Consider the following 288,358-nt stretch of genomic DNA (forward strand, 5'->3'; position numbering starts at 1 on the left):
CAGATTCATCTTTTATTCTAACATTAAGCTCAATATTTTGATCCAACCAACATTTAAATAAATTTAAGTCAGTTTTAGAAGTTATGACTTCATAGGAAGCATTATCTGTTAAACAGTTTGTATTATAGTTAACTATAAGAGGAGAATGATCAGAGCTTAAGTCATCATTCTCTAGAATATCTAAAATATATCTAGGAATGCCTGAACAAACGACGAAATCCAGTAAATCTGGAATTTTATTAGGATCACTGGGCCAGTATGTTGGTCTGCCAGTAGACAGTACAGAATATTTAATGTTTTGAATCGATTTGTAAAGCTATTTGCCTTTTGGATTCTCAATTCTTGAGCCCCACTAAGGATGCTTTGCGTTATAATCTCCGCCTACAATAAATTTAGTTCCAATTTGTGTAAAAAAGTTGTCGTAATCAGTACATTTGATATTATGCCTTGGAGGAAAATATATAGGAAAAATAGGTACGTCGCTATTTTCACATTTAATTTTTATTCCAGCGGCTTGGAGATGCGCAGTTTGATAATTGTCTAGAGCTTCGTATTTTAGCGAAGATTTCAATAAAATTTGCAGATCCACCATGAGCTCTATTGTCTGGATGGTTGCATGAAATGACATCTTATCCGTTAATTTTGAAAAAGGATTTAGCAGTAAAATGGGTATCTGATATTAAAAATATATCTATGTGATTTGATTGCATAAACACTTCGATTTCTCTTATATGATTTGGAAGACCGTTAGGATTCCATATTCCTATACGTAGATTTATTTGCATAGTTTTGAGATAAGCATTGTTATCATATTGAGAAGGTTTGTTAGCATCGATTCAATTCTATCCATGACGTTGTTGATATTATTATTATTGTTGTTATTATTATAATTTGAGTTTCCTAGAGCTTCTGCATAAGTCTGATTGTTTCTGGCTTGGTTGGTTTTAGAAAAAGTGTTATTATTTGCGTTATTTAGCAAAAGAAAGTCATTTGTACTTCCAGAAAACGTATTAACATGACGATTAATATTGAATATTGAATAATGTTTTTGTATATTTGGCATCCTCTGTAGTTGGCAGTATGATTTTTTAAACAATTTACACATCGTGCCGGTAAATCAGCACTTTTACTGCATTCTGTTTTTGGATCGTTTAGACCGCATTTAACACAATTAAATGGCCTCTTACAATATGCCTTAGTGTTACCGTAGAGTTGACATCTATGGCACTGTAACATCTCAACAACCTTTCTGGGAGCTTCAATTGAAACTATAGCACGATTTATATGTTTGACGTTAATTATTTCCTTATTATTTGGACTAGGATCTAAATCAATGTAAAACATTGGTAAAGGTTCTTTGCTAACTCTACTTCGAATGTTAACAACATTTCTTACTTGATGACCTATAAGAATTAGTTCTGCTTTAAAATTCGGTAATCGGAGTAGAACAGTGAAGACCTTTTATGACTACCCTGTAAGATCGATCTTGCTTTAGCTGATAAGTATAGAATCCAATACTACGACCTTCTAAATATTTTATTAATGTCCTGTAAGAATCAACAATCTTAACCATAAGCCTAATCTGATTGTTGTTTAGACACTTATAACTAAATTGATGTTTTATTAGATATTTTATTAATGTCCTGTAAGAATCAACAAATTTGCCGTAAAAGGGCAAATTTGTTGCTAGTACTTGGTACATCATCACTAAGTTGTTTGGTTGCTTTGCGTTTGTTTTTGTCGTTTTCTTGTTGTGGATATTAACTGCCAGTTTAAATCATTACTAGCATCGCCTTTATCAGTATTATCATTCATATTGTTGTTTTAAAAGTAACAACAAATTACTTCACTGTAATTTGTTTGTTTGAAACAAAACAACAATTTGTTTCTGAGGATTTAAATTCTTTCGAATTGTCACTAATCCGTTTGTTTTTACTAAACAATTGTAAAATATTTTGAATATTTTTGTTTTTTTTTTCCGTTTGTTTTACTTAACAATATATTGTAAATATAAAAATTGTAGCAATATTTTTTTAAGTGTACTGATGATAGAAAAATAATGAAAAAAAAATAAATATATTGTTATTTTTTTTTCTTTTATTATTTTAAAATTTACGTATGCGCTAACAATTTATCACGTCTGATCACTATTAAAGTTAATAAAAGTAACAGCGAAATCTAAAGAAAAAAAAAGCCAAATTGTGGTGGAAAAATGGAAAAAAATAAGATTAATATCATAATTAGGATATATTGGTTCTAATTTTATTGATAACTGTTCAATAATTGCAAAATCTCTGTCAATATCTTCCCTGCCAGCAATTGGAAGTTATTTTTTGGATATGTATACTAAAATGTGTCTCTTTTGTGTCGCAAAAAAATTTACTCAGCATATAAAAAACATTTTACAAAAACAAATTACATTAGCTATGTTCAATAACTAAAAGTTGTTACTAGTTAGTAACAATTGTTACTGGAAAAGCGTTCATTAACTCAAAAAACTTGCAAGTAGAGAAAAATTCAAGAGTGTATAAATTGTAGAGAGTGCTCTCTCGTTGCAAACTTTTGCAAGTTCTATTTTGAACTCGTAATAGTTTGCAGCTTATATTTCATATGTTTTGTGTTATTGTTTATTTATTTTCAATTTTATTTTTGTGGTGAAAAAATATAAAAAAAAGAATTTTCAATAAAATTGAAGAAAATGTGAGTATTTATACATTTTAAAAGCAATAAAATATGAAAATTGTGTATATAAAACAATTGTTACTGGAAAAGCGTTCATTTACTTTTTACTATTTTTGAGATTTTAAGAGAGTAATTTTGTAAATTTTGATTTTATTCTCTCGTTGCAAGTACTTATTTACTGGGAAAGTAAATGAACAGACCTATTACTATTGAATTATGCTCATCTTAATGTACATTTTAGTTATAAACAAAGACCCCCAAAAAATTAACTTAATAGACCATATTAAAAAGTACATTATGATACAAAAACGATACATTTTAGTATAGAAAAGAATATCATTTTTGGTTAGCGACAAATTTTACAATAACAAATTACATTACTATCGACTTCTTACTGTTTACATTTTAAAAGAAAGAAGAAGAACATGACAATACTCAGTATATTAATGAATTTTAAAATCATCGGTTGTGTTAAATAAAAAGTGTGTGTTTTTAATTAAATATAATTTATAAAGTTTTATTAATTAATAAGTGTTATATTTAACATCTATTTATAAAAGTGTAAAAGTTTTTAAAAGTATGTCAGTAAATAATGTTTTTAAAAAGGTAAATACCCAGCACAAACTTGATAATGACTTGCAATTACTGAACAGCTTACTTTTCAATGACTACTACATACCACCTGCATTACATATAAGTAGTTTAGTAATGGCTGGAATATAATCTGATACATAAGTACTTGTTTGTGAGCTAAAGTCTAAAAAAAACAAAGTAAACAAACAAACAAAATAAACAAACAAAACAAACACATAATCAGTTACTTTCTCTCAATTTGCCCATTTATTTTATTGCATGTTTATTTTTAGAAAAACAGAAAATAATATAGTACTACTGAGTGAAAACCATTATTTGATGCACAATAAAATAACTAAACAGTGGTAAGTACTTGCCTCCAATGACAGAATGCATTGGTGCGTTTTTGTTCTACAGAAAAATGTGCGTTGAACCACCACAAGGAGTGAAAATTTTCCAAAAAAAAGGACGCCATTATTTTTAATTATTTAATTATATAATAATAATAATACAATAAAATGTACAAACTTGTGTGTATCATATGCGTATGGAACGTTTTTTCCCGCACGGAGACACAATTCGATGAGTTTCAACTTCAAGATGATACGTTTGGGACACTTTTTGGATAGTAATTGTTTGACAGAGGAGTAACTAATTGTGATGCTAAAAATGGATACAATTGGTAGGTATTAGAAAGGTGGAACGTTTTTTCCCGCACTGTGACACTATAACGAAAGCGATATCATATTCGATGAATTTCAACTTCAAGATGATACGTTTGGGACACTTTTTGGATAGTAATTGTTGGCAGGGTTGTAACATAAACATTTTTGACTTTTTGTCGATCTTTTTACTTGGCGAAGAACAGCTGATGCTGTTGTTAAATGAGTTAAAAAAAGCTTCAGCTAGTTTTATATTTACAGTCGACTTTAACGTCAAAAGTATATTTTATCTTGTCTATTATAGACCTACAGTCCACTCTTATGTGCTGTTTTTCGATAGAGAACGAGTGCTTTGAGTGGACGTTTTATATGTATTTTGTTTTTGTTACAACAACAAAACACATGTTAAATTTCCACTCAAAGTACTCGTTCGCTATAGAAAAACAGTTCATTAAGTAAAGACGACTTTATTTCTCTTAAAATGTACTTTATTTCTGACTATGATTATGGGCCATAGTAATTATTTTAAATCCTGTAAAAGTAACAGTTGAAGCCCTCCGTCGCCGTGATATGAATCTTTGCAAAGACATTTCCAAAATTGAATGCAAGTTAAGTGACGAGCTCGTCAAATCTCTACTAAAAAAAAAAAAAACGAGAAAGGAAAAAGGAATTGTTTTAAAAAATCCGAAATTAAAAATTTGATAACAAAATTGAAATGTTTGTTATTAAAAATTAATTAAAAAATTGATAGTACATTTTAAGAAAAAAGAAGGTTCTAGTGGTTCTACTAAAGATGATTCCGATTCTGATCTATCAATTTTTGAGGAGCCAAATGAAGATCCCAATATTTCATATGACATATGCTAAAGCCCAAACAAAAATGTTAATATTGTCACCGATGATATGGAGACTAATATTGAAAAAGAAATAGACTTGTTTATTTCAGGTGGTGACAGAGGCAAGTACTTGCAATCGGTATACAACAACTTATTAACAATTTTGCCTACAAGCGTTGACTGTGAATGCTGTTTTTCGTCAGCTGCATACATTGGTAACACAATACGATCGAGGTTATCTGATGACACTTTAGATGCCTTGATATTTTTTAGAAGTTATTTACGCACCGAATTTTAATGTCTTCAAATTAACGACCAAACTCAATTTATATAAAAATTACATATGTATATTAGACATGAACTTTATTTTTTCTGTTATAAACTTTTATTTTACTACATATTTATATTAAATATGAATTATATTTTGTTTTAAATCAATGAATTAGTTTTTATTATATTATTCAAATAAATTTATGAAATAAATTGTTTTCATTAAAATTTAGTTTTTTTTCTTATGTGAAAAAAATCCCGGGATCCCGGTATTTTCATTTATGAAATCCCGAATCCCGGGATTTGTAAAACCAGTCCTCTTTGGCATCCCTAGTTTTTACACTCAAATAAAAATCAACATAATTTGAATTTTTTAAATTATATTCTAATTTAATTAAAAAATATCGGGGTTGAACTCGCGACCTCACGGTTAAATTTAGATTTGACTTGGCTACAAAATAATGCATTCAGGAGTTAGTTACATTTAAAATTATAAGTGAAGTTTTTGCTAGGTTGTTTTTTTGGTGTCTTATGCAATTCATTATATGCATATATATATATATATATGTTTATTCACATGAAGTATGACTATAACATTTTCTAATTTGTCGTTTTAGTTGGAATTTAATTTACCTTTCCATACCAACCATTTCATCACAAAAACCTGCTTAACGACGTACACATATCGCACGACATATATACACGACGGTCACACAACGGTGGAAAGTCGAGAGAAGGTAATTTCTAATATAGCAACGGAAGAGAGAAATTATCCAAAAATTACTCCAAGTCAAACGATCGGCGTAACCTTAACAAGGGTAAGTTGAAATGCCTACAGTAACTAAAAAATTTGGATACCTTAAAATTTAATATACGGATTAAATATTTTGACCCAATCAGGAACAAGGTCAAGGTGTATGCAAAAACTAAGCTCCCAATTAGTATGTAGTTTGAAATGAATTTGACTCTGTTTGTTGTTATGCTATTATCAAATTGTTTATTGAAACCGAATATATGTATATAGAAGATATATTATTTTAATATAAGAGAAAAATCTGTCACGTAGGGTTTGTCATGTACGGTATGTCACGTACGATATTAGACTTTATTTATTATAAATTCATCCAAATATTGTTTTTATTTAAACATGACGGATTGTAGAGTAAAAATATTTGGTTTAGTGTAAGAAATTAAAAGAAAACATAACGACTCTCACGATTCGCAAATTTTGGCATATTTCTACACGTACCTCAAAATTAGTTCCGTTTTATGTCACGTACGATATACCCTAATTTTCTAGATATTTTAGAAAACAAAGTTTCGAAAGAGCTTATTATTATTTTTTAAAATATCGTACCATCTGAATGGAACATTAAGGCTAAATTATTATTCAGATACAAATGTCAGGCATACAAATGTCACGTTCGATGAAATGGAGTTGTGCTATGCACTATTTTGAATTGTTTCTAAAATCTTAAAAATAAAACTTATACTGAGAAACTAGACAAATTAACATTTCCGTCGGTATGTAACATACCTAACTAAAGTTTAACCTTCGCTTTACCAATACCCACCCGGGTGACCACATCGTTTTTATTGGATTAATATTTTTTTAATTTTGTTTCGATTTTAGAGTTCTATAGAATTTAATAGAAACATTTTAAACTTTTTATCAGGTTTTTTAAATTTTTTAAAATTTCGTTCGTCGCATATATTTATAGAAGTGTAGTGTCACCCGGGTGGGTATTGGTAAACCATGAACATAAAAAACCTTTGGTAAAGCGAAGGTTAATACCATATATACTCTAATACCCACAATATGTTAACCTCAGGAATAAAATCAATTTTTTATAAAGAAATCTTTGAACAATAAAAAGCCCATTTTGCAAAAAAAAAAATTCAAATTTTTATTCGAAAGATTGAAAAAATAGCTATCTAAACTAATTGGGACAAAACGATTTTCTTTATCTTTTTTATTAAAACTCGAACTAATCATCCTATTACAGACTCCAGAATTAGCTGTTGGTATATTTCCAACTACATATTCGTACTTCAACACATTCAAGGACAACAATAATAAATTACAAGTGATGAGCAGCGAACACACGGTGGTTAACACAATTACGGGTCCCAATGATTATGTAGCCTATTTGCAACCAACGGCTAAAGCTACTGCAGATGTGAAAACAAACACCTACTTCAACGAAGCAACGGTTACACTTAGCCCGATTTTAAACTCCAAAATTCAAACATTTAAAAGAAATTTAACTCAGGTGGTCATAACGAAATCATATTTGCCAACACACAGTACTTCAGTGTTGACTTCATACTATGCCTTTGATAATATCAATGATTCTGAGAACATTTTGAAGGCAGATTTTAATTTGCCAAACACTTCTGTAAAGTCAAGTGTAGGGGAAAAAGATGATTATGATACCGATGGAGATCATATAGATAAAACGAATATGTTGCAGAATCTACATATATATGCTACTAAAACATTTTTAACTACATTTACATACTATACCACAACGGTTTTGAATAGCTATGTTAGGGAACCAAGCCAAACGGAACTGAGCGTTAAGCCCATGTCTACAGCATACAATTACTACACTCGTGTTATAGAGAATGTCATAACGGACAGTGTACCGGTTACACTATTGAGCCACGAACTGTTGGCGAACATGAAACTTGAACTAAAAAGGCAAACGCCTAATCAAGGTGATCGTCAGCGCATTATTGTCACTACAGCCACATTGAAAGATGGTCAAACGGTGAAAATTTCCGCTATGGAAATGTATAACAGTAACTTGGCCTCATCTTCACTGCCATTATCTGCAACAGTAGAAGTATTGCATCAGGATTTAGTAATGAATTCTGAGGCAACCGCAGATAATTATCAGATGCCAGGCGAGGCTAATACTACTGATGATTTTCAATTCCAGGAGTCACCATCTTTGGAAAATCTCCCAATTAAGGAACAAGGTAAATACCCAACAAATCAGGAATCTTTTGGCGAAGAAAATAGTGTCATTGCTTCCTCACCATCCGAACAAATCCTGTCGATTGTGGATGCCCAAAACCCCGATATACTACCAACTAATATTAATATATCCTCGGTAAACAGTCAACCAACATCAGCCGCCAATCAATTGATACAACGTTTAACGGCCTTAAAACCCATGCTCAATGCCATGGCCGATTTATTGCAAAACAATTTCGGAGCCAATCGGGACATGGTTAAGCCCATAAAAACTATAGAAAGTAAACAAGCGGCAAACAAAAAAATCAATTCAAACTCAACTATGGATACCATGCATCCTATTTATATACCGGTACAAAAATCACCACTACTCAAAAATAATCTCTATGAAATTTCCAATCACAGCGAGTTTACACCACAAAGTTTGCACATTAAACCGCCCCTAAGGTTAAATGAGGAGGGACAATTTGAAGCGAATAATAGGGAAAAGTCTCCGAATGATAATTATGCAAATCTAATACCATTGGCAACCTTAACAGCCCCTATGCAGGAACAGCCTTTACACAATGGTGGCATTTACATAAGACCTGGCGAAATTATAACCGCCAATTCGGATGTTATTGTGGGCAAGCCAAATGGCATTGAATATGTGCAAATTCCCCATAAATTTACTGTGGATAATACCTCCAAAGCATACACACTTAATAATCGACAATTTCAAGTGACCTATTACCATAATCAAATACAACATCCCTATAAAAAGAAGTCCTCAGCGGCCATAAACTCTCCAATTACCCATAGGCCTCAGCATATACCTATTATTGGGGGATTAACGGGAAATAACTTTAGTCCCCAGCCGACTTTGAGTTTGAGACCACAAAACGATCTACATTTTAATAAAAATATACTAAAGCCACCACCACCTCCAACACTCCATCAATCACACATACCCTTACATACCCAGCCAGGCTTATCGCTTTTGCTAACAGCTCCCGATAAGCCAAAAACCTCAAACAAACCACAAATATATAATTCGCATTTGGCAACTGAATCAGCAACATCGATATTGCAGTCACATTTACTATTGCCCACCTCCAGGCATAAAATAACAGATCATAAACAATATCCTTCTTCAGCACCCACCACTCTTAGAGGAAACCACAATTTTTATAATCTCAACAATGACTTGAAAAACAATGAAATATTGGAAATCCAAAAAATACCTCAAGTATTTAGTGCTGATTTGAAGCCAAATACAATGCATACCACAAATTTACCTAAACTATCAAATATAAATCGAAAAACTCAAAATCAACCACATCATATTAGCTCTACTCATAACAATGTAAATACCGAAATCAACTTAAGTTTTGACAAAAAACCCACTACTTCAGAAAGCCTAAATGAGCGAGAATCACAAACTGCTTCAACATACCTGAGATTTCAACCGGAAAAGGAAGAGATTACTGGCGAATATTTAACAAATTTAGCTGTGAACTCAAACAGGCTAAACGGCCAGGAGACGCAAATAAAACCACTAAATTTTCCATCTCACCGGCAGGTAGATTCAGCAACAAATTTTGCTGTACTGGAGGAGCCAACACAAATGGAAAATGCCAGTCCTTTAAAAAGTTCTATGGAACAGATTTGGAAAAACAATAAGTTTTCGAGTCATTTAATACAGGAAAAGCCCAATACATTGTTAAGCTATGCAAATAAGGCTTTGAGTTCAAACCTGCCAACTGCACCACCCAATTTTCTAACTTCCCCTTCAAAAGGAAATTTACATTATAAACCATCAAGCATAAAAAAGCTAAATAACCCAACTAACTTCCTAATTTCCCCCTCAAATGGAAATTTACCTTACAAACAATCGGGTTTAAACCAGCCAAATATTCCAACCATCTTCATAACTTCCCCCTCAAATGGAAATTTACCGTATAATCCATCTGGTTCAATTATGCCAATTAAATCACCTAACTTCTTAACGTCACCCTCATATGGAAATCTACCTTATAAACCCTCCAGTTCAAACCTGCCAAATACACCATATAAATTCCTAATTTCCCCCCCAAATGAAAATTTTCCATATAAACAACCCTCTTCTAAACCAACTTCACAGCATGATAAACCAAAATCAAAACAAAATATTATCCATTCCAATACCAATGATTCAGCGACAAAAAATCAGCAAAACGTTAGTTTGCATCAACATGTATTCAGTCATACAGTAGATGTAAATGTGCCACCGCTAACATTCAACCGTGAAGATCTCGATTATCCGCAACAGGCGGCCACAGCCGTAAGAGGTCAAATACCATCTGCCACGGTGAACGAGCTGAAGACACCAGCAAAACCTCTATACAAATACATGCCCTTAATCACAATACCAGCACATGAGCAACAAGTACAGGTAAGCTTGACACCTTTAAATATGATGGGTACCTTAACGTCACCGCCTGAGGTAGAAAATGAAACCTATGCTGGAGAGGACAGCAGCAATATTGTAAGGAAAATTTCTTTACCTAATAACAATTTCAAAATATATGAAAATGATCAGAAAACCTTTGCCACAACTAACATTTTAAGTGTTAAACCAAAGCAAGACACAACTTCTAATTCAAAACAAAATAGACGGCAGCATAACACCACCAGTAGACCAGTTGACACAACTCGACGACAAACACCAGAGAAAAAAACAACAGTGAAACCAAATGGAATACACCAACAAACCACCAACAAAACCATACAGCCTTTAGTTCCAGTTCCTTTAGACATGAGGTATCCCTATCTAAGTCTTGGCCCATCGATACCACAAGAATCGATGGTATCAGTTAACTCTCAACTATATTCCACTAAAGCCAATGACATGGACTGGTTAATTTCACAAGATTACAGTGAAAAAGAGCATGAACACAATTTGACAACCAAACCACAACAGGCTGATTTAAACGAAGATACCTTTACTGTAATTAAACCTAACAGAGAGAAGTATCGCGCTACTAGAGTTTCTATACCAAAAACCAATGTATTTGACATCAAGTCCAATAAGTCATCTCCGATAGAATTGAATATACAAAATACTCAAAAACAAGCTACAGACGAACGAACAACAGCAGAAGATATAAATGAGATAATGAATTCATTGAAAACAGAAAACGACGGTCTTAATGCAGTACAATTGGTAACCCAGGGTAAACCTTTTAGAAAATCCATAAATTACTACGGAAAACAAACGGAAAACAGAAATACCGAAAGAAACAACCAAACTAAAATGACGGCTATATTTGTGGCACCTGGTGAAGCCTTCAGAACCAACAAACCCACCAACAGGTATAATACGAATGACATGCCTTCAACTAAGGAAATTTCTGAAATTTTTGTTACACGAGAATCCCAATATCTAGCGCCTCAGCAAACAACTGGTCAGACTAAAAAAATATTTAATAAATCGACAACAGTTAACACTGCAAGGCCAATGGCTGTGGATACAAAACCCTGGACTTCTAAAATAACCAATGCTTCGACAGAAACCGTATTTGATTTCCAACCTCCTCCTCCTCTAACAACATTAACTAATACTAACACTACAACACCCCAAACTAAATTTAATAATTATTCGATGACCAAAATCCAAAATAAAACGCTTGAAATGATAGGAAAGAGACAACCCATTGAAACGAGCGTCAACCTTCAGACAGTAAATAGTTACGATAAGTTAATCCCGGATACTACATCTAGCGAAACAACTGTGAAAGACCGACAAATTTTACTCGTCCCTGATAAATCGTATAAAGGCTATAATATAACAACAACCAAGACCATAAATGATATTATACATATAAATCCAAGAGCTAATGACACACTAAAATATTTCGAAAATGAAGGTCGCAAAAGGAATGACAGTTTCCAGCTGGTATATTTACTGCCATCCGAATCGTATAAAGAAAAGATTTCCAGCACAACTACGACACCATTAGCAACGTCCTTATTTACATTTACAACCACAACCACAACGACCACCACCACAACCATAAAACGTATAATATTGCCCACCAAATATGTAACGAACAAACGAATTTATACGGTAACAACCACAGCATCCAACCAATCACCACCAACACCCCACTCCACCTATATAAAATCAACTACAAGCTTCCTATCTACCACAGAGACGACTACCGAAGTAAGCACTTTGTTTTTGACACACACCCAAATCAATACAATCATAGATACGGTAACCTCAGTAAAAACTCTAGAGCCCATCACAATAACGGCCACCAGCATTACGACCACCACACACAAACCTTCCACTTCAACAAATAGTCGTCTGGCCACATTGTCCTCAGTTGCCTCGTATGCGTACGATTTCAACCCAGACTCAATAACATCCACAGAACTAAACAAGGGTTTAACGTATTTACCGTATCCCTCGGTAGAAGTTGTATCTGCAAATATAAGTCAAGAGTCTGCACTCAATCCGGATGAAAATAGTATATTCATAATCATGACCAACCAAAAGAACAAAAATAACATCGTTGCACAATCACCACCACCACCACAACACGGTACGAAAATTCAACAAAAACTGGCCGAAGATAATGACATCGGTCAAACAGATGAGTCGAACGATTTAATAATCGAATACGATAATGGGATAACGTTCGATGATATACCTACTATAAGAGATGAAGAGCCTGCACAAATTATAAACGGCAAATCCGTATTCTCCTCCGGTACAGACAATCATGTGGCCGTAGCTGTGAAGGAAAACTCTTCGGAGGACCAGTTGATTTTAGGAGGTGTTCTAATTGCCACACCACCCAAATCTCCTACAGAACACATTCAGTTAAATGACAGTATCAGTGATAGTTGCTTGCCCAAGTGCAAAGCTTCACGCAACGAACAATGTGTTTTGGTCGACAATCATTGGAGTTGCTTTTGTAGACCAGGATTTGCACGCATGTTCCCAGATCGGCCCTGTAAACGTAAGTATTTTTTCCTTCACAAACTGATTTCCTAATTCATAAACAATTTTTAAATTTAAACAACGATTTAAAATCAAATTATGTATGTAAATTTAGCTTTAAAACATTATTTAAATTTAATTTTTTTGTGAATATGGAGGTAATTACACAGGCCAACAGCAAAAAAAAAAAGCTTCACTAACCACTATATAGATTTGATGCATCATGGTTAACTAAGTACAAGAATGGTAAAATTTTTGAATTCTATGGATATATTTTTTTAAAATTTTTTTTTTCTAAAATTGTGAATTTTTTTATACGTTTCTCCACATAATTTATGATAACTCAAAAAGGGTTAGTACGATATTATTGTTCGAAACTTAGAAAAGTTCAAATTTACATAACCTTTAATTTGTTTATATATCGGGTTTTAATCGGCTCAGTAGTTTCGGAGTTATAATAACAAATTGAAGCAAAAAATATATTTTTACGTGAAAATAGCAAATTTTTGTGTTTTAAAAAACTCATGAAAAATCGAAAACGGCAGAACTTGTTCTAAAATCTAGCAATTAATTCCATCACTTGTTTTCAAAACACCTGTTTCAAATACATTTGTGGATTATTTTCCAAAAAAGAAAAATAACATAAAATAATGGAATCGAGTATATTAATAATTGTTGATTTTTTATTATTTATGGTACGTAAAATCATTAAAAATAAGTGAATCTGAAAATAATATTGACGAATTTTCTGAATCTGATCATCTTATACAAAGATGATCTTATGAATGTGCAAGAAAACTTCACCAAACTAAATCTGAAAGCTCGAAATGTTGACCGCACTTCCTCCAAAAAACAGCGTCAAAACAATAATATTCCAGAAATTCAAGAACCTACGGATCTTCTTTGCTTTATACCACCAATTTACCATGAATGGTTTAAAGCACATCCTCACGATGGAATGGAATAAATTCCGGAAAGAATAGAAAGTCAAGGTGAGGATGACCCCGATGATGTCATGGAATCTGATTATGACGACTAAAAAATGTAACAAAGAACCATAAAAGCTTTTCTTAATTAAATGTTAATAAAAAAAATTGAGTCTATGTGGTTTTCTTATTAGGTAATTCAGAACTTTTAAAAAATTAAAGCACAAGGGGTATAAGTGCGACTTTCCTCACTTCAAAGGTAATTTTTGGGTATTTGTATATATAAAATATGGTATTTTTTATCATGTTAGATTAAAATATATCTCAGGATCTCTATTAATTAAAAGGCAATATTCCAGATATCATCTAAAATTTTTTATTGTAAATTAACTTTAACCTCATTTTTCTCATTATTAAACATTAGTCACTTGAATCCCTGGTGCTCTAAGCCCTTCATATATAATTAGGTTATAAAATATAACTAACAATAATAATTTTGTCCGTAGTCAACCGATTAATATATATATATAGAGTCCGAATTACCGAATTCGATATCGAGTTTATGGCATTCGATATCGTTAAGATATATAGTAAATTTTATTATAATTTCGATACAATAGCTCATTCGATCACGAATGCCGTAATTCAGCCCCAGTTTTTTTATAAGATTTAGTTGGCTAAATATTCTCTACATAACATTCTCTAGATTGTATACTTAATTCTGGTATTTGTCAGTACTTAAAACAGGGACTTATGGTAGAGGAGGGAACGCTCACGAGATTCTTTATGTAAGCTTGCATAATATTATTTAAGTTAGGAAATTGATTTAATAAATCACTAAATCCTTTTGATTCAGTTTTTTCTAAATTGAGCTAATCTCCTAGATACATTTTTTCAAAAGATAAAAAGTTTGATTTGAAAATTTAATTTAAAAATAAGAGGTTGTTTTTAGATCATTAACTTCTAAATTGTTGCTTGCGATTGTTATTAAAATTTGTTTAACTTTGGTTGCGAAATAAGTTTTTGTTCAAATCGTTTAAAAGTTGTAGAGTGTATGAAAGGAACTCCAAATATGTTTTTGTTATGCCGATGTTTAAACAATGAAAGCTATCTTAAAATTGTATGGTTGTCTAATTAAAAGAAATGTTGGTATTTTGAAATTTATATAACATTTTGGAGTTTCAACAAAAATGTGACGCGATATTTTTCATTATACCTTAATTTAAATTTTCTAACTTCTAGTATGATTTTAAGGCCCCTAGGTGTATGAAATTACAGCTGTATTAATTACGTACGATATTTTCCAGACTTATTTAAGTGTCTAAAAACAGAGTTACAATTTTTGTATCTGGTGAAATCTTCCAAATGCTCAAAAGTGGATATTAGCCATCTCAAGAGTACATCACTATGATCTTTCGAATTTCCAGAGTCTGTTTCAAAATGATATAAATCTAGTTGGTAATAAATAGGGGGCGGATTTTCATGCATTTATTATTGGAAAATACGCGCCTAAAATATGCTTCAAAAAAATCAAAATATGACCTAAAAATTTAAAAAATATGCACTTATATTTTTGTGCAGAAACATAAAATAATTAAGTATGGAATTCGAAATGTCCAAAAAAATACACAACACTGTTGCCAGCAGTTAGAACTCTTTAAATTATACCAGGAATTAAACAATTAAAGTTCTAAAACTATTTTTAAAATAATTTTTCATCTGAAAAAACGATGGACGACATATTAATTGTAATATCTTGGTATGAATACTTGTTTAAAGCCATAATCTTTAGAGCTTCTCTATTTTGATCGTGCTGTAAAGTAGCATCCAACCTTAATTTTTATCTCGTAATAACCAAGCAATTAAGCAATTAGTAAATGTATCCCTTATAGAGGGAAATAATATCTGATCACTTGGCTGACTCCAATTTATATATTTTGGGTCATTTGACGTGCTATTTGTAATGCAGAGAGAAGTCAATTGGTTACTTTATACATCCCATGGAAGCTAGCATAAAGACAATTATCACTTAAGTGTCTCTATGTAATCTATAGTGTCTCTAAATTTTCCAAAATCACTACTTTACGACAGTCTCGTAGAAATGACTGTCAGGAGCGGTAACTGTGTATGTGAATCTTTCGATAACGAAATCTCTTATAAATCGAATTTGCAATTAAAACAAATATGAATGTTTTTCGATACATTTAATGAATTTTTGATACTTAAAAAAACTAAACTTTTTTGAAGAAAAATGTTTTGAAATGATAATTTTCAATTACTGTTAAGCAATGAAGAACTTAATGCCAGTTTCTCGATATCGAAAGAAGTTAGTTAGTAAATGTTATCTACTGCTATTTCTATAATAAATTCGACAAAAAAAATTGTTGTCGAGACAATGTATTGCCCATTAATGACAAAAAATTATATTTTTATTAAAAATTAGCATAATATGCATATAAATATGCATTTTGAAGTAAAATATAACAAAATATGCATTATCAATAAAATATGCAAAAATATGCACTAACAAATCGATGCCATTTTGCAGCAAAATGTGCGATTCGGATAGATAATTGGTCTACATTGTATTTGGACGTTCGAGAAAAAACATGCATTTGCATATAAATCCGCCCCCTAGTAATAAATTACAAATAAATCACACTATTGTTTTAGAAACATCCATGACTTGATATGAATTTTTTTTTCAGTATCTTTTTTCTTTATTGAATCTTTCTTTTTAGAAATTTACAAATAAGTGTTCAAATCTTAACCTAAACTAAAACTAAAGTTGTTATTGCCGCTGCAATGTCCAACATGAGTGCTCGTTAAATGATTATCTGGCCAGATCCAGTGTTTCCAATCGCCTCAGTCGTCTATGACCCTCAAATGACAGCAACTCCGAGGGGGGGTTTTGATGATCCATTAGTTTTGAAATGTATTTTAGACTGGAGAGTTTGATCTCCTCGCGTTTTATGGGGACATTGAGATGCCTATGGATTTTACTATTGCGAATGTACCATGGGGCACCTGTTATTGTCCTTAGCAGTGATGACTGCTTTTTTTTGCAATTTTTCAACGTTAGATGAGGAGGCTGTTCCCCATAGCTGAATGCCGTATAGCCATATCAGTTTTATAATTGTTTTGTACAAAAGCACTTTGTATTCCAAGTCTAGAGCAGACCGTGGGCCAATTAACCAGTATAGTTGGACTGACTTTAATTTTATTTGCGTAACCTTGGCTTCAATATGGTGGGACCATGTTAAACGGCGATCAAAATGGATACCGAGATATCGCACATTGACCATAATTTTCCATTTTTCCAAATCGCCGATGTGAGACTGGAGTTGTTCAGAAGCTATTACGGGGTTTTCATGTGTACTTAAAAAAGCGGTATCATCCGCAAATGTAGATGTGTGAGTCAGTGCGCTCGTAGACATATCTGCAGTATATAAAATATATAGGAACGGCTCTAGAATACTTCCCTGTGGTACACCAGTGGATATTTTTCGACGTGTTGAGATCACATCCTTTGATCTGATTTGGAAAGATCTTTCTTGTAGTAATTTTGTGTATTAGTCCATCGTGCCAGACTTTATCGAAGGCTTGAGATATGTCAATAAATAATGCGGAACAATACTGCTTGCTCTCGAAGGTTTTCCGAATAAGTGTAGTTATCCGATGTACCTGTTCGATAGTACTATGTTTCCTTCTGAAACCAAATTGATGGTCAGGAATAATGCAATTTTCGTCAAGGTGCACTATAAGTCTCTCAAGTAACAACTTTTCAAAAAGTTTTGAGAATATTGACAATAGGCTAATGGGATGGTATGATGTCACTTGAGTGACATCTTTTCCCGGTTTCGGTATCATAACTATATTAGATATTTTCCATGAGGGTGGGAAATATCCAATACGTAGTATTGAGTTAAATATGAACAAAATAATTCTCAGTGCTGAGTTGGGCAGATTACTTATCATCGTGGTAGTAATTTTATCTATACCAGGTGATTTTCCAGCCTTAAGACCTTTGACCGTCGTCCTCACGGTAGAGAACCGGAATTTTAGTGGGGCTGGCACCACATTATTTATGACATTATCTCTAATATATGAATGTGAATCATTTGGGGTAAATACATTCTCCAAGTGATTGGCAAATGCTTCGATTTTTTCTGAAGTATTTTTTGCCCATTCTCCGTTCTGAAGGCGTATGGGCGACTCATATACTATAGGGCATTGCATATTTTTCACAGCTTTCCAGAGACTATGGATGTGTCCGTAAATACAGTAATATTGCATCACTGCAGCATATTAAAAGTTTAGCTTTCGAAAAAGCATATTTGCTATTATTGCTGTACGTCAAACGTCTTTTAATGCAAATTGTTGGCAGTGATGCAGCAAATTTGTGCAACCAACGCATCATTTAGTTGTCTGTTGCAAAAGTTTGCAGGTCGTGGCATCAGTGATGCACAAATTTACTGCATTTACGAACGTACCCTATATTCTGTGTTCTTAGTAGGGTCTAAGTTTCTAAGATAATTTTTCAGGTTAGATTCTTTATTAATCTTTAAGGCGACGTGAAGTGTTCTTTGGCACTGATTAAGTTTAGCCTTTACGTTCGGAGATCGCGATTGTTGCCATTGACGTCTGAGTGTTCTCTTTCCTTTGATAAGAGACTCAATGTTTTAGGACATTTTGAATGTCTGTAATTCCCCAGGGTGACTGGGGGCGTGGACACTTTAACGGCGTTTGTTAAAATGTCTGTAAATATATCGACAGCGGATTGTATCTCATATTCATTTTTCAATGAGATGTTTTGTGGCAAGTGTGAGCTAACATACATTTTATACTTTAACCAGTTCGTTTTTTGCTAATAACGTTAAAACTGTAGGCGAGTGGTCTGACGAGAGGTCCAACGAAGGGATTACTGAAATAAATTCTCGTTTTATATTCTTGATTACAGCGAAGTCAATTAGATCGGGAATCTTATTGAGGTCTGTAGGCCAATAAGTAGGTTGGCCACTATGGCATCTAGTCTTTTAGACGATATTGCTTCTAACAGTTGCCTCCCTCTAGGAGTAATAAGGCGAGAACCCCAATATGTATGTTTTGCATTGTAATCACCAGCTGCTATAAATCTTGGACCTAGAGTCCTAAAATATTCGAGAAGCTGCTCTCGATTAATATTATACCTAGGAGGACAATATATTGAAGATATTGTAACTCTACCAGCAGGTATATTTATAGATATGGCCTGGATGTGATCCGTTTTATTATCTGGCATTGGGAAATGCCTAATATCCTTTCTCACTAATATAGCTGTTCCACCACAAGCTCTACCACTTGGATGTTTTGTATCATAAGTATAGTATCCATTAATTCTGAAACAGTTCTTTATGGTAAAGTGTGTTTCAGAAACGAGTAGTTCATCAATTTCCTGAAGGTGGAGAAATTGTTGTACTTCATTCTTATGTTGGCTAAGGCCGTTAGCATTCCAAAAACAAATTTTTAGAGAATTCATTTTTTATTTAGCAGGATGCATGCTTTGATTCTGTATCAATTGTTGAAACATATTTTGCATGTTCGCCATGAAACTGTTCATGTTTTGAATTAGATTCTCAATAGAGCTTTGAGAGTTAGTGTCGGGTACTGGTACACCCTCTTTTAATGCATGTGCATATGAAAATAATGGGGTATTATTTCCATTGCTTCTTTTCATTTGGGTAACTGAACCCTCATTTGTCGTATTGGCATACGATTTGTTTTGATAAATATCATTTATGATACTTCTATATTGAGCACTAGAAGCATCAGGAAGGCTTGGAAAGTTAGAAGCCGTATATTGAGCATATAAAGGTCTTTGCGCTTAATTGGTTCTTCTACAATTATTGTACGATTAAGAAGATATCTTAAACCGTATATTGGATGAGTGTCACCCTTTTTCATTAATTGAGAAGAGTTGAAAGTGATTTCAACTCTAAAAATTGGTTGAGGAATTTTATTCTTATTTATTATGTTGTGAATAGACTTCACTTCAGTCTGAAGGCTCTAGCGCCTTTTTAATATCATCAGTTGGCTCAGAACTATCTATACCTTTGATGACTACTATCAACCCTTTTGCACTTTTCAGTTGATATGTATAATAGTTTATTTTCTCGGAATCGAAATTATCAACAATCATTCTGAAATTTTTTTCCGAATAAGTTTGTACATTTGTCTCTTGAATATTTCCTTTACGCAGAGAGACCATGGGGAAATTCTCCTTACCTACAAGTTGGGACAATTTGTTCACCAAAACATTTGTAGTAGGTTCGCGCAAATATAGGGGAGATGGCTTATAGTCTTTTACAGGCTTTGCGGGTTTTTCTTTACTTTCTTGATTGTCAAGAATTGCAAAACGATTTTGACTTACCGGATTTTTCTCCGCCTGTTTTGGATTTGGTTCCAATTTTGATGTCCTAGGACTAGACTTGCGTTTAGTTATAGTGATGTAACGGTCCATTCCTGTTAGGATTTTTCCCGTATTTTTCACTATACTTCGAGTATTTTTTGGTATGGCACCAGTATTTTTTAATGTAGAACTCGATTGATTTTGCTTATCATCAAAATTTATTGAACTTTATGGTCATAGGCAATACTTTTTAATTACCTTTTCATAAAAATTGAGAAATTCAAGAATTCCATTTAAAGACATCTGGAATTTAGCTTTTATTTGCAAAACTCTGTGACGAATGATTAATAGAAATTAAAATGTTATTGATCACTTGTGAACCTGTATGCATCAACGAGGTTCAGAAATTTAAATTTTGGATATATGTATATGCCAAGTGTTTTTTTATCTGTTTTTTTCTTTCTTTGTGTAGGCCTTAACGAGTAGATTTCATTTCAAATTGGATCAAATTAAAGAGTTCACGCTTATACTTACAACATATTTGACAGATATTATTATTATTTTATTTATTAATAGCAAATTAAATTTACATATCAATATTAGAAATTAGGAACTGGCTACTGAGGATCTTTGACAGATATATTTATAATATTATTCTAAATCTTAAAATAAAAACTGTTTTTTCAGCTACCTATACTTACGCCCTGCTCATGCATGCCGAACGCGTAGGAAATTATCCATTACAGTATGTTAATGAACTGACAGATAATAAAACCGAACATTATAAACAATTATCTCAATTGATAAATAATGCTCTGGATCGTATGATCATGCAGTCGGATTTCCGCGATTCGTATCATGGAATAGAGGTAACACAATTTGATGACGATCATAAGAGCCACCAGGGGATACTTATCAACATTCTGTTGCAGGTATTTTAACCATCATACATACCACATACACACAATTGGTTTTGATCTTAATGAATTTCAGTTATCCGACAACAGCAATGAAAAACGCTTGGAAGAAGTATTTAAAAAGCATTTGAGATTAAGCAATTATAGTATTGGAGGAACTGATATATACACAAACAAAGCTGGGGTAGACGCCTTGGCTATAAAAGGTACATGCATATTCGTATATTAATTTGCAGTTGAAATTTTACTTTTGTTGTCGAGTTGCTTGGTTTTATTTAACACCAACATGTTTTACAGATTTTAATGAATGCTTAACAAAAAACCTTCATGATTGTTCCGAAAATGCTAATTGTTTCAATTTGCCTGGAACTTACACCTGCAGCTGTGTGGAGGGATTTGCAGATATCTCAGATAATCCCATTTATCCCGGTCGTATTTGTTCCTCTGAACAAATCGGTTGCGAAATGTGTCACTATCATGGTAAATGTTTTTATGCGAGTACAACTCAGGTGGCAAATTCGATTGATCGAAACTATTGCGAGTGCTTTCCCTGGTATGCCGGGTTTAAGTGTCAAGTGAATTTGAAAATACTACTTATTGTTCTATTAGGAATCGGAACATTGTTATTCATATTGCTGTTATTCTGTATTTTAATAACGTGCACAAAACGGCGTAGCCACCTTCAACATACGGCTTTGGCTCCTTCCACTGTGACCTCAAGCAGTGTGGATTTGCAAAAAAATTCTCGAATGGCTGCCAACATGTTAATAACTAGTGTTGGATTGCATAGTTCTTCGCTACATGGAGTCGGCGGTAGTCTGAAGAATAACAAGCGGCAGAAATGTATAAAAATCGACAAACGTTCAATGATTAAGGACTCAAGTAGTGAGACAAGCCAAAACTCTTTGCCATATGCTCTAAAAAATGTAAGTATCTTTAAATATTGTTTAAAAAATGCAACTATTCGAATAATAAAGTAAAATATTGGGGTACCGTGAAATAACTTCCAAATGTAATAACTCCCCACGAAAAAATTAAATAACACATAATAACATAACATAATGCAATAACTCCCAATGAAATTTTTGTTGGGTTTTATTTCATTTAATTTTGATAATTAGGAGTTATTTTACTGTATTGGGAGTTATTTAATTTTTGTGGGGTTCTAATTTGCAAAAGCAATTAGTTTTGCATTGCCGGCCTTTGGCCGCGCGCTAATGTTTTCTCCTCTGGTGTGTTTCAAAAACTGGCTTCGCTCAGAAAAGTTTTTTGCATTGGTAAGTTTCGGAACCGTGAAATAACTCTTAATGAAATAACTCCCATCAAAAATGAACTAATTCCCAAACTTTAAAAATTAAATTACTACCAAAGGGTAAAATTAAATTACTCTCAATTCACCACTTGGGTGTATCAAAAACTGTCTTCGTTCAGAAAAGTTTTGTTGCATTGACGACCTTCGGCCGGGCGCTAAAGTTTTCAGTAAAAATTTTCAAAGTTGATTTTGATTTCGCGATGTCAAAGGCCGACAATGCAAAAATAATCGTGAGCGAAGCCGGTTTATGATACACCCCAGAGGAGAGCCCAGACGAGGGCCGGCAATGCAAAAGGTTTTTAGTATGCGAAGCCGGTTTTTAATACACTTCAAAGGAGAAAACCTTTGCAAACAAATTTTAGTAAGGGAAGAAAGAATCCAAAGTATAACGCAACAAAAATGAAATAACTCCCAATTTGATGAAATAATACAGTGAAATAACTGCTATTCCCAAAATAATATGAAATAAAACCCAACAAAAATTTCATTGGAAGTTATTTCATTATGAAATAAATTTCACCATGCTAGATTCATGAATTTACCGATAACATTTATATTTTATCGGTATCGGTGGTAATTCCAAATATAGTTTTTCTTATACATATGTATATTGATCCAGAAGTTTGTATCAACTCAACCTCTTTTATATGCATACTAGCTGACCCGGTGCGCTTCGCCACCCCAATTAGAAGAAAGAAATAGTACTATCAAGTCTCACTTTGTGAATCTAATTGTAAATGTCTAATTTCATATTTCTGGGTCCATTATTATAGAAAATGCAAAATGTGTTCCTAATTTTAAATTTTTAGGTTTATTATTATAAAATATTCAAAAAGTACCATTGCAATAAGGAAATAGTACCATTGATTATCACTTTTAAATTCGCATTCACTAAACCATAACCCGTCAAGTTTGAATTTTAGATTTGTATATCATTTCCTATATTATCAACTAATTTTGTTTCTATAATACTTAATATTTAATAAATTATCACAAAATCGAAACCGATCGATTTTTAATTTTTTAAAACCGAAATCGCGGTTTTTAAATTCTTCGATTTTTTGGAAACTCTAGGTCCATTATTATAGGAAATTCGAAAAAGTACCATTAGAATATATAAAAAGTACCAAAAATCTCCCACTTGTGGTTTCCCACTCACTCGGGTCCATATAAGCTTAATTTCATGGCTTTAGGTTCATTGGTGAAGAAATTACAAAAAGTACCATTCGAATAAAGAAAAAGTACCAAAAAGTCTCCTCCTAGAATTCTCACTTACTTATGACCATATATGTTTAATTTCGTGTTTCTAAGTCCATTGTTATAGAAAATTCAAAAAAGTACCATTAGAATATAGAAAAAGTACTAAAAAGTACACACTTGTGGTTTTCCAGTCACTCGGGTTCATATAAGCTTTATTTCATGATTCTAGGTTCATTGGTGAAGAAATTACAAAAAGTACCATTCAAATAAAGAAAAAGTACCAAAAAGTCGCCCCCTAGAATTCTAACTCACTTAGGACCATGTATGCTTAATTTCATGTTTTTAAGTCCATTGATTAAAAAAGTACCATTAGAATAAACAAAAAGTACCAAAAAGCAGCCAATTGTGGATTCCCACTCACTCTGGTCCATATAACCTTTATTTCATGTTTCTAGGTTCATTTGTGAAGAAATTACAAAAAGTACCAATCGAATAAAGAAAAAGTACCACAAAGTCTCCCCTTAGAATTCTCACTTACTTAGGACCATATATGCTTAATTTCATGTTTCTAAGTTCATTGTTATAGAAAATTCAAAAAAGTACCATTAGAATAAACAAAAAGTACCAAAAAGTCTCCCCCTAGAATTCTCACTCACTTAGGACCATATATGCTTAACTTCATATTTCTATGTCCATTGTTACAGAAAATTCAAAAAAGTACCATTAGAATATAGAAAAAGTACCAAAAAGCAGCCACTTGTGGATTCCCACTCACTCTGGTCCATATAACCTTTATTGCATGTTTCTAGGTTCATTGGTGAAGAAATTACAAAAAGTACCATTCGAATAAAGAAAAAGTACCAAAAAGTCTCCCCCTAGAATTCTCACTCACTTAGGACCATATATGCTTAATTTCATGTCTCTAAGTCCACTGTTATAGAAAATTCAAAAAAGTACCATTAGAATATAGAAAAAGTACCAAAAAGCCCACACTTGTGGTTTCCCACTCACTCGGTTCCATATAAGCTTTATTTCATGTTTCTAGGTGCATTGGTGAAGAAATTACAAAAAGTACCGTTCCAATAAAGAAAAAGTACCAAAAAGTCTCACCCTAGAATTCTCACTCACTTAGGACCATATATGTTTAATTTCATGTTTCTAAGTCCATTGTTATAGAAATTTCAAAAAAGTACCATTAGAAGAACAAAAAAGTACCTATAGTTCAGTTCACACATTTTGGTACCTAAATATTATCCCCTATTCCTAACACTAACTTCACTCAGCTACATATCACCTAACTTTAATGTCGATAACTGAAATAATTTAAAATGTTAAAAAAGTACCATTAGGAGAAAAGTACCAATTTCCCTTTTCTTCCATTTTGCCATAATTGTTTATGCTACAGGCATGTCTCAAAATATTAAAATCTGTGTTAATGTATCCAAGAATAAATATGGTTTAAAAAAAGTACCAAACTGTTTACCCGGATTTGGCCCAATATACACCTTGGTACTCGAGTTCCAAATAACACCCTGTTAGTTAATTTTTGTATGAATCCAGGAACCAACGTTAAAAAAATTATCAAAATTGGCTTAATAATTTCAAATATAATGTATTTTCCCGATTTTATCCCCTTTTTGGTACATTTTTTATCCCCATTGAGGTGGTACAATTTTATTCAAATAAATTTCTGTAACGTGTTCGGAGCTCATAATAAAATATTCGTATGTCTATGTCAAATCATAGAAAAACATATTTTATGAAAAAGTACCAAAAATAAGCACAATTTTTATCCCTTAAGGTTTCGAATTTCCAAAAAGTACCAAACTTATATTTTTTGATAAGTAAAGAATACGATTTAAAATTTGATTCTATGTTTATTGGTTTAAAAGCTACATAGGGTGCCAAAAAAGTACCAAAATACAGTTTTTACCCGTTTTCTCCCCTAAAAGTTTCGAATTTCGAAAAAGTACGAAACACCTGTCAGCTTATTTTTTGAATAGAGTAACATGAAATTTTAAGTTTTTTTGTATCTTTATTAGTTTTTAAGATATAAGGTTACCGAATTTACCCGTTTTTACCCTTTTTTACCCCCTAAACGTTCGAATTTCCCTTCTTATCGGATCGTTTTGGGGAGGGAGGAACCCATAGTTAAAATTTCATGATTCTAGCTTCAGCCGTTTGGGCTGTGCGATGATGAATCAGTCAGTCAGTCAGTGAGTCAGTAACGTTACTCTTTTATATATATAGATAAGTTAGCTATTAGCAATAACTGTAAACGGAATGACAAAATCGATATTTTTGGTTGACATTAAAGTATTTTCCGGACGTGGGCCTTGTAAAAACGAAAAGGGTTATTTTTCAATATGAAATAAGTTTCACTCCAAAATACTGAAAAACTGTCTTAAAGCTAAAATGAAATATGACTCTAAATTTGAAGTTAATCACAAAGAAATAATCTTCTATATAAATAAAAATCAACTGGAAATTTTTTTTAAATGTTCGTCATAGTCCAACTTAGGTTTTCACGGAAAGAAAAATTGACCACGCCCACTTTTTCGATTTATCTAAAATCGGAAAACGGTTGCACCGATTTGGCAAATTTTGTTTTAAATGTTTATAGTAATAAAATTCAAAATTTTACTAAAAGAAAAATTGAAAACGCCAACTTTTTTCGATATACTATGTATCTAAAATGTTCGCAATAGTCCACAAAAGTTTTTGTCCACGACCACTAATTTGCCCACTTATCAAATACATCTGTAAATATGTAACCAAAGGCAATGACATGGCTGAGTTATTGCGGATAATTCTACGAGGAAGTCAGTCAATTTCCTATAACCGCCCTAGCTTCCTGGTTAGGTATGACATATACCTCTGGCCAATTGTGGAAATAATCCATAACCCCTAGAACTTAACGGTTTCCTGCATCGCTGACAGAAAAAGAATCAGCTACATCCATTGCAATCCGCTCTAATGGGGCGCCCGAGTTGTACTGCTGAAGTAGTCCACGATTCTTACTGGGCTGCTATGCACTGTGGACAAATTGCAAACCAATTGGCTACTGCTAGCTGACAACCCATCCAATAAATACGTTGTTTTATCTTTTATATTTGCTCCAGTATGGGGTCACTTTTCTGCGCTGGACTCTATATGCATTAGTCGAACATCGGTGACACATTCCTTTTCCTCGGCTTTTGTAAAATACTTGTATTTCTGTCTCCTTCACCTCGTTTCGTTTTGCTAGAGGAATACTTCAGGGCGCCAGCTTTATTGGCCTCGCTTCAACAGTATTTATTTGATGGCTTTGCCTCTTCAGATGCTATTTGGCCATATTTTAAGCGGGCCTATTTGCACCATTTCCCGACATATTCCGCTAGTAGCTGGTGTTCTTTGGTGGACTTATTGGCACGTTCCTGATTTTCTTCGCAATTGATTACATCCTCCGCTGAAGCGCATTGACCTATTTCGGTTCATAATTGTAATTGTTCTGTTTCTCATATACAAGTTCAGATGCACTGCTCAATATATCTGGCTACTTTATTCATTTGTGTAATCGTTCTTTGGTAACAGATCGTTTAACAGATACTGAAGATATTGAGGATTTCTCCCATATTTCCATCAATTTTCTAATAGCGATGGCTTCTATTTCTTTAAATGTTTACTAATTTTTAATTTTAAGGTTATGACTGGTCCACTCATAAAATTTCATCAGATCTGCATAGGTTTGCAATATATAATTTTTCAAATCACGCAAAACACCAAATAAGGGACACTTCCAAATATTCGTAATACGCTCCATTTCTCAGATTATGAAAACAAAATAAATAATAGCAATTTTCAACGCAACACGTTCCACATCTAACTTCGTGTTGTAAGAACATTTGCCTTGAATTGTCAGTGCTGTATAATGCTAACTAACTGATTTATCAATCGCTAGATTATTATCCCTAAACTCGATTGAACAATTTTTAGGGCCTTTGTATAAAAATAAAGTAATATGTAAATATGTACGTGTTCTGCTGAAATGTAACAGTAAGAATCCGAATTTGAATGGTAAAATTTTATATTCGTATCAGTGGTTAATATTATTTCGCATAAAAAAATGTGATGTAAAAAATGTATTCTTTCTAAAAATTTAATCGCGATCCGGAGGCAGAAAAACTTAAAACAATGCAATAAAAAAAAAAATGTTACCCACCCTAATCCTCATGTACACTCGCCCTATCTAATTTTATGAAGATCGGCCCATAATTGGTCACAGGTCTTATATAAGAACCACTTCTGAAAAACACATTTACTTAAATAAAAATCTTATAAATATCGTTATCGAACCAGAATTTCACACAGATAATTTGTATTCAAAAATCATACAGTTGTTTCAGTCCATAATTGGCCATAGTTCCCATATAAGATAAAAAGATATCAACGCACAAAATTGTATGACAATAACCCCTTAATAGGTTACAGCTCCCATATAAGGCCAACATCCGAAAAATACATTAACGCACATTAATATAGATATTGATTAAAAATTTACCACAGAATTGTTTCAAGTATGCATATTTATCATATACATAGATCCACATCAGAAAAATACATTATCCTCCACCAAAAATATGGGTGGTATATTTATTTTTACATTCCGTTTCAAACTCATCGAATTATTTTTCAGAGACGCACTAAAGTATGTATATTCTGGGTCCTTATAAAATTATAAGACGAAGGCACGAGGTGGAAATTTTCTCGAAAATATTACTTGTTAATCAGAAATATTAGGTGTTGAAAACTGACAAAATCGTTTAGAAATAATTTAAATAGGAGGAGACCTAAAAAACTTAAATTTGTCACAAAACTTAAATTTGGCTGAATCGGTAAACAATTTTGGATCACAATATATGGAAAACTTAATTTGTACTTACCACTATACATATTTTGATCTAGATATCATTCAAATGCATACATTTTGCAAGGTGAAATTTACCACTGATAATTTCTGAAAATAGAAAATGTAAATCGAACCAAACCGGGTGAACTAGATAAATGTATATAATACTCTAACTTGTTATACTTGTTTTACTTATTTCAGAGAGATTTAATTTCCGAAAGCTGTATCAAGAAAAAAGGATGTCTGAACCATAGTAAAAAGTGTCGTAATGGTAGCTCTCTGACGGTGAACACAATGGAGCAATACTCTGTGTCTGTTCCCTCAAATGTTCAAGCAGAAAATCCAAGTGAATTAAATACGGTTATAACAACGTCTTCGTCGTCATTCAAGGGAAATCAAATCAATCAACAAACAGACAAAAATTTACTAGGAAATGCCACCGAATTCGAGGGCCACTACTGCGAACAATCTGATCGTAGCTTAACTGTAATGATACCGAGAGCTAAATATCATTCATCTGTTCTATCCCAAACCCAACTGATGCATCATCAGTTAACCATGGAGAGAATTTATAAAACAGCAAAGCCTGAAAATAAATTTATGAATGTGGAAAAAGGAGCAGATGTTAAAAGAAACTATGTAAGTATAGAACTTTAAATGTTGTAGAGGAAATTAGTAAAACATAGCGGGAACAAAACAAAAACTTTCGACTATGTGCCGAACCACACCCTTTGCGATTTCGATGAAATTCGGTATGGTTTAGAATTTATCAAGACTCGACGAATTACACTAGTTTACAGGATGTTTTCCATAATGTGAAATATTTGTTATTTAAGGCCCGGGGAAAATATTGAAAAAATCCACTACGCCAAATTTTTTAGATATTTATTTAGACAGAAAACTCTAACAATAACGTTAAAAAAATAAAACTGAACAATAAATATTTTCATTTCTCTCCCTCACGACACTCCAATAAAAGTCTCCTAGCATATGCTGGGGCCCATTGTCGTGGTCGATAAATCTGTATATTCTAATCTACAGCACTGTAGGAAATTTCACTTATTTTTGTGGCCAAAATTAATTGCAGCCAAACGGCTGGAACGATTCAAATACACATACTTACATATACTAACTCTTGAAAATAATAAAATACAGTTTTTTGGTTCAAAACAAATTGCTACCGTCCAGGTTTTAATTTAGTAGAGCCAATGGTTTTTCATGTAACTCTCAACAATAGACATTGTATGACCAAAAATTGGCATAAATTTTGTTTTTTTGTCAGCTTCGCTTTTCTCACACAATATAGTGAAAAATTCTGATGTTTGTACCCTAGAAAAATATATTTTTTTTTAGAAAACTACAAATATATGCAGCTATTTTATGTAATTTTCTATTATTTAATTTTTAAAAACTATCAACTATTACACGGTGCTACGATGGAAAAAACAGGGAAAACGACCCAGCGTGGGTTATAGGTCTTGCTGAGTACAAATTCAGAAGTTATTCTAAACAAAACCATTTTCAGTGATGTTCGTCAACTTATCGACCTGTTACTCAGTCAGATTTTATCCTACTTTAAATTCTTTAACGGTTTTGGAAAGAAAACTAGTTACGCCTTAAAATGACGTGTATACTTTGATACAGTTTTAAGCAATAAGGATTGTTTATGTTAAGAATATCTAAAAGAAAAACTAAATTTCTCAACTTTTTTGAATTTGGTCGCATTTTGTTGCTTATTTTGATATGAAAGCTTATAAAAATTTATAACATCGAATTAAGGAAATTTAGTTCTTAACAAAACATAGTTTTAATTATTCAAATCGGATGAAAATTGTAAAAGTTATTCAACTTTTCATTAGTATTTAGTATTTTCTCCCCCAACGCATATGAATAAAAATAAAAAAAAAAATATTTGTAAAATTTTGAATTTACAATGTAAATTGTTTCGAACTTTTTTCGAAAAAGTTTAATAACTTTTGGAAATATAAGCCGATTTTAACAAGTGATGTCTCATTTTTTTCTATATAAAATTGTCTTTAAAACGTTGTGCAAATAAAAATAAGTTTCCATAGAGAAAAATTAAAATAACTATTGTTGAATTTGAAAAATTACGAAAAAAATTAACAAATAAAGTGAAACTTTTTATCAAAACTTACACAATTTTTTATAATATACATTTTATGCATACATTTTATAAAAACTCAATTCTTTGTCTATCCATAATTGTTTAAGATTTTGAAATCGGTATAAAAATGTGTGAGTTAGAGGTACTAAAGCACAACGACCTTTTCAAAATCTTTGAAAACGGTTTTAGTATGTCCTCACCTAGGTCTACAACCCCCATTAGGTCTCTTTTCAAGTTCTGACAAAAAGTGTCGTTTTGTAGCAGAGTGTTATTAAAAAACCTTTTATCTGAAGTAGGCACATAATTTGCTGCACTAAACCACTTTTTGCTAACTTATTTAGTAACCGATAAAGTAACGGTAAATCAATGTTATAGTTTTTTATATGCCTGCTTAGACCTCTGGTCATGACAAATAATCAAATTCAAAATTTTTACAGAAGTTTTACTTATTTTTTTTAAATTTCTATCAAAATTTTATTATAAAATGTGCTATAAATTTTTAAATCGAAAATAGTTTTTTTAACAAAATTCTAAGTTAATCATTAAATAAGAAAAATTTTGCATTTAGTTTTTCAAACTTCTTTACAAATTTTAATAAACAAAATCCGCTCGAAAACGTGGCCAGTGGAGCAGAATTGCATACAAATTATACTAAAATTAGTTTTTCAAAATTATTTTTTTATTATTCACAGCAAATCTTTTTCAATTTCAAAAGTGATATCTTAAACAGAAATTATTTTATGGGCTTTAAAATCCAAAAAAGAAATACATATGTATGTATTCGACAATGTAGATGAAATATGAAAACCTATTTTTCTTAAAATTGTGAAATATATTTTGGAAACAAAAAATACTTCATAAACTACCGTACCTTGCCTGTCTTAAAAATGTATGCTTCATTATTATACCTTTCACCTTCGTGAGAAGGGTATATATAAGTTTGTCATTCCGTTTGTAATTTCCACAAAATAATTTTCCGACCCTTTAAAGTTATGGGGGATTTCATGTCAAGTGAACCAACTTTTGAAATCGATGTCTTCCGATCGGGATGAAATTTGCACCAAGGTTAGCTCTATTGGATAGTAACTCAGACACAATTTTTCAACAACATCGGTCGAGAACTCTCTGAGTTATAGGGGGTAAAATTTTGACAATTTGGTCAAACAGGGGTTTTTTCTTATCCATGTAACTTATTACCTATTGTTCTTAGCAAAATGTGTTCCAAATAGTATAGATAGCTATTTCTTCGATCTTTCGAAAAAAAATATTTAAAAAAAAAAATAAAAAATTTTTAATATTTTTTTTCCGAAATCAAAAACTTTTTTGACTTTTTTTTAAAATACGCTATTTTTTTTTATTTTTTTTTCTTAAAATAAAGTTTAGATATTTTCCTTGAACACCTACTTGGTCGCTTAGTGGGATATCTATCAAAATAAATATTTTGTAACTCAAAACATAAAATTTTTGACTTTTTTTGCAAAATCAAAAACTTTGTTGACTTTTTTTTTTCAAAATGGACCCTTTTTTAATCTTTTTTTTTAGGTCAAACAAAAGCTTAGATATTATCCTTGAAGACCCTTTTGGTCGCTTAGTGGGATGCGAGTGGGATATCTATCAAAATAAATATTTTTTAACTCAAGACTTACAATTTTTGACTTTTTTTTTTGCAAATACGATTTTTTTTCCAAATGGGCCCTTTTTTTAAAATTTTTTTTGTAGTCAAAAGAAAGCTTAGGTCCATTCCTTTAAGATATTTTTAGTCCCTTAGTGGGATGCGAGTAGGATATCTATCAAAATAAATATTTTGTAACGCAAGACATACAATTTTTTAATTTTTTTTTGCAAAATCAAAATTTTTTTCCAATATGGGCCCTTTTTTAATTTTTTTTTTTTGCTCAAAAGAAAGCCTAGGTCCATTCCTTTAAGATATTTTTAGTCCCTTAGTGGGATGCGAGTGGGATATCTATCAAAATAAATATTTTGTAACGCAAGACATACAATTTTTTAATTTTTTTTTGCAAAATCGAAATTTTTTTCCAATATGGGACTTTTTTTTAAAAATTTTTTTTGCTCAAAAGAAAGCTTAGGTCTTTTCCTTTAAGACCTATTTTGTCACTTAGGAAGATGTGAGTAGGATATCTATTAAAATAAAAATGTTGTAACTCAAGACATTTAATTATTGACTTTTTTTTTGCAAATTCGAATTTTTTTTCAAAATGGGCCCTTTTTTTAAAATTTTTTTTGTAGTCAAAAGAAAGCTTAGGTCCATTCCTTTAAGATATTTTAGGTCCCTTAGTGGGATACGAGTGGGATATCTATCAAAATAAATATTTTGTAACTCAAGATATACAATTTTTGATTTTTTGGCAAAATCAAAAACTTTTTTGACTTTTTTTTAAAATGGGCCCTTTTTGTAATTTTTTTTTTTGCTATAAAGAAAGCTTAGGCCTATTCCTTTAAGATGGTTTTGATCGCTTAGTGGGATGCGAGTGGGATATATATCAAAATAAATGTTTTGTAACTCAAGACATACAATTTTTGTGTTAAAACATTTATTTTGATAGATATCCCACTCGCATCCCACTAAGGGACTAAAAATATCTTAAAGGAATGGACCTAGGCTTTCTTTTGACCCTATAAAGTATATATATTCTGGATCCTTGTAGATAGCGGAGTCGATTAAGCCATGTCCGTCTGTCTGTTGAAATAAATTTTCTGAAAACCATAGATATCTTCAGGATGCAAATCTTCAAAATTTCTCGAGAAGTTTCCTATTTAAAATCAGCAAAATCGGCCCACAAATAGCTGAGATATGAGGAAAAAACCAGGACAACCTCGATTTTTGACCTATTTTTTACCTACACTGAATCAATTAAGTCTCCGTACAGACATACTCATAATATAAACTAGGAATTTATGGTCACCTTTCAATACATATTTAAACCTTTTTTTAATTCATTTTATAAAAAATCTTATAAACTAGAAATCAACATAATAAAATACAAACATTTTCCTTAACCCTCTAACCGGCCAATTTTATTTCGAGGTAAAATAATATATCATGTTATTTACTGAAAAAAAAAAAAAGAAATACGTTGGAATGAAAACAAACAATAGGCAAGTGCACGTTCTTGTTTATCACAATAAGTAAATTGTTTTTCTCTTTACACATATTTAACGTTATAGCGGGAAAAATAACCAAATAAAGCAGCATTACATACATTTAACTTACCCGCCTAAAGACAGCCTTGCTTGTTAGAGGGTTAAAATCATAAAAATTTACATAAATTCAATAATTGTACGAAAAGTATCACCAAAAAAGTCTATGTACAGTTAACCGTTTTAAGACAAGGAATCCCAATATTAAACTTAATTGCATTTAATATGTGGTAGGTCCTCCTTTCTGAGCAATTGCAGCATTTTAATGGCTGTGCATGGAATGGATCAGCTTTGTTGTTATCAGGGAATTTATTTTATACCACTCTTTCATTATAACGGCTTTTAGCTGATCTTTACTCGTACAGTTGTACGGAGACTTTTTTGGTGATACTTTTCGTACAATATATATAAGATTCGGCACAGCCGAATATAGCTCTCTTACTTGTTTTTTTGTAAACATGAGCTATTTGTAAAAAGCATAAAGTTCAATATTTAACAGCTCATCCGATTTGTTTTAAAAAATAATGTTTTCACACTTAAAGTTAAAACCTGGGGTTAAAATTAAAACCTTATTCAGCTGATTTTGCGTTCACACTATAACAGCTGATTTGTTTGAAAGTCTCTTTTTCTTTTGTATTTTTTTATTGTTATTTAATTAATTGTTTAAATTAATATAAAAACGGATTTCTTCGTTTTTATATTTGTTTTGACATTTCAACATTTTCATGTTGGTAACTCTGAATTTAGTACATCGAAAACAAGGTTGTATTTCATAAAACCTACTTAAATCCAATTCAAAAAAGGGTTTAAAATGGCTTTAACATAATAATTTTGTATGGCAAAATCAGGTTTTAATAATGATTTTAAAGTTAAAACCAACTTTTGCATTAAAACCACTCAGTATGAAAACACTATAAAACTCAAATTAACACACGTGCGTGATACCATGATTGATTTTCTAATTAAATTGCTAAATCATCTATAATTTAATTTTCCCTACACAGCATGGAAATTGAAAATATGAATATAAAACCGATTTTAATAAAACTTCTCAGACTGTAAAATGCGAATATCTCGTAAACTATAAGAGATTGTCTATAGGTGTAACTGGATTTTGTGTAGACCTTAACTACATGTTAGATTGCATATATAGCAAAATGTTTCAAATCGAATTAAGAACAGAAAATTGTCATCGTTTTTTCTTCTGTTACATTTAAAATTGCCAATTGTCTAAATTACTTTACAATGGTATTCTTTCCAAATCTATCCGTTTATAAATCACAGATTTATTTCCATATTTTTTCAAATTCCTCCTTCCATACCTCCAAGAATAGTATTATGAAAGTTCAGCATTATTCTTTTAAGGTCTGAACATGATTCAAAAAAATGCAATATATCAAATTGGAAAGAAAGACAAATGGTTCCAACTGTGACGTCAGTGCCATCTATTGATGTTTTTTAAAGCCCCATCCCATATACCAAGTAATACGAGTATCGGCAGCATCATACAAATGTTTCCATGTTTCAAAGACATCGGACCAATAATTTAGAAATAACATACTTATTCACATATAACCGAAAGTATTTTTAATATTATTATTTACAGAAAAAAAACGTATCCACCACTAGAGAAACAGATGAAGAAAAACGTATTGAAATTCCTGCAAATCCTGGCGCTTTAATATCGGCAGGCTTTGAAGTCTCAGCCATAGTAAGAGATAGTAACACAACGGCCGTTAACACAATGGATCAGAAAAACAATGATTTGGTTCGTTTTGATTCAATACCACCAAATTATACTATAATAACTACTTCGGATCCGGCAACATCTATTGATTCAAACTCGGGTCAAAAGCCTATTAACGAAGACAGACAACATTTTACAGCAAATAAGAAATGTTCCACAAATGAATCAGACTACAATGTTTATAAATGTGAAAAAGAGTAAGTATATTCCGATAAACAATAAACATATTCCATGATATGTTCAATAGAAATTCGGACTGACTGTCACACAATGCAAAGTGGCCTTGAATGACCTTGACTGACAAGATATTTTAGGTGTGGTCAAATTACAAGCATGTAAATGTTTTTTATTTACATAAATAATTTAATTCAAAATCTAAATAAAAAAAGTATATTTAGTTTACAAACTTAGCGGCCGTATTCATAAAAATTTTAAACAGCATTTTAAGGCATTTTTAAGCAAAATTCCTTAAAATTGTATTCATAAACGTATTTTAGTTTAAAAGACCTATTTCAAATGTTGTTTTAAATAAACGAATTTTAAAATTGCTTCGACCCTATTTTAAACCTATTTTAAGGTATACTTTTTACATTTTATCTTAAAAAAAAGGAATTTTAAAGATAAATGTTTATAAATTTGCAATAATAGATGATAATATTGCAATTGCTAAACGTATGGTGTTTTCTTTTCTGACACAAAATGTTGCCTATATATTGTGTACTATTTATTAAATGTTACTCATACCCTCATAATGTGTTGCATTTTTAACGATCACAATAGAACAAAATCATTACCATTTAGCAATTTTTTTTATGTAGCTACTAAATATTAAAAAACTATACTTTTTGCTTACAAAAAAATTGCTGCATTTCTAACCCTTTGATAAAATTGAGGGTGAAACATGTAGCATATATTCAGGGTTTTAGGGTAACATTATTAGAAAAGAACACGACCAAACTACATTTTTTTCAGAAAAGAACACAAAGAAGGGTAAAAGGCAGAATAAATGCAGCATTTATACCAGAAAAGAAAACACCGCTGGGGAATAATTACCATTATAATAATATATGATTTTGTTAGATATTCCTCCGGCAGTGAGCTACATGAGGTTCACAAGTTAGTTTTATAGACATTTTTGTAATTTACTATTAACCTGTAATGAAATGTAGTAATTAAATGTGAAAAAATCGTGGAGGAAGGTCCACACAATCTAATATACTCACTCCGGCATTAAATCTAAGAGTTTTCTCATAGAAAATCATTATATTCTGTTACAATTTAACAAAATTACAATAAAAATAAATTAATAAAACAAATCATAAAATAGTGATGTTTATTTAATCACAGAATATTCGTCATTCGAATACTTTTAATAATGATTGAAAAAATATATAAAAATTTTTGTATATTAAGACATTTTGGCATAATATAAATAGGAACGGTTTTTATTCGCTGATTGTGTAAGTTTAACAACAAGTTTAATCTGTAATTTCAGATTTTATTTACTGAAAAATAAAATATTACGAGAACTTTATTATTTAATATTCGTTGTTTTGCTGCACTATGATTGAAGTGGCACATAAAAGTTATAGTGTTACCATCACAGAATTTAAAAAAATATTAAAATACTGTTTACTTAAAACGCTGATTATGAATACGAATTTATAACACAGCTATTTTAGGCCTAAAATGTGTTTTAACTAAACTGTATTTTAAACATTAAAATTGATTTTTTTTATGAATACGGGGGTAATGTATAGTAACTTTTAGTAAAATGTACAAGTAACAGCATTTTTTATTAATCATTATCTGATCGATTGATCCCTAAGATCAATTATTTTTCAGCGATACAAATATCAACAGAAATAATTTTATTTAAAATTTGTCAAGTACACGATGTTACCCAAGAACTAGTTTTTGAAATCAACTGTTCTTTAATAACTAGATGTGAAGTAAAAGGTATTTTGTTAAGCGCTTCCTATCTTCAAATTTAAATAAAACAAATATCATCGAAATGTTGTATTCGTTTGAAAGGCCTAACAGAAAAGTCTCCAAGACCTGTGTTTTGCATTTATTATCATGTATTTGAATATGTTCTACACGGACTTATAGAGGGTCCAGTTTCCCGACCTACGTGCCTCATTGAAACATGTGCGAAACTTTATTCGATTATCCACAATTTCGGCAGTCCTCTATGAGGTTTCATCCAACCTCTACAAGCCGTTATTTTGCAAAACAATAAGTTTACATTGTCAAAAGCGCCAGTTAATGTATTAAAAGATGCCTCAATATCAACCATATATACAATTGTCGGCAGTGGTGGAAGGGTCCTTGAGAGAATCTCATTTGGCATTTCCCAATTTTTCCTCTTCTTATTTCTTATGAGCCTTGGCCCCAAGTACGTGACATCAATACTGCAATTTATATAGTGGTAATCGGAGGAAGTTGGAATACTCTCTCTCTCGTGCTCAATCCGCTGTTAAAGCTCGTACAAATTGGTAGGAGTTAATCGGTATTGTTTCAACCGGCAATTCACGATTCACTAAAAATTCTCAATAGGATTGAACTCAGGACATTGAGCTGATAACTGCACTAATAAAAAATTTTTCTAGGAACTCCATTCTTTACGATTTTTGACGTGTGCATTGGTATATATATTATATACTATATTGTTACATATGTTCTTCAATAGCAAAATATTCCCATTTGATTTTAAAATTAAATTAATAATAAACACGTGATTGTAGAAAAAAATTAATTTTTAACAGATCACAAAAAAGTCTACCATAAGATAATGCTGATTTTTTACAACTGACTATTAACATGACCTGCAAAAATGAAGTACACTCACCCAAAGCTAGGTACCGCTACTCCTATGCTCTTAGTTTTAGAGAAAAGCAGCTATACCACATTACCCGCCTATATCACATTACCCGAACTTTCTCTACTCATTTGAGCTCCCCACTGTATATACTTTATAGGGTCTGAAAATTATATTGTGGAAATTACAAACGGAATGAAAAACTTATATATACCCTTCTAATGAAGGTGAAGGTTATAAAAAGGCTAAATAATCCCTATGCATCTTCTTAAAATTTTTTTTAGATAAATTAAAGAGAAATAAAGTAGGTACTTTTTTCCAAGAAAAAAAAAACGCATATAACTTTGAAGTCAGTCATGATTTTTAAACAGTTCTTTTTCATTTGACATATACATTTGTTGTTAGTCGAATAAAAATCGGGAAATATTTGGACCAGCGTTATACATGAACCTGGAGTAGGGTGGATAAAAGTGTTGAAAATTTAATTTTCTAATGCGAATATCTCCTAAGCTAATGAAATAATTGTTAGATAGGACGAGGTTTTTTTTAAAAAATTAACATACCCTACTTTGGTATCATAAGGTCCAAATTCAAAACTTAAAGTTTGCGTGTGTGAAATTTCATTCAAACCAGACTAACCGTTTTAAAGTTACAGATTTATTGTTCTATTTTTTCTATACCACTGTATGATGGTTTTAGTTTACATTGAATTGTTCATATAAAATATATTTTATTGATAATATAAAAAAATTAACAGATATACAAATTATTTTCTCCTCGCACGCCATATTTACAAAGTTATAAACGTTTTCTTACTGACGTTTTCGTAAATAAGATAAATTTTTTAACAAATACGCAGCATTTACAAAGTTTTAGAATTTTTTAGGCAACAAAGTATTTATTTGTGATTAAAATTTATAAATTACAATGTGTTCATATTGTATGTACTACATATATTTTATTTTTCTTTTCATGAATAACATTTTTAGTCTCATTGAAACTATGGACGAATGGCTGGGAAATATAAAGCTCAACGAATTGTAAGTTATGTCTTCATGAACAATTTAATTTTAAACAGAGCTATTTAAAACTGTTACAAACTCAATGCGATGATTTTTGATTTGCCTTACATTAGTTTTTTTTGTTTTTCAATATTTTCAGATCGGCTGAAGCCCGCTCTTTTGACGAAACCACAATAAGAGCATCTACAAAACCTTTGCGCACATCTGTAGACGGAACTCAAACTCAGCGATTGCATGACGTAAGTTTACAACTTAATAACAATATATGTGTATGCTAGGGTATTCATTCGAGTAATGATTGTTCGATTAATCGGATAATTTCTTACGAATAATTATTCGAACAATTTAAAAATTACAATTTTCGAATAACAAATAATTCGAACAATATAAATATTACTGCAAGAAGTTACAATTCTAAAAACAAGTCTTTCAAAATGTTTAATTTAGGACTTTTACCAATGAAAATAAGAGGTACGGAATAAAATATTTGTTATTTAGTAAAAAAAGGCTGAATGCATTTAGAATTGATTTCGAAACAAACAATTTTGCGTCTAAATATGAATATATGCTGGCGAAATATTAGCAGAATCGAAATTAATAATCAAAATGTTAACTTAGATTAAAGTGGTTTCGAATGTGATATTGAAACGGTCGTCGAAAGTGATATTAAGGATGACATTTATAATGATTACGGCGAAATACTGAATTTCTACCCTGATCAGAGTGCAACTCCAATAGTACAGAAATACCTCTGGCCATTTGCTGAAATAATCACGGTATCACTGACAGGAAAAGTACCTGCTACATTGCAATCCCCTCGAATGGGGCATACGAATTGTAGTGCTAAAGTTGTCCACGACTTCTTCTTACTGGGCCGTTTTACCGTCAGCACTTTCCCATATGCGGTATAAGCAGTCATTTAGCAACATGAGACTATTCCATAGGGCCCGACATGACTTCATCAGTGGACTTTCATCGAATATTTCATTTCAGGTAGGCCTTTTGTCCTCTTCTTTAACCGATATTATTTTCGCCAGTATGGAATCACTTCTTTGCGCTACAGACCAATCTTCACTGGACTCTATATACATTAGTCGAACATCGATGACAAATTCCTTTTCCTCGGATTTTGTACAAGCCGTCTTGAGAGCGCGTCTGCCTTGCCATGTTTCATACCCTTCCGGTGCTCGATGTTAAAGTCATAGCTCTGAAGCCGCTCAATGCAACGAGCCAGTTGTCCTTCAGGTTGTTTAAATTGCAGCAACCATTGACCATACAGATATTTGTGGAAATACTTCACACACTCTAATACTGCGAAAAGTTCTCTTCGCATTTCGCAGTAGTTTCTTTCAGGCTTCGAAAGTATTCGGCTGTAATATCCTATGATTTTTTCCGTCGAACACCTGTGAAAGCACATCGCATATACCGTATCCGCTCGCATGACTATCTATAACAAACTTCGCTCCAGGGATTGGATATGCAAAATTTTATGCTGTACACAACAATTCCTTTAACTTCAGGAATGCCTGTTCTGGCAAAATTCGGTACAAATCGTTGGTAGTGCGTGTAAAGGCTTAGAAAACTGCGCAATTCGTGAAGATTTTTCTGACGAGGCCTCCTTTACAGCTCGTATTTTAGCTTCATCTGTTGATATGCCGGCTGCTGTTACCCAAAGACCTAAATACTTTACTTCATGCTTGAACAATGCACATTTCATTGCAGGTTTTTCAGGTGTTCATCGAAAGACTTCCCCATGACAATTATGTCATCGATTGTCATAGCATATCTTCCAGTTTAGTCCTTTCAAAACTCGTTCTATTAAACGCTGGAATGCGACTGGAGTATTGCATAACACATCACTTGCGCTAAAGACGGTTTTATCCCTGTCATTGTCTGAAATATCTACCTGCTAATAACCACTTTGCAAGTCCAATATGGAGAACGATTTTGTTCCAGCTAATGTGTCCAGGGTGTCGTCAATTCTTGGTAGCGAGTAGCTGTCTTTCTTGGTGCCGTCGTTCAGCTTTCTATAATCGACGCAAAATCCAGTGCTGCCGTGTTTCTTCAACTAAAACAACAGGCGAGATCCAAGGACTTGAAGATGGTTCGATTTGATGCTTTACAATTGCCGTTCTACCTTGACTATGTCTTTTTAATGCAGAAGCTGTTTGGCCTTATTTCTATCGGGCGGCGCTAATCCTTCTGCCCATTTCCCCTTATATTCCGCTAGTAGGTTGTGTTCTTTGATGGACTTATTGGCAAGTTCCGGGTTTTCGTCGCAATTGATTACTGCCTCTGCTGAAGCGCATTGACCAATTTCGGAATTTGGATTAACGACTTATTCATAGCTGGACAGGTTAAGCACTCTTAAAGGAACTATTTTTTGTTGCAGGGTTTTACGAGGGCTTTGGCTGTTATAAGATCACTCTTTATTTTAGCTGGTTCTATCACCCACAAACTGTTGTTCTCACAATCTCCCTCCATATGGGCCCATACTAAAGTTTCTGACTGTAGTGGTAGATTCTGATGCTCAATGGTAACTAGCTTCATTACTTGAGTTATATTTTCATATCCGACGTCAACGGTTATTTCCACATTTCGTCAAATCATAACTTTTTGCCCTGATTAGACTTAATGCCATGACTAGGGTTTTTAATTTCCCGACCTTTTTTGATTCAAGGGAATCGGACATTTTTTTTCTACATTCCAGGGAATTAGGAATATTATAGCAATATTTCATATAAAAACTTAGTGTCATAATCAGTATATATAGAGTTTCGTATTAAATAATTCAATTTGAGCTTAATTCACTTAATCCGTAATTAAAAAATGTCAGCCTTTCATTCTATAAGTCCATTATATATATGTACAGTAGCCCAATAAAGTCTACATACAGGAATTCAAATTAAATTTCTATCGTTGAAAGCTGTATTTGTAAGTTAAAAGTAGTGAAATATATTTGTTAAAAAAATAAATTCACACTAAAAAAAATTAAAACAACATCACTTAAGTCGGGTTTAGCAACATTTCCTATCACTTCCAAAATTTCACCGTCATTAAACTTTTTGATTCTGAGTCAAAAAACGAAATTTTTTTTTGGTTTTTTTGGCTTTAATGTTCAAAATATTATGAAACTTAATAGTCCCGCCCACCCAAAAGTAGGCGTGACCGAGAATAAATTTTTCGTTATTTTACTCAGAATCAATACCTCTAATAACGGTGAACTTTTGGGCGTTATTTGAATTTAGACATTTATTATTATATATCTCATAAAAAAAAACTAAAAAAACTGCATTAAATTAAAGTAACATAATAATTTTTCCAGTATGTAGATTTTCTTGGGCTACTGTATATATTTATGTACCGGTTAACTGGTTCGCAAAAAACTGCGATTTCGAAGAAAAATCGGTTTTTTGGTTAAATTTAAAATGTTAATTTTCGGTTTATCAGGTTTTTAAAATTTAGGTCTAAAACTAAGAAATCTCATGGTTTTGTGCATTTTTTATATTCATTGTACACACATTATTGTTCTGATTTGAAACCTAAACTGCTGATTTACAATACAAATGTGCATACTAGGGTATTCATTCGACTAATGATCGTTCGATTAATCGAATAATTTCTTACGAACAATTTAAAAATGGCCGTTTTCGAATAACGAATAATTCGAACAATTTTATGTAGAATAATCGAATAAAACGAATAAATGTTCATATACTATATTTAAATTTATTAAATTGCTTAAAATGTTTCTTAATTTCAAATTTAAATAAGTAATAATGACTCACAAAAATTTTATTGTTTCTGAAATTCGACAAATAACTAAAGACAAAGGGACTTTTGATCATCGTAGATGAGTGTTCTGATAGCTCCTTCTATAAATATATAAATATTACTGCAAGAAGATACAATTCTAAAAACAAATCATTAAACATTTTTAGCTTAGGACTTTAACCAATGATAATAAAAGGTACGGAATAAAATATTTGTTATTTAGCAGGCGAAATATTAGAAGAATCGCAATTAATAATCAAAATTTTAACTTAGATTGAAGTTGTGTTGAATGTGATTTTAAAACGGTCGTCGAAAGTGATATTGAGGATGACATTTATAATGATTACTATGAAATAGATGATGGCCATGATCTTAAAATATACATATGTATAGACAGTGATGTAAGTGATGATGATGTAAGTGATGTTATTAACCGCGTAAAATATTTAATAAATCGAGTGATAAATACAAATAATGCAACTAACGTTTTTTTTGCAAGAAATGCATGGAGTTCGTCTTATACATGATTTTGACATTGTTGAATATCTTTGTCTAATATTGTAATAAACTGTTTGCGTATTTGTAAATGCGTCAATCACGCACTGCCTGACTTCAAATTAGCCACGTTCACTGACAATGTTATCAAACTTAGGACAGATTCCCTTTATTATTTAATTCCCCAAGACCACTTTATTAACCAAAGATTCGGCAACGTTGATAGAGCTTGCGGTATAACACAATTTGTTATATATAATTTAGAAATAGTGAATAATTAATTTACTAAAGAATTAGTTCCTCAGTTTAAAACCCGAATTAATGAACGACATTAAAAAGTTCTTAATACGTTTATATTGTATTTGAATTCAGGATCATGTCCAACTAGCTCAAATTTTTTAAAGCATAGCTCCAAAACGGAAACTAAAGGAGTTGCTAGTCAATTGTTTTGTAGATTGTTCGGGAGTTAATCTGATCAGAATATTTCTGTTGAAAATTTAATGATGGACTTTGTTTTCGAATGTTTTTTAACATTATCAATACTTGAATTGTTAACTTCAACGTTATTTCTTGTTTTTCTTTAACAATAAAATATTAAAAAACCGACATCAAAACTTCATTCTTTACTTTTTTAAAAAAATTAAATTATTCGAATAATTCGATTAATTTAAACATGTGATCGAATTATTCGAACAAGTTAAAATCTCTTATTCAAATTAATCGTTTTATTCGAACAAGAGAAAAATCGAATAATTCGAATACCCTAGGGCATACCTTCTGTCAATAAATTTGACTTCATTAGTGTGTTTTGTTCTTAATATTTTATGTTATTAATCATTTCGTTAGCTTAGAGTACAAAGTCCTTTTTAGAAGTATTACAGAAGATACAAAAAACGTTCTGAAATCCATAATTTGAAATATTTATGAACTCTGATAATGGAGTTTTATTACTTACATATTTGGTATGATTTATAATGACAAATAAGCATATCTAAGGAGAAGTGCGTTTGTATCTTATAGGTCCTTTTTTGGGAGTTGTAACATTTTCTGTTTCATATCAGAAAGTCGAGGTGATAATAAATTTCAAAATTATCAAATATTTAATTAAAAAATTGATTTACATTTTTTGGATGAAATTTAATGAATAAACCAATTATTAAAACAACTATTATATAGTTAGTAACATATTTATACTCAATTCTATTTGACTGAGATAATCATTTTTACAAAATAAAATGGACTTAGGACTTTGGTATATTCATAGTTATTTAATATTAACCATTCCTAGTTAATATTAAATTGCTTTTGCTATTCTGATTTGTTACCTGCTGTCGCACAGTGGGGGATCTGAAAAAAAGTGGAAATAAATCTGTAACTTCTAAACGAATAGCCCGATTTTAATAAAATTTCCTATGGCTATAGAGGAGGTGTCGATAAGTTTAAGTTTTGAATTTGGGCTTAAACAACCAAGGGGGGCCGAGCCACAATGCCCCAAAGTGATCCACCTCGGGTATATCAAAAATTAAAAATGATGCCAAATTTTTGTTTGCGATCCGATTTGAAAGATTTTTATATATATGGAATGTACTAGACGAGATCTACAAAAAACATTGCCTTAGCCATATATTATCTCTTATATTTACGAGTTATTCGCATTTGAAAAGTAAAATTTTATTTTTTTGCCTACCTTGGTCTGCCATTTTGCTAATAACGGATCCAATTCTTTCCCGATTGATTCTTGAAGTATCTTTTTTTGAATTAACAACAAATTTATTAATAATCTTAAGAAAGAATTGTTAAAAAATTCCATGTATTCGTTACGGGGAGCACCAAAGGCAGACGTGGACACATAAAATTCTATATTTTCATCCAACCAATCACAATATTTGGATTCAAATTTCGTAGCAGAAAATTTTACGGTTTTCCATTTTATGTCAAAGGATTTAACAAACATTTCGATTTTACATAATTCCGTTTTATCCACTTTATTATTATGCGTACTTTCGATAAATTTCAATATGAGGTTGACTTTATCTTGAAATTGATCAGTTTTATGTTTAAGTAAAATGGAGGACAAAGTTTTTTTTAATGTGATCGTCTTCTTTAGCTAATTATAACTAATGTCAATTGTGGATTGAGTATAATTATATATTAATTATTCTTCATGAGTTTCATATAATAGGTTACCTGTAGTCAACGTTTATATAGGTGCAGGTATATTTGGAAATTTACCTGTTCTATTACCAGTAGTAAAAAAATAGTATTATGTATGAAATATGTTTTAGGGATATCCCAGGTATTTCATATTATACCTGGGATTCATTGTTAAAAAAGAGTTGCAATCGCTTAATGTTTGTACTTATGTATTATATAAGTACCTAACATTGAAGTTGTTATGGAAGAAAATAACTTGGTGATGAAATTTCACTAGACATGTTAATCATTCGTTCATTACTGTGACACGTGGACAAAATAAGGTAGACATATTATACATCAATATTTTGGAAATTGCATCTTCTTTTCAAAAATGTTTAAATATATTGAAACTTAAAAACTTAAAAAAGATAATTTTTTTTATTTTTTGTTGAAAATTTAAATTTTTAAACTGCTATAACTTTTTGGTTTATGAATATTTTTTTATTAAATTTTACAATTATATAGACATTTTTTGTCGGAATGCAAAAGTGAAAATTTGGATTTAGATTTGTTATTGAGAATCCCACAATTCTCAAAAAACTTTTCAAAAATCCCAAAATTGGGATTTTTTTGATTTTTGGATCTATTGAAGGTACCAAGCTCGGGGCTATGAAATCCCTTTGCATGATATTGAAGAACAGATTGAGACATACAAAACTGGTCTTAATTTTTGAAAGCAGCTATGCGATTTTAGAATATGTTGTCTAAAGTTGAAATTTACATAAAAAATAGGTCTACTTCGGAAGGCTCTGGACCACGCAATAATACGAATTTTGATATTATTTTGCTTTTATAATATTTCGCGAAATGTTATCTTTCTGAAAAATATAAACACATTATTTATTTTTTTCTCATTTTCTGTATAATTTAAAATTAATGTAGGTACTTTTTTCGAAAAAAATGGCGAAAATTTTTTTAATTTTTTTATTTTTTTAAGTTTGAATGCACATAACTTTTGACTCAGTAGATATTTTTTAACAATACTTTCTTAAGATTATTAATAAATTTGTTGTTAATTCAAAAAAAGATACTTCAAGAAAATCGGGAAAGAATTGGATCCGTTATTAGCAAAATGGCAGACCAAGGTAGGCAAAAAAAAATAAAATTTTACTTTTCAAATGCGAATAACTCGTAAACTATAAGAGATAATCCATAATCCATATATATAAAAATCTTTCAAATTGGATAGCAAACAAAAATTTGGCATCATTTTTAATTTTTGATATACCCGAGGTGCCCCACTTTGGGGCATTGTGGCTCGGCCCCCCTTGGGCCGACACCTCCTCTATAGCCATGGGAAATTTTATTAAAATCGGGCTATTCGTTTAGAAGTTACAGATTTATTTCCACTTTTTTCAGATCCCCCACTGTGTGTCGATAGCTCCAACTTACACAATTCTTCCCTGAGTTGTTCCACTTTTATTTCTTCCAACTTCCAACTTCATGCTTATTATCTTGCAATCCCACTTCTGACACCAATTGTTTAGTTTTTACCTTTTAAAAACGGTGGTTTATTTCCTTTAAATAAACCGGATACTTTTGATTGCAAATAAAAACAGTTTAGTGGTTTAGAATTGTAACAACTCCTTATTTATTCAAATTCACACAACAACAGTATAAATAGTTGCTCAGTGTTATTATTATTAAAAAAGTACCCATAGTTCAGTTCTCAAATTTTGGTACCTACATATTATCCCGTATTCTTAACTCTAACTTCAATCAGATACATATCAGCTAACTTTAATGTCGATAAGTGAAATAATTAAAATGTTAAAAAAGTACCATTAGGAGAAAAGTTCCTCCTTGAACACACCTAAAGTTTGAAATTTAAAAATACTCCATTTTGCCAAAACTTTTTATTCTACAATCCCTTCTTAGTGGATCGTTTTGGGGAGTTAGGAACCCACAGTTTAAATTTCATGATTCTACCTTCAGTCGTTTGGGCTGTGCGATGATGAATCAGTCAATCAGTAACGTTACTCTTTCATATATCATTTTGTATACCATTCGAAAGGTCTTAGTTTCTTCTTTCTAAAACCGCTGAGAAACTTAAAATCGGTTTTTAACCGTCAAAGTGTTTGTAAATTTCAAATGTATTCGCATTTTATAATTTAAATTAACTATTTTTGGCTAATAGCGAAACAAAATCTCAAAATATAAAAATAGATTTTTTTTATTTCCAATAAATTTCTACATTTTTTAAACAAATTAATAGTTTAATAACCATTCAACTTAGATATAAAAAATATGATTTTTGTATGGCTTAATATATTTGTTACTATTTGGCAAATGCAAGTTATAGACCCAAGTCTTAAAATATATAATTTTTATAAATTGTGGGATTTTCAATAAGAAATCCCGAATTAATTTTCCAACTTTTTAATTTAAAAATTCTATATACTTATTTTAATTACAGGAAGTCAATACCATGGCTGAACGAGATCTAGGTTCAACATTTTTGCTACCCCACACACATCTTTATAAGACGGAGAGAGTAAGTGTTTTCAATAAATTTTATGTAATTCGCAACTTTGTTTTAATTTGGTTTCGTTTATTTTACAGCACTGAATTATCTGGATTTGAATCCTTTTAGACAAATTTTAAATAAAATAAGTAATTTATATGTATATATGTATTTGTTATGATAAAAGTAATTAAACGCTTAGAAATTTAAATAAATATAAAAAATGTTTCAGCTTCATAAAAATAGTTTGTTTGTTTGTTTTATTTAATACCAGCTTAACCCGATGCGCTTCGCTTCTCCTACCGTGAAAAAATAAACAAGTTTTTTCCAAATTTTTTTTTTAATTAAAATAATTTATGAAAAAAAAAAATTCGGGTTAAAAAATATTTTTTCTGATTTTGACCCATTGTAGGTCCAACTTACTATAGCTTTATATACATCGTTGCAATGTACTTCAAAATATCTATCATTGGATATCCATATTGTCTATATAATGACTTAGTAATCTAGATATAGATCAAAAATAGACCAAAAATCAAGGTTTTCCTGGTTTTTTCCTTATATCTCAGCCATTTGTGGGCCGATTTTGTCTATTTTAAATGTAAGTTATTTAGGGGCTATGGAAAGTTGATTTCAACATACAGACGGACATGTCTATATCGACTTCGCTATGTATAACGATCCTGAATATATATACTTTGTGGGGTCGCAAATGAAAAATGTAGAAATCACAAACGGAATGACAAACTTATATGTATCCTTGCCACTCATGGCGAAGGATATAAAATGTGAAAGAATTTATGTAAATGTCCATTAATAACAATTAACCGAATATGGGACGGGTTACCCATACTGTTCCGATCACCCACGCTTTAAGACTAACAACGGATACTGGCAACAAAACAATTTAAACAAAGTATAAAAAATCTATAAAAGTTCCCAAAATATTCTATAATAAATATTATTTTTGTATGGGAGGGAACATCCCCATTGTTCCGAAACCATCCACTTTTATCTCGACTACGTAAAATGTCAACAAAATAGCTATACAAAGTCTTGAGAATTTCACTATTATAATGCTCTAGATATTCCATAATAAATATATACTTTGGATGGAAAGGGACACGTCCGTTTCTGCGATCCCTATAATTACAACAGGATACTGGCATCAAAGCAATTTACACAAAGTGTAAACCCTCTCACAGCTACAGTTCACTTGATAATCTAAAATAGCTATAGTTACATATATATACATGTATACTCCCCAATGCTAACAAAATAACTCATGTCATCCTTTAACTATTATAATTCTCCATACATATTGTTACGAAATTGTACTTGAATTCAAATATAACGATTTTAACGGCTGATTTAAAAGTTGCATAATGCTTTCAAATAACAGTGCTGTAATAGTAAACTGTAATATATCTGTGGGCATTATTAATTGAATAAAAAGCTTTCAGTTGACCATTGATCATAAGTATGGCAACGCTGTTTGCTGCGACCGTATATTCGAATTCGAATATTCAGTTAAAGAACATTGTAGAAAGTACACCACAGATGGCGTATGTATTAGAAAGCTCTAGACAATTAAAGAGCAATCTAGAGTGCAGATGGCAGTGTTATAAATAGTGGCAGAGGTTGCAGTCGTTAGTGAGTTTATCAGAGACGGTTTTCGAATAAACATGAACTGAGTGCCTTAAAGTGTGCTGTATTTTCAAGTGAATTCGTGTACATTATAAAGTGTGTCTGTATTTCTGCGAATTTATAAACGTGTATAAAAAACATCTGTTGTTGTACATTTTAAATAAATAGAGAGTAGTTACAATTTTTACACTACTAAACGGCTTTTATTTTCAATCAAAAGTATCCGGTTTATTTAAAGGAAATAAACCACCGTTTTGAAAAGGTTAAAACGTAACAATCATGGCTATTCCTGTTCTCACTTTCAGCATTCCCCGTATTTTTGGAAGCATATTACAACAATATTTATATTAAATAAAGTTTCTAAAATTATATAATTAAGGTTAGAACAATCACGTCTAAACATTTATAATTAGAAATGCTGAAGAAATTACATAATATTGTTGTAATTATGCTTCCAAAAATACGGTGAATGGTGAAAGTGAGAACAGGAATAGCCATGATTATATTCAATTATAACTATATTCTATATATGGGAGGCATAATTCCTCTCATAAGAAAGTGATCCAGACAAAGTTTTAAGACTCTCCAAATTACAATCATTGTAATGGAAGGTTTTTGTTCCCTAAATTTTCCAAAACTACTATATGTCTGTTGCATGGGAGGTGCCACGCCCAGTAATCCAATTTAGCACATTTTTAGCCAAAAACGTACAATGGTATTAAAAGATATCCTTCAAAATATTCTGCCATTCCACAGTGGGGCAGAATCGAAATTTTTTGGAAATAAATCTGGCATTTCTAAACGGCTGATCGGATCGCAATAAAGTTTGTCGTGGGCGTAGCCAAGGAGTATTCGAGTTTAAGTTATCCAGGGGCGGCTCTATAGGGGCTCAAAATAGGGTACCTTCGATATGTACAATTTTGAAACACGTGCCATTTTTGTTGTTTCCCATCCGATTTCAAAGATTTATATATTTTCGGCTAGGTCTTGAAAAAACATGCTTGCCTGTGCTACTTATCTCTTATAATTTCCGAGTTATAGGCATTTCCGCTTTTTTAAAAATATAGGGCGTACTTTTGGACCGAATGGAGTAATTTTTTTTATTAGTTAGACAACTAAATTACCAATAATATACAAAAAATTTCAGGGTTGACGTTTTCAGATTTTAGTAAAACTTTCAGACTATATTTAAAATTACATGGACTATAATATTCTATATAGGTTTTACATAAAGTTCATAACAGTAAGAAAATTCGGCTTATTCGCCAAAATACGCCCAAAAAATTAGTTTTTTTCAGGTACGGAAAAACTATAGAAGGTATTGTCATACTTTTTTCATATTTTTTTATGTCTATGAGGTTCGTTAAAACTGGTGTTATTTTGGAAATTAGCTGCATTATAATGATTATTATTTGGCATGACATTATTGTCAGCGGACGAAATAAAATTCAAGTTTCCCAATAAACGTGATACATTGTCTTCAATAATTCGATTAATTTCTGTATAATCAATAGTACTACTGTTTGTTTGTAGTGGTGTAAATACACAGATTCTGGCTCGTGAGTTTAAAACGTTGTAGTTGGCTATGTTCTAATTTGTTTCAGCGACTGCCAAATTTGCTTCTTGATGATTTGAAATGCCAGTATCACCCTGAGTGTTTACATCAGTAAAGATATGTTTTTGGGAACTACGTGTATTATATTGTTTAGCCATCGCACCTCTGGGTTTAGGCTTAGAAACTCCTCTGACCGATGTAGCCCTTTGCTCTAGCAAAAACAAAACAAAAATCTATAACCCTTTCGATATGGAAAAAAGATTCAAACAGATCACATCAGTAATATTTAGAAAAATTATTACTCCCAGCCTTAAAAGTTTTATCTAAAGAATATAAGACAAAATTTGATTTTGTATTAGAAATTCCAAACTTAACAAAAATATTGACAAAAAGTAATGATTTACAAAAAAAAATATTTTTTTTTGGAAAAACTTTGTAATTTAAACAAGTTTTTATATGAATCTAAATCTTTCTACAAACATTTGTGAGGATCGGTCCATAATTGACCATATTCCCATATAACCCCTATATCAGAAAAATATTTTATTTTTATATATTGATGGTGGGTATATAAGATTCATCACAGCCGAATTTAACACTCTTACTTTTTTACAAATTGGTTTTTTTTTAATATTTGAGTTGAAATCTTCTAGAAAAAATCACTTTTCCAAAATTTTTAAATGAACAAAAAAGTACCTTTTGATCTGCGACTCCTCACTTGTTTTCATTGTAACCGAACGATTTTCAAACTTCACATACACAGTTCCGATCTTAACAGTCATTTATTACGTTATGGAAATTAAGGCTTAATGCTTCTTTGCAACACGATCATTGATGATTTTAAAAGGTAAGTATTAATCCCAAATTATAAGAAATAATATATCAATCGTTTTCTCAGAAGAAAAATTATTAGACTAAAACTTTAATTATTGCATAATTTTTGGGCATTGCACTTACTTATATTTTTTCATATTTTGATTCCTTTGAAGCATATTTTAGGCACCCCCTAATCAAAGAATACAAGATAGTGCATTTAAGTTATGAAAATTTATGCATCTATGTTACAGTAGTTAATGAGCAGAATCACAATCACATAAACGCGTAATATAGGACAATTTATTTTACATTTCTATTTCAATGTAAAAATTATTATTTTTGTTACGACTACAACGAAATTGCTTTTTATTTATTTTTTGAAACAATAATTTTAATTTTGTAGGCAACATGTGAAAATTTGAAAATATTGTTCAGTCATGAAGCACACATTTGGTTAAATTGATATTTCAATAAACAGAACTACAACATTTGGTGCCATGATAAATAATCCTCACCCGAGTGTCGAAACACAAATACACTGCTAATTAAAACGTTACACGATTTTAGTAAAAGTTTCAGACTATATTTAGAATTACCCGGACTATAATATTCTGAACAGATTTTACTTAAAATTAATAACAGTAAGGAAATAGGGCTCATTCGCCAAAATATGGCCAAAAAAATAGTTTTTTTTTCTAAAATCGCAAAATTTATATCGCAGGTACGGAAAAACTATAGGAGGTATTGACATATTTTTTCACATTTTTATGCCCTATTATGTTGGCAATAAATCCCCATGTGATGATAAAAAAATTATAAAATTTGTTTAACAAAATTTTTAAAAATTTTAAAATGGAGTTTTGAAACAGCCGTTAAAAAATTAAATTTTCTTGGTCATACCTGCGAATTGGTTAACGATATTCTACGAAGACAAAAAGTCACATACAAATAAATATGGATATATGTTAAACAAAAATGAGCTTTTATTTTAATATTTCTCAAAATATGTTAATTTTGTTCCTACATTTCTTGTTCTAGTGGCTTGAGACAAATTAATGTCCTGGCGAATTTTTAATAACTTTAACATTTTTTAACCAATTTTTGTCTTTTATATCTCATTAGAACGACAATTACGTACACATTTCGATTCTTTTAAATTAAATTGCAAAAGTCATTTTTGAATGGCAAAATTTTAAAAAATTCCATATTTTCTCCCTGAAAATGAACCTCAAAAATTTGAGCGACGAGCGGCACTGGTAAGAAGCTAAAAAATTTTGGTAGTATTTTAGGTCATTGCGAAAGTATTCAGCGGGTACCGTTTCAACATTTCAAACATTTAATTCTAAGGGACACTCTAATATCCACATTGTCTATATTAATGACTTAGTAATCCAGATACATATAGGTCAAAAATATTTAAAAAATCGAGGTTGTCCTTGTTTTTTCCTTATATCTCAGCCATTTGTGGACCGATTTTCTCGATTTTAAATAACAACCGAGCCGGAAGAATTCCGGAGATATTGATGTATGAATCGTGTATGTAAATTATTTGGTGGCTTCGGAAAGTTGATTTCAACAGACAGACAGACTTATGGACATGGCTTAATCGACTCCGCTATCTATAAGGATCCAGAATATATATACTTTATAGGGTCGGAAAATTGTATTGTGGAAATTACAAACGGAATGACAAATTTATATATACCCTTCTCAAGAAGGTGAAGGGTAAATTAAAGGGACAACAAACTTAATATTAATAATAAACATTTCCACATCACTAAGAAATCTGTTTACTGTATTTTAAATAGTCACTATTTAAATACACACTCTTTATAATGTGCAAGTATACACTGGTAATACAGTTCATGTTACTATTTATAGACAGCGCCATCTTTTGAGCAGCATCATTATTGTTTTATAACGGAAAAAAACTAGAATATTCGAATTCTAGAGCTTTCAATGTTGCCATACTTGCAAACAATGCTAACAACTGCGTACTATCAACATTGTTGATAAACAGCTTCTACTGATGGACATGTTTACAAACATGATGAATGTTACAGGCAGTCGTTACAGACCGTTAAATTCAAATCGCTAACCTTTGAATCGTGAAGGTCAAAGGTCAAATTTTTCAATATTTGGAATTTCTAATGAAAAGATAGCGAAATGTTACATATTTTTGGGCCGATTTTCATAAACTTGAGGAAAATATATATTGGGGTCTAGCATTTACAACAACAGTGCAAAAATGAATTTTAACCTTTAAGAGGACTTGGGGTCAAAATGGTTGTGTTTTTCTTGATTTTAAAAGTTGAGAATAATTTGGACCCCAAGTGCTGCTAAGGGTTAATTTCCATTTTTGTGCTGTTATTTTAAATTCTGGACTTTATGTTATATTTTCCTCAAGTTTCATGAAAATCGGCCCAAAAATATGTAACATTTCGCTATCTTTTCATTAGAAATTCCAAATATTGAAAAATTTGACCTTTCACCTTCACGATTCAAAGGTAATCGTTTTCCGATTTTAGTAAAACTTTCAGAACATATTTAAAATTATAAGGACTATAATATTATGAATAGGTTTTACTTAAAATTTATAACAGTAAGGAAATTGGACTCATTCGCCTAAATATGGACAAAAAATTAGTTTTTCTTGAAAAACGCAAAATTTCAATCGCAGGTACAGAAAAACTGTAAGAGGTATTGACATAATTTTTTCATATTTTTATTCCCTATTTTGATCTCAATAAACCCCAATGTGATGATCGAAAAAATCTGAAATTTGTTTAACAAAATTTTTAAAAATTTGAAAATGGAGTTTTGAAACAGCCGTTAAAAAAAATTATTTTTTTGGCCATACCTGCGAATAGGTTAACGGTATCCTACGAAGACAAAAACTTATATACAAGTAAATATGGACATATTTTAAGTAAAAATGAGCTTTTATTTTAATTTTTCTCGAAATATATTAATTTTTTTTTCTAAATTTTTTGTTCAAGTGGCCTGAAACACGTTAATGGTCTGGCGAATTTGTAATAACTTTAACATTTTTTAACCAAATTTTGTCACTTATATCTCATTACAACGATAATTACGTACACATTTCGATTCTTTTGCATTCAATTGCAAAAGTATTTATTTAGTAGCAAAATTTTTAAAATATCTGAAAAATTTGCATTTTTTCCGAATTTTGGCGATAATACAGTTTTTGGGTCATTTTGACACAAAGGAGATGCAGGGTTAACTTCCAAAAAAATTTTTTTAATGTAATATTCATTAATATAAATAAATCTATACATTTCTAGAAAACAATGCAGAAATTTAACGAGTTTCACCTATTTATCCCATATAAATAGTATAATTTTGCATATATCTGAACTTTGACCTCGATGCGCGTCCAGAAATCGTTGCCCGATTTGGCTCAAATTTTCAGCACTTAACATTTAGGCCTAGTGTCACAATATTCCACCCGGCACTCTTTGAAATCTAAAAAAAAAATCGGCTGTCACTCTAGTATATAGTCATTGGACGGGCTTCGACGGTCTTTTTTTTTTGGCAAGCTATATAACATTCTTAGAAAAAAAATATCAGTATATTAGAGACCCATGTTTAAAGGGCTATAACAGGAAAATGGAGAGGCCCATAAATATAAGATATACACTTAATAAAAGCCTATATCAATGTTTATCAATGTTGTTTTTAAGTATAAATGTCTATATGGTAAAACAATTGAGATATATCTAATTTGGTAAAGCAGTAAAATAAAAAAAAAATTAATGAAAATATGATTAAAAATTTTTAAACTTCTGGCGCTTCTGTCGAGAAAACGAAATGTCCAATTGAAAAACGCATTTGTATTGGAGGAGAGCAGATTGTCAGCTTCCGAAAAAACTTAGTTTTCCAAATTCTGAAGATACCGATTTTCATAATTTTGTCCACCTAGATTTTGATTTGGAACCACAGTGCACAGCTGGTTTTTTGATTTTTGTAATAGTTGAAATTTTTAGGGTAGCCACCATATGAAAAAAATTAAAAAAAACTGAATATCTAGAAAACTAACAGATACATTTTTTCGGCACGATGAAAATACGTAAACTGACTGACTAAGCCATTCAGACAAAATCTTGCTTCAAAAAGACGTTAATTCTTCCGTGAGCCTTGTGCCACCATAACGATCAATTTTTTACAAAAAGTTTGTACCTTTTGTTTTAATGAAACCAAATCTTGTTTTGAAACATTATTTAAATCAGTTTTAGTGATTATAAATTATAAACAGCATCAGTTTTTTTTCTTCTTATTTTTTTCACAAATCCAAATATTAGAAAGTTCGCTAAATATATTTAGAGCTGAGGCTGTCTGAATGAAAATGATATACATAAATCAAAAACCGCAACGAAAAATAACAAAAAATAAATTCAGAATTCTTTTATTAACAATTTTCATCAATGAAAAACACGGCAGTCCACGGCCAACATTATCAAAAGCTTATACAGTGGTTGACAAAGCAATGGAAACTTTTCCAAATATATCATATGTAGCCCAAAACTTTTTTTTTTAATATTTTACTTGTATAGTTTTATTTATATAAATTAACTGAAAAACAAACAACATAATTAATTATATTCTAAAAAAGGGAACACAATTTAAAATATTCACTATTTCGCTACTGACAAAACAATGGAAACTTTTAAACTTCTGCAAGAAAGAAGTGTAAAACGAAAATAATATTTAAAAGAACGATGTAAAAAGCATCTGTTTACAGTTATTTTATTTTTAAATTCTGGTAAATTTTCACAATTTCTTTTTCTAAGTTTTTCGCATAATTTGCTTTTTTCAAAGTTAACGAAAATGGCCAAAGTTAAGATTTGTGAAGACTTAAAAAATAAAATAATTAATGATTTTAAAGCTGGTTTAAAACAAAAAAGTATCTGTGACAAATATTCTTATTGAATATTTATAAATCAGCAGTTTCAAAAATTATAAAGAAATTTCCTGTGAAAAAAACCACTCATTTCTAAAAAGAAACGTTCTGCTCATCTATAATTTGCCAGGGATCATTTAAACTGGTCGATACAGAAATGGAATACTGGCCTCTTTTCCGACGAATCCAAATACAATTTAAGAGGCAGTGATGGGAGAACATTTGTAAGACGTACACAAATAAGACTGTAAAGTTTGGCGGTGGCAATATTATGGTATGGGGAAGTTTTTCAGGGCAAGGTATGGGCCCAATTCATATTATAAAATATACCATGACAGGTATAGGATACAGAACCATATTAAACGATGTTATGTATCCATACGCTCAGGAAAATATGACCCTAGTTTTTTAGATTCCAACACGACAACGACCCGAAACACACCTCTAGGGTTGTAACCGAGTGGTTACAATCCAACGAGGTACGTGTTTTGAAGTGGCCCAAAACGTTTATGAATACAATACTTTTATAAATGGTTTTTGAAGCTAAAGTGTTTGTTTTAAATCTACAATATGTTTTTTATGAATAAGACCGTAAATGTTTTAATTATATGGCCAACCCAATAAAACATATTTTTAATATTTTTTCTTTACAGAATTTTAAATTATCTATTCGACAAGTGTACTGTTTCAGTTTTCGATTTAAGAACTGAAAAATTAATTTTGTTATCTTTTTTAATTTTGAAAATAAAACGAATAATTTACTATCATAACGAATGTTTTAATTATATAGCCACCACTTTATATGGGGATTATTATTTATTTACCTGATAACGATATTTTAAAGAGATTTATGCGTTTTGTAGAGTTTTGGGAATCATTTCAAAATTTCCCAGGATGCAGGGAATTCCCGCCTATAAGGTGGTTTTATTCCAAAAATTTTAGTTTTACTGATTAATATTATTAATTATTTAGGCTCAAGTTCATTAAATTGACTTCCTTAGAAATTTATTTTACTAAATTTTCGTAATTCTAAAGTATACTGAAAAAGTTATATTTAGACACACGGCAGAATGGAATGCATTTTCGAGGTTAATCTTATTTCTGTTTCTAATAAAATAAATTTCTAAGGAAATCAATTTAATGAACTTGAGCCTAAATAATTAATAATATTAATCAAGAACAAACGTTCGACAAAATAACCACTAATAATTTTAGTTTTATTCTTTGTAAAAAAGCAAAATACTAAAATAATTTCACATTCGATCGAAATAGAATTCTGTGACAGCCGTGAACATTTACGAGTTTTTGAAATATTTTGAATAATGAACTTGTTATTGGTCTATTCTGCATTTATTTTGGAGATTTAAGCATATTGTTACGAAATTGTACTTGAATTCAAATATAACGATTTTAACGTCTGATTTAAAGTTGCATAATGCTTTCAAACAGCAGTGCCTCTCAAACTGGAACATATTTGTGGGTATTATTAACATTGAATAAAAACTTTGAGTTGATCATTGATCGTAAGTATGGCAACGCTGAATGTGTGATGCGACGTATATTCGAATTCGAAAGCTCTAGACTTCAAATATACGAGTTTTCGACAGTTAAAGAAAATTGTAGAAAGTTCACCAGAGATGTCGTGTGTATAAATGGTTGCAGTCGTGAGTTCAGTTTATCAGAGACGCTGTTCGAATAAACATCAGCGTGTACATTATAAAGTGTGTCTGTATTTCTGCGAATTAATTTAATTCTGTTGTTGTTGTACATTTGAATAAATAAAGAGTTGTTACAATTTTTAAACTACTAAACTGCTTTTTATTTGCAATCAAAAGTATCCGGTTTATTTAAAGGAAATAAACCAACGTTTTGAAAAGGTTAAAACGTAACAATATTTTAGTCAAGTTCAAAAAACATCACATAAAACTAAGGAAAATAATTCCCGTGAATTCTCGCACAATTTCCCGGGATTTCGGAATGGAAAATTTTGAGGAATTCCCGGGATCTCTCGTCCCGGAAATTCCCGTGAAAAACTCTAGATCATTGGTCAAATATGGAGCGATCGAAAAAAATCCTTTTTTCTCAAAACATATTTTTCGGAATTTGTATGGATAAGTACCATAGAACCATATTCCGGAAACAAATTTTATGGTTGCAAGGGTAAATCGTGAACTGATACTTACCATTTTTAACTCCGCGACAGCTGTATCAAGCGGAAGTTTTTCAACAAGGTACGACGATAGACATGCTGTTACAATAGCAAAAATACCTAGAATGACAGTTTTTATTATTACTGTAAATTTTAATCTCGTTCGAATTTTTTTCATTTTAAATTTTACAACAACGTTTGTACATTAGAGTGTCCTTAAAATTAAATTTTTGGAAATGTTGAGACGGTACCCCCTGACAACTTGTGTAATGACATAAAATACCACCAAACAAATTTTTAGCTTGTTCTAAGAAGGGCAACCCGTGCCGACTTCGCGATTTAGTTTTGAGGTGCATTTACAAGGGGAAAAAATGCATTTTTTTCAGTTTTTGTAAAATTTTGCCATTAAATAATTACTTTTGCAATTTAATTTAAAAGAATCGAAATGTGTACGTAATTGCAGGGTTTCGAAGAACTACTAAAAGCAGTCGCATTTTACTGAATAGTTAACTTTTTACAGTCTCATGCTTAAAAAAAAAGTAACTAGTTTCAGTTTTTGATCACATGGTTACTGAAAACAGTTGACTGTGCACACACATTACAACAGCAAGCAGCAATCGATTTTGTTTTTTTCCAGCAGCCAAACGAATCAGCAGTCGCCATGTTTCAGTTTTCAACTCTACCGAACTGATTAAACGACTTGTGTGTGCTGCTTACGCATTGTCAGTTTCGAGTTTTATTTTTCGTACTACGCAGCGTAACAAAAACTGCTAGCTCGACTGAATAGTACGACTGGCTAGTTTGGCTGGTTGTTTAAAATGTGTGTACAACAACACACACTTTATGAAGTTGAATCGTATGATTTTTTGGTTTTTGTGTTTACATATCACAGAGGAAATTTAAATGGCGCATATTCAGTCGTTACATGAGACTATTTATTTTGGTGCTGAATATTAAACCCTGCGTAAAAATTTGAAAATGGAATTTTGAAACTGCGTTAAAAAAATAATTTTTTTTGGTCATACCTGGGAATAGGTTAGCGGTATCCTACGAAGACAAAAACTCATATACAAGTAAATACGGATATATTCCAAGTAAAAATAAACTTTTATTTTAATATTTCTCAAAATATGTTAATTTTGTTCCTACATTTCATGTTCTAGTGGCCTGAGACACGTTAATGGCCTGGCGATTTTTTAATAACTTTAACATTTTTTAACCAATTTTTGTCTTTTATATCTTATTAGAACGACAATTACGTACACATTTCGATTCTTTTAAATTAAATTGCAAAAGTAATTATTTAATGGGAACATTTTTACAAAAACTGAAAAAATGCATTTTTTCCCTTTGTAAATGCACCTCAAAACTAAATCGCTAAGACGGCAGGGGTTGCCCTTCTAAGAACAAGCTAAAAAAAAATTTGGTGGTATTTTATGTCATTACACAAGTTTTCAGGGGGTACCGTCTCAACATTTCCAAAAATTTAATTCTAAGGGACACTCTAATGTACATATCTCAAATCGAATACTTACATTTCTCAAATGAAAATAAATCATCAGTTCATATAGTTGTAGATTATAATTTTTGTTTTTAATAAAGATTTTGTTTAGCTTTCTTTGGCTTATTACTAATATTTGTTGTTTGTTTGTTAATGTAAATTTTGAAATTTTGCATTAATATATGAAAACAAATCCTTTGCGCTTACCACAAAGTTAAAATTATACTAGTTGTATGTAGTTCATAAGAAATGAATAAATAAATAAATAAAAAAGAAGTAAAATAAATTAATAAAAACAAATTTCAACAAATTTTTACATTACAGTTTAAACAAACATAAATATTAATCAAGGCGCATTGATACAAAAATTCATTTTTTGTTTTTTTATATGGAGTTTTACTTCGCACGACAAAAAAAAAACAGCTGTAAGCCACTTTTAGTTGAGGCCATCGTGTATAAATTCGCCTTGATATTAATCTTTTACATATACAGATTATAAATAGATGTAACACATGGTAACATATGGTTGGTGGCCGCGCAGCATTATATTAAGAAATAGTCTTTGTTATTGTAGCTGCTGTAATTGTATTTTTGTTCGTGTTTTATACGGCGGTCTCGGTATGACTGTGTGAGGATAAACGTTCAACGTCTATTTCTGGTATTGTTAATTCATCAGGTATATTATCAGCATATTCCAATGAGGAAGTCTCCGAAAGGCGCTTACTGAGGGAGGTCTGTTTGCGTAAAACTTCAGCCAATGAAGTGTTGGCATGATCACCGTACCTAGCATCCAATCCCTGGCGGAAGGCGTTAACCACACGTATCTAAACATTTAAATAACGAAAAATTGAAGTTTGAAAAAGAAAAAGTACAGTTTTCAACAGTGAAACAAATATACTGGTTAGGAAACAAACAAAAAATTACAGATAGACAGACAAACAGTTACAAAAATAAATAATGACAGCAGATAGATAGATACAGTTTCAGTTATAGAAATAGACATGTTAAGTATAGATAGATAGATAGATAGATATGTATATTGTGTAGATAGATAGAATTGATTAATAAGGAAAGCCGTTAAAAATAACCAAATCAATAATAAAACAACACAAACGAACATAGAAAGCACACACAAAATAAAAGCTTTTATTTAGGTGTAAACCTAGTAATAATATTTACAATTTTGCTAGCACCGTAAACTTTCATATACGCAGAATGACATATGTATATACAGTTGGGCGATTCAAACGGTCTGCTATTAGTATGTCATAATGTCCTAATTCATTATTATAGTTTAAACAAATTTCTGTTTATTGTTTTGATTGTTTTGTCATAAAATAATACTTTTTATGTTTTAAACACAACAACAATTTGTTTAAGCTATCATAATATATTAGGACATTATAACAATATGAACTAATAGCTGACAGTTAGAATCCCCCAAATATGTCAAAAAAAAAAAACACAAAAAAAAACATTTGGCAATGAAAAATATTTTCTTTTTATGCATGCGTTTTTAGTATTTGAACAGATTATTAATTTCTAAAGCTTAAATAAATAAACATTGCAACAACAAAACAATAAAGCTGCCAAGCAATACAATTTTGCCATAATTCTTACAATACTGTTGTTATAACTTGCTTTATTATATGGCGTTCACAATAATCTAAACTCCATAACGAGTCGTTTTGCACAAATATTTCATGTTTCCCAATATCAACATCTCTAAACTCTTAAAAATGCTGAAAAATTAAAGATTTTATCTACTGATTCCAATCTCGGGTAAATCCAGGATTGCATTTATGTACGTGTTATCTTAATCTGAACTTTATGACAATGATAAAATAATGATAATTAATATCAAATTCCATACAAAAGTTGTTAAATTTTCAGAATATGAATTATTCTTTGTTTCCAATTTACTTTAATTCAATGATTTTTTGGTTTGTTACGTTTTTGTTTAAATATACACATCGAGCCCTTAGAGCCAAATTATCGTAAGCGACAAAACACAAATTTTACAGGAGAAGGTTTTTTCGATTATTTTGAAATTTATACCTAAAATTAAAAATGTTATGATGCGATATAATATAATTTCGCTCAAGCTATTTGTCTATTTTTCAAAAATATTTATAACTTTTGACAATTAAAAATCCATGGAATACTTTATTGAAAAATATGACAAAAAAATGTTTTTTATTGAATTTTTGCATAGATACAAATTTTTCGAATTGAAATAAAATTGTTATTTATGAATAGTTTTTAATGAAATTACCCAGTTATGTAAAATTCTCTATTTAAAATGGAAAAATAAAAACGTATTTTGAAATTTATTATCTGCAATCCCGCAATTCTCCAAAAATTGTTGAAAAATCCCAAAAATGGAAATTTTTAGTTTTTTGCCTATAATATCCATACCAGGGTCCGAGTTATCGGAACTCTTTACAAAATAATTAAAAGCATATTGAGCCATCTAAAATCGGTTACTATATTTTTTTTTGCCTTAAATTTTAATTTTACATAAAAAATAGGTGTTTTTTGAATGGACCTGGTCCGCTCGGTAAGGAAATTTTTTCATGTTTTTTGAATTAAAATATTTTATGAAAACTTAGCTTTCAGAAAGTATAAATTCCTTATACATCATTTTAACTTTTTTTGCGATAACTTTAAAAGAAAAAAAGTTATTTTTTCCAAAAAAAATAAGCGAAAAATAGGCTTTTTAATTTTTTTTAAATTAAATTAAATTAAAATGCATATAACTTTGGACTTAGTCATTATTTTTAAACACAAACAACATACATATGTTGTTAGCCTAATGAAGGAAAACTGTTAAAAATTTAATTTTCAAATGTGAATATCTCCTAAGCTAAAAGAGATAATTGATAGCTACGACTAGGTCTTTTGTAGCGCTCGATGAAAAGATTTTATATGTGTATTTTTTTTTGAAATCGGAACACAAACGAAGAAACAGGATCGTTTTAAAAATGTAACATACCCGAGGTGACCTACATTTAGGACCTTTGGTGGCGCCCCTGGTGGGCCCATGAGGTCAGAACTTAAACTCCACAACACTTCTTCTTTGCGCATGTGAAATTTCATTCAAACCAATCTAACCATTTAGAAGTTACAGATTTATTTCCCTCGTTTACTGTAAGATGTAAACATTGACTTACGATAAAATCTTACCCCCTATAATTTTGATGTTATTAACAATTTTGATATTCTGAGAAAGCTAAAACATCAGTCGGTCCATAAAATTTTAATTTTTGCAATAAAAAAAATTTTTGAAAATGTCGCTTACGATAATTTGGCGCTAAGGGCTCGATATGTATGTTTGTATCTGTGAAATAATTTGTTTTTATTGTTAAATTTTATTTGAAACAAAACTCTACAAAAACCACCAACGGGAAAATTTATTAAAATAATATTGATAAACTAGTTATACAATTTTAAAATGTAAAACAACGTAACATTATATCAACAACTTTTAAAATGATTGACAAAAAACTTGTATAATTTCTTCTATTTTTTTCTCCAAACATAATGCCAAATACATTTTCAAATTATGATTTAGTTTAGTATTATTTAAGTCAGTTACATACGTCCAACTCATATGCACAATATGCGAGCTTTTGTACTTTCACACCGACAAGAGTAGAGTAAGTTCGTGTAATTTGGTATACCTATTTTTTATTTGACTATAATTTTTAAAATCTTAAACAAGCCATTGAAAAAATTGGCGGGTAATGTGGTATACCATGTTCTTTTAATATTGTATACTAAACCACATAACCGATGCATAGTATTTTAATTTGTAATTGAGTTGCGTTTTATTTAAATCATCTTCAATGAATTCGGTTAAAGTTGGCGGCTGACCAAGCTTACCAGAAGCTCCTCAATACATTCTTCGCTTCGTAGGAGACATTGAATGACTGATGAGAAAATGTCCATTTGTTGTTTCTAATAGCTCAGATAGCGTTCTTCAATTCTTCCACTGCCCATTTTCATACTTCACATTTCTTTGGCATATTATTTGCTTGAAATTCTCTAGCTATGTATGTATACCACATTAGCCGACCACGTGGTTTATTGAAATTATTATAAAATTAAACATATACACTAAATATGCTTGCTATATTGTTACATATGTTCTTCAACAGCAAAATATTCCCATTTGACTTTAAAATTAAATTATTGAAGTTTAAAACAGGTGATTTTAGAAAAAAAAAATAATTTTTAACAGATCACAAAAAAAATCTACCACAAGATAATCCTGATTTTTTACAACTGACTATTTCCATGACCTGCAAAAATTTTAATTTTCTGAGATCATAAAACTCTTAAGCTTAGTACCGCTACTCCTATGCTCTTAGTTTTAGAGAAAAGCAGCTATACCACATTATCCGCCTATACCACATTACCCGAACTTACTCTACAACAAGCAATCAGACAACAATGCTTGCTTTTTATTTTGCAAACAAACAACGATCAGTATTAGAGCTTTCCAAGCTGTTTAATACCATGAATGAAATAAACAAGATTGCTCCATCGCTCTCTTAAAAAAATTCTCTTAAGCTCAGTGACATCAACATTGACCTAAACTGATTGTATTATATGAAAATTGTATGTGATTTATAATGGAAAAGTCAATAATTATGTTTAAAAGTTATTTATGTTTAATAAAATAAAATGTATATTAGGTTTTATGTTATTAGACATATTTTACTTTATTAATTTTCAATATTTTTGCTATATTAGTTCACGATTTTGATTTTTTATTAATATCTTAAATATAAATAGGCCACACGATTTTTTTGTGGTACACTTTTATGTATGTTATTGTCCACCAATATTGATGAAACGTATATGGTTTAAAAGGTTATTTTCTCCAGATTTGCAGAACATCATTTTTTTCATTCATTCCATAAATGTGGTAAAAAGCGTTTAAAAGTGGTCGAATTTCGGCCACCGGGCGATCCTAGTTATTATTATTATTGCAATTTTTGACTGCACACCACATTTTAATTTTTAATTAATTTTTTTATTTATTTTCACTATTTGTTTTGAAATTTCATATAAAAAGTAAGTATTTTACATTCAAAACATAAGGAAACAATCATTGCTGACGTCACGAAAAAGAATAAAAGAGTACACTAAAATAACGGAATTGTCGATGGAGCAATCTTGTTTATTTCATTCATGGGTTAATACAAACTCAAAGATCGATGTATGCGTGCTTGGACGTAACTGATTTAAGTAATTCATCATTATCAATCAAATATTAGATTTTGGTAGTTATGTTGTTACGTTGCTTTCAGCTTTATGTAACTGTACTATAGAGCATTTTCTAACGTTTTTTTCGATTTTTATAAGCAAATAAATATATACATTGAGAAATAGCTGTCTCATAAACTTCCCCAAACCCGGCCTTTAAAGTGCTGACTTAAGTAAAATAAAAAGCTTATATATTTTTCAAACTAACAAAAAATTTTCGATCAAAAATGATAGTGATCAAGCAACATTAAAAATTAATTTTTAAAATATTTTAAATATTGCATTTATTTATATACAACAGTTATAAATAAATGCAATAGTTGTATTTGTGTACACTATTTTAAATTTGTTTGATTAAATTTTAAACATATGTATTTATATTTGTAACAATCTAAAGTAAAGTTTAAATAAATTAATTAACAAACAATAAGGGTCCTCATGTAAACGCTTAAAAGCCTAGCAAACTGTGCATTTGTACACTCTCGCAAATGAACTGTCAAAAAATGTATGGAAATTCGTTTGCACAACTCCGATAAGTTTGCGCGACAATTTAGAGACTCTAAATTTTAGACTCGCAAACTTGAATTTATTGTGCATTTGATGAATCAGCTCCTTTTGTTTACTTTTATTTATGGGGGATTTCATGTCAAGTGAACCAATTTTTTAAAATCGATGTCTTCCGATCGGGATGAAATTTGCACCAAAGATATACCTATTGGATTTGGGATTCAAAGACAGAAAGAGGCACGGGCTCGGGAATCTTCTCAGATGAGCTGGACCTTTTGATGTCTATTCGATTACCCGGTACCTGCACGGTTTTCCAGGCAGAGATTTATGCCATCGATACAGCCGCGAGAAGAATCCGGGAACTCAATCTCGAAAATTCGACCATACATATCTACTTGGACAGCCTTGCATCAATCAAGGCTCTTAACTCCAACGTGATCAGGTCGAAATGTCTTCTCAATTGTATCAAATCACTGGCACAACTGACACAACATTACGTCGAGTTGATTTGGGTTCCAGGACACGAGGGCATCCGGGGAAATGAAGTATCTGATGAATGCCCAACCAACGGTTCGTCCCTGGACGTATCTCTAGCGCAAAGGGATATTCACACTCCCCTGGTGACAGTATCGAAATTGATAGATGAATGGGCTTTGAGCGAATCGGTACAGCACCTTCTATGTGAATGCCCAGCCTTACAAGAGCATAGACTACTACATCTTGGTAGAGCTCTTTTCAGACACAAAATCGGTCAAGAACTCTCTGAGTTATATCTTATTATAAATATGACATTTTGGCCAAATATGTGTTTATTCACATCCATGTAACTTATTACCTATTGTAACTTAGCAAAATGTGTTCCAAATAGTTTAGATAGCTATTTCTTCAATCTTTCGACAAAAAATATTTAAAAAAAAAATTAAAAATTTTTAATAATTTTTTTCAGAAATCAAATAGTTTTTTGACTTTTTTTTCAAAATGGGCCCTTTTTTCTTAAAAAAAAGCTTACATATTTTCCTTGAAGACCTATTTGGTCGCTTAGTGGGATGCGAGTTCGACATCTATCAAAATAAATATTTTGCAATTCAAAACAAGCTATTTTTGACTTTTTTTGCAAAATCAAAAATTTTGTTGACTTTTTGTTCTAATATGGGCCCTTTTTTCCAAATTTTTTTTTGCTCAAAAGAAAGTTTAGGTCCATTGCTTTAAGATAATTTTGGTCCCTTAGTGGAATGCGAGTGCGATATCTAAAAAAATAAATATTTTGTAACTCAAGAAATACAATTTTAGAATTTTTTTTTGCAAAACCGAAATTTTTTTGGGCCTTTTTTTAATTTTTTTTTTTTCTCAAAAGAAAGCTTAGATCTTTTCATTTAAGACCTATTTGGTCGCATTGTGGGATGCGAGTGGGATTCTTTATGACCATTTACCACTTCCTGATTCTTTATACAGAAAATATGCATACAGTTTAAACTGTTACAAAAACTAAAACACATTATTCCGTGCCAGATTTGATGGGAAAATTATCGAATTGGTAAAAAGTATTATTACTTATTTAGGTCCTCTATAATAGGGATCTATAAATAGACTTTTTCCTGAAAATACCGAAATCGATTATTTCGTAGATTTTTTTTTAAAATTGAATGAACTCTTGTTTTTTGCAATTGGAAAATCCGATTTTGACAGCGCGTTTAATAGTGAAGTTAGTTGCAAAACACAATAAATGTAAACACATACTTTGTGCTATGATTATGATTGGTGATGGAGCGCATAATATAACTAGGTTGACAGATTAAATTTACATTCGGAAAAACATGCTTGATTTTGAAAAAAAAAAATTGACAAATTAAAGAAATTAGTGAATTGTTTTTAAAAATTCCGAAATTCCCAAAAAAACTTTAAAAAAATCGCAAAATTGGGATTTTTGGATCTATTGAAGGCACCAAGTTCGGAGCTATGAAATCCCTTTGCACAATATTGAAGAACATATTGGGACATACAAAACAGGTCTTAGTTTTTTGAAAGCAGCTATGCCATTAGAGAAAATGTTGTCTAAAGTTAAAATTTACATAAAAAATAGATCTCGAATCGGTGCTCCACATTGGGCCATTATGGCTCGGCCCCCTTGGTGTTATAACTTATAAACTCAAAACTTAAACGTATCAACACCTCCTTTATAGCCATGTGAAATTGCATTAAAATCGAGCTATTCGTTTAGAAGTTACAGATTTAGTTCCATCTCGCAATTTCATTTTTAGCTAAACTCCAAACAGTGATAAGAAACTAATTGATACAGAGTTTAAATATTTTTACAGTTACAATTCTTCAGTTATGATAGGTGCCACGCCCACTAATACAATCCCGCCCATTTTAAGCCAAAATTCATATGGTGATAAGAAATTAATGGCTACAAAGTTTAAATACTTTTGCAATTATGGTTCTTCAGATATTCGAAATAAACAATTTACACTGTATTGGAGGTTCCACGCCCACTAATTCAATACCTCCCATTTTGAACTAAGCTATGTTAAATGATAAGGGTGTTATTCGAACAAAATTTTAAGACTTCCCCAATTAGAGTTTACCAGATGTTCGAAAATAACTATTTACTTTTTATGGGAACTGTCAAACCCCGGAACAAGGGCCCGTCCCCTTTTTGGTTAAACTTCATGCAGTGATATGAAATTGATTGGTATAAAGTTTGAAGAATGTCACAATTACAGATCTGCAGATATTTGAAAACAACTATTTATTTTGTATGGGTGGTGCCACGTGGCAATTTTTTGGTTTTAAAATGTAATTGGATACAAATAAAGTTTTTTAAAACAGCAATGAGTTGTGCTGACTATAAAGTAAACAGAAAATATATACATATATGGGCAATTTCTTTTTTCCAATATGATCTGAATAGGAGATGTACCTTAAAATTACTTCGGTTTTATGTCACGTACGATATACCCTTATTTCGCTGAATATTTTGGACAACAATATTTCGAAAGTACTTATTATTATGATTTTATTGAATGGAACATAAAGACCAAATTACTTTTCAGATCCTCTTATTTTTGCAAAATCTATTCCATTCCACATGCATACAAATGTCACGTACGATGACATGGAAAATAGTATAGTCTGTATAAACTTTTATTTTTCCCCTTAAAATGTTGTAATAATCTCTAATACATAGTAACATTTTTGTGTTTGCTCCTATTAAAATCATATTGAATAAAAGTTTCAAGGGTTTTCGTTTTTTCAGTCGTGGTTATCATTGGTTTCTATTATTAATATAATTTTGATTGAACACTAATTAATTTTATAAAGTTCAACACAAACATTTTATAAATGTCTGGTGTTTAAAATTCGCTGCTAACGTAAGTGAGTTAAACTGAAATTTTATCTGTGCGATTTAGAGACAAAGTGTAACTGAACCATATAAATCTATGCGTGCTTTTTACAACAAATGAAGTAGAAATTATTATTAACTATTGATTTTTTAGAAAAAAAATATGAACTACATATCTACAACTAAGTATGTACTTTTATGAATAATTAATGAATTAATGAATATATAAAAAACACAAAAATGTAACGAAAGATTCACAGTATTCAGATACGCTCTACACAGCTGTTGATAACTAATTAGAAACGCTTTGATGTAATTTATGTATTACACAATACGCTTTAGTTTTAAATTTTTTTTTTTTAATTTGTTTCGTGATATTTCTTTTAAATATATTAAAATGTTGGCTAACACATAAAAATGACGATGCTAACACATAAAAATGACGATTATAAATTAAATTGTATATTATAAATAGTATTATAAATATAGCTCCCCTCATTAGGGGTCAATTTGACCCTTTTTCGATAAAATCAAAAAGTCCTTTCAAAAAGGACTTTTAAGGATTAAAATATTCTACGGAAAATGTTAGTGGGGATCGTCACCTAAGACACCAAAGTTGTAAATAAAGCTCATGACGCTTAATTAGCAAAATTACAAGCCACCATGGGTCTCACATTTTTTTTTTTTAAAAATCGACAAAAAATTGTTTATAATCCGAATGAGCTGAAATTTGAACATTAGTTCAAAAGATATTTAGGTTTATTTTTTTTTTTTATTTTGCTCGATTTTTCTATATTTATGATAAAATTCCGAATTTTAATTCAGACCACCTGGACTATAATTTTATTCTACAAAAATTTATTTAGGTATTCGACATGTCCTTTCAGAATTATAATGTCGTTATTCTGTTTCAAAAATGTGTTATTACTGAATATGCTGGTGAAATGTAGTGCAAATGATAACCATTTAACCAGTTGTACAAGTAGTAATATAGCTAATGTAAGATTTCCAATTGACACTTTTCAAAGTGCACTTTTCAGTTGTCAGTTGTATTTGAATCAAAAGTATTGTTTGTGGTTAGGCCTTTAAGGACCGTGTACCATACCAAACTGTGAATCTGTCGTATTTTTATTTGACATGTGTGTGTGTATGTCTATGTGTAAAATCTATAGATCCCAGCGGTAAAAATCAAAAGAGCTTGCGAAGTGAAGGTCTTCTTCATGTCCTACTTTGACCTCCTTCTGAACCAATTCACGATTACCTTACTTGAAAGACTTTCTAGATGGCCTCATCCGTTTTCTTTATGACAAAAACAATAGTACTCAGAAACTGTATAATAAACAAATTAAAAAATTTAAAGCACACAGAACTCAATCAATTCGTAATTTTTTTTTGTATTTTGGAATTTAGTTAAGATATAAAACACAAAAATGTAATGGGAATTACAAGAATAAAGCTAATTCCACCTGCACTAAGATTCACAAAAGTTATGATAAGTTTTTGATCTAACTAGGATTACTTTTCTCCTTCTCATCTGCCAACAAAAAGGATACAAATTAGAGTGTCCAAAAAACCGACAAATTTAAAAAAACCGGTTTCCGGTTTAACCGAAAAAGTGTGTTTTTGAAAAAACCGGTTTTGACTTTTGTTTAAAAAAAAAACGTTTAACCGGTTTCGGTTTTTGTCTTTAAAAAAACCGGTTTATATTTAAAATGTTTGATTACTAAAGCTCTATCTTTATGCAATAATTTTAAATCTATTACGAAATATTGTCAAATGCTACAATTTTCTATAAAATAAAACAATATTTTTAAAAATGGTATCAAAGTTTTTTCAAAAATATGTTTAAATGTGATTTAGAAAATATTTTTCATTAAAACAGGTTAATTAAAACCGGTTTCTCATAAAACCGAAATGTTAACATTTAATAACAATTAATGACAAAGTGTTTCGGGAAAAACTTTGTCATTAAATGTTATGTGGTTTTGGATAAAACTTCTGAGAAATAATATTGTAATTAAACCTTTTATGTTCTTTAGAGAATTTCTAAATTGGTTCACCCTCAATTTTTACTTAAAAAAATCCATATAAATGTTGTGATGTTCTCCTTTCAAACCGACAGTGTTCTTCAGCGTTTATAAAGACTTGTTATGTTAATATCCATCTACTGCTAAATGAAAAGGGTTAACGCTTCTCGATTTAAAAAAAAATATTATAAATTTCTTTTTATTTGGCAGGTGGTAAAAAAATTTGTAAATTTTGTTTTTTATGTATGGATATGTAGAACAACTTGTACATTTTTAAACGGATTTTTGAGTTTCATAAATTTTTACAATTATAATCCTGTATAGATTACGATACCGTTATGATTAACGTAGAGTTTCCAAAACACAGAAGAATTTCAAAATCGCAGTTTCGGTTTTTGAGTAGCAGAGGTATGGCTGAGTTTAAGTTTTGAATTTAGATTTTAAATACCATGGGGACACAGCCTCAAGGCTCCGAAATGAGGAATCACGGGTATATGAAAAATTAAAAATTATTCCAAATTTTGCTTCTCGATCAGATTTTAAAGAATACATATGTATATACAAAATCTACTAGAAGATTGTAATAAAAATTTAAAATTAAAATTTTAGTATCGATTTTTGCTGATAGCGGATCAATTTATTTGAACAAATTTATAAGTACATATTATACAAAATATTTCAAAATCACTACTTGTTTTTGTAGGTCTCTTCTAGTAGATTCTATATATATAAAAAAAACATTCAAATCGGATAGAAAACAAATTTGACATAATTTTTAATTTTTCATATACCCGAGATACCCCAATATGGGGCTTTTAACGTCCAGTTTTTTTCGGTTGATAATTTATTAATAGAATAAGAAATAGAAACAAAGTCAGTTGATAATATATTATTATTGCTGTCAAATTCTATTCTAGAATAACCAAAAAAATGTATATTTTATATACTATTCATACACTGAAAATAGTTGAAAAAGAAAAAACCGAAACCAAAGAGTAATGTCGGTTTTCGGCCTTGAAAACAGCATTTTCGGGTTCGGTTAAAATTGAACACGAAACTCTAGAGTATTTTTTGTTGCAAAATGTGTAATAGATTTCGGCCAAATAGAGCTGAGATCGAAAATTACTCGTCCATATACCAAAAAACCCAAATTGTGATTTATATTTTTGTGATAAAAATAAATCACCGAAAATAACAGTTATAAAATGATTTCTATTTAAATGGTTTGGTATGACCTTTATACGTTTTTGTTGTTTTTTAATGGTTTGGTGTGAGATAAACAATTCATTTGTTCTTAATAACTGTTACTTTCTCTTTTATTTACATAGAATAACATATTATTAGTAATTTTTAACAAATTATGGAAATAATATGATAAGTATGAAGTAATAAAGTCTGAGTAACACAAATAAGATTATTTTTTTAATTTGTTATAAATCTTTTGATAAGTTTTATATATTTAAGCGTTGATTTGCATCAAATGCATTTTTGCGGTTTATTTTTCATGTTCGCAAATAAAAGTCACAAGCTCACCTTTACGAAAAAAATAAATTATAAATCACTCATCCAGATTATTTGTGTTTGTTTCTTTTCTGTTTGTCTCAACCCCAAACCTAAAATGTTCTCGAATAAATCACTCTCTCAGTGATATATCACAAAAAATTATTTTTAAATGGCTGCTAATATGAATTTACCATTGAAATGAAAGTGAACCCGTTATTTTCGGTCTCTGGTCCGGACATTTGTATGGACGCTAGGTGAAATAATGAACAAATTTTAAAATCTATATAGTTCGTCTTTGTACCAATATTATATTCAAAATGTAGTTTGAGTACCAGTTTTACATGGAAGAATAGACGGAAGGATAACAATAAATCCACACAGTATTGATTCGATGTTCCCACGGCAGAACAAAATTACTTAATTTTAATGACTTTCATTGTCATCTCTAATTTGAATCGGAAGTTTATATAAAACAAATCAAAAATAATAAACTAGACCAAACAAAATGTAAGAAATTATAAAAACAAAATTTTTCAATTTGACGAAGAATAAATAAATTAAATACATATGTATGTATATTAGAGTGGGTCAATTTGTGTGGATCAAAAAAAATGCACCAAGCGGTTATCAAAATCGTAATCTACGATGAATTCTAAGAAGTTTTGCCGAAGAAACCATAGGTCTAAAATCAAAACCGAGCTTCTCATTTTTAACGCGAAAATTTTCCTTTCGTATTTTATATTTTTGTTTCAATATACTAACATTTTATTGAGCCTTTTAAGAAACTTGACTATGTTTGGGCTTTTTCGAAATGAAAGAAAGGCAGAAAAGATAAATCTTTGCAAATGGAGAAGATTAACAATATACTTCACCCGAGGATTTTTAAAAAAATCTCATATCGTGGTTGTGCGAGAACCTAAAACCGAGCTTTTGGGTCACAGTGAGGGAAATGAAAAAAAAAGATGCAAATAAATTTGTAACTTCTAAACCGATAATCCGATTTTAAATTTCCAACGACTATAGAGGAGGTGTTGCTGAGCTCAAATCCCAAAAATGGTATTTTTTAGATTTTTGACCCTGTTGACAGTGCCGAGATCCGGTCAATAAATTCCCTTTGCAAAATTGGTACATATAAAAGTGGTTTTAATTTTTAGAAAACAGCTATGCGATTAGAGAAAATTTGCCATAAATTTGAAATTTACATAAAATATAGGTCTACTTTGGAAGGCTCTTGACCACGCAGTTATACAAATATTGAAATTATTTTCCTTCTATAGTATTTCCCAAAATGGTACCGTTGAGAAAAATATAAATGCATTATTTATTTTGTTTTTATTTTCTGTATAACTAAAGATTGATATAAGTACTTTTTTCGAGAAAAAAAAAATTGCGAAAAAAGGACTTTTTACATTTTTTGATTTGGTAACGATTTTGAAATAATTATTTTCTTATAATACTAATAAATTTGTTGTTAATTAAAAAAATATATATTTGAAAAAAATCGGGAGAGATTTGAATCCGATATTTGCAAAACTACAGACCAAGGTATGTAAAAAACATAAAATTTTAATTTTCAATGGTGAATATCTCGTAAACTATAAAAAATAAATATTAAATTCGGCATCATTTTTAATTTGTAATATATATTTTTTTAACAATCCTCGGGTGAAGTTTATTGTTAATCTTCTCCATTTGCAAAGATTCATCTTTTCTGCCTTTCTTTCATTTCGAAAAAGCCCAAACATAGTCAAGTTTCTTAAAATGCTCAATAAAATGTTAGTATATTTAAACAAAAATATAAAATACGAAAGGAAAATTTTCGCGTTAAAAATGGGAAGCTCGGTTTTGGTTTCTTCTTGATAACCGCTTTGTCGAGAAAAAAATTGACCCACTCTAATGTATATATTTTCTTGGAATAATACTACAATTCATATTTTTATTTTACTTACTTTTGGTATCCATGGTCAAAACAATACAAATAACCGGCAAATAAGAAAACATTAAATAAAAAAGCATGGAAAAGATTTCCCACTGGGTAATTCAGATAAGAAGGGTGCCGTGGGAACATCGTATAAGGTGGATGGTTGACCACTGCTTTGTTCGTTACTAACACATTATACCCTCTCCACTAGTGTGATGAAGGTTATAATAAAATATAATTATTTATGAGTATGCAATGGCATTTGGAGCCCTGTGATCCTGTTTCTTACCGCTGGGATATGATCACATTGCGAAAGTACATACATACAAATTATGTTCTTTGAACACTACAGTTGCAGTAATTTGTTTTCTAACCCCCATTTTTTCAATATTTGGTTATCGTTTTTCGTAACGATAAACCTCCAATTAACATTTTTTTTGTAAGAGAAATGTTAGTTTATCCTCACGATAAAAAATAACCAGAGATTGAGAAAATGGGGGTAAGACTGTTGCATTATAAAACAACTTCAACATGATAAAATAGAGGTGAGTTTTTATCATAATTAGGTTATAAAGTTAAAGTTGTTTTCTCTGGCAAACGTCTTATACACATTATCAAATAAATAGGTATGTAGTCAAATATTTACACAATATGTCAATAGCTTCATAAAGCCCTTATGACACTTATATTTATTGGTATTTTATTCTTATACGTTTAACCCCTATTTTCTCAATATCTGGTTATCATTTTTCGTAACGATAAACCTCCAATTAACATTTTTTTGTATGAGAACTGTCAGTTTATCGTCATGATAAACAAAAAATAACCAGAGATTGAGAAAATGGGGGTAAAAGAATGAAACAGAAAATTCTGGAAAGAAACAAAAATACAAAAGCAAACAAATTATATACAATTTAATAAGGTGTATTATGTACTCACTAAAACAGCTAATTATTTATCAGCTGTGCTGGTGAGTTTACCTTGTTGGAGAATAACTTTAAATATAAACAAACAATCTTGTATAATTGTTTATGGCAAAGAACCAAATCAAAAATAATAAAAGTAAGAGTGCCATATTCGGCTATGCCGAATCTTATATACCCCTCACCAATGTAAATTAAGTATAAGTGTAGGCAACAAGTGCAACATTAACAAAAATCACATGCATTTTGTTTATGCTGGCTGGAGCTGTCAAATCTACCAATTGTTTTTGATGCTTTTCCCAGAATTTGACAGCTTCAACATTCAAACAACCATAATAAACTGATCGGTTGAACACACCGGTTGCCCTTCACCAAGTATAGTTTAATGTAAATATTAATAAAAATTGTTTGGTAAAAAAAATATTTTGGCGATGAAAAAATTGGTTTTTGTAAAAAATTTTACATTAAAAAATGAATTTTGCAATTTAATTTAAAAGGATACGTAATTTTCGTTTTAATGAGACATAAAAAACAGAAATTGGTCAAAAAAATGTTAAAGTTATTAAAAATTCGCCAGGCCATTAACGTGTCTCAGGCAACTAGAACAAGAAATGTAGGAACAAAATTAACATATTTTCATAAATATTAAAATAAAAGCTCATTTTTACTTAAAATATATCTATATTTACTTGTACATGAGTTATGACAAAAAAAAAAAATTCTTTTAAACGGCAGTTTCATTTTTAAAAAATTTGTTAAACAAATTAGTTAAATAAATTTTTTTTAAACGGCAGTTTCATTTTTAAATTTTTAAAAAAATTGTTAAACAAATTTCCGAATTTTTTGATCATCTCATTGGGATTCATAGAGAATATAATAGGGAATAAAAATGTGAAAAAATTATGAAAATATCTTTTATAGTTTTTCCGTACCTGCGATTTAAATTTTGAAATTTTCGAGAAAAACCAATTATTTGGCCATTTTTTTGCGAATGAGCTGTATTTCCTCACTGTTATGAATTATAAGTAAAACCTATTCAGAACATTATAGTCCAGATAATTCTAAATAAACTCTGAATGTTTTACTAAAATTGGAAAACGTTAAACCTTAAAAAAATTAAATTTTCTTGGTCATACCTGCGAATTGGTTAAAGATATTCTACAAAGACAAAAAGTCGCATACAAGTACATAAATATGGATATATGTTAAGCAACAATGGGCTTTTATTTTAATATTTCTTGAAATATGTTAATTTTGTTCCTACATTTCATGTTCTAGTGGCCTGAAACACGTTAATGGCCCGGAGAATTTTTAATAACTTTAACATTTTTTAACCAATTTTAGTTTTTTAAATCTCATTAGAACGACAATTGCGTGTACATGTCTATTCTTTTAAATTAAATTGCAAAAGCAGATCTTTAATGGCAAAATTTTTACAAAAACTGAAAAAATGCATTTTTTTACCCTTTAAATGCACCTCAAAACTTTGAGGGACGAGCTGAACGGGTAAACGTAGTTTAATCGAGTTCTAGAAAGGGTCAAGACGAACAAGATTCCGACATTTTTCCCCCCATATGAGATCTGGTCCCCCTAATGTATAACCTTGCCAATCACGGTGAAGGGTATAAAAACCATAAACTCATATTGTGGGCAACACTGCAAAACATACATACTTAAGCTACGTACACACGGTTGTCAGATTGTCAGGAACGTGCTCAGAAAATGGTTAGCACAACCATGAGAACACTTGAACATTTTCTGACAATATTTTAAGAATATGACAACAGTGTATACGTAGCTTTAGTATACTTAGCATATACATACTTAGATATGTATAATGTCAACATATTTGCACTCATGAATCATGTTGGATCATGATTTGCACTGTTCTCCATAATTGTCAAAATATAAAAACAAAACAAACAAGTGTCATAAGGGCTTAAATAATGTTTACAGTTTACTGTGTTGTTTTTTAGTTCATGGTAAATGAAATTATGTTTTTAATTTATATAACAATTAATAACGATTAGAATAAATAATATATAATTTTGTTAAGACAAACAAAAAATACTTTTGCGTGCTTGCGTGTAATTGATGAATATGTTATGTACTTGCAAAGTATAGAGGAATCGCAGTAGTAGTTATCCAGCATATAGGTATATTTTGAGTTACAATCGCATTTTAAAATGTATGAAAAAAAAAAAACAAACAAAATAAGAAATAATAATAAATAGAAGAAAAATACATGATATATAAAATTGTTACTATTTTTTATATTTAAATTATCTAATTTATTAAATTTAATTATTATTTGTTATTTAATATAAGTAGGTATATAGCTGTCTCAACTTAAGAACAATGTGCTTCAATTATTTTGCGAAAATAATTATAAGTAAATCAAAATTCGTATAAAAAAATTTAAGAAATAATTACATAAATAATTAAATAAGTATGTAAATAAAACAAATGAATAAGAAATACACAAATAAATTAATTAATACTAATATGTATGTATGAATGTACATATGTACATTAGAGTACTCAAAATTATATGGCCGAGAAATATCAAGCCACAGACCGTTATCCATCCGCTAGAATTGTTCTATGGACTATAGAAGCACGTTCTGAAAAACATTAACCCTTTCCCTGTCCTGTGCATTACATATGATGCACATCAAGTTTCTTTCACACGTCCGTGCATCACATATGATTCACAAATTATAATATTTTTTAATTAACAAAAAAAAACTTTGTACGTACGGCAAATTTTTTTTTTTTTTGTATGGGGACATGATATCTGGCACAGAAACGGCTCTGAAGTTTGGAGATGATTTTGAAAAAAAGAACATTTATTTTTTTGTATAAATTTTACCATTAAATAATACCTTTGGCGTTTTCATTAGGATTCCCGCGAATTCCTTCTGAAAGTTACAGTATTATTTCTGGGTTTGTTGTATTTTTCTCCACAACAAAGTGAATTGAAAGTTTAATTATCTAAATAAGTGAAGAACAAAACAAGTAAGAGAGCTACAGTGAGCCCCAAAAGTGAGTATACACCAAAAATTATTGGATATTTTTTAAGATAATGAAAATTCTAAAATTTATCCATCGATTAAAATTTTAAAGTTTCGGTTTGATAGAGATTGGCTTGAATAATATTTTTGGTTGTGAAAAATATAGATTTAAGTCGGACTATAATGATTTTCATGATCTTAAAAAAATCAAAAAATTCGCTGCTGTTTACTCATTTTTGAGGCTCACTGTATATTCGTCTGTGCCGAATCTTATATACTCTTCACCAAATTATACTTTAATATAAAAATTTTAAATATTTTTAGGTAAACGAAATTTTTTTCCAAAGTTGTTTTTTTTTTTAATTTTTTGTGAAAAAAAAATTCGGGTTAAAAAATATTTTTTCCGATTTTGACCTATTTTTGGTCTAACTTACTATGGTCGTGGCGAAGGTCTTTGTAATATCTATCATTAGATATCCATATTGTCTATATTAATGACTTAGTAATCCAGATATAGGTCAAAAATCGAGGTTGTCCAGGTTTTTCCTTATATCTCAGCCATTTGTGGACCGATTTTAAATAGCAACCGAGCCGGAAGAATTTCGGAGATATTGATGTATGAATCGTGTATGTAAATTATTTGGAGGCTTCGGAAAGTTGATTTCAACACACAGACGGACATGGCTATATCGACGCCGCTATCTATAACGATCGAGAATATATATACTTTGTGGGGTCGCAAGTGAAAAATGTAGAAATTACAAACGGAATGACAAACTTATATATACCCTTGCCACTCATGGTGAAGGGTATAAAAATGGGAAAAAGAATCGAGGTAGTCCCGGTTTTTTCGTTATATCTCAGCCATTTCTGGGCCGATGTTGTCGATTTAAAATAGCAAACGTGCCTGGAAATTTTTAATAACTTCAACATTTTTTAAGAAGACTTTATTTCAATTACATACAAATGCAAAAAGCTGAACAAATTAATTTTCACTTGTAAATGCATCACCAAACTTCGGAGCCGTACGGCACCATTTAACGACATCTTATCATTCTAATATTTTTCAGATCGTGTTTCTACGTTGAGATTAAAGGTATCAAAAGTGGCGATTAATTAATTTCAAGCTATTTTTTTATACTTTTTAAACTAAAATTCTCAAACAGGGTCAGACTTGCTGAATTTGAATTCCAATTTTTTTTCGAAAAATATTTTCTAATTTTTAAAAAATTAAAAAAATACCAAATAAGTGTGTTTTTTATAGGTAGTGGAATGCAACTAAAAAAGTTACAAATTGTTTGTTCTAATAATTTCTCTAAATCATAAATTGTGCCCCTTTGCTGCACGATTTTAGAAATTAAAATTTTTGTGAGGTACCCTCTGACCTCTTTATAATTAACATATACTAAAATTACAATATTATACTTAGATATAATTAGGTTTCATGTTTGTTTATTAACTGATGTTTATATATTTTTATTAACTTTTTCGATTTTTTGTGGAATGATTACCAATATAATAACTTACAATTGGGTGCCTTGTTGACAAATCGTTATACATTTTTATGTTGCACCAAACTTAATTGTAATTTGAACATTAAATTATAAAGACTTTTAGGAATAACTCCCGTGGAATTTTTATTCATAATTGGTCTGAAACTGATTCAAATGATACTTGTAAAAATAGCGAAAATGTTTGGATTAATGCATGAAACTTATTTTTAATATATGATTTTGTATGACAGTTAAATTTTTAATAGTTTTATTGAAAACTTTATAAATTAATTATTTACAATGTTATGAGGATTTACTTTAAAGTATTACAACAATTAACAACTAAATAATAAAACAACTAAATAATACCCTAGACCAAGTAAATGAGCAAAAACATTTTTAATTTAAAATATCAATAATTTATATTCGAGAGTGATTTTCGGAAGTGGGCCTTATATGGGAGTTAGGAGCAATTATGGACCGATCACCATGATCGTGTGATTTATGTCTATATGAAAGTTATTTATGGTGAGAGATTTATGCACGTTAAAGTGATTTTTGGAAGCGGGTCTATATGGGAGCTATGACTAATTATGGACTGATCGTAACAAAATTTGGTGACATGAATTTCGTATATATAAAACTTATTTGTAGCGAAATTTGTGGAGAAACATATATAAATTAAACATTTATGACCTATAAAGTCCAATTTCGGGAGGACATTTGTATGGGGGCTAGGTGAAATAATTAACCGATTTCATCCAGTTTCAATAGGCTTGGTTCATCTAGATGAAAATAATGATTTTGTTTAAAATTAAACTTTTCGGATTGATGAATTTGATTTTCCATATTGTACTAAAGTTAATAAAAATTTTATTTTAACTGTTCTAAAATGTTTTTATTGTATTCATATGCTTTTATTCAATTACTTTATGTTAACTTGATCTAGTTAAATATGATCGCTTTAAAATGGAATTTTGCATTGAATAGCTAACGAAATCAAATTAATAATACTCTTAATAATTTCTACATTATTTTGTTTATTTATGAAAATTTTCATTTTAACTGAATTTCACTAAAATTTAATTAAAATGATTTTGGAAATAACTGCAAAAAAATGTGAATTCAAAGAGCCTACAACCTTTTTTAGGTATATTTTGTGACAATCAGTGATTTTTACTGAAAATCTAACATGTCTAAATAAATCTGATACATTTTCCATTTTTCGCCAATTATTCATTTTCTAAAAAAATAATCGAACTTTAGTATGTTTAATGACTCGATTCTAAATAGAAGAAACCACAGTTCTTCTTAAATTCCAGTTTAGTTTTGATGCACGGGCACTAGCAAATTTATCATCAACAATTATTTTGGGAATTCAAAATTTATTTTTATTTTGAATTTTTTTTTTTTGGAATGGTTCAACACCTTTTTCACTTCGCTGGTGACATTCAATTTAAGTTTGAAAAATCTATATCTAACTCTTTCAAGTACTTGGTATATTTTTTAAAGAAAAATGTAAGCTTAAATTTACACATTAAAGTGTAACAGTGAACACAAAATTTCCAACCAATTTGGAAGTTTTATTATGTGTTTTCAAAGAGATAATTGTGTATTGATTACTATTATAGCGTAATATTAATGATATTTAGTAACAAATGCTTGGAAAAAGCTGAAGCTGATTTGAAACAATTTGGACTATTATATCAAGTGTCACAATATTCCCAATTGCACTCCCCGAAAATCTCAAATATAGTTACTATATAAATTAAACTCTAGTTATAGTAATAAAACATAAATTAATATGTAATTTAATTGAAGAATATTCTAAAACTAAAAGCTTATTACAAAAATGAAGCTCTAGCTACCAAAGCATTAGCTTAATAGAGTAACTTCGGGTATTGTGGACTATGCGTCCAATGTGGACCTGTGTATTTTTTCAGAAACTATAAGTTCTCATGGTTGTGTTAACCATTTTCTGAGCATGTTCCTGACAATCTGGCAACCGTGTGTACGTACACTGAATCAATTAAGTCTCCGTACAGAAATATTTGTAATATAAACTAGCAATTTATGGGCACTTTAGCAAATTAAGGTCCTCCTTTCTGAGAATGGACCAGCTTTGTTGTTGTCAGGGAATATATTTTATACCACTATTCCATTATAACGGCTTTTGGCTGATCTTTACTAGATATATTGTGCTGCCGAAACTTTCTTTCCAAGTGATTCCATAGATGCTCAATCGTGTTGAGATCAGGTGACTCAGCTGGGTGATTTAATTGCTTAGGAACATTATAAATAAGACATTCCTTTACTAATCCAGAGGTGTGTTTGGGATCGTTGTCTTATTGGAAGCAATACAAACGTCCCAACCATCACTTTGTTTTAAGTTTTCTTTTAATATATGTATTAAGGTATGCATATTTATCCATCGTCTATTCAATAAAAATAAGATTCCCACCCCAGATGAAGCCATGCAACTCCAACCAATTAGGTTATCCTCCATGCTTTACGGATAGTGTCAAATGCTTCGGATCCATTGCAGTATCTGCCTTTTTCCATACCATTTTTCATCCATTAGAACCAAAAATTTAGATTTACTTTCATCGATAAAAAAAATTCGATTAAAAAAAAAATCTTTATCAATATGCTCAATAGCGTAATCCAATCTCTTTCTCATGTTCACTTTTCGAACAAGCGGCTTCTTACGGCTTACTCGACCATTGTATCCATTTAGTTTAAGGGCGTTTTTGGATTACCTTCTACAAATCGTACAATTCTTCTCCCTAAGTGGTGGTCTAGTTTTCTTGGACGGTGATTTCTTGGTTTATTTGCCATTGTTGAATAACGTACTGAATGGAAGAGCGAGGTCTTTTTACAATATCATTGATTTCAGTTAGACTTTTTCCTTCATTTTGCAGGTAAATAATAATTTTATTTTTATTCATTGAAATTTGCTTATTTTTGCATTCCCTGACAACAACAAAGCTGGTCCATTCCATTTAAATGCTGCAATTGCTCAGAAAGGAGGACCTACCACATATTTAATGCAATTAATTTTAATATTGGGGTTCCTTGCCTTAAAACGGTGAACTGTACGGAGACTTTTTTTGGTGACACTTTTCGTACAATTATTGAATTTATGTAAATTTTTATGTTTTTAATGAAAATGTTTGTATTTTTTTATATTGATTTCTAGTTTATACAATTGTTTATAAAATTAATTAAAAAAATTTTTAAATATGTATTGAAAAGTACCGATAAATTGCTAGTTTATATTACAAGTATTTCTGTACGGAGACTTAATTGATTCAGTGTAGCTTTACACATGTGCAAGGCGAATTCATACAAGGTGGTGGCAGTTCTACAAAAACAACAATTGGTCTTAACAAATGTCAAAAAACCAAAATGAAAAATTGAACAAATATGTTTTAAAACTTAATATAGTGTAGATAATTGTAAAAAATAAATATTTTGTTAATAAGATTAAAATATATAGATATTTATATATAAAAACAAGCTTAGACATTTGTTAGAACCAAAAAATGAAAAAAAAAGTTTGACTGACTCCACCTTTTATAAATTCGCCTTGCACATGTGCTTTCATGAGTAATTTATATGTTGGATTTTTATTCTAGTATTGAAAGTTAATGCTCATCCAAATTTTAAATTATATGAAGACTTTTTTTTAAAAAAAGTAAAATTGTGAATTTCTCCACATAATTAATGATTAATCAGAAACGGTTAGTCCGATAATATTAAAGTAAACTTAAAAAAATTGGAATTTACATAACTTTAATCCGTTATTATATAGCGTTTTAATCGTTATATTATATTATTTTTTGAAAGATTATTTCAGAAGATCTCACTAAAACCCTAAAAAACTCACACATCGCTCATTTGGTGCAACAACGTCATAATTAAAAAAAGTCGTTTCGAGAAAAACGTCTTTGAATATTTTAGGACATTTTACTATATCTTAAATAAATTTTCAACAAATCATGCGATTTCAGAAATATAAACAGTAGATGTTAATATCTTTCTAATCTGTATTTAACCAAATTTTCACTTATTAAATATACTAGAAAACATGAATTTTAATTTTGATGTTTACAACAAAAAAACACTCTCACACACAAAAAATAATTGACTTTTTTGAAAACTGATGAAACTATATGAAAGATTATAGAACAGCGTATATTTTGTATTACTCAGTTCATAAAACACGGATTTTGAGTTATGACGTTGTTGCAGCAAATAGGCGATATGTTTATAAAAATGATCTCAAATACCTTATTTGCTGTTTTTTATGTTTTTGTACACAAAATTCGTTGTTGTATTTTCAATTTAAAATGAAAATATAAATTATTCGGTTAATCGAATAATTTTAAATTAACCGATTATTAACCGAATAAATATAAACCTCTAATAGTTACGTCCGTTTCCATTTAAGGTGACGATATATCGTGGCCAAAATTTAGAAAATACAAAACGGCAGTCCACAAGTTACTCTAATTAAAAATATATGTACATACATATGTATATGTATGTAACTATGCATTATACATGTATAATGTTTTTTGTATAACATAGCCCAACAATTTGAATATCTTTAGGGCACATTTGTCATATAAAGTAAAATATTCATACAAAAGCGAAGTTCAGTATTGTGCTCGTTAAAGTAATTTTCGGTAGTGGGCCTTGTATGGGAGCTGTGACCAATTATGTATTTCTATTAGAGATGCCAAACGGGGAATCCCGTTCCCGAAAATCCCGGGGTTTTCGGGATTTCTTAAATCCCGTTTCTTATAAAGAAATAGGGGAAATTGTAATTTTAGTGTGCCTTTTTCATGTATTTTGACATTCTACATGCCCTAATATCGCAAAGTGATGTTCTCCAAAGTTGTTAATCTCAACGCCTGCGAAAACATAGTTAATGAAGGAAAGCTGTATTTTTGGTTTTCCTTGTGTGGGGCTCTGGAAAATCAATTCTTCACCTTTTTTTGTAAGTTATCTAAAAAAACTCAATTTAAATCATCTTCAAACGAAATTGATTTTATCTCTGATGAAAATATTTCGATTGCACAAAGGCTAAAAGATATTAATAATAAATGTAAGAAACCCAAATAACTATATCGAAACCAAATTATAATGTAGATTTTCAATAGCAAAAGAAATAGATCATTTTATTTCTGAAGGAACAAGTGCGAAATACTTACAGATTTCTTCTTATTTACTCATGCAAGTATTTTATTGCAATCAAATGTAATTTATTTATTTATATATTTTTTATTATTTGCAATAATAAAATATTACAACAATCTACAACTCATAATTTGTTCAAATCTGCCAATTGAATTTTACGTATTTTGGGTAAAACTTAATGTAGGGCAATATTTTGCTCAACATAATATTTTTATACAAATGATCAGTTATAATAGAATAAAATCCAGAATGTTATTACCTTATAAATAGAATAGACACCAACATCAATGCTACAATTTTTAAATACTTTGAATTTTTCAATAATATTCAACAAATTATTATGTATTGTATTTTGAAGAAAACGTAATTGTATTTTTTTAAGTGCTCAAACAACACTATTAACATGTTATGGTTTTTATAAAGGCAAATTTGGAAATTAACAATTGTATGTACTTGGTGTCAGTAATTGTACAAAACTTGTCAGTTCCCAAGAATAGAAAAGGGTTATTTTGTCATTTCTAAATCTAGTTAAATATTTTTAAGTTATATCAGAAATATTTCCCTTGAAAACAAATTTCCAAACTTCAGAGCTTATAAAGTACTGGTTTATCATAATCTGATTTTACTCAGATTATCAATAATGTTGTTTCCTTGAAATTTAAAAAAAAAAAAAACGAAATAAGAAGCAAACGTATGAAGCGGAATAAAGTGCAAATCGACTAAAGAGAACTTAATTACACAATCGAACTTTCCAAATCGAAATGGGATGACACCAAAAGAAAATGAAAGTTGACATTTTCCGTAACAAAACATTGAAGGCTTTTTTTAGTTTAGATGCTAACTAGATTTTGGTGCTAGACACGCATTTCGAAGTTGGTGTTTTTGAAACGCTGTCAAACAAGAAAAAATCATTAAAAATTTCATAAAATAATGCTTATTAATTTTTATTATCCTGGACAGTTGTGGTATCTTACTGTTTTTAGAGTCGAGGATTCCATTTTTGATATTTTGACATTGGTACTGAAAAAAGAGGGAAATAAATCTGTAACTTCTAAACCGTTAGTTCGGTTTGAATGAAATTTCACATGCGCAAAGAGAAGGTATTGTCGAGTTTAAGTTTTGAATTTTGACCTCATTGGCTCACCAGGGGATGGGCCAGGGGTCTCCAAAGTAGGACACCTCGGGTATGTTAAATTTTTAAAATGATAATTTTTCTTCGTTTGTGTTCCGATTTTAAAACAATTACATATATAGAATCTCCTAGTCAAACATAAATTATAAATTATCTCTTATAACTTAGTCTAATAAAGGAAAAATGGAGAAAATCGGGAAATATTTGGATCCTCTGTTATCAAAAAACTGGAGTAAAAATTTTGAAATTTGTATTTCTAAATGCGAATTTCTTCTAATTAGATATAATTGATAGCTACGACAAGGTAGGAACAAAAACGAAAAAATAGGATCGTTTTAAAAATTTAACATACCCGAGGTGTCCTACTTTGGGGACACCTGGCCCCACCCCTGGTGGGCCAATTAGGTCCAAATTCAAAACTTAAACTTGTGAAATTTCATTCTGTACCAATGTGCAGTGCCATCTAGCGTGAGTTTTAGGTAAAAATAAATATCAAAAATGGATTACTCGACCCTAAAACAGGATAGTAAAAATAAATAATCACAATTTTATCAAATTTTTAGTGATTTTTTCTTATTAGACAGCGTTCCAATATCAAATTCAAATGCGTGTATAAAAAATCTAGCACTATACTAAAAAAAGCCTTTTTTGTTTTGGAAAATGTCAACCTACATTTGCTTTTGGTTTTATCTCATTCCGATTTTGGTGGTTGAACTGTGTTATTGTTATTATTTAATATGAATATTGATACATAAAATAAGGCAGCCACCAAGAGCATGACAGTTGCATTCAATTGCTTTAATTTGTATTATATTTTTACAATTCCACAAACAAATGAATGCTAGTACATACATATATGTAACTATATAAAAATAAAAATTGGTTTATTTACGATTAATGTTATAACAATGCTAATACACTTTGAATGAATGTGCCTTTGTACACATGCATCTTTATGTAATAGTTTTTAAAATCTTCAACAAATAATGTTATTTCCAAATATGTAAGACTTGCATTGAGCTAAAAATATTATATAATACAATTAAATATAATAGCACATTCAAACTGTTGCCAAATTTCATAATTTTAGACCGAAATTATAAACGTAATCGAATCGGTTTATACTGGGTTTTTTTCAGGTCACAGCTGATACTCTTCAGGAACATGATTTTTAAATAAATTAAACGCTTTAATTCAAATTCAATGTTTTTATTTTATTTATATTCTATTTGCTATTGTACTGCACATAAAATTGTCTAAAATTATTCACCGTAGTCTAAAAACAAGTAAGATAATTTTTTTTTTAAATATTTTTAGGTAAACAAAATTTGAGTTCTTTTTTTCGAAATATTTTAAATTTTGTTTTCTTTTCGAAGTTGTTTTTTAATTTTTTTTAAAAAAAGTTTTTTTATTTTTTTTTAAATTTTTTTTTTGGAAAAATATTTTATGACAAAAAAATTTTTGATGAAAAAAAAATTATGGTTAAAAAATGTTTCCCGATTTTTTTTATATACATCATTGCAATGGACTTTAAAATATCTATCATTAGATATCCATATTGTCTACATTAATGACTTAGTAATCCAGATATAGATCAAAAATAGGCCATAAATCAAGGTTTTCACGATTATTTCCTTATATCTCAGCCATCTGTGGGCCGATTTTGTCGATTTTAAATAGCAACCGAGCCGGAAGAATTCCCGACATATTGATGTATGAATCATGTATGTAAGTTATTTACATACAGACGGAGTGGCTATATCGACTTCGCTATCTATAATGATCCAGATTATATATGTATGTATACTTTGGGGGTCGCAAATGAAAAATGTAGAAATTACAAACGGAATGACAAACTTATATATACCCTTGCCACCCATGGTGAAGGGTATAATAAAACATTTAGAGGGTGCACATTAGTTTTTGTAACTATTTAATTTATCCATAGATGTTTAAGAATAAAATATTCAAATGTCTGACATCGATAGCCGATTATATCATTATATAATAAACTCTAAATTACAATGGTGGATTTCGAGGAAATTGTGTTTATGGTGACAAATTTGATAAAATTATTTTTTAGACAAATATTCAATTTCAGTTTTCTTGTTTGGATTGCAAATTTACACACTACAGTTTGTGTAGGCAAGAAACCAACCAATTGTAGTAAGGAAATGTAAGAAAAGATAAATCACGGTTTATTGTTGGTGTTTTGTTTAAGCTTTGATATTTTTACAAATAAAGCTTGAGTGTCTGTAATTCTCAAACACTCTATAGTTTTATTTGTATAATATCTTTAGTTTTTCTAAAGCATTTTGGGAAAAGGTTTCCTGATGATCTGGCCTAAGCAACCAGTGAAATGAGCATAGGAACTAGCTTATCCCCCAACAATAAATTTCAGTGAATTTATCAAATTAAAAATTGGGAATTTAGCATAAAACAATTTTACTAAAATACTAATTTCGTATTCCCGAATAACCTTTTTACGATATTGTAATTTAAAGTGTCAAGGAAATTGTTAACCTTATATCTGAGTTCAAAAAAAATGTCCTCGAAATCTGTCTATAATAGGTGCAACCGTCAAAATTTACATTTATATTCTATATTTAGGAAATTTTTGGTATCAAGATGTGTAATGGGTTATCGATGTCAGACATTTTTTGTATTTAAACATGTATGGGTAAATAATATATAAAATTAATTGGTATATTTTTGAAAATATTATTTTAGATTACGGAAAACAATTTTAGACCTTGGAAACATTGAAAATCGCTAAAGTGCACTAGTGCACATAGTTGAAAACAAAAAAAAAAAAATAATTTTTTGCAGCAATACAGACATTTTCATTGTAATTTCCAAGAAATGTTCATTGCAACATATCTGAATTGCCAAAATGTATGGGGGAATAACTTAATTTCGGGAAATTTGGCTCGGTCTGAATGGGTTATTTTGTTATGCAATACAGTTTAAATATCTTTTTAAAAGCTTTAAGCTGCGAAAAAAGTGTTGGCCAATAGAATTGTTTTGAATAAATAATGTTTAACAAAATTAATATGATAATAATTAGTAAAGAGATTGAATTGAACACAAAGCAATCAAACAAGGAATAGACAAATTAATATAATTAATTTAAAAAACGGTAATAAAAAATCTACGAAAGGCTTACAGCTTGATCAGTAGAACTCTTGCTGTAGGGGACCGGTATCAAGCGTTCTTGCAATTCGCCACCTATAACCTTTAAAAGGGGAAAAAAACAGAAAACTAAAATATTCGTTTAACGTAAACATTTGTGGTTTTAATTTGTTTTTATTGTTGTTTTATTGTTTTAGCTTTTATGCATTTGATCATGTTATAGTCAAAGTACTAGTGTTAGTATGAAAAATAAGCACTTATGACAAAAAATAACGTAAACTAATATTATAATTGAAAAAAGCTAAATTAAATGCAGCCATCCATTTCATTAATAGTAATGAAACTCATATGATAAAAATTAATAACAAAAATTGTGTTTCTATACATACATTTATAAATTTTGATTATATTATTTCTGGCATATATAATACATACATACATACGTGTCATTACATACTTAAAGGGTTGAGGGGGTCACACGGAATGTATTCCATATGTATTGGGACATGTATTCGATGCATATGGAATTCCATATGTATGTAAAAATTGGTGTTATACATACGATTCATAATTTCCACGTTCGCACGTACATATCTAATTGCGTGTGATATAACCTCTAATAGTTTATAGAATTTTTATTTTTAACTATATACATATCTATTTAATACATTTTTAAAACACAATAAACAATGTGATAAAACTTATTTTGTTATGATTTTTTTACTCTTGTGTTTTTTATTTGGCACTCACACAGTGCTGTATTTCAAAATACACATGTTAAACACACGAAAATAGAACATGCTCTAATTGTCAAAAATGTCATAAGGCATACACATGTAGTTTACATACACAAAGATTCATATGGATCACACGGTATGTATACGTTTACATGTGGGAATATGTCCCAATACATGTCACAAAACACATGCAATACATGCCGTGTGAAACCGCCCCCCCCCTTGTTAGCAATATACAGTCGCAATGAATTCAAACTGAAAGGCGAAGTTCAGTATTAAGTGCTAATGGTCTAGCAATATTGCGAATGTAATATTTTTTTTGCATTTGCAATGTTGCTAGACCATTCGTATTTAGATACTGCGGAGCTCCGCTATTGTTCTTTACTGATTGAAAGTCATAATGCTATCGATCTGTCCATACAAGATATGCATTTTTATAGCAATTCTAAACGTTTAATAGACAGAGTGGAACCATTAACATATGTTTTTAATTCAGATAAACCATAGGAAATATTAATTTACTGTAAAATGTTATGTATTAGTTAAATTTTTTTTTTTTTATAGAAAGCGCAAAAGCTGATAATTAATAATTTTAAGAGGACCAAAATTATACCAATGTTTGGAAAATGTTTACTCCAGGAATACTATAGACAATAATAAAGTGTTTTTAAGCATTTAAGTGCCTAATCCTTTATAATTTGAAGTAAAATTGCCGGTCTTCGGTTATCCTCAATAAAAGCGGCATTACACGTTCACATTTGGGTCAGTATCTTAATAAAGTATGTTTTTTACAGCTATAAGATAGCAAGAACGCAATGTGTTGAAACCATTCTATAACAATGTGCAACAAGAAAATCTTTCCCGAATGAGACCAACGGGAAATGAAAGTAGATAATTAGTATACCAAAACCCCCAAAGGGTTTTTAAAAGTTAGCTCGTGTTTTAAAGTTATTCACCTTTAAAGTTCAGCTTTTTTGAGTAAAAATTTTTCATATATATTTTATGAATAGTCTATTGAAGTAAGTCAATATTTATATAAAGTAATTTTAGTTGAATGTTCTAGTCCTAATATACTTAAAATTCATTAATTTTAACACTTTTTGCAGATATATTTTTTTATTTTTATAGTTTTTGGTACTTAGATACGCAATTAGCAATTTTTGGAGAATTGCTGAATATTGCTGTAAAAGTATTGAGTAGTGGGTATCGTGTATCGAGTATTTACCATATTGTTTGAATACTCAATACTCAAAAGTAGTAAAAAAACTGGAATAATAGTTAAAAAGTTCAAAATATTTATTGATATAATCTTGTAAACCTAATATGTTTTTTTTGCAAATAACGAGCAAACATCTGCTTACTGCAAGGATGTGGACAAACTAATGAGCCAAATGGACATTTGGTACAATGCAGCTGAGTGGAGACTTTTTATTGATAGCTCCAAAACCAGTTTAAAAGCAGTGTTGCTCCATTAAACAAACTCAAAACCATCGGTACCAATTGACTATAGTGTAGAAACGAAAGAGACGTATGACTCATTAAAAACTATTCTTCAAGAAGTAGACTACAATAAACATCAATGGAAAATATGCTGTGACTTGAAGGTGGTAGCAATTCTTCGGGGATTGCAATCTGGATACATTAAATACATGTGCTTTATATGTGACTGGGACTCCAGATATAAGGGTGATCAATATGCAAATCATGAATGGAAGTGAAGGGAATTAAGCAAACATGCGAATGCCAACGTCATTGAAGATCCCCTGGTACTTCAAGATAAAGTTTTATTACCACCATTACATATAAAACTCGGTATAGTTTTCTGAAAACTGTGGTTAAGAGGGATGAAGTTTACACTACTTTTGCAAAAATTTTCCCCCGACTCACTGAAAGTAAATTAAAAGAAGGTAAAACATTTAAAATAAGTATATTTTTCTTGATTAAAATATATATTTTTTTACAACTTTTCTTCCTTTAGGAGTTGTGAATGGTCCAGACATTCGGAAGCTGGTCAAACATCAGGAATTTGATAATATTTTAAATAAAAACGAATTGATTGCTTGGCAATCAATCAAAGAGGTTATTGGCGGGTTGTTGGGTACAAATAGTTCTGACAGCTATCAGAGATCTGTTAACGCAATGATGAATGCTTTTTCTAAAGTAGGCGTTAATATGTCGCCCAAAATTCATTACCTACATCATCATCTAGACTACTTCGTTCAGCAACTAGCGACCGAATCAGATGAACAAGGTGAACAGTACCACCAAATTGCAATGCCATTTGAAATGAGGTAATTTTTAATATACATATGTAGCAACTACTACTCTACCATAAAACTACTTGTTTTAAAAAATAAAATATAAAAATAGTTTCATTGAATTTATTAATAACTTTTTGTAGAAAAATATGAAAAAATAAAAAAATATTTTTAGTCTTGAAAAATAAAATATTGAAAAAACATTTTTTTTTAAATTGGTGACCCCGAATTCTTCACGCAAGATGCCTAGACATGCTCAAGATTCCGCAGCAGAACCTGTTGTAACTACATCAACGGTAACACTCCGTATTCCACGATTTTGGAAAGAAAATCCAGCAATTTGGTTTGCCCAGTTGGAGGCACAATTTGAGAACCATAACATAGTCAATGAAAACTCGAAATATTTTGCAGTTTTACCGGAACTAGATCCGGAAGTTCTCTCCCAAGTCAGTGACATAATTACTGAACGCCCAAACGATGCCTACACCAAAATAAAACAGCGCCTCATTGACCATTTCTCCATTTCTGAAGAGAAGCGCATAAAAACTCTGCTAAATGAATTACCAATTGGTGACAAGAAACCAAGCATTTTATTACGAGAAATGCGTAGTCTAGCCAACGGTGGCGTCAAAGACGAGTTCCTCCGCACTATGTGGCTTCAGCGTTTACCTCCTCAGACTCAAGCAATTTTAGCCACTTCCTCAGAAACCCTGGACAATTTAGCTACAATGGCTGACAAAATTGGAGATATTTCTTGTTCATCCTCAAACAATATTGCTGCCATTCAAGGTACAAATGAAATTGGTGAGTTACGTGAACAAATTTCAGCTCTAACGAATGCAGTAAAAAATCTCCAAACTTCTCGAAACCGTCGTTCATCACGCTCTAATTCCCGTAACAGATCACGAAGATCTCGTAGTTCATCAGAACAGGTATGCTATTATCATCGTAAGTTTGGAAATAACGCTAGATGTTGTCGTCAACCATGTTCGTACAATGCTACACATTCGGAAAACTCCCAAGGCGGTCACTAAATACAACTAGTGACCGAAGCCAAGCAACAAATCGTTTATTTATTTTCGATTACCAACTTCAAAAACGTTTTTTGATTGACACTGGAGCTGACATATCAGTTTTACCTTTGTCAAAGGAAAATTTAAAGAAACGTCCAGAAAATTATAAATTGTTCGCCGCTAATGGAACACCAATCAATACGTATGGTGATGCTATCCTATCCCCAACACTTGGTTTAAGAAGAAGTTTCTCCTGGAAGTTTATTGTCGCCGACGTTAATCATCCAATAATTGGGGCAGACTTCTTACAGCATTACGGTTTGCTTGTAGATCTTAAAAAGAAGAAATTAATTGATAACTCCACAGGACTTCATACATCTTTTTTCGTTAAAAAGACAGATCATATCGAAATTAAAACCCTTAACAACAAGATTCCATATCATGATTTGATTGCTCGTTTTCCAGATATTACCAATCCTTCAACAACATCTGTCAAACAAAAGCACAATGTACAGCATATTATTGAAACGAAAGGACAACCTGTAACATCAAAAGCACGACGCATATCTCCAGAACAATTAGAAATAGCAAAACGTGAATTTGCGTTTATGATGGAACAAGGTCTGTGTTGTCCATCCAAAAGCAATTGGTCCAGTCCATTACATATGGTTCCGAAAAAGAATGGCCAATGGCGACCATGTGGAGATTATCGAAGACTGAATGCCATAACAGTTCCTGATAAATATCCGCTGCCACATATCCACGATTTCGGATTTGGATTGAATGGTAAGACAATTTTTTCTACAATAGACCTAGTACGTGCCTACAATCAAATTCCTGTGGCTCCAGAAGACATTCCAAAAACTGCCATTATAACACCCTTTGGACTCTTTGAATTTCATTACATGACGTTCGGGTTATGTAATGCTGGCCAAACCTTTCAAAGATTCATGCATGAAGTATTGCGTGGCCTTGACTTTTGCTTTAGCTATTTAGATGATGTTCTTATCGCATCCAAGTCGGAAGAAGAACATTACCATCACCTAGAATTAGTATTTCAACGATTCAACGAATATGGTATAGTGCTTAATCTATCAAAATGTCATTTTGGCCAATAAGAAATTCAGTTCCTTGGTCATATGGTTAACAAGGACGGTATATATCCGCTGCCTGATAAAGTAGCAGCGATTATAAATTACCCAAAACCCACAAATGTAAAAGAAGTTCGTCGTTTTGTTGCTATGATAAACTTTTATCGTAGATTTATTCACCATGCTGCTGAAACTCAAATACCGCTTCTTGAATATCAAAAAGGCAACAAGAAAAATGACAAAACTCCAATAGTTTGGACTCCTGAAGCTGACAACGCTTTTAACAAATGTAAAGCAGAATTAGCCAATGCTACACTCCTTTCACATCCAATGGATAACAAACCAATTTGTGTAATGGTAGACGCTTCCGATCATGCTATTGGTGGAGTATTACAACAACAATCCGATGATGGCTGGCTTCCTCTTAGTTTTTTTTCAAGAAAGCTCACAGAAACCCAAAGAAAATACAGCACATATGATAGAGAGCTTTTGGCTATCTACACTGTAGTCAAATATTTTCGACATATGCTGGAAGGCCGTCATTTCATCATATTTACGGATCACAAGCCCCTAACTTTTGCATTTAAGCAAAATCCTGAGAAAGCTTCTCCCCGACAGTTTCGTCAACTCGATTTTATATCACAGTTTTCAACAGATATTCGTCATATTAGTGGTCATGCAAACACAATTGCAGATACACTTTCACGGATTTCGACCATCGATGTCCCAACATCTATTGATTACGATCAATTAAGCAAGAGTCAAGAAGATGATACAGAGCTTCAATCGCTCTTGAAAGATAATTCAACTTCGCTTATTTTAAAGTCCATAATAATTCTACAGGATAAACCAGCAGTTATTTGTGACATTTCAACAAATAAAGCAAGACCGTTTGTGCCGTCAAATTTTCGCAAAATCATATTCAATTCTCTTCATGGCTTGTCACATGGTGGCATTAAAGTAACTACAAAACTAATACAAGATCGTTTTGTTTGGCCGAATATGAAGAAAGACATACACACATGGACCCAAAATTGTATAGAGTGTCAGCGTTCCAAAGTAACTCGACACACACATAGTCAGGTCGGTACGTATCCCACAACTTCTGAACGTTTTTCCCATATCAATATAGATTTGGTTGGTCCATTACCGTCTGTCAATGGTTATACGTACTTTTTAACTTGCATCGACAGATATACTAGATGGCCTGAGGCCATTCCATTGGAGAATATGACTGCTCGAAAAGTGGCCGAAGCTTTATACAACGGTTGGATATCTCGTTTTGGTGTCCCTACTAATATAACCACTGATCAAGGTCGTCAGTTCGAGTCCAATCTTTTCAAAGAACTCGCACTTATTCTTGGTAGTAAAAGAATAAGAACAACAGCTTACCATCCATCGTCCAATGGCATGATAGAACGATGGCATCGTTCTCTAAAAGCTTCCCTAATGTGTCATAATAACAAAAATTGGCTAGAAGTACTTCCTACTGTACTTATGGGTCTTCGTTCAAGTATCAGAGAAGATGTAAATGCAACTCCCGCTGAACTTGTATATGGTACAACTATTCGTCTACCATGCGACCTACTTCAAAATTCTACAGAATTTGCACCAAATAGTGATTTTGTTCAAAATCTTAAAACTCAAATGAACATGCTTAAACCAGTGGATGTAAAGCATAAATCTAATAAATCCGTATTTCTTCACAAGAATTTGGAAAGTTGTTCATTCGTTTTTGTTCGTAACGATGCTGTAAAGAAACCTCTTCAACAGCCTTATGATGGTCCCTATCGTGTTTTAAAGAAGGCCGACAAATTTTTTACCTTAGACATAAATGGATGCAGTAAAGTCATATCCATAGATCGACTAAAACCAGCATTTATGTTTAATTCGGAAATAATCGAAGAGCCAAAATCTGTTACCATTCAACTAAGACGAACACAAACTTCCAATACGAATTCAACAGTGCCGATCAAATAAGTCAAGAATTCCAAAAAGAGTAAAATTTTCGAGAGTTCAATAACAAACTCTCTGGTGGGGGAGTATATGTAGCAACTACTACTCTACCATAAAACTACTTGTTTTAAAAAATAAAATATAAAAATAGTTTCATTGAATTTATTAATAACTTTTTGTAGAAAAATATGAAAAAATAAAAAAATTTTTTTAGTCTTGAAAAATAAAATATTGAAAAAACATTTTTTTTTAAACATATATATTTTTTCCCCATTACATTTTAACACAAATTTTGCAGATATCGAGGAAAAAAGTAACCCGATGATGAAGGAGAAGAAAACACAGGAAGTGAACTACAAAATTTGTCTACTTCAAATTCTGGTTCTACAGAGCATCCACCAGAGCAGAAAAGACCTCGAACTATATAATGTAGTTAATTTTTATATAAACTATGTAAAAAAAATACAAATTATATTTTAAAAATTAAATATATATGAAAAATTTTTACTCAAAAAAGCTGAACTTTAAAGTCGCATAACTTTAAAATACGAGCTAACTTTTTAAAACCCTTTGGGGGTTTTGGTCTACTGATGTTCTACTATCACTTCCCGTTGGTCTCATTCGGGATAGATTTAATGACCCGAAATTTGATGCACAGTGCAATCGGAATTGGGGATTTATCCCCAAAGTCTTTTGGTGACAGAAAATTTATTTTGGGGACTGAGGATATTTTAAAATATTTCGGAGATAATTGGGAATAAGGTGGTTTTTATGATCGATAATAGTAATAAATTACACAGTGCAACGGTGCAAAAAACACACGATCATGACAGTATACGTTAGACTCTACTACCAAAGGGTAGTAAAATCCTATACTCAGTTTGTCCATTTTGGTGATAAATTTTTTTTATGGGCCCCCAAATGTTCTTAAAATCAGTGGGCCCTCAAAAAATAGTGTCATAAATTTTTGGCCAACAGTTAATTCAGACTTGGTGATACCGCTTAACTCTATATGGCAAAAATATAGCTAATAGTTTTTTTCCCAAAAAATAGCTTTTTCGTGCACTTTTTTTGAAAAAAATATAGGAAGACAATTTTTTTTTACTTTTTTTAGAAAAACTTCCAGGGACTCCTAATTTTTCATTAAGAATATTTAGCAAACTTGTAGCTACGGTAAATTTGAATAACTCTTGTGAACATATCAATGCATTCTGAACGTGTCTAGTCACCCTAAATAGCACATAAAGATCACTTTGTACCTTAACAATTTTCGTTTTTACTATTTTTTGACGCTAAAACAAAGTTTTTTTTTTGTTAAAATAATATGATCAAGTCCACACATCTATGTTGTGCTGTATTATATACTTGGCTGAGGTGTTCGGAATGGGGATCAGTGAGTGGACCCTCAAAGTCACACATTTAAAAAAAATTGCCAAAAAGCCATTTATGATCCGAATAAGCTGAAATTTAAAATTTATATAGTCCTTGAGAAGGTCTACAAAAATAAGCTTATATCTGTATGTTATCTCTTTTAGTTCAAGAGATATTTAGGTTTATTTTTGCTTTTTAATTTTGCTCGATGGGCCTCATATATAAAATACGAATTTTTTTTTTATATATCGAAATTTTTTTTATTATGACGTATATTTGCGATAAAATTCTAATGAAAATAAAACCAACCTGATAACAATTATATCGTCCCTATAAAAAGTTACACGCATCCAAAGTTGAAGCACATTTTTATATAGAGTGTATATGGAGCACTCTAATGTATATAGAAAAAATATAGGAAGATTGTATGGACGAAAAAAATGTTCTAGGTACATTCCGTCCCCCCTCTAGAATGGTTCTATGTATTGTGGAAACTCGTTGAGTAAAATATTAGGATGATAGGATAACGCTAACAGGTGCCGCAACGACGCCGAAGTTTTGAGGTGCATTTACAAGGGGAAAAAATGCAATTTTTTCAGTTTTTGTTAAAAATTTGGCATTAAATAATTATTTTTGCAATTTAATTTAAAAGAATCGAAATGTACACGTAATTGTCGTTCTAATAAGATATAAAAGACAAAAATTGGTTTAAAAATTTTAAAGTTATTAAAAAATCGCCAGGCCATTAACGTGTCTCAGGCCACTAGAACAAGAAATGTAGCAACAAAATTAACATATTTTGATAAATATTATAATAAAAGTACATTTTTACTTAAAATATATCCATATTTACTTGTATATGATCATTTTGTGATCATCACATTGGGATTTATTGAGAACATAATAGGGAATAAAAATATGAAAAAAGTATGAAAATACCTCCTATAGTTTTTCCATACCTGCGATTTAAACTTTGAGATTTTCGAGAAAAATTATTTTGTTGGCCATATTTTGACGAATGAGCCGAATTTCTTTACTGTTATGATTTTTAAGCAAAAGCTATTCAGAATATTATATTCCAGGTAATTTTAAATATAGTCTGAAAGTTTTACTAAAATCGGAAAACGTTAACCCTTAAATCGTGAAGGTCAAAGGTCAAATTTTTCAAATTTTGGAATTTCTCATGGAAAGATAGCAAAATGATATATATTTTTGGGCCGATTTTGATGAAACTTAAGAAAAATATAACACATAGTCTAGTATTTACAAAAACTGCAGAAAAATTAAAATTAACCTTTAATAGCACTTGGGGTTAAAATTAACCTCAACTTTTAAAATCACGAAAAACACAGTCAATATGAATGGTGCTAACTTTAATGTTTTTCAGAATTAAATAAACTGAATCATTCGAGTTACTTTTTAAATCTAATAAATCAAAAGTGCACTAAAAGGTTAAAATCAATTTTATTATTCAAAAATCCTCAATAAAATATTAAATACGTTATTAAAGCAAAAATCAGGTATAAATAAAATATTTTGTCCTTTGAAAAATGTGTGGTCAAAATTGAACAAAAATGTGAACATGTTTCAAAGTGGCTTAGTAGTACAATTTTCTAATACACAATACAATATTTTAAAGTTTCTTTCCTATAAAAAAAACAATTTTTGATCAGCACTATTGAAATTGACAATTTTGTTTATGGTTTTAGAAGTTTGGGGTCATTTTAACTCATTTTAAGTGCTATTAAGGGTTAATTTTAATTTTTCTACTGTTTTTGTAAATACTTCTTTGTGTTATATATTTCTTAAGTTTCATCAAAATCGGCCGAAAAATAAATAACGTTTCGCTAAGTTTCCATGAGAAATTCCAAATATTGAACAAATTGACCTTTGACCTTCACGATTTAAGGGTTAACGTTTTCCGATTTTAGTCAAAATTCGCAATTTTATTTTTTTGGAGCACTCTAATATACATATATTTTTTTATGATTTGGAAACAGAACTTAATGCAAAAACGTATAAAGTAAAATCTGACTCACTTAAGCGGACATTGCCCCCTCCAGCCCTATTCAAACTTGACCAATTTTGAAACAAAATTTTAGGTTTGAGAAAAATTCTAAAAACGCAAAGCACCGATCCTCAAAAGCTCTTCATATTATATACATACAAAACGTTTTTGCTATAATACCCCAGCAGTTAAGCAAGTAGTCAATGTCACAAATGTCTTATCACTTGGCTGACTCCATTTTATATATTTTGGTAATTTGACACGTGTGTGCACTTTTTGCACAAGTAATCTAGCGTGAAGACAATTTACACTTAAGTCACTTTAAATGTTTTGTGAGTAATTCGTACAAACCGGTCTTTTACAAATTGTGTTGATATAATTTTCATACATTTTATTTTTGCTTAAGTATACTGATATCACATGTAACATAGCATGAAGTCAATAGTCACTTTAGTGTCTCTTAGTAACCTATGGTGAAGTCACTTCAAACTTTTGTTTTGTACTGCACTTTATTTTACCCACCAGAAGCGTTGACTATTTTCTATCAGCTATCAGATAGTCACATTGTAATCAAAAGGGTCAATTGAACCCCTTCTTAGGACATGCACGTTTTAAAATAACTAGTCAAGTAGCTGATCAAGTAACCAGTTACAAAGCTAGTAAGGCAACCAGTATGTGAAGACAATGCGTTGCCTACTTTGGACCAGCTATTAGACAGTCCCATTGTAATCAAAAAGAGACAATTCACCCCCTGTCTAGGACATGCCCGTGTTAAAATGACTAGTCACGTGGCTATTGAAGTAACTAGCTCCCACCCTAAATGATGGGTAAAATCACTAGTTCGGTACTGTCTCCTAGAACTGCTGGGACTGTAAATAACGTCAAAGTGTTCACTTTTCTAAAAAAAAAACTCAGTTTTTGGAACACATTTTCCCGTTTTTAGGAGTTTTGGTGTTTAAAACAAAGAATGGCAATAAAAGTCATGACATTGATTTAAGAACATTAGGATCTATATTACTTCCAAATTTTATTGACATGTCCGTAACCGTTCAAATTTTACATTAATTCAAAGTTTATATTTTTCTTGATGGAAAATAACCATATTAAAATCTTTTTAGTTTTTAAGGTAAATGACATTCGAAAAAACACAAAATTAATTCATTTCACTAAAATGTCAATCTTCAAGTCATAAGGTTTCCACCGATAATAAAATGCTTATATTTACTCTTCGGAAGCTCCACAAACCTTGCCCACCTTCAAAAATTTTAACGTTTTTTCATATCTTGCATCAAGCCGGTCTTGCGTGATTAAGATTGGGTACGTGATGGGCCCGGATCATACCGATAATGATTTGCCCATTATTCGTTATTGCAGCACAATAGCGAATTATACACTCGAACATACTTTTTTAACAAAAATTCTTTGTTTTAGCGTCAAAAATAGTAAAAAAAAAAATTTTAAGCTACAAAGTGATTTTTGTGAGCTATTTAGAGTGCCTAGATAAGTTCAGATTGCATTGATATGTTTACAAGAGTTGATCAACTTTACCGTAGCTACAACTTTACTTATTAGGAGTGCCTGGAAGTTATTATAAAAAAGCGAAAAACTATTTTTTTTCCTAATTTTTTCAAAAAAAAGTGCACGAAAAAGCTATTTTTTGGGAAAAAATGTTAACAAATATTGTTTAGCGGACTATTAGCTATATTATTTCCATATAAAGTTAAGCGGTATCACCAAGTCGGAATTAACTGTTGGTCAAAAACTGATGACACCATTTTATGAGGGCCCACTGATTTTCAGAATCTTTGGGGGCCCATAAAAAAAAATTGGTCACCAAAATGGATAAACTGAGTATAGAGTTTTACTACCCTTTGGTAGTAGAGTCGAACGTATACTGTCATGATCGTGTGTTTTTCCAAAAGTCTTCATTTGTTGCATGGTGTTACCAATAAGTTTGTTGTGGCGAGAAATACGAAAATATCTTTTAACAAAAACAAAGTACATACCTGTTGTTTTTGTACACGTTGTATTTGTTTTAGTTCTGTCGTCACCTTGGCATCACCTCAGTGAGAGCAAAGCCAAATCTACTATGGCCTCTGATACACGGTTGTCAGATCTTACAACGTTGTCAGAAAAATATTCAATAAATGGTTAACAACCATGGCCCATAATCATAGTCAAAAATAAAGTACATTTTAAGAGAATTAAACTCGACTTTACTTAAGAGTGGACTTTAGGTCTATCATATGGTGTTTTCTTTTCTGGCATAAATGATGCATTTATTCTGCCTTTTACCCTTCTTTGTGTTCTTTTCTGAAAAAAATGTAGTTTGGTCGTGTTCTTTTCTAATAATGTTACCATAAATCCCTGAATATATGCAACATGTTTCACCCTCAATTTTAACAAAGGGTTAGAAATGCACCACTTTTTATGTAAGCAAAAAGTATAGTTTTATAATATTTAGAAGCTATATAAAAGAAAAGTGCATAAATGGTAATGATTTTTGTTCTATTGTGATCGTTAAAAATGCAACACATTATTAGGGTATGGGTAACATTTAATAAATGGTACAAAATATATAGGCAACATTTTGTGTCAGAAAAGAAAACACCAATAGACAAGTTAAAGTATACTTCTGACGCTGAAGTCGACTTTAAATATAAAACTAGCTGAAGTTGTTTTTAACTCGTTTAACAACAGCATCTGCTGTTCTTCGCCGAGTAAAAAAGTTCGTCACAAAGTAAAAAATTTTTAAGTTACAAGATATTGGTAGATATTTTGCAATTATTGAACAGTTATCAATAAAATTAGTACCAAATCTTATCTTTTCCATTTTTCCACAACAAAAAACTTTCTTTCTTTAGATGTCCCGGTTACTTTTATTGTTTACGTTTTTTGGATTTCTTTTAATTTTGTATGTCAGCTGTTCAGCCTTGCCACTTGTCTGTTTTTTGTTGTATATTGTATGAAAACATTTTCTACATTTGCGGTGGCACCCAGTTAAAGTCGGTTCCAAGGTATAATAATTAATATACCTTGGTCGGTTCAATTTAAAACATACTTTAATTTTGACTATGGTTGCAAATTAATAAAAAGCTGTTTTTTATTTTAAAGTTGTTTTTAAAAAGAACCGACTTTAGTGTTTGACTATGATTATGGGCCCATATGTTTCAACTAGGGTTGAACATATGGGCCCATGCGGGACAAAAAACAAGAAAACTTATTCCATTATTTTAAACTAGGTATTATATTTACCCCAAATTGTTTACACAGTGATACAGCTAAGAATTAAGTAGAAATACCTGGGAAGTGATATTGTTTTTTTGGTATTTGTCAAACACTTCCAAAATCATGAGTTACGGGTAAAAAACCGTATCCGTTAGATGAAATAATGAACTGTTCATTATCATAGATTTCGTCCTTGTTCCAAAATAATAACATGCGCCATATAATGGAAAATCAGCCAGCAGGACAGCCTGAAAGACATTACTAACCAATGTATATCTTAATAACTTTCTGAGTTGCTTGATCCACATTTTTTAGCGATACAAACATCAGCAGAAATGCTGTGTTTTGAAAACGACTGAAAAAGTACATTGGTCTTGTGAAATCGAAAGTTTTTGGTTTTATATTCGATCTAGAATTAAATTCTTTATCGATTAAACAAACAATTACATTGGATTTCATAAGTCAAATGTATATTTTTTGTCGTTTTCAAAACCGATTCCGACCATGATTGGATTCTATGACAACCCCGATCAGTTGGAATGTAACTGCGGGACAAGAACTGGTTGCTTAGGCCAGATCATCAGTAAACCTTTTCCCAAAAGATTTTAGGTCAACTAATGATATTATACAAAACACACGCACTTTATTAATAAAAATATAAAATCTTAGACAAAACATCAACAAGTAACAGTGATTTTATCTTTTCTTACATTGAATATTTTCTTCTTCGCTTTATTTTATTGTTATCGCAAGAATAATATTTATGTTTCACTTCTTTTATATTTTTCTTCTTTAATAACTTGATATCAAGTAAGTATTAAATTCGGAAAACTTAAAAAAGCATACTACTTTTAAAAAAAAAAAATTCAACAAAAATAAAAATGTTAATTAAATATTGGAAAATTTTGTTTTGGAAAAAATTAAATTCTTTAAAATTTTATATTTTTATTTATTTATTTTAAATAAAACTAAAAATTGTTCCATGTCTGCTTAAAACAAAACGATAAAAAAGAATTTCCAAAAACAAAAAAGCATTCACTTTTTTCTTTTACTTAAAAATTAAGTCTGAAAGTTTTATTTATTTAATTCTTGTTTAAATAAAAGTACAATTTTGTTTGGTTTTCAATGTTTTGTATTTATGTTTCAACAATTCAATCCAATCGTTTGTTATATTTTGTTTGTTTAATTCTTTTAAAAATGTTTTTAATTTTGAATAACAAATTTATTTAATATATTAATGTGTTTTAAAAATATAATTAGCACTTGTTGCTTTCACTGACGATTTACAACAAATAAAAATTCTAATTAGCAGGAAAAAAAATTATAATATTAATGTAATGGTAGAATAGAAAATAAAAAAATTGGGTCTATTATGGTCAAGTAGAATTTATTTACAGGTATTCTCAATTCTCAATTTGTTCAAAAGTGTGTGAACACCAGTGCTTAATTCATAAAACCCTTTGTATCCTTGTATCGAGTGTATTATTGTATTCAAATACAATAGTGTATAAGCTTGTTGTTGGAAATTTTCATACAAAAATTAAATACACTTATACACTTTTTTTAAGTATATTTTTTTAAAAAGTTGTATTGGTTTACAGCTATAAATTTGTTTACATTTCTCTGAGCCCACATACTACCCGTCTATGTGAGAGAATAATTTGAAAAAATTGAGAGTCGGACTCCTTGTTATACATACCAGTGATGGGATTTGTGGCACAATTCGATACTATTGTGGCACTTTTTATACTTATCAAAATATTGTATATTAAAATAAAAATAGTTTTGAGTATTAATTTCGGTATGGATTTTAAAATTTATCAAGTTTTCTTTGTTGAGCAATATTTTAAAAATAACGAAGCTTTGCCAGGTACCAATACAAATAGAATTTGAAAAGAACTGTGGTACAAAAAAAATTGATAAAGTACTACTTAAACATACTAAAGATCGATTATTGTTTAGTAATTGGCTGAAAATCTGAAATGTATTAGATTTAGTTAGACATGTTATATTTTTAGTAAAAATCACTGATTGTCACAAAATATACCCAAACATGTTTGTATGCTCTTTTTTCTTAAAGTTTGCTGTAATATTCTAATTCATTTTATGAAGATTTGTGTGAAATTCAGTTAAAATGAAAAATTTTCATAAATAAACAAAATAATCTAGAAATAATTAAGAACAATTCAAGTTTTATTTCGTATAGCTATTTAAGGCAAAATTTCATTTAAAAGCGATCATAAATTCATAAGTTAACTTAAAGTAATTTAATAAAAGGCTAAAATACATTTTGATGAATTCGTTATTCATTATTATTGCCACACTTAGGGCGCGGTTTTGACTTGAAGATCAAATGCCAAATAATAATCAGATTAGTTATCTAAAAACAATCAAACCTTAATAAACATTGATGTTTTTAGGTTCTAGACCATAAATATTGTCAGACAATTTAACATTTTGTTGTCAAAACAGAGCGTAAAATATGATAAATTTGATAATGAAAATTGTAGTTGGAGGTATGTGTAGAGATAATAAATTGAAAAAAAAAATCAAAAAAGCTAATTTAAATAACATATTTTCAAGTATCTTAAATCTTCTGGAATGAGCCATATTTGTATGTTTTCCAACACAAATATTGTTTCATCAGCTATTTGTACTTTCGGATTTATTGCAACCCGCCAATATTAAAAACAACTTAAAAACAACATACAACAATTTAATCTCCAATATTCTTTTCAAAAAATTTTATAAAAATTTGTGTCAAAAAGGGATCCAAATTATGTTTATTATGTGAAAAGTGTTTTGGCACAATTTATACATCCATTTGGCTCTAAATATAAAAGTTCAAATACCATCACTGATACATACTACTCATTCAAAAACATTCATACAATATATACAATGGGTTTTCACAAACTAATAAACAAAAAGTGTATTTAATACAAGATACACGATACAGATTGTTGTGAATTAAGCAATTATTTTATTTTAAAAAATGAAAAACGTTAGAGTCCGACCTAAACCTTTATATTTCAGAATCGAACCTAATATTCGGCATAATCAGCAACAAACCGAAACTTTAAAATTTTAATCGATGGAAAGAGTTTATGATTGTCGTTATATAAAAAAAAATCAAATAATTCACTGGTCTTTACTCACTTTTGAGGCTGTTTTTTATTCACTTTTCCAATGTTTTAATTTGTTGACAGATAAAAGTGAGCAAAAAAATATTAAGATGGCTTTTTAACGTCATATTGTTAATGCTGATAGGTGATAGGGTTTAAAATTTGTTGACTCAATTATACGATGTATGGCTGATATTTTTGGCGAAACACTAACCTTATATCGATTAAAAATCAATAAATGGTAGAAAAATGAGAAAAATGTTATTTGTTGGAGGTACTTTTAACCATTTAACAAGAGCTAACCTAAAAACCGGTTAACACCACTGGATTCAGCGTACTGCGAATTAGGTTTACCCGTCGTGTAAACCGCTTGTCACATAAAAAGTTTCCGATACGAGCACATTTTAATTGACAATGATGTTATATTTTTTAAAAAAGTGTTAAGTTTTTTATTTTATTTTGGACCTAAATATAGACTTATTAATAATACAGGTAGTGTATGGAATGGAAAAAGCGTTTGGGAATTATGTTAGATCGTTCAAGGTGTTTGTGTGTGGCTGTGTGTATTTCTGTAGTTCGAGAGAAATTGTGTAAATATTAATTAATATTGAATTAACATTGCTGTTAATTCGTTAGTCAAATTCGTGTTTCACTGTGTGTTTCAGGTATTGATGGCGATGGCGATGAAATTTGATCAGCCAATTGTTGTTGCTCTACTGCATTTGTCAGACCATCAGCGGCAGCACCACCACCACTACCATTGCGTTTTTGATATTTTTGTGTTGTTGGATCTTCATCGATATATATCATATCAACTGGTAATTGCAGAGGATTTGATTTTTGTGACTGCTTGGCTTGTTGCTGAGGCATTTGGGTAAAACTATTGTAGTTAGGGTTTAATAAATTACTATTGTAATGCGGGATAAACCCTGCGCCATAGGGGTTATTAGCGGTGCGTGGTGTACGTAAGCTGTGCAGGCTATGTATAGAACGTCGCTCACTCAAATCTTCCAATGTCGAACGGAATGCACGGATAACGCGCAACTGCAACAACAACAAAAAGGGGGAAATAGCGAGCAAAAAACAAAAGAAACAAACAAAAAAATTAAATAAAATAAAAAAATTCAACATATTGTATTAATCAGCAACAAAGTAATGCCATAAAAAATAATAAATATTTGTTAGATTTAAACGTAATTAGCAAACAAAAACAAGAAAATAAAAATAAATAATATTAAAAATAATTTAAATAAATAAAAAATAAATGGCTAAAATTAAATATTTATGTAGCAATAAGGTATTTTAGTGGTTTAAAATTATAATAAAAATCAACATATTTAGTATTAAATTACAAAGAAAAAGGTGAGTTATACAACTAACAGCAAACAAACAACCCCCCTCCACACCACTCCACCCCCACCAAAAGCGAGGGGAATATAGAAGTTTCTGGGATCACCCATATTTTCTGGTACATATGTATAATATAAGAATAAACTGTTACTAGCAATTTCTATATTGAGACAAATATCTTTTTTCGGAATTGAAATATTGAAAGTTAACATAGCTCGAATACGATTTCTCAGATTTGTTTCAAAAATATAACAACCAATTCTTATGCATATTACCTTCAAGTTAATCAAACATTGTTTTAGCTGATTTTCAAAAAAAAAATAACGCAAAATTTATAAATGTTTGTTTTACAAAAAATGTTACAAGTAAATGGAAAAATATTTTATTTAAATTGATCTTAATGCAATGATTAAAATAATGTTGGAGGTAATTTGAACTAGAACCAGTTGCAATGTTATTAACCCAAATTGGAGAAATCATTATCGATTAGTATGCTAAATCATGACAATTTAAAAAAAGAATAACTTTGTAGGCATTGAACATTAATTATTTCATATACATATATTAATTGACTGCTCTGTGTAATTTTTGGTTTTAATCGGATCTATTTTTTTTTTAAATTTTCTAAGCAAACCACTGTCAAACTAAACTAAGGCAATTGTTTCAAAAGATTTGCAACATTCAGACGCATTTTTAATTATTGATTTATTTAAAAAATTGTATATTTTGTGATTAATTTATTTATTTATTTAAAAAATGTTTGAAAACACATTTTACCTTTCAATACTTGTACTAGATAAAAAGTATAAATAATATTTCATACTTCGTATATAATTAAAGAGAACAAATTAAAAACATTTTCAGATAGAAGAGGATAAATCAGTTCCCTACTTATTAAACATAAGAATTCAGAGATTGAATGAAAAAATTATGAATGATAGTCAACTTATGAATTATGCAATCTACACATAAATACGCTACGAAACGTGAACAACAGAGTTTTTAAAAATATAATTATAATAATTAGTAATTTAACAAACAAACACAAAAATTATAATCGTCGCCCAGGATAATTAAACAGGAAATTTAGCTTACAAACCCTAAATATATCAATTTATTAATTTCAAAAGTGACAGAGATAACACACAAAATTCAAATCAATAATACTCGTAAAATATGAAAATCAGGGATGACAAAGGAATTTTTAAAATTTATCATCCAGTATTAAAAATTTGACTTCTTCGATTATGATTGTGCTAAAGCACATTTTCCAAATTGTTACAATAACATGTTAAATTTTCGTATTACTCGACCTTGGCTGTTAATTAATTAATTTTATTATTTCAAAGCAAATTTTTTAATTAGGCTTAAGTTCATTTTATTATAATTTATTTGTAATAATTCAAAGAATATCACTGAATAGTAAAATTTTAGACAATTGGCAGGGTAGAAAATGCATTCCAATTTGCCAATTGTCTAAAATTTTAGTATTCAGTGATATTCCTTGAATTATTACAAATAAATTATAATAAAATGAACATAAGCCTAATTAAAAATTTGCTTTCAAATTATATATATAAAAAGTTCGAATAATCACCAAAAATCTATTAATTTTATTATATTAAAGAAATCTTAAAGTTGGAAAATGTTCGAGTTATTAAAAAAATGTTGCTCATGAAAAAATGGCGGTATTTCATTATCATTATTCTGTTTCATATTATTTACGTATGATTCCAATCGTTAATGAAGTAATTTTTTGCATCACTGATATTCAGCGACTTTGCATCAGAAAACTAATGGGTCGATTATGGATGGCAACCGAACTTCAGTTCCGTTCAGTTTGGTCGATTATGAAGTTCGGTTGCCATCCATAGTCGACCCAAAAATTATGCTTAATTATTTGACGTAAATCAATGTAAATCAAAGTTTCAATTTGCGGTAGTGAAGCAATATTACTGTATTTAGGAACGCACCCAATATTCAGCGTCTAACTTTTTACCTATTTACCTATTTTTTAAAAATGGGGCCAATATTATTTGCGAAACCATATGAACATTTTTCAGACTAGTAAGTTCAATATCGAAAAAGGTTTATTATTTTGTGAGCTGACTGTTGTAATGTTTTCCTTAAATTCTTTTCACACTTGCATTTTTGTTATAGGATTGATAAAAATGAAATCAATTTTGCCAAGTTCCATCCATCTTAATAGACATCAGAAGTCTATTGATATTTTTGATCAAAATTGTATAATTTAAGGATCGAGACGAGAATGTCTTGAGTGGATTTTATGTGAAATGGGGGCAGAAATAGGGTAATATTTTTTCCATAAAAGAAAACGGCAAAATATAAATCAAATTAATTGCATTAATAACATAAAAATTTAAAAACTATAAAGAAACAAATATTGTGCATGCAGAAACTTACCTTTTCGCCCCTATTCTGTAAGAAGTTCGTTTTAAATGCCTTTTCAAAATAGAACCGACCCGGGTCACATGCAATGTTCATTTGTAAACGTCGAATTAATTGAAAACGCGTTATTTCATAATGTTTTAGTCGTACAGAACATAGGGATTACAAATTCGTTTTAAATTACATTTTCTATATCATGCATGCATTAATTATCAAGATTTTACACATTGGAAGAAATGTAGAGCGGAGGTAAATTTTAGAAATGGATAGAGTGTTCCTTTATAATCTACGAAAAATTTTAAATTACAAAAACTTAAAAATGCAATGTTTGCAAAGCAAAAAATTACAAAATGTGGTGACATCTTTCCTAATAATGTTTTTTTTTTTTTTAATTTCATTCTTTTATATTTCCCATATTGAAAAATAAATTCATTATTTTTTATATATCGAGTTTGGCATTCTCAACAATGAGAGAGTTGTTTCGAATGTCAAACTCCCAAGGCGAATTTACTTTACAGATGGCGTTAACAGCACAGTTGATCTACATTTTTTTCGCCTTGGGGGTTCCACTTGTCAGAAGTTGTATACAGGCGAATTTATTTTATGTGAAAAGTTGTTTTGTTTACTTTTTCAATTTCATAAAAAAAGTTATTTTCAAAAGTTGTTTAAAATTATTTGCAATTTGGAATTAGTTTTTGTGTAAATAAAATAAAATGAAAAAATGCTGCATATGCAAATAAAACAACAACCGGGAAACGGTAGCTTCTTGCGCGTGATGACCGCCGGCTTAAGTGGAGCAAAATGTGCAGTCTGGACTTCTCCCGACAAGCCCTAGTTTGCGCGGACCACCTTGCGCCATCAAATATTTTGAAGCTGGAAAAAACTGGACTTACTGGCCTTAGGCACATACTCTTTGGAGGTATGTACTTGTTGGAGCTGCACCGCAAAACATTTTATGAATGCAAATAACAACCCTTAAGTACTTTTTTATTCAATATTTGTTTCATTATACAAATTTTTAATTATTGTTTTTTTTCGTTCACAAATTTTCGTTTGTTTTAATTAGCCGTTTTTGACATTTTTGCCCCTCAAGCAACAATAAAACACAATGTTGTTTTTGCAATGTTGTACTTGTTGTAATATCAACGCCACCTGTACAATAAATTCGCCTTGTTAAACTCCATATATAGACATTAATGAATTCGCTCGTATTTACCTGAATTCGCTACCGACACCACCAGGTATATAAATTCGACTTGAATTTGATTTTAAAAAATTACACATTCTTATAAAATATTTGGAATGAAATATATGCGAAATAATTTCGCATTTCCTAGACGACAATGAACAATCACCCCTATCGCGAATCAATATTTCACATGAAATATTTTCCCTTTTCCTTTTTTCGTTCATCAACTTTGTTCACGTGAAAAAATTCCCCTTGTTTTGAAATTTTTAGATGGAATTTTGTAAACAATAAACAGCTGTTACGAACAAATCAATTGCCGATAGCAATTTTCCCTTCGAGGGAAATGAATATTTCATGAGAACAAAATTTCACATGTTATTGCCGATAGGGGTGAATATGTATAATTATGTTGCTGCATTTGTAGCTTTTGTAGTCGTATAGCATAAAGCTTTGTATGTACTCTGTTTCGTGGGAAATGCTGTCAAACTACATATAAAATATTTGGAATGAAATATATGCGAAATAATTTCGCAAAAGCATGTGAAATACATCTGGCAACATTATTTTTCCACACGAAATAGCAGCACTTCTTTCGCACGAAATTAAAACCAACAGCTAGCTGTCAAACAGCATATAAAATTATTCGCATGAAAAAACCATAACATATGAACAGAGTACTAGGCTTTGAGCTTAGTATTTCGTGCGGTATGTAAATATTTGGAATGAAATATATGCGAATTAATTTCGCAAAAGCAGTACTCTGTTTTTATTGTGGAAAACATGTGAAATACATCTGGCAACTTTATTTTTCCACACGAAATAACATACGCAGCACTTCTTTCGCACGAAATTAAAACCAACAGCTGTTTTGTTGCATATAAAATTTTTCGCTTGAAACAGAGTACTAGGCTTATAGGTTCAACACAATGTTTGCAAAGCATAAAAACTAATTGTTTACTGGGTTTATTTTCATGTTTTATTTCACTTTTTTCACTACTTTAATTTCGCCTATTGAAAGAGGGAGAGAGGGATTGATGCCGAAACAATTTACATTACAAAAACACGAAACCAAAGCTTAGTGGTGTGACAATAGTAAGTCTGTATTTGGTTGTGGGATGGCAAAAAAAAATCAAAGACATTTTGCATTTCCAAGACCATTTGCACCAAAAACAAGTAAAATTCAGTATTAACTTGTAGAAATTATCAAGTACGCGAACATAACTTTAAATACATACACATAATTTCGTTAAAATTTAGCAGTTTACAAAAATTTTAAAATAATATATATGTAGATATTTATTTATTATTTCGAAACAATGTCGGTAGTATGAACAATAAAGGAGAAGCAATTAATATATAAAAATGACAATAAAAACCAAAAAAAACGGACTTTATTTAATTTGACTTTTCACTTATACGGTAGCCATACACCCAAGGTTGTGTTTCTACACTTCGAAAGGGTAATTTTGACTTAAAAATTTTATAAATAAAATTTTAGAAAATTTTGCTGAAAATATGTTAGTGATTCTACGATTTCTACTTTAAAGATTTAAAGCGAAATTATGAAATAAATTCACGAATTTACTAAGGTATACATAGTTATGTATTTATTAAGATATGTACTTATGTATGTATGTATGGATTTGGAATAGGAAAACTTTTATATTATTTACTACTTGTGTAATTTAACTATTCTATACATTTCTAAAATATGTATGTCATTTTTAAGAACAACAGCAAAGAAAGCTATTTTATTTTATACTCAGGGAATTAGATTAGGGTCAAAGAGGAGAAGGTGTAATTTGAATGAATTCAGTGCTGGGTAGTAGTAGCATATATGTACCTAGAAACTATATGGTATATACTTATAAAATCTATAATTTGGTATAGGTACATTGTACATATTCATGCCTTTTTATGGAAAAAAGAAATACAATTTAATTTAATAATTTGTTTATAGTAAGAAGTACGTACGGTTTTGGTTATTATAAGTTTTAGGTTCTCATCAGTTTTCTTGCGAACATGGTGGATTAGTGACAATGTCACATATGGTGAAAATAATGTTGAAGAAGAAGAAAAAAGTAGTAGTAGTAGTAGAAAACAGTAGTTGTATGTAGTACTTAGTAGTAGAGGAAAAATAGTAGTAGTAGTATTAGTTGTATAAATATAGTTGATTGCTTGGTCCCAGAATGCAAAATTTATTAATATGTATTTATGTATTTATTAGAAATTGATATTACATATGTATACCAAAGTATATATACATACATATGTATATTACGAGTAAGTATCTATGTATATAATAAACCACAGTACTCAAACAATAATAACAATAGATACGATCGAATTTCAAAATTCAAAGAAAGTTTTGCTGTGCTATCTATAAGCACGCAATAGGTTTCAGAAGTTAAGAATTTGGAAGTCGATTGATGCTCTTATGTTTTTATCTTTTTTTATTTTTCATTCATTTCTTTGTTCATATTTCCAGTTTTGTATAACTGCTTTTGTAAATTTTGTTAAAATTGCGTTAATAATTATTATTGATGTTACATTTCATTACAATTCGCTTGCTTGGTTTATTTTTGGAGTTAATTATAATTATTGTATGATGTATTTACTACAATGGCTTAAGTAAGTATCTTATTTTGTGTTTGCATTTTGTGAAGTAACAATTTACACTTCAGTCTCTCGTATTGCATCCGCGGGCTTAAATGTAAAAAAGTAATAACAAAAAATATAAAAATTAATCTTTCACCACAATGCATTTCTTTTTTTGTAATAAATATTTGATTAATTCTCTTTCAATTATATGTACATATACATTAACAACAACATTTATAAGCTATTTGAAAATAACTATATGGGTATTTCCATAGTCCCGAACGCGACATTCGTACGCATTTGAAGTGACAAAAAAAAAAACAAATTTATCATATTCACATTTGTGATATGTTGGATTAGTTGTTTCCAATAAATTAGAAATAAACGTGGTATCCCGTACGAGACAATAACTTCGACTTTAACTATTTAACTAGACCCACTGGTAATGCATTTTTAAAATGTTTTACTGCAATTCTCAATGTTTGCTTGCAGGTATAAGACTTTTTGTTTTTCTATCCCGCAACATTTTCTACTTTAAACAATATATTTCCCTTGTTTTGCCAATTTCGAATGCGCTTATCAGCTGATTTATAGAAATATTCTTTATATTCTCTTTAAAAAAAACATCCATTACTTTAGTTTATCTCTATTTATCTCCAAGTGCCGCATTTTTGCTACCATCCTTCCTACGGCATACGTTTTGCTCATCTCTGTCATATCAGAAACTTTTAAATTTGTATCGATGAATAGATTTCAAGATTTTCATTATCTTAAAAAAAAATCAAATAATTTTTGGTGTTTACTCACTTTTGAGGCTCACTGTATATGCATGTTAAACTAATAAAAACATAGTGTGTCTGTCTCACTTTGAAATTCAAAATAAAATGTTTGATGAAATTATTATATGCAGTAACTTTATTCTTAGTTAAAGCCACTAAATTTTGATTATTGATAATAAACGATGCTTTTGGTACCGGAACGCGACATTGTAACATGAACAAAATCAAATGAAAAATTCACTGTTAATCGAGTTTTGTTTGGCTACTTTTAACTTTTTTTGTATTATGTAGTTTGTTTTTCATAAAACGATTTCATAAGATTTATATGTGAAATAAATACTAAAGAGAAAAAGTCATTAAAAGTGGTTAAGAGCAAGACTATATACGTATATTTTAATAAATTTTCTCGTGATAACAACTAGGATAGCTAATAATACTTTATATGAATTATAAAAAATTCAATTTTTTAATAGCATTTTAATTTTCGGTTCCGGTGGACCTTTCAGTAGAAAAGAAATGACCATGTGTTGTTTAAAAATAATTTCTTAAATTGGTTTAAGTTTTTTTTTCGGTTAAAAATCTGAATACATATACTAGTAATGTTTTTTACAAGAACCCAAAATACTATGATTTTGTGAGCTAAGAAAATTGCAAATTTTTATTAATTGTTATTAATTTATATTTTTTGATTGCTCTTAATAAAAAATGTAATAAAACATTTTTTTTTTAATAAATCTATAATTTTTTTTTAAAAAATATTAAACAAAATTTGGAAGTTATTTTAAAGAATTATTATTTTCCGATAAGAAATATATTTGATAATAGTTATTTAAAAATTAATACAAATATTAGTTGTACAATAATAATTCAATAAGTAAAAAAAATAAGAATTAAATTTTTATAGTTATGTTTTAAGTAATTCATCATTTATTTTTTTATTTAAATTTTATAAATCTTATAAATTTGTTATTAATTTAAACGAAAAGTATTTGAACAAAATTCGCTAATGAAAAAAGCTAAACTGTTTTAAACGTTGGGCGGAATCAAAATATTTTTTTTTTGGCATGCAATTTCACACAGGTGCAACATTTTTAAATTATTATTTATTTCTCTGATACACCTGAGTGAAATTTGATGTCAATCAGATCAATCAGTGGCAGATATTTTGATTCAGCCCCACTGCGGAGTCCGAAAATTAACCCTTTATTGTTGTTGGGGTTAAAAAGGGAAACATTATTAAAAACGCTTAAAAAAAACCAGGTTAACAAACTTTTAGTTTGTAGTCAAAAAGCGAATATGACGTATATTATAATTTTTTTTTGTAATCCTTAACTAGTAGATTGCAATAGCATAACAAAAATATATTTGGCATAATTTTGAGTTTTATTTATATGGCAGGAGTTTCACTATGGGTCCTTGTGACTCAAATAAAAAAATATGTCTAATATAGCCATGATAAGTGGGGCGGGCGGCAGATTAAAAGCGGGTTAACGAGAACATATGAATTAACTTCTTTAAAATAAAAATAATAAATATATATAGAATTTATGTACGTATATTTATTTTTTGGCATGTATGTATGTATGTATGTAGGTAGATAGGTAGTAATTTTTATATATGTAAAAATAAAACACAATTTTTCATTGTTATTAATTTATAATTAATTGAGAAGTTTTTTGTTATGTAAAAAAGATCATGTAAATGTTATTTCTGCAACTAAAATTTAAACACTGTTTTTTTCTTACCGGTACTGAAATCTATGTATAGTATAGTTGATTTGATTTATTTATATTCAATCGAATTCGTGGTAATTGGGTTTTTTTGTGAAAATTTGGATTCAGTTTGAATTTTTTTTTTTGTTTTCATGGTTTAATAAATATCATGTATTGTTTTTTTTTGGAACGAATTAATGCAACATGAAAAAACAATTTCAGTCAATAATCAATCAGTCACATGGTTGGATTTGTTGGAGTATGATGGATTGATTGGTTTGGTTTTTATTTGTTTTAAGCAGTTCCAAAATTTAATTAAAATAAGAACACGCCAACATATGATTAAAAAAAACCAAAATAAATAATTTAGTAATAAACAACACATTGTAATGTATATAAGGAGATAGTAGTAGTAGGTTGGTTTATAGTTAAAGTTTTTTTTTTTTAAATTATTGTTAAGAAAAATATTAAATTATATAGGGTAAAGATGGTTAAAAGTTTGTTAAGGTCAAAGAAAAATACATTAGAATAATAATTAGGGCTAGGATTTTAAGGCATTTATTATTATTAAAAATGAAATATTTTTAGGCTCATAATGTCATTAATAAATGCATGAAAATGCTAACCCTAATAATAATGGTTTACGAAACTATATATACTTATAAGGAGGGCATGGTGGTTACGAATTGTCAACACTACATTATTTAACTACTTACAAATAAAATAAATTTGAAAAGGATTAACAATTACATTGAAAATTCATACAGCAACAATAATAATTACTAAGTACATTAGGAATGAACAACAAAATAAAATTAAATTAAAAGAAATGGAATTATAAAAATGAAAAAAAAAATTCATTAATTTGGGAATTTTGAGGAGTTTTTTGAGGAATTATTGTGACTTGCTATAATACTACAGCTTAGAACAACAACACTGAAGTTTTCAAATGCATTTACTTTTTCAATATCGTGCCCTATTAACACAGAATTTTGGAAATTCCTTTAGTTTTATTATGAAATTAAAAAAAAAACATACATTTTTTTTGTACATTTCCTAATAGGGGGGTCAGACGGCATGAATTGCATGTGTATTGGGACATGTATTCGATACATATGGAATTCCATGTGTATGTCAAAATTCACGTTATACATACGATTCATAATTTCCACGTTCAAACGTACATATGTAATTGCATGTGACATAACCTCTATTAGTTTATATGTTTGTTGTTTTTAACAATATATTCATTTAAAACCCTTTTAAATCACAATAAATATATTTAATGCAATGAAGCTTATTTTGTTATGATTTTTCTTTACTCTTTTTTGTTTTGTTTTTTTTATTTTGCACACACACAGTATTGTATTTCAAAATACAACACTGTTATACACACGAAAATAGAACATGCTCTAATTGCCAAAAATGTCACAAGTAATACACATGTATTTTACATACACAAAGTTTCATATGGATCACACGATATGTATATGTTTACATGTGGAAATATGTCCCAATACATGGCACAAAACACAAGCAATACATGCCGTCTGACCACCCTTTAAGCAATTAGTGTGAGTGAAAGCTATAACTGCCCACTTGACCACGGATGTCGATAATGAAATCACCATCGAAGTTTTCTCAATAATTTCTCGGGTAAAACATTCGAAAACGGCTATCGAAAGCGACAAGAGAATGTGCTCCTAGAGCTCACCTATCGCTTTGTAAAAAGAACCTTCGAGAAATTTTGAAACATAGATAATTCCTCAAACATATTTGTTTCGAAATTTTAACGAAAAAAACGTATTAACGACAAATTATTGAGGATTCAAATTTTTTTGAAATTTTCGAAATTTCTTATTTCGAAATTTCTTCATTTTAGTGAATAATCTTTATTTTCGAAACTCAGGTCGGGTGAGTGGTATAGGGAATTTGTAATAACTTCAACATTTTGAAATGCCAAACACGTTATCCATTTACACTATCGAATTTTACGAACCACTTTGGGACATTAACAAAAATAAAATCAAAAACGTTAGTAGAATGGTTTTCTTAAAACAATAGAGCCGTGTTAAGAAAATTTGTTTTCGACTTTATTAAAAAAATTTTATCATTTTCCAACGAAATTCTTTGAACATTTGACATTTTGATATAAAAGTATGAACATATGTATGTATATGAAAAAAAAAATAAATGTTTGAGATTTATATAAAAGAAATTTTAACCATTCGTTTGTTGATGATTCGTCCGTTAAGAAATTTGTAAATTTTATGAAAACAGGCTGTGCTAAACATTTTTTAAAACAACCAAGGTTGGCTACCGTTCCCCTAAAATATCTTTTTAGCTCGATTGCCGTTACCGCTAAGCTACCGTTATAATTGTAAATACCGTTACCGTTTTTATTTATGAAAATGCATTTTTTGTTATTTTAATAGCTGAGTTAAATATTTTATATATTTTTAAGAACTTTATTAATCATTTAAGTTAGATCGAAATTAACATTACCAAAATAACCCACAATACAGTCACAGCTAAAATACCGTTAGCGAAATAATCCCAATTAGCGTTACCGTTTTACAGTTACGAATCGGTAGCCTTGATCGTTATCGAGTGCCATAATCTTGAACAGGAAAACTATAATCAGTTTAATCCAAATCCATATTGAATACGGACAAAATTGTTTTTTTATTTCTTTATTTTTTATAAGAACAATTTTAGCTTTTTCCAATTTACCTCTGGCAACACCGACTGTTTCAAAAGTGTGCCGCAAAATGGGATAGTGTTTCAAGGTCAATATTTTTGCAAATATTGGAAACAATGTATTCTTTCACTTGTAAAGGTGCATTTAAACTTCAGACGCCATGCTCTCGATTATATTATTTTATAATTTTCAAACTTTGCAATATGAGTATTTACCATTCAAAAACAATACAGGGTGAGTGACGTTTAATATTCGCAAATTAGTTTTTTTGGATCACAGTCAATATCGCGATTTCTATACAAAATTAAATTATGTGTTATTGTGTTATTATGTGTTTTAATATATACATGTATAGCTATATATATGTACATATATAGCTCTCGAGCCTATTTTAATTACAATCAATAAATACAGTTATATATGTATGTAGAATAAGGAAGAAAAATTCAGTAATATTGTACTTTTTGACATGAAAGAATAAATTAGTACCTACCCCCACTGCGGTTCCAAATCAAAATCTAGGTGGACAAAATTATTTGGCGCTCTTTTTATATAGAATTGGTGTCTCCGATTCCAAAAAAAAAATGTTTAAAAGGTCACTATAAACTTTTTTTCAAGTTACAGTAGGGTCTAGAATCTAGATATATAAAAGTCGTTAATAAAAAAATTTAAAAAAATACATGAAAACGTATTGTGTTTCTGAAACTAAATTTTTAAAAAGATCTGTATTTACTATATTTCAAGTTACAGTATATATTTTAACAGAAATATATTTCGAGAAAACGAAATGTGCAATTGAAAACCCCATTTGTATTGGAAGAGAGCAGTAGTGCGATTCACTAACTTTAATAATGATAATCGTATCGTTAAAATAAATATAACGAAAATTTATCGAATTTGCTATTCAGTAACATTTTTAATGATATTCGCTGTCGGTTGAAATCATCTGTTACTTTAAGTAGTTTTTTTTTCGTTATGTTAGCGACAATAATTTAAGTTGTGTTTATTTAAGCGTTAAAGTATATTTGCAATTTTTTCTTCGTCAACTTCCTTTTGTAGCTGGAACTATCGTAAAAATAATGAAAACACAATTGTTCAATTCCCAACTGACGTTGTACAGTCTTATGAGTTATAAGTCGTCTGAATCTACAATAGTTGTACAAATGTTGTTGATAATTTCTATATAAATATTTTGTACAACACCTACAACATTTTTACATATGTTTTTCGAATGTTGTATGAAAATTTAAGTGTTACCAAAAGTTTATATTTATACATAAACAAAAGAATTTGTTAATTTTAGTGTAAAATAACAACCAAACGGTAACACTGAAATCAGTTGATTTATTTAATTTATGAAAAACGTTATTTTTTTTTAAATATTTGTCAATTGTTTGCATTTTTACACAATTCAAACATTGGTTTGCTATTGTTCGCTGCACTATTAATTTTACATATTAATAGACTCTGGAAAGTTTTGTTTTGATCTGTTTCTTTTGGCATTTTCAAGGCTTGACAAGGTAAACAAACGACTTTACTAAATCTGTGTTCCCAACCACAATAGTTGTATCATACAACGTACAACATACAACTACGTTGTGAATTGGACAAATATAGTTTACTTAACTTATTAGAATTTTCAAAAAAATAAGCCGAAAAATAAGAGGAATTTGACAATTAGATTACTTATTATACTACTGGAAGAAGTACTTATTTTTGTTCGCGATGTCCCAAAAGTAATCCTTTATATTTTGGACGGAAATAAGTTGTTTTGTTAGTAGAGTTATTTATAAAATTATGTAAGTCGCAGCCACGTGTCGAACCAACAACTTTCCGACTGCTAGTCAACGTTGTACTCACTACACCACTGGTTAATTATTTAATTGTGCGTCAAATAATGGTTTTCTGCTTTTCGCTTATTTTGATATTTTATAGACAGAGATGTCATATCTTAAACAATCGTTAAAAATAAATTACTGAATCACACTATCGTTACTGCAAGCGATTATTTATGTCGATAATCATTACGATTGTCGGTTCGTTAAAAATTAGTGAATTCCACTACAGATTGTCAGCTTCCGAAAAAACTTCGATTTTCCAAATTCTGAAGATACCGTTTTTTGATAATTTTGTCCACTTAGATTTTGATTTGGAACCACAGTGCCCCCTTACTTCATAGAATGTACTTGCATTTTAATTATAACTTTGTTTGAAATCGAATTTATTAAACTCACATTGTTTGTCATTTATTATTTTACCTTCAAATTTTGATTTTGCAAAACAAAAGCGATAATAATAATAAATAGATTAATAGATAAAGTAACAGTTTACAATTTGTACCTCATACTAAAACCAAATGTTTGATTTTTGCTAAAAAGGAAAAATCATCTCGGTTATATATGCAATTGAATGAAAACAAATTTGGAACCACAGTGCCCCCTTACTTCATAGAATGTACTTGCATTTTAATTATAACTTTGTTTGAAATCGAATTTATTAAACTCACATTGTTTGTCATTTATTATTTTACCTTCAAATTTTGATTTTGCAAAACAAAAGCGACAATAAATGAAAATAAATATGAAATTTTTAAACAAATACACCGACTATAATAAAACATATTTGATATTAGTAAAAACATAGTAGTAATTACAGTGATGTTTGCATTTGGATTGATAGTAGGGTTGCAATAAATTTCAACAAAAGTAACACATATGTTATATGAATTCCTTTACTTCAATATATAATGTACGTTTGCCTGCTAGTATTTACTAAAGTTTAATTATGAAATTTTTATTATTTTCAATACAAAAATAAATAAAACATTGAAAAATAGTAAAAGATAAGTATTATAATATGTATGTCGATATATTAAAGTAAAAAATATTATGTGTATGTATTTTTTAAATATATTTAATATTTGTAATATTAAAAATTTATAAATTTTCAGTTTTGGTGTGATAAAATATTTGGAATTAAATTTTTTTACATAAATTTGAGTAAAAAAGGATAATTAATGTAAAATGTATTTTAATATTTGAATATGTTGTTAACTGTAAGAAATAATGTATAGGTGTAACAAGGTTTATTGTAGAGCTCAAGTACCTAGTAGTTCCCAAAAGAACTTATTTTAAAATTTAGCAACACCCGAGGTGTCTTAATTTGAGACCATGTGACCCCGTCGCTGGTTGCATATTGAAAACTTGAAATTTTCTATAGCCTTAATATGTTTTAAAAAATTGATGTAGCCGCTCAGAAATTACAGATTTATTTAAATTATTTAATTTCGAAATTCACCCATAATTTAAAGTTTAACTGTAACCGGTCTGTAACTCCGATAACCTCCTGTTCTGTGACTAGTTCTTTGGAAATTGTAACGGATTTAACATTCAATCTTTAAAAAGTACATATCAAAATCACATATTTTACAAATAAAGAATCGTACATATTATACAAAATGTATTACAGTTTGTCGATTTGTTGAATATATAATTATTTGTTGTAGTATAAACAAACATAACTGCCACGCCTCCCAACAATTTGATACCGAGAGTTCATTATATGGTTAAATTAAAATTAATGTTAGATTTAGATTTAGTATTAAAATTAATATTAATAATAATAATAATAGAATACGTATAATACATAGATAATAGAAATATTTTGTGCAGTAAAACGTAAATAAAACTTATTTTCATTAAACTAAAAACCTCAACAAAACGAATATCAGTCTAGTATATAAAAAGATTACTGACTGTTCTTTTGATACATACATATTTGTAAAATCTATAATATTTATTCTCCACGTTCATGAAGTAATTTATGTTGAAAATAACAGTAGCCCATCAAACCTAATTTTTTTCAATCAGATGTTATAATACTCAATTTATTTAAATTTTTACAAGTTTCTCAAATGAAAACAAAAAATATATTAAATTTCGCCTTTACTTACAACGGCTTACAACCCTATAAAATTTGAGAGTTATCACAAATTCCTTCCAAACCATGTCTGGCTACGAAATTTTATAATGCTAGGCTATTTTCATAAATCACAACATCCTCTGACAACAAAAAGTTAATTCTGCCCCACTGTGGAGTGCTGACAAAGTGTAACAATAATCTCTTGTACGGGTATTAGAAGAAATCATGGACCGATTCTTACAATTTCCTACACAAATTGTTTTTTAATAATAGAAATAAAGTATGTACAATTTCAATGTATTATCCGCAAAATATTTAAAGAAAATATCAAAAAAAGTTCTGAAAAATATCATATTGGATGTTGTCTCACATCTTGGTCCATAACTCTTGTTCTACTTGACAGATTTTGCACATTTTCAATACCAAACATTTCTGACCAATAAAGAATATTTGAAGAAAATTGCTTACTCCTATGTCATTCCCTGTAGATAGAATATACATAAATACTTGTGTGGGTCTGCGATGAATATTTCGATGTGTTATATCATTTTGGTGGTGGGTTTTGAAAGAACCAAAAACTATTTGCTACTATTAATAATTTTAAAACAAATTATTGCATGAACGTGAAGAAAAAATCATATGTAAATTAATGTTATTTAAGAGCAAAACAAAATATCGAGTAATACAATCTTTAAAATAATTTTTTATTTTTTTTTTTTTGATTATATCGATGTGATATGTACGTATGCATGTCATTAATATTATAAAACAACAACTATGTACACAAAAATCCTTTAAGAATTATTGAAAGTAAGGATACATTTTCTGTCTTATAGGCTTAACCAAACCTAAGATGAATTTCCATAAAATTAAAATAAACCTATGGTTTCTAACCGTACTTCATTTATATGCAAAATTTAATAAAAAGCCAATTAATTAATAAACTAGAAAATTCAAAAAAAAAAAAAAATATTTATATATATTTTTATTTTAAAAGTTACATTTTTTATCCTAACTAACAGCTATAATCTCAACGGATGTTTTGTAAATGTAATTAATGTTGAATTTGAAAACACATTTTAAGATTTGCATGAGCTATTAGCAAGAAAGAAAGAGGGTAGGTTAAACAATTAAATTATTAACAATAAATAAACATATTATTTAGCTGTATTGAATTTTAAATACACCCGATGTGTCTTACTTTGATCTATAAGGATCAAATATATTTCTTCCATAACCATTATAAGTTTTATTAAAATCGTTGTATTGCTTTATAAACTACAGTATAAAAATTCATTTTTATCTTTGTAAATTTTAGAAATTTGTCACTTTGATCTAAAACGCTCTTTTTTTAAATTGAGTTATACATATACATATAGAAGCTTTTTTCTTGACCGCAGATACACCCAGAGTCTATGGCGGGAATCGAACCCGCAACCCTCAGATAGACTAGGGCCAACACACTGTCGCCTAGTCTATCGGGGCACCCGATTTAATATTCAATATTCACCTAAGAAAAACCACTTATATTTTGTTGTTAATGTTTTTGTAATAGTTTGGTAGTTGTAGTGCAGCCTTTTAACTGAATCACTAAAAAAAACAACCTTTTTGTTCGGAGCGGCACAACTCTACATAGTAAATCCCCCCTGTATTGGGTTAGACTTTGTTAGGTGCTCCAAAGTATACAATAAAACCCTAATTAAGCTTTGCTTTATTTCTGTGAAATTCTACAAATTTACTTATCTCAAGACAGTGGAACGAACATTAGCTTTTAACACATTTTCTAAAAATATGTTTTTATATACAACACAAATGGGCAAAAACATTGGATACGCGCGATACAAAAAAAAAAACTATTTTTTTTTAATTGCGTGAAACAATACTTAAGTATAAAAAGTAATTCTTAAGGTAGGGTCACACATGGCAAATATTTGACGAAAAAGACGTAACCACATTATTTAGCACACATTTGTTTGACGTTGTTTACTCTTACAAGTATTTTGTAAATAAATATTTGATTTGAATTGTCCTAAGTAAAATATATTTTATTTAGTGGTGTGACCCTACCTTTAGTTGTGCTATTACTATTAAATTTTCTTATTATGACAGAAACATAAGGAAAATAAAATATAACTTATAAATGATAAATGTGATAATAGTTTTTAAAAATAAAGCATCAAAAATACATAAATAATAAAGATAAACCATAAAATCAATGATATTTTGTATAATTTCTGTTCCCTAAATATGTGTATAAGGTGGTTTTTTGAATATGGAGTATTTCCAGGAGTAACTCTTGATATAACACTACAACTCTGGAAATTTAAAAAAAAAATAAACTATTATTAATAAGTGCTCCATCAAGACTAAAAACTCGATTGGGCACGGATTAACTTATTGGATTTGTCTTAAATGTTCACAGTTGTACTATTATATCAAGTGCCATAAGTGTCAACGAAATTCGATAGCAAATAAAAACCCAAAATAAAGTCTGTTTTTAATTTAACATTTTAACCGGCAAATTGTTATTCGACATACATAATAGTGAAAACGATGATGTGTCTGTCTGTCTGCCTGCCTGTTCCCCAGCGTGTTACTTCACTTTATGACGTTTTCTTTTCTGACCTTCCTTTTTCCGAATAGGGCTTACATTTCAAATACTGTGCATTGAAACCGAACATAATTATAAGGCATCAAAATAATGGTATTTACAAAGTCTATAATAATAAATAGATTAATAGATAAAGTAACAGTTTACAATTTGTACCTCATACTAAAACCAAATGTTTGATTTTTGCTAAAAAGGAAAAATCATCTCGGTTATATATGCAATTGAATGAAAAATATGCAAAAATACCCAATATATTTGGCCATATCGGACTTAACTATTAACTGATTTAATCGAAATATATTTGTTTAAACAAATAACAATTATAATATTACATGAAGCAGCTGTTTTTTGAACGCATATCAAAAATTAAAACCAGTATTCTATAACTAAATATTGCTGCTTAATGGAATCTACAGCAACAATATTTATTAAATTTGCTCTATAACATCTATAACCAAACAATCAGAACATATTGTTACGAAATTGTACTTGAATTCAAATATAACGATTTTAATGGCTGCTTTAAAGTTGCATAATGGTATTTGAAAGCAGTGCCTCTCAAACTGTAACATATCTGTGGGCATAAAAGCTTTCAATTCATTATTGATAGTAAGTATGGCAACGCTGAATGTTTGCTGCGACTCGTATATTCGAATTCGAATATTCGAGTTTTGACAGTTAAAGAACATTGTAGAAAGTTCACCAGAGATGGCGTGTGTATTCGAAAGCTCTAGACTTCGAATATTCGAGCTTTGACAGTTAAAGAACATTGTAAAAAATGCCTTAAAGTGTGCTGTATTTTTCAAGTGAATTCGTGTAAAGTGTGTCTGTATTTCTGCGTATTTATAAATGTGTGTAAAAAAACACTGAGTGACTATTTAACTCTGTGGTTGTTGTACATTTTAAATAAATAAAGAGTTGTTACAATTTTTAAACTACTAAACGGCTTTTATTTGCAATCAAAAGTATCCGGTTTATTTAAAGGTAATAAACCAACGTTCTGAACAGGTTAAAACGTAACAATATGTATATTAATCAATGTAAAGAAAATTAAGCCTTATTACTAAAATTTTAAATAATTTAAAAATCATGATACCTTTACCGAAATAACTACAATTACTGTTATCGATATAATCATAAATACCGTTACCGATATTTTATAAATATTTTCAAATTATAAAAATACAAATTTTTGATTTCAATAATTTTTTAAAAATTAAAAATTTAATGTACATACATTAGAGATGCTAATCGGGACTGATTTTTGAAAATCCCGGGGATCGGAATTTGGTAAAAAATACCGAAATTCCTACCCGGGGTTTCGGGATTTTCGGGAAATCTAAAATCCCGAAAATTATAAGAAAGAAACGTACATAATTATGTCTTTACAATTGAAAGTAAATTTTTTATTTAGCAATTAATTTTTATTAGACACTAAAAATCATACTATAGCATCTATGGTTTCGTCTGCCATTCTGGAACGAATTTTGTTGCCGACATATGCTGTTGCCGAAAAACATCTTTCATTTTGGCAAAACTGTTTGCAAATACTTATAACAAATCTGCAAGTATTTTCCTCTTGTTTCTTCAGAAATAAAGTGATCTATTTCTTTTGCAAGTTGCAAATCTACATTATAACTTGGTTTCGTTATTGTTATTTGAGTTTTTTACATTTATTAATAATATCTTTTAGCCTTGAGTAATCGAAATATTTTCATTTTGTTCGAGCTCCTCATCTGAGATAAAATCAATTTCGTTTGAAGAGGATTTAAATTGAGTTTTGTTAGATAACTTACAAAAAAATATGAAGAATTGATTTTCCAGAGCCCCACTCTAGGAAAACCAAAAATACCGCTTTCCTTTATTAACTATGTTGTACCAGGAGTTGAGCTTAACAACTTTGCTGAACATCACTTTGCGATATTCGGACATGTAGAATGTCAAAATGCATAAAAAAGGCACACAAAAATGACAATTACCCCTATTTATTTATTTATGAAAAACGGGATTTGGAAAATCCCGAAAATCCCGGGATTTAAAATTAAAAAATCCCGGGCTTCGGGGTTTAAGAAATCCCGAAAACCCCGGGATTTTCGGGAACGGGATTCCCCGTTTGGCATTTCTAACATACATACATACATAAAAATCGTTGTAGCGAAATTTTTTTAGCAAAACTTCGAAATTTTTGTTTTTTAAAACGGCATAAAATTGGAAAATGGATCTACGCTGTTAGTTTTTTCTACAATTTTCCAAACAAAACAAGCTGTAAATGATTAAAATCTGTCCACAACTTTTGATTTTATAAACAAAGATAAAACAAATATCCCCTAATAACATTTTAACATTTTTCCCCATATTTTTGCAAAAAGTCTTCTATAAATTTTTAAAAATCTTAAAAATTTTATACATTTTTGAAAAAAATTTCGTCAAAATCAACAACAAACAGATAATTTACAGAATCTTGACGTTTTGTAATATATTTTTGTGCACTGCATTGCCGACTACTATAGTACTAAACATCGGATAACACAGCAAGATGTATGTATCTATGTATTTTGTTAAAATATGAGGGGATATTTGTTTTATCAGATTTTAATAATTTAGTGCTTGTTTTCGAGTACACTGTTTTGTTTTCAGTGTACTCGAATTAGTTTAACCCGCCGGGTGCCCTGCTTGACAGTTTTTACAGTGTAATTGGTCATAGCTCCCATATAAGGACCACTTCCAAAAAGCACATTAACCTCTATAAATATAGAACTAAAATTGTATTCAGATCAATATATTGTATCCAGAAAATGAATATCGGTCCATATTAGGTTAATTTTATACCTAACGTTATTGAGATAAAATTCAAGCAAAATAGGCCCCAAATACATAGAAATCACGTTAAAATATTTAATGATGATCGGCTCATAATAGGTTATATATCCCATATAAGTCCCTCATCCGAAAAATACATTACCGCATATAAACATTCATATCGGTAAAAAAAATGTAACAGAAATACGTTTCAAGAAGATTTGGTGACAAGGTTCATAATTATATATAGCTCCTATATTATGCTCACATCCAGAAAATTCATTTAACGCGAAAATGTATCACATATTTGTGATATAACTCCTTTCCATATGCAAAATTGAGTCAGAACAAAAACATACTTTTGAAGTTTCACTAAATATATTTGTTTTACCTTTTTTATACTTAATTTAAGTTTCGGCATAGCCGATAACTTAACAATATTTTTTTTTCCTTTCAGTACCATTTTTAGAATTTTTTAGCCTTTTCTAAATGCCATTTTAGCAGTACAATTTTTTAAGAACTGTTCACACTGGTTGCTAAGTTGGCTTTTTCTTCTCTTGTATGTTGCTAATAAAATTTTAAAGATTACTTTAATTTGTTTAACAAAATATTAAAAAATTTATGATGGAGTTTTGGAAATGGTACAAATTAGTAAAAAAAATTTGTTGACAGGTGGAAATGTCGAAATGTTAACCTATTTAGGCAAAAATTGGTAGCACAGATTTTGTAATCGATTTTAATAAAATATGGTTTGTTTTATTTGTAAACTATCTACGGCTTTATGGTGTACGAATAGAATCGCATGTTGTGGACTTTTTCGATATCTTATGAATTTTTATATATTGTGCGAAACCATTGAACAGTTAATATGTTGGTTAGCATTACAAAATTGTATGAGTGACAATATAAGTTATCTTGACACTGAATTCTGTTTCAAAAATCCTTAAAAGTCCTTATTATCAACGAACAAAATAATAAATGTGGGGAGAGAACAGAACAGACACACCATCCGCCATTATTTTTCATAGCCAATTTTACATATTTCTAATACTATTATTAATTCATATTTAAATATATACAATATTATTATATGTAGTATTATATAGTATATGAACATATGTTTCTTAGTGCAGAGAAATGATATTGCATACTCACTTCTCAACTGCATATACATACATATTTTTGATAAATTATTACTTGTTTAATTAAAAATAATTTAAATAAAACCATAAATAAGTAAATCAATAAATAATATAAAAAAATAAAAACAATAATTAAAAAAATAATAAGATATATAAATATAAGATAATTTAGTTAAATAATATAATTTTTTTTTTTGATTCAATGAAGCATTTAAACAAAAGGGTTTGACTTACTTGAGTTTGTAAACGTGTGAGGCCGCGAATCCATAAGATTTGACCGGCACGTGGTTTTTTATCCGAGTCAATAGAGTCAAAACGTTCTTCTCCCAAATTCATGCCATCGGTATATTCCTCTGGATGTCCTCGTCCCCATCTAAAATAAATTATTAGTTTTTTTATACTTTTTCGAAACAAACATTATAAGGATTAGGAAAAATAGGTCTGTAATACCCTCCACCACCACTCGAAAGAAATATGAATTTAAGATTTCACCAAAAAAAAAAATATTAAAAATCAATTTATCAATTGTTAACGAATTATAAAATAAATTTATATTCTTTATCATTGGTTTTTCATACCTAATTTTTCATCCATAAACTGTGATATATTTTATATATTATATAAGGCTAATTAATGGTAGGGTCACACATGGCAAGTATTTGCTCAAAAAAGCGTAACCACTTTTTTTCGCACAAATTTGTTTGATGTGTTTACTCTTATGCTATGTTCACACTTGGGCTTTTAAACGCGTTTAAGCAAAATTTTGATTAAGTTAATCAAAGCCGTTCACATTACATTTGAGATGATTAAGTTGACACTAAAATGATTAAGTTGACAAATAAAAAATAACAAACAAATTTATATTTCTTTAATGCAAATACTTTATTAAAGATATCAGCAGATTATTTTAAACTTTTTAATTATGAAATTGTGAACATTTATTTATCGGTACTACACTAAAAAGTGGCCGATACTACATCATCATCAGTTTGAGGTATGTTCAGTTGATTCTACGTGATTAAGATTTAATCATGTCAATTTGAAGTGATTAACAAATCATTTAAATGTATGGATAATCATCTCGATTTTGAAGTGATTAGAGCTTAATCACGTTTGAGATGATTAACTCTGCAAATGTGAACATAGTATTACAAGAGTTTTGTAAGATCAAACAGCATCAAATTAAACAAAACTAATTTTTTTGTTTTCAATCATACTAAGTAAAATAAGTTTTTGAAATAAATAAATGAATTCAAATGTATTTTATTTAGTGGTTACGTCTTTTTCGTCAAATATTTGCCATGTGTGACCCTACCTTAAGTCAACTTGTTATTAATTGTTGAAATACTTGTGTAAAATCTCATAATTTGTAAATTTTAAACTTGAACAAGTATGAGAGCTATATTCGGCTGTGCCGAATCTTATATACCCTTCACCAAATTATAATTCAAAATACAAATATTAAATATTTTTAGGTAAACAAAATTTTTTTTCCAAAATTGTTTTTTTTCATTTATTGGAAAATTTTTTTTCGAATTGTTATTTTAATTTTTTTTAAAAAAATTTTTGTTATCTAAAAAATATTTTTTCCGATTTTGATCCATTGTTGGTCCAACTTACTATGGTCTTATATACGTCGCACAGTGGGGGATCTGAAAAAAAAGTGGAAATAAATCTGTAACTTCTAAACGAATTGCCCGATTTTAATAAGTTTATGTTTTGAATTTGAGCTTATAACACCAAGGGGGGGCCGAGCCACAATGCCCCAAAGTGGGGCACCTCGGGTATATCAAAAATTAAAAATGATGCCAAATTTTTGTTTGCGATCCGATTTGAAAAATGTTTATATATATGGAATCTACTAGACGAATTTCTACACGGGAAATTTTATTAAAATCGGGCACTTCGTTTAGAAGTTACAGATTTATTTCCACTTTTTTTTCAGATCCCCCACTGTGCGTCGTTGCAAAGGTCATTGAAATATATATCATTAGATATCCATATAGTCTATATTAATGACTTAGTAATCCAGACATAGGTCAAAAATCGAGGTTGTCCTGGTTTTGTCCTCATATCTCAGCCATTTGTGCACCGATTTTGCTGATTTTAAATAGGAAATTTATTGAAGATTTGGATCCCGAAGCTATCTAGGGTCTTCAGAAAATTAATTTCAACAGACAACAGACAGGACATGGCTTAATCGACTCCGCTATCTATAAGGATCCAGATATATGTATATACTTTATAAGGTCGGAAAATTATATTGTGGAAATTACAAACGGAATGAGAAACTTATATATTACCCTTATCACGAAGGTTAAGGGTATAAAAAGTAGTTTGAATAAAGGAAAAAATATATGTAAAACAACAAAAAAATTGTCGTATGCAACAATTCTTTGAGTATCTCCGCATCGCACATTGGGTGAATTTCTAAAGAATGATATTTTTCAGATTTTTTAAACATATTTTGTTTAATAATAATAATTTTTATAATAAACCGATGACCAATTTTTCACAGAAAAAAAAAATTGGTTTATTTTAGAAATTGGTGTTGGTGCGTGATGTTTTTGATTCCAAATGACCTCAAAAAATTATTTTCATTACTAATACAATATTGGCCATAGGGTTGCCAGCCTGGCTGGACTTGGCTGGATTGTCCAGCTTTTTTGATGCCTGTCCAGTATCATTTGTCCAGCTAAACAGAAATTTTCGACAATAATATCTATATTATTTATTACTTCAAATTTACTTACTACTAATTAGTACACAGTAATAACATATGCAAAAAAGTGTGTATTTTTTGAAGAAAGGAAAAAATAAATGCCAAAAAGATTTATGGGAATACGTGTCATATGGAATTTCTGACAATGATGTCAATGAAGAAGAATGTAAAAGTTAAGGATTATCAGAATTATATTTTATGCAAAACATAATGCAGGAATTTCATACAACTATTATAGCTCTTCAGAATGACTCTTGTACAGTTTTAGAGTTGCTCGATATAATGACCGTACTTATAAATAACCTCAAAAGTAGAATAAATGAAAAATTTGTTGGCACCAAAGTTAACAGCATTTTAAAAAAAATTCGCCTAATGAATTTTTAAGACTGAAGTAGAAGACTTTTTAAAAATTGCGGTCAGCTATGTAGAAAACGTTTTTTTTAAAAAATTGCATTTTTAAATTTAAAAAAAAAACATATTTTCTTGGGAAGATTTACAAAAGCTTCCGCAAAACCTTCAAATATCTGAAGAAATATATAACGATAAACTATGCATATATCAATTACTGCAGCCTTCGTGAAGTTTATAAACAAATACCAAGAGATTTGTCAAATGCTATGGTTTTACCAAAGGTGAAAGGAATGAATTAGAGAATTTAAGAAAAGTTGTATGTTTCGTATTTCCGGTAAACAATGCTTTTTGTGAAAGAGTTTTTACTATTTTAAAGAATCTTTACACTAAAGAAAGAAACCGAATGTCATTCCACCTGATTAGAGCTGAAATATTAATACGAACAAATTTAGAGGAAGTTTGTAAAGATTTTCAAAATTGTGACAAACCTCTAGGTTTGGAATTGGCCAAAATGCGTAAGCTCAAAAACGAAAAAAAGTGGCAGAGTTTTTAGTATTTAATAATATACATATGTTTATCACGGACTGAACAGAACAAATTTAAGTTTAGTTAAATAAATTTTAAGGAATGAAATAAATGAAAATATTTAATTGTGATTCTAAATTTTTAAAATTAACACACAAGTGGGGATTGGATTGACCCCCGTTTTCAAAGATTTTGAAACACCTTAAAAATTTTGAGTTATTTTGAAAAAACTGTAATACTTTTTTTTTGTTTTTATTAATTCTTCATTTACATAACCGAACCCTTAAGGCCCTTATATGGTTAATAAAAACTACTAGCTATATATAAAAACTACAATTAAAACTTTAATAAAACATTTTTAGACCAACAAATTTTAAACAGTCATAGAAAAGCAAAGAATTAAGCTTTCATCAAATGTATACATAAAATATATTTTCTATGAAAACCTATTTTTTTTTGTACAATGTTTTAATGAAAATTGTATATAGAAAAAAAACGAGACATTACTCGTTAAAATCGGTTTAAATTTGCAAAAGTTTAAAAACATTTTCGAAAAAGTTCGAAAAAATTAAAAATTAAATTAAAAACTCTACAAATATTCTATTAAAAAAAGTATTAATAAAAAGTTGAATAAAACCATGTTTTGTTAGGAACTAAATTTTACTATTTTAATAGTAAAATAAGCAATGAAAAGCTACTTAAAATAAAAAAGTTGATGAATCTAGTTTTACAAAATATTTTTTTTTTATTTTTACAAAATTACAAATATATCAAAAAATGCATGACATTTTAAAGCATAATCAATTTTAAACCCGTTAAAAAAATTAAAATCGGACAAAAACTGACTGATACTGGTCGATAAGTTGACGAACATCACTTAAAACGGTTTTTTAGAATAACTTCTGAATTTGGGAGTGTTCTGAAATTTTTTGACACAATTTGTAATGTACTCAACAAGACCTATAAACCACGCTTTGTCGTTTTCCAAGTTTTTTTTCACTGTAGCACCGTGTAATACATATATATATACAGTGAGCCTCAAAAGTGAGTATACACCTAAAAATATTTGATTTTTTTAAAATAATGAAAATCCTAAAATTTATTCATCGATTCAAATTTTAAAGTTTAATGAGTTGAATAATAGATTCGGTTGTGAAAAAAAAAAGATTTAAGTCGGACTATAATGATTTTCATGATCCTAAAAACATCAAAAAATTCGGGGGTGTTTACTCAATTTTGAGGCTGTGTGTATGTTGATTACAATGGATAAAATTATATTTTAATAAAAATTATTTACACAAAACCAAAATTAACATTTTCTCTGTAATTTTTTTATTGTCCAGTTTTTTTTATTTGTCTAGCTTTTTGCAAATCTGAATCTGGCAACCCTAATTGGCCATCACGTGGTGGTATGCCAAAAATTTCGTCAAAATTAGTTATATATGTAATGGACAACCAGTAAGTATATGGACCGATTGAAGGACATATATTTTTAAAACACTTTCATAGTCGATTAATCCTTAAGGTCTTTTACAAAAACATCAGCAGAAATGTTTTAAAGATCCGTTATCTTTGAGCGATACAAATATCACCAGAAATGGAGTTTTAAAATTTAACATCGGTTGAAAAATAACTGGTACACGAAGTTACACAAGATTTCTTATTCGAAATTAATAATTTTGTTGAACTTTTATATGTATATACTTCCAACACACATATATTTAGTACTTATTTTTTTCATTTAATAATTATTTAACTTTATTAAATGATGTTACTTAGTTAAAAATTAACTGTTTTGTAATACTCTATTTCCAGAATTCAATATCTAAAAACACGACTAATTGGGTCATTTGGTAACACTAATACAGCAGTTTAATATTTTATGAATTTTTGGTTTAATTCTATAAAAATTGTATTCTCTAAAACTTGTTTAATGGCTCTAAACCCATTACCGAAACAGCTCCAACATTAAAACTTAAACTCATCTGTATCTGTTTTATCAGGCCTGTCACAGAATTCCATTCCGATCGAAAGTGGAATTATTTCCGTATTTTGCTTCTTCAGAAAAAGTAAAACGAAAATTTCTTTCGGAATGAAACCACTTTCAGTTTTCAAAGTGGAATTGATATTTCCTTGTAATTATTGGTTTTTCTAAAATTTTTAATCAATTTATATACCAAAAGCTTCCCTTTTGTTTTAATATAAAAAACGCTTTCAAATTTAAATCAGAAATATAGAATTATTAAATATTTTTGTAATTAATAAATTGCACGGAATCTGAAGAACCTAAAACGAAATCGATCGGAATTGTAACTACAGAATTAAAACCATTCCGAACAAAATGTGTGACAGGCCTGATAGATATGCATTTTATTCAAATCGCGGTGCAGGTTTAGAAATTACAGATATTTATTTTTTTTTAATTCCCTAACCAACCGCAACCAAGTTTAAAAAATAAAATCCAAAGAGTTTTGTTTTAATCGAATAAATGTTTATAATTTGTTTATTATTAGAGTGAGTGACTAATTTTTAAAATTTGTTTCATTATTCGAACGAATAACGAATTTTTTGAAATTAAACCTAATACGAGTAAATTATAAATCGGCTGAACCGATTTTATTGAATAGATAGATTCTTACTTGGTCATAACTGGGGCCAGGGTGAAGATGTGTAAAATGTTTTTGCTAAGTAATTTCTTCATAAGAGAACCCTTAAACCCTATTTCTTTTAAATAAATCATATACATACTTAAAGTTTTAAATATGGATTTTTATAATGGAACACATGTTCCAAAAACACATAGCGGGCTGTATGATTTAAAAATGCGTGTTTTTTTTAAATTTTCAGCATTTCGGTCATGCAAAATCGTCTTTTAATGTCTCTTGGCTTCAATTGGTATGGTACCCAATTTGCCTGCTTTTGGATGAATACTGCAGCTTGAAAACGTTTTTTAATTGTTGCTTGAGTAGCTCCCAATTATTGTGCAAGCTCTTGTTGAGTTTGACAACAATCTGCTTGGAGTAATGCATCCAATACTTGGTCTTCAAAATTTTTTGGCTGACTTGGGCGATCTTGTTTTCAATGTCAAAATCACCACTTCTGAACCGCACAAACCATCTCACGTACGTTGAAACCCATGAAACACATTCACCATAAAGCATGTTTTTTTCCTTTTAGCATTTGTTGCCGTGACGCTGTCACCTTATTAGATTTTTTAATATGAAAACCAGTGCACAGTGTGAGGTTTTAGCAATTTAGCTTATCAATATACAATTTTTTGTTTGTTTTGCATTTTAAAGTAAAGAAATTTACAGTATTATAAAGTAACAGCACCTGAAACTTCACTGTAATTGCAGACTGTTATAAGAAATAAACATGTAAAGGCGCGTAGCTCAATTTTAAATGTGTGTAATTTTTTTTAGAAATCCAATATCTTCATGAAATTTTTTCTAGTTTGTAGTTTCATACATTGTTTATTAATAAAAATAATAAATTGTAAAACGCGTGAGCAGAAAAAAAGTTTGAAGGTTTTAAAATATATCTCTTTTTTGAACATATTTTGAAATTTTGTATTTTTTAATTGGACATAAAATATATATATGTATATATATAAATATATAGGAAAGCAAGGAAAAGTTGTCGCATCATTTACATTAGATAACCCTATCGTCTTCTTACAGAATCAATCAAAAAAATCTGCCTCAACTTGACTCTCCACAATTGCCGATCCAAAAACTGTTCATGGGTTATTTCGTGACAACAAATTTTTGACTACAGGTCGCAATTTTAAAGATAATTCGACACAATTAGGCACGAACTTTTATATTGCCCCAAGAACTAAGCCTATTAATTTGGATAGAATCGGTCCATTATTTCTCCTAGCCCCCATACAACTGCCCTATCTGAAAATAGTTAAGCTCTCATAAATATCTTAATTATTAACATATCCAAACCAAAATATGTTTTATATATATGCAAATGATTCCACCAAATTTTGTGACGATCGGTCCACAATTAGTCATAGCTCCCAAATAAGCACCATTCTCAAAAATAAGAAAATAAGATTCAATACAAATAAGTTTCATATCAAAAGAAAACTGTTTATAATCACTCGGTGTAGAGGCAACCCCGACTATGATTATGTGTTTAATGGTTATAATGTAAAAAAAAATATTTTATATGGGAAGTGGGCGTGGCAGTTGTCCAATGCCGCCCATTTTTCACAGAAGTTGTAAAGTTAGTCATATATTACTTGTACCAAAATGCGTGACTGTACCTTTATTTATTACCGAGTTGTGAATTTTGATAAGCTAGAATGGTGCGAAATACTTCACTGGTAACACTTGTAATTTTTTTTTTTTAATTTCGGCTTCACATTAATACATAGGCGGTGTCCGTCATAGAATTATCGCCCAATAGCTCTTTTATCAATTATCAGCTTTTACCAGTTTTTAAACAATTGGCATCATTTTTAGAAGAGGGAATCTATCAGATAACCAATATGGCTTCCGAAAGAGATGTGGTACCGAAGAGGCTGTTGTTAAAGTTACTAATTATATTTGCATTGTTTGGACAAAGGCTGTATTTAGGGTTTTAATTTCCAGACCTTTTTTGATTCCCGAGAATCGGTACATTCCCGGGTACCCGGCTATTCCCGAAATATATAATAATACTGTAAACTATGAATATTATAGAAAAAAATTTCATATTTAATTTCCTTCAAAAGCTTAATTTTCATTCAGTTTTATTTAGCATTAAATCATATTCAAAATGAATTGAAAAAAAATTTCTTAAGCCTTTTAGTAAAAGGAATGAATTCAATAAATTTAACTGAATAGTTAAGAGATAAAATTTATGTTCATCTCGAAAATTAAAGCTGTCATTGTTACCAAGGACTATTGCTGTGTTTCCTTTCAAGGCCGAAATCAATTCTATACTTGAAAATACCTAATGGTGTGCCGCCATCAAAAGTAGGGGCCTTTGTTCTACTAGTGTTTTCTGAAATAATTCGCACCGGTCCATCTTGGTATTGTAGATTATTCATCTTTATTTCTAGATCGTACAGTTTTCCATATGCTTTTTTAAATGTTCATTCGAAAAACCACAAATAAATAAATAATAATAATAAGCCGTCTATTATTGCCGAGACATAAACGAAAAACTGTAAAAATAATTTTTGAATTCTTTAAAAAAAAAATAGAAAACAAGTTGGAGTTTTCTTTGCAGTTTCGTCAGTTTTTAATTCCCGGGAATCGTGTAGTGAAAAATCGATAAAATTCCCTGAATAAAAACCCTAGCTCTATTGTCATCGGTGGATTATTCCACGCCTTCGACTGGCGTTTTATGGATTAACTGGACGAGAGCTTGTGTATTTTAAAAGCTACATATCTATTAATAGAAAACAATATGTTGTAATAAATTCTAAGATTAGTTCAACGGAAAATGTGAGGTTTGGGGTACCACAAGGCAGTGTCTTAGATCCTTTGCTGTTTCAAATCTTCACCAGTGACTCGGTTTGCAAAGGAAAACTTGTGTGCTGATGATCTGTGTATTTTTTTCCATTCAATCAAAAATTTTAATCGTGTCGTAGTGTGTTCAGCCAGCGCTGGAAGCCATGATTATGCAGTCTTTTCAATTTATAAAGGTAATAATGATGGTTAGCACTTATTTATAAGTGCTATAACTGCATGAAAAAAAACTTATGGAATGTTAACCATAGAGCTGATGACACAATGTGCTCCAGTCGGCAAAAATATTTTGAGATCCGGCAACGAGTAACATCTAGATATACCAATTGGAATATCGACCGGTTTCACTGGGTATGTATTATTGTTGTTATTAAAATTAATACACTTACACTTACACTTTTAGAGCTATTACCCAGAAGTTCAACCGAATATATTCCATTAAATTATTCGTCGCAGAATAAGCACTAATCTTCTATGAAAGAAAAAGACTATCTTTAAAAACCGAAGATAAAGAGGCAACCTGCACTAATAACAATCATAACGCGCAATTGCAGAGTTGTCAAATAAAAAGCTTTTCTGCTCTTTTCACCACCTTTCCTTCTACAATCTATCCCCTTTCCAAAGAAAGTAACACAATTTTTATATAGACATCAAGGCATATTTAACCAGGTGGCAGCGTAACGCCAGCTGACTATTTATACCCTACACCACCATAGTGGGGAGGGCTGGACGATGTTTCAGTGAGTCAATAGAGCTGGATACCCTACTGTCACCGATAAGCACCTTCGCCCTCTCCTGTACGCGGTCGAGTAACTCCAAAATAGACTTCGAAGCACCGGCCCACACATGAGAGTTGTATTCCATTTTAGGTCGGATATAAGTGGTGTAAATAGTAAGAAGTTCAGATGGAGTGAAGTAATTCTTACACCGTTTTAGAAAACCAAGGCACTTGAATGCTTCTTTCGACACTCGAAAAATGTGTTTTGTCCAGCGGACATCGCACTGAATACTCATGCCTAGAACATCAAGAGCTTCTGATTCCTTAATATTTACACCACCCATGAAAACAGATGGAGCAACATGATCTGTTGTGCGTTTGTGTGTCACTGACAAACAAGAAACTATGGATTACTTATTACCACATTCTTTGATTTTCAGAAAATTCTTTCATCACCTTGCGCTGAAGTCATCAACTTTTACTACAAAAGAAAGTTACATGCTTATGAGGTCTTCGAACTCGAATCGTGCATTTTGTTTTATGTTGGATGAACCAAGCATGTAACTTTCTTTTGTAGTAAAAGGTGATAACTTCAGCGCAAGGTGACGAAAGAATTTTCAATTGCAAAAAAAACAAGTAAGATAGCTATATTCGGCTGAACCGAATCTTATATACCATTCACCAAATTATACTTCAAATTAAAAATTTTAAATATTCCTAGGTAAACAAAATCTTTTTTTCCAAAGTTGTTTTTTTAATTTTTTGGGAAATTTTTTTTTCAAATTGTTTTTTTAATTTTTTAAGTATATATTTTTTTTTAAAATTTTAAAATATTTTTTTTTTTAATATTTAGCGGAAAAAAACATTTGGTGAAAAAAAAAAATTAGGTTTAAAAAATATTTTTCCTGATTTTGACCCAATGTATGTCCAACTTACTATGGTCTTATATACGTCGTTGCAAAGGTCTTTGAAATATCTATCATTAGATATCCTGAGATATTGATGTATGAATCGTGTATGTAAGTTATTTGGGGGCTTCGAATGTTGATATCAACAGACAGACGAACATGGCTTAATCGACTCCGCTATCTATAAGGATCCTGAATATATATTCTGTATAGGGTCGGAAATGAAAAATGTTGAAATTACAAACGGAATGACAAACTTATATATACCCTTCTCTCGAAGGTGAAGGGTATAAAAAAGAACTGTAGAAGTAGCCACATGTCTATTTTGATGTATATCAACAAAACATGAAAATTGCGGTATAACTAAATTCAGTTTTTGGTCCGATAACTATGGCGGCCAAAACAAAAGGATAATGGTGATCGCCTTTTATATATGGATTTCACAAGTTTCTGGAAAAAGTGTTGATGCACTTATTGAGAAGTGCAAGAAATTATGCACTCATTGAGAAGTGTAACAAATTGGACAAAGAATATAAACATTTTTTGTATCAAAAATCCGGGAAATAAGAGTTTCTAAGGAACAAAAATATAAACTATTATGTAAATAAGAATTTTATGAGGATTCTTATTGTGACCAGAATCTAAGCTCAAAATGTTACCAACATTTTTACAGTGAACTAAATGGCGTTGTATGGAATGAATGTGATCATGTCAAATAATGATTATTAATAGGACATATTGTTTCTGTTTGTTAAACGAAATGGTTTTTAAGGCCCTAATTTTATAAAACGCAACGCCTCCATTTTCTTTGCGTTGCATTAAATTACAGTTTGCAAATCACTGCGTTCAAGCAAGTGACTGCTCGCGTTGTAACATCTGATTCTTACGTTATTGTGATTGCAGTTGTTTGAAATTGTATATTTTATACAACGCAACGCTTACTTTTTTTTCACTTTGACTGTCAAATTTAACGCTTCAATTTTCTTGGCGTTAGTTTAAAAAGTGGTCAAATATTCTTAAAAAAATAACAAATATTTAAACATTTTTAAATATAATTGTTTCCGAAATAAACATACTTATGTAACTACTTTAGGTTTGGACTAGCATCAAATGTCTGCCCAGTACCGCAATTCTATAAGTTTTTATATATTCCTACTGATGTCGTTAAGTAACGAAAAATATCGGTTGCTCTAACGAATTTAATATTCAGTATCTGAAGTTAACGATTTCTCTCGGTAATACATATTATATATAGTTAAAAATATAAATTTCATTATTTTTAAAATTAAAAAAATCATTTTAATTTATTAAAATGTTCACTGTATTTTTGTGTTGGTAGATAAAATTGTAGTCGTGTGAATAAATAATCGCATTTATATTAAAAAATCAAACACCAGCTCCCCCAGATACATATATTCGCGAAACCTACTGAAAACAGAAGAACAAGAGTTTTTTTTCTAAAAATCAAAGTAACCCAGTGTAATCCATATGTCTATGCCACCACAAGTGATCATTGATTCAGAATTTAGATATTTGTTGTTATAAGGACCGTCAAAAAATTCGGATGAATTTCCTTCTAAGAAAACGGTCTTAAAACGATAAACATTATACACTCCAGAAATGTGTTAAATAAGGATATTATGCCCCATATAAAAGTTGCTCTTAAAATTCGAATACTATTTTTTAAAAGCAATTGATAATTAAGGCAAGTTAATTTGTATATTTAAAACTCAAATCAGTCTGTATCTAACGAACACAAAAAGGTTGACCAATCGTACTTTCAAAGAACGGCTTATTTCAAATATTTATGTTACAAAACTAACTTCTTAACAATTATGGTTATGGCTTAACTAGAACATTTTATTTGTTGTTAACCTGACAAATGTCGTTATTTACCGACTATTTTTAACGAAAATAATCCGTATAATTCAATTCGGAGTATCCCTTAACCATAAGTATTGTTAACTTATGAATTTTAATAACTTAACGACAAAATTTTGTTACAGAATTTCGGTACTGAGCTTCCACAATTATCGTTTTCTACCCCAGCAGAAAACTTCACTTTTATGTTTTTAATATTTATTTTGTTATATTTTTGTGTCTTCTTTGGACAAATATTTTATGGATTCAAAAGTAAATAAACGCCATACAGCTGTTTGGCTTACAGCATTGCCAACACGATATAAGTACATCTTTTTGTATGTTTTTATTTTAAATTTTAGTATCAACTTATATAATGGCAACCACGGCTACGTAGAGATTTGACAATAGAAGTGACATCGTAATATTTCGGCGTTGATTAAACGCAATGACGTAGTGATTTATAAAATTTTATATTTTTTGTTACGCGTTCACAACAGCGTTGGTGAAGCGTTTAACGCAAGTGATTTACAAAATTAGGGCCTAAATGTGTCTTATAATTTCACACTGCAAAATTTATATTTAAAATTTTTTTAAACATTGCTTCCGTAAAAGTGAAATTGAAAATTTTAAAAAATAGCGTGCTCTATTTTCATCTGACTAAGAATCCTGCTATTTACACACCATTACTTAACATTATTCACCTAAGGACACTGATGTCTCAAGATTCATTCATGATCTTAACGACAAAATTCTTGACAAATCTAAAATGGACCTTATCAATTTATTTAAGTTAAATCGTGTATATTTTTATTGAAAAATAATAAAGCCCCAGGTTTTGATGGCATAAATACCATTATCCTTATATGTCCGATTACTTGTTTGAAATTTTAAGTAAACTTGTCAGTTCTTGTTTATTAAAAGGATTTTTTCCAACGCTTTTTAAGAATGCTAAAGAAATACCAATTTATAAGCCAGGTAATGGTATTTGAGAAAATAATAAATCATCAGTTAGGATTTCGTAAGAATCATTCTACTGTACATCACTAAAAAGAGTTGTTAATTTTATTGCAAGTAACAAAAGAAATCGTAAGAGTACTGGAGTTATTTTTATTGACATCGAAAAGGCTTTCTATTCAATATAGCACGATGGCCTAGTTTTTAAACTTAATACCTTCAATTATCCTACGTACTGCAAACTAATATAAAGAGTTTTTTAGATCAACAATCATTTGTTGTATATACCGATAACATATCTAGCTATCTAGTGGTAGACAAATTCCTGCGGGTCTGTCGGTATTATCACCTACACTTTACTTCATTTTTTATTTCTGATATTACTGTTCACAGGCATTGTGAAGTAGCTTTATATGCAGACGATAGTGCTTTTATTTGCAGCGGATAAGTGAATATTTGTGAATATTACTGAACAGAAGATCTAAACTTACTTATTTACAAAATGTGTATTTGGCCAATTATGACCTATGTATGCCAAGTCTCGTTTCATAAAGCTGCTAAAACTAAATACTAGAAAATTTCAGATAATACAAAATAAAAATCAGAAAGTAATACAGAACCTACATCCCAGATGTTCTACTTACATGGGATATAATATAATCTGAATGAGTGATTTATAATTTATTTTTTTCGTAAAGGTCAGCTTGTGACTTTTATTTGCAAACATGAAAAATAAATCGCAAAAATGCATTTGATGCAAATCAACGCTTAACCCTCCGTTAGTCACAATCATTTTCAATCGAGACTAGTCGCAATGTATCAAATTGATATCAATAAAAAAAGGCGCGTTTCAAAAATAATCTCCTCACTTTTTATTTCGAAAACATAAAAACAATATTAAATGCAATGAATTTAAAAGAGTGATACAAAAAAAATTGCAGTACAAATATTATTTTATCAAAAAATAGCTTAAAATTTACAATAAAAAAATGTTTGCCTGTGTCAGCCAGATCAGTTGCGAGTAACGGAGGGTTAAATATATAAAATGTATCAAAAGATTAATAACAATTTAAAAAAACCGTTACTCAGACTTCATTACTTCATACTTATCATATTATTTCCATAATTTGTCAAAAATTACTAATAATAATATTATTATTATTAGTATTATGTTATTGTATGTAAATAAAAGAGAACAACAAATAAGAACAAAAGCAAATGAATTGTTTATCTCACACCAAACCATTAAAAAACAACAAAAACGAATAAAGGTCATACCAAACCATTTAAATAAAAATCATTTTCTAACTGTTATTTTCAGTGATTTATTTTTATCACAAAAATATAAATCACAATTTGGGTTTTTTGGTATATGGACGAGTTATTTTCGATCACTGCTTATAACATTTATGTTTTTACAAGGTTTTTTGGACTACTTTTCCTTAATACTGTGATATTAGTAGTTTTTTTATTTAAGTAAATCCTTCAAAACATTTCAAACTAATTATTTTATAAAGTTTTCAATAAAGATATTATATTAAGTAGGTCAATCCCGACCATATGAGATCCTACACCGAGCAGATGATTATTTCATTTTGATACTGGGCCTTATATGGGAGCTATGAATAATTACGGACGGAGTTCTACTTATATTATTTATTTGTTTATTTATTTAACAAAAAATGCCGCAAGCCTATTAAGGCCCAATCAGCAATACTACAATATTGTACTATACAATATTGTATTTATGTAGCCCAATAAAGTCTACATACAGGAATTCAAATTAAATTTCTTTCGTTGAAAGCTGTATTTGTAAGTTAAAAGTAGTGAAATATATTTGTTAAAAAAATAAATTCACACTAAAAAAAATTAAAACAACATCACTTAAGTCGGGTTTAGCAACATTTCCTATCACTTCCAAAATTTCACCGTCATTAAATTTTTGGATTCTGAGTCAAATAACGAACATTTTTTTGGGTTTTTTTGGCTTTAATGTTCAAAATATTATGAAACTTAATAGTCCCGCCCACCCAAAAGTAGGCGTGACCGAGAAAAAATTTTTCGTTATTTTACTCAGAATCAATAACTTTAATAACTGTGAACTTTTGGGAGTTATTTGAATTTTTTTTTGCTAAAATCGACATAAGACATTTATTATTATATATCTCATAAAAAAAAAACTAAAAAACAGCTTTAAATTAAAGTAACATAATAATTTTTCCTGTATGTAGACTTTCTTGGGCTACTGTATAGTTAAATTTAATATTAATATGCATATAATATAAAGAAAAATAATATGAAATACTCTATTATTATAAGCACAAACTAACCGTTAACATAATCGAAAATAATTGTTTAGGTGTCTCCAATAAAGTGACATAAAAGTTTCGAGTATCCAGGTGTTGATTACTGAATACATACTATTTCCTAAAATAATCAAAAAATAGTACTCCATACTTTCAGAGTTGTATTTTCCAAAACAAAAAATTAAAAAATCGAAAATTTATCGAAAAGGGATAAAATATTAAATTTAATGAAAATTTCCTATAAATAAATATACAAAGTATTCAAAATTTTAAATGTTAATAAGGAGTGTGAAAATCTCCGGTCTTGGTAAGGAATCATTGTATTTCACAATCTAGTGACTCTCAAACAAAACGATCGACTCATTATCAATGATGAATATATAGGACATGTCAAAACATGTGTTTTATTTGTTGCACCAAATTCAAATTTACGGATTAAATAAGCTGGATTACCAGTTTTTAAAGTCTTAAAAAAAATAGAATTCTTCTTAAGTCAATGTACTGTTCAAATTCACATTCCAATACGTCCCTTCGATATTGCGATACACCTTCCCTAACGTGAAGACCAAAAATGTAACGGACTAAACTGTTAAAGCACTTCCTTAATCTATCCAAATTTCTCGTCAATGTACATGAGTATATTTCCATTTCATAAAACTTATTTGTGCTGAATTTCGTCTATATAAATAAGATATTTCTGAGATAGGCTAGTTGTATGGGGATTTGCAAATTGCGACCTGTAGTTTGATTATAAGTTTTACATGGACGGACATCTCTTAATCGACTCAGAAAGGGATCCTGAGCTGACTGGTATACTTTAAGGTGTTGGGACAATATTATTGCACGTTACAAACATCAGCACTTACCCAATATACCCTCCACACTATGGTGGTGTAGGACATAAATATATCGAATGTAAACTTTAAGAGATTCTACTGAAAAACTCACATTTTAGACATTTATTTGGTATATTATGGTTTGGAGGCGTCGATATACTAACCACATTCAAAACTTATGTAATTAAAAGGAATGTATTTATTAGTATTTGAGGGAAAATATTTCAAATAAAAAATATTTTGTATACAAAATAGTTTAATAAACAATTGCCCAATTCACAATTGGTGTCGTAGTGTTGTATAGTTGTATGTCGTAATTTTTTTATTAATGTTTTGTTTTTGTTTCGAAAAATTTGTTTGAAAAATATTTACGATATACAATGCTACAACGCTACGACATCAATTGTGAATTGGGCAAATAAACAAATATTTTTACATAAAAAAAGGAATTCAAACAAAACTATTACATCGGACATATAAATATTAGTGCTGTTAGATAGAAATATTAATAAAAATCAACACAAATATAGTTGACAACCACACACACCCACACAAACTGCTTATTCATTATGCAATTTCTAACCCATCTTGGAAACGTATTCTTAACTTTTTAGTGTCATTTAGAAATGATTTGTTTTTGTTTCCTCTATGTCAATTTTGAAAATGTTAATGGTAAATGAAAATGGTAAACTATTTAACTAAACAGGCAGAAAAAGATAATCAACACAACGTCGTTGCAATGAGGAGCATTTCCAAAAAATGGAAATAAATCTATAATTTCCAAACACATACTACAATTTAAATAACAAATACAATTTTCTTTTAAATTATATAAGGTGAAGGGCATATAAGATTCGGGCCAGCCTAATAATCTGTCTTAATACGGTAGCAGTTTAATTTTGTCAAACAGTTTCGAACTAGTGGTGGTATGTGGGCGAAGGACGAAAACTGTGTTAAATGAGTATGTGTGTTTGTAGTTAAGAGAGAGAAGAGAGAGAAATAGAAAACAAATACACAAACATTCAATTGGCATATAGTACATACCCACAGATATCAAGTATTGATACGTTTTTGTAATAAAAAAATGCAACTATGTTGCTCTAAAAAATGTTGTTGTATACAAGTATATATTTTGTTGGTTTTGGTTTTTTTTTTAATAACATGTGTTGTTAATATTGTTAAACTTATGTTATATACATATTTTTATTTTGCTTTCAATCAATCAATCAATCAATAATATTGCATACTAAATTATTTATATTTACTACAGAGTATGTTAAAAAAACAAAAATTCTTAGAACTTCGATTAATGGCATTTCCATTCCACTTAAATTCATTAGTTAACAAAAATTAAATATATCTTAACATATTAAATAAACGGTTGTTTTATTAAAATAATAAAAGTGGCCTAGTAAGGCTAATACTGTTTGAATTTGTTAAAAGCTTATGACTTACGGCTGCAAATACAACCAGTTACACAAAATAAAAAGTAAAAATAAATTAGGCAAATGCAAAATGTGTTAAACATATATTTTTTTTTGGAAAATTGACTATTAAGGTGTTTTATGCCACAGGTCGACAAAATTTTTTTTTTTTTTTTGAGCTTCACTTTTTGCAGTTAAGCTTGATAAATGACATAATAGAGTTATCTGCATATAAATTGAGTTTCTTTGTAATTGACTCTGGTGTTCATAACTCGAGAATGATTTGTCTGAGTGCAACATCCTTAAATGTATATAACCAAAGTAAATTGAGTAAAAGTAATTTATAGGCTGAAAACTCTATTAACAGATGCTGTGTTGTCCATTATAATAATTGTACCAATTTATTGGTTTTAAGTCAACAATAGATAAAAAATTTAATATTCTCCTTTTACAATTGTTATTGATATTTTATGGCTGTTCAACATAAACACAAAATATCAATTGCATTTCACTTTCATCTAATTTAATTAATGCAACTCTATATAATTATTTATATTTTAATACTATTATATTAATACTGTGTTGTATCGTTTATATAAAGATTTAAAATGTGTTTCAATGATTACTCACGATAGGATTTTAGGTAATTTTCGTGTAGGTACAGAAGTAATTAGTTGTCCCCAAACTAGTGTGCCAAGACCAAAGAAAATACACCACAGCCATTGGTCGAGTGACAAAGCTTTTGTTGAGAATGCCATCTTTCCGTATTGTACAATAACGACCTAAATAATAAAATTAATATGTTAATAAAATTGTAAGCATAACATATATAGGTATTATATAATATGGTGAGTGCCAAAATATCACATTATATAATAAACTAGTCTATGAGCGGTTTATGGACTAAAATTTAAAATGTGTAATTTAATACAGTTAGTATGCAAGTTTATTGATTACACGGAAGAAACACATACACTTTTATTAATATAAATAGATAGATTATACATACTTGAGAGATCATGGTAAATATCCAAATTGTATAAAAGATTGGATTCGTAAACAGTCCTTCTAAAACATTTCTCTGGCCATGAATTTTGCGGGCGTTGATCTCATTAAACAAAGTCATCATAACAAATGTATTAAAAATAATTGTGAAATGTTGTGTAGGTCCAGCATTAAGTTCTTGTCCACGTCCAGATTCAATATCAAGTATAAGATCACCTGACAAATAATAAAAATTTTAAATGTCATATATAATAGCAAAATAATTGTAATTTATGGTAACCTACCGACAAACAAGAGACCAAAAATGATTACTAATTGATACAAAGCTTGTCCCAAAATATTTTTCATCATAGTACGTGAAATCAAAGGTTTTGTTCTACCGTAAGGTTTGCGCAACAACAAATCTGGTGTCGGTAATTCGGTGGCCAAGGCCAAAGATGCCAGTGTGTCCATAATTAAATTAACCCATAACATTTGTACTGCCTGTAGGAAAGAAATAATAAAGAAATGTTAAAACGTGTAGAACTTATATTGTTTCACTTGTGCCAGCATTAATTACCTTAAGTGGAGAATCTTGGACTGCACAAGCACCAATGAAAGCCACAATCACAGCAACTACATTCACTGTAAGTTGGAATTGTAAAAATTTGGCAATCGAATCGTATACGTTACGACCCCACATAACAGCTTTAACAATGCTACTAAAGTTGTCATCAGTTAAAATAATATCGGAAGCTTCTTTAGCCACATCAGTGCCAGCAATACCCATAGCAAAACCAACATCAGCTTTCTTTAAGGCTGGACCATCATTGGTGCCATCACCAGTTACAGCAACAACTTCACGATTCTCACTAACCGCACTATCGATGATACCTAGAAAATATTACACATATATTTGATAATATAATAAAAATATATTATGTATCGGCAAAAAATATGGAGTATGACGACAGCGCACAGTACGTTTTAAATAGTAAAGTCTCATTTTTTAAACTTCTAGTCTGATTTTTCGCTGAAAGTGATCTATTTTATTGAAATAGTTTAATTTTTGGATTAACAGCTATTAATATGTTTTTTGATTAACCGAGAGTTTTTATTTATTATAAATTTATTTCCACGTATTTATTTTTTGGAAATGAAAATTCTTCCACAGTAAGTTTGGTGACGACCTGTGCGGTAAACAAACAATAAAGACAGATCTGGCGAGAACATCGCCACTATCCGTGATAGTGTTATGGAAAACCCGACGCTGACGATTCCTCGCCGTGTACAAGAACACGGAATTTCTCAGAATTCAGCTTGTCGACCGGACTTGCACCTGCACTCGTACAAGATACAACGGTATTTAAAAACTAAACAAGCACATTTTATTGTTAAACAGCATTGGATATTTTTAATGATACGAGTTACATTCTCACGACAGCCGGTTCTACGCATTAGAATGACCCGAATTCAATCGGCCAAGGGCTCTCAGTTTATATTATCCATATTTTCTACCAATACCATATTACGAAGTATTTATAATTATGCAAATTATTATTAATGAAATATACATAGAAATGTATATACCTACCTTTGACTAGGGTGTATTTATCAGTGGGAGATGATCGAGCTAATACGCGCAATTTGGGCCAAACTTTATCAATTAAATGTTGTTGAATCTATAAAAAAAAGAATTATATATGAACAGGAGGAATTAAAAAACATGATAAGTTTAATAACAATTTATTAACATCAAAAAGTAACGTAACTTAAGGAAATTTCAAAATAATTAATTAATTTCTCTACAGAGATATTCAATTTTGCATATACCCTGGTGACCCCTCGCTTCATTGTTCGACTATCCCTTTACAAAATTACCGATTTTTTTAATTCCCAAACTGGGCGCCATAAATCTATATATATACAAATGAAATGGTCCATGTATGTAATGGCATCACGTGAGAACTGCTGGAGCGATTCGGCTGATTTTTTTTTATTCGATTCGAAATTTTCAAGAGATGGTTTCTTACCCTGCAGCCACACGATCAGGTTTTTCGTGATAGTCTTTTACATATACTCTTTGTCCAATTTTACGAAAACTGAAAGCTGAGACGTAGGCTGCACGCAACTTGAAAACAATGTTAGTACAAATTGTGCAAAAAAATGTAATCAGCTGTTTTCTTGAATGAAAATTTAAACTCCAACTTGAATGAGAGTTCGTTTCAAATTTAAAAAGTATGAGTGTATTTGTAAAAAAGTGTGAGTGTAATAAAACTTGAAAGGCAAAACTTGAAGGTGTAACCCCCAAGTAAAGAAAATAAATTAAAAAATTCGGAAATTTATTCCAAAAATCATAAAGCAAGTGATCATTGGTCAATATAAAATATAATAAAAAAAATATAAATAATTTTTTATTACAATTTATTAATTAATAATTTTATTAAATTTATTTTTTAATAAGAAGTATTCTTAATTAAGATAAAATATAAGAATTTCCTATTTATTTCTATTAACAATAAAAACATTTAAATTTCCTCTGTGATATGTAAACACAAAAAATCATACGATTCTACCTAGCATCATAAAGTGTATACAACAACACATTTAATTAAGCTAATTTGACTTGAAAGTAAAATTACCTATATTTCATAGGCATTCGTAACATTTCCTTCAGAGAGTAGTAAGACCATCAAAATACATTCTAACAAAAATACATTCTAACCAACCAGTCAAACTATCTAGTCGATCTAGCAGTTTTTGTTACGCTGCATAGTACGAAAAACAAAACTTAAAACTGACAATGCGTAAGCTGCACACACAGAAATTTTTTTGCTGCTGAAGTCGTGTAATCAGTTCTGTAGAGTTGAAAGCTGAAACATGGTGCTGCTGATTCGTTTGGCTGCTGAAAAAAAAAACAAAATGGGTTGCTAGTTGCTGCTGTAATGTGTGTGCGATCCCGTGATTTTTTCAGATCGTCGTTCTCAGTGAACGTGATTTATAAATCACTGTTCTTTTGAACAGTGACCGTGATCACGTTTTGTCTATGTTAAATAAAATAACAATTATGTTAAGAAGAATACATTATGTATTATTTTCATCCTTAAATCTGTTCTTATGTTAACTAAAAACTAATACATATTTGCTGATTTAAAAACGTCTGTTAAAAAAACATAGGAAAATAACAGAATTAAGCAAATGCAACAAAATTTTATATGTATAATTTTACCCATTTTTGAGGCAAAAAGTCATGTTTAGCACTTTTAGGAATTCCTTTTTTGTTGTTTTTATTTGATAAAGAATACATTAAAGCAAATAACGGAATGTTTTTGGCGAAAAAACTCATACTTCTGACATTACCTTCAATTTTATAATTTTTTCTGAAAAATTAATTTTGGATAAGCTTTTAAAAAGTTGGCCGGGTTTAAACAAACAGAAACGTGTTAAAGAAGAATTTTGAGTTTAATTTGTCAATTTCATGTTGCACTTTTTGAGAAATATCATTTTTCGTAGGCAGCCTCCGCTTGCAAAATAGCGAACTTGAGGAAGTTTGGTTGGATGAAAAATTTTACATCAGATTTGAAATCAGCAACCCTGAAAACCCCCATATACTAATTTTCATGTAAATCAGAAGACATTTTAAATTTTACGCCGCCATATTGAATTTGAAAAATTTTACATCAGATTTGAAATCAGCAACCCTAAAAACCCCCGTATAAAGATTTTCATCCTTGTTCAGTGATTCCTTATAGTTTTGGCCACAAAAATGAGTGAAATTACCTATAGTGCACTGTGTTGGAGATAAATAAAGTTATGCGCCTAAAATTAGGCAGTAATTGTTGTTACCAGTGAATGTTGAAAAATATAAAAGAACGATATTTAACAGTTGAAATTGTTTCGATCTCAAACCAGTTGAAATAGTTTCGAGCAAAAGAGACAAATATATTTTTTTGCCGTGTCACCTCTGTATACTTTGTGCATCAGTACTAACCCATTATGATGGTGTAGGGTATAAAAAACTTTATTGTTTACAGTATTGAACATTAACTTAGTGAGAATAAATTAAAACAAAAACCTCGTTCAAAAGATACGCCACCTATTGTAAATCCCGCATTTTTTAATTCATACAACCAATATATTGATAGCTTCAAAAAAACTATGAAATGTAGTTAGCTGATTCATTCTGGCTTATGTTCTCTTATATTAATAACCAGTTATGAAATTCTGAAACTAAAAACCAACAACAGCAGTGTGTTTGGTTTTTTAATTTTTTGTTCAATACTTTTCAATTGTATGATACACAATTTATCGAGTTGAACAATATTTATTAAGAAAACAAACTTCAATACTTACATCTCCATTACTATCACGAATGCGTCTATTAAATTCTTTGCCTTCTAGGATTAAGAAATCTTCATTTGGTTTCAAAATGCCACATTTGCTTGCAATCGAACGTGCTGTATTGATATTGTCACCGGTAACCATACGTACAGTAATACCAGCACGTTGACACTTACGAATAGCATCGGGGACTTCGGGTCGCACGGGATCTTCAATACCTACAACACACAGGCACGTCAAGTTTGTCATCATATTTTCCTCGTCATCCCAATTCGGCTCATTGTCTATGTGGACCTCATTAATGGCGGCTTTTCCAGGCACAAAATCACGATAGGCAATGCTAATGGTACGTAAACCATCACATGCCATGGGTTCGATAACTTCCCGAATTAAACGTTCTTGCATATCACGTGTAAATTTCTCCAAAACACCATCATGACCATAAATAAACGAACACCTATTATGGAATATGATGGTTGCAGTTATTTGTATTTGTCTTAATGGTTTAAACTTATAAAAAACTTACTTCTTTAAAATAATTTCCGATGCACCTTTGCTATATAATCGATATCCACCATTTGCTCTAGGTACAACGGTACCCATGCTCTTGCGCACCGAATTGAATGTATAGACGCGGGTAAATTTATCTTCAGTAATTTCATCTCTTATAGATTGATATTTAACACCTAATGCCTGCACAAAGCCTAATAGAGCACACTCTGTTTTGTTGCCAACCTGCATAGGCAAATCTCCCGGTTCTGATCCAGGCTAAATTTGTAATAATTAAACAAAAAATTATTTTAAATTCTTATTGTTACATATATATTTATTAACAACTTACCAAAATATTTGAAGTATATGCTGAATTTACTGAAATTCCTTGGGTTATAAGGTTGCCCACATGTTGTGGTATATCATTTAGAGTGGGTAAAACTTTGCATAACTTTTCACAAATGTACGATTGCACAACAGTCATTCGATTTGTGGTTAATGTTCCAGTCTTATCTGAACAAATGGCAGTGGCATTGCCCATAGTCTCGCAAGCATCCAAATGACGCACCAAATTGTTATCTTTCATCATTTTCTAGATGGGCATGGGAAATGGAAATATTAGATTATACATCACACCGCCGTAATCTGGACCATACGGTACAAATTACATATAAAAAAAATACAAATGTTGAAATTTTAAGTTTTGTTATATTTTGTAATTGTCCAACAGATCTGTATACGGGGAATGTATGTACATTTGCTAATTTCGAGGAGTGCGTTTGTGGTACTTGATATAAGAGTATGATGTTTGGAAATGCGTTTACAACAGGGAAAATTGTCTTTTTGCAGTTTCTGCATTTACGTATTATGGCGCAGTAAAGACACATTTGATTCAAATCCGAATTGACTTACATTTCCCACTTTTCAGTTTTATATCAAATATGATACTAATCCCTGACGCAGTTATCGAAAATCGAAACAAAAAGTACAAAAAGAAAAAAAATTGTTTCAAGTTACCTTAACGGAATAGGCTAATGAAAGTGTAACTGCCAACGGTAGACCCTCTGGTACAGCTACAACCAAAACAGTAACACCGATAATTAAATGCTTTACCAAATTATTGGCATACGTATTTTTCCAAGGCCTCTCCTCAATGACAAAAGTTTTAATACAGAATTGTATAACCAATATGATGACAGTTAGTACGGCAATTGTTGATCCAGCGTAACCAATTTGTATGGCCAGCTTTGTAAGTTTTGCTTGTAGAACAGATTTCTCTTTTTTGTGGCCGGACTCGGGAGCTGGGGCAGACTTCTGCTGCTGAATGTGATTACCATCGGAATCAGCCTTTTGACTAACTACTTTACCAGGTGCTCTTTCGTCGTCGCCTAGTGTATAAAATGTATTAAGATGTCATCAAATATATAAAAAATAAAGATACATTTCATTATTGTAATTGATTGACACTGTGCTATTCGAAAATGTTTATAATGTTAATTCGTGACTGCTGGCTTCAAAGGCTTTTTTCTCGGCCTTAATTGATGATTTTACGTTAAACTAAAGATTAATGTCTAGCTAGATTTTCCTCAAAATATAAGCAAAAATATTTGCAAGTTTAAAGTCAGTAGGAGGCCCCGATAAATTACACAGGGTGCAGGAATTATTAGTCAATTTGGATACATGTGTATGTTAATGAAGTTTTATTGAATTGACGCCGGTTATTGGTATAAACCACGAAATGAAAGAGTTTGTGATTTGTCAGATTTGGTTAAAAAAAATTGCTTAAAATTATTATCAAACTCTAATTAAAATTAGTGAAAACATTTTTTTATATTTTTATTTTAAGGCCAAAGTGGTAGTTGTCTAGTCCACGCATGCGGCTCTGTGTGAGATGGTTCGTCATTACGAGCATATTCGTGCGAACAAGATCAAAGGTAAAGGATTAATTGGAAAGGATGTGGTAGGAGTAGAGGGAATCCGTGGGGGATGATGCGGATTGAAGTCGGAGGTTCAAGCCATGATAATGGAGCATGAAGAGCAGGTTAGGGTCTTATTGGTGGACGGTATGTAAATGGTAGTTTTCGATTTATTATGAATTTTTAAATAACAAACATTTTTAAATTTAGCATGACAATTTTTTCCTCAAAACTTACTGCATATTTGCCAAACTATTGAGCAGCAAACAAAATAATGTTGATATAGCTTAGAGGTAATTTTATCAGACTTTGTTATTTTTCTAACCAATTAGGACAAATATTTTTCGAGTTTTGCTAAAATATGTGGTGCAATCTTCTCCGGTTAACCGGTCAATTCAAAACATGTACCAAATTGCATGCAAAATGTTGTGCAGCAGAATTTGTTTTTGTCGCGCTGTTATTTTATTTTTTTCTTAATAGTTGGATTTTAATACAACTGAGCATGGCTATGGAAGTGATATACTCCCTGTCACAGAATTTCATTCCGATCGATAGTGGAATACATATTTTGGTTTTTCTGAAAAAGTAAAACAATTTCTTTTTCAGAATGTAGCCATTTTCAGTTTTCTGATTTCGTTGTTTTTTTTTCAAATGTTTTATAAATTTCTTTACCTAAAAATTTAATTTTCTTTAAATATATAAAACGTAATCAAATTAATAAGTCAACACGAAATCAAATGGCATCTGAAATAGCTAAAATAAAATCCATAATAACTACGGAAAAAACCATTCCGAACGAAATGTGTGACAGGCCTGATAGTCGAGTTTAAGTATTTAATAATACAGTGCAGGTCTACTCATGTAGCAATTATGTTTTGTTCGAGTTCATAAAGTACGGAAATATTTATAGTTTTTCTCGACCAACGTCGATTAAAGTTACAACATCTAAACATCACAACTATATTATTTTTAAATTAATTTTCTTTCGTTTTACCTTTTAAACAATAAAATATTTGTAAAAATCGGTTGGCTGAGTTAAGGTAGTTTAAAGCGAGGATGTTCCCCAACTAAAGGAAAATACTGTTAGTCAAAAAACATATTATCACAAAAATATGCATAACTCATTAATTTTTAATAGAATTTTATTTACTAACACGTTTTGGAAAGCGACATATATATACTTTTATACTAAAATAAGAAGTAGTAAACTTACTTAAATGAAAATTTGTTGCAAAAAGTGCGTTCTTTGAAACTTAAACGACCATAACACAGGCAGTTTTCAACCGATTTTCAAAACGTCCCTTCTATTTGAAAGGTAAAACATATTATTATATGTTTATATAAAGTGGTTGACAAAACAATGGAAACTTGTCCAAATATTTCATTAGTGGCATTTTTGTAGTATTTTATTTGTATACTTTTATTAACTTAATTTAACAAAAAACAAAGGACATAATTAATTAAATTCTAAAAATGAGAAAACAAAATTAAAAGATCTCTTTATTACGGCATTGACAAAACAATAGAAACTTAGGTATTATTTTAACAAATATGGTCTAAACTTTGCAATAACTCAATATTTTGTTGGGTATCCCTTATTTTTTTATAACTGCTACACATCGACGATGCATTGAACCAATTAAAGAGTCAATAGTCTCCTTTGAAATGTTTTGCCATTCCCTTATAACCGCCTCCGATAAATCTTCCTTCCTGGTGTAATTTTGGGTCCTTATTTTACGATCTACAATTTCCCATAGATTTTCTATGGGATTGAGATCTGGCGATTGGGCAGGCCACTTCAAAACACGTACCTCGTTGGATTGTAACCACTCGGTTACAACCCTAGAGGTGTGTTTCGGGTCGTTGTCGTGTTGGAATCTCCAAACTAGGGGCATATTTTCCTCAGCGTTTGGATACATAACATCGTTTAATATGGTTCTGTATCCTATACCTGTCATGGTATCTTTTATAATATGAATTGGGCCCATACCTTGCCCTGAAAGACATCCCCATACCATAATATTACCACCGCCAAACTTTAGAGTCTTATTTGTGCACTTTGGATCTAATCTTTTTCCCTTTGGTCGTCTTACAAATGTTCTCCCATCACAACCTCTTAAATTGTATTTGTATTCGTCGGAAAAGACGACAGTATTCCATTTCTGTATCGACCAGTTTAAATTATCCCCTGGCAAATTGTAGACGAGCAGAACGGTTCTTTTTAGCAATGAGTGTTTTTTTCACAGGAGTTATTTTTGGGAATTTCTTGAACTCTCTCGCTGTTAAATTATCTTGTCTAGGAGTAGTCTTACGAGGTCTTCCACCTAAATGTTGAGTTTTTACAGAACCGGTCTCACGAAATTTCTTTATAATTTTTGAAACTTTATTTATTGAATATTTGTCACAGATAGTTTTTTGTTTTAGCCATTTTCGTTAACTTTGAAAAAAGCAGTTATGCGAAAAACTTAGAAAAAGAAATTGTGAAAAATTACCAGAATTTAAAAATAATATAAAATAACTGTAAAGGATGTTTTTTACATCGTTCTTTTAAATATTATTTTCGTTTTACACTTCTTTCTTGCAGAAGTTTAAAAGTTTCCATTGTTTTGTCAGTAGCGAAATAGTGAATATTTATAATTTTGTTCCCTTTTTTCATTAATTGTGTTGTTTGTTTTTCAGTTAATTTATATAAATAAAAAACTAAAAAAAAAATTTTATTTTAAAAAAATATTTTAAATTTTGGGCTACATATGGAATATTTGGAAAAGTTTCCAATGTTTTGTCAACCACTGTATATTATGAATAAAGGAAATAATTATAAAATCAATTTCAAAACCACGTAATTTTGATTTTTTTGAAGTTGTAACTTTAGAATAGCGTTATTTCAGTACACGAGCATTTAATCTGAGTTGATAGTTTGTATATAATTTAAACCCAGACTAGGTCAAAGAAATTTAATTTAATTTGATTTGATTTTTTTAATGTTATCCAAAAAGTTTTGAAAATTTTCTTTTAGTATGATATGCTGAATAATATATACGTTTTGTCACAGCCGTCTATAGCACTCATTCTTGTTTTAACTTCGAATCTCAAGTCAAAATATCTCGTATACCTTGAAATATTATGTATGTTAAATAGTATATTTGTTTATTCCTTCGAAAAAAGAAAAGTTTCCGATTGAAGCACAGTGTTCTAATTATAACAACACCATTATATTTTTGTTTACACTATCGTTAAAAATAAATAGAATAACAATATATAGATAGAAACCCATTTCATATGAAAATAAGTTTAAAAATAAATATTAAATAAAATGTCGTGCATTTTTCGCACAGCATTTAAATAATATACCTACTATAAATATGCATAAGTATATATTTGTTTAAGATATGAGCAAGCAATTTATGGGCTCATTTTGCAAAACGTTCGTTCGCATCCATTAAATTTTTACAAAATAAATTAGTTTAACTTAATTTTACACATATCTATATAACATATAACAGTTAAAAAACAAGAAGATTTCTTGTTTGGTGTGCTGTGTGACCAAATTATAATGATAAAAAGGCTTTTAGAAAAAGCTAAAAGATGTACGAAAATTCTGCTATGTTAAATTTTTAATGTTTTTCTTGATTTTCATTAAATAATAAAGGATTTCCAAGATTTTAAATAAAACAAAACTCATATGGAGGAGTCATTAAGGCTTTTTTGAACCCATTAATACTATTTTTTTACACTCATAATTGTGATATATACAGTTTTGAGTACCCTAAATTTAAAAACTTTAAACCTCATAGTCAAAATAAACTTTGACATAATATAACTTTCATATTTAGCATATCATATTTATTGTAAATGCCAAATAAAATCACTTTAAATTATGCCCATATATCATCGCAGTTATTATTGAAGATATTTAAGATGTTATACATAATCGATATATTTCTTAACAAACAAATTTCATCTCTTTTAAATTTTTATTTAAAAATTTTTTTTAATTTGATTTTTTAATATTTAATTTTTTTTTTTAAATAGATGTTACTACTTTGACCCAGAACTCGAAACTTCAAATAAAATGAGCAACCTATAAACGTTATCCGATTTAGTTGCAGTTTTTGGTTTTCAGATGACGGAGAAAATTTTCATTTTCATTTTGGGAGCACCGAAAATCAAAAAAGCACAATATAAGGGCCACCCTATTATATATATGATTCGATAATTTTTAATTTTACTATTTTCCAATATTTTGTTTACTTTTTGTATTGCAAATTTTGAAAGCTAACTAAAGGAACAATGCATTTATTTTTATATATTTAATAGACAAACATTTTTAACCTTTCCTTCGTGAAATTTTTACTGAATTGCGATATTATTGCAAATAAAATTTAAAATAATTGTCAGCTAATTCTAGACCATTTTATCGCATAATTCAAGATAAATAACGATATAGCGTTATTTATCTTGTTTTAACTCAACTCTATTATTTATTTATAACTTCTTCATTCAAATATAATATTTTTCCCTATTATTTGAGAAGTTGAAATATATATGTTATTAATTTAAACACCGAGTTAAAATTTTTAAAAACAAAGTGCTTGAAACTACAATATACGGAGTGTTTAAAACAAAAAGTTTTGCCTATCAAAATAACTACTTAAGTTCAAGTTAAGTTCGAATTAAATAATATTTAAACACTTGTTAGGTTCTAGTTGAGTTTTAGTTTTTAGTTCAGTTCTAGTTCTAATTCCTGCCTACATACAACAATTATGTTTAAGTCATTCAAAAAAAAAATTATGAAAAGTTAATCTTAAGGAATTATTAGTATTCTATTTTTTCACATTCATTTTATTCAGAATAAAACGAACGAAACGTTATATAAAATGAGCCCATATACAAAGGATTGATTAATTTTAGCATAATCACCTGTTAAACTCTTACTCTTTTTGGCCTTTTTAGCTTCTACACAAACGTCATTTACCAATTTGTTCATTAAAAACGATAGATAGTTCGAGCATGTTGAATTATGATCAGAAGTGTTATTTTATTTATTTTTTTTTTGGTGGTTGTGGTTGGTGGTTGTGGTGATGATTGTGGTCATGGTGATGTAGATGTTGGTAACGGGGCATTCAGAGGTAAACAAAAAAAAATAATGATTATTTAATAATTTTAAAGTAAAAATTGTTACAAAAAATAAAATAACTTAAAATAAAATATAGGAATAAATTTAAGACTTGTTCCACAAGGTTAAGGAAATAAAGTCCGAGTTCAATTCTAGTTCAGTTCTAGTTCAGTTCTAGTTCAGTTCAAGTTCAGTTCTAGTTCAGTTCTAGTTCAGTTCTAGTTCAGTTCAAGTTCAGTTCTAGTTCAGTTCTAGTTCAGTTCTAGTTCAGTTCTAGTTCAGTTCTAGTTCAGTTCTAGTTCAGTTCTAGTTCAGTTCTAGTTCAGTTCTAGTTCAGTTCTAGTTCAGTTCTAGTTCAGTTCTAGTTCAGTTCTAGTTCAGTTCTAGTTCAGTTCTAGTTCAGTTCTAGTTCAGTTCTAGTTCAGTTCTAGTTCAGTTCTAGTTCAGTTCTAGTTCAGTTCTAGTTCAGTTCTAGTTCAGTTCTAGTTCAGTTCTAGTTCAGTTCTAGTTCAGTTCTAGTTCAGTTCTAGTTCAGTTCTAGTTCAGTTCTAGTTCAGTTCTAGTTCAGTTCTAGTTCAGTTCTAGTTCAGTTCTAGTTCAGTTCTAGTTCAGTTCTAGTTCAGTTCTAGTTCAGTTCTAGTTCAGTTCTAGTTCAGTTCTAGTTCAGTTCTAGTTCAGTTCTAGTTCAGTTCTAGTTCAGTTCTAGTTCAGTTCTAGTTCAGTTCTAGTTCAGTTCTAGTTCAGTTCTAGTTCAGTTCTAGTTCAGTTCTAGTTCAGTTCTAGTTCAGTTCTAGTTCAGTTCTAGTTCTAGTTCAGTTCTAGTTCAGTTCTAGTTCAGTTCTAGTTCAGTTCTAGTTCAGTTCTAGTTCAGTTCTAGTTCAGTTCTAGTTCAGTTCTAGTTCAGTTCTAGTTCAGTTCTAGTTCAGTTCTAGTTCAGTTCTAGTTCAGTTCTAGTTCAGTTCTAGTTCAGTTCTAGTTCAGTTCTAGTTCAGTTCTAGTTCAGTTCTAGTTCAGTTCTAGTTCAGTTCTAGTTCAGTTCTAGTTCAGTTCTAGTTCAGTTCTAGTTCAGTTCTAGTTCAGTTCTAGTTCAGTTCTAGTTCAGTTCTAGTTCAGTTCTAGTTCAGTTCTAGTTCAGTTCTAGTTCAGTTCTAGTTCAGTTCTAGTTCAGTTCTAGTTCAGTTCTAGTTCAGTTCTAGTTCAGTTCTAGTTCAGTTCTAGTTCAGTTCTAGTTCAGTTCTAGTTCAGTTCTAGTTCAGTTCTAGTTCAGTTCTAGTTCAGTTCTAGTTCAGTTCTAGTTCAGTTCTAGTTCAGTTCTAGTTCAGTTCTAGTTCAGTTCTAGTTCAGTTCTAGTTCAGTTCTAGTTCAGTTCTAGTTCAGTTCTAGTTCAGTTCTAGTTCAGTTCTAGTTCAGTTCTAGTTCAGTTCTAGTTCAGTTCTAGTTCAGTTCTAGTTCAGTTCTAGTTCAGTTCTAGTTCAGTTCTAGTTCAGTTTTAGTTCAGTTCTAGTTCAGTTCTAGTTCAGTTCTAGTTCAGTTCTAGTTCAGTTCTAGTTCAGTTCTAGTTCAGTTCTAGTTCAGTTCTAGTTCAGTTCTAGTTCAGTTCTAGTTCAGTTCTAGTTCAGTTCTAGTTCAGTTCTAGTTCAGTTCTAGTTCAGTTCTAGTTCAGTTCTAGTTCAGTTCTAGTTCAGTTCTAGTTCAGTTCTAGTTCAGTTCTAGTTCAGTTCTAGTTCAGTTCTAGTTCAGTTCTAGTTCAGTTCTAGTTCAGTTCTAGTTCAGTTCTAGTTCAGTTCTAGTTCAGTTCTAGTTCAGTTCTAGTTCAGTTCTGTTCTAGTTCAGTTCTAGTTCAGTTCTAGTTCACTTCTAGTTCAGTTTTAGTTCAGGAATTGTAAGGAAAGGTTATGAATATAACAGCTTTCCATCCCACAAATGTTTGTATGGAAATATATATGTGTGTGTATGTAAGTACTGCAAAATGTAAGCAGCGCAGTGTGTTGTAGCAGGGAATGCTGTACTGGAGAATACAGAATAAAAAATTCAATACGAAAAATAAAATGTAACATATACAGTGTTTCTCATAAATTTTAAAATAATGTTTTTTATTCAACAATAACTTTTAGCATCATAACTAAACAAATCAAATATAGTAAAATTCAAACATGTTAACAAGTAGATCTATTATTTTTAATATAAAAACAATATAAAATTTGTTTGCAAACTACAACCATAACTGGTGGATTCTGATTAAGAAATCATCTATCTATATATATAAAAGAGTATCGTTACTGACTGACTGACTGACTGATTCATCATCGCACAGCCCAAACGACTGAAGCTATAAACAGTAAGAAGGGATTTTTGGAAATTCGAACCTTTAGGGGGTAAATTCGGTAACTTTGAAATTGCATGTTACTCCATTCAAAAAAAGCTGACTTGTATTTGGTACTTTTTTTGCACCCTATGTATCATTTAAACCAATAAACCTAGAAACAAATTTTAAATCGAATTCTTTACTTATCAAAAAATAACAGATATGAATTTCGTACTTTTTGGAAAGGGATAAAAATTGTGTTTATTTTTTGTACTTTTTTCATAGAATAATTTTTTTTATAAATTGATATAGAAGTATGATTATTTTATTATGAGCTCCCACCACGATACAGATATATATTTTTGAATAAAATTTTACCACCACAATGGTGATAAAAAATTTACTAAAAAGGGGGTAAAAACGGGAAAATCCATTTTATTTGAAATTATTAAGAAAATTTTTTTTAACATTTGTTCCTGGATTCATACAAAAATTAACTAACAGATGGAAAAAGGGAAATTGTTTATTTTCTCCTAATGGTACTTTTTTATATTTTTAATTATTTAACTTATCGACATTAAAGTTAGCTGATATGTATCCGAGTTAGGAATAGGGGATCATATTTCGGTATCACAATGTGAGAACTGAAGTATAGGTACTTTTTCGTTCTTCTAATGGTACTATTTGAATTTTCTTTAAAAATTTGTCTAGAAATATGAAATTAAGCATACATATATGGTTCTGAGTGAATTAGAATCCAATGGGAAGATTATATGGTACTTTTTTATATTCTAATGGTACTTTTAGAATACATTTACAATAATGAACTTTGAATCCTGAAATTAGACTCATATGATCCTGAATGAGTACGAATCCGCAAAAGGTGTATTTAGCGGAAATTTTTCATCTTCATCTTCGCATTTTTGAAATCTTCTAGAAACAATCAAGTTACCAAAATTTATTTAATTTTTTTACTAAGTAAATGGGTTCTAAATAAATTGTTGCTTAACAAGACGTACAACAGTAAAAATTAAAAAATTAATAAAACTCAATTTCCCAAAAAGTGTATATGAGCAAAAAAGTACCTTTTGTTCTGCAGCTCCTGTAAAGACTTTATCGTACTTTTTCTTTATTATAATAGTACTTTATGTATTTTGTTCACTAATGAACCAAAAACATGAAATAAAGCGTTTATGTTTACTTTTTCTTTATTTTAATGGTAGTTTTTGAATTTTCTATAATAATGGACCTAGAAAAACTTACTTTTATTTAAATATCACAATATATTTGCTAATGACGTAGCGGGTAATATGCTAGTTTAATCATAAAATTATTGTAGAAGTATGTAAATTTTGAATTTTGCTAATATTTACACACTATATGATGAAACACTTATTTCAAATCTATGAAACCGAGTTGAAATATTCGTTATTTCTTAAATGTTTATGATGTCAATAAGACAACAATTTGGGAAATAAAATTAAACAAATTGTTTAAAAAATATTTTTCTTAAATAATAATTATTATAAAAAAAGTTTATATTTAAAAACAAGAAAGAGTGCTATACTCGGCTGTGCCGAATATTATATACCCTACACGAAATATACTTGAAGATAAATATTAAGAACTATTTCTTAAAAAAAAAGTTGTCGGTAAACAAATTAGGTGATAAAAAAATTTGGGGAAACAAATTTTTGGTAAAAAAAAAATAATTTTGGTGGAGTTTTCCTCCTTTTGTAAAAAAATTTTGTTGAAAAACACGAAAGCATGTACGATACTGACCACTTTTGTTTTGTTTTTTTGTTTCTTTCTGTACCGTTAGTATTTGTATGCAGTTGAAGGCTACTAATTTGCTTAAATGAATTTATTTATTAATACTTGTGAAGAAATTTTAAAAACTCGATGCTAAACATTTGTTTCCAAAGTAATGGAACACTTGCTCAGAGCTCAGGTTATTGAATTCACTAGTATGAACACTTATACTTCGTTGTTACTTTTAAATCTTACTGAATCTATTAGATCCATTTGCATTCTCTAAATCGAGTTGTAGACTAATATTGTCATATCTTAAGGATATAAGGATGTTTGTCTCTAGAAAGGGTGTTAAATCAAACATACTTTCTTTAAGTTCTGGTGTTCCTCAGGGATCTGTTCTTGGCCCGATCTTGTTTATATATAAAAATAAAATGGTCCATTTGGAGAAACTTGAAGAACTAACAACACTGCCATTCATTATGAGACAATTTTAGAAAAACTCAAAGAACTAAATATTACTACCTCCTTTCAATTCTCATATTAGTAATTAGCTGCTACCTAGCAAAGCCGGGCGGTCAGCTAGTATTGTATATAAATGATCTACCTTCTAAAGTAAATTCTTCAATGTGTAAGTAATTTTTATACGCAGATGAAGTGATTTTAATTTTTAAATGTGATCGTTACAAATTAAAAATAAAGTTAATATGCTTACAAATCTTTGAATTTAATCCATAGTCCGAACATTTAGCCGAATATTTTGTCACATTGAAAATATCGAGTACGGCCAAAAATCATAACTTTAAGGAGTTTCTGAAATGGTCCAGCTCACCAAAAAGGGACAATTTAACTGAAATGTTTTGGAAATCATTTGCAAACATTCTAAACTACTTTGCTAGGGTATACATTTGCAAATTGTTTTTTCTTCAAACAAAGCAAGGTACTCTATTGTATACATATACAATAGAAGATTCTAAAGATATACGGACATGGCTATATCGACTTTGCTATCTATAACGATCCATATAATATAAATATTTTATTGGGTCACAAATGGAAAATGTAGAATTTACAAACGGAATGACAAACTTATATATGCCCTTGCCACTCATGCTGAAGGATATAATATTTAAAAACAACTATTATCGGGAAATAACAATTGTTTAATAACCATTATGAATAAGTGGAACAAATATTTTTCAGGAGTCAATGAAATAAATAATTTATTAGATATAAATAATTTCAATTTCGTTAACATCCATTAACATCTACAAACTGAAATCTATCTGAAAGATAATAATTGATAAGCTTACAAGCAGTAGTAGAAAATAGTTTAATGTTATTTTCGGCATAAAACTAGACACTTACATTAAATTCTATTAAGCAATTATTTCAGTTGATTGCTTTAACTAAATAGTTCACAATTTGTTTTAATAAACAATATATTTTTTATAATATTCCCAACAGCCACGGATCCTGGATCAACCGTTGGGGGGAGTGTTTGGTAAATAGAGTAAAATTTATATTACATTATTTTTTTTTTCTGTTTGATATTAAAACTTTTCGATGTTGGGAGTGGAGGAATTTCCTGTTTCCCCCTGGATCCGCGTCTGATTTCCAAGTACAAAACCAAGTGGAATGCTGTGTACACTTAGGTTTTATGTATAATGTATGTTCACTCAATTTAAGGATAATAGTTTGACCTATTGAATAAATAAAAGTAATTTTTTCATACGCGTACCTTTTTTCATCTTCTTGATTTCCGCTTCTTGTTCGTCGACGGCAGCACCCAACAAAGTAAAGATAATACCAGCTTGGGAATTAACACCGACAGCAGTTACTATCATTTTACCGCTACCTTCCATAACATGAGTTCCCGATAATACCATAGGATCACTATCAATACCTTTCTTAACATGATCAGACTCGCCAGTTAGTGAAGACTCATCAACCTAGAAACAATTTAGTTAATTTTAGTTAAGTAAACTAACAATTTCTATTTACAACTTGTCATATAAGAATTACATATTAAGTTAGAGATTTATAAAAAAACAAAAACAGAATAATTATATTATTATTAGAGTTCATTTTTTATCTCATATAACACGACGACTGGCAAAACAATCAGATCTCCCACAATTTAATGAACAAAAGCCAGCACTGACATTCAATTATGGGGCACGGCCTCAGCTTCTAATATTGAAAAAATTCAAAGATTCCAAAATAAAATATTAAGAATGATAACAGCAGCGACTTGGTATGTGAGAAATATTAACATTCATAAGGACCTAGGTGTCTTCCTGGTGAAAAATGAAATAAAAAAACAAGCGGTGTCATATTTGAAAAAGTTAGAAGTTCACCCTAACCCACTTGCACGAACATTAATGAGAAGTAATGGCTACATCCTACTAAGAAGAAGAAATACAACAGACCTGCGCTGATGATAGGATCTATAAATTAAATATAATTTATCGTCCAACTGTGGTGGGACGTAAATAAAAATTAATTTTTAGATTTAAGATTTAAACAAATTATTGATAGTTCACATTATTTTGTGAAGATACAGTTTGAACAAAATCATTATTTTCGTCATGATAAATTCGTGAATTTTCTAGCCAAATATGGAAATTTCAATCATCCCTATCGCGGTTGGCATATGTGTTTTACGCCTACGACAGTTTCCTGCTAGATTAAAAATAAAATGTAACCTGTTTCTTTAATCTAGTACGAAACTGTCGTAGGCGTAAAACACATTGAAATTTTCATATTTTGGTATCTAGAAAATTCACCAGATATTATTGCAAAATAAATTGGAATTGACCCTCCTGTCTGAGGACATCATAATCGCATTATGCCAAATGTAATGTTTTATATTAGAATACACAGTATATTTCACTTGAATTACTTTCAGAAAAGTAGTTTTGGCATGTTTTTTACATCAATTTAGCATTAAATATAAATTTTGAAATCCCATCATTGTAATGTGTGAAATATTAGGGATATAACTAATTTTGGCGAAATTTTAGGCACGTGATGGCCAATGTTGTATAAATAATGAAAACCGTTTTTTTAGGTCATTTGGAATCAAAAACATCAAGCACCAACATCGCATTTATTATTAACTATAAAAACAACTTAAAGAAGGAATAAAATGTATTGTATTTTGAAATAATTGAAAACATTTAATGAAAAACTTTTGGGAAAAGGTTTCCTGATGATCTGGCCTAAGCAACCAGTGAAATGCGCATAGGAACTAGCTTATCCCCCAACAATAAATTTCAGTGAATTTTTCAATTATTGGGAATTCAGCACACTAATTCATAACCAAAAAAAATTAATTTTGTATTCCCGTATAATTTTTTGATAACTTTATTGCGTTTGGTGCGTGAACTTTTTTTAACGACCGCGAAAAAATAATACCTTGGTTTTTCATATTTTGTAATGCTCTATTCGACTATGCTATGCCAATTTGCATATTTGCAAAAATTGTCAATAGTTATATCCCTAGTGTGATATATCTGAGTCTGCACAGTGGGGCATATTTATCTCTTATAATTTCCTAGTTATAGGCATTTCAAAATTGAAATTTTAAAATTTTGCCATACCTTGGTCCGCTTTTTTAAAAAATATAGGGCGCACTTTTGGACCGAATGGTCTCGAATTTTTGTTGTTAGTTAGACAACTAAATTACCAACAACATACAACAGATTTCAGAGCAATATCAATTACGAATCCAAAAATAACGGATTTTCATCAGAAAACGGAAAGCAGCCTTGAAAACCCTGATATGTTCCCTATTTATTTTTTATTTATTCATAGTAATATAAAAAGCCATTCTTGGCCAATAAATATATATATTACAAAGCAGTAATCCTAAATAAAAATATATAAATAAGTACAAACATTTAAATATATTGAGTATTTATTAATACAAATTAAATGAACTTCATTGAGTTATTGGTTCCCAAACCAAAAGGTAATAAACGAAAAGAAAGAATGAAACTGATACCAGTAGTGATTAGGTATGAATAAAAAATGAGCTTAGTATTTTCCCAGCCCCGAAGGAAATGTGGACCCTATATGTAAATTGAAAAAATACCATTTTTGGGATTTTCGTTCCAATTTTTAGGAATTGCGGCATTTCCTTTGACCTTTGATCCACATTTATTCCGAGCTATATTGTTTTGTTTAGATAAGTTAATTTTTGGTCTTACAAAGAAAATTTCAAGTCAATATCTCAATTAGATTCAAAAATATGTCACTTTAAAACTCCGTGCTTCAAAAATATTGCACTTTTTCATACTAAAAATGCTTTATAAATTTTCTTAATATTTTATTCAACACAAATCATTGGTTCTGACTCAGTCACATTAAGAAAATTTATAAAAATTCTTTAGTAAGAAAAAGTGCAATATTTTTGAATCTAATTGAGATATTGACTTGAAATTTTGTTTGTAAGACCAAAAATTAACTTATCTAAACAAAACAATATAGCTCGGAATAAATTCGTATCAAATTGTTATTAATATTTGCAATCCTATTAAAATTTTGATATAAATTTTAGTTTTAGAAACTCAATGAATATGTAATAAAAACTTTATTTATTAGCGAAACTCAATGAAATTTTCAGCGTTTTTTAAGTTTCTCATTCTAAATAACAATGTGTAAAAAAACTTCTCAAAAGGTCAAAGGGAATCCCGCAATTCTTAAAAATTGGAGAGAAAATCTCAAAAATGGTATTTTTACAATTTTGCCTATAGGGTCCACACTTCCTTCGGGGCTGGGAAAATACATTAGGGATAAATAAGGAACACATCAGGGTTTCCAAAACTGCTTTCGGTTTTCTGATCCCAGCTTTGGGATTTTAGAACATGTGGCCCAAAGTTGAAATTTTGATAAAAAAAATAGGTCAATTTCCAAAATTCGTAGGGCCGACATGTTCGAAAAATAGGACATGTTTTTTATACCAAAATGTTCTCCGTAAAGAAACTTTATAGAAAAACATAAAATTGTTATATTTTCTTAAAGAAAGTTGTTTTTTAATAAAAAAGAGTTAAGTCACCTTTTTGTCCAAAAAACTGCAAAAATATACTATTTTTTGAATTTTTAAATTGAAAATCGGTTATTTTTGGATTCGTAATCGATATTGCTCTGAAGTCTTTTATATGTTATTGGTAATTTAGTTGTCAAACTAACAAAAAAAAATTTTAAAAAAGCGGACCAAGGTATGGCAAAATTTTAAAATTTCAATTTTGAAATGCGTATAACTAGGAAATTGTAAGAGATAAATAGCACACGTAAGCATTTCAAGGCCTAGCCGAGCGCTTTCCAAAAATATCGGATGGGAAACAAAAAAAATGGCACGTGTTTAAAAATTTTAAGGTACCCTACTTTGAGCCCCCATAGCGCTGCCCCTGTAGCATTTTAATAACTTAAACTCGAATACTCCTTGGCTACGCCCAATCGAATCCCGATCGGACCAGCCGTTTTGAAAAGCCAGATTAATTTCCAAAAAATTTCGATTCTGCGCCACTGTGTATGGTGAAACGGATTTCTGAACTCTTTGATTTAAACTTTATGTTAAGCTTTGTAAAGGCCTATTAAACGTACGATTTCCATTATTTTCTTAAATGTATTGATGATTTAGCACCTGTTAATAAAAACAAGTAAGAGAGCTATATTCGAATCTTAATACCCTTCACCAAAGAGAGTTCGAGCCGAATCTTAATACCCTTCACCAAATTATACTTAAAAGTGTTTTTTTTTTTAAATATCATTTAAAAATTAATTTTTTAAATTGTTTTTATTTTTTTTAAAAAAAGTTTTTTTCAATTCTTTTTTTTAATTTTTAAAAATTTTTTTAATAAAAAGAATTTATGACAAAAAAAAATTTTGGATGAAAAAATAATTCGGGTTAAAAAATATTTTTCCCGATTTTGACCCAGTGTAGGTCCAACTTACTATAGCGTTGCAATGGACTTTTAAATATCTATCATTAGATATCCATATTGTCTATATTAATGACTTAATAATCCAGATATATATCAAAAATAGGGAAAAAATCGAGTTTGTCCCGGTTTTTTCCTTACATCTCAGCCATTTGTGGGCCGATTTTGTCGAATCGAGCCGGAAGAATTCCCGATATATTGATATATGAATCATGTATGTAAGTTATTTGGGGCTACGGAATGTTGATTTCAACATACAAACGGACATGGCTTAATCGACTCCGCTATTTATAACGATCCAGAATATATATACTTTGTGGGGTCGCAAATGAAAAATGTAGAAATTACAAACGGAATGAAAACTTATATAAACACTTGCCACTCCTGGCGAAGGTTATAAAAAGATATCAATACGACTATTTCATAATCGTGTGCTTGTCTGCAAAATGTATTTGGTTTGAATAATGTACAAAAAACTGTTGATGAATAGCGTGAGCTATGCGATTTTGATTTTTCGGAATTGAATGATCTCAAAATATTAACGAATTAAGTGGGTCAAAACTTAACATTTTGGCCAAGCAGGTGTTTTTTCTCAACCATGTTACTTATTAACTATTGTTCTTAGCAAAATGTGTCCCAAATTTTTTAGATAGCTATTTCTTCAATCTTTCGAAGAAAAAAATCCATACAACTATTCTCGACAATGGAACTGTTACAACAACAGCAAATAACTGAGTTAATAAATATGTTTGTTTAAAACCAAATAATTACCTTCAAGTCATTACTTTGTATAAGTATACCATCAGCAGGTAACAGGTCACCATATTTTATTTGAGCAATATCACCAACAACAATATCACCAACTGATATTTGACACACTTCGCCACCACGTATGACTGAGAATTTGTGTTCGCCTTCTATGCGATTTTGCAAGCCCCTAAATTGACGTTCCTTGGAATAATCATTAAATGCTGTCACTATGACAACCACTATGACAGAAATTAAAATGGCTAAACCTTCAATCCAGCCATGATGATCTTCCTCCTCTTGTAAAACAGCTAAGAAAAATGCAAAATACATTTTAGAATGAAATATTTCAAATATCCACAAAAGTTACTTACGAGCATCATCGTCGGCGGGTTTATAAAATGATAGGCCAAGTGATACTAATGCAGCTACTTCTAAAATAATAAGCGTTACATCTTGCAAAGCTTCCCATACTAGAGTTAGGAAGGTTTTAGGAGGTTTCGGTGGTATAGTGTTAGATCCAAATGTTTCCCTTCTATGCTCAACATCAGATTTTGAGCCACCCAAACCTAAAATAATAATTTATATTTTTTCGTCGTATTCATTAACAATAATTCTTCCTTGAATATATTTTTACCTTCATTTGGAGATGTATATAGCTTTTTACAAATTTCCATTATACCACCAAATTCTTGAATTTTCTGCACACCCTCTCGTCCCCTGTGCTCCATGATCTCTCGTAATTGCTTAAGAGAAATCCCATATTGAGCCGGTCTTCCATCTATTGTGGCCATTTATAACAATCACTGAAAATAATTTGAAATACGAAAACCAATTAACCAAACTTATATGGACAGGATTAATTTAATATAAAACAATAAAAATTTATTGTGATAAATTTATTCTGAATATCTTTTAAAAACAAAAAATTAAAAAAAAAAAAATAAAAGCAAAGTAAAGTAAATTATATATGACTTCGCATATGATGCCATTTTCGAAAATTCTGGACGATTATCAAATAATTTTAACATACAAGGTTTTCCACTATGAGCGGACCGATATTGAAATGGAATAAATATTTCACCACTAAATATTGTAATATTGGCGCATATTCAGAAATCATAACTTAGGTCGGAACTAGTAAAACAGAAACTAAAAAATAGTTTATAAATAGTTGTAGATCTTATTCACAATTCATAACTAGCTTAGCTATTATTTTCAGATGATAGAAGAAATGTAGAGAAAACAAATATCGATAATAATTATTTTGATTTATAGCGTACTTAATTAAAAAGCTTATAAAGTTGTTAAAAAACTATTTTTCTTCTCTAAAAAATATATATAGGAGCAGCGTAGTTGACTGACTGACCAATATTGTTGTATGTTGGTAATAAGGTTTCTGTTGATTTACAACGACATGATTGAGCTGTACCTAATTTGTTGTATGATAATAGTTGTGTACATTGTGTAATTCACCAGAACGCATTAGTAAACAACTCAACATAATTTCCGCTGTGTACTTTTAGCGCAGTCGTGCTGAAACCACAAGTCGTCCACGTCGAAAAAATAGATAGAACAGTCCTGCAAGGCAAATTTAAGTCATCAAGGTAGTAAATATCCAACAACCAGCCGATACTCAAACACTAATATTAGAAGCAATCTTAAAAATACCTATATCAAGTACAAAAAGACTCAAAGAAAAAGAAACATTTTCAAAGAAGCAAGCTCCTTATCCAAATCAATGCCCACACATCATCCGCAAATTCACTTCCACGCTATTATATTAAATGTCTTTATACAATACGACACTCCATCATCTCCATGTCTATTAAAATTTCACAACAACTCACTACACAACCCTAATAATATTAACGATCATATTATTGCCAATATAGTATCCTAAAATCTATAAAATTAGGAAGGAAATTAATTGGCATAAAAAACCAGCAATGCATAAAAACATCAAATATCCAAAAAGCTATCAGAAATATTTACATTAAAAAGATCCAAATGTTAGAGAATCAATGATCCTTAATCAAATATCAAAACCAATCAGATATCTTAACTACAGTAAATATCAAGAATAATTAGGCTACCCTAACAGATAAGAAAATAAGAAAACAAAGAAAAGGACACATTTCCAATGAACAAAGAACGAGTGTGAGTTGTTTAGTTTTCCCTAATTAATTTGCCCCGAAAAAAACATAAGGTAGACATGTTACATATATCAATGGATAGGGGATTTTGTCTATTTTTCAAAAATATATATAACTTTTGACAATCAAAAAATTCATGGAATAGTTTTTTGAAAAATATGACAAAATTTGCTTTTTATTGTGTTTTTCCAAAGATAAAAATTTTTCAATTGAAATTAAATTTTTATGTATGAATAGTTTTTAATAAAATTTTAGAGTTATTATATAGATTTTGCCATTGAAAATAGAAAACTAAATACAAATTTTGAAATTTGTAATCGGAATCCCATAATTCCCAAAAAAGTGTTGAAAAATCCCAAAAATGGGTTTTTTTAGTTTTTTTGTCTACAATATATCCACACCAAGGCACAGTGGGAGAAATGGCCAATCTAGTGGCGCTTTAAGGAAATTTTAAATTTTAGAATTCTGCTAATTTTTTTTTTTTTTTTTGGTAACTAAGAAACCAACGGATTTTTGTTTTTTTTTGTTTTGTTTTGCTCTCGATATTCGCCCACCTGTGAGCTTTCAAACTTGACATATGTTTTAGCATGTGCATTAATACTTTTCGCACTTTTTTAAAGTTAAAGTTTGTTTACACAACAAAATCATTACTTTATACATATATATTTTTTTGAATTAGTGTTTAAATTGAAATTATTAGGTATGTATTAAATAAAAAAATATGTTTGTGATTTGTGCTTATATGTTTTTGTTCTTAAATGTGGTAAACAAATGCACTGTGTAAAATAGTGTTTTATTATATGTAACTTAAACTTCTGTGGAATAAAAGTTGGGAGTATTCGACGAATTCCGCTCCAATGTTTGGTTTATTTGTTTCTATGTTCTGTTTTCTATGTCCATGTGAAAAATTAGCTGCAACTTTTTGCAACTTTATGATTTTTTACGTTTTTTAGATGCAATGTCAGAGTCTAAACTCACCCTTTTTTTAATTTGGCACTCTGAACCAGTACTAGCAAAAAAGTTTTTGGCGGTGGAAAATCATGTTTTTTCTAATGTTATTGATCCATCAAAATATAACGAAGAGCAATGTCAACAAATTCGTCAACAATTAAGAAATTTTGTTAATAAACTGCGGTACAAGTGGACAACTAGTCACAGAATCATGACAAAATTCGCAGATCGAAATAAAGAATGGTTAGAAGGAGATCTTTTTTTTACAGAACCAGCCATTGATCGTCGTAAATATACAAATTTTTCAGAGTGCTAAACTAAAACTCAAATAAAAAAGGTTTCTTCTATTGTTGATAAGACACCAACAGAAGAGTTAATGTTAGCAACGCGCATTAGTCTTTTCAAATCTGGAAAAAGGAATGTTTCACAAGTTGTTTCAAAATTGAGCGCAGAACCTACAATATCTTCAAAAATGATTAAAACTGTAAATGCTGAGCCAAAAGCACCTATTCCATATACACCTGAGGAAGCTTTGGCCCTATATATAGATGGAGACTACTCAAAAATTACATATAAATTAATGCAATATGGTGCCAAAGAGCGAAATTGTAACATTTATTTAAGCTACGATGTTTTAGCTAAAACTAAAAAAGAGTGTTATACGCGTAACTGAACGTTCAGCAGAAATAAATTTACAGTCTCTTATTAACCATACTGTTGGACGTATATTACAGGGTTTTCCAGCAGCATTTGAGGACCTCGTAGTTGAATGCAATAACAACGATTGCATAATAGCCATTTATAAATGGGATTGTGATGGAAGCAGTGGTCACTCTACTTACAGGCAATGCTTTAATATTCCCGAAACTGGAACTACTGATCAGCATTTATTTGCTGTATGTATTGTACCTTTGCTAATAAAAAATGGATCGTCAATACTATGGGAAAATAATCGACCTTCTTCAACTAGGTTCTGCAGACCTATTAAACTAATTTTTGAAAAAGATTCAGCAGACTTAGTTCGGGATGAGGTTGAAAATGTTAAGAGGCAAATTGCTCAAATTTTACCTACAACATTAAATCATTTGAAAATACAACATGAATTCCATTTGACAATGATTGACGGAAAAGTTTTCAACGCCATAGCGGAGTCATCATCACAGACTTGCGGAATTTGTGGAGCAACTCCAAAATTGTTTAACAATCTGAATATGATTCAGTTGAGACAACCACAAGAACATTTGTACGAGTATGGATTATCAACACTCCATGCGTGGATTCGCTGCTTTGAGTGTATAATTCATATCGCGTACAGACTACCAATAAAAACCTGGCAAGTTCGTGGACAAAATAAAGAAATTGTTCAAGAAACAAAAACAAAAATTCAACTAGAACTAAGAAAACAAATGGGCATCCTGGTCGACATTCCAATGACGGGCTCAGGGAAAACAAACACGGGAAATACTGCCAGAATATTTTTTAAGCAACCGATTTTGGCCTCTACAGTAACTAGCGTACAAATGGAATTAATTAAAGATTTGGAATAATTTCGCGCGCAATGGCTTGTGGGTATACAGTAAACACAGAAGCTTTTCACATATATGCTTTGGAAACTGCAAATATATTTGTAAGTGATTACCTCTGGTTCTACATGCCTCCATCCGTTCATAAAATATTATTGCATGGCGCAGATATTATTAAAAATGTTTCGTTACCAATAGGAATAATGTCAGAAGAATCACTTGAGGCAAGAAATAAAGATTTCCGTAGCTATAGGCTTAACCACACACGAAAACCTCAAGACTACACACTATGGAGGACTTAATACATGCATTGTTGGTTTCGTCAGACCCTTTCATTACATCTAAATCTAAAAGTACCTCAAGGTACTCAAAAAAAACATATTGAAATAGATGATGAGGTCAAGCAACTTCTTTTAAATGTGTATGAGTTACCAGACACCCACATTTCGGAAAGCTCTGACTCAGAATAATTTTCCAAATAGTTTCTTCTAGAACATGTGCAAATATAAAGTAGGATCATATTATTTAAAAAATATTCCATAATTTACATCAAGAATTTGTTACTTTAATTTTTTTAATTAGAAAAAAACAGTAAAAAAAATAAAATTACAAAAACACTACTGCTTTATTTAAAATAATACTATACTTAAAATTAGCTATTTTTTACATATTAACAAAGCAATGCGAAATTAGCAATTTCTTGCACAGACCACAATAAATCAATAAAAAAAATTTAAAAAACATTTTAAATGAAAAAAGAAGAAATAATAATTACAAAAAAATCATCATAGTAGAATTTAGCATTGTCACATTATTCTTATTTTACTTCTCATAAATTTGCATGAATTTCTGATTTTAAGTACTATTATTGGTGCATGCTGAGTGTAGGGTAAAATTCCAAAAAATAAATAAATATAAAAACACCATAATAAAAGAAAAATGGAGACAATCGGGAAATATTTGGACCTGTTGTTATGAAATAACTGGAGTAGGGTGGGTAAAAATGTTGAAAATTTAATTTTCAAATGCGTATATCTCCTAAGTTATAAGAGATAATTGATAGCTACAACGAGGATTTCTGTAGCAGGGATCTTGCTGGTTAAACTTTTTTTTAATCCTCCCTAGTTTATATGTATAACATTCGGCACATCCGATCATACCACTCTCTTTTATTCTGTGTTATTTTATTGGTACTGACAAATCAATTTCGATTTTAAGGTAATAAAAACAAGTAAGAGAGCTATATTCGGCTGTGCCGAATCCTTCCCAAATTATACTTCAAAATACAAATTTTAAATATTTTTAGGCAATCAAAATTTATTTTTTTCCAAAGTTGTTTTTTTAATTTTTTTTTTCCAATTGTTATTTAAAATTTTTTTTTTTACATTTTAAAAAAAAAAATTTTTTGGTGAAAAAAAATTCGGGTTAAAAAATATTTTTCCGATTTTTACCCATTGTAGGTCCAACATACGTCGTTGCAAAGGTCTTTGAAATATCTATTATTAGATATCCATATTGTCTAAATTAATGACTCAGTAATCCAGATATAGGTCAAAAATAGGCCAAAATCGTGGTTGTCCTGATTTTTTCCTCATATCTCAGCCATTTGTGGACCGATTTTGCTGATTTTAAATAGGAAACTTTTCGAAAGCATCTCTGATAGAATTATTGAAGATTTGGATCCCGAAGATATCTGAAATCTTCAGAAAATTGATTTCAACAGACAGACAGACGGACATGGCTTAATCGACTCTAGATATATATACATCATATGCGTCCAGAAATCGTTGTCCGATTTGGATCAAATTTTCAGCACTTAACTTTTAGGCCTAGTGTCACAATATTCCACCCGGCACTCTTCAAAATTTTAACATTTTTTTTCCATACAACTGATTGTCACTCTAATATATAATATTTTAACAATGATTTTGTATTGAAATTGAGTATTGAGACTGATATTAGAATTGATTTTATTTAAACTAAATGTTTTGATTTGTAAATACCAAGGCAAGGATTTTTATGCACTAAAAAATTAAAAATATGCGCTTATAACACTGTACGATACTCAATATTAGACACGAACCGAATGATATACGTCTGAAATAATAAATTAAATGGAGAAAAACTGCGTTTTCCTGTCCTGATCCTGTTTCCTTTTAAAAGGACTTCAAATTTTCAGAGGAGTACATTTTTAAAAAAAATGTTTTAAAATACTTCTGATCATCCTACTATGTCAAATTTGGTGTCAAATGATCAAGAAAGTTGTAAAATATTTCGTATTATTTTTATTTTATCCTCTAAGGATCAAAAGATGTCAAAAATGTACGTTCAAATTTGTATCCTTGAATATCCTTTTAGATTTCCAATATTTTTTTTTTTTAAAAAATAGTGAGTTAAAGATCCAAATATTGAATACCACATGCCAAAATTTCATCAAGAGTTTTCTTTTGATATGAAACTTATTTGTGTTGAATCTTATTTGAATACACACATTTTCGGTAGTGGGCCTTATATGGGAGCTATGACTAATTATGGACCAATCGTCACAAAATTTGGTGGGATGAATTGCGAACATATGAAACATATTTGTGTTGAATTTTGTTTTGATACTGACATATTTCAGAGATTTATGTATATTAATGACATTTTCGAGAATGTTGCTTATATGGGAGCTATGGAATATTGTTGACCGATCGACACGAAATTTGGTCGTGAGAGTTCGGCTTACATAAAACTTAACTGTGCTGAATTTGGTTTGAATATGTTTATAATTAAGATATTTATGAGAGCATAAATTGTATGGGGGATAGGAAAAAAAATGGGCTGATTCTAACCAAATTCAACAGCCTTTGTCCTTGGGGCAATATAAAGATTTGTGCCAAATTTTGTCGAATTATCTTTAAACCTGCGATGGACGGACAGACCTGAGCAGATTGGTATACTTTAAGGTGGGTGTTGGGACAATATTTTTGTATGTTGCAAACAACAGCCCTAACCCTTACCTCCCCCACTATGGTGGTGTAGTTTATAAGCATGCACTTTTCTTAATAAAACTTTTTTGTATACTAATAATTTTTTTTATATTTTAATTTGACCTTTATATATATGTATATAGGATGCAATTTTGACATTTAGTATAGAATATTTGGGTCTTTAACGCACTATTTTTTTAAAAGGAATTTATTGGCAATCTTAAAGGATAAACATTTTAAAGGATATTTTTGACATCTTTTGATCCTTACAGGATAAAATGAAGATAATACAAAATATTTTACAACTCTTCTTGTTCTTTTGACATACAATTTGTCATTGTTGGAATAGCAGGAGTATTTTTAAATATTTTTTGAAAAATGTACTTCTTTGTAACTTTGAAGTCCTAAAAAAAGGACACAGGATCACGAAATGAAAAACTGAAAACACAGTTTTTCTCCATTAAATTTATAGTTTCAGACGTATATCATCCGGTTCGTGTCTAACGAATTTTTTCTCTATTTGTCGGACGGTGTAATATACACTATAAAGACAGAAAATATGCACTAAAAATGACAAAAATATACAATAAAAACAAGTTTTTTATTCGAAATTTATATATTAATGAAAGAAAAATATAAATTTCACTATATTCAGATAGGGCAATTATATGGGGGCTAGGAGAAATAATGGACCGATTCTAACCAAATTTAACAGACTTCGTCCTTGGAGCAATAGAATAGAATAGAGAAGATTGTACCAAATTTTGTCGAATTATCTTTGACAAAAAGACATGATTTCGTTACATCATATGTATACATCCGACGGTAAATGCAGACTGTTCTGCAGGTATTATCGAATTACTTCGTTAGCAAAAGTTTAATGATTGCTTGCGAGCATTAATTTTCTGATATTAGGGTAATACATTAGGGTGGTAGGATCAAAGATCTGGTGGATAAATACTAGAACGGGGTACTTGAGGTCTATGCCCTTAGAGCAAAACATTGGAATATCATACTTTAAGATCCGATTGTAAATGGCAAATATATAACGAAAAATGTAAAAAGGCGACCGCTAAGTTCGGCAAAAAAATTTTTCGTAACTGTCTTGCAAAAATCCATTATATTAGGTGGTGTAGGGGAATTTTTTTTGAGGTACGGTCTAATATACAGTGTATAATATATAATATATGTAATATATGCATTTAAAAGAAAAATATGCATTTACAACAAAATATGCAACAACAAATAGATGCCATTTTGTTGCAAATTCATCGATTCGGAAAGATAAATTGTCCAAAGTGATATTGAGTTACTGACTACAAACATGCATTTGCATAGAAATCCTTGCCCTAGTGATTACAATGTCTATAACCAAAAAAGGGAAATCCCCGTCTTTTGCTATATTAACGTTTTTGGATGACCTTCATCTTCAATTTTGTCAGTTTATTCGTGTCATTTGTGAGAAAAGTTCAACATATTTTAAAGCCAACGATTTATCAAAAATTAGAGATTTTAAAAAAATTTAAAATTGGAGATTCTTCGGTTTACCGCATATAAAGCAAGAGAATTCATTAAAAAAGTCCGTACGTACAACAGAAAGTGGCCCTGGCAATCTTTGCACCTTAAAGAAAGCTGAGTACTCAAGAATGGAAAATTTCTTTATAAGTGGTTTGTAAAACAAAGGGAAACAAATTTTACGATCAAAAGCCAGTCTTCGTATTCTAAAATTAATCAAACCAATACCGCAATTCTGTAACTTTTTAACGACAAAATTTTGTCTTTAAGTAATCCAAATTCGTTAGTTAACAATATTTATCGTTAAGAGATATTGCGAATTAAATTTTACCGAATATTTTCGTTAAAAATAGTCGGTAGATAACGAAATTTGTCGGTAGATTAACGACAAATAAAATGTTCTAGTTAAGCCATAACGATAATTGTTTAGGAGTTAGTTTTGTAACATAAATATTCGAAATAAGTTGCGGCTCGGCTTAACCGACTCTTAGGCATTCGGCGCAGGTCTCTGCTGGCTGGTTTCGATAACACAATAAACATAGCATACATAGTAGTATTATTTTAGGACTTTTTTAGCTTGAAAAGCAATAAAAACCACTGTGAAATATTAGGACATTATGAGACCTTGTGAATTGACCAATTATATTTATTTTGAAAAGCAATACAAATCACTGTGAAATATTAGGATAATATGATATGATAAGATACGTTGTGAATTGACCAATTATATTAATTTTAGAAAATAATATTCGAATTTTAAGAGCAACTTTTATTTGGGGCATAATATCCATAATTAACACATTTCTGGAGTGTATAATGTTTATCCCTATATTCAATTTCCATTTTTGGCGATGTGATACGATTATAAACTTATATAAAAGTTACAAAATAGTTTTTAAGACAGTATTCTAAGAAGGAAATTCATCTGAATTGGTCGACTGTCCTTATAACAATACATATCCAAATTCTGAATTAATGATCACTTGTGGTGGCATAGACATATGTATTACACTGGGTTACTTTTATTTTTAGAAAAAAACTCTTGTTCTTTTGTTTTCAGTAGGTTTCGCGAACATATTTAGGTGAGCTGATGCTTGATTTTTATATATAAATGCGATTATTTATTCACACGACTACGAATTTATCTCCAAACACGAAAAAATAGTAAATATTTTTATGATTTTTTAATTTTAAAAATATTGACATTTATATTTTTAACTATATTCGTCGTTAAAATTTATTACCAAGAGATATCGTTAACTTCAAATAGTGAATATTAAATTCGTTAAAGCAACTGATAGTTTTCGTTACTTAACGACATCGGTAGGAAAGTATAAAAAGTTATAGAATTGCGGTACAAATCAGGTTTTAATGACAGTGAAGGATAGAATTAGATATTTAAAAAACACAGGCGAGAAACTGTTATCGAAACCTAAACTTATTGATCTATTTGTGAAAGAGTTTAAGGATTACGTTGATGGGCATGGTTTTACCAAATCTACATTGCCGGCGAATCCCGTTTATATTATAGTTTGCTTCCAAGTCACACTCTTGTCAAAAGTAATGAGAAAATGGCTCACTGAAGAAAAATATGTAAAGAGCGAATGCTGATATAAACAACTGGATTCAAGAATTTTTTTTTTGATAATTAATACAATTTTTATTAACAAGCCCATTGGGCCAAATAAGGCTTACAAACTACTCACTTCGCAATCACTTAAAATTATTTGGGTATTAACTTGGATAATAAACTAGATATTAAATTAAACATAAAATGTTGATTTTCGGTTAACCGGTTTATCCGGTTTTTATCACTCGGTTAACCGGTTTTTAAAAATTAGGTGTAAAATTAAGAAATCTCATGGTTTTGTACATTTTTTATATGCATTGTACACACATTATTGGTCTGATTTGAAACCTAAACTGCTGATTTACAGTACAAACCTATTTAGATTGATATTTTTAAGAATTACAATTATTCTAAATAGTAGAGGACGATGAGTTTACTTAAAAAATTTTTTAAATTTAAATTGCACATAATGAAACTATTAAAAATTTAAATTAAATTCCGCATAATTCTAGAAGTTAAGTTAAATCTTAATAATGATTCATTATAAACTTAGTGATGATTTCACCAAACGTTAAGTTGAATTTGATGTGCATACCTTCTTTCAATCAATTTGACTTCACTAGTGTGTTTTGTTCTTAAAATTTTATTATGTTATGGTGTTTTCTTTTCTGGCATAAATGCTGCATTTATTCTGCCTTTTACCTTTCTTTGTGTTCTTTTCTGAAAAAAATGTAGTTTGGTCGTGTTCTTTTCTAATAATGTTACCCTAAAACCCTGAAGATATGCTACATGTTTCACCCTCAATTTTATCAAAGGGTTAGAAATGCACCACTTTTTTGTAAGCAAAAAGTATAGTTTTTTAATATTTAGTAGCTACATAAAAGAAAATTGCATAAATGGTAATGATTTTGTTCTATTGTGATCGTTAAAAATGCAACACATTATGAGGGTATGGGTAACATTTAATAAATGGTACACAATATATAGGCAACATTTTGTGTCAGAAAAGAAAACGCCATTAATCATTTCGTTAGCTTAGTGTACAAAGTCCTTTTCAGAAATATTACAGGAGAGACAAAAAACGTACTAAAGTCCATGATTTGAAATATTTATGAAACCTGTAATGGAGTTTAATTACTTACATATTTGGTATGATTTATAATGACAAATAAGCACAACTAAGAATTAGTGCGTTTGCATCTTACAGGTCTTTTTTTGGGACTTGTAACATTTTCTGTTTCATATCAGAAAGTCGAGGTGATAATAAATTTCAAAATTATCAAATATTTAATTAAAAAATTGAGTTACATTTTTTGGTTCAAATTTAATGAATAAACCGATCATTAAAAAAAGAATTATATAGATAGTAACATATTTATATTCAATTCCATTTGACTGAGATAATAACTTTGAAATTATTACAAAATAAAATGGACTTAGCACTTTTGTATATTCATAGTTATTTAATATTAACCATTCCTGACTACCAAAAACTATAAATTTTAAAGATGTATATACTTTATTGGATATTTTATGTTTTCTACACATATATGACGGTTAATCGGTTTTTTCGATGTCGCTTAACCGAAAAACCGGTTTTCTAAAAAAGGCCAATTTTCGGTTAACCGACAAACTGGTTTTTTAAAAACACTAGTAAACACAATTTAAATTTTTTTCCAGTTGTTTTTTCGAAATTGTTTTTTAATTTTTTTTTTAAATTTTAAAATAAAATAATTTATTAAAATTTAAATAAAAATTTTTAATTTAAACATTTTTTTTTAATATTTAGTGAAAAAAATTTGTTGGTGAAAAAAAATTCGGGTTAAAAAATATGTTTTCCGATTTTGACCCATTGTAGGTCCAACTTACTATTGTCTTATATACGTCGTTGTACAGGTCTTTGAAATATCTATCATTAGATATCCATATTGTCCATATTAATGATTTAGTAATCCATATATGGGCAAAAATAGGTCATGAATCGTGGTTGTCCTGGTTTTTTCCTTATATCTCATTTGTGGACCGATTTTAAATAGCAACCGAGCCGGAAGAATTTCGGAGATATTGATGTATGAATCATTTATGTAAGTTATTTGGGGGCTTCGGAAAGTTGATTTCAACACACAGACGGACATGGCTATATCGATTCCGAGAGGATTTATACGAAGAAGAAAACAAAATTATAGTGGTCGATTGTATAACATTGATAAATATATGCATACAATAGCCTTTAGAAAATGATAAGCCGACAACAGCACTATATGAACTACGTGATTCAGTTGTTATTTTAATAAATAATTTACCAAAAATGCAACTCAAAATTTTCAATTTCTTTAAAAAGTTTTAAAATTTAAATATGTCAATAAAAACAATTCTATTTTTAAAAATTACATCAAATTTTGGGTTCTGTTATCGCGAAAATATTACAATAAATGAAATGAAAAAAAGTTTTCGCGACAGCTCTGGTTTTTAATTAGTCAATAATTAATTTTTATATCTTCCAAAAAAATCATAGTCTGCCAAAAAAACAACAAATACACAAAGCTTGCACATCCAAGCATACGTTTTGTTGTTTTTTTGTCAAAGCATGCAATACATTGTGTTTTTTGATGAAATTTTCAGAGGTTGTCTCGGATTTTTGCTCATATCTCCGTTATTTATGGACGGATTTTGCTGATTTTAAATAGCAAAATTCTCGAAAGTATGTCTGACAGAATTGTTGAAGATTTGGATCCCGAAGATATCTGGGGCCTTCAGAAAATTGATTTCAACAGACGGACAGACAGACAGACAGACAGACAGACAGACAGACAGAAAGACAGAAAGACAGACAGACAGACAGACAGACAGACAGACAGACAGACAGACAGACAGACAGACAGACAGACAGACAGACAGACAGACAGACAGACAGACAGACAGACAGACAGACAGACAGACAGACAGACAGACAGACAGACAGACAGACAGACAGACAGACAGACAGACAGACAGACAGACAGACAGACAGACAGACAGACAGACAGACAGACAGACAGACAGACAGACAGACAGACAGACAGACAGACAGACAGACAGACAGACAGACAGACAGACAGACAGACAGACAGACAGACAGACAGACAGACAGACAGACAGACAGACAGACAGACAGACAGACAGACAGACAGACAGACAGACAGACAGACAGACAGACAGACAGACAGACAGACAGACAGACAGACAGACAGACAGACAGACAGACAGACAGACAGACAGACAGACAGACAGACAGACATGACTCCGCTATCTATAAGGATCCAGAATATATATACTTTATAGGGTCGGAAATGAAAAATGTAGAAATTACAAACGGAATGACAAACTTATATATACCCTTCTCACGAAGCTGAAGGGTATAATAACAATTATTTTGACAAAAAAAATAAAAATCAAAGTCTGACAAATACTCCTGACCAAAAAAAAAAAATCAAACTTTGACAAATATTTCGTCTGAAAAGTCTGAAAAATATTTCTGACAAAAAAATAAAAATCAAGTCTGACAAATACATCAAAAAAAAAAATAACAAATATTTTTGACAAAAAAATTAAAATCAAGAATTTGTTTGTTTTTTTTTTGAAAATATAGTTGAAAACGATCAAAATGGTATGCTTGACTATCCGATATTTTCTTGTGATGGCGTTTTTTCCTTTTGAAATTTCAAGAATTCTTATTTTCGGTCCCTGGTTTTAGTCGTATATTGGCCCAATGGGCTCGATTATTTAAACAATGAATGAAATGAATATAGGTGTTATGGACTACAGTTGTAACGAAAAGTCTTTTATACATTAGTAATTTCGACAATTGTCAGATTGGAATGCATTGCATTGGGCGTTATAAACAATCTTCATTGTCCAAGATCTTTTGTAAATATCATCAATTTAACTCACTGTTATTGAGAAATAGATTATAGGAAACCAATCCATATTTCTTTACAAGTTAGGTTAGGTTTTCCAGGCAGCCACGAAATAAGGAAGATAGAAAGAGCAGCTCACATGGGTCCATCAATGGTCCTTTTGTGTTATGAGTGAAACAATTTTACTTTCGCTCGCTATTTGTCTATTATTTTCTTATTATTACAAATTTTATTATTGTTTGTCAAAAATTATATGTTATTTGAACGAATGAAGGTATTCTGCTACACAATTGATTAATAATTGCAATATAATGGAAGATCAGTGAGTAAAGATTCTCCTCTAGTAATCACACCTAAAAAACTAGGAATGAGTAACTTAAATCCAAAAACCTCTAACCCACCCCACCCCAAAAATCATGTAATTTGAAGTGGATATAATAATGTTGTATAATTAAAAAGCAGACCCATTGGGATACTAATAAGAATTTTATACTTTTAAAGAAATTCAAAATTACCATTAGTTTTGTTTATAAAATTTGTATATCTTTGAACTACATTAGATGTTTGATGCTTTATATGTTTATTTTCTTTTAATTAAAAAAAAAAAACTAAAAATAACATCGAGTACATGCATACATGTGTATGTACTAGGGTATTCATTCGACTAATGATCGTTCGATTAATCGAATAATTTCTTACGAATAATTATTCGAACAATTTAAAAATGGTCATTTTCGAATAACGAATAATTCGAACAATTCTATATAGAATAATCGAATAAAACGATTAAATGTTCATATACTATATTTAAATTTATTAAATTGCTTAAAATTATTCATAATTCTAAAAAGTTATGACTCACAAAAATTGTATTGTTTCTGAAATTCGACAAATAACTAAAGACAAAGAGACTTTCGATCACTGTAGATGAATATTACGATAGCTCCTTCTATAAAAATATAAATATTACTGCAAGAAATTACAATTCTTAAAACAAATCTTTCAACATTTTTAACTTAGGACTTGAACCAATGAAAATAAAAGGTACGAAATAAAATATTTGTTATTTAGCTGGCGAAATATTAGAAGAATCGCAATTAATAATCAAAATTTTAACTTAGATTAAAGTGGAGTTGAATGTGATGGGGAATGTGATTTTGAAACGGTCGGCAAAAGTGATATTGAGGATGACATTTATAATGATTACATTGAAATAGATGAAGGACATGATCTTAAAATATATGTATATAAGTGATGTTATTAACCGCGTACGTAAGTGTTGCAAAATATTTAATAAATCGAATGCTAAACACAAATATTTCAAACTAACGTTTTATTGCAAGAACATCGTTGAACATATTTGTCTAACATGGTAATAAACTTTTTGCGTATTTGTAAATGCGTCAATCATGCACTGTCTGACTTCAAATTAGCCATGTTCACTGACAATGATATCAAGCTTTGGACAGATTCCCTTTATTATGTAATACCCCAAGACCACTTTATTAAGCAAAGATCCGGCAATGTTGATAGAGCTTGATGTATAATACAATTTGTTATAAATAATTTAGAAATAGTGAATGATTAATTTACTAAAGAATTAGTTATTCAATTTAAAACCCGAATTAATGAACGACATACAAAAGTTCTTAATACGTTTATATTGTATTTGAATTCAGGATCATGCCCAACTAGCTCAAATTTTTTAAAGCATAGCTCCAAAACGGAAACTATAGGGTTTGCTAGTCAATTGTTTTCTAGATTTTTCGGAAGGGGATTCTGATGAAAATTTAACAATGGACATTGTTTTTGAATGTTTTTTAACATTATCAGTACTTGAATTTTTAACTTTAACGTTATATTTTGTTTTCCTTTAACAATAAAATATTTAAAAACCTACATCAAAACTTCATTCTTTACTTTTTTAAAAAAAATTTAATTATTCGAATAATTCGATTAATTTTAAACGTGTGATCGAATTATTCGACCAAGTTAAAATCTCTTATTCGAATTATTCGTTTTATTCGAACAAGAGAAAATTCGAATACCCTAGTATGTACATTCTTCACTCTCTCTAAAGCAACGGTTCTCAAATGGTGGAACATATGAACATGTCAAGGGGTCCGCGAAGAACTCAAGAAACCATTAAGCTTAAACACCTTTTTTGAATTATAATATTTCTTTCTTTACTTTAATATTTTTACAGCTAAATAATTTACTTCGGAATCATTTTATTACGTCTTTTGATGAAATATCTGATATATTTCAAGAAGATATAATAGAAATGACGTGTATCTCGTGTGCCAAAGTATATTTTGATATATTACAAAGTTTTCGCGCTTGTTGGCTCTGAAGACTTGATGCTTTTAAGAGCTTATAAAACGAAATTGCCTGAATTGTTTTAACTACTAGTTGATAAAAAGTTGATAAATCCAAATTAAAATTGAGGCAATACAAATTGAATATGAGAAATGCAATTCAAAATTCAGAAAATATAAATTGTAATTTCGAAAAGCAAGTTAATATTAAGACAAAGCAATATAAATTAATAAATCCACATTAATATTAATAAAAAGCTAAAATAAATTGAGAATTCCAAATTAATATTGAAATATGAAAATTTAAGTTGAGAAAATTCCACTTGATGCTGAAAACACCTAAATTAATATTGAGAAATAATAAATTTCCATTAGGTTTAAACAAACTTAAATACATAATCGTAGCATGTTTTTTTATAAAAATACCTATTACTTAAAAAATAACATACAATTTTTATTTCTTAAATTTAATTTCTATTTCTCAATTTCAACTATGGGTTTCTCAATATTAATTTGGATTTCTCTTTTTTAATTAGTTTTTTCTCAATATTAGAATGCTTTTCTAAATTTCACCGTGTTATTTTTCAATATTAATTTGGATTTCATGTTTTCAGTTTCTATTTTCTCAATATTAGTTCTCTCAAATGTGTAAAACGAATATGAAATAAAATGGACCGTGGTTTCAATAAAATGTGTCAGGGGCCGTGAAGCAAAAACGTGTGAGAATCCCTGCTCTAAAGTGTTCATATTTTGCAAGTTTTTACAAATTCTTTTGCTTAAAAGTGTAAGAACACGCATCTATTACTATCCTACTCATTTTCGCATTTATGAACAATTGCTGCTGAATATTACGATTTTTCACAATTATGTATTCTCAAGAAATGTAGTACTGAAATTTGTAATAAAATTAACAAAGTTCTATTTCTTTAATCTGGGTGATTAGAAAATTTACCAAGTACAAGCAAACGATAATTTTTTACTTAGTTTGTTATTTTAAAGAATTTAACATCTAATTATACATATGACGAGTGTGTATAAGATTTATGGATTTATACTGTTTGTTTTTGGTAATTATTAATGCTAAAGATTGTGTGTATGTATTCCAACTAACAGTATGTTGATAGTTGGTATAGATAGATATATCTAGTTGCATGTACATACATACATGAATGTAAAGATGAAGAGAACAGAAATATCTATGCATCCGGATCAAAAAGAACCTTAAAATTTTGCGTTTTCCAAAATGAATTGTTTCTTAACTTCTGCTGAAGTGTGGTTTAAGAAAATCACATCATTTTATTTATGTGAGGCGGATGACATCAACCTACTACCGTGGTCATTATTCACTTGAATTAACGTATTATTAATTTCTATACATAAGTATTACGAGGTTGCTAACATACTGTTGAGTGGGAGGAGAAGGGTTTTTGGGAGAAAAACAATTTTTAATAGATTTTTTTTTAATATACCTCTAAAACTTTCTTTATAACCAAAACCAGCAAAAAATCCAATTGCCCTCCACCGTTTATAGGTAGACGTATTTTATGAGCTGTCTATATTTTCTTTTTGTACACTTTCAACAACTCAATTTAATATTAATAACACTATTGGCATTTGTTTTTATTTCAACACATATACGCGCCTATGTTATCCGCATCAAACGAACACGCACCACCCGACCACTAGTATTCAATTTGGAAAGCTGACTAAAAAAAGTTTTCGATAAAAAAAGATATTTTTATAATAAATTTTGTGTGTATATCTTCAATGATATCGTCATGGAGTTGCCATAGAAAAACACATTTTTAGACTTTAGCTGCACAATGCTGCCAGAAAGTTATTTCTAAAATGTTTTCGAAATTTGCGATAACTACATAGGGTTTACGAACGAGATTAAACCCCATTAACACAAAGCCAAATTAAATTCATTTATCTAGCGTTTACACATTATAGTAGCGGTTTGAAAAACTCAATACATTCACACTTTTGCACTAACACCATTACACATGCAGCCACCTGCAAACCACTGTCAAGTGAATTTAGTCAGCTGGATGGCCAATAAATAATTTGAGACAAATTTACTTGATGGTGGTAAAATAATAACTCTATTTAAACTTATTTTATGTATTTTTTGTAAAATAAAATAGTACAAATAGCCATTAATGCGTATCGGTTTCTTAAAAAATATAAATTTATATGAATATAATTGTTAACACAAACATTTTCCCCAGAAATTTTTGTATTTGAATAAAAATAAGTGCTTATATTTAAAAAGTTTATTTATATAATTCTCTGCAATTTTCTTATATATGTGGCTTTTTGGGAACCTCATTTTGCTTCGCTAAAATTTACAAAATGAACTTTTACTAGCATGTGTAGACATCTACGAGCAACTTGTAGACATTTCAAAGTATTTTTGATAATAATACGTATTATCGACTTGCATCAATTTACGTTATCTAGCGGTTACACAAGCAAGTAACTTTTGCAAAAACTCAACACATTCCCCAGTTGGCCAGAAACGACGAAATTTTCGTCGATGTTGTCTTCAGGACATTTTATAATTTTTCGTCTATACAATGCCTGTGAGGACAGGTATAAATCAAAGTCGCATATGTTGTCGTGTTTGAAGCTCCATTGGCGAAAAAAGTAACGAAACAGTGTGACGATGAACCTTCAGATCTTTTGCTATTTTCTTGAAAATCCATTATAGCAAAACATCTGAAGGTTCATCGTTTCAAAATCCATTAATCAGTAAGAGGATGACTTGAATATTTAAAGAAAACCTGGATCAGTAAAAGGTCTGACAGATATTACCAATATCAAATACTGTCGAACAACTCTTTCGAAGAGCACCGAACACTTCTATCAGAAAAGCAGCTCGTGAAGTTAAATACTCTGATTATTTTGTGCGCAGAGCCAAAGCTAATGCTGGGTTGAAGTCGTATAAAGAGTTCTTTAACTTTAAAAGCAAAAGAACTAGAGACAAAATTGAGGGCAAATTTTATAAAAATATACACCTGGATGATGAAACTTATGTGCTGGCAGACATTTTACAACTTCCGGGTCAAAATTTGTATGTGGCTGACGAGGTAATGTTCAAGAATAATACCGGTCAAAAAAAAAGACAAACTAAATCCCCCGTAATTAAATGAATTGATTATTATTTAAAAATGAATTAAATAAACTGTATAATTTTATTTATTTGAAATTTTTTATTTGCGTTATTAATAAATATGTTTAGAATTAATAAAATTATTTAATATAATTAATTAATAAAAAAACAAATATATATTTCTACAAAAAAAGTCTGGTGACAAAGTGGGTATATTGACGACCTGATGGATTATGTCCACTATACTGTCATCAACGACAAATTGGAGGATACAGTATCTAACTGTCATCAACGAATACATGAGAGAGAAGTCGTGTTTACGGTGCGTTTACACATGCAAGTAGATTGAGGAAAGTTGAGAATACGTATTATTATCGAAAATGTCGAAAATACATCGAAATGTCTACAAGTTGCTTGAGCGTTTACACATGCAAGTAAAAGTTCATTTTAAAAATGTCGTCAAAACGTAAACACATTATTATTAAGAGTTGCCTAGGATACCACATACATATATTTGTAGGGAAATAATTGTTATAAATAATTATTATTATTACTTTAATGAGATTAGTGCTCTTAAATTAATTTAATAGCGTTCTTTATTCATATTTGAAGAGAAAAAACAATTTTTTTTACAAATATACATAAAATAAGTTAAAAATATAATAATTATTTTACCACAATCCAGTAATTTTTTTTAAATTTTTTTAGTTAGGCAACTCTGTTTGTGTTTTTGACACTTTATTGCAGTAAGTGTCAAAAAATCACTGTCCATCGAAATTCACTAGGCAGTGAGCTGTAAGTGGCTGCATGTGTGCTTGTGTTAGTGCAAAAGTGTGAATGTATTGTGTTTTTCGAACTGTTACTTGCATGTGTAAACGCTAGGTTATAGTCGTCGATGACAACTTTTACCACATTTCACCCATATGATCATCAACGACAATGTGCATGATGATGTTGCTCACATTGTCGTGTACGATTTAAGTGCCCTTTGTTCGAAAAAGTCGTCAATGATTTGTATGGGCTGTCACCTACGTGTCGTCTAGGATTTAACATTGTCGTGTACTCATCGTCGACGTTGTCTTGAAGACATGGCCAACTGGGTACTTGCATGTGTAACCCAATGTCTCCACGTAGCAAAATTTATTGCTGCAATTGTAAAATTTTTTTTTATAAGCTGTCAGTTCAGTTGTCATTAATGTAAAATTTCTACTTTCTATGATTCGATGCGATTAATTCATACATATTTAATTTATTTAAGTACCAAAAGTAAAAACAAAAAAGAAATTAGTGAAAAAAATCATTCAACACAAAATATAAGCAAAATACACCTCAGTTTTCCATAGAACTTCTCGTGTTGAATATTTTGTATTTGTGATGGACGTTTTCTCCACCTAACGCCCTGTCTATACTTGACAAATATTTATCATAACAATAAATGACATTTGTTGTCAAGACAAAGTTGTCTTAGCAAAAGCACTAACAATTTTGTCATAACGAAGCAATAATACTAATAAATGGAGACTATACCTGATAATTTTTTATCTTGACAACGATTTTGACGTTTATCATGATAAAAATTTATCAAGTATAGACAGGGGGTTAAGCAGACATGCGCAGCCCTAGGGTTCTATAAGTCGATTGTTCGATTATTCGAACAATCGACTTTTTGCAGAAAAAAGTCGAACAATCGATTATGTTATCTCAAAAGTCGATAAAAGTCAAAAATAGTCGATAAAAGTCAAAAAAAGTCGAATAGTCGATAAAAGTCGAAAATAGTCGATAAAAGTCGAATAGTCGATAAAAGTCGACTTTTTAGATTGTTAAACAAAAAAATTTAATTGCAACATTATACTAAAACTATTCCAATTTGGTACACTTGCATTTTTTGTAGTATATGCTAATATAAATAATAAATAAATGTTTATAAATTAAAGCTTTTTTCTACGCAACATTCTTCTAACTATTATCGCCTTGATAAATTTAATTTTTATTGCTAAACATTACAAAAGGCGCATCAATAAATGTAGAAACTATGTATTTTTTACAAGAAATGGTAAAAAGTTGAAAATAGTCTAAAAAATTCGAAAAAAGTCGATTTAACTAAAAAGTCGAAAGTTCGAAAAGTGGACTTTTATAAATTACCAAAAGTCGAAAGTTCGAAAAGTCGACTTTTTAAAAAACGAAAAAAGTCGAAAGTTCTAAAAGTCGACTTTTTAAAAAACGGAAAAAGTCGAAAGGTCAAAAAGTCGACTTTTTGTTTCAGCTATAGAACCCTACGCAGTCCATACCACAATTGTGGAAAATAAAATCACACGTATTCTTATGCTCTTACATTTTAGTAGTCGTCACAGATTATTACAGATAAGAGACCATTGACAGCTGTCAAACAAGTAATTTCGAACCGTATGGTTTTGTTTACATTTTTTTTTAAATTTTTTCAATTCTGCCATTAAGGCAGATCTTAGAGCGAGAGAAAAAATAAAATGTAGTAAAAAATCGATGAGTGTGTGAGACGAGATATAGAAAGATAAATTTATATGTTTGTCCCTCTTTTAAATCTACCGTGGTTTATTATACATTTTCTTTTGTTAATTTTTCGTAAATTTTTTTTGTTTGCCTCCGCCATGTTGCTAAAAACAGCTGATTCGGGTCTATGTTAGTCTATGGTAGTCGTTGTCTACTCAACGAGACAACTAGGAATACGCATGAGCACTGGTGTATGACTTTTTCTTTATTTTTCAGTTTTTGTATTTGTGTGTTTGTAGGTGCACTGAATAAAATAAAGAATTGAATGTGTTGGTGAGAGGATTTATTTTTGCGAACCTCTGACCTAAAGCAATCGCTCTGATGTTGTTCTGCCGACGTTATTGCTTGTGCTTAGCAATAAAAATTGCTACGTGGAGACATAGGGTAAATGCCAGGTTAATGTGTAACTGCAGAATTATGGGCAAAGTAAACACATTTACAGTTAGTTTGAACTAAAGGTTTAATAGAAAGTTAAAAATAAACAAAACCGTCATAAGTTAAATCAAAATAATCCATATATATTTTTCAATGCATTTTTCGGTTAAATTTAACTGAAAAGAGACGAAAATCATTAAGTTATGACATAACTGGTATTTGTGTTATTAAGCATTGACTAACTAAAAATTAAAATTTGAGTTTAGTGTTAACATAAAATTATTTTTTTTTTTTTGCTAATCCTAAGTCTCCACGTAGAAATTTTTATTGATAAACACAAGCAATAACGTCGGCAGAACAACAGCACAGCGATTTCTGATTGCTTTAAGTGGAGAAAACGATCGTCACAAATACAAAATTTTCAACGCGAGAAGTTCTACGAAAAACTGATGTGTATTTTGCTTATATTTTTTGTTGAATGATTTTTTTCACTAATTTCTTTGTTTTTTTACTTTTGGTACATAAATAAATTAAATATGTATGAATTAATCGCACTGAATCATAGAATGAAGAAATTTTACATTAATGACTACTCAACTGACAGCATATTGCTTATAGGGTTTTTACAGTTGCGTACATTTAACATCTACCATCAATTTGCAAAGATGTTAACATCTTCCCATAAGAATTACACAGGGCTGAGTGCCAACATCTTTCTACATCTTTAAAAAATGTTCTATCTCATTTCGTTCCACATAACATCTTTCGATTATTTTAGTGTCATCACTAATAAAATGGCATTTATATTAAAAAAAAATGTAAACAAATATTTGTATAATAATGAGGGTGACATTTTATATGCTTGAAATTTATTATTTTCTTATTTAATTTGATAGTATAAAAAAGAAAACAAGACTTAATTCATTTTGTTTTCATAAAAACAATTTGATTTTCAATATTCTTGCAATTTTACTGATGGTATATGTTAGATGTTGCAAGTGTGAACAAATCTTTCAAGTTTTCAACATCTTCCATACGTTTCGCCAAAATGTACGTAAGTGTAAAAACCCTATTACGTACATTTAGGAGAAACGTATGGAAGATGTTGAAAACTTGAAAGATTTGTTCACACTTGCAACATCTAACATATACCATCAGTAAAATTGCAAAAATATTAAAAATCATATTGTTTTTATGAAAACAAAATGAATTGAGACTTGTTTTATTTTTTATACTATCAAATTAAATAAGAGAATAATTTCACAAGCACATTTCAAGCTAGACTTGCCACCTTTTGAAATTTCCAAAACGGGACACCACTAAATGATCAGAGAACGATGGAAAAAAAACATGGAAAATTACCTAGTGTGGGTTATAGGACTTGCTGAGTACATTACAAATTGTGTCAAAAAATTTCAGAAATACCTTCAAATTCATAAGTTATTCTGAAAAAACCGTTTATAGTGATGTTTTTCAACTTATCGATCTGTAACTCAGTCAGTTTTTGTTCAATTTTTATTTTTTTAACGTGTTAGGAAAGAAAACTTATTACGCTTCAAAATGACATGCATTTATTGATACATTTGTAAGTTATAAGTATTGTTTTTGTTACGATCTTTTTTGATTTGAGTCGCTTTTCATTGCTTATTTTGATATGAAAGCTTATAAAAATTTATATTAATGTATAAAGAAAAGTTCTTAATAAAACATGGTTTTAATTTTTCAAATCGGATGAAAACTGTAAAAGTTATTCAACTTTTCATTAATACCTTTTTGAGTATTTTCTCCCCCAGCGCATATAAATGTAAAAAAAAACAGGGTAAATATTTTCGAACTTTTTTCGAAAAAGTTTAATAACTTTTGCAAATATAAACCGATTTTAATAAGTAATATCTCCTTTTTGTCTATATAAAATTGTCTTTAAAGCACTGTGCAAAAAAAATTTGGTTTTCCTAGAAAAAAATTTAAATAACTATTGTTAAAACACTTGTTTCAAAATAACTCAAAATTTTGAGGGTGTTCAAAATCTTTGAAAACGGTTTTAGCATGTCCTCACCTAGGCATACAACCTCCATTAGGTCGCTTTTCAAGTTCTGACAAAAAGTGTTATTTTGAAGCAGTGTTATTATCCTATTTTATTTATTAAAATAAACATTAACACATTAATTTTAATTGTGTAAAATCTGGAGAACTATTACTGTGAGAGTCTTCGAACTTTATACAGGAGTAAATTGTTATTTTCGAATATCTGGAGTACTAAATTGTGAAGTATTTAAACTTTGTATGAATCAAATTCTTGTCACTATACGGAGATTGGCTGAAAATGGGCGAGACTGAATTTTTTAAAGTATATAGTTATTTTCAAATATCTGGAGTACTATAATTGTGAAATTCTTCAAACTTTATATGAATCAATTTCATATCACGACATGAAGTTTAACCAAATTGGGAAGAATCGGAACAAGGTTTAAGTTACCTACCACACAAAGGAAAATAAATATTTTCAGAACTATAATTGCGAGATTCCTCAAACTTGTCCGATAGCTCACTTATCATTTTACATAGTTTGGCTGTAAAATGGTAGGGATTGGATTAGTGGGAGTGACACCTTCCATACAAAGTATATAGTTAATTTCGAATATCTGGAGTACTATAATTGTAATGTATTTAAACTTTATATGAATCAAATTCTTATCAATGTACAGAGTTTAGCTAAAATGGTCTAGATCGGAACAGTGGGTGTGAAACTTTCCATTCAAAGTACATAGTAAATTTTGAATATCTGTATAATTAAAATTGCGAGATTATTCAAACTTTGTCTAAAAATTTATTTTTTATAATTTTACCTAATTTGTTTCACCTCATTAAAAAAATAGTTTATAAAATCTTTAAAATTTTTTTATTTTACGTTATTTATTTAACGTAGGAGTAACGAAGCGCATCCTGTTATTTAATAAATTTTACCTATTTCAGTCCATAATTTAAAATTTATATTTTTAATCGCTTTTATCAGCTTTTTTATTATTTGAAGTAATAAATTCAACAAACTCAGTCCATTTCAATGGACCAACAACTCACCTTTAACTAAAGGTACAAGCATCCTAGAGCGATTATCGTGCCATTTATTTTTCATGAAAGTTAAATAATGTTTACTGATGAGTTTATTGAAACTCATAGAAATTAATGCACTAAGTACCTATGTACATTGTTAAATAGTGATATTCAGTTTTTAGAAAATACTATATTTCAGAAAATAAAGCATCCTTGTCTATCGGTATTTCCAATTTTTGATTTTTTTATATTTTTTGTGGTAATTAATGAAAAAGTTATGTTTTTTTTTTAAACAGGACAAATGGCGTCCCGTTCAGAGTATCGCCGAGACACGGGACATTCGACTCTAAAACTGGTCTGTCCCGACGAAAACGGGACGGTTGGCAAGTCTATTTCAAGCAAATAAAATGTCCCCTCATTTTTATACAAATATTTGTTTACATTTTTTTCTTAATATTATAAATGCCATTTTATTAGTGGTGACACTAAAATAATCGAAAGATGTTAGGTGGAACGAAATGAGATAGGAACATTTTTTAAAGATGTAGAAAGATGTTGGCACTCAGCCCTGTGTAATTCTTATGGGAAGATGTTAACATCTTTGCAAATTGATGGTAGATGTTAGATGTGCGCTAGTGTAAAAACCCTATAAAGCGTGGTGCTATATTTTAATGAAATTATCTTTAAATAATAATGTTTTTATCGGGATATTGACGATTTTTTCCCAAATACATCTGGCAGCCCTGGCCGTACTGCCATCCACCGCTGCCCACTTTGACGATTTTTTAAGTCCAATTTATTAAAACAACAATTGACGATTTTTCATTTTTCCCGCGAACAAAAATGACGATTTTTTTAAAAGCAAAACATATGGTAACCTTTTTTCCTAAAATTCAAATTTTGTAAGTCCCCTTTTGCAATGTACAAATTGAAAGGCAGACAGCAAGGCGAATTTATACAAGGTGGAGTCAGTCAAACAGCTAATAATTTTTTTTTTCGCTTTTTGGTTCCAACAACTGTCAAAGCTTGTTTTTATATTTAAATATCTACATATTCTAAGCTTATTAACAAAATATTTATTTTTTACATAAATAAGTGAAGCCCTCACTATTCAATTATCTACACTATATTAAGTTTAAATACTTATTTGTTAAATTTTTCATTTTGGTTTTTTGACATTTGTTAAGACCAATCGTTGTTTTTGTAGAACTGACACCACCTTGTATGAATTCGCCTTGGCAGACAGCGTCTAATTTTATATTGAATTGGTTTCACAAATTTTAAAACGTTTTGATGTTGGCGATAAACTTTTAGAATTGAACAAAAAAAAAATTATTCTATTTAACAATTGGCCAAAGTTATTCCAAATTTATTAAATGGAAAAGAATATCAAGAACTTGATAATGAAGTTCGAGAATTACGTAATATGAAATTCACCAAACTCGAAACATTGGAAAAATGTTTCTAATTTAAAGAGAGTCAATAATGCAAAGGTCTTCCCAATTTTAACACAATTTGTTTCGAGTTTAACATTTGTTGGCCAACGTTGAAAGAATTTTTAATATTGTAAATTTAAATAAAACAAAAATCAGAAATGCTTTGGATTCTTCAACATTACAAGGAATATTGTTTTCAAAAGATTATCTTAAGTTAAATAATTCTGTGTTTTAATATAGCAATTAAAAATTACTTATTAAAAAAATGTCACACAGAAATGTACCAAAGTATAGTCACATAACACCAAAATTAAATTTATTATTTTTTTTATTAAATAATAACTTTATTTACATGTAAATAAAATAAAAATATTTAAAAAGTTAATAACAATTTTTTTTTGGTATTTTTAACGTCTTGACGATTTTTTTCTTTTTAACTTGACGATTTTGACGATTTTTTTTTTTATAAATTGACGATTTCTCCAAAAAAATAGTTGGCAGCACTGCTGCCATCGGTAAATTTTTCACTGCCAGTACAATGTATGGCTGTGCAACATCTTTATATATTTATAGTCTTTGGCACTAGCACAAAGTATACAGTATTCATTTTTAGTAACTGCCCTTTTCATTTTGTTTTAGTCTTAATTTTCTGCCGCAATAATTAAATTTCTTTATGATTTAGTTTGATGCAATCATTTATTTTTGTAATATTTCACTTTTAATTGCCATTGTACATGTGGAGTTTTATTTTGCAAATGTAAAAAACAACCAAGAATTTTGTTTCATTTAAATTTACACGTAAACAATACACTCATTTTTATAATTTTCCATTTTAAAAAATTTTGTGCCACAGACTACGAAAAAATTGTCTTTCAAATTTATTTGTTTGTTTTGTTCACATTTCTTTGTCTACCAAATTCGTGTTGTATATAGCGTTTTGCTTTAACACATCACTGATATTGTAGTACAAAATATATTGCTATCTCTTTTTATGAGAACTGCCCTAACATCTGATTTGGCTTTTTTTAAACGTCAAATTTGACACTTCTGTATATTCTGTGGCACTAGGCTTTAGGTGGTGAAACGTTCGTCACAAATACAAAATTTTCAACGCAAGAAGTTCTATGAAAAACTGAGGTTTATTTTGCGTTGAATGATTTTATCTCTTGTTTTTTACATTTGGTACTTAAATAATTATTCATTAATCACACCGACCCATAGAAAGAAGAAATTTTATATTAATGACAACTGGACTGACAGCTTATTTCTTAACAATAATAGCTCAAGTCAAGTCGAATTCATATAAGGTGTACTCGTCCCTACAACAAATACAACAATACAAAAACAACATACATTTTGTTTTTGATTTTTAACCCATTTGTCAAAAAACAACTGTCTACAATGTTAGGCGAATTTAATATTAAACTGGAATTTAACAACAAACCAGTGTAAAGCTTGGTCTACACGATATGTTGAATCAGCATATTTATGTTGAAAAATTTGCTACCAGTGCCAACATACGTGTAGACACAACATTTTTATACCCTTCACCTTCGTCGATTAAGCCATGTCTGTCTGTATGTTGAAATCAATTCTCTGAATACCCCAGATATCTCCATTTCCGACCCTATAAAGTATATATATTCTGGATAGATAGCGGAGTCGATTAAGCCATGTCCCTGTGTCTGTTGAAATCAACTTTCCGAAGCCCCCAAATAACTTACATACACGATTCATACATCAATATCTCCGGAATTCTTCCGGCTCGAGAAAATCGGTTCACAAATGGCTGAGATATAAGGAAAAAACCAGGACAACCATAGTAAGTTGGACCTACAATGGGTCAAAATCGGAAAATATATTTTTTAACCCGAATTTTTTTTTCTCAAAAAAAAAAATTAAAAAATACCACAAAAATTTTTAAAATTTAAAAAAAAAATTAAACTTAAAAAAATAAAAAAATTTTAAATAACAATTCGAAAAAATTTTTTTTACAAAAATAAAAAAACAACTGGAAAAAAAAATTAATTTTGTTTACCTAAAAATATTTGAAATTTTTATTTTGCAGTATAATTTGGTGAAGGGTATATAAGATTCGGCACAGCCGAAAACAAGTAAGAGACTTGTTTTATTTAAATATTATTATCAGTACGCTTTGACATGTAGGAAGGATTTTTTTGATTGGTAAAAAACAGCTAAATACTTCATGATATTTTGCTTGACATTGTTCGCTTTTCTTTAAACTTCGCTTTACCAATACCCACCCGGGTTTTTGTTAGCTTAATAATTTTTTTCATTTTGTTTCGATTTAAATACAATTTAGACTCAATGAACAAATTTTAGAGTTTTATATTATTTAATAAAAACATTTTAAACTTTTTATAAGGTTTTTTCGATTTTTTAAAATTTTGTTCGTCGTATATATGTATAGAAGTGCAGTATCACCCGGGTGGGTATTGGTAAACCACGTACATAAAAAACCTTTGGTAAAGCGAAGGTTAAATAAATCAAAATTTCCCAGCTGATAGTTAAATTGTCCCAAAAAATTTCGTTAAAGGAAAGTTATTTCAAAATAGTAAAAAAAATTAAATTTTCTTTTTTTCAACAATTAAACTAAATGTATTTTTTTTTGCTTAGAAGCACATGCCAGGTTTCTGCTAGTAGGTATTTAATAAAATCTGACTTGTTTTATCCATAACATTTCTATGGAATTGTCGACATAGATATTTGAGAAAATTTCACCAAAAGAATCTTACAAAAATAGAACAAATCGTTCTGAATCATGCTAAAATACCTTATATATTATTCTCGAGATATTATCACTAATATGAACAAAATCATTGAATTAAAATCGATTTATGGCCTAATGATACAACGCCCAAAATCCCATTTTTGGGCATTTTTTAAAGAATTTTTAAGAAACAAATATTTTTAAATTTATCATATATTTTTTACGATTCACACATATCAATTTTTGTAACGTTATTCCTGTATATTTATTATTGTAGACCTTGTCTAGCAAATTAGTTTAGTTTGTTTATTTTTCACTTTTATTTAATCAAATTTGTTATCTTGAACTTACATTTCGACGATTTTACAAAAATATTTCAACCAAAAATTCAGCCACAATGCAGCCTCTTTACTGCTGAATTTAAAGTAAGACTAAATATCTTTAAACTGAATTACTGGCTATTTGTAAGAAAAATTATTAGCAAATTGTTGTTGTGTTGCTGCGTAATTTTTTCTGATTATTTTTTTTTTAAATCTGCAGCATTAGCAGCAATATCTCAATCTGTTGTTATCTCTGTTATCGTTTCTGTTAAGTGATTATCAGAATGAATTGTATGTATTTGATTAAATTACTGCAGCATCGTATTATCCATACCCTACACTATGCCTAATGAGAATATAGACTCATATTACTTCTTGATTGCAGTTGAGATCATAACCAGTCTTGTAATGATCTTGTTACATAACTGGTCTTGTCTACTAACTAGTCAAATTAAAGGCTTAAAAATGTTTATGGTGATATCCAATCGCGGGCATTCCGAACAAAAAGTGCACTTAATTACTTTTCGATTTTGCGGAAAATTTTGGAGTTACCATGTCTGATTTTTCATTAGTGATGGATATTCATCTTCTATTGCTAGCTTACATTTGTCCGAATGTGGGCGCTATAAAGTTTCATCTGGAGTTATCAATAATAAATGCTCTCCTTACTGTTAAGCGTTGACTCTTGTTGACTTTGTGTGCAATCTGGTTTATTTTAATATGTGGGCTGTGGACCCTTTTTAAAAGATATAGATATTTATATTTTAAATACACCGATTTTGCAAAAAAGCGGAAGTGTGAGGCAATCATCAGTCGCTGCCTTGGACTGTTAACGTGTTGACCTTTTTTATAATTTGACTTACCGACAACAATTTTGTTAGTAGCTCGGGAATATATTGAATGTGGTTAAGTTCTATGAATGAATGATTGCAGTCTGGTCATAGCGTAATTTGAAAGTGATATTGTGATAAGATAACGCGGAAGTGCGAAACGACGTTTTAAACCACTGTCCTCGTAGGCATTTGCTAGCTATTGGTATAATTGCTAAGCAGTTATTACATTTTGTATATGGGCATAGCTTAAAGAGTTAATAGCACTTCTGAAATACAATATAAATCCAGATGGTTAAGCATTGTCTATCGATCGTTAAATAGTTAGTGCTACCTTTATAAAAAATATCAAAACATAATATAAATGTTTATATTATTATAGATTATTTGTTTTAAACCAATGAAGGTTGAACGCTTATTAAAGTATATAATGTAATGTTAATTGTAATGGCGTATTATTATGTATTCAGCACAAAGTAATATAGTACAACTAATAACAAAGTTTAGTTTTTCTTAGCTTACACATCTTTACTCCAATATTTTTTGATTTTAATAATTTAGTTTATTGAAATATACAGAATTTAAAATCTAATTTAATACCATCTATGTCACCTTATTTTATTATTTTTTTAATTTATTAATTATTTAAGTCAGACCAAAATTACCGTTACCGAAATAACAGCAAATTCCGTTACGGTTACCTTTTAAACCAACCGGTAGAAAATCTAGAATTTTAAACATAATATGTATATTAGAGTGGGTCAATTTGTATGGATAAAAAAAAATGCACCAAGCGGTTATCAAAATCGTAATCTGGAGAACAATAAACTAAGTAAGTAAGTAAGTAATGTTTTTTGTAAAAAAATGTGATAAAAGTGTTTAACTTGCTTGAAATAAATCCACTTTTTTAACATAACCTTAAAAGTGCTGCGATTTTTTTCAAAATGTAACTTCGTCGAAGCTTTTAAAATTTCGGCAAAGTTCGGCAGATTAAATGAAATCAGAAATTAATATATTGAAATGTTATAAACCAATTTTCATTTACATATAATAGCCATTTTTAGCCGTTTTCGAATAATACTATCTTTTTTAGGTTATTGTTTGAAATTTGGCTTAACGAAAATTCAAAAAAAGAAAAATTTTATGCCCTTTTCAAACATGTAGTGGGCAAAATCGAAGTAAACATATTTTCAGATGAAGTGGAGAAGCATATAACGAAAACAATAAATTTGTTATACCCTACACCACCATAGTGGGGAGGGTATAATGCGTTTGTGCAGATGTTTGTAATGTCCAAGAATATTAGTCTAGCACCCACCTTAATATGGTACATATAATTTTTGCGACCCAAGGACGAAGTCTATTTAAATTGGGTGAAATCGGTCCATTATACCACCTAGCCACAATACAAATTTCCTCCCGTAATTGGACTTTATCGGTCATAAATGTTTAATTTATATAGGTATATACACAAATTTTGCTCCAAATAAATTTTATATATACGGAATTCATATCAGCTAATTTTATGATGATCGGTCCTTAATTAGTCATAGCTCCCATATAATACCCGCTTCCGAAAATAACTTTAACGTGAATAAATCTCTTAAAAATTTTGGTATACACATAAAATTCAACAGAAAATTCAACTCTCATAAAGAAAATAATCACACGACCTAATTTCATGACGATCGGTCCATAATTGGTCATAGCTCCCATATAACCCACTTCCGAAAATCATTCACGATTATAAATTATTGAAATTTTAAAAGCAAATGAGACTCTTGCCAAAGTTTCTTTATAATCTATTTTACTTCATATTGGTGAAAATTTTTTGAGATGCAAAAAAAAACGCTGTAATGAAAGCGGATAAGACATATTTTTTAAGCTCCGAATTAATATTAATATTAAGCTGTACCTCAGATCCATAAATTTCCACATAATTTTTAGATAGGCGCTTACAAAACCGGAAACGTTCCACACTTCTACCAGAAGTAATTCAACTGTTATGTTGCAGTGAACCCATGGAAGAATTTCACTTTAGCCACCAAGACAATGAAATTAATGAAAGCGAAGAGGACCTTTTTGATTTAAATTTACAAAATGAATTAGATTTAAGCAATTACTAAAAGTTTTAGTATAATTAAAACAAATTAATGTATTAAGTTTGCATTAATGATTGTAAATGGATTAATTTTTGGTCGTTAGTGGGTTAAAATCCATTTTTTTAATAGAATTATTCTTACTTTTGAAATTCTTTAAAGTTTTGGTTTGAATACCATGATTTTGTAGTCGTTATTAATTTAGCACAGAAAAAGTAGTCATTTAACCTATAGTGCAGTGGCGGAAATGAAAAAAAGGTGCAAATAAATCTAACTTCTAAATCGATAATTCGATTTTAATAAAACTTCCAACGACTATAGTGGAGGTGTTGCTGAGCTCAAGTTTTAAATTTGGACTTTCAACACTAAGATGGGGCGGAGACTCAAGACCCCAAATTGGAGTGTCTCGGGTATATTACAAATTAAAAATGATGCCAAATTTTTGTTCTCGATCCGATTTGAAATATTTAAATATATGTGGAATCTACTAGAAGAGAGCTACAAAAAATATTACTATAACTCTATTTTATCTTTTATAGTTTACGAGATATTCACCATTGAAAAGTAAAATTTTATGTTTTTTACCTACCTTGGTCTGTATTTTTGCAAATATCGGATTCAAATCTCTCCCGATTTTTTTTAAATATATATTTTTAATTAAAAACAAATTTATTAGTATTATAAGGAAATAATTATTTCAAAATCGAAACAAATCAAAAGTTATGTGTACTTAAATTAAAAAAAAGTAAAATGTAGTTTTATCGGGATTTTTTTTTTCAAAAAAAGTACTTATATTAGTTATACAGAAAATAAAAACAAAATAAATAATGCATTTATATTTTTATCAACGGTAACATTTTGGGAAATACTATATATATTTTCTCTAATCGCATAGCTGCTTTCAAAAAATTAAAACCATTTTTAGGTTTTAATTTTTTGAAAGGAGCTAAGTATACGATTAGAGAAAATTTGACATAAATTTGAAATTTACATAAAATAAAGGTATACTTCGGAAGGCTCTTGACCATGCAGTTATACAAATATTGAAATTATTTTTCATCTATAGTATTTCCCAAAATGTTACCGTTGAGAAAAATATAAATGCATTATTTGTTTTGTTTTCTGTATAACTAAAGGTTAATATATGAAATTTTTTCGAAAAAAAATCGCGAAAAAACTACTTTTTAATTTTTTTTTAATTTAAGTGCACATAACTTTTGACTTGGTATCGATTTTGAAATAATTCATTCCTTATAATACTAATCAAATTGTTCTTAATTAAAAAATATATATTTGAAAAAAATCGTGAGAGATGTGAATCCGATATTTGCAAAAATACAGACCTAGGTAGGTAAAAAACATAAAATTTTAATTTTCAATGGTTAATATCTCGTAAATTATAAAAGTTATAGTAATGTTTTTTGTAGTTCTCTTCTAGTAGATTCTACTTATATACAAATCTTTCAAATCGAATTAAGAACACTCATTTGACATCATTTTTAATTTGTAATATACCCGAGACACCCCAATTTGAGTTCTTGAGACTCCGTGCAACCTTAGTGTTGAATGTCCAAATTCAAAACTTAGGCTTAGCAACACCTCCTCTATAGTCGTGAGAAATTTTATTAAAATCGGATTATCGGTTTGGAACTTACAAATTTATTTGCACCTTTTTTATTTTTCATTTCCCCCACTGTGACCCAAAATATCGGTTTTAGGTTCTCGCACAACCACGATATGAGATTTTTTAACCATCCTCGGGTGAAATTTATTCTTAATCTTCTCCATTTGCAAATATTCATCTTTTCTGCCTTTCTTTCATTTCGAAAAAGCCCAAACATACACGCAAAGAAAAAATATAATTGGGCATGGTTACTGTAACCATTTATATAGTGTTACAAGTTTTTTAACTATATTATAGTCACAGTAACCATTTACATGATTGTGGTAACCATAATATGGTTAACTTACGATTCACATGATTGTCTCAACCATATATATGGTTACAGTAAACATATATATGTTTGTGGCAACCATATTTATGATGAATAATTTTATCATAATATGTTGTTCTCAGATTATGATAAGCCTTAAGCCGAGAGCACCATAATATGATAAGTCCTTCATCATATAAATGGTTGTCACAAACATATATATGTTTACTGTAACCATATATATGGTTGAGACAATCATGTGAATCGTAAGTTAACCATATTATGGTTACCACAATCATGTAAATGGTTACTGTGACTATAATATAGTTAAAAAACTTGTAACAATATTAAAATGGTTACAGTAACCATGCCCAACTATATTTTTTCTCTGCGTGTAGTCAGGTTTCTTAAAAGGCTCAATAAAATGTTAGTATATTCAATCGATTAACCGTTAATCGGTTAACCGATTAATTTTGGACGGTTTACTGTTCGAATAATTTAAAATTGCCGATTTTCAAATAACAAATAAACCGATTAATTTGTGTCGATTAACCAATTAACCGAAATTACTTTTTTTTGCACTTTCACATATTTCTTTGTATTTATTTTTCCATTTCAATTCAAATGCAAATTTCAAATTAAAATTACATATATATTTGTTCGAACATCCAAGAAAAAATGTTTAGTGAAAATAACAACTGACATATTTAATTTACATGCATGTATTTGAAACTTTGTTTGCATTTACATGTGTACACTTTTTTTGAAACGAGTCTTTTATCGGAACTTAACGAAACTATTAAAAGTATTGAAAATCAAAAACAATCCAAAAAAGACAACAATGGTATGACGAAAGATTTGATATGCTTAGGAAAAACTAAAAAAACTGAGATTTTGGATTTCGATTTCTCCAACATCTACAATCAGCGAGAGAGTTTTTTCCGAGTCAAGTTTTATTAAATCTAAAGAAAAAAAATTTTAAAAGGAAAAAATTTTAATTATCTTCTTTTTTTAAAGATTATTTCAGAAGATCTCACTAAAATCCTAAAAAAAACTCAAATGTGTATACAAAAAGGATCTCAAATACCATATTTGCTTTAATTTAATTTTGAATTTTTATGAATTGTTTGTTTTTTATGTTTTTGTAAACAAAATTCGTGGTTGTATTTTCAATTTAAAATTAAAATATACATTATTCGGTTAATCGAATAATTTTAAATTAACCGATTATTAGCCGAATAAATCTAAATCCCGGTTAATTATTTGCTCGATTAACCGATTAAATCAGAAACCCGATTAATTGAATACCCTAATATTTAAACAAAAATATAAAATACGAATGGAAAATTTTCGCGTTAAAAATGGGAAGCTCGATTTTGATTTTAGACCCATGGTTTCTTCGGCAAAACTTCTTAGAATTCATCGTAGGTTACGATTTTGATAACCGCTTTGTCGAGAAAAAAATTGACCCACTCTAATGTATATACATTAGAGTGACAGCCGATTTTTTTTTTAGATTTCAAAGATTCCGGGTGGAATATTGTGACACTAGGCCTAAAAGTTAAGTGCTGAAAATTTGAGCCAAATCGGACAACGATTTCTGGATGCACATTGAGGTCAAAGTTCAGATATATGCAAAATTTTACCATTTATATGAAATAAATAGGTGAAACTCGTTAACTTTCTGCATTGTTTTCTAGAAATATGTAGATTTATTTATATTAATGAATACAGTAGTTTTGACTTACCTGCCTTTCACTTAAGAGCATTTTGCATATAAGTTTATTTACCAAACTCCATATTTACCAAACTCCATATAAATTCGTTAATTTAAGTGCATTGTTCATACCAGCACATTTAAGATAAGTGCATAAAACTTTTGGAAGCTATAACTGGTTTTCATGAAAAAAAATAAATTTAGCTGCCTAATACAAAATTAAATCAAAACAAATAAGAAAACTACGATTTTGAATGAAAAAATATGTTGTACACTTCTTAATACTTTTAAAAGTAGCTAAAATAGCAATTTGACGTTATTTTTAGACGGAAAAATCACAAAGCTTTGGACAGTAAACTGTAAATGCACTTACCAGCATCAATGAGCAGGTAAGTGCATTGAGGTTAACTGCATTTTTAACTTACCTGCACAAAATATCGTGCAAAGTTGATTGTGCAGGTAAGTCAAAATTACTGTATTACATTAATTTTTTTTGGATTTAATCCTTTGGGTCGAAATGACCCAAAAACTGTATTATCTCATTACAACGTAATTATCGTTGTAATCAGATATAAATGACAAAATTAGCCAGACCATTAACGTGTCTCAGGACACTTGAACAAGAAATTTTGGAAAAAAATAAAATAAAAGCTTAAAATATATCCGTATTTACTTGTGTATGAGTTCGTAGGATACCGTTAACCTATTCGCAGATATGGCAAAAAAAAATTATTTTTTTAACGGCTGTTTCGAAGTCTGTAAGTTGAAGGTCAAATTTTCCAATATTTGGAATTTCTAATGAAAAGATAGCGAAATGTTGTATATTTTGGGCCGATTTTAATGAAACTTGAAGAAAATATAACATAAAGTCCGTTATTTAAAATAACAGCACAAAAATGGAAATTAACCCTTAGCAGCACTTGGGGTCCAAATGACCTTCAACTTTTAAAATCACGAAAAAACACAGCCAATTTGACCCCAAGTGGGTTCCATATATAGTAACATCAAATACCATAAGAGTGTACTTATCAGCAAAAAGAGACATTAAATTTCAAAAATGATTTGAATTTGGGACTGATTGCTTTCATTGTACAAACAATATACAATGGAGGGTATTACAAATTCGTCAATGGCATTTAAATTGTCATTATGTGTTTAGCAATGTTCAACTAGAGATAAAACTGTTTATAAAATGACGTACTACATGAAACTATCTGACATTTCAGATAAAACTATGCAAACAAATTTATGATATGCTAGTCTGTCTACCCTTTAAAAAATATTGATATGCATTATCAGTTACATATTTTAATGTTATTTATATACATATACACTAGTTAAGACCCGGTGTGCTTCGGTACCCGTACCGTAATGATTTAAAAAGTTTATTATTTATTTCTTATTTTCTAACCTTAATGTGGATTGTAATAAAATAGAAAACTTTAGAACAAAAAATAATTGTATTTAATGTTTAGTATAACAAATTTTGTATTAAATATATTTTTGGTTTTTCAATCTGTTGCATAGACATATAAGCCTGTGGGAATTCCCACTCACGAACATGCAACTGAAAGCTGTCCATGTGAAAAACTTGGATTTCCTAGGCTGAGTCCACAATATGGTATTCAATCAATTAACCGTTAATCGGTTAACCGATTAATTTTGGACGGTTAACTGTTCGAATAATTTAAAATTGCTGATTTTCAAATAACAAATAAACCGATTAATTTGTGTCGATTAACCGATTAACCGAAATTCCTTTTTTTTTGAACTTTAACATATTTTTTTGTATTTATTTTTCCGTTTCTATTCAAATACAAATTTCAAATTAAAATTAGATATTTTTTTGAACATCCAATAAACATGTTTAGTGAGTATAACAACTGATATATTTAATCTACATGTATTTGAAACTATGTATGTATTTACATGTATAGACGAAACTTGTTTTTGAAATGAGTCTTTTAGTTATCAGAACTAAATTAAACTATTAAAGGTATTCAAAATATAAAACAATCCAAAAAGGACTCAAATGGTATAACTAAGGATTTTATTCCCCAACATATACATTCAGCGAGAGAGTCTTTTTCCAAGAAAAGTTTTATTAAATCTAAAGAAAACAAGTAAGAAAGTATGATCGGTCAAGCCCGACCATATAATACCCTACACCAAGTAAATGAGTAAAAATGTTTTTCTTTTAAAATATCAATAATTTATATTCGTGAGTGATTTTCGGAAGTGGACCTTATATGGGGGCTATGACCAATTATGGACCGATCACCATAAAATTAGGTAGTGTGATTTATGTCTATATGAAAGTTTACTATGTTGAATTTTGTGAGTATACCAACATTTTTAAGCGATTTATGCACGTTAAAGTGATTTTCGGAAGCGGGTCTATATGGGAGCTATGACGAATTATGGACCGATCGTAACAAAATTTGGTGACATGAATTTGGAGCTCAATTTGTGGAGATAGATTTATAAATTAAACATTTATGACCGATAAAGTACAATTTCGGAAGGTCATTTGTATGGGGGCTAGGTGAAATAATGGACCGATTTCAGCCAGTTTCAATAGGCTTCGTCCTTGGGCCGAAAAAATAATATGTACCAAATTTGCTCGAAATATCTTGAAAATTGCGACCTGCCAGCCAACCAGACGGACGGACGGACATCGTTTAATCGACTCAGAAAGTGATTCTAAGTCGATCGGTATAATTTAAGGTGGGTGTTAGACTAATATTTTTGGGCGTTACAAACATCTGCACAAACGCATAATACCCTCCCCACTATGGTGGTGTAGGGTATAAACATGTTTTATGACATTTTTTGAATGTTTTATGACATTTTACTATTTCTTAAAAATAGAAATATAAATAGTAGATGTTAATATTTTTCTAATTTGTATTTATCCCAAATTTTTACTTGTCAAATATCTCATACAAAAAATAATAGACTTTTTTGAAAACTGATAAAACTATATGAATGATTATAGAACGGCGCATATTTTGTATTACTCAGTTCAAAAAACACGGATTTTGAGTTATGACGTTGTTGCAGCAAATGAGCGATATGTATGCAAAAATTATCTCAAATACCATATTTGCTGTTTTTTATGTTTTGTACACAAAATTCGTTGTTGTATTTTCAATTTAAAATTAAAATATAAATTATTCGGTTAATCGAATAATTTTAAATTAACCGATTATTAACCGAATAAATCCAAACACCGATTAATTATTTGCTCGCTTAACCGATTAAACCAGAAACCCGATTAATTGAATACCCTAGTCCACAAACTTGCAAAGGCTGGCCTTGAGCTTTATCAATTGTCATTGCAAATGCCAATCAAATAGGAAATTGTAATCGATAAAAAAAGTTATCATCGAAATAAGTGGCAGCAATACATCTGTCCCTTTATACTTCCCAGTTATAAAGGTCGCACTGTGGTAAAAATTACCAATATAGCTTATTAAAATATTTTTTTTTACAAATTTATAAACCAATATCTCAAAATCGACTTTTTGCGAAAAATAACTTTTTTATTGTAGAAAATTAATTTCTCAGAATCAAAGTTTGTTCTACGACTTTTTTATTTCTGAATATTTTGAAAATATACCGTTATTATTATGCTACTCCCGAAAATCGCATTTTTGAACCTTAACCCAAAAAATGGCTTGAGAATGTTCCGCAACTTTATCCAGAAGTGTTAGGTCCACATATTTTCAATGTCAACTGAGAGCGTGAAGAATATTTTTTTTTTTGAAAATGCGCGTTTTTTAAACTTAAATAACCCTAGCACAGTCAAATCGATTTTCCAAAGGCTTCTTTTGTGTGAAAGGTAAAACAGATATCCTTTAAATAAAATAAACAATTTTTAAATCAATCAAAACAATCAATCAATTTCAAAACAACGTAGTTATGATTTTTCGAAGTAAGTAGTGAATGGTATGAAATGTTAATAATAGATTTTCGATTATTCGATCAACTATTTTCAACTCGATTATTAAAATCGATTTTTTGGTCGAATACGATTATTGTCTCTTCATGCTCGACAGTGTGCGCATTTTGGGACTCAACCTGTTGTGAGTTCGATATTTTTGGCAGCCCCCCATATTTCTCATATTTGTTTTGCATTTTATTTTTCCGGCTTTTCAAAGGTCCCACATAAAGCTAATTCTTTTTTACAAATACAGCACTTACCCCCATTTTTTCAATCTCTGGTTATGGTTTTTCGTAACGATATACTTCCATTTAATATAATTTTTGTGTGAGATCTTTCAGAATATCGTCACGATAAAAAAGATTGAGAGATTAAGAAAATGGAGGTTAGACTTTTTGCCTTAGATATTACGTGGGTTGGTGGCATTTTTTTACTTTTGATTTATTGTTTATAAAACACAACAAAATTTTCTCTTTTAATGCGCTAATTTATTAAATGCAACGCTTTTAATTTCGCAGGGTTGATTTTTCGATTAATCAACCCCCAAAGTCGATTTCAATGTAAAGTTGGTAGAGTAAAATCGACCACAAAATAATCGATTTTTGACAGCAATAATTGATTAACGACCATAATCGAAGTCGATTTACCATTCACTATTTCGAAGTTGTAACTCATATTTTTAGTGTAGCATAGTGTTATTGTTAATAGATGAAGTAACAAATGTAAATAATATAATATCCCATAATATACCAAAATCTAAACAATAGTGATCACAAAACGAAACTAAAACTAATTTTTTTGTTTATGTGGCTGAAGCTGTTGTTTTTGTTGCTTTTACGTTTGGAGTAGTATTCGCAACAACAAACACTACTACATTTGACAGCTCGAGCCTAAACTAAAGATGAAAAAAATAATCAGCTGTGCTATCGACACCACCTGATAATATATACACTGGTGTATATTCCTATAAACGCACATACTTTTTATACCCTTCACCTTCGTGAGAAGGGTATATATAAGTTTGTCATTCCGTTTGTTATTTCTACATTTTTCATTTCCGACCCTATAAAGTATATATGTATATTCTGGATCCTTATAGACAGCGGAGTCGATTAAGCCATGTCGGTCTGTCTGTTTGCTATTTAAATATCGGTCCATAAATAACGGAGATATGATCAAAAAACCATGACAACCTCGATTACTAAGTCATTAATATAGACAATACGGATATCTAATGATAGATATTTCAAAGTCCATTGCAAGGATGTAGATAAGGCTATAGTAAGTTGGACCTACAATGGGTCAAAATCGGGAAAAATATTTTTTAGCCCGAATTTTTTTTCATCCAAAATTTTTTTTTGTCATACATTTTTTTTCCAAAAAAAAAAAAAAAAACTTAAAAAAATTTGGAAAAAACTTTTTTTAAAAAAAATTAAAAAACAATTTCAACAAAAAAATTTTTGAAAAACAATTAAAAAAAATAAATTTTGTTTACCTAAAAAAATTTATTTTAAAGTATAATTTGGTGAAGGGTATATAAGATTCGGCACAGCCGAATATAGCTCTCTTACTTGTTTTCTGTATTTTTGTTATATCTCTTTTGTTCTCATCCAAAAGCAAAGTTTAACTTTTTTAATGAGACAACTTAACGGTACTTTTTGAAAGTAAACAAGTTTTTTTTCTTATTCTTGTTGTTTGCCTTAATTATGCGATCAAATGTTCTTGGTGCTATTTTAAGTGGAAGATTCGTATAAATGCAGACGTGAAATTTGTTTTTAAAAAAGTTACCAAAAATAAAATATTATCAATTTTATTTTTTTTTCAACCAAAGGTACATCTCCATTTACTGCAACTTTTTCTATTTGAATCAATAAATTTCAACACTTTTAAAGATGCCCAAGGGAATTTTTTTGTCAGATCAAGAAAAGATTCAAATTACATTTTTTCACGACCAATTGGATGTAAAATCGATCGTTCGGAAAGTGTAGTGCGAAATTTCTTGAAGAAAGGTCAAAATTATGGAGTTCGCAAACCTACAAAGGGAAATACAAAACTAACAAGAAGACAACTTAATCTAATAAAACAAGAAGCAACCCGCAACAAATTGAATTTCACACAAATAAAGTATAAATTAAATCTTCCAGTGACTTCCAAACACGTTTCACACGTTTTACGAAACGATGAAAACATAAAATGGAAAAAGCCGAAATGTAAACCAATGCTAATAAAGCACCATAAAGAAAATCGTCTAAAATTCGCAAGAAAATATATGAAATGGACAGATTAGATGACGAAAAGAAATTTAATTTAGACGGTCCAGAACTGTGCCGGAGTTTTGGGCTACCAAAACTGTGCTAAAGTCCAATTTTTTAAATGGAAATATTGCACTTTTTTAATGCAATTTTGTAACCAATACTCCAAATTAACTAAGTCAGCTTTTTGTTTTTGGTAAATATTAAATTCCATTTGACAACACGCAGTCAAAGACATTGCATAGTAATTACTTAATAAATTTTGTTGAAAAGCCTGTACCCCGTTTCTGTAACTATTTGTGAGAAGTTCTCACATCGAGAAGTGTGAAACAAAAAATTCCATCGTTTCTCGATTTGGGAGAAAAAAGTGTTTCTGTAACTTAAAGTGAGAAGAGCCAGCACTAATTACGTTTTTATTGGAAATTGGAAATTGGAAATTTCCAATCAAGCTGTCAAAAACATAAAGAAGAAATTAAAAATAAACAAATCAATTTATATTAAAAAAAAATTAAAAAGTAAAATTATAATTATAGAGGCAGAGCAACATGATCGTAGAAATATGCTGCGAATTTATCGCCAAAAATTAAGGGATACAACTGATCCATTTACTATTCCGGAGCAACGTTTTAAAGACCTCTATAGGTTAAACAAGGAAGCAGCTTATGCTTTACTATTAGAAATTAGTCCGCATATGAGCCAGGGAAAGAGATGTACATTTATCCCACAACCTCTCCGAATGTGTGCAGCATTACATTTTTTTGGCTCTTTTTATAGGGACATTGGACAGGATTTTACGGCTTCAGTAAGCAAAACTGTTGTATGCCGCAGTATACATGAAGTAGCCGGCATATTGGAACAGAAACTAATGCCTAAATGGATTACGTTTCCAACACCTTTCCAATACGAGTCTATAAAACAAAAGTAAGTAAATAAGTGAGGAAATTGTTTTCCAGAAATTCTCTTGGAAATCATGGATATTGATGAAGTAACCACAAATGAGGATGTATACGACGCTCTTAGGAACATATCTGAAGATTTTAATACCTTGGAACCACATGCAATCAAGAATCTTAGAAGGGCGTATGGAGGTACACAAATTGCCACAATCAGTTTAAGTGCCACTCTAGCAAATCGACTTTTGGAGATCGCGAAAATATGCATTGGATGGGTAGTGTGCCGAATTCGAGAAAAATTGTCACCGAAAAGATGCTACAAATGTCTCGATTATGGACATACAGCTATAAAATGTAAGGGTCCTGATAACTCTGACAAATGTATACACTGTGGAGAAACCGGCCACAAAATTAAAACGTATACAAAAAAACCATCGTGTATGCTTTGCAGATGTAATGAATCAGACGATACCAGTGATCCATTACTGGATGTGGACAGAAGATAATACTGACATATTGTTGATAAGCGAACCATATAGAAACCCACCATCCCATGTTTGGTATGAGGACAAAAATCAACGTGCGGCCATCATGGTGAGAAACAGGAGACTAATTGTGAGCGAAGTTGATGAAACTAACACTGGCTTTGTATATGCAACAATTGGGAAAATTAGAGTATATAGTTGCTACTATTCACCAAATATGTACTATAATGGTTTTGCAGAGACTCTTAACAAACTCGATGATTCTATCAGATCCTCAAAATATAAAGTGGTCATTGGAGGTGATTTTAATAGTAAATCCCCAGAATGGTTCTCGAATACCCTTGATCGTAGAGGTAATTCAGTGTGTGAGATGATTGCTAGTATAGGTCTAACAGTATTCAATATCGGAGACAAATTTACCTTTAGGATAGGAGCTAGTGGTAGTATTATTGATATTACCTTTGGAACACCAAATTTTTGAAATGAGAAAATGAATTGGAAAGTGCTGGAAGATCTTACGTTAAGTGTACCATCAGTATATTTCGTTTAATATAGATAACCATCCAAATTTGGATCAGGTTCGGGTAGACCTTCCAAGATGGAATGTCAGAAAACGTAATGTTGGGAAACTGCTTCAATATATCACACGGGCTAAGGAAAGAAATATGGGAAATCAAACCGAAATTACAAATGTAGAGAATGTAATGTTGCAATGCCAAAAATACAAGGATACAACAACAAACGACCCGTCTACTGGTGGAATAATGAAATACGTGAGCTGAGAGCGAAATGCCTCGCAACACGCCGAGCATCGACACGTAATCATGATAATGAAATCTTAGCGTATGAGTACAAGAAATTACGTAAAACTCTAAGAAACCCAGCGGATTTTTTCCCCATACATCTTCCAACTGAGACCAATGACAATGTAGATGCGACTAATCCAAAGTCTGTATTCAGTTTCCACTTACATTTACACAGCGATGGCCTAGGCCGTCATATGGGTCCAACTCTACCGACAATGTAAGCGAAGGTCGGATGGGTCCAACTCCACTTACATTGTAAGCGAAGGTCGGATGGGTCTAACTCCACCGTCTTAAATCGTCTTAAATTTCTCTTTCTGAAGCCAAACATTTCTTTTAATATGAAAAACACACAACAATACTTACTATTTTTAATTTATACTTATTTATTTTTAATGCCACAATCACGGTTAAACCACTTGTACTTTCAGAAACACTTTACAATATGAAATTTTCTTTGATAGAATAGAAAAAACAAAGAAACACCAAAAAATAAATAACGGGACAGTGGCTGAACCAAAACAAGCAACAAAACTATATTAACAATATGATACTACATTACTTAGCCATCCAATTCAGATGCAAGTACGATGACTTGCTCTTTAATTCTAATATGTATTTCATTTTACAATGGAATAGCAATAGGACTCATCTGAATCGGATGCTAGTTGTATGCTCTTAACCAATTTTATTTTATGTTTTCCTATTGACTATAGACTAGACTATAGACTAGACTATAGACTAGACTATAGACTAGACTATAGACTAGACTATAGACTAGACTATAGACTAGACTATAGACTAGACTATAGACTAGACTATAGACTAGACTATAGACTAGACTATAGACTAGACTATAGACTAGACTATAGACTAGACTAGACTATAGACTAGACTATAGACTAGACTATAGACTAGACTATAGACTAGACTATAGACTAGACTATAGACTAGACTATAGACTAGACTATAGACTAGACTATAGACTAGACTATAGACTAGACTATAGACTAGACTATAGACTAGACTATAGACTAGACTATAGACTAGACTATAGACTAGACTATAGACTAGACTATAGACTAGACTATAGACTAGACTATAGACTAGACTATAGACTAGACTATAGACTAGACTAGACTATAGACTAGACTATAGACTAGACTATAGACTAGACTAGACTAGACTATAGACTAGACTATAAACTAGACTATAAACTAGACTATAGACTAGACTATAGACTAGACTAGACTATAGACTAGACTATAGACTAGACTATAGACTAGACTATAGACTAGACTATAGACTAGACTATAGACTAGACTATAGACTAGACTATAGACTAGACTATAGACTAGACTAGACTATATACTAGACTATAGACTAGACTATAGACTAGACTATAGACTAGACTATAGACTAGACTATAGACTAGACTATAGACTAGACTATAGACTAGACTATAGACTAGTCTATAGACTAGACTATAGACTAGACTATAGACTAGACTATAGACTAGACTATAGACTAGACTATAGACTAGACTATAGACTAGACTATAGACTAGACTATAGACTAGACTATAGACTAGACTATAGACTAGACTATAGACTAGACTATAGACTAGACTATAGACTAGACTATAGACTAGACTATAGACTAGACTATAGACTAGACTATAGACTAGACTATAGACTAGACTATAGACTAGACTATAGACTAGACTATAGACTAGACTATAGACTAGACTATAGACTAGACTATAGACTAGACTATAGACTAGACTATAGACTAGACTATAGACTAGACTATAGACTAGACTATAGACTAGACTATAGACTAGACTATAGACTAGACTATAGACTAGACTATAGACTAGACTATAGACTAGACTATAGACTAGACTATAGACTAGACTATAGACTAGACTATAGACTAGACTATAGACTAGACTATAGACTAGACTATAGACTAGACTATAGACTAGACTATAGACTAGACTATAGACTAGACTATAGACTAGACTATAGACTAGACTATAGACTAGACTATAGACTAGACTATAGACTAGACTATAGACTAGACTATAGACTAGACTATAGACTATAGACTAGACTATAGACTAGACTATAGACTAGACTATAGACTAGACTATAGACTAGACTAGACTATAGACTAGACTAAGTTTAGGTGTAAATGGGTAGTCAATACAATAGTAAAACAAAATTATAGGTTTCAATTCAAAATAAACTAAAATAAAAAAAATAATTCTTGGTATCATTAATAAGTATACAAAAATAACAACTACTTTATGTAAAAATCTCAAAAATAATACCAAATCAAAAAAAATAACAATCATTAGGTTGTCATAAGAGTAAATAAACGACAATTATCATTTAAAAAAAATCTCGATTATGTGTCACCTTAATGATAAATTTGGAATCAAACTAAAAAAAAAACAAAATCAAAAAATTTAATAAAATAACAAAAATAGATATTAGGCAAATTCTCACAAGTATAATTTCAAAAGAAATTCTATTGAAAATAAATCTCAGCAAGAATATAGCACTAATCGAATATGGTTCGAATAACACTTTCGGGTTAAGAAATCTTAATATACCAAATATCCTAAAAGTATTACATGAAACCCTGAACAAAACAAAAAAAAAATTAAAATACTTGTCGACCCACGGTGTATTTAATTATGTGAAAGCTTCAGCACGTTGTCGAAATATGATCTAATATTAGCAAGAGCTAAACGAATAATATCCTGCTGAGGCCCCACGTTGGGCGCCATTTATATTTATGTGACGGACGAACCATTAAGGTTCTGTATATTCTGAGATGGGCTACCTATGTTCCGGACGTGCTCAGGGAAATTTGGGATGGATCTTGTCTCAAAATAAACAGATTTAAGTCCTTTGCATAAATAATAAAATAAGGTAGCATTCAGTCAACAATAAAATAAAGCTATAACAAAAAAAAAACTAATCTGAATTGAAACTTAATTAAATTGAAGAGATATTGATGTTATTCTCTCTTCACTTCTATACCCAACCCTACCATTGCTATCTTAAATCAAAATAGATAGCCCGAATTGAACTACCCTACTTACAAACTTAACTGTTCATGAAATTTTGTAAACAAATTTAGCAAGTCATTTTTAAAATTCAAACAATTTTATTATAAATTCCAAACAAATTCAACATGTCAATAAAGTGTCAAGTGTAACAAAATTAATAGTTAACATTTAGATATTTTAAATTAAAGCAAATTAAACATATTCATTAACAGTTAGTGAGTATTAAGTTTGATTAGAATCTAATTTTTGACAAATTATCAATTTTAGTGTATTAATAGTATTAATATATGTATTTTAAAGAAAATTGGTTATGAAATTAAGTAATATATATATAGCAACAAATATTCATAAAAATATTTAAGTGATTAAGTAATATTTTTTTTTTTTGTTTTTTTGCAAATTTAAAAGGATAAAATATGTAAATATGGTATTTTTAACTCACCAATTACCTCTCCAGCGATGACATAAGGCCTTGTGTCTGCTTAAGGTTTGATTATCTATATTTTCGTTATAAAAACTTAAATTTTTGAAGAACAAATTTAGAAATGTTCCATAACCAAATTACATAAGTAAGTATGTGCTAATTAATGATATGAGAGAACAATATTAGTATTTTAACATCACTAAACAATAATATAAAAATAGTAGTTAAACAACCAATAAGATAATTAATTTAAGTTATGAATTTAAGAAAATTTGACTTTTTTTTATAAGAATGAGTGAGAAGACGTTAAACAATATAAATTTAGATGGAAAACAAACTTTAAAATACAATTACAAAATTTTAGCGAATAATCTTATCAGCCACCCACTTATGTAATGAGGATGATGAATACTTATCTATTAGGTCACAAGAAAATTTCATACTTAAACTTGTCAAAATTACAGTTATCTTCAAGCCAAATTGTTTGTTTTCTTAGATATAGGTACACTTTGGATATCTAATAGTTCCTTCAAACCAAATTCAGATTAACTTCCAGAACTTATCCTTCCGATATTCTTCTAGTTTTCCAATCTTTTGCAGTTACCGTCTTCTTTTTCTCCTTACTTATAAAATTTATATCCTTTCCTTATCCTCACAGATAACTTTTTCTTTCAAAAAATTTCGCACGTTTTTCTTATTCTCCTTCTGGCTTTTTCCACCAAAAGAAATCCGTGTTTTCTCAAATCAAAATCTCCAAAAAAACACAACCTTTTTTTTCTTTTATCTTTATTAATACAATCTCTTCGTTTTCGTTCTTCTCGTCACCAATTTTTTTCCAAAAATGTTTTCTCTCCCAAAAATTCTAATTTTTTCATTTTGATTACTTTTTCAAATTTCTTTCCAAAATTTAATTTTCAACTTTTATCAAGTAAAAAAAATATAAAAATTACGTTCGAGCTTAAAAAGAGCACCTCACAAAGATTTAAGAAATTAATATTTTTATTAAAATAAAACAAATTTAAATTCATACAGAACAAACTAAATTTAGCACATTGTAAAGAAAATAACTAATAATAACAATATATAGTTTAATATTAAAATATCAATGTGTATTTGAACTTTTTACAGGACTGTTATGGTTCTTATTGCTGTTTCTATAAGTTTTGTGTGTAATACTCAAAAATATTGCCCTACACCCACCTTTAAGTCAAAATCACTTTGAGTATTTGATAATGTCCGTCCTTCCGTTTGTTTGTCCATGTAAACTTTGTTTTGAAATTTTGAAGATAATTTGATGAAATGCGTTTTTTATGCAGATTTGAGAATTGAGTACGCAAACAAAGCAATTGATTTCATTTAAATTTATTTTCTAAAATAGTTTCTAATTTCTCTAGTTTACATACAATTGTATGGTTTTGATTTTCTATATTATTTAATTTTGCAATCAAGTCTTTATGCATCTCCTTTGCTTCATTTAATGCTTCATTATATTTTGGTATGTTTGAAGATAGTGAATTTGTGTTGCTCTTGTTTGGTGGTATAAAAGTTTTATTGCTTTTGTTTCGGCAAACTTTAGACGTTGATGGGGTTGAAAGTAAGGGAGTTGTTCTCATTTTTTTTCCGGGAGATATAAATGTATCTTCACTTTCCAAATATTCTACTGACATAAAATCCTAAAAGAGGTTAATTTAATAAAAAGGAATTTTACATATAAGGAATTTTATATAAGAAAGTAGCTATGACCCGTGTGCTTTGCTATCCTTTTTACATTCTAAATAAAAACACTGTCTGATCGAAACTTATTTTACAAAATTTGGGGGCTGTAATAGGTTCAATGACATTCACATAGGATGTGATTTAGTATTACATTCATATGATCCCATTTGCTAGGCCGCCGATTTTAGTACAAAATGTTCATATTTATACTCAAGATACATAATTTAAGCACTTCAGCTATTATAGTATTACAGCTATTTATGAATGTTAAAGATGTTTGTATAAAATTGGAGAATTCTAGCTATTATAGATTCCTAGATATACAACTTTTAATAAATACGTATGTATGTATGTTGGCGTTGTACCTCGACAGACAACAAATCCACAAATAGACATTAATTTTTCATAAATAGATTAACAAACCTCAGCTGTAGATGTTGATGGCATGGAAAGTGCACCTGTTATATTGATGGCGATAAAAATGTTTCTTCACTTTCCAAAATATCCACAGATGTTAAATCCTTAAAAAAGTTTATTAATATATATAAAATGTTTAATATAATAATTAAGGTTTTATGACGAATTAGACTCACCTCAGGACGTTCCTTAAATTCAACATTGGATTCCGGTGTGGATGCATCCCCGTCGACAGCATCAATTGTTATAATTGCCAGTATTTTCTCTTCTAGAGGATTGAGATCACGGGGTACGTCACTCCGACTACCTCCCCCAGTTTGATTTATAAATTTTCTTCTAGCATTAACACTTTTCTTAACACCACTTTTCAAATCTATCCAACCCTACATATTTGAAGCGCTTTAAAAAAAAGCCAAAACTTACTTTTTTCCACTGCTCAACAGTTTTTGCACATCCACCTAAAGAATTAAGCGACTCTGTAAGTAATTGCCATTGTTTTTTGTACTTGAAGTTGGAACTGATCCCGCTGAACTGCCCTCTTGCAAATTCCAAGTTTTCGCTCATATATCCACCAGTTTTTCCTTCTGGTACTTTAAAATTCTTTCAATTTTTTAAAAATAATTAACATTAATTTAAGTTTTAATTAAAAATAAAATCTTACCTTTTCTTTATTTTTTGTATTCATATTATATTTTTTTTTGAAAAAATTTATTTTCGCATCGTTTTTAAATGTGAGTTGTTTTGACAGTTCATGTGAGAAACTTTTCACAAAATTTTCTTACGTAAACACTTTGACTCACAAATTTCCAATAAGTTACGTCAAAAAACTTAAATGACAGATAGTTCTCACAAAATGAAATTACATAAACACTTACATGTGAGATATGAAATCGTATTTCAATTCACGTTGTTTTTTATTCAATTTCACTGTTTCATGCGAGAAATTTCTCGATGCGAGAGTTACAGAAACGAGGTACTGTATTGCTTTCAAATTTTCAATTGCATGTTTAAATATTTTCGCGAGTTATAAACAAGAAAGTGAAAAAGGAGAACAATAAACTAAGTAAGTCCCCATTTACACTGTAAGATTTTTCGCGCATAAGATTTTATTATTCTTCTTTAAACTTGCATTCGCGTTTACACACAAAGATTTTTATTGCAGACAGTTTGTAATTTAATGTGCATGTTTGTGTGTATGTAGGTATTATGAACGAAAACACAAAACGAATTGCAAGTACATCAGAGTGTGTACCCCTTTCTATGCCTCTTGCCTCTCTTGCCTATAAAGTAAACTTTCATGCGAGGAAAATCTGCATGTGTAAACGGCGACTAAGTAAGTAATGTTTTTTGTTAAAAAATGTTATAAAATTGTTTAACTTGCTTGAAATAAATCCACTTTTTTAACATAACCTTAAAAGTGTTGCGATTGTTTTGAAAATGTAACTTCGTGGAAGCATTTAAAATTTCGGCAAAATTCGGCAGATTAAATGAAATCAGAAATGCATATATTGAAATGTTATAAACCAATTTTCATTTACATATAATAGCCATTTTTAGCCGTTTTCGAATAATACTATCTTTTTTAGGTTATTGTTTGAAATTTGGCTTAACGAAAATTCAAAAAAAGAAAAATTGTATGCCCTTTTCAAACATGTAGTGGACAAAATTGAAGTAAACATATTTTCAGATGAAGTGGAGAAGCATATAACGAAAACAATAAATTTGTTATACCCTACACCACCATAGTGGGGAGGGTATAATGCGTTTGTGCAGATGTTTGTAATGTCCAAGAATATTAGTCTAGCACCCACCTTAATATAATTTTTGCGACCCAAGGACGAAGCCTATTTAAATTGGGTGAAATTTCCTCCCGTAATTGGACTTTATCGGTCATAAATGTTTAATTTATATAGGTATCTGCACAAATTTTGCTCCAAATAAATTTTATATATACGGAATTCATGTCAGCTAATTTTATGATGATCGGTCCTTAATTAGTCATAGCTCCCATATAAAACCCGCTTCCGAAAATAACTTCAACGTGCATAAATCTCTTAAAAATGTTGGAATACACTAGGGTATTCAATCGATTAACCGTTAATCGAAAAACAATAAAAACCATTGTGAAATATTAGGACATTATGACATGATAAGAGACCTTGTGAATTGACCATATATGGATTTGAAACTTTGTTTGCATTTACATGTACAGAACTTAACGAAACTATTAAAAGTATTCAATATTTAAAACAATCTAAAAAGGACACGCATATCATATCTTTCGTTATACCATTATAATGGTATATATAATGGGAAGACATATTTTTTAAGCTCCGAATTAATATTAATATTAAGCTATACCTCAGATCCATTAATTTCCACATCATTTTTAGATAGGCGCTTACAAAACCGGAAACGTTCCACACTTCTACCAGAAGTAATTCAACTGTTATGTTGCAGTGAACCCATGGAAGAATTTCACTTTAGCCACCAAGACAATGAAATTAATGAAAGCGAAGATGACCTTTTTGATTTAAATTTACAAAATGAATTAGATTTAAGCAATTACTAAAAGTTTTAGTATAATTAAAATAAATTAATGTATTAAGTTTGCATTAATGATTGTAAATGGATTAATTTTTGGTCGTTAGTGGGTTAAATTCCATTTTTTTAATATAATTATTCTTACTTTCGAAATTCTTTAAGGTTTTGGTTTGAATACCATGATTTTGTAGTCGTTATTAACTTAGCACAGAAAAAGTAGTCATTTAACCTATAGTATATTGGCACGATTTAAGATCAAACGATGTTCGGATGTCAAAACGTAATTTCGGTGGTGGCAGTGTTATGGTTTGGGCAGCGTTTTCTGCAGTTGGCAAGTCGAAAATATGTTTTGTTCCGACAAAAATGAATAGTACGATTTATAACGAACTGTTGGAAGATGCTCTTCTCTCATTTATGGATGAAAAAATGAATGAAGATTGCATATTCCCACAAGATAATGCTGCAATCCATGTTTCTAAGCAATCTAAATCTTTGTTTAATGAACACAGAATTCCTCTGTTGCACTGGCTGGCTTGTAGTCTAGACTTAAACCCAATGGAGAACTTGTGGGGATACATGGCCCGTAAAGTTTATGCAAATAATGCCCAGAATGAAAGCATAATGAATGTGACAGAGCTGAAACTAAGAATTAAACAAGTCTGGGAGGAAATTGATTCCAATCTGCTTAAAAAATTAGTGGAATCAATGCCAGGCCGTATTTCTGAAAGAATCCATAACAAAGGATCATCCACACATTATTAATAATGCTACAGTGGTCCATAAATTAAAGTGCGTTTATAGGAAAATACCCTTAAAAATGGATAGAAAATTAAGTAAAAAACAAGTAAGAGTGCTATATTCGGCTATGCCGAATCTTATATACCCTTCACCTTTGTTGTGGATGCATTATTATTTTTTATAATTAGTATATACACTTGGCCGCATAAGTTTGCGTACAAGAACGAAAATTAAAAGTATACTCTAATTTTGGATATAAAAATAAACGCTACTCATTTGAAATTTTTTATATAAAACTCTTAAATATTTAAGAACATAACTGCATTGTAAAATACATATTTAAGAATCAGCTAAACTTATAAGAATTCAATTCATAAAAAAATTCAATTCCGCATGTAGGCAAAAGTTTGCGTACATAAAAAAGATAAATAAAATATTACTTATTTTTATAAATTAAACTGTATTTTAATAATTATTTGGATAACCCCGATGACCAAGAACATCATGAAGGCATTTTGTCATTGATGAAACCAGTTTTTCGGTGTATTTGGAACTAATATTTCTCCATTCCTCTGTTTAAAGCATTTCCTTTAATGTCATTACATGGTTTCGTATTTTTCACTCCAGCAAATCCCATAAATGTTCTATGCGATTTAGGTCTGGTGACTGCGGAGGTGTTTTCAATTGTTTTTGTTTTATTAAACAACTACCAAAGCCTTGTGTTGTGTGTAGTATGCTTTGGGTCGTTGTCTTGCAAGAATATATAATCATCTTCAATGCCCAATTTGCTAACACTTTAGATAAGATTTTTCATTAGAATGTCTAAATAGACCTTATGATCCATTGTCGATGGAATAAATTCTAAATTTCCCACGCCTTCACTTGTCATATACCCCCGTACCATCACTGCAGCACCACCATGCTTAACTGTTGGTTTTAAATTTTTGGTACTAAGCACTATACAAGGCTTTCTCCAAACAAACTGACGGTATTTTTTTTTTTTTTAAAACAAACACAAACTGCGAAGCGTTTTGCTTGTCTGCAGCTACACCCAGAGTCTCTGGCGGGAATCGAACCCGCAACCCTCAGATTAATAGTCCAGCACACTATCGACTAGCCTATCCGGCAGTACTTGTATTCATCCGTGAACAGAACATTTTTCCAGAACTCTGGAGGCATATTTATGTGTCCTTTAGTAAAAGCAATTCGTTTTTGTCTATTAACTATAAAAACTGGCGGCTTTTTCCGTGCTACATGGCTTCTATAGTTGGCCTTTTTCAAAATTCTGAGGACAGTGTCTTTGGACACATGTTTATTAAATTGTGAATTTAAGTTTTCAGCCATTTTCGATACAGTAAATCTGGGGTTTTCCTTCACAGATTGCATTATAACCCTTTTTTCGCGTTCAGTTAATTTTGGTGTACTACCAGAACGAGGCTTTGAGACAAAAATTCCAGTCTTTTTAAAATTGTTTATCATTCTCTGGATGGAGGAGTGAGTACGTTCAACTACTTGATCGATTTCGCCCAAAGTTTTCCCTTGTTTCCGTAAATGTATAATAATTTTACGTTCAGCTACATTAATTAATTTTCTGTTTGCCATTTCTTGAAATTATTCCAATTTGAAACAAAAAATTTTCAAAAATCACTTTTATGATGAGTTTGAAAAATAATCTGCAGTATTGTAGTATCCCGAAAAGTTAGCATACCATTGTTTTTAAGCTGTCAATTATTACTAAACTTTGCAAATCCAAAAAGAAAATACCTATCGTAATTTTCAAATGTTTATCTATACATAAAAACCAATTTCAAATGATTACCGTTGTTACTTACGACTAAAATAGCCTGTTAAAATATATAAAGTAGTTTGTACGCAAACTTCTGCGGCCAAGTGTATGTATGTACATTGCCCACTTTCAGCGTACAGCATCCTAAATTTATCAAGAACACAAAAAACAACAACAACGCCAAACGAAACAAAACACCAAAAGAAAAAACAAAATACGCAGCCAATGAAACCAACACACATCCAAACATACGTTTAATTGTATAAAAAACAACAACGCCAAAAAACCAACACACAACCAAACAAACGTTTAGTTGTATAAAAAACAACAACAACGCCAAAAGAAACAAAACACAAAAAAAACAAAATAAGCAAAGCATGCACATCCAAGCATACGTTTTGTTTCTTTTTTGTCAAAAAAACCAACACACAACCAAACAAACGTTTAGTTGTATAAAAAACAACAACAACGCCAAAAGAAACAAAACACAAAAAAAAAACAAAATACGCAAAGCATGCACATCCAAAAACATACGTTTTGTTGCTTTTTTGTCAAAGCATGCAATACATTGTGTTTTTTGATGAAATTTTCAGAGGTTGTCTCGGATTTTTGCTCATATCTCCGTTATTTATGGACGGATTTTGCTGATTTTAAATAGCAAAATTCTCGGAAGTATGTCTGACAGAATTGCTGAAGATTTGGATCCCGGAGATATATGGGGCCTTCAGAAAATTGATTTCAACAGACAGACAGACAGACAGACAGACAGACATACAGACAGACAGACAGACAGACAGACAGACAGACAGACAGACAGACAGACAGACAGACAGACAGACAGACAGACAGACAGACAGACAGACAGACAGACAGACAGACAGACAGACAGACAGACAGACAGACAGACAGACAGACAGACAGACAGACAGACAGACAGACAGACAGACAGACAGACAGACAGACAGACAGACAGACAGACAGACAGACAGACAGACAGACAGACAGACAGACAGACAGACAGACAGACAGACAGACAGACAGACAGACAGACAGACAGACAGACAGACAGACAGACAGACAGACAGACAGACAGACAGACAGACAGACAGACAGACAGACAGACAGACAGACAGACAGACAGACAGACAGACAGACAGACAGACAGACAGACAGACAGACAGACAGACAGACAGACAGACAGACAGACAGACAGACAGACAGACAGACAGACAGACAGACAGACAGACAGACAGACAGACAGACAGACAGACAGACAGACAGACAGACAGACAGACAGACAGACAGACAGACAGACAGACAGACAGACAGACAGACAGACAGACAGACAGACAGACAGACAGACAGACAGACAGACAGACAGACAGACAGACAGACAGACAGACAGACGGACGGACATGGCTTAATCGACTCCGCTATCTATAAGGATCCAGAATATATATACTTTATAAGGTCGGAAATGAAAAATGTAGAAATTACAAACGGAATGACAAACTTATATATACCCTTCTCACGAAGGTGAAGGATATAATAAATAAAGTACAAATGAATTTTTTTTGTAAACAATATTTCTTAACTAACAATATTCTTAACTAATTTAATAAACAAATTTGTAGCCCCCTAAATATGTTCATGTTTAATTTTTACAATCTTTTTAAGAAAAAGTAGTGTGCGTTTATAGGAATATGCACCAGTGTACGCCTTGCGTAGTACATACAAACATACAAAAATCTTGAATATGTATGTATTAAGCTTTTCATTACAACTATGATTGTAAACTTACAGATAACTTTCAGTGTGACCATACAGCTTCTTTCCAGCTAAATTTAGATTTATTTTTTTTGGGGGATTTAGCTCCATCATGAGTGGAAAGGGTAATATATATATGTTTGTCATTCCGTTTGTAATTTCTACATTTTTCATTTGCGACCCCACAAAGTATATATATTCAGGATCGCTTTAGATAGGGGAGTCGATATAGCCATGTACCTCTGTCCGTCTGTATGCTGAAATCAACTTTCCTTAGCCACCAAATAACATACATACATGATTCATACATCAGTTATCCGCTATAGACCCGGTTTGGTTGCTATTTAAAATCGGCCAACAAAAGGCTTATACATATATAAAAAAAATCAGGACAACCTCTATTATTGACCTATTTTTGATCTATATCAGGATTACTAAGTCATGAATATAGACAAAATGGCTAGCTAATGATAGTTATTTCAAAGACGTATATAAGGCCATAGTAGTAAGTACGACCTACAATGGGTCAAAATCGGGAAAAATATTTATTAACCCAAATTTTTTTTTTTTTAATTTTGAAAAAAAAAGTTAATTTTTTTGCCTTAAGATTTGTTACTAATAAATTAACAAATTAAAGTAATATAAAAAATGTGCACTTTAAAATATAATAATTAATATCCAACTAATGGAAATATTTTATTGGAACACGGAAAGAATTAATTTTCTAATTCAGAAAAGAAATTTGCTGAATCAGATCATGTTTTGTTCGAATTGGGACTTATCACAAAATTTTTAAATTCATACAACATATTTTGTAAAAATTTTATTAAAAAAAAAATATATTTTTTTTTATTAAAAATAAAAAGTTATTTGAATTTACAATATATATAAAATATTTATTGAATTTTACAAATATTTCTAAACATTTTTTTATTGGAATTTATAACAATTTTTATGTAAAGTAGGTTTTGGAAACAATCAAATATTAATAAAAAAGTAATCAAATAATGTAAAAAAATTATGATATAGACAAAAATTCAATAAATGATTTTTCTGTTTATCAGACAAATCACATTTTTCTAAACAACCTTTCAAAAAACATAACTACTTATGTACATATATATTGAACAAAATGAGAATTATATTAACTAATTTTACATGTAACAAAACTTGAGCAGTGAGAAGCGCTTGATTACAACAAACACTCTTGTATACATTTTTTTTGTTGTTTTTCCCCATGTTTCGTATTAAAATAAATACAAGTAAGAGAGCTATATTCAGCTGTGCCGAGTCTTATATACCCTTCACCAAATTATACTTCAAAATAAAAAGTTCAAATATTTTTAGGTAAACAAAATTTTTTTTCCAAAGTTGTTTTTTTCATTTTTTGGAAAAACATTTTTTCCAATTATTTAAAATTTAATTTTTTTTTCTGTTTTTTAAAACAGACGGACAGACATGGCTTAATCGACTTCGCTATCTATAAGGATCCAGAATATATATACTTTATGAAAATTATATTGTGGAAATTACAAACGGAATGACAAACTCATATATACCCTTCTCACGAAGGTGAAGGGTATAATTAAACAAACATATTTATAGAATTTGTAGAAAATAAAATTTATTTCAGAAAGGCAATTGTTTGAAAATATTTTAGCAATAATTCTTTCTGCGAATTATTAGTCTTTAAATTTCCATTTCTGGCTTTTTTATAGCGATTTAGCTTTATATTATGTATTTTTAAATCTGGTCACACTGATAACTGGCTACATACTAGGGTTCTATAAGTCGATTGTTCGAACAATCGACTATTTCCTGAAAAAAGTCGAACAATGGATTATGTTATCTCAAAAGTCGAATAGTTGAAAATAGTCGATAAAAGTCGAATAGTCGATAAAAGTCGACTTTTTATATTGTTAAAAAAATATTGCACTTGCATTTTTTGTAGTGTATGCTAATATATGTAAATAATAAATAAATGTTTATAAAATAAAGCTTTTTTTCTACACAAAATTCTTACAACATTATTCTAACTATTATCGCCTTGATAAATTTCATTTTTATTGCTAACATTACAAAAGGCGCATCAATAAATGTAGAAACCATGTATTTTTTAATAGAAAATAGTCGAAAAGACTTTTAATAAACTACCAAAAGTCGAAAGTTCGAAAAGTCGACTTTTTAAAAAACGGAAAAAGTCGAAAGGTCGAAAAGTCGACTTTTTGTTTCAGCTACAGAACCCTACTACATACATATTAGGGTTCTATAAGTCGATTGTTCGAACAATCGACTATTTCCTGAAAAAAGTCGAAATGGACTTTTTGGTCGCAAAAAAGTCGAACAATCGATTATGTAGTGTATGCTATTATATGTAAATAATAAATAAATGTTTATAAAATAAAGCTTTTTTCTACACAAAATTCTTACAACATTATTCTAACTATTATCGCCTTGATAAATTTAATTTTTATTGCTAAACAAAAAAAGGCGCATCAAAAGGCGCATCAATAAATGTAGAAACCATGTATTTTTTTACAAGAAATGGTAAAAAGTTGAAAAAAGTCGAAAAGTCGATTAACTAAAAAGTCGAAGTTCGAAAATTCGACTTTTCATAAACTACCAAAAGTCGAAAGTTCGAAAAGTCGACTTTTAAAAAACGGAAAAATTCGAAAGGTCGAAAGGTCGACTTTTTGTTTCAGCTATAGAACCCTAATACATATGTGGGTAAGCTTTTAATAAGCTGTTTTTAGTTTTTTTTTTTGTTGCAAGAAACAACAACCTATTTGTCAATTAAACAAAGCTCCTAGTTTGAAAGTTTATCGGGACTGCATTTGTATTAGATTGACACACGGTTAGTAAAAATAAATTAAAAATAATAAATAAAAAATATATTATAATATACTTCAAGACACGTATAAAACAAATAATAAAAAAGAAACACTTATACGAAGTAAATAAAGAAAAGTGAAAGCAAGTAAAACCAATCATTTAAGATATTTAATGTAAAACCACAATAAATATTAAATATATAATGAGTTCGACGTTCGGTGTGAATTTGTAACCTTCAATTAGTTACTGTTATAATACTCTTATTTGTGTAGTTTAACTTGCGCAAAAAAAAACAGCGTTACCAAATGAATGAATTAAATGAAAACAAATCTATAAATGCTATAATAATTGTAATATAGATCAAACAAATCGAAGTGTGTGCTAGTTAAATAAAATTATAGTTTTAAGCCATTTGCAATTCAACAATATATTAGAAATTTATAAATTCTATATAAAATTGCATCATTTTGACGTTTTGTGGTGGAAAATGTCTGGCATCGCTATTGTTATGTTTAAAAAAAGCTTTTTGTATCAATAGGAAACTCAGGAATGTGAGTTGCAGCATACAAAAGTATTTAGAGTTATATGCTCTTAAGTTTGACAGATTGGATTTTATATTATTTATATGAATATTTATGTAAATAATGGACATTTTTATATAGATATATATTTAGTTTTAATCCTTATCCGAGAATACTTTCTGATTATTTATGCTCAGCGCTCATATACATATGTATAAGCATTTAGCTTGAAAACTGATTGTAACAAAACTAAAACGAATTTATTTAAAAACCAGATGGGTCAGTAACGGACAAGTATTCTATGTATTTATAAAAAAGCTAATTTATTTCTTTTAAAAACTTCTTACAAACAAATCTATAGTTCTATTTTTTAACACTTCGATGTGAAAAATCTTTACATTAGAAATTCATTGTACAGTGGGACCTCGATTATCCGTATTGGTCGGGACTGGAAGCATTCTGGATAATCAATTTTCCCGGTTAATTGAGTACCAATTTTGAGTAGTTTTTTAAAGGATTTTATGTACATGTTTAAATAATATAAGGATTTTATTAAATTTCGGACATATGCCCACAGCATATCATTTTCTGGGCAGAGTAAGTTATTCCACGCATTTTTCAAAACTGCAGAAGTAATAGCGTTCCAAGCATTATTAATTGACAACAGTGCTTTCTTGATGTTAAACGCTTGCTTAAATTCTTAAACATATATTGATTGACGTGAATAGTTTTTGCACTATAGTTTTTCGACAATGACATTTAAAGCTTCATATTGCACCCTGATCCATCGGTTGGGTCAAAGACGACACATTTGGTTTGGAAAATTGTATAAATCGTTCATTGCTGAGTTTTTCTATTCTATTGATATGAATTGTGGCAGCTATATAATCAGCTGAAGATTTTTCTCCTAAGTTTGTGAATTCCATGTCGCTTTTTTGTTTAATTTTGAGTGGAATATTTTAGCCTTTTCATTCACTATTAATCCAGAAATAGGATTAATAGTGCGAAATCTACTTTTGGTTCTTCATCATTCTTAAAATATTTTCAGTTTCGAATGGGGAATTCCTCTTTTTCGTTTTATTCACATTGTGTTTGTTGTCCCGGATAATTGAGGTAATTAAAAAATGCAAAAAAGTTGAAATCGATCCAACATTTTTTTCTTTTTCTTTCACGGATAATTGATGTTGCCGGATAATCGAATCACGGATAATCGTATATTCAAAAAAATTTTTATGAAATATCAAAGTCATATACATATATTTTTAGAATTTATTCAAGCACATATTGGGGCATTTATTCTTGATGTTGAAATATCCAAAAATGTACATTGATGTTGAGTGCTTATTTCTTAAAAGGTACCCACCAGAGAACGGATTGAATGCTCTATTTTGTGCTTTTGAATGCATTCACAAAAAATTAGCCTTTTGTTGACAATATACATTAATTCTGTAAAGCAATGCATGACATTATTCATAAAATGGAGTGCAACGGAAAATGATGCATGTATTGCTTGTCTTATATAAAAGTAAAGTAACACTCCCAAAAGCAACGAATACTTAACGAATGCTGTGAATGGTTTTAATGCTGATCCCTGCCAACAATTACTATCCAAAAAGTGTCCCAAACGTATCATCTTGAAGTTGAAACTCATCGAATATGAATGATATCGCCAGTGCGGGAGAAAACGTGCCACGCATATGATACCTACCAATTCTATCCATTTACGGCCATTTTCACAATGTACGATTATTTCATTTTAACCGGAAAATTAACTAACTGTCGGTTTGTTTAACGGGGACCATTTAACCAACGGTTACCGATTTACGTTTCACCATCATTTGATAACTTAACCAAAGCATTCAGTAGAAAGTATGGCAATAATGCATACATTTGTTTACGAAAAATAGTGTAATGAAAGATTGAAATATAAAAAATTGTCTAAAAGACGGCATAAAAAATAATAATTTGTGTTTTCTTAGTGGTATAATAAAAAAACATATAAAACTCAAAAATATTAAGGTACCTAACTGTAAAATTTACAGAACAAACTGAACAACAATTACTGAAAACCAACAAGGAAAAGTGCACATTTGTTGTTTGGTTTGTAAGTGCAATATCCGGGTGGTATATGGATAACCCCGTGCAAAATTTACTTTTCTTCGCTTTACACTTTTAAAAATTATAAATATTACAAAAATGTTATAAATGTTTTTCCATGTTCTTTTATTATATTTCTTACAATTAAGATGCTAACCGGTGAAATTTATTCGGTTATATTTAACAGCAACTTTGTTGTTAAATAGTGTCAGTTAAGAATTAATTGTACATTGTGAAATTCATATTAGCCTAACTTGCGGTTAAAGTTCACGTTAACTTTTAATCGTACATTGTGAAAATGGCCGTTAGTGTATTATTATATCTAAATTTATGTCTAAAAAGTGTCCAGAGAGAAGATAATGTTTCCAAATCTGCTTCTAGCATTAAAATGAAAATATTTTATTGCATTCCAGTTATGAAAACACTATGCATATACTTATTTACATTAAAAATAAATAAAATAATGATATAACTTAACTTAATACGACTTTAATTAAAAATTAGAGTATAAAAAATTGTATAAAATATGTTTCACTAATTAATTGGAATACGTATTTACATTTTTAAAAAAAAAATTCACTAGTTATTGCACTATACCATTAAAAAAAAACTTTATTTATTGGTATACTTTTAACAAACACTTCAATTACAAATATAATTTAAATTAATCACTAATTATTTAATAAAACTTTATTTATCACTATTTAATTTGAACTTAAGTTAAAACACACACTTTTTATTCATTCATAAATATACTGAGTATTGTCATGTTCTTCTTCTTTCTTTTAAAATGTAAACAGTAAAAAGTCGGTATTAATGTAATTTGTTATTGTAAAATTTGTCACTAACCAAAAATAATATTCTTTTGTATACTAAAATGGATCGTTTTTTTTTATCATGATGTATTTTTTAATATTATATATTAAGTTAATTTTTAGGGATTTTTGTTTGTAACTAAAATGTACTTTAAGATGAGCATAATTCGATAGTAATGTAATTTGTTTTTGTAAAATGTTTTTTATATGCTGAGTAACATTTTTGCGACACAAAAGAGACACATTTTAGTATACATATCGAAAATATAACTTCCAATTGCTGGCAGGGATAGAATGAATTTACGTACATGTTAAAAGTTTTACTGCACACAAGTTTAACTTAACGTATTGGTGTTGCACAGTGGTATAGAAAAAAAAAATAGATGAAAATAAATCTTTAACTTCTAGACGCTTAGTCCGATTTCAATAATATTTTACGTGCACAAAGAGGAAATATTGTCGAGTTTAAGTTTTGAGTTTCGACCTCATGGGCCCACCAGATGCGCGGCCAGGAGTCCGCAAAGTAGGACACCTCGAGTATGTTACATTATTAAAACGATCCTATTTCTTCGTTAGGGTTCCGATTTCCAAAAAAATAACATATAAAGCCATGGTAGGCGTTCATATTGTTCAGGTTACAATAATTTTCGTCAAACAACCCGAATGTGAACAAAAGAGCGTAATAGAACGTAAAAATACACACAATTCATTCAGTTTCTTGATGTTGTGGATCAGTGATGTTCAAAAATAAAAATGAAGATATTTGGTGAGAGAGCTACCCAGCAAACATAATGTCAAACACTTAAAATAACAACAAAATGAAGAAAGTATAAATTTAGAATTTTTGTCAAATAAAACCAATTTATTAAATGAATATAATTTAAATTTTAAGGAAATGTGTTTAAATTTTTTAAACAATTGTTGTATGGGATGAACATCACTGTTGTGGATATTTTATTTTTTACCCAAAAGAGCACACAAATTAAATGCCTCTTTTTGCCTACCAATGATATAAAGAATCTCCTTGTCGAGTACTATAAAAAACCTCGTCGTATCTACCAATTATCTCTTATAGCTTAGAAGATATTCGCATTTTAAAATTTAATAATATCGGGGCTAAATATTTCCAGATTTTCTCCATTTTAATTTTATTGGACTAACAATAAATGTATATGTTAAACAGAAAAGGAATTGTTTAAAAATCATGACCGACTTCAATGTTATATACATTTTCCGGAGATTTTGATGTATCAATCATGTTTGTAAGTTATTTAGGGGATTTGAAAAGTTGATTTCAACACACAGACGGACATGGCTATATCGACTCCGCTATCTATAACGATCCAGAATATATATACTTTATGGGGTCGCAAATGAAAAATGTAGAAATTACAAACGGAATGACAAACTTATATATACCCTTGCCACTCATGGTGAAGGGTATAAAAACATTAAAATACTAATTCCGTAAGATTCTGTATGTTCACAAACTACATACCCAGCGGGAAAAATATATTGCAGACACAAGGACTTCTAGCCGCATGGCAAAATCATTTCAAATTTACACGGCGTGTCATTGCGAGCCAAGGCCTTGCGTACTCGCTGCTGTTAGAGGGCTGAGAGAAGGCCTATTTATGATGGGCTCTGGTAGCACACAAGCAATTTATTGTTGAAAATTTGCAAAGAGATGCAGAGTATTTTATTTTTTGATATAGATTATTTTCATTTACTCACTTGTTATTTGAAGGGGATTCATAGGGCTTCTTGAATACCTTCTAAGAGCAGACAGAGTGGAATGAGTATCGGATCTTTTAGAATGAGTAAGTATGCCTTTTAGAAGGCCTACAAACTGAAGTTCTATCATTTTTTCCCGCTGGGTATGTATGTATGCCAGTGGTGCCCGAACACATACCTTCAAAGCTTTGGTTGTGTTGGTAAAACAGCGGAGAATTTGATTTTGTTCTGTGAGATAAAATCAAAGCAACAAACACATGATCAGTGTTGCCAGACAAAGTTTACCTTATGTCCCCAATCTGAAAGTCGATGTCCCCAAAAAATCCCCATTTCAAAATTGAAATCCTCAATTTTGTCACCATAAAAAAAATTAAATTATATTGTTAATACTAAATTTTACTTTAGGAATGAGTGGAAGATGATGAAAATGAAAAAAAGTTGTTTACACTTGTATCATCTCTCATCTTTCATTTTAAATCAGAGGTTCGCAAAAATAAATCCTCTCACCAATACACTTACTCTCACCAACACATTCAATTCTTTATTTTATTCAGTGCACCTACAAACACACAAATACAAAAACTGAAAAAATAAAGAAAAAGTCATACACCAATGCTCATGCGTATTCCTAGTTGTCTCGTTGAGTGGACAACGACTACTAAAATGTAAGAGCGTAAGAATACGTGTGATTTGATTCTGCACAATTGTGCTATGGGCTGCGCATTACTCCCAGCGGGAAAAAGATGCAGTAAAGAGGCCTTCCTAAATGCCTCATTTTGCAGACACAAGGACTTGCAAAATCATTTTGCCGCATTGCAAAATCATTTCAATTTTACACGGCGTGTCATTGCGAGCCAAGGCCTTGCATACTCGCTGCTGTTAGAGGGCTGAGAGAAGGCCTACTTATGATGGGCTGTTGGCAGCCAACAAGCTCACTTGTTATTAGAAGGGGATTCATAGGGCTTCTTGAACACCTTCTAAGAGCAGGCAGGGTGGAATGAGTATCGGATCTTTTAGAATGTGTAAGTATGCCCTTTAGAAGGCCTACAAATTGAAGTCCTATCATTTTTTCCCGCTGGGACTGTTTTAAATCAGTGATGTTCAAAAATAAAAATGAAGATGTATTGGTGAGAGAGCTACCCAGCAAACATAATGTCAAACACTTAAAATAATAACAAAATGAAGAAAGTTTAGATTTAGGATTTTTGTCAAATAAAACCAATTTATTAAATGAATGTAATTTAAATTTTAAGGAAATGAAAAAATATACATTGTAAGTCCGAAATTCACTTAAATTTTGTATTTATTTTTGACTTTGTTTTATTGTGTTCAATTGTAATTGAAACGCGTGTGTTTGCTGTGCTTCGAACGAGAACAACCAACAACAATGCTTAATAAATTTCTGAAAAAAAATGACGATAGTCCGCCATATGTGTTTTCTTCGCATGCTCAGCGATGAATGAACAAAAGTATTTAAAAGAGCATAACAAATGTGTGTAAATTTTTCAAACAATTGTTGTATGGCATGAACATTACTGTTTTAAATACATAAAATCTGCTTATAATTAATGAAAAAAAATAAAATGGAAAATTCTTCAATTATCGGATTAATAATTGCACTTGAAGAGCAAAATCAATTATTAATTATTATTGCTATAAAATATTAAAAAAATATTATTAAAATATTTATTTCATTAATTTATATATATTAAAAAATTTACATACTTTGTTCAGTCCCGCTCATTTTGTGACGTTTAATTTTTTTATACATATAAACAAATGTCATTTTTTTAGTGATGACACTAAAATTATCGAAAGATGATGATTGGAACAAAATGAGATAGGAACATCTTGTGAAGATGATGAAAGATGACGCTTTTTTGCTCTGTATATTTCTTATGGGAAGATGTTGTCATCTTGCCAATTGATGAGAGACGAAAGATGAAGCTCAGTGTAAAAAGCCTATAAAGTTGCAATCTGGCATAATAACATACGACAAGCATTTTTACATCTATTTACCTCATTGTCAGTTTTCAAAATGTTGATTCATCGATTTAGGAACAAGTTGTTTGGAAGATGTCATTTTACTTTGAAACCTGCCAAAAAATTCTTGATGTTTATCCGATTTTTGTATGAATTAGTTTTTATAACTCCTTGAGAAATCAAGAGCTTTATAATATTCGATTTTTTATTCAAGAAAAAAAAAGTATATTTTGTAAAAAATGGACAAAATAAGCCATAATTTCAATTTTTGTCAGAACTTGAAAAGCGACCCAATGGTGGTTGTAGGTCTAGATGAGGGAATACTAAAACCGTTTTCAAAGATTTTGAAACTTCCTCAAAATTTTTAGTTATATTGAAAAAACTGTTTTAAGTAGTACTTTAGTACCTCTAACTCACACATTTTGCATATTTTTTTCAAATTCAACAAAGTTATTTTAATTTTTTTCTATGAAAACCTATTTTTTTACACAGTGTTTTAAAGACAATAGAATATATTATTAAACTTTTTCGAAAAAAGTTCCAAAGAAGAGTATATTGTGTTAGAGCTGATGTTTGCAACGTGCAAAAATATTGTCCCAATACCCACCTTAAAGTATACAAAATATGTTCTGGATCACTTTCTGAGTCGATTTTGCGATGTCCGTCCGTCCATGTAAACCTTGTAATCAAACTACAGGTCGCAATTTCAAAGATAATTTGGTACAAGCTCTTGTATTGCCCCAAGGACGAAGCCTATTGAATTTGATTAGAATGGGTACATCATTTCTCATAGCCCCCATACGATTGCCCTATCTGAAAATAGTTAAGCTGTCATAAATATCTTAGTTATATAGATATAAAAAACAAATTCAGCAAAAAAATAAGTTTTATATATGCCGAACCTGCCTCACCAAATTTACCATATAATGCCCACTTCCGAAAATCATTTTAATGAGTATAGATTTCTTAAAAATATTTCAAACTCAAATAAAATTCAACACAAATAGTTTTCATATGCATATACAGAAGACATTTTAAGAACTAAATTTTCTTTATACATTGCAATAAAAATGTATATCAATGCATTGGTATAAGCTTTCATATCAAAATAAGTATTGAAATGCTATTAAAATCAAATTTTGTTTTTTTTTAGATATTCTTAACAAAAACAATACTTATAACTTACAAATAGAGATGCCAAACGGGGAATCCCGTTCCTGAAAATCCCGGGGTTTTCGGGATTTCCTCAATTCCGAAGCCCGGGATTTTTTAATTTTAAATCCGGGGTTTTCGGGATTTTGCAAATCCCGTTTTTCAGGGGATAGGGGAAATTTTCATTTTTGTGTGCCTTTTCATGCATTTTGACATTCTACATGCCCGAATATCGCAAAGTGATATTTAGCAAAGTTGTTAAGCTCAACTCCTGCTACAAAATAGTTAATAAAGGAAAACGGTATTTTTGGTTTTCCCTTTGGGTGGGGCTCTAGAAAATCAATTCTTCACCTGTTTTGTAAGTTATCTAACAAAACTCAATTTAAAACCTCTTCAAAGGAAATAGATTTTATCTCAGATGAGGAACTCGAACAAAATAAAAGGATTTCGATTACTAAAAGGCTAAAAGATATTATTAATAAATGTAAAAAACCCAAATAACAATAACGAAATCAAATTATAATGTAGATTTGCAACTTGCAAAAGAAATAAATCATTTTATTTCTGAAGGAACAAGATGAAAATACTTGCAGATTTGTTATAAGTATTCGTTCCAGAATGACAGATGAAACCATAGATGCAATAGTATTCTAAAGAAGCTATTTACTAAGGTATTTTATTTTTTTTACTAAGGTACTGTTTTATACCAATATATACATTAGGGTGGGTCGATTTTTTTCACGAAAAATCGTATAGCAGACGTAAGAAACCATAGGTCTAAAATCAAATCCTATCATGCGCATTTCGCTTTTTATCCTATAATATTTCAATATACATTTTTTTAATAGTTTTTTTTATTGGATAAAAGACGAAATGTGCAAGATAGGATTTGATTTTACACCTATGGTTTCTTGAGAAAACTTTCTTAGAATTCTGCTATACGATTTTTTACTTTTTTATCGTCCATACAATTCGACCCGGCCTAATATACATACACTTTATTGTTATTTCTTCTTATATAATGTACTCATGCAAGTTTTTATGCTTTTTACGGCCATTCTCACAATGTACGATTAAAAGTTAACGTGAACTTTAACCGCAAGTTAGGCTAATTAGAATTTCACAATGTACGATTAATTCTTAATTGACACTATTTAACAACAAAGTTGCTGTTAAATATAACCGAACAAATTTCGCCGGTTAGCATCTTAATTGTAAGAAATATAATAAAAGAACATGGAAAAACATTTATATTTTTGTAATATTTATAATTTTTAAAAGTGTTAAGCGAAGAAAAGTAAATTTTGCACGAGGTGATCCATATACCACCCGGATATTGCACTTACAAACCAAACAACAAATGTGCACTTTTGCTTGTTGGTTTTCAGTAATTGTTGTTCAGTTTGTTCTGTAAATTTTACAGTTAGGTACCTTAATATTTTTGAGTTTTATACGTTTTTTTTATTATACCACTAAGAAAACACAAATTATTGTTTTTTATGCCGTCTTTTAGACAATTTTTTATATTTCAATCTTTCATTACACTATTTTTCGTAAACAAATGTATGCATTATTGCCATACTTTCTACTGAATGCTTTGGTTAAGTAATCAAATGATGGTGAAACGTAAATCGGTAACCGTTGGTTAAATGGTCCCCGTTAAACAAACCGACAGTTAGTTAATTTTCCGGTTAAAATGAAATAATCGTACATTGTGAAAATGGCCGTTAGTGTCTAATAAAAATGAATGACTAAATAAAAAATTTACTTTCAATTGTAAAGACATAATTATGTACGTTTATTTCTTATAATTTTCGGGATTTAAGATTTCCCGAAAATCCCGAAACCCCGGGTCGGGATTTCGGGATTCTTTACCAAATCCCGAACCCCGGGATTTTCAAAAATCAGTCCCGATTAGCATCTCTACTTACAAATGTATCAAAAGATGCACGGTATTTTAAAAATCAGTTTTCTTTCCAAACCCGTTGAAAAATATAAAGTCGGACAAAAACTGACTAAAGCTGTCCCACACGGAATGATTTGTTCGCCTGATTTGTGATTGAAAATTTTCAATTACTTGTGATTTTTATCGCGCACATCCCCATTAACAAGTAACAAGATGTCGAACACGAACAAATCATAATCACAAATCAACCGTGTGTGGCCAGCTTAAGTTACAGGTCGATGATAAGTTGACGAACATCATTAAAACTTTTTTTTAGAATAAATTCTGAATTTGAGGATGTTTCAGAAATTTTTTGACATTTTTTTCACTTTCGCACAGTGTAATTAACATTTAAATACGAAGTCAAAAATTGGTTCCTAGAGAATGATTCAGCTATCTGTGTTTAGCAAGAATTTAAAACAATTTAATATCTGTGAACTTTTGATGAAATCCTTTTTTAATTTTATTATTATCAAAGTAGTGTCCTGGAAACGAAAAATCTAAAATTTTTGTGTTTTTCATCAAATTCTGAAGAAATGAAAGAAATAAAATGATTATTTAAACAAAATATAAAACCAAATAGATTAGAAATTGAAATGTTTGTCAATAAATAGCTCTTCTGCTTTATTACTAGGCCAAGTACTCTACATCAGGGAAAGGCAAAACATGGGCGCCGCGTTTTTCATTTACTCTTCTCTTACGTACGTGTGCACACGCATTGTAGAGAAATAAACAACTTTTAATCAGTCTAGCTTGAGAACTCAAACAAGCAGGTTGTGTATTGTTTTTTTATCGCACAATTTAAGAATCAGCGTTGCCAGTGAAAAAAAAATGTCCCAACTTTTAAAGATGTATGATGAACAATATGAGATTTTACATTTTTAATTGGGGAAAAGAGTCGAAAGATTACTGGCAACACCGATTCGTGGTGAGAGCGGAGAGAGTGTATAACTAATACAATCGTAAAATGCAATAGTATAGGTTGCCTTTCCCTGCTCTACATTGTGAATACCGCTAATGTCTAAAAATGTAAAATCCCCAAAAATGGATGTAAATCCCCAAATTTTGTTAAAATCCCCAAATCCCTCCCCACGAAATTCTGTCCCCAAAAAAATCTTGAAATCCCCAATTGGGGACAAATCCCCACATCTGGCTACACTGCACAAGATCATTTGAGAATTTGATTTGATTTTGTTCTCTGAGATGAAAACAAAGCAACAAACACATGGTCATTATAAGAAAACGCACAAGTAAGCTTATAGCAGCGAAATGCAATGAGCTCTCAAATGAGCTCTCTTGTTTTTATTTTCACATGTACGCAAGCACACACATTGTATAAAAACAGTCAGTCTCGCATGAGCATTGATAGAAGCAGGTTGTGTTACGCTTTTATGCTTGTTTATTTCATTATTTCAGCTAGTTGTTTTTGCCAGAGAATAATTCTCAACTCATACAACTACAATATCTAAAAACTGTAGTGGTGTGAGTTTGCATTTCGCTGGCTTATAGTGCATGTGTATCAAAGTAACGTCAGCAGAATTTTCTTGCCCTATTACGCGTGCTAGGGAATTGTGATTTCGGGCACCACTGATGTATGCACACAAATGTCAACAAATACTTAACGAATGGTGTGAATGTTTTTAGTTTCTTTCATATGGCAATCAGAAAAACAAATGTGTTTCCGCATGGCTCGTCATTTTTTTGTTATTGTCGATTAAAGGCAATTCAATAGCAATGAATTTATGAATGGGCAGTAAACGTGAATGTTTTCAATCCGTTCTCTGGTACCCACTACCTCCTAATTACACTGTGCACGAAGGGCACCCAGTGGCTTAAACTAATTCGGGTACGCTGAATTCAGTGGTGCTAACCGTTTTTTTTAGGTTAGCTCGTATTTTCGAGATATACCGTTATTTCGAAAATGGAGGATTAAAATTGCCTTTAAGTAAGGCTTAACACGTTTTTAATCATCACAGTTTTTTTGAAATATAAATTTTTGTTTTGCAAAAATAAATAATTTTTTAGAAAAATTTCGAATTTTTTGGTTTTTAAAACGGCATTAAAAATGGAAAATATATATACATATGCTCTTAAATTTTTTTACACATATAGGAAACGAAGTTCCAAATAAAACAAGCCCCAAATGATTAAAATCTGCCAACTTTTAATTTTATTTACAAAAGATAAGATACATACAGTAGCGAGCATAAAAAGTTCAACGCTATGCAATGTGCTCTACAACTGGTATTATTTTTCTTATAACTAAGTTTCATCAAATTACATTCATAATTAATAATTGGGAGGATCCATATCAAAACGGACAGAAAACTGCTATTTTCGGATTTGACATATTCGATTTTAATGAAATTTACCACACATATTACGGTTCCAAAGGGTTCCTAAAATCAATGACTTTTTCATAGGAAACTCTTTCCATTTCAAAAGTATCGCAATTTCAAAATTGAAAAATTTGTTAAAATTCTCAAAAATTGTATACACATAATTGCCCATAACATTGAAACTACTCAAAGTCCAACATAATTTTTGATTCCATTTTAAATGCAAAAATATTGTCCTTAAAATGGTGTGAATAAAATTGTCATCTTCTCAGATCGTAGTGTTAAAAATTCAAAAAGAACATGAGCGGAGTTCAGTGTTTGATGCTTATGGTCTTGCGAAAGTGTAAATGCAAAATTGTAAAGGTTTTAGTGTGTATTTTGTTATTGGATTACGGTAAAATTTTACATTTGCAATGATGCTAGACCATTCGCACTTAATAGTGAACTCCGCTATGGTATGAGGACACCTAAACTCTCTACTATATTCGTGCAAAAAAATTTCGATGGAGACTCGATTAGTTCAGGAGTTATAAAGAAAAACGTTATTATCATATAAATTCATATAAAATTGGGAAGATCCATGTGATAACTCGTAAGTTATGAAACATTCGAAATTGATTTCGATTACCAATGCAATAAGAGACCCCCTGATTTCGATGCCCAATATAGTGTCAAAGTAAAACTAAATTAATTAATATTAAAAAAAAACGAAAGCTTCAATTAATACATAGCATTTCTTGTCAGTTTAAAGACTCTAAAATTAATTAAATATTAGAATTTAAAAATACACTTCAAAATTCTGCAAATGCATAAAGACTATAATTTACAAATTTAATTAGTGAATTCAATATTTATAAATTATAAATAAATAAAAAATGTACAAAACTCCATTTTAGAGCATATTATTATTATAATATTTGACTCAGTATTGAACATTTTTGTTTTAAAAACGACAAGACCATTTAAAAACAAAATATTTAAAGAAATTCGGAAAAAATTTGTAACCTAACCGCTCTTAGAAACACAGCAACAGGGTAGAATAGAATAATTAACGTTGTTTTAAAATTTTGCATATATTCATTTATCTATAAGGTGTGAAACTTCATCATTTTACTATACCTCTTCTATAGATATTTTAAGATGTATTAAAATCGGACTGTAAGATTAGAAATTACAGATTAATTAATTTTTTCTCTTTTCCTCATAACGCCCAAAATTTAGAAATTAGAATGTAAATTTAAAATTAAGCTACGGTCGAAAATAAGTGCGGTGAATGGAAATGTAAATAAAAATATTGCCGAAGGAAAGAAACGGATCGATAAATAATAAAATCAACAAAACTACAATAACGCTGTTAACGAAAAGGAAGTTTGTAATCGAAGTGGCACATTGTCGGATTTCATCATCAGCCAGTAAGTTAATGTTTTCTGGTAAACATTTTTTTATTTAATTCTTAAAAGTGACAATTTAGTATATTGTAGGTTGTTGTGTGTTGTCTGCCAGTTATTTCAAGTTGTCTTAAATATATGAAATATATAAATGAATTTTAAAATTTTCTCCCCATTTCAGCTATTCGTCCATTTGAACATTATTTACTATTAATTTTTTGTCATTAATACTTATTTGCTTTTCCATAATAGTTCCTTAATCTGGAGAACACTTTTACTATTTCTCTTACCAAAAAAATTATAAAATTATTGTAAATCCAATTCATTATAAAAAAAACGGAAATATCAAGAAAAAAAATAAATTTTAATTCTCAATTGCGATACATCTTTGATACATCATATATAATTTTTTTGTCTGAAATTTCCCCACTGTGCAGGTGAATAAGAAACATACACACAGCCTCAAAAGTTAGTAAACACCAAAAGATTTTTTTGATTTTTTTAAGGTAACGACAATTTTTCACAACCGAATCTATTATTCAACACAATCTCCAACAAACCGAAACTTTAAAATTTTAATCGATGGATAAATTTTAGGATTTTCATTATCTTAAAAAAAATCAAATAATTTTTGGTGTATACTCAGTTTTCACATATATTTATGTGAAACAACACCATTTCAAATTGCAATTTATAAAAACCAAATTTATATTGAGAAAAAACTAATTGAAGTTGAGATATCCAAATGATATTGGGAAAATACAAATTGAATTTCAGAATAGCAAATTAATTGTGAAACCGAAATTAATATTCCGAAAATGAAAATTTAAGTTGAGAAAATAGAACTTGATGTTGATAAAACCTAAATTAATATTGATTTCAATTTGTATTTTCTAAATATTAATTTCATATTCTCAAGATCAATTAGTATTTTCTCAATGTAAAAAAAGGAATCTTGACTTCATAATATTAAGAGTCCTGAGTATCATATGACCTGTATTGCTAAAAATATAAATTGTTGTTTGTTTGAAAATAGGTTAGGAGAGTCGTGAATCTAAAGCTTGTGAGTACGCTTATACAAAGCTGGAACAAGTTCAATAATATCTATACATTTGGTCAATTCAGAAGGTCTCTTATCATGTCATAATGTCCTAATATTTCACGACTCGTGACTCGGCTTAACCAACTCTTAGCCGTTCGGCTGAGATCTCTACTGGTTGGTTACAGTAACACAATAACCTTAGCATACAGAGTAGTATTATTTTAGAACATTTTTTGCTTGAAAGGCAATAACAACATTTTTAATCCATTGTGAAAAATTAGGTCCGATCGATTTTCAATTTTTTAAAACTGAAACCGCGGCTTTTTGGAAACTCTAACCTAACCTATGAAAAAACCCAAATTGTGATTTATATTTTTCTTATAAAAATAAACATACATATCATCATAATATTAATAGGCAAGTCGATTTCTTTAGACCCCTTTTACGCTCACATTATACATTAAATTTGGGCAAAAAATATACCATTTTAAAGGGATTTATTCACAGAAGTGCAGAATATATATTTTATTGAAATCGGTTCAGATTTTTAGGAGTTATAAGCGTTTAAAGATGTTACTATCAAATATGCAAAAACTTGTACATGTGAACCTTAAGCAAAAAAGTAAACAAAGCAATGCGTGTTTGTGCCATGAATGAAATAAACAAGATTGCGCCTTCGTTCTCTTAAAAAAATTCTCTTAAGCTCAGTGACGTCAACATTGACTTAAACTGATTGTATTGTACGAAAATTGTATGTGATTTATAATGGAAAAGTCAATAATTATATTTAAAAGTTATTTATGTTTAATAAATTATATTTTAGGTTTTATGTTATTAGACATATTTTACTTTATTAATTTTCAATATTTTTGCTATATTCTAGTTCACGATTTTGATTTTTTATTATTATCTTATATATAAATAGGCCACACGTATTTTTGTGGTACACTTTTAAGTATGTTATTGTCCTCCAATATTGATGAAACATATATGGTTATTTTCTCTAGATTTGCAGAACATAATTTTTTTTAATTTTTTCCATAAAAGTGGTAAAAAGCGTTTAAGTGGTCGAATTTCGGCCACCTTTTTCGGACCTATTTCGGTCCTAATTATTATTATTATTGCAATTTTTGACTGCACACCACATTTTAATATTTAATTAATTTTTTTATTTATTTTTCACTATTTGTTTAGAAATTTCATATAAAAAGTAAGTATTGTACATTCAAAACATAAGAAAACAATCACTGCTGACGTCACGAAAAAAGAGTAAAAGAGTACACTAAAATTGTCGATGTCGTAATCTTGTTTATTTCATTCATGTGTTTGTGCAATATGTTGTTGTAAATAAATAAGAGAAACAATTAAACAGTATTGATTTCGCTCTGTTTTAAGAGAGAGTTGTTATATAAAACAAAGAAGAAGACTTTAGTACAGAGCTAGGCATTACCTATGCACGCGTGCTTTTCGACCGTTACTAAATTTACAACAACGTACTCACACGTATTAAAAACTCATTCAGTCTCGTTTGAGCGTTCATTGAAGAGGGTTGTGTTGTCGCATGTTTCTTGCTTTTGTACATGAAGATTACTAATGCAGGCATGGAAAACTTAATATTATTTTTAATTAAAGTACCACCATTTCAAAATTAAAATTTCCATGCCTGTGTTGTAGTGAATATGAGAGTATAAATTTGTCTCTTTTCTTATTTTTCGCTGTTGCAACAACTGACCAATCGCATGTGTTGCCGGGCTCTGCTTTAGTAATTTAAAGTCACAAAAATATATTTTGAAGGTTTTTTTTTATTTTCTAACTCACATATGTGACGGTTTTCAAACTTCATACGAATCAATTACTTATCACTGCATGAAGTTTAATAAAAAATGGGACGGGTCGGAAAAAATGTAAATAGTTATTTCTAAATATTTTGTGAACTATAATTGCAAGATTCTTCAAACTTAGTCTAAATGGCTCTTTTATAATTTTGCATAGTTTCGCTGAAATTGTTCGGGATTGGAATAGTGGGCGTGACACACCATATACAAAGTATATATGTCATTAATTTCGAATATCTGTAGAACTATAATTGTAAAACTGTTTAAACTTTTTACGAATTAATTTCTTATTACTAAACAATTTCCAACTCGTATTTTGGAAATTTGTTCTTTGTTTTAATTTTATCTTTGTTAATTAATTGTGCGTTTTATTTTGGGTTATTTTTATTTAATTATTTAAAAAACTCTGACCGGGGGTCGTTCGGCTTTTTAACTATAAAACTTTGGCGCCAAGCTCGGCTTCCTCCAAACACTTCCTTGGAAGTGTTCCGAACCTCCTTGAGGAAGTGTTCGGGGACCTTCAGTCGAGGTCGATAAGGCCGTCATCAAAGTCCATGAGCTCGTCATGACCGGACTTCGACAATTTCTTTCGAATGTATAAGAAATTAGATTATACGGCGTAGCACCTCAAACACAGAGTAAATAATGATTTCAAATATCTGGGGAACCAAAATGGGAGGGGTCAGAAAAGGAGGTGAGTCGACTCCCATACAAAGTAATAATTGCAAGGTTATTCAAATTTTGTCCGCATTTTACAGAGATTGTCTGAAAATGGTCGGATTGCAGTAGAGGTCGTGGCACAAAGTAAATAATTAATTTTGAATATCTCGAGAACTATAATTCTAAGGGCCATTATTACAACTTGCCGTTATAGATAAAGTTACCTTTAGGGTACCTTTTTCTTTACCTTTTTCTATTGCTTAAAGTTACCTTTAACTATACCGGCAAGTTGTAATAATGGCCCTAAAAATATTTAAACTTTGTATCAATCAATTCTACGGAGGATAGCTAGAAACGAATTTATTCCTGATCCCTCTACGAAGGTTAGCTAAGCGTGGTCGGCGTAGTAGAAATGACCCCTCCCTTATAAAGGAAAGTTAAAGTAAAGCTTGATATGAGTTATTTTTACACAAAATATTTAAAAATGGGTGGGATCAGTGGAGTGGTATCCAAATTAATTCGTTATATTTTGCATGTGTTATTTTCGTACCATGTACGTAGTTAGGTTGTATCAGAAATCCATTCATATTATTTTAATTTTACTAGGGTAGGGGTAGCGAAGTGCTCCGGGTTATGCTACTATTATTATTTGTTAACAAATTATGGAAATAATATGATAAGTATGAAGTAATGAAGTCTGAGTAACAGAAATGAGAATTTTTTTTTTAAATTGTTATTTATCTTTTGATAAATTTTATATATTTAAGAGATGATATTCTTGCGATTTATTTTTCATGTTCGCAAATAAAAGTCACAAGCTAACCTTTACAAAAAAAATAAATTATAAATCACTCATCCAGATTATTTGTGTTTGTTTCTTTTCTGTTTCTCTCAACCCGTAACCTAAAATTTTCTATAATAAATCACTCTCTCAATGATATATCAAACAAAATTATTTTTAAATGGCTGCTAATGAGAACTTACAATTGAAATGAAAATGAACCCGTTATTTTCGGTCTCTGCTAAAGGTACATAATAAAAGCATTGGCTTGAAAAAAATTCAAGCGAAAAGTTTCCACAAATTTTTGGGCTCCGGAACACTTTTAAGAAGGATCACTAAATTATTGTCCTCAAGTGTGTATATTTTAAACCGAACACACGGCTAGTGTAAAATACGTAATAGTGTAAATTATGGGAGGAATCAGTTTTCATTCTTAACATATTTGCAATGTTGAAAAGCAATTACCATTAGGTCATATACTTTTTAAATTTCTTTAAATATCACATCATTAATATATTGTTACGTTTTAACCTTTTCAAAACGCTGGTTTATTTCCTTTAAATAAACCGGATACTTTTGACTGCAAATAAAAGCCGTTTAGTAGTTTAAAAATTGTAAGAACTCTTTATTTCTTTAAAATGTACAACAACAACAGAATTAAATAGCCACACAATGTTTTTTATACACGTTTATAAATTCTTAGAATTACAGACAATTTATAATGTACACGAATTTACTTGAAACAAACACAAAACACTTTAAGGCACTTAGATGATGTTTCTTCGAAAAGCGTCTCTGATAAACTAAACTCACGACTGCAACCTCTACCGCTATTTATAACACTGCATTACCATCTAGAAAGCTCTTTAACTGTCAAAGTTCGAATATTCTAGATCATACGCCATCTGTGGTGTACGAATACAGCGTTGCCAACTTACGATCAAATCAACTGAAAGCTTTTATTTAACAATGCCCACAGATATGTTACAGTCTGCCATTACAGCACTGTTATTTGAAAGCATTATGCTACTTTTAAATCAGCCGTTAAAATCGTTATATTTGAATTCAAGTACAATTTCGTAACACTGCCCCCCGCTTAAGCCTGTTCGTCCCGAATAGGCATAGATTCACTTCTCCCATAGGCAGCTTGACGTTCTAGATGTACGACCTTCATTTTAGATCTCGGGCTCTTTTCTTTCTGTATTCTGTACACCACATCGTTTAATTTCTTAATCACCTTGTATGGTCCATCCCAATGGGTTTGTAGTTTGGGAGACAGTCCTTTCTTGCGTTGTGGGTTATACAGCAGTACAAGTTGGCCTTCATTAAATCCCTCAGAATTCGCTGCTCGATCGTATCTGGCTTTCATTTTGTCGCTGGTAATTTTTATTCGTCTGCGTACGAATTCGTGAAGTTCGTTAAGGTCATCTTGCTCTTGGGAAGTGTTTTCATTATTTGATGAGGGCTTAATACCGAATTCTAAATCACCAGGCAATTTGAGTTCTGTCCCGAGGACAATTTTTGCAGGTGTTCGAGAGGTCGAGTCATGAACAGCTGACCTGTAAGCCAATAGAAATTTTGGTATGTGTTCATCCCAGTCCTTCTGGTGTGCACTGACCACTTTTCTTAAATATTCCTCCAGGGTGCGATTGAATCTTTCGACCATGCCATCAGATTGAGGATGCAGTGGCGTTGTTCTGGTTTTTCTTATTCCGTATAAATCGCACATTTCCTTGAATACGGCGGATTCAAAATTTCTACCCTGATCCGAGTGCAACTCCAGTGGAACACCATAGCGACACACCCAGTTGTTCACAAATACGCTTATAACCGTTTTAGCTTCCTGATTGGGTACTGCATATACCTCTGGCCATTTGCTGAAATAATCCATAACCACTAGAACGTAACGGTTTCCAGCATCACTGACAGGGAAAGGGCCTGCTACATCCATCGCAATGCGCTCGAATGGCGCACCTGAGTTATACTGCTGAAGTTGTCCACGATTTCTTCTTACTGGGCCCTTCGCTGCTATGCATTGTGGACAATTGGCTATCCAATCGGCTACTGCTTGCTGACAACCCACCCAATAAAAACGTTGTTTTAGCTTCTCTAAGGTTTTTGTCACACCAAGATGACTGGTACCGTCATGAAACTCTTTCAATACTTCGTTTATTTTAGAGGATGGTACAACAATTAGATTTGTCACTGTTTTACCGTCAGCACTTTCCCATATGCGGTATAAGCAGCCATTTAACAATTGTAGACTATTGCATAGGGCCCAATATGATTTCATCAGTGGACTTTCGGCCGATATATCATTGCGGGCTGGCCTTCTGCCTTCTACTTTTGCCGATATTATTTTAGACAGTATGGGGTCATTTCTCTGCGATACAGACCAATCTACACTGGACTCTATATGCATTAGTCGAACGTCCATGACACATTCCTTTCTCTCGGCTTTTGCGCAATGCTTGCATTCCACGTTGCAAGGCCGTCTTGAGAGCGCGTCCGCATTGCCGTGTTTCAAACCCTTCCGGTGCTCGATGCTAAAGTCATAGCTCTGAAGCCGCTCAATCCAACGAGCCAGTTGCCCTTCAGGTTGTTTAAATTGCAACAACCACCTGAGGGCAGAATGATCGGTTCTCAGTTGGAAGTGCTGACCATACAAATACTTGTGGAAATGCTTCACACACTCTAATACTGCCAAGAGTTCACGTCGCGTTACGCAGTAATTTCTCTCAGGCTTGGAAAGTATTCGGTGTAGTAGCCTATGACCTTTTCCGTCCCGTTGGTCACCTGCGAAAGCACACCGCCTATTCCGTATCCACTCGCATCGCTGTCTAGCACAAACTTCGCCCCTGGGATGGGATATGCCAAAATTGGTGCTGTACACAACAATTCCTTTAACTGAAGGAATGCCTGTTCTTGAGATTCACTCCACAGGAACGCTCGCGACTTCTGCGTTAGCTCATGTAGGCTTGCGGCAACACTGGCAAAATTCGGTACAAATCGTCGGTAGTACGTGCAAAGGCCTAGAAAACTGCGCAATTCGTGAAGATTTCTCGGACGAGGCCAGTCCTTTACGGCTCGTATTTTATCCTCATGTGTTGATATGCCGTCTGCTGTTACGCGATGCCCTAAATACTTAACTTCTTTCTGGAACAATGCACATTTCTTTACGCTAAGTTTTAGTCCAGCCGCTGCTATTCGTTTAAGGACTTCTTCAAGGTTTTTCAAGTGTTCATCGAAAGACTTCCCCATGACAATTATGTCATCGAGGTACACCAAGCATGTCTTCCAGTGAAGTCCTTTCAACACATGTTCCATTAAACGCTCAAATGTGGCTGGAGCATTGCAGAGTCCAAAGGGCATCACATTAAACTGCCATAATCCATCACTGGCACTAAACGCAGTTTTCTCTTTGTCTTTTTCTGCAATCTCTACCTGCCAATAACCACTTTGCAAGTCCAATGTGGAGAACCATTTTGTTCCAGCTAATGTGTCCAGGGTGTCGTCAATTCTTGGTAGCGGGTAGCTGTCTTTTTTGGTAACGTCGTTCAGCTTCCTATAATCGACGCAAAACCTAGTGCTGCCGTCTTTCTTTTTAACTAACACAACAGGCGAGCTCCAAGGACTTGAAGATGGTTCGATTACTCCATCCCGCTCCATTTCGTTAACCAACTCCTTCACCTCACTTCGTTTTGCTAGAGGAATACTTCTGGGCGCCTGCTTTATGGGCCTCGCTTCGCCAGTATTTATTTGATGCTTTACAATTGCCGTTCTACCTTGGCTTTGACTTTTTAAGGCGAAGACTGAGGTATGTTTCTTCAGAAGCTGTTTGGCCTTATTTCTATCGGGCGGCGCTAATCCTCCTACCCATTTCCCCACATATTCCGCTAGTAGCTCGTGTTCCTTGGTGGATTTATTGGCATGTTCCGGGTTTTTCTCGCAATTGATTACTGCCTCTGCTGAAGGGCATCGACCTATTTCGGAATTTTCAGAGCTGGACAGGTTAAGCACTCTTACAGGAACTATTTTGTTGTTGCAGGGTTTAACGAGGGCTTTTGCTGTTATAAGATCACTTTTTATTTCTGCTGGTTCTACCACCCACAAACTGTTGTCCTCACAATCTCCCTCCATACAGGCCCATACTAAAGTTTCTGACTGTGGTGGTAGTCTCAGATGCTCGACGGTAACTAGCTTTCTTACTTGAGTCCTATTTTCATATCCGACGTCAAGGGGTATTTCCACATTTCGCCAAATCATAACTTTTTGTCCCATATCCAAAGTAATGCCGTGAGTAATCATGAAATCAGCACCAATGATTACTTCGTCCACAATATCGGCAACAATAAATACATGATTGACGCTAACATTGGCAATGGTTACTTTCACATTTACTTTACCATAGACAGTGGCTGGCTCCCCAGTAGCTGTGCGCAGACTTACCCCACGTAATGGATCAATTGTGTTTTTGACTAAATCGGGCTTGACTATAGACTGCGACGCTCCTGTGTCTATAGTAAAAATGTGCTTCTGACCGTTGATGTATCCACTAGCCGTAAGATTGCTATTTTTCTGCTGCATTACTGATATGGAGATTGTGGGGCCCTCAGATGTGGGAGCTAGCTCTTGCCCCATAGTGCTAGCTCGTTTTAGTTTAAAGGTGATTCTTGTGACGATTGATGATTTGACGGCTGGTTGTTTCTTGGAGGCGAAACAGATCTGGTTCGTTTTCTCGGTGCTTTGCAGTTTCGCTGAATATGACCAGTCTTTCCGCAGTTATAGCATTTGATTTTAACTTTACCTTGCTTCTCATTTAAAGCCTCTAAAACTGCCTCTTTTATTTCACTGACTATATTTCTCTCATTTTCAGCTATAACCTCGATATTCCGTACCTTGCATATTTGCGGCTTAGACATTAATTTTGCTGTTTCTTGTGCCAACGCGAATGAAACGGTTTCCGCAAATGTTGACTTCCGTGTGGCATAAACCGCATGTTTTACATCAGGGTCACGAAGCCCATTCACAAATGCCTCAATCTTGAAATGGTCCAATAACGGATGGTTTTCGTCTGGATATGTAAGCTGCATCAAACGTTCGATTTCTGCCGCAAAGTCTTGTAGCGTCTCATTAGGTTTTTGTACTCTACCACGCAATTCCATTCGGTATATTTCATTCATGTGTTCTCCACCATACTTACGTTGTAGAGCATCCATAATGTCATCATAGCTATTTCTGTTACTTACTGGTACGCTTTCAAGAACTATTGCTGCGTTCCCTTTCAAGGCCAAAATCAATTCTATAGCTCTTTCTTCATTACTCCATACATTTCTCTTGGCAACTGTATTAAACTGGAACTTGAAAACATTAAATGGTGTGTTGCCATCAAAACTAGGAGCCTTTATTCTACTCGATGTTTCTGAAATAATTCGCACCGGTCCGTCTTGGCATTGAAGATTATTAATTTTCATTTCCAGATCGAGAAATTTATTATCAACATCTTGGGATTGTTTTTCTAGGCCGCTCTCTAATTCGGACACCTTTTTGTCAACGACATCCACTCTGCTGTTAATAACCTCAGACATTTCCTGAATTTTTTTATCTGTAGCTCTAGAGGATTCTTGAAGTTTCGCTTCCATTTCAGCTAAGTGTTTGATAGTTTCTTTGACTTCAGATTTAACCTCAGCACGAAGTTTCTCATTGTCGGCAAGAAGTTTCTCGTTGTTTACTTCCATTTTTTCCATCATAGCCGCGAACATTGTGCTTAAATCCAAGCTGCTTGTTGTTGAACGTGTAGAAACTTCCATTTCTTCCTTATACTCGAATTCGTAAGCACCGATGTCAATATCACGGCGCTTAAATTCATCTATGAGCCTCTTCTGCAATTCCGCCTTATTACCTGCTGTTGGTAACTCCAACTTACTCAGTTCTTTCTTGAGTTGTTCAACTTTCAGTTCTTCAAACTTCATGCTTATTAATTTGCAATCCCACTTCTGACACCAATTGTTACGTTTTAACCTTTTCAAAACGCTGGTTTATTTCCTTTAAATAAACCGGATACTTTTGATTGCAAATAAAAGCCGTTTAGTAGTTTAAAAATTGTAACAACTCTTTATTTCTTTAAAATGTACGACAACAACAGAATTAAATAGCCACACAATGTTTTTTATACACGTTTATAAATGCTCAGAATTACAGACAATTTATAATGTACACGAATTTACTTGAAACAAACACAACACACTTTAAGGCACTTAGATGATGTTTCTTCGAAAAGCGTCTCTGATAAACTAAACTCACGACTGCAACCTCTACCACTATTTATAACACTGCATTACCATCTAGAAAGCTCTTTAACTGTCAAAGTTCGAATATTCTAGATCATACGCCATCTGTGGTGTACTTTCTACAATGTTCTTTAACTGAATATTCGAATACAGCGTTGCCAACTTACGATCAAATCAACTGAAAGCTTTAATTTAACAATGCCCACAGATATGTTACAGTCTGCCATTACAGCACTGTTATTTGAAAGCATTATGCTACTTTTAAATCAGCCGTTAAAATCGTTATATTTGAATTCAAGTACAATTTCGTAACAATATATTGTTACGTTCTTTTGTGGGTATATAGAGCAACTGTTTTTTTATGAGGACATTAGCAGCGATTGTGTTTTCGAACTATTAATACATGAAATCGAAAATAAATAATTGTCGTACAACAAAGTTCGATCAGTTCCCACGTTCTCTCCCACAATTGCACAACACATACCTACATATATACAATTACGAAACACATAAGTACACCTCATCATCAGAAACCCAATATTTTGATGGAATAACCACCTGGTGTGTAGAAAGAAAACTTTTAAGAAAAGAATTTATTTTGTTTCCAATCCGTACATCTAAAAAATAGCTTATTATTAATATTAGCAAATTTATTTTTTTTTCCATACTTAAGATCCTAAATTTCACACTTTCATGAAAATCGTCATATATACTTTAAATTCAGCAATAAGATTATCTAAACTTACATATCTTCGATTCTAATCAAAGAGAACCATCTTCACAGAAAAATAAAATATTTTTACAAAATTTATTTTAGAGATGGATTTTCTTGAATAAAGATCCGGCTTAAGATTCAGACAAAGATTCCAGCAATAATCTGCCATCATATGGTGGTCCCCTTTTCCTTGATATCGTGAAATCTTACATCAATGATCTAGGAATCAATTTTCACTTGAACATTGCCGTAGATACATAGCAGTTTCGGGAAACAGTATTTGGCACCCATTGTTTGACTTGATTAGAAATATTAATTTTGAAATATGAAAAAGGGCCCATTAAAAAAAGTCAAAAAAGTTTTTGATTTCTTAAAAAAAAATATTAAAATTTTTTTTGAAAGATTGAAGATAGAGCTATCTAAACTATTTGGGACACATTTTGCTAAGAGCAATAGGTAATAAGTTACATGGATAAGAAGAAACACCTGCTTGGCCAAAATGACAATTTTTGACCCCCTCTAACTCAGAGAGTTCTCGACTGTGGTGCAAATTTCATCGCGATCGGAAGACATCGATTTCAAAGTTGGTTCACTTGACATGAAATGCCTCATATATTTAGAGCTCACTTATAAAATTCAACGATGTAAATCTGCATATTTACATAAATTATTTGTAAAATTGGCAAACACACAATACTTAACATCTAACAAATAAAGTTAGCTGAATAAACATTGTCATTCTCAAGTTTTTTGTTTATAAAATCCGCAATGCACAGTTGTTTAGAAACAAGACAATTTCAAACAATCTGCAGAAAAAAAGAGAATTGCAAGAAACTTTGAATTGTATCAGGACAAATCAGTGTTGATTACTTGCAAAAAATTATTTATAACATGCCAAATCGTCTTTCTGAGGTCCTAATAAGAGCTATCCAACCAGATATTAATTTATTTCTTTAAATTTTTATTTAAACCATTATGTTATATGTACTGGAGTTAATTTCAAAAATTGGATTTGCGGGTATTATCATTTCTCTGAAGGTTTTTGCGTAAATAAAGACGCACATTTTTCTGTAGTGGAAAAACGGTTGAATATATTGCAAATCTGATTTCACTAGTCGAATCTGCATCAAAAATTAATACAATTGATGTTTTTTGTATCCTTAAAAATAGTTCCAGAAACCCACACCAGGGGGGCTCAAATCTCATAAAAAAATAAAAAAAAGAATTTTAGTTTTTTTAACCCTCCGTTAGTCGCAATCATTTTCAATCGAAACTAGTCGCAATGTATCAAATTGAAATCAATAAAAGAAAATAATCTCTTCACTTTTTATTTAGAAAACATGAAAACAATATTAAATTCAAAGTATATAAATATATGTTTATCAAAAAATAGGGTACAATAAAAAAACGTTTGTCTGTATCAACTAGATCAGTTGCGAGTAACGGAGGCTTAAACATGGACGATGAATTGCCTATAGTTAAGAAATGTAATTAATGAATACTTCCTATCCAAATTTGCTATCGAAGGTAAAATAATAGAGGTATTAGTAATTTTTAGTTAAATTTTAACTATTTTTATTTTTTCATGCTAAATTTTTGGGATACTTTAAAATAAAATTCTTAATAAATTCGAAATTAACCCTAAGCTCTCTTTTGTTGTATCTTATTTCTAACTTTCTGATTGAAATTTCCGTTTTGGTGTATTCAGGGACTTATAGTAAAATTTCACGGATAATATTTTTGCGGAACATTTAAATCCCTGTTTTAACGGTGTTTTTTGCTCTTTTTTTAAAAGAAGGACAAAAAAGACCCATGTCTTGAGGATTTAAAGGGTTAACATATTCTACGAAAATGTTCTCCGTATCATTTTATACCTAAAATTAACACATTTTATAGGATCACATGGTTTCTTATGCCGATTAACAATAAGAATGTGCCAGAGTTGGGAAACTTTAACCCCACCCCCCCTCAAATGAAATTCAGATGTAAACTTTCAAAACGCCGATACAGGTGTCTTTTTTTGTTGTCCCTTGTTGTATAGTTTTATTTATATAAAATATTTTAGAAAAGATTTCAACAATAACACCCTTGATTAAATGACAGATCATATTTAAAGTAAACATTTACCCAAATATATCCTCATTGATGAAATAAAACTTTTTTAGTGGGTCATAAATGATGATATATTCTGGACATATAAAAGACACCACAAAGGAAAAAAATAAAATCTTGCGTTTGCAGATCCTAACTTGAATACGAATGCTCTGGTCGAACTAGAACTAGGTGGCGATCTATACTGAAGCCTAATGTTTTCCATGTGGATGGGGTCTTTCATGGCCCTCGGCTGGTACGTTAAAGGCACCTTATCTGGTTAATTCTAAGTATTTTGCTTAAATTACATATAACACTTTTATAAACTCTATAATTAGGATCTTTACTAAAGTCCACAATTTCTAATTGCAGATTTGTCATGGCAGGATGAATGTTGTTCCCAATTGTACCAAAGGGTACCAACACTAGCTGCATCATCACACTAATCATCTCATCTCATCACCATTAATATTTTGCAACAATATCAATAAAAATCACAAAAATACAATTTTATTCGGAAATTAAGAAAAAAAATTACCCAAAATAACTTAAATCTAAACATAAAAACTATAGTATTGAAAGCAGGGTTTAAAATTAGTTAAACGGTTTTTTACATTTGACTACCGACTGCGCAATAAATATGAATCGTTTTCATATTAATGTGCACAAATACTGAAAATATACAAACTATAAACCAATGCCATATATGCACAAGCTTCATGGTAGAAATATTTGTCGCAGTTTTTCCAAAAATATTTTGCCTTACAAAATATTTTACGTTGCAGCTAGAAGACAAAGTGAACATTTTTCATTTTTAAAACTTTTGCTGCCTAAATATATTGCCTAATAAATTGCTTGTGTATAATATACAAAAAAATTTACTACAAAAACATCATACATGCAAACAAATTGCTGCGTGAAAACCATAAACTGCAAACGATATGCGCAGTAAAAAATTCAAACAATGAAAATATAGAAGATGCTAAAAGTACACTGCCAAACCATACGAAGTTGAAAAATGTAAAATACGAAATTGTGCAAAGTTAAAAAAGTTTAAACCGAAAATGTTTATTTTTACAATATTTCTGCCACATATATGGTTTTGCTTTGCCGCATATAGTCATTGAGTAGAAAAATGTAAAAAAAACTACGAAGTTGATTTGGGTGTACAAAATCAAAAAATTGTATTGAAATGTGTGTTAGTAAAGAATTTTAGTGCAATAAAATAGAAGTTTTATTTTTTGAGGTATGTAATTGTATGTATTGTGAAAGATAGCAATGCAGTGAAAATTAAATTAAATAAGATTCTGAAAATTAAATTAAATAGCGGAGGATATTATTGAATTTTTTGATTGATTGTTGGCTTTTTTAATACGAATTCAAATGTATTCATGCTGGTGGTAATAGGAGTCCAGAAAAATTAGTAAGAAAAAAAATAATTTTGTATATAAAGAGGTTAAAAAAGGATATATTATAATGCAACACCAAAATGTGACAACAACAGCCAAATACCATAAATAACAGAATCATTCATTTTATGAATAAAATCTATCATAAATGTTGTACATTCAAATGTTTCCTTTCGTAAAATTTGTAACAGGAGAACAAACAAAAAAATAAGCAGCATAGAAAATAATTGTGCAAGAACAATTTTATGTGTAAGATACATATATGTAAATGCAAAAAAGGCACAGGTATAAGTACAACAGGAGCAAAAGGAAATTAACTGCAACAACATCAACTTATACACACAAGTAGGTAATTATGATATAAAATTGCTGTATGTGTGTACATTAGGGTGGCCCTTAATAAACGAAAGTTGGATTTTGGCCATTCTCACCCCCCCAGTTTGGTGAACATTAGTAAAAAATCATCGTGAAAAGATTTTAGGTAAATCGGTTGGGGTTAAGACGAAAAATTCCAAATATTGAAAAATTTGACCTTTGACCTTCACGATTTAAGGGTTAACGTTTTCCGATTTTATTAAAAGTTCCAGAGTATATTTAGAATTATCTGGACTATAATATTCTGTATAAGTTTTGCTTAAAATTCATAAGAGTAAGGAAATAGAGCTCATTCGCCTAAAAATTGCCAAATAATTGGTTTTTCTCGAAAATTTCAAAATTTAAATCGCAGGTACGGAAAAACTATAAGAGATATTTTCATAATTTTTTCACATTTTTATTCCCTATTCTTAATAAATCCCAATGAGATGATCAAAAAATTCTGAAATTTGTTTAACAAAATTTTTAAAAATTTGAAAATGCAGTTTTGAAACTGCTGTTAAAAAAAATTATTTTTTTGTTCATACCTAAGAATAGGTTAGCGGTATCCTACGAAGACAAAAACTCATATACAAGTAAATATGGACATATTTTAAGTAAAAATGAGCTTTAATTTTAATATTTATAAAAATATGTTAATTTTGTTCCTACCTTTCTTGTTCCAGTTGCCTGAGACACGTTAATGGCCTGGCGAATTTTTAATAACTTTAACATTTTTTGGCCAGTTTCTGTTTTTTATGTCTCATTAGAACGACAATTACGTACACATTTCGATTCTTTTAAATTAAATTGCAAAAGTAATTTTTTAATGACAAAATGTTTACAAAAACTGAAAAAATGAATTTTTTCCCCTTGTAAATGCATCTCAAAACTTCAGAGGGCTTGCGGCACGTCTTATCCCCAACCGATTTACCTAAAATTTTTTCAGGATGATTTTTGGACATTGTTCACCAAACTGCTGGGTGAGAATGGCCAAAATCCAACTTTCGTTTATTAGGGGCCACCCTAGTGTACATACAACAACAATTTATGCAAAAATCGTAGACAAATACGTATTTGTTTATGATTTTTGCATAAATTGTACGTGTTAAAATAACTAGTCAAGTAGCTGATCAAGTAACCAGTTACAAAGCTAGTAAGGTAACTGACGCTATGTAACCAGTATGTGAATCTAATGCGTTGCCTACTTTGGACCAGCTATTAGACAGTCCCATTGTAATCAAAAAGAGACAATTGACCCCCTGCCTAGGACATGCCCGTGTTAAAGTGACTAGTCACGTGGCTATCGAAGTAACTAGCTCCCACCCTAAAGGACGGGTAAAATCACTAGTTCGGTACTGTCTCCTCGAACTGCTGGGACATAAATATGTTCAATCGTGAGTGATTTTGTAGCAGGAGAAAAAAGGATAAAGAGGAATGATAGAAAATGTAAGCATCAACAAAAGAAAGGAAATTAGTTAAAAAGGGATAGAAAATGCAACAACCAGATTATGGAAGGGCACATGCATGAAAGCAAGAATAATTTATCACTGCAAATGAATACAAAGAGGTTATAAATAACTGGAGATACGAAATTTAAGAAAGTTCCTGAAAATATAATTCTGCAATGAAGAAAATTTTACTGTATACAAATATCAAGTGAGAGCGTAAATGATCGACTTTGTTTGTGTTTTTAAATGCTCATTCATATGTATCCATTCGTAGTATTTCTAACAGGAGAACAAAAAACAAATAAGCAACAGAGAACAAATTATACTACGAAGGCACAACAAATTGTTTACATAGGCACGAGTGCAGCAGGAGAAAAAGGAAATACAACAACAACTACTTAACTACTACCTCAAGTAATTTTGAAATACAACTGTTGTATATGTGTCCTCTAGCTGCACAAAGCAACAACAACACATTCAAAAAATAGGAACAAATACAAAGCAAAGGAATTTCTAGACATGTGGTGGAGTACCGTTGCAATTTATTGCATTTTGTTGTTATACCCTACACCACCATAGTGGGGAGGGTATTATGCGTTTGTGCAGATGTTTGTAACGCCTAAAAATATTAGTCTAACACCCACCTTAAAGTATACCGATCGACTTAAAATCACTTTCTGAGTCGATTAAGCGATGTCCGTCCGTCCGTCTGGTTGGCTGGCTGGCTGTCCATGTAAACCTTGTGCGCAGAGTACAGGTTGCAATTTTGAAGATATTTCGATCAAATTTGGTAAATATTATTTTTTCGGCCCAAGGACCAAGCCTATTGAAACTGGCTGAAATCGGTCCATTATTTCGCCTAGCCCCCATACAATGTCATCCCGAAATTGGACTTTATCGGTCATAAATGTTTAATTTATATATGTATCTCCACAAATTCCGCTCCAAAGTTTTATATACACAAAATTCATGTCACCAAATTTTGTTACGATCGGTCCATAATTAGTCATAGCTCCCATATAGACCCGGTTCCGAAAATCACTTTAACGTGCATAAATCGCTTAAAAATGTTGGTAAACACACAAAATTCAACATAGTTAACTTTAATATAGACATAAATCACACTACCTAATTTCATGGTGATCGGTCCATAATTGGTCATAGCCCCCATATAAGGCCCACTTCCAAAATTCACTCAAAAATATAAATTATTGAAATTTTATAAGAAAAAAATTGTTTTGCTCTTTTACTTAGTGTAGGGTATTATATGGTCGGGCTTGACCGACCATACTTTCTTACTTGTTTCTTTATGCATTAAACACATTCAAGACAACAGACTACACGAACACAAATTCTACACGAACACAATTTGTAGTCGTGTGGCAGCTACTGAATTATTTTAAAGACGACAGCTACAAAGTAAACAGCTGATTTATAATTCAGTGGTGCCACTTTAATAAAAAATAACCGTACAAAATTCCAAAGTAATTAAGATTGAAACAATTATTTTGAGTAAAAATATATATATGGTTATAATTAATTTTGTACGTGTTATTAATTTATTTCAACATGGTTATCAGAAACTTCTCTTAATTAAGTAAAAAAATGTATATTGTTAAGCACTAATTTGATTTAAATTTTTTTATTATATTAGCAACACTATTTCTGTTTTGTATTTGACCGATTTACCTAAAATTTTTTCACGATGATTTTTTTACTAATGTTCACCAAACTGGGGGGTGAGAATGGCCAAAATCCAACTTTCGTTTATTAAGGGCCACCCTAATGTACACACATACAGCAATTTTATATCATAATTACCTACTTGTGTGTATAAGTTGATGTTGTTGCAGTTAATTTCCTTTTGCTCCTGTTGTACTTATACCTGTGCCTTTTTTGCATTTACATATATGTATCTTACACATAAAATTGTTCTTGCACAATTATTTTCTATGCTGCTTATTTTTTGTTTGTTCTCCTGTTACAAATTTTACGAAAGGAAACATTTGAATGTACAACATTTATGATAGATTTTATTCATAAAATGAATGATTCTGTTATTTATGGTATTTGGCTGTTGTTGTCACATTTTGGTGTTGCATACAAAATTATTTTTTTTTCTTACTAATTTTTCTGGACTCCTATTACCACCAGCATGAATACATTTGAATTCGTATTAAAAAAGCCAACAATCAATCAAAAAATTCAATAATATCCTCCGCTATTTAATTTAATTTTCAGAATCTTATTTAATTTAATTTTCACTGCATTGCTATCTTTCACAATACATACAATTACATACCTCAAAAAATAAAACTTCTATTTTATTGCACTAAAATTCTTTACTAACACACATTTCAATACAATTTTTTGATTTTGTACACCCAAATCAACTTCATAGTTTTTTTCACATTTTTCTACTCAATGACTATATGCGGCAAAACAAAACCATATATGTGGCAGAAATATTGTAAAAATAAACATTTTCGCTTTAACCTTCGCTTTACCAAAGGTTTTTTATGTACATGGTTTACCAATACCCACCCGGGTGACACTACACGTCTATAAATATATGCGACGAACGAAATTTTAAAAAATTGAAAAAACCTTATAAAAAGTTTAAAATGGTTCTATTAAATTCTATAGAACTCTAGAATATGCGACGAACGAAATTTTAAAAAATTGAAAAAACCTTATAAAAAGTTTAAAATGGTTCTATTAAATTCTATAGAACTCTAGAATTTGTTCAGTGAGTACAAATTTCATTTAAATCGAAACGAAATTAAAAAAAATATTAAACCAATAAAATCGATGTGGTCACCCGGGTGGGTGTTGGTAAAGCGAAGGTTAAACATTTTGATCTTCGCAACATTTCGTATTTTACATTTTTCAACTTCGTATGGTACTTTTAGCATCTTAGATATTTTCATTGTTTGAATTTTTCACTGCGCATATCGTTTGCAGTTTATGGGTTTCACGCTGCAATTTGTTTGCATGTATGATGTTTTTCTAGTAATTTTTTGTATATTATACACAAGCAATTTCATTTGTTTTTGCTAACCAAAAATATACATACTGGCCCATAATCATAGTCAAACAATAAAGTCGGTTCTTTTTAAAAACAACTTTAAAATAAAAACCTGCTTTTTATTAATTTGCAACCATAGTCAAAATTAAAGTATGTTTTAAATTGAACCGACTTTAACTGGGTGCCACCGCAAATGTAGAAAATGTTTTCATACAATATACAACAAGTATTTTATTTAAAGTATTTTAAACAAGTATCAGAGGTATATTCGGCTGTGCCGAATCTTATATACCCTTCACCAAAGCATACCCTACCGAAGGTTTGTGTATTGAGAAAAAAAACAACAAACAAATGTATTTATAAATATTTACTCATGCAAAACACTTCATATACCAACAACATGAAGAAAGTCATAAAACCGGACAATCATACGTATTTACACTACGAATGCTCAGTCAAAACTAACCAAATAAACAAAACAAGTCTTGCACAATTGTATGTAGAAAAAAAATAACAACAACAAAAATAAAAAATAAACGAAACACACTCAACCAGATACAAATTATGCATGCGTGTGTTTGACCCCTTTCACACTAGGCAATTTAGTTGCGCAAGTCTCTTGCCCAACAACAAAACAGCATTTAAAATTTTCTTCTCCTTAACCCGACATTACCTCTGCCATCTACAAACACAAGAGACTTGCGCAACTAAATTGCCTAGTGTGAAAGGCAGTGTTGCCACCAACAAAATTATAAACTACACATCCTCATACCTAAATTACACATACGAGAACAAATTACACATGTAAATAAATTTTCGTGATTTCAATAGGAGAAATTGTTTAAAATTGTCATGAATATAAAAGGTTTTTCACAGTTTGGACCAAATACGATCACTTTATTGTCAATGGACAATTTTCACTTGCGGTGATTTTAATTTATCCAGGAATTGGATATATTAGGGTATTAAAAGAAGGTTAGCAATCTCTTTTTTTAATGAACTTTTCTAATTTAATGAATTCTTGAGATCAGTCAAATATGTCAATCCCAAATACGCTTTTAACAAATATTAATCAATGTTCATTCGGAGATTATTCCATTGGAAATTGTTACATTTGTATTAAAAATTTAACAATATTTAAAAAATAGCACACTGTTTGCTTTCGAATTTGAATTTATTCCTATTTTATATAAAGTGCTTTGAAATCAGTTTTGTTTTCAGTTTCAAAGATAAATATTTTTTAGTATTTGTTTAAAAATTATAGCTCTGACCATTTTCCTTCCCAGTAAATACTTTACCAGTAAAATCTTGTAACGTTTATATTTTTAAAATTTGTAGTTATAAATTTGAAATAAATCTTCCAAAATAGTAAATAGTAAGTCAATTTTATTGTTTATTATTTAAAACACACACCAGGAACCAGAGAGACAATAGCATAAACACAAAACAGTTCTTACGGGTAAAAAAATAACTAGTAACAATTTGTAAAAAAAATTTTCTCATACAAATTCCTACGTTCTTGTTTTTTTCTCTTAAGATTGGCTAACGATACCCCGAAATAACTGCAATTACCGTTACCGATATAATAGTTTATATCGTTATCTGTAATTACGTTTTTCCAATAACAATTTTTAATAACTTGTAAAAATGTATAGTTATTGAATACTATTTGTTGTTTTATATTTTTTTCATGTTGGAATTAAAAGTCTTTAATATAAAAAAAATTTAGTTTCTATTACCAATATTACGCAAACAAAACTATCACAAACGGCGAAATGTCCACTTGGAAAACCAAACGTAGCAATCTCCAAATTACTTATCGTATTTTTCTGCAAACCTTAATGTTAATGTTACATATAATTCCATTATACTGTGTATAGGAGTAAAATATAGGATAGTACCTATTCCCTCATATAAACGTACATATTTATTTCAGTCGGTTTTGAAATCTGAACAATCCATAATTCATTCAATTAAAATTCAAAATATAGATAAAAGACATACATTGACAATTTATTTTGGATATAATTGGAATTTAAAATTACACATGAATTACACATTCACTCAATTACACATGGGCTACACATCCAAGTTAAAATTACACACAATATGTGTAATTACACTTGAAGTGGCAACACTGTATATACCAGACATCGGCAGAGAGTAAAATTGCCTTTGCACCAGCGCTGCCAACTTTGACGATTTATTGTCATTTTGACGATTTTTTAAGTCAAATTTATTAAAATGACGATTGACGATTTTTCATTTTACCCGCGAACAAAAATGACGATTTTTTAAAAGCAAAACATATGGTAACCTTTTTTCCTAAAATTCAAATTTTGTAAGTCCCCTTTTGCAATGTACAAATTGAAAGGCAGACAGCGTCCAGTTTTATATTGAATTGGTTTCACAAATTTTAAAACATTTTGATTTTGGCGATAAACCTTTAGAATGGAGTTAATCCTTATAAAGGTTTATGAACAAAAAAATGATTCAATTTTACAATTGGCCAAACTTATTCCAAATTTATTAAATGGAAAAGAATATCAAGAACTTGATAATGAAGTTCGAGAATTACGTAATATGAACAACGTTGAAAGAATTTTTAATACTGTAAATTTAAATAAAACAAAAATCAGAAATGCTTTGGATTCTTCAACATTACAAGGAATATTGTTTTCAAAAGATTATCTTAAGTTAAATAATTCTCAATTTGCCTGTAAATAAAAAAAAATATTTAAAAAGTTAATAAAAAAATGTCTTGACGGTTTTTTCTTTTTAACTTGACGATTTTGACGATTTTTTTTTGTAAATTGACGATTTCTCCAAAAAAAAAAGTTGGCAGCACTGCTTTGCACACTAACACCACTTTGCGTTTTTTGAGTAGCGCTCTCTGGCATTCAGTGCACTAATACAAAGGTTTGTAAGAATGATTTCTTTTAATTTTTTTGCCAATTACGTACGTGTGAAAGAAAATAAAACCAGAGAGCTCTTAAGGTGGCTCTTTGCCGATGCACAGTGGTTTAGAAACTTTTTTTTTTGGAAATAATTCGGTATCTTGGGAACTATTGGAGATATTATTACAAAATTTCACATGGTTAGAGCTGAGGTGTTTTTGAGTTGAATTACATTTGTTCAGCTTCCTAGGGGTAATACGGGCCAGTTTGTGCCACCTCAAAGTTGGTCACCTCGGGTCTCAAAATTTTTAAAATATAAATAGTCCTTGAGAAGATCTACAAAAAATACGCTTACATGTGTAGGTTATCTCCTTCAGTTGAAGAGATATTTAGGTTTATTTATTTTTTTTTTTAATTTTGCTCGATTTTTTTTTTGTTTTTTAGATATGGCGGCCTTACGGAGGGTCGAATTTTTTTTTCAAAATATCAGCTATATTGGTAATAAAATTCTAAATAAAATAAAAAAACTTGGTAACAGTTATCTCGTCCGTGTAAAAAGTTACACGCATCCAAAGTTGGAACATGTAAAATGGGCCTAATTTTTTACGATTTTTCCTAAAAAAGTCCCTATATTTTTTCTTTTGTAGAAACAAATTTTCTTTGGGACTATATACAATTTTTATATGTTCCGGAAAGAAAACTTAATGCAAAAGCATGTAAAGTAAAATTGGGCTCAAAAATATTTAGGTTTCAGTAAAAAATTCTAAAAAGGCAAAGCACCGATCCTCGAAAAAGTTCCGTATTTGTATAACCCTATATGTTGTTTAAATACTTAGAAAGTTGTTTTACTATCACACGGTAAATAGCGTCACAGTAGGCACTTTTCTAAAAAAACTCAGTTTTTGGAACACATTTTCCCCGTTTTAGGAATTTCGGTATTTGAAAATAAAAAATGTCAAAAATTATAATGTCATTAATTTAAGGACATTTGGATCTAAATTATTTCCCAATTTTGTTATGATATCTTTAACCGTTAACATTTTACATTAAGTCAAATTTTATATTTTTATTCGTGGAAAATCACCATATGAAAGTTTTTTTAGTTTTTAAGGTAAATGAAGTCCCAAAATTTTTTGAAATTATTTAATTTTACTAAACTATCAATCCTCAGGTCATAATGTTTTCAACAGTATCAAATACTTATATAAAAAGCCTTTATTTACTCCTCAGAAGTTCCACAAACCTTGCCCGCTTTGACAAATTTGTACATTTTTTCATATAATGCACAGACACATCCCAGCAGTTCTAGGAGACAGTACCGAACTAGTGATTTTACCCATCATTTAGGGTGGGAGCTAGTTACTTCAATAGCCACGTGACTGGTCATTTTAACACGGGCATGTCCTAGGCAGGGGGTCAATTGTCTCTTTTTGATTACAATAGGACTGTCTAATAGCTGGACCAAAGTAGGCAACGCATTGGATTCACATACTGGTTACATAGCGTCAGTTACCTTGCTAGCTTTGTAACTGGTTACTTGATCAGCTACTTGACTAGTTATTTTAACATGTGCATGTCCTAAGCAGGGGGTCAATTGACCCTTTTGATTACAATGTGACTATCAGATTTCTGATCGAAAGTAGTCAACGTTTCTGGTGGGTAAAATAAAGTACAGTACAAAAAAAAGTTTGAAGTGACTTCACCATAGGTTACTAAGAGGCAGTAAAGTGACTATTGAGTTCATGCTATTTTACATGGGATATCAGTATACTTAAGCAAAAATAAAAATAAACTGTATGAGAATTATATTAACACAATTTGTAACAAAACCAGTTTGTACGAATTACTCACAAAACATTTAAAGTGACTACACTCTAGATTACTTAGAGACACTTAAGTGACAATTGTCTTCACGCTATATTACTTGGGATGCATAACGTAACCAATTGTCTTCTCTCTGCACTACAAAGTGCACACACGTGTCAAATGTCCAAAATATATAAAATGGAGTCAGCCAAGTGATAAGACATTTGTGGCAATTACTGTCTTTAAGGGATACATTGACTACTTGCTTAACTGCTGGGATATACATATGTATGTATATTGCCCACTTTCAGCCAAAAAATACCAAAACACACATCCAAACATACGTTTTGCTGTATAAAAAACAACAACAACGCCAAACGAAACAAAAAAACAAAAAAAATACGCAAAACAATGAAACCAACACACATCCAAACATACGTTTTGTTGCTTTTTTGTCAAAGCATGCAATAAATTGTCTGTTTTTGATGAAATTTTCAGAGGTTGTCTCGGATTTTTGCTCATATCTCCGTTATTTATGGACGGATTTTGCTGATTTTAAATAGCAAACTTCTCGAAAGCATGTCTGACAGAATTATTGAAGATTTGGATCCCGAAGATATCTGGGGTCTTCTGAAAATTGATTTCAACTAACAGACAGACAGACGGACATGGCTTAATCGACTCCGCTATCTATAAGGATTCAGAATATATATACTTTATAGGGTCGGAAAATTATATTGTGGAAATTACAAACGGAATGACAAACTTATACATATACATATACCCATCTCACGAAGGTGAAGGGTATAAAAATTTAAATATCGAATTATATACTATCCATAAAATTCAATAAACGATTCATGACATTCAAGAATAAATACAAGTGTTATTACTTATTTAATTTTAAAATATAAATTCGATTACCATTTTAAATGAAATTTCGAGAAACATTTTGTAACAAACAAGCAAGAATGCCATACTCCGAATCAGAGAACGGAATCAAAACATTTACGTTTCCTGCCATAACAAAAATATGCCGAGCTATGCGTAAACTCATTGCTTTTTCTGATTGCCTTCTTCACAATCTCTTTATGCCCTAACACCCACCTTAAAGTATACCGATCGACTCATAATCACTTTCTAAGTCGATTAAATTTGGTACATACAATTATTTCAGCCCAAGGACAAAGCCTATTGAAACTGGCTGAAATCGGTCCATTATTTCACCTAGCCCCCATAAAAATGTCCTCCCGAAATTTCACTTTATCGGTAATAACTGTTTAATTTATATATGTAGGTATCTACAAAAATTTCGCTCCAAATAAGTATTCATTAGAATTCATGTCACCAAATTTTGTTATGATCGGTCATTGCTCCCATATAATGCCCTCTTCCGAAAATCTCTTTAACAAGCATAAATCTCTTAAAAATGTTGGTAGAAACACAAAATTCAACAGAAATAACTTCCATATAGACATAAATCACACGACCTAATTCAGGGCGATAGGTCCATAATTAGTCATAGCTCCCATATAATGCCCCCTTCCAAAAATCATTCACGAAAATAAATTATAGTGTAGGGTATTATATGGTCGGGCTTGACCGAACATACTTCCTTACTTGTTTTTATCTGCTTACAACTTTTTTATAAGTAAAGCTGATGCAAAAAATAAAAAAAATCCGCATATTCATACTAAATGCTATACAAAATTAAAAGTTCAACTTTAGCTTTAAATTTCTCAACAACTGCTGAACCAATTCAAGAAGATATCTATCCATCAAAAAAAATTTCTAAAATGTCTCTATCGGTTCAAAAGTTACAAAAAATGTAAAAGGCATATGATAGATAATTGAGCAGCCTATGAAATGGGTGTTTGAAAAGTGTTCTACGCCTTTTAGGTGCCTACTTATGGGTTAGCAAATTTAAAATTTGTGGAAAAATCCATTTTATGGGATGAAATATAAATATCGATCTACCTGGACTATCTATCAATCAATCAATCAATCAATTTATGATCCGTTACCTACTTGTCGAGATACTGTATCGATATTTACCAACTATCAATATTTTCAATATTTCCCAACTTTGATAGAAAATAAAAAAAATATCATTTTCCATATTTGCCATAATTTCAAAATAAGTAGGCACCTAAAAAACTTAGAACACTTTTCAAAAGTTATGATTTTTGCAATGAAAAAACTCAAATGGCGCCACTGTGCGATGTTTAAAATGATACTGAGAAAAGGAGAATCAAAAAAAGAATGTCATTGTCAAAGATGAATTATTACCAACCACTGAATGGCATTTAGGTCGTGTTATTAATGTAATACACGGCAAGGACAACAAGGTACGAGTTGCTGAAATAAAAGCAGTATCATAAAATGACATGTAGTAAACTTATGCTTATTGCCAACTAATACTCACATCCAAACTAAATCCATGTCGAATAAAAGTCCAAATTAACTATTCATTTGCACATAATATTTATTATCACTGTATGCATTCCTTTCCCTTGTTTCTTGCATTTTTTCACAGATAGGAAGCCACGTTGTTATGTTTGCAGGAAAAATCACCCGCTAAAGTATTGCACACAATTCAAGGAGTGGAGCGTTGAGGTACGTCGCTTGCAACGCCAAGCTCAATTATTTGCTGCATATAGTGGATTGCGACCGTTTATCTTCCAGCATAGAAGTTGAAGGTGATTTGTTAGCAGAATGTGACGGTGAAGCTGCTTCTCAATTCCGGCCTTATATAAAAACAGCTGTCCCAGTTACCACTTTACAGGCAAAGGAAGTAAATCCGGGAAATGGGACTCAACCTGCTAAGCCCCGTACTTAAAGTTTATCATACCTGGGGTACGGATTTTCATGCATTTATTATTGAAAAATATGCGCCTAAAATATGCTTCAAAAAAATCAAAATATGTCCTAAAAATTTAAAAAATATGCACTTACATATGTATGTATGTATGTATTAGGGATGCCAATCCCGAAATCCCGATCCCGAAAATCCCGGGATTTTTCGGGATCGGGATTTCCCGAATCCCGGGATTTGTGAAAAAGAATCCCGGGATTTTTCGGGATTAACAAATCCCGAAATATTATGAGATTTTTGATATTTTAGGAAGATTTTTGAAGCACCCAAAATACTTAGAAAGCTAAATTTCAGCATATTTTTTATAATACTAATCTCGCTTCAAATCCAAACGCAGCCAGATTTTTTCATTTGAATCGGAGAGCAGCACGTCTCCCTTGCATTAACAGGCTTTTACACAATTTACACTTTTACGAAATTTATGTTCAAGTTATTTTCTAAAGGGGACTAGGGGCAAATGTAGCCCGATTTCCGCAGTACTTTACAGTATAATTTCAGAGTACTTACAACTTATTTTGTGCAAAATTTTATAAGGATTGCCGCATAATCAAGATATTTATGATTGCTCAAACAGTACTCCGGGGGACAATTCTATGGAGCTAGGGGAAATCATGGACCATTTTATTTTAATTTAACGCATTAGTTTTTGATTTGTTATGTTTTTACTTAAATATATTAATGAAATAATAGTTTTTATTGTTGAATTTGATGTTTTTGACGTTTAACTAAAATCCCGAAGTCCCGAAAAATCCCGAAATCCCGAAAAATCCCGGGATCCCGAAAAATCCCGGGGTCCCGAAAAATCCCGGGATCCCGGGATTTACATTTCTAAAATCCCGAATCCCGGGATTTGTAAAACCCAGTCCCGTTTGGCATCCCTAGTATGTATGTATGTATGTTTTTTTTTTTATTGGAGGTTGAAACCTTGCATAGGTCCCGAATTGGGTATGTCGGATTCATACCGACTAAAACCACCTCCCTCTACTCACCCACCCCGCGGGATTGTCGACGGATATTACTTCGCGGGGAGTGTCAGCTTTCGCTGCTACTCGTGTCAGCTGTGCTCTAACTGTCGCCTTACTGCAGATTTACGATGTTCCTCTGCTTCACGAAGTGCTTGATGTATGCCGCTTACATACGAGTTCACTGCGGCCCAGCTCTGATTTTAGCATAACATCGATTATGTTTTCTGGATTTAGGGTTTTCCCAATAAAGGATTGGAGTATACTACTCTGTCCAAGAAATCTCGGACATGCAAATGTGACATGTTCTGCAGTTTCATCTTCTTCGGGACATTGCGGACATACGGGAGAATTGTCGTGTCCAAAACGGTACAAATAGCTTCTATAGCAACCATGTCCTGTAAGGAATTGGGTCAAATTATAGTTCACCTGTCCGTGCTTGCGCTTCAACCATTTATCAATTCGGGGGATCAATTTAAATGTCCAACGGCCTTTAGCCGAATTTTCCCATCTTCTCTGCCACTCCGCAATAGTCTTCTCTCTCTCATCATGACGTAGGCCTCTTCTGGATGCCTCTGGGTTTCTTTTAATCTCATTATATGTATACGCTAATTCACTAGCAGTCAAGTCTATGGGGATAGTTCCCGATACAACACTCGCTGCATCCATGGAGATGGTTCTAAAGCCACTACATAATCTTAAGCAACACCTTCTATGTATTGACATCATCGATTTTTTGGCGGAATGTCTTAGTGCATTTTCCCAAATTGGTGCCCCGTAGAGTAGAACTGCATTGCAAACACTTGATATTAATAAACGGCGACTTTGGCGCGGTCCACCTATATTAGGCATCATTCTTGCTAGTGCATTTGCCACCCCAGCAGCTTTTTTGCATGCGTATTCCTGGTGCTTGGTGAAGGTGAGCCTTCTATCAACCATTATGCCCAAGTACTTTATGGCTTCTGATGAAGTAATTTCGGTTGAACCGACTTTAATCGTTAAGGTTTCTATTTTTCTCTTTATAAGCACTGACTCAGTCTTTTGCTCTGCCAAGTGCAGGTTCATTGTCGTAAGCCACTCCTTTATCGATTTGATTGCTTCATTCGCATAGATTTGTACTTCGCCCAGATTTCGTGCTGTAACTAGAATTGCAACGTCGTCTGCGAATCCTACAATTGTTGCCTCCTCTGGAATTTGCAGGTTGAATATGCCATTATACATAATATTCCACAGAAGTGGACCTAAGACCGATCCCTGAGGAACTCCTGATGTAACGCTATATGATTCAAATCCCTTATCGGTTTCGAACCACAAAGTTCTGTTGGAGAAGTAGTCCTTGATTATCTTAATTAGATACGCAGGTACATTCATGTCTCTCAGGGATGAGATTATATGTTTCCATCCGGCAGAGTTGAAAGCGTTTTTTATATCCAGTGTGATGATTGCACAGTATTTTCTGTTTTTGCCTTTCCCTTTTATTGCCTTTCTGGCTGAATCGATTACCAGGTTAACAGCGTCTGTCGTTAATTTTGATTTTCTGAAGCCATATTGTCTATCAGATAGACCATGTACCGCCTCAACGGCCTCCAGTAGCCTAGTATAGATAATTCTTTCCAAGCATTTTCCTAGCGTATCAAGAAGACATATAGGTCTATATGACTGTGGTTCACCAAGTACTTTGCCTGGTTTAGGAATCAGGATGAACTTTTGTTTTTTCCAACTGTTTGGGAATTTACCCTCCTTCAGGCTGTTTTTAAACAGTTTTATAAATAGTTCTGGTCTTGACTTTAGAGCAATTTTCAAGGCTCTATTTGGGATGAAGTCTAAGCCTGGCGCCTTATTATCTCCAATTCTTGAACACAGGTTAAGTATTTCCTCCTTTGTGACAACTATTTCGCCTTGGTATGCTGGTGTTTCTTGGTCTATATATGATTCGCCTTCTGGGAATAAAACCGTTACTATTTCCTTAATGAGACTGGGACATGTAATTTGAGGTGACTTTTTCCCCTTCAATTTTGACATTACCACACGGTAAGCGTTTCCCCAGGAGTTAGTGTCAGCCTCGTCGCAGAGTTTTTTAAAGCTCTCAGCCTTACTGTGGTTTATTGCATCTTGTAAGCATTTTCTAGCTTGATGGTAGTTGTCTTTATTTGTAAGAAAGTCATGCATGCCCCTACTTCGTTGGTATTTTCGCCTGGTTTTGAAGCATTCTCTTCTTAGATCGGCTATATTGTCGTTCCACCAATAATTCTCCTTCCTCCTTTGGCTGGATCTCTTTCTTGGCATGGATGCATCACAGGCAGTTTTTAATGCCTCCGTGATTTGTGTTGCCATGTCTGCTGCCGTACCGTCCTCAATGTGGTAGTGTACAAATATCTCCGCGAAGGTGGCCTCGTCGAGTTTCTCTTTCGCCCAGCCCTGAGTTGTGGGTTTACATGAGGGTGCTATTGACGCATTATTTGGCTTTATGGTGAAAATAATTGCCTGGTGATCACTGTGTGTGTATTGCTCGCTCACTTCCCAATCCATGTTGTTTGCAAGTGTAGTACTTACAAATGTTATGTCCACAACTGAACCGTACCCTGCTCTTCTAAATGTATAAGCTACTCCTTTGTTTGCAAGTACTACATCAAGTCTAGAGAATGCATCGAGGAGAATCCTACCCCTTTCATTAGTTCTTTGGCTGCCCCAATCTACTGCCCATGCATTAAAGTCGCCCCCTATGATGATCTGGTTGTGTTGAAAAGCGTCGTTTACTAAGTTGTCTATGCATCTCTCGAATTCATCCAGTGGTGCATTGGGTGATATGTAACAGCTGTATATGAGTATAGCTCCAATTTTTGCTCTAGCATAGCCTTCCTGTTTGTGTTTCATGCCTTGTTTCCACAGGCCCACACTGCCGCTCTGCCTGATGAGTCGCTTTCCCAGACGTTTCTTTCAAGGTTCTTGTACTGTTCGCATATTATTGCAGCATCTATTTTCAATTCGAGGATTGTCTGATATAAAAGCTCTTGGGCAGCAACACAGTGGTTTGTATTGAGTTGGATGAATTTCATTTAAATCTCTCGCTTAACGCCTTTTTGAAAACAGGACACCTATAGCTTCCTGCCGCGTGCATCAGTTCCGGATTTCCATTGGATTTGCAGAGTATGCAGCATGCCTCACCCTCGCAGTTTTTTGCAATATGACCCTCTAGTCCACATTTTATGCAGAGATGAGATCTATCCACTTCTGATTTGCATAATTTGGAGATATGTCCAAACTCTAGGCATCTGTAGCATTTGGTAAGTGTTATTGCCTCCCTTATACGGCATACAGACCACCCAATTTTAATCTTGTTCAGATTAAGAGCCCTCCTAGCTGTTTCAGTTGGGTGACTTATCTTGGCTATTTGGGTTCCCCCGTACGACTTTCGAATTGATCTGACACTTGCTTCCATCATTACAGGTATATCCAGAGCCTTGCTTAAGGCTTGACATATTTCCAATTTCGTGGTGATGTCGTCCATGTCTTTGCATTCTATCACCGTCTCTTCTTTACGGGTCCTCACTTCAACGGATCCATTGAGCGCCGTTTCAATTTTTTCGTTGAATTTTTCGGCTACGTCCTTATTTCCAGCCTTCAGCTCGAGAAGTAGGTCTCCTTTCTGAGTTCTGCGAACTTTGTTCACTTCATCCCCTAGCTCCTTCAGTTCAGGATCAGATCTGATTTTCTTTAAGATATCTGCGTATGAAATATCCTCTTTTACTGATATTATCATCGTATCCGGCTTAGGCTTACGGAGTCTCGTTTTCATCCTTCTCTTCTTGTTAACCGCTATCCACTCGTTGCTTTCATTATTGGCATTTGGGTTTCTATCTGGTTCATCTGCAGGTGGTTTTTCCGTTGGATTCTTCTTCAGGGGATTTTGCTTGGACCTTTTCGGAGTAGGTAATTTTGGGAGTGCATTTTCGTCTATGTTTCGTTTTGGTTCTCTTTTAGCTGGCCAGACTCTCGGTGTCGTCTGTGTAGATTGTTCGACAATTTTACAGTCTCCCGTTGGACTTATGTCGCTCAGTTCTTCTCGCAATTTATTGTACGTTGCCCTTATCGCCGTTACCTGATCCTTAATGGCATGGTGCACGTTGCTCCTGCTTTTTACGTAATTCATAAGGCCTATAATCATATTCCCCAGCTCAGTGACTGTATCGACGCCATTTATAGCAGCATTCAAGTCCTTGCTAGGTTGGGATGAATGTGTTGCTTCGTCTGCATGCGGCGGTGTTCTCTTTATGACCGATATTCTCTTGAACGGATTTTCATTTAGTGGGGCTGCAAGAGTTTCTGTATTAACTGGTGCCCTTAAAAGCTGGAAACTGGGGTAAAGAAGCATTCCATGCCTCCGGTAGACAAAGGATTGGTTGCTTCACCATTATTGTTATTGTTGTTGTTTTTAGTATTTAGACTCATTTCTTTACTGGGTCCCAACTCATAGCCGTTATCTCCGTTCGATGTGTAGTCACGTTATGCGGTCCCATGGTTGTCTATGCATGCAGGGAGGCCATGCGAGGGTTGACGCGGGGTCCTCATGAGACCCTGCGTTCAGAGCCAGACCCGTGTTAATCAGGACGAAGTCAAATGAACCTACACCACCAACTTTACGGCGACGAACATCGATCGTACCATGAGATTTGCCAGGTTTTAACGGGACGGATGCGACTGCGATATTAGCCCAGAAGCCATTTCTGTCAGGTTTCACTCCGACATACTGAAGTTCTGGAATACCGGTGTCGGCAGGCCAAGGGTTCACACAAAACATGTCCATGTATTCCAGTATACCATAATTAAGATCTTACTGGTCTCGATCTTAATGCCATAGAGACGTATTGTTGAGAGTACTGCCGCCCCTCCTGGGGTCAGACGCAGACCAGATAGCCGCCCAATGTGGGTCAGACGCTTCTGGATTTTTGATTGGAAATCCACGGAGGCATCACGCTCCCGTCCTCTCCTCTCTTGAGGGAGTCCCTGTGGGTGAATACCTATTTAGATGGCGGCATTCATTCGCCATTGTCGCAGATTCGTCTTTGGGCACATGTACCCTTTTGTAGTACGCCCTCCGATTCTGCCGCTCCCGGTCGGGGACTGCTAATTAATCGCAGCTGACCTACATATCTGTAGGCCGTTCAGCTATCCGCCACCCGCTGACCCCGATAGTAGCCTAGAGCTCGGCCCTATCTGTATGTATGTATGTATGTATGTATGTATGTATGTATGTATGTATGTATGTATGTATGTATGTATGTATGTATGTATGTATGTATGTATGTATGTATGTATGTATGTATGTATGTATGTATGTATGTATGTATGTATGTATGTATGTATGTATGTATGTATGTATGTATGTATGTATGTATGTATGTATGTATGTATGTATGTATGTATGTATGTATGTATGTATGTATGTATGTATGTATGTATGTATGTATGTATGTATGTATGTATGTATGTATGTATGTATGTATGTATGTATGTATGTATGTATGTATGTATGTATGTATGTATGTATGTATGTATGTATGTATGTATGTATGTATGTATGTATGTATGTATGTATGTATGTATGTATGTATGTATGTATGTATGTATGTATGTATGTATGTATGTATGTATGTATGTATGTATGTATGTATGTATGTATGTATGTATGTATGTATGTATGTATGTATGTATGTATGTATGTATGTATGTATGTATGTATGTATGTATGTATGTATGTATGTATGTATGTATGTATGTATGTATGTATGTATGTATGTATGTATGTATGTATGTATGTATGTATGTATGTATGTATGTATGTATGTATGTATGTATGTATGTATGTATGTATGTATGTATGTATGTATGTATGTATGTATGTATGTATGTATGTATGTATGTATGTATGTATGTATGTATGTATGTATGTATGTATGTATGTATGTATGTATGTATGTATGTATGTATGTATGTATGTATGTATGTATGTATGTATGTATGTATGTATGTATGTATGTATGTATGTATGTATGTATGTATGTATGTATGTATGTATGTATGTATGTATGTATGTATGTATGTATGTATGTATGTATGTATGTATGTATGTATGTATGTATGTATGTATGTATGTATGTATGTATGTATGTATGTATGTATGTATGTATGTATGTATGTATGTATGTATGTATGTATGTATGTATGTATGTATGTATGTATGTATGTATGTATGTATGTATGTATGTATGTATGTATGTATGTATGTATGTATGTATGTATGTATGTATGTATGTATGTATGTATGTATGTATGTATGTATGTATGTATGTATGTATGTATGTATGTATGTATGTATGTATGTATGTATGTATGTATGTATGTATGTATGTATGTATGTATGTATGTATGTATGTATGTATGTATGTATGTATGTATGTATGTATGTATGTATGTATGTATGTATGTATGTATGTATGTATGTATGTATGTATGTATGTATGTATGTATGTATGTATGTATGTATGTATGTATGTATGTATGTATGTATGTATGTATGTATGTATGTATGTATGTATGTATGTATGTATGTATGTATGTATGTATGTATGTATGTATGTATGTATGTATGTATGTATGTATGTATGTATGTATGTATGTATGTATGTATGTATGTATGTATGTATGTATGTATGTATGTATGTATGTATGTATGTATGTATGTATGTATGTATGTATGTATGTATGTATGTATGTATGTATGTATGTATGTATGTATGTATGTATGTATGTATGTATGTATGTATGTATGTATGTATGTATGTATGTATGTATGTATGTATGTATGTATGTATGTATGTATGTATGTATGTATGTATGTATGTATGTATGTATGTATGTATGTATGTATGTATGTATGTATGTATGTATGTATGTATGTATGTATGTATGTATGTATGTATGTATGTATGTATGTATGTATGTATGTATGTATGTATGTATGTATGTATGTATGTATGTATGTATGTATGTATGTATGTATGTATGTATGTATGTATGTATGTATGTATGTATGTATGTATGTATGTATGTATGTATGTATGTATGTATGTATGTATGTATGTATGTATGTATGTATGTATGTATGTATGTATGTATGTATGTATGTATGTATGTATGTATGTATGTATGTATGTATGTATGTATGTATGTATGTATGTATGTATGTATGTATGTATTTTTTTTTTTTTTTTTTTTTTCATTAGGCAGGTGTAAATCTTGCATAGATATCCGTGATTTAATAATACCAACGGATTATGTCGGATTCATACCGACTAAAGCACCTCCTTCGTCATCCTAAATCCCTACGGAACTGTCTATAAAGATATTGCGTCGCAGGGCGGGATAGCCTTTGTTAGGCTATGTGTCTCTTATCGTAGATTCTCGTCTGAGTTTCTCTTCCATCCTAAGATTCTCATGGATACGTTTTATCATCTTGTCTATTGCGTCCCAATTTTCCCTATTATGTAGCATATTCTCAACAATGTTTTGAGTATTTAATTGTCTTCCAACCACTTCTTCAGCCATTTGACGGTCCTGTACAAAACGTGGACAGTCGAACATAACATGCTCTGGATCTTCCGCTTGGTTTGGGCAGTGTGGACATTCCGGGGAATCGTCCAGTCCAAATCGGTACAGGTAGCTTCTGTAGCCTCCATGTCCAGATAGAAACTGCGTTAGGTAGTAATTTACTTCGCCATATCTTCTGTTCAGCCATACCTCTATTTTGGGTATTAATCTGAAAGTCCACCTTCCTTTGCGGCTTTCTTCCCATCTATTCTGCCATAATCTTATTGATAGTTCTCTCTCGAGTTTACGTGTACATCTTTGCTCTGCACCTATCCTGGATTCGTATACTCGTTTAGATTCCTCTGCCAAAATTTCTATAGGGATCATTCCAGATATGACGTAGGCTGCATCTTCAGAAGTCGTTCGGAAGGAGCAGCATACACGTAGAGTTGATAGCCTATATACTGATACCAATTTTCTTGCTGTGCATTTTGCTTGGAGGGCTCCTGACCATATGGGAGCACCGTAAAGGATCACAGAGCTGACCACTGTGGATATTATTTTCCGTTTGTATTGCTTTGGTCCACCTACATTCGGCATCATTCTTTCCAGAGCCGCTCTAACATTTGAAGCCTTTTTATGGACGTATTCGATGTGTGCTTTAAAGTTTAGTCTTGCATCTATTATAACTCCAAGGTATTTTAGATGATTTTTCGATTTCACCTGATGATCTCCTATTACTACATTCATGTATTCCCTTTTTCGCCGACTAGTAATTAAAACTACTTCGGTTTTATGTTCTGCTAACTCTAATCCAGCACATTTCATCCAATTTCTAATAGTCCATACTACTTCATTAGATATCAGTTCCACTTCATCCAAGTGTCTTGCTGCAATTGTTACTGCAATATCATCTGCAAAGCCTATTATATTTGCTTCTTCTGGAATATTAAGCATAAGGACATCGTTGTACATAATGTTCCACAGTAAAGGGCCAAGTACCGAACCTTGTGGAACGCCTGCGGTAATATTGTACGTTTTTATTCCATCGTCGGTGTGGTAGCACAGCTGTCTGTTTGTGAAATAACTTCTTATCATCCGTGTTAGGTAATCTGGTATTCCGAGTCTGCATAATGTTTCAATTATTCTCCCCCAATTTGCTGAGTTAAACGCATTCTTTACATCAAGAGTTATTATTGCACAATATTTCCTGTTTGCACCTTTACCTTCTACTGCTGTTCGAGCCGTTGCTGTAACCATCCGTATTGCATCTATAGTTGATCTTGCCTTTCTGAATCCATATTGTCGGTTTGACAGACCTTCTTTTTCCTCTACAATTGGTAGCAGTCGGTTATATATAACTTTTTCTAGTATTTTCCCATTCGTGTCGAGAAGACATATCGGTCTATACGCTGAGGGATCTCCAGGGCATTTATTAGGCTTTGGGATGAGCACTAGTGTTTGCCTTTTCCAGGCGTTAGGAAAAACTCCTTCCTTAAGGCATTGATTAAATAAATCAACGAATGTTTTGGTTGATGTTTTAATTGCTAACTTCAGCGCATTGTTTGGGATGCAGTCTGGTCCGGGTGCTTTCTTATCTCCAATTTTATCCGCTATTTTGATAAGTTCTTCTTCGGTTGTCAAAGATATATTTTCGATTGGGTTTATTCTTCCTATATTAGTTATGGTGTTCATGTGTTGTGGAAACAAGACCTTAACTATTTTATCTAGTAGTAGAGGGCAGCTAGGTTGGGGGGATTTTTTCCCCTTAAGTCTAGAGGTGACAACACGGTAGGCTTTTCCCCATGGATCTGAATTGGCTTCCAGGCAGATCTGTTTAAAACTGTTCCTCTTGCTCCTTATGATTGCATGTTGGAATTCACGTCTTGCGATTTGGTATTCACGACAAATTTCGTCAAATTCTGGTCGGTTTCTAAATCTTTTTGTTCGTCTTCTGGCTCTCAGACACGCCGCCCTGAGATTACTGATTTCCGAATTCCACCAATAATTTGGGGGACGATTTTTTGACATTCTTCTTTTTGGCATTGCAGTATCACATGCTCTTTTTAGTCTTGATGAAACCTGTTTTGCCATCTCCGTTGCTGTACCATTCAGATCCGAGTTGGTAACGAATTCCTGGATGAATGCTTCCTTGTTGAGTCTCTTAGAAGCCCAGCCAATATACTTTGCGCTATTTCTCTCTCTATGGAAATTGGTTCTATCTATGTTATTAATTGATAGTGTAATAGCCTGGTGGTCACTGTGGGTGTATTGATCGCTGACTATCCACTCCATATCTCTTGCCAAGCAACTACTCATGAATGTCAGATCCACCACTGAGCTCCCTCCCCTCGCACTGAATGTTGGTGTATTACCATTATTTGCCAGCACTAGGTTTCGCCCGGAAAAAGCCTCTAGTAGAATGCGTCCTCTGGTGTTAGTTTTTCGGCTTCCCCATTCAACAGCCCACGCGTTGAAGTCGCCCGCTATAATTTTTGGATTGTGATGATCCGAGTCTCTTAGCAGGTGATCTAACATCTGTTCAAACTGCACTATTGTTGCGCTTGGAGGAGCATAACAGCTGTAGATATGTATGCCTCCAATTTTAGCTCTTACGAATCCGTCTCCTGTGCTTTCAGATATTTCCTCTATTGCTCTGTTTCCGCATGCCCAAATAGCAGCTTTACCAGTTGAGTCCTTCACCCATACAGTACTTCTCATGTCTCTATACTGCTCGCTGATAATGGCGACATCAACACGTGTTTCGTAGATAATATGCGAAAGTAGGTCCTGTGCCGCCTGACAATGGTTGAGATTTAGTTGCACTAGTCTCATTTTCGCATTCTATTGAGTGCCTGTTTAAAAACAGGACATCTTCCACTCCCTGCTACGTGGTCTGTATCCGCGTTTTCCACTTGTTTACAGAACATACATTCTGGTTTGCTAGCGCAGTCCTTTGCTATATGTCCACTAACTCCACATTTTATGCATAGCTTCGATCTGTCATGAGCACTTGTACATGTTTTGGAAATGTGGCCAAATTCCAAGCATCTGAAGCATTTCTTTAACAGAAGTTTTTCCCTTAGTCGGCATACCACCCATCCGATTCTGACCTTTCCGGTTTCGAGAGCTTTTCGGCCGAGCTCTGCAGGTAATATAATATTTGCAGTCTGAGTGCCACCATAACCCTTTCTGAGGCTCCTTATATCAGATTCCCTTATTTCTGAAACCCCTAGTTGGTTATTAAGAGCATCGCAGATATCGGATTTTGTGGTAATCTCATCGATATCTCTACATTCAATTACTGTCTCCTGCCTGTGGGTTCTAATGTTTGCCTGTTGCCCCACTGATTTTTCCACCTGTTCTTGGAATTTTCCAACATTTTCCTTATTGCCGTTGTGAATTTCCAACAGGAGATCTCCTTTTAGTGTTCTTCTTATACGAGACACGCATTCTCCTAGTTCTTTCAGATTTGGATCCGATTTAATGGACTTCAATATGTCGGCATAGGATGCTTCTCCTTTAGCTGAAATGATCACGGCATCTTTCCCCTCCTTTCTCTTTCGAGTTTTTTTCCTGCGTTTTACTGCTTTCCATGTATTAGTTTCATCAATTACACTGGGGGTTTCTGGTACGTTATCCACTCTCAGTTGTGTTTTCCTTTGCCTTTGGCCGGCCTTTTTGCTCCTCTTTGCAGTTTGGGTTTTTGGTGATTCTTCGCCTGGTTCTCTGCTTCTCTTTAAGTCATGTACGGGTGGGCACGTTTCTGGAGTCGTCTGCGTGAATAGATCTTTTGTTTCTGGAACATTGGGTGATTCATTACACGATACTTCATCTCTAGCCTTGTTGTACATTGCCTTTATGGCTCTTGCTTGCTCCTTTATGGCATGATGTACATTAGATTTGCCCTTCATGAATTCTATTAGCCCCGTTATCAGGTTCCCCAGTTCTATGAAAGGGTCCTTCCCAGAAGTGGTCTTCTCCTTAGCGGGAGATAGTACATTTGGTGTGTTTAGAACTGTCCCCGATGAAACGCTTGGCGTTGTGGGTGGTGACCTTGCAACTCCGGAGTTTCTTCGAAAAGGGTTCTCAACGTTCCACTGCTCCTTGTTTATTTTGCCTGTAGCTATACCTTCTATCTCAGCCAGGTGTGCTGCCGAGTTAGAAGTATTACAGTAGTATGATCTCGACGACTGAGAGCCTGTTTTCACGCCCTCTAAAGCCGCCGGTACTGGGTTTATTACTCCCTGCACCGTAACCTTGGATTTCCGTTGTTCCATATTGTTAATTGGGGGGGTTTGCGTTTTTAACCTATCCGCCAGGTGTTGTTTCAGCCGCTCCTAACCTGGAAACAGACGCTGACCAGGAAGCCGTCCACTTTGGATACCGTCGCGCCTGGATTTTTGTTTTGACTAGGGATCCACGAAGTCGTCATTCTTCCAACTACGCCTCTCTAGAGGGTACCCTTGTGGATGGATACCTAATTAAGGGCGGTATCCTCTCGCCCTGTCACAGGACTTCGCTGAGCTCGTGTACTTTTTTATAGTACGCTCTCCATACCTGCCTAAACTAGGGTCCGCGGGGTCGTTACTCCCGTTATCCTCTCCTGAGGATACCCTTGCGGGTTGTATGTATGTATGTATGTATGTATGTATGTATGTATGTATGTATGTATGTATGTATGTATGTATGTATGTATGTATGTATGTATGTATGTATGTATGTATGTATGTATGTATGTATGTATGTATGTATGTATGTATGTATGTATGTATGTATGTATGTATGTATGTATGTATGTATGTATGTATGTATGTATGTATGTATGTATGTATGTATGTATGTATGTATGTATGTATGTATGTATGTATGTATGTATGTATGTATGTATGTATGTATGTATGTATGTATGTATGTATGTATGTATGTATGTATGTATGTATGTATGTATGTATGTATGTATGTATGTATGTATGTATGTATGTATGTATGTATGTATGTATGTATGTATGTATGTATGTATGTATGTATGTATGTATGTATGTATGTATGTATGTATGTATGTATGTATGTATGTATGTATGTATGTATGTATGTATGTATGTATGTATGTATGTATGTATGTATGTATGTATGTATGTATGTATGTATGTATGTATGTATGTATGTATGTATGTATGTATGTATGTATGTATGTATGTATGTATGTATGTATGTATGTATGTATGTATGTATGTATGTATGTATGTATGTATGTATGTATGTATGTATGTATGTATGTATGTATGTATGTATGTATGTATGTATGTATGTATGTATGTATGTATGTATGTATGTATGTATGTATGTATGTATGTATGTATGTATGTATGTATGTATGTATGTATGTATGTATGTATGTATGTATGTATGTATGTATGTATGTATGTATGTATGTATGTATGTATGTATGTATGTATGTATGTATGTATGTATGTATGTATGTATGTATGTATGTATGTATGTATGTATGTATGTATGTATGTATGTATGTATGTATGTATGTATGTATGTATGTATGTATGTATGTATGTATGTATGTATGTATGTATGTATGTATGTATGTATGTATGTATGTATGTATGTATGTATGTATGTATGTATGTATGTATGTATGTATGTATGTATGTATGTATGTATGTATGTATGTATGTATGTATGTATGTATGTATGTATGTATGTATGTATGTATG

General features: G+C 30.6%; 2 protein-coding genes across 11 annotated transcripts in view; one reads left to right on the forward strand and one right to left on the reverse strand.

The window, feature by feature from the left end:
* Nucleotides 1–61,065: 61,065 nt before the first annotated feature.
* Nucleotides 61,066–202,766, reverse strand: PMCA (plasma membrane calcium-transporting ATPase 3). 10 transcript variants are annotated; one of them, XM_065514652.1, is made up of 19 exons: nucleotides 190,520–190,759; nucleotides 172,787–172,955; nucleotides 172,524–172,718; nucleotides 172,174–172,460; nucleotides 167,196–167,406; nucleotides 161,202–161,237; nucleotides 155,383–155,753; nucleotides 154,715–154,957; nucleotides 154,400–154,641; nucleotides 153,886–154,330; nucleotides 151,127–151,214; nucleotides 150,113–150,426; nucleotides 149,838–150,036; nucleotides 149,558–149,769; nucleotides 149,179–149,330; nucleotides 130,708–130,846; nucleotides 117,333–117,344; nucleotides 90,507–90,575; nucleotides 61,066–61,795 (listed from the first exon to the last, which is right to left on the reverse strand). In XM_065514652.1, exons 2-19 carry the CDS (start codon nucleotides 172,941–172,943, stop codon nucleotides 61,601–61,603), a joined length of 3,567 nt encoding a protein of 1,188 aa, XP_065370724.1. In that variant the 5' UTR covers nucleotides 172,944–172,955; nucleotides 190,520–190,759; the 3' UTR covers nucleotides 61,066–61,600. The 10 variants fall into 10 exon arrangements, with proteins under 10 accessions (XP_065370724.1, XP_065370723.1, XP_065370725.1 ...); XM_065514651.1 differs by having other exon boundaries at nucleotides 61,066–61,822; XM_065514653.1 differs by lacking the exons at nucleotides 90,507–90,575; nucleotides 117,333–117,344 and adding an exon at nucleotides 78,568–78,606 and having other exon boundaries at nucleotides 61,066–61,822.
* Nucleotides 202,767–232,813: 30,047 nt separating this feature from the next.
* The window catches only part of Pur-alpha (Purine-rich binding protein-alpha), a 143,517-nt gene continuing 87,972 nt past the window's right edge, over nucleotides 232,814–288,358 (forward strand). Inside the window, exons 1-2 of the mRNA XM_065514660.1 lie at nucleotides 232,814–232,891; nucleotides 246,677–246,867. The gene's annotated coding sequence lies outside the window, so the exon portion shown is untranslated. The remainder of the gene's footprint in view (nucleotides 232,892–246,676; nucleotides 246,868–288,358) is intronic.

This window comes from Calliphora vicina, chromosome X (genome assembly GCF_958450345.1).
Source record: "Calliphora vicina chromosome X, idCalVici1.1, whole genome shotgun sequence".
Taxonomy (NCBI): Eukaryota; Metazoa; Arthropoda; class Insecta; order Diptera; family Calliphoridae; genus Calliphora; species Calliphora vicina.

Excerpts from the sequence above, each read along its gene's own strand:
- PMCA (XM_065514648.1), bottom strand. The coding sequence starts at position 172,943 with ATGGCCACAATAGATGGAAGACCGGCTCAATATGGGATTTCTCTTAAG. Across the intron at positions 161,238-167,195 it reads AATCAAGAAGATGAAAAAAG|AAGCTAAAAAGGCCAAAAAG; the intron begins GTACGCGTATGA and ends ACGTTTGTGTAG. Across the intron at positions 154,331-154,399 it reads TCGGAAATTATTTTAAAGAA|GTGTTCGTTTATTTATGGTC; the intron begins GTAAGTTTTTTA and ends ATTCCATAATAG.